Genomic DNA, 256,029 nt, shown 5'->3' with positions numbered 1-256,029 from the left:
AATCAAAAACTCACACAGAGCACGAAAAAATGAGGTTAGTAGAGACAGAGACACAGGAGCAGGACATTAAAAATAAAAATAAAAGTTTACTGACGTTTCAGGGAGAGGCTCTGAAGAAAGGGAGTCCTCTCCCTGAAACGTCAGTAAACTTTTATTTTTATTTTTAATGTCCTTCTCGTGTGTCTCTGTCCCTACTAACCATATATATATATATATATATATATATATATATATATATATATATATATATATATATATATATATATATATTATATATATATATATATATGTACAGGCTGTAGACGTTCGAGTCACGCCCCGGGGTTTGAAAAGAAGGTCCCCTTCTCCCCGTGTAGTCAGAGTGGCGCTGGCTACCACCCTCAAGCATCAGATACACTTCTAGTAAATATAAATAGCCCAGAAAGTGAAGGAGAACACAGTCGCCCAGATAGCCGAATTGGTAAGGCATTCGACATGTAATCGAAAGGCATGGGTTCGGTCCCCACTCTGGGCGCGTGTTTTTCTTTCTTTCTTTCTTCTGTATAATTAAAAAGGAATGTTTACCTAATTAACTGTAGTGAAAAAGAAAAGAGCCTAACTACACCCCTATGCCTCCTTTGGCGTTGTAGACTGCTGACCTATCTTTCTGTATATATATATATATATATATATATATATATATATATATATATATATATATATATATATATATATATATATATATATATATATATATATATATATATACAAGAGAAGAAAAACTTCGAACAAGGTAAAAGCACGATTGTGGCCCACGTTTCAGCAAAGAGAACTTGCTTTCCTCAGGGAAAGCAAGTTCTCTTTGCTGAAACGTAGGCCGGAAAGCAAGTTCTCTTTGCTGAAACGTAGGCCACAATCGTGCTTTTACCTTGTTCGAAGTTTTTCTTCTCTTGTGTTCTCTACCATCTTCAAAGTTCTACTACTCCCTATATATATATATATATATATATATATATATATATATATATATATATATATATATATATATATATATATATATATATATATATATATATATATATATATATCTAGCGATGAATAAGTTCCGGGATTAGGTTTCAAAAATACACGAGAGGGTAGACACACGTATGAAAACGATGATCGAACTAACGTTTCGACCGGGCTCTGACGAAGACTGGACCCCGGTCGAAACGTTAGTTCGATCATCGTTTTCATACGTGTGTCTACCCTCTCGGAAATAGGGGTTGGCAGTCGAGAAAACCTCGGGAAGCAAAGGGGAGGATTTGGTAGATCATTGAAACGGATTAGGAATCGTGTATATATATATATATATATATATATATATATATATATATATATATATATATATATATATATATATATATATATATATATATATATATATATATATATATATATATATATATATATATATATATATATATATATGTATAGACTGAAAAGATAAAAACTCACACAGAGCGCGAAAAAAATAAGGTTAGTAGAGACAGAGACAAACGAGAAAGACTTAGAAAATAAAAATAAGTTTACTGACGTTTCAGGGAGAGGACTCCCTTTCTTCAGAGTACTCTGAAGAAAGGGAGTCCTCTCCCTGAAACGTCAGTAAACTTATTTTTATTTTCTAAGTCTTTCTCGTTTGTCTCTGTCTCTACTAACCTTATATATATGTATATATATATATATATATGTATGTATATATATATATATATAGAGAGAGAGAGAGAGAGAGAGAAATTAAGACTGACACTCAAGAAAACCTCGGAAAGCAAAGGGGAGAATGTTGTAGGTCATTGAAACAGATAAGGAATTTGAACCGACAGAAGGAAAATAAGCAAATGGAGAAAAATGCCCACTGGGATGGATCCGAACCCACGACCTCCAGAATACGCGTCTGGTGCGATGACCACTACGTTACCGGCGGGGCTATTTTCCCCTCCACTTTCTGGGGTATTTATGTTAGGGTATTTTGTTTCCTGTGTTTGGGGGTGGTAGCCAGCGCCACTCGGACTACTCGGGGTGAAGGGGACCTTCTCTTTAACCCCCGGGTCGTGACTCAAGTGTCTACGACATCTCAAGAGTGGTCGACCAGCGTTGAACCCTCTTAAGCTTCCTATGGCAACAAGACTGCCAGAACAGAGGCCCTCGCTGTGCTTGTAGCGAATTAGAATAGGAAAATGAGGGGCTCGTTGAAAATAATACAGAAATAAGAGTTGGCACTCAAGAAAACCTCGGAAACCAAAGGGGAGGATGTGGTAGGTCATTGAAACAGATAAAGAATTTGGAAAGAAAGTGGAGAACTGACTGCCAACTCTTATTTCTGTATATATATATATATATATACGCTGCCGCTGGGGGGCCGGTGAGTTATTGCTGCAGCCATTGGGAGATGCGGCAGAAACTGGCTCCAGCAAAAGAGTGTTCGGGCTGGCCTTCTACAATCGGCGGCCGTCTGGTGGAACCCCCGTCATCTCTCTCCGGCATAGGGTGCCCAGTCTTCTGAGGAAACCATCACAATGCCAGTGGAGGTGTTTTGTGTATTTGTTCATGTTCCTCCCGTGCGGAACCCGCTGAACGCCTGTGGCCACTTGCATTACAAACCATAAATACGGCCTGTTCTGTCGAGCCAGTGATTGCTTCTTCGGGCGCCGCGGAGAACGCGTCTCTGCCCGTTCGAATTGTCATGTTTTATCCACGCCAGTGTGCAGTATTCTCTACTGGCCATGCATTAAACAAGTTAAAATTGATCATTGAACTCTCCGCCGTCGAAACGTAGGCAACTCTCCTACAAGCTGCTTGCCAACCACGGTACCTGCACAAGGCGGGGGTCGCAGTCGTAAGCCTTCGTCCATCTAACACCGCTCACAGGTACACCTGCCTGCTACTCAGGGTGGGGAAGGGGAATAAAATTGGGCCCATCTCCCCTGAGGGGGACTCGAGTAAATGCGTCGCATAGGGGGTGGGTGTATAGCGTTAACGTTTAGTGTTTGGGGAGTTGGTGGTAGTGAATGCGTTGTATCAGCAGCTTCTTGACGTAGTTTGAATGAGTCAAGGATATAAGGCGCGTTCGTAGCCTCCCATTCTGTGTCGGCTTTGTGGCGCAGTGGGTAGAGCACCATGTACATTGCGTTCCGCCCGCAGGGTCGAGGGATCGAAACCAGGCGCCGGATAGTATTTTTTTTATATAGTGTAGGGGGAGGGGTGCGGACTACGACTACGGACGTCAACGCGGGTGACATCGTGAGTTACTGAAATGCTCTGCATTTAATAGGAGGGAGAGAATAGGGAAGTGGAAGGTATGTAGGGCCGCCATAGCGTGGACCACCACTTGAGTCATCTGCAGGTGGGAGGGTGCTGCTCACGCACCTCGTGGCGCCATTCCAAGACCTTCATAAACACGAAAGGTTCTAATAGGTCGCTCGCGAGCAATAGAAGAGGGTACGAATGAATTCACTTTACCAAGCAGTCACCGGTCTATCGTGAGAGCAGTGAGGCGGAAGAGGAAGAGGGCGACAGTTGGGCCAGGGAGAGACGGGGGTGCGGGGTATTTGCGGTGCAGTGGCGGCAGAAGGTTGGCGGCAGTGCGGAAGCGGCAAACACAAACTCGTGTCGTGTTTGGATGTTGTTTATTTACACAATATCCTCGGGATGTCGATTGCGCGTGGTCCTCTGCTGGCTGCTCGGTTGCGTTTCGCACACTTTAAAATTGATTTTAAATATGTTCTAGGCTGTATTCGCCACTGATATTTTGCAGATGCTGTATATGTGTTCACACCAATCTATCTCCGAAGTTATCTCGCCTTCAAAATTTTGTGTCAGTGCCCCTTTAAAGGAGATATGAAGAGAAAACACAAGTTTGGTTCATTCAAAAGATTGTCTCGTTAGAATCATACTGACACCACTTTTAACGTAAACTTCGCTCAAATAAGCTACATATTTAGGAAAAACGGGAATGGTCATGCGACCCACCAGCTCATTTCCCGCAACAGAACCTATGTCGTCACATGAGCTAAGCTCTGCGATTGACGGAGGCTGGCAGAAGCAGACGCAAATTAGGTAGAACTTACAAACTAGACGAACGAGCGATTTGCGCTTAAATTTAGGGCACATTCTTTACAAAGCAATAAGAATCATGGGACAAACAGTGGAAGTTACGAAAGCACATGTAAACATAGAAGCACTGATGCGTTCTGCTGTTCGTACTGCGCACAGCATGCTTGGTTTAGCTGTACAGCACTACGGGGCTTGGGGTTGTCTCAGACGACACTGGCCGATTGACGCAAGCAACGGTGTCTTACGTGACCCCATTTGTCGAGCGAGCACTGTTTCAGGGAACGAATATTTTCCCCCAGAACAAAAACAAGCCAGGTTTAAATGCGGGCAAAAACAAACCAAACGCTTGCCATGGTATGGTGGCGCCATCTAGGTTACGGAACGTAAAGAAACGCGGGAACAAACCAACAACGCTGTACAGGGTGGAGACAACCTTTGAACGGTCCCGTGCCGCCGCAATTGGGCCAACGGGCCCAACGCGTTATTCTTTTCGTTTCCCACGAGACCTAGCAACGCGAAACAGACAATATGATTCAAACTTCTTCAGTAAACCGCGTTGCGGCGATAATTTTAGCGCGGTTTTGACACAATGGCTTGCTTCGGCGGCGAGCGAGCAACCGAAAATGGCGGCGCCAGCGTATACGCCTCGAGCGCGGCCTGTAGGGGCGCCACTGAAATCCCCCTAGCGGCCCGTTTCGAAAGCAGGCGCGGGAGTCCCCGGCCCGGTCCCTCCTGTCGCCGTTGCTTTTGGGGCTCGTTCAAGACAGCGATTTACCGTTTGTCCGCGTTCGAAATACCGAGTAACGTGGAGCAGGCACTCTGTTTGCAAGCCTGGTGTGTTCACGAGATCTATAAACGTTTATGACGCGATCTTAGAAAGATCTATATGAGCGCCGGGCGTGTGTCACAGGCCGGCGTCCCAAAGCCAGCATTTGCATGCAGCTGATTGCAATTCCGCTGCCCTGAAATTTAGTGGCAGTGTCTCCGTAAGCAGTGTTTCCTCCGGTGGTCATGTTGCAGCCATACACACTATGATGTTAATCGACTTTGTGCACTACAAAATCCAGCGGAGCACTCATACCTGACAGCACGCAAGTTACGCCTGCCAATATTACATATCAGATATTGGTCAGTACCCTGAACAAGCCAATGCGGCATAAATTTCGCAAATATTGTACCAGAGAAGTACGATGGATAATGCAAAATTACACTCCGGAGTCAGCACACGACGACAAATTTAATGCTGGGTCGTCTTGTCCCGAGGTGAGCGCTCGCTAAGATTCATCTGTTACATTTATCCTCCACGAGAAGGGCGAAGATGGGCTTATAGAGTAATCCGCGTCCGCGACCAAACTCTTCTTCCAAACATCGTCGTATGACACAGGGAGACTGCAGAATCTAGCATAAACCGAAATCAGAGACCCTAATCAGATACGACACTCTTCCAACGAGCCCGTGTGTACGAGATTTCGGCGCACGTTAAGGATCTCCAGGCGGTCAAAATTAATCCGGAGCCCTCCACTACGGCGTGCCTCATCGTCTCCATTGCGTCGGCGCGTTAAACCCTGCAATCAATCAATCAACTCTTTCAACGACACCTCGTATTTCTTGTGAACTGCTTACCCTGTATTCTTCAAAAAATGCGTCCGCCGAATGATCAGCCATTCGTTGAAGGCGAAAAACAAACGAAAAGTGAACACGCAGCTTGTGTGTGTGATTAATAAAACGTTCATTTGTTGATTTCGCTCCGCATTTGTAAACAACGACAGTTGAGCGTCCTCCTCCCCCCCCCCCCCATGTCTAGCGAAATATCAGTGCATTTCCGTTGGTCTGGTGAATACTACCTTGCTCAAACAAACGTCTTTATTATTTCAAAAGATGCACTCGGTTTTTTTTTATTATTATTCCCGTACGACTATTCTATTTATTCCTGACTTGCAGACCATTCATTTTCCCGTGGTTTCATTAACATATACCTTGGTTCTTACCATAAGGCATGAGTGGGCACATATCTGACAATGCACAGCCTTTGAGTGTACTTAACATTTTCGCGTGGCTTATATTCCCATAAAAGGCACAAGTTTTTGTACGCTATTGGGTTATCACATCCCCGAAACATATTTTTCTACGATGTACATATTCGAAGCAAAGCCGCATTTGTTGTCTGCGCTATAAAACGAACCAACCTCTTACAGTGCCAATATCAGGTCTAAACGAGGTGACAATAAATAGAATTCACTTGTGCTGACGTGTTCGAAGGTGACAGCGGTGGTATGCTGCTGCCGTCGCCGACGTCCGCAACAGCGGCCAAGAAGCGCGCAGAACCGCCTCCCCGGGTAGCTCTTGTTGGCGTTCAAGCGCTCTACCAAGACGCAGCTGTTTTTTTTTTTTTTTAAGCGCCCTAAACGTGCAGTTAGCTTACAGACGTCACCTTAACAAGTTGTTTAGTGCGCGGAAAGGCAAAGAGATGCGAAAGAGAACCATAACACTGCATGACCACCTATCAGCCACGCAGCGCTAATCCCGCAAACGCCGCGGAGAAGCGGCGGCAGGCGGCGCAGCGATCGCGAATCTCGAGGCGTATAAACGTGTCTCTACCCTGTACGGCGGATGCGTGAATGAAGGTACTCTAGGCTGCAGAGCGGTCGGTTCCAGTGATGTCACTTGGGACCACGAAAACGCACGATTGAGCGGGAAAATCAAAATTTTAACCTAAATTGTTTAATTTCTCAGTGAATAAAGCACCGTTTGTATCCGGACAAGCGCTGGGGGCACTATAAAACACAAAATCTTTCGAATAAAACCAACTTGCATTTTCTCTTCATGGCTCCTTTAAGATCCGCACTCCGTATCAACGGCCGCTGAAGCATTGCTATCGCTGCTGTCGATCTTCACACCGCCCGAGTCTACGCGAGCGCGGAACCGCGCGCTGCAAAAAGCACCGGTGGATACTTAGCTGCCCTCTAGAGATCGCGGTTCGCCGACACTTCGTTTGTACAGTTACTCATAACAAATCGTGATGACATTAAAACTTTCCAACTTCGCTCTTTCACAGCCTAAGCGACGCAGCTATTGGTACACTCAGCCACGGCCGGACTGGAGCAGCGGCGAGCGCGCACCCGCCGCTCCTCCAGCCCGGCCGTGACTCAGCATGCCGCGGCTGATAGCTATCGAAGTCATTACGGTGAGTGGATATTTTGAAGGCGTCCGAAAGAATTTCTTCGCGGGCATTGTGCCGGTAGCGGCAGATTCGACGCAAACAGCGTTTATTTCATTCATAAGCAAGCAAGGGGTTCTTGGACATGTTCGCTAATTTGCGCGCGTTTTAAAGGGCGAGTGTGCAACGACAACTTTTCGCGGCACTTCCGAGTTCGTTATAGGCGGCATTACATCTTACGCCATGCCGCAATGTCTATTGCGTTGCGCCGCTACGGCCGAAGTGAAGCTCTATGCAAGCGGGCTTTATTTTGAATGGCCCATTAACGACGTTAAATTACTCGTTAAAAACCTTAAATGTTTACGTATAAAACGTTAAATCGCGAGACATTTTTAGCAGATTCGTAATTCTGCCCTTTGGGACCGAGGTTTGACTATTTTGATTTTCAGGCGCGTGAGACGTTCACTAATTAATACCATCGTCGCGCTAGTTGGTTAACAGGCTCACGGATCACGGCTGGCATTTGGGACCAGGGATGTCAGGTTCTTGCAGAGTGACCCGCCAAATTTTTTATCCACATCGCCCAAATTAGGCCCAATGTCGACCCACAGAAGAAATAGCCCAAATAGCCAAATCAGGAAAGTTCCCCGAATTCCTTTCAAACATTTATTCAGGTGCCTGCTGCGAGTAGCTGGTAATATTTGCAGCATCATAGGAAGTTAGATAATAAAACAGCGCTCGTTTGGAGCACACACAACTCAACTTTTCATTGCTGTTGGGCTGAACCGCTCTAAAAAGATCTCAGGTGAAGTCTAAGGATGTTGATATAAAGTCCTTAAAACACCTGCTGTTTCGTGTAACTCCGAAATATACATGCAGGAGGTTCACAAATGGATCTAGCGACATCCTCTTCTAGAGAAAAATGGATCTAGAGTCAGTTTTCTTTACAGTTACTTGACTAAAAACTCGTTTAATCTTAGCATTTCAAACTGGCAACGTGAACAGTTAAATGGCTATAGTTGCGACATCAGTGGAAATATTCTGCCATCAGCGTCGTATTTAGCACCCACGACATTCTTCCAAAGATTGTGAGGTAGTCGTCACGGAGGTAATCAATCCTACGTTTCACAGGCAATATTCTGACTCAATTGCATAAATATTTGACGCCGGAATAAACTTAAGGAAAGCTTTGAAGGGAGCATCGAAAGAGAATTTACGGGTGATTTTGCAATGCTAGACGTGGAGGTCGCCTAGCTGTCAGATATGATGGATGGTGCTTCAAGGTGATTTTCACTCATGCGATCCCACATGAACGGCAGTGCTGAAGAATAATGGTCCTGTTCCCGCCAGGGGAAGACTTTTCCAACCGGTCACTGAAAACGCTTCCCGGTTGGCGGTCTCAAACATGCATTAAAAATGGCTTTCACTATCGGCTCTCCCAATAGCACAAAAATAGCCAAATAGCCAACCAAAATTTTTTTCCCGGCAACCATGAAACAAGTAGCCCAATTTAGCTATTTATAGTCCAACCTGGCATCCCTGCCCGCAGAGGAGGCAGCCCCCTTCCTCTCTATGCCTGCCCGGCCCGGCTACCCGCGGGCTGTTACGTAGATTGACTTGAAAAACATTTATTGAGATGGGGAAGGCCACATGGCCGTAGTTCGGGAACGGGAGGAAGGGAAGAGGAGGAAGAAGAGGAGTGACGACCAATCAGTCATGATGGGCCTCGTTGCGACGTAGATAATTCTCCCTGCGAGGCGTGTTCGAGTGGTCCCATAACGTCAGGTGTGCCGTGACAACGTTGGTTATGGGGAAAGAGTGGCTCTTTTGTACATGAGTGTGACAACCTCATCCGCCATTTAACCCCAGATTCTGCGTGTTCTTACGAGCGGATACGAGTTGGTCGTATCCCGAAGACTGCAACGTGATCGCCGTGAACAGTAGCAGACCGATTTTTCAGACTTGGAGGGGAACGAAAAATAGTCCGAACAAAAGAGCAGCCCGAAAAATCTGTGACCCAATACTCCTATGGGACAACTGGCGGTTCCTCGGGAAAGTGCGGAATATCCAGCAAGTCCGAATTTTTGCAGTCTGAAAAAAAAAAAAAAATACGGTCGGCTACTGTACTGCTGTCATGCGGCAGCGCTTATCCCGGCACCAAGAGAGTGGAAGGGTGCCCCAAGCTGTATCCCGCGGAACTCAAATACCTCTATGACAAGTGCTGTTTCGTGCAGCGCCCTAAAGCCTACCTGTCGCGAGATACGATTAAAGTCACCGCCCTCAGCTCAGCTGATCGCCAGCCGCCGCGTTCCAATATCGGCCACATGTAGATCAGTTGACGTACTGCCAGCCGCCGCATTCTGATATCGTCTACGGCATTGGTGTATGGTAAGAGGAGAGTTATTTTCTTTGGTGTGAACGTTTAGCGGACGACAGCAAACCGGTCTTGTGTCGCCCGTGCCTTCTTAGTTAATTGGGCGGCTCTGTCGATAAACGGCGCTTTAACACTCATAGGTTATTGCACAGCGCCAAGGAATGTGTATCTGCGTTCTCGTTTTAACAGCGGCGCTGTTGTAGCTGGCCGTAGTGTGTGGGGCGTAACGCGTTAAATATACCCCGGAAATGCAAAGCGCTCGAGAGCGCGTGCCTCGCGGCGTCCGCCCAGTGTCACCGGTTTGCGCAGTGGCTTTAGCAAAAAAACGTAGTCTGGCAGAAACCTCGAGGCGCGCCATGCGTTGCCTAGCGACGAACAACGCCAAAGCTGGCGACACCTTCTCCCTGGAACCTCGACGAGACTCCAGGGACGCCGCGCATGCGTCGTTCACGTACGCGCCGCCGCTGCGACCCAGCTGTCGTCAAGCGCTACCGCGCGCTTAATGCTTGGCATGCGGAACACGATGATATCGAGGCATATGACGATTACTACTACTAGCTCATTGCAAAGCGACGACAGAACATGTAAATAAACAATTTCAAACTTCCACAAATGCGTGGTGATGTGTCCCTCCGTGCTCACGTAGAAATAAATCCTGCAGCTTTGCAATGGTTCAAGCCTTGCCCGACTTAGTGCATGCCCGTCGTCATTTTTGTTTTAGTCATGTATTGGATCGCATGCAGCGAAAATCTTCTTCAGAGCAGATAAATGGGTATATCGCGAAGCTCTTTTCTTCTGGTTGTCCATTCGAGCATGCCTATGCGAAGACGCGATGGCAGCGCAGCCTCCTGCCCTAGCGGCCAGCGGCAAAAACCGCACATAAACAACTCGCTCAAGAGTCCTGGCAGGAGGATGTGCGGCACTGTAAATGCAAGAGAGCGGCACGAAGGCTTCGAAACGAGAAGCAAAAGTTTCCACCAAGCCCCACAGCCATCGGGACAGTCCTTTTTAGAGTGAAGGAGCCGAGGGCTACGTTCGCGAAGTTGGCCCGCGGCGCTATCGTTGGGCAGCTCACCGTGCCGAGTAGCGCGCTGGAAGTTTAAGTGAACGTGCAGCGGTCACGGCCACCGAAGAAGCCATGATAGCTCCCCTGGCCACCACCAAGATCTGTGGCATCGAGGTAAATCCCCGCGAGCCGTCGTCGAGCAGCAAGGGCGTCATCGTGGCAGACGACATGAGGCTCACGCGTCCAAGGCAGTCGTCTCTAGCCTCGAGGCTGCTCTCAAGGACAAGAACAACCTCGATCGCCGCGCAAGTAACCGATTATTCTTATCTGTTGCCGCCACAGCCGCAAATTGGGCGAAAATGCCGGTACCCCTCTTTTTTTCATCTAAGAGATGCGGGGGAATGAGCAGAACAATGGGCCCCGTCATGATGGTTTTCAGTGTTACCAAGAGAAGAAGTCGCTAGCTTAACTTTTGTGGGCATACAATCTCTATTTACCGACAACTGCAAACAGCGACATACTACAACCACACCGTTCCGTTCTGAATCGATTTATATGTATCTTCCCCTGCAACTGCCCACAGTGCGGCACCCGACCTTCAACTTACCACCTAGTATACTCCTGTCCTCACTACTCTCCCTCCATCCGCTCCTTATTCGCTGAGCAGTGGGAGTCTGCGTCGACCAGTTCGGCGCCGGAGCGTCAACTTACCCTGTTGCAGCGAGCCGCGGATGCAGTGCAGGCCAGTACAGGCCTCCTGTACACAGGAGGTTGACCACAAACCTTCCCTTACCCCTTAAGCTCAATAAATGTTTTCACTCCCCCCAACAGACCATGAAGCTTTTCCCCAGGGTTTGAAAAGGCTACAAGTAGATTTTTGTAGCTAAAAAACCGCGCAAGCGGGGTCTTCAATATTTAATAAGGAGATTCCAAATCTGCGTGGAAATAAATGTGATTAATGTGCCTTTTTGATTATAAGCGCAATATTATTAGTGCTTCAAAGTCGGTGAGGAAGTTTCTCCTTTAAACATTTATTTTGAAAACCTAGGTTATCTAAAAAAACGATATCATTAAAAACCTCATGTGCACTGTATATTTTTTAACCAAACAGGTTTTCCACAACAAAATTGTAAGCCATCTTTCCCTGGGTAGGTGGATGACCCACCAGGCTGTACAGCATCCGGGAGCCTCTTCTCAGAGCCCTCCTCCGATCCTTCTCCCGCAATGGTCTTTCCTTTCTTGGCCGTCGATCCCCCACTGACGCTCAAGGGTCGCGCAAAGTCATCCTTTTCCTGGACCACCCATTTTTGTGCCGACAACGCGAGTGCTTGAAGCGTATAAAGCGTAGAGATCTATAGGTTTCACTTAAAAACTCTTGGTTCAATATAGGTTTCAGGCAATAAATGTTAAACAGGGAACACTTCCCCAATTTAGATCTGCACAATACCATCGCAATGGACGGGATTGGAAAACGTTTTTTTATATAATTGCCTTCCTTTAGTTGTTTAGCTTGTGGACGGGTGGTTCAAGAGAACGCCTTGTACGCCGGATTTGCAATGGATTTGAAATTGAAATTTGAATGGATTTGAAATACAGATCAAGGTCTTCCAAATGGCCGAAGATGCCGCTCGCGCCCAAGGGCTGGAGGCCTCCATCTGAGTGGGAGGAATTCAGGAAGGCTACCCCTTCTCCTTCCTCCTTTCGCCCAGTTTTAGGCAAAATAAAGCTATTATCTTCATCACTGCATTTTAAAACTCACCTCATTGCGTGTAGCCGCGGGCCCCTTCAGAAATAGAGGCGGCATGAAGTGTTTCCTCGTATGTGCCAAGACCCTGGATGCCTTTGTTAGGGTTGTGGCGACTTCATTCTTTACCATTGTGTTTACCATTTACCATTGTGACCATCTTTAAACTTTGAGATAAAGGGCCATATTCCCACATATACTAACGCCTTTAGTCTCATCACATTCATTCTATCAATAGCTTGTATATACGCCATGCTGGACCAATTTAAGTGAACACAAATTATTATTTTCTACGTTCTTTGGCCTATGGCACTATTTTGTCACTAAGTTTCACTGGCTACTAATAGTAGTGACTGTTAAGGCGCTGTTTTGATCCCACGGATAATTCCGCCTGGTTTCGCTATGAGGAGCACGCCATCACCCCGTTAACGGAGTTATAATGCGGGAGTGATGATTAGCCCGCACGTTCGCGGAACCTTCTTGCGCCACGCACAGTAGTAGTAGTAGTAGTAGTAGTAGTAGTAGTAGTAGTAGTAGTAGTAGTAACTTTATTTGAGCTCGAGGCGTTTTCAGACGCCAGACGGAGCGGTTCCCAGGTCGCGGGAACCGTATTGGGCCAGCAGCTCCTGGCCCCTGGCCGTCAGCGCGAGCTGGGTCGGCATGGCGGGGCTGGACCGCAAGGTCTCCCATCGCTCGTGGAGTGGGGTAGGGGGGGTGGAGAGAGGGTGGGGGGGTATAGGGGCCTTGAGTTTAGTGCACTCCGCCAGTATGTGTGCGAGCGGGCCGCTGTTTGTTTTACAGAATGGGCAGCGGTCCCCCTCGTGTTCAGGGTAAAATGTATGCAACAGGACAGGGTGGGCTAGTGACCCCGCCTGGATGCGCCTGAGTATTGTCAGTTGCTCCCTGGTCAGGGTGCGGTGTGGCTCGGGGAGGGTACGCCCCTCGTCTTTGTATTCGTTCGTAATTTCTTTATATGTGAGTGCCGGAGTTGGGGTGTCCGTGTCCTGCCCTGCCCGGAGGGTCATTGCTCGGGCGTGGTAGTCAGCGATGACGTTGCCGGCTACCTTTGTATGGGCAGGCACCCATGTGAGCTCTATGGCGCGGCCCGGTGCCCTCTTTTTCGATAGTATTGTGGCTACCTCTGAGGAGATCACCCCCTTTCTGAAACCGCTGTAGGCTCTCTTTGAGTCAGTGACCACCACCCCGACGCCCGGTTGAACGAGCGCCAGGGCTATGGCCACTTCCTCCGCTGTCGTGGGCTCCTTAGTCTTTACCGCCGCGCTGTTGATGAGTCGTTCTGCATCCGTGACCACCACCACTGCGCGATTGCTTCCTTTCACAAGAGAGGCGTCTACGTAGAGCACTCCATTTTCTTGTAGCATATTACATTCGGAAATACCCCCCCCACCCCTGCAGAACCCCTGTAGCATTAGGGTAAACGTTATTCACATGGAAATTGTTCTGCAGCACAACTATTCCACAACCTTCAATGCCGTGTGGCCTTTGCTCCTCAGCATTAGCCCCAGGCTGTACCCAGCAGGAGGAAATTGTAGTAGATGAAGGGCATGGCATGCTTACGGGCGTGTGTACTGCTACGGTAGACGAGGAAGGGAAGATTTGGAGGCACCTACGATGCTGGCTACCGGCGGATGAAGAGGATGCTCCGCTGCGGTAACCGTGGTGGCTACCGGATGATGACCAGGAGGTGGGGGCTATCGCACACTATTTGTACCAACTAGCTATCCGGTTCCTGCTTCAGTCTCGCACATTATTTGTAAAGAAGTCCCTGAATAACGTAGCTTGTACATACAGTGATTGGCTGCTTTGTGACCGCATTGACAAACGTTTCGCGTGTGCCTGGCCCAGATCGCACTCTCCAACAAGAGTCTTTATATCCCACTAATTTTACGGCCGCCTCGTTGTTGAGGTGAGGATGGCCAAATCTAGAATAACCTGTCCTACACCGATACAATTCCCTAGATTAACGAAAATCGATGGCGTCACGTATGTGGGTAATGAAGTGGTGAACATCTGGTTTGCGACGTGTAATTGGTTGGTGTGCCTATATGCTTTGGATAATACATGTAGTAGTTCTCGGTTATATTTACCGTCGATTTTTTGTCACGGTGTTGGTACATTTGCCATCGTAAGTCACTTTCGTATTATTTTGGAAGCTACGCCTACGCAATGCATCTTCATTCTTCACCATATCAACAGCGGTCATGTCGCCTTTTGCTATTTGCCTCTTATCTGCTTCTTATCTGCTTCCTCATCCTTTCGCACCTTTCTTCGTCATCTTCATTGCCTGTTTGAGTTTCACCTACCCATTTACTAATTTGAGGATCATGCAGTTGCCTAATTTTGCTACTCTAAAACTCCGAAAAGAACCATTACGCAACTTTCGTCGCTTTATCGTACTTGATTACATTATCGTTCCAGTCGCTGAGGACATAGGGTAGCTACCAACAGCAAGTTATTTTGCGGTTGACACAAATCAACCATTGTCCAAATGATTGCGCAAATATTTTTTTTTCTGTTCTGGGTACTGTTGTCTCTATTCTCGCTCACGTCAATAGGTTTAAGCTACTTTGCCACCTGCCAATTTAAATACTTCCCTAGAACCGGAAAAGTGCACGTGCTTTGGTTGTTTAATGAAGTGCTGCCTTTATTGAACATTTTTTGTGTATTCTTTAGGTTATCTTCCTGACACAACTACTGATTATAGGTTAATTACCGCCGTGCCTGTAATAGAAAGTTGTACGGCATCCTTACTTGGTCGGTTAAATTATTTGAATATGTTTACACGCGTGAGAAAAATGTGCTGACCTTTATTCCCTACTGGCTCCTACTGCGGCTTCCCTGAAATTTTGTTTTTTGTCGTTTTACATGAGGCCCAATTTCGCTCTTCGCAAGCCTGTCATTGCTGTGCTTGGTTTCCCAGGACCTACACCCTGCTTCCCTGTGCAGCACTCATCATCATCATCATCATCATCACCAGCCTGTCTACGCCCACTGCAGGGCAAAGGCCTCTCCCATTATTCTCCAATTACCTGGGTCCTGTGCCAACTGTGACCAATTTATCCCCGCAAACTTCTTGATCTCATCTGCCCATCTAACTTTCTGCCGCCCCCTGCAGCGCTTGCCTTCTCTATGGATCCACTCTGTTACCCTTAATGACCAGCAGTTATCGTGCCTTCGCATTACATGCCCTGCCCACGTCCATTTCTTCTTCTTAATTTCTACTAATATGTCTTTAACACCAGTTTGCTCCCTGACCCACTCCGCTCTCTTCTTGTCCATTAATGTTACACCTATCATTTTCTGCTCCATTGCCCGCTGAGTCGTTCTCAATTTAAGTTGAACCCTCTTAGTGAGCCTCCAAGCTTCTGCCCCGTAGGTGAGTACCGGTAAGATGCAGCTGTCATACACTTTCTTCTTCAGCGACAATGGTAGGCTGCTATTCATTATCTGAGATTGTCTGCCATATGCACCCCACCCCATTCTGACCCTTCTAATTATCTCTGCCTCATGGTTGGGACCTGGGGTCACAACTTGGCCTAAGTAGATATATTCGCTTACCACTTCCACTGCCTCGCCACCTATCTCAAACTGCTGTGCTGTCCCGAGGTTATTGATCATTACTTTAGTTTTCTGCATATTAATTTTCAGGCCCACGGTTCTACTCTGTTCGCCCAGTGCGGAAAGCATGCTTTGCAATTCGTCCCCCGAGTTACTTAGCAAGGCAACGTCATCAGCAAATCTGAGGTTACTGAGGTATTCTCCATTAACCCTTACTCCCACCTGTTCCCAATCCAACGTTCTGAATACTTCTTGTAAGCATGCTGTAAATAACATTGGAGAGATTGTGTCTCCTTGTCTGACACCCTTCCTTATAGGTATTTTACTGCTCTCCCTATGGAGGATGATGGTAGCTGTAGACCCATTGTAGATATCCTCTAGTATTCTTACATAATGCTCATCTACCCCCTGGTTCCGTAATGCCTGAATGACTGCTAGGGTTTCGACCGAGTCAAATGCTTTCTCATAATCTATGAAGGCTATATATAGGGGTTCAGTATACTCAGCGCACTTCTCTATCACCTGATTGATCCTGTGAATATGGTCCATTGTTGAATAACCTTTACGGAACCCTGCTTGTTCTTTAGGTTGACTGAAATCTAGGGTTGCAGAGATTCGGTTAGCGATTACCTCGGTAAATGCCTTGCAGACGACTGACAGTAAGCTGATCGGCCTGTAATTTTTCAAGTCCTTCATGTCGCCTTTCTTATGGATTAGGATGATGTTCGCGTTCTTCCAAGATTCCAGTACCATTGCGGTCATTAGGCATTGCGTATACAGGTTTGCCAGTTTTTCAAGTACAATTTCTCCTAGTGGAGCACTAGTGCAGCACTAGTGGGTTATAAAAGTTTGAAAAATTATCCTTTCTGTATGCCCCACACTTACAAAATTCGTGGACGCTGCACCACCGAAATGAAGAGTGCAGTGCACACCGTTGTAGCGCAGTGGTAAAGTGTACGGCTTTATCACTGTGGCAAATTGACTTTTACTTGGCTTTTAATAAGGCTACTAATTATTCTTCATTTGTTGTAATGTTGTAGTGCGAGCACGTTATGTAACTACATCAAGTGCTTCTCGTGAAATGTGGTTTGCTCACGCTGAACAGCTTGATCATAAATAAATTGCGTTTTCTTTTCCTGTACAACAAAGCCAAGGAGCGATCATTCTTTGTCTCGTACTTAAAAGCTTGCTAACGCTTGGCATGTTTAAATATATGCTCATTTTGAGCATTTCATGTTTAATGTTTAAAGGCAAATGACGCATTCATGGGATTTAAGGATATAGAAATACCTCAAAATATAGCAGGCACAGATACGCTCACAGCATTTATTCATAATACTGAATGATTTTCGTTCAATGGCCACTTAGACAACAGGTCGAGTGCTTTGGGGCTTCTATATGAACATAAGGTGCATAAGGAATACACTTACAGTATGTGTTGCAGCGAATCAGGCCAACGCATAAGGTATAATACACAATGATATCAGTGTTTCTCTGCAGTATTGCAGATTCAATGTTAAAAAGCTTCATCAGGACAATGCGCGGCCTCTTGAAGTAATGAGCCGATATTTCGGTGTTAGAACCTACAAACGAGTCACGTGTTGCATCGTGTAAGAACGCTGCAAACTGCTTCGTTGCTCTAATCCGGACAGACGCAGAAAGGCATAGAAGTGCGAGCCAGGATCCGTGCTGAGCACCTCTGTTGGACCGAACTCGATGACGTTACCTCCAGCCATCACCAGAATTCTGCGCATAAAACAGCATAACAATAAAGTAAATGTTTCCAAAGCCCTTGGTTAACGAAAACTAACTTAACTATAACCGTTCAAGTTTTAATTTGCAGAAGAAACCTGAAATGTTGTTCTCTGACGTAATAATATGGCAACACCTGGATGAACACGGGCTTACGTTGTGGCTATCTTGTTGCCGTTTACCATACAATGTCCGTAATTGACAACAAAGCGAGCAACCTAACTGATGACGCATGGGAAAAATTCTATTGAACACCAGTAGCGTGGATGCCTCTATCTATCCGTGCAATCGTGTGACTGTTTACAATGTGTCCGCAGTAAACGCGTCCAGGGATACCTCGATATTGGGCAGCAGTAAATATAAAACAGGGCAGCAGAAAGAACAGACTATCCTAATACCTAGGATAGTCGGAAAATCCCGCGCACAAGGTGCTGTTTTCCACAATGGAAATGTCGTTCGGCAGTAGACATCCAGTCATGCACTACGAACGCAGGTTAAATGCAGTTCTTTTACGTTGCCTTGTCGGAGTGAGGCAAGACCCGAAAGGCTGTGTTAAAGGCTAAAGAACCTTAAGAAGATCCAATGACTTTCGTGCGCTAAGATGTACGCTTTTGATAACATATATAGCTATATAAAATCAAAATTTCTGTATCAAGCCACAAATGTTCAGAAGTATAAGTTTAAATGCAAAGACCGTGTTCGTGCATGTGATGCTTAATCTCTCCCTATTTGCGCATGATCTACCATTGGTGTACTTGTAATTTGAAGATTGAAATCTAAAGGCACTGCTAATAATGCTAATCTTGTTACCGTGCGTGTTTGACTTTAGAATTATGAGTGCTACGTACCTGTCGTGGTCTAGTACGGTGTCAAGCCGGTGCGCGATGGTGAAAACAGTGCAATTGGTGAAGCTCCGGCGAATGGTGGCTTGTATCAGCCTGTCCGTGTCGTCATCCATGCTGGACGTGGACTCATCCAACAGCAGAATCCGAGGATCCCGGAGCAGCGCCCTGGCCAGACAAACGAGCTGCCTTTGGCCTGCGCTGTACACAGATTGTATTCTTTATCAAGTTTTAGCAATAACACTGCGGAGGCCACTCAAGTCTTGGGTAGGCAACGTAACCATATTGCTCCGTTTAGGGAGATTTTTGTTTCTTTCTGCGTTTCTATATGTTATTAAGGGCAAGGCATGAACTCCTCATTTTGTATAGAAACTAAGAGATTAACCTGTCGCAGGAAGTGCCGAGAGCTTTCTTTATGCTTCGCGGACTCAGCTAATAAAGTTGGGGTGCACGAAACATATGGGATACAGAAAATACTGCGGCTTCGCAAAATCAAAAGCGATGTTATGTGCATGAATTGTCGCTAATCTACGAGTTAATTAGTGTGAGTCATGCACGCGCTCTCTGTAGTTTCAAAATGAGCGATGTTTCCAGTCTCATTTTCAATTAGAAACTTGTGGGATAAAGATGTGCCAAAGGAAAGGATGGAGACAAAACACAAGAGAGCAGAGCCAATATCACATCCCCTATAATGCAAGCGCAACGCTACATCCTTTAACCTGTTCGGCCTATCCACCTTCCGTGGTTCGCCGTGAGGATATGGATTTAGCGCGTTCCTTTCCGAGAAGAAATAAGTGACCTCCCACATTACGAAAAGTGTAGCTGGTGCTCAATATCTTCTAAGAAAGCAGTGAGTGACATTAAGATGTGTCAAGTGAAAACTCCACAATTTCTTCAATCCACTATGGCCTTAGAGTCATGCTCCAGTAAAAAGAAGAATAGGGCATTAAGCAGACAAAGACGAAGCTAGACACAGTAGACATACACAGGCGCCTGTATATCTCTTTTGTGTGTACCTTCGTCTTCGTCAGTTTAGTGGACGCTTCTTCTTTTTACTGCAGTAATGAACCAACTACCTCAACAGGATTTGTTAACTTAGATTCACCTAATGACAACCTCAGTATCTTATCAACAATACTTTTACGTTGAACTGGACAAGGCTACGCATTGCACAATACGTACGGACACTTCAAAGGTGGCTTAAAATCAACGCGCTCAAAAACGTCACGGAAATGAATGGTTTTGTAAATGTGCCACTATTTGTCCCTGTAAGAGGCCTGCAAGCAAATTTATTGCTATTGTGATTGGTTACTGCTTGCCTAAGAATATAAAAAAAAGCTTATAGTCACGTGTTGTCTGCGCAGACTGCGTAAACGCGACTGAACACTACACGGCTGGAAACTGAAGGCTCTACCTTGAGGTAAAGAGATTTCTTTTCTTGACAGGATTCACAAGGTAAATATACTATTCAACTGCCACACCGACAATTCGAAACGGAATCACCCGCTTGGAACAGGGCCATGATCACAGAAATTAGGCCTGATTTGTATTTGGCTGGACTTTACCGAGCCCTAAGTTTTCTGAAGCTCGGCTTCACTTTGGCTATAGGAATCTGTCTAAGAAATACCACCTTTTCCGTGTTGGGGTCCGCCCCTAATTCGTTATGCGCTTTAAAACTTCCACGATGCACAAACTAGCCTACCTTTCGGTACTGCTTTTGTTTATTTGGGATTCTTTTCCTCGTTTTAAGCGCTTGCTTGTGTACTTTCTGTCCGTCCCTCCTTCCTTGTGCGCTTTTAAACTTCCTCCGCACGAAGAATTGTAAAATTGGATTAAAAAATTAACGTCTAGGAGGTTGCTGCTTCTACAGCGACTTCCCCTTTAATTTACTTCGCAAGCCCCCAAATTAGGCGTATGAAGAGGAAGTTATTTTATTTAAATTCACGGATACCGAATTCTATTTCCTGAACATACCTACTCGGTCTTCATCAGAGTACATGCAAGCCCACTTAGTCCACAACTTGTTTTCAAATCAGGGTTATTGAGAACATATCTCTGGTGTGCAGAAGCCAATATGTTCGCAATACATATCTGTATTCTCCACATTTCGTTTGATGATTTTTTCGTCTTAATAATACCGCAAATCGCACGTTGTCATTTGTTTTTTTTTTTGCTTGTGTCCAGCTCATGGCCACGCAGGGCTATATAATCCTGTTTCATGCGAAGCGCACATTTCGTTTTTTGGCATGCCGAATCGGCTGGCTTCTTTGTAGGGAAAATGAGCAGCTTTAGGGTCACAATACTAGACTCTTCTCGTCTGCTCGACAGTGTTCTCTATTTAATTCGGTGTTCCTAAAAATGAGAGCACGAGAGACTAGGAAACAGAGAAAGGGATATACGAGAGAATTAAACAAACAAACGATTTAACGAATGAAATGATCGATTGAAGAAGATCGAATAATGGGATGTATTACGTGTCCCTCGTCAGGACTAAATCCTGTTGAAAACTATCCCCCCAGTCCGGCCCTTCTTTTTGCCGTTTCTGAAACGAAAATTGCACTAGTCGAAATTTCTTGCGAAGAGGCTTAACAGAAGTAACGCTAAAAAAGGATAAACATGCACACTGAACTTCGTAAATATCGATGTGCCCTCATAATTTATAACCAAGACGATCGAACAAGTCGAATAAAAAAGTAATTGTCAAAACCTGGCTTCAACTTGACGCCATTGTTTTATTTCAGTTTAAGAATATGCGTGTCGACCTACAGCGTAATTTTTACTACGATTGTCGATGCATACTTCGGTATTCTCATGTGTTTAACATCTCCGAGGAAATCTTCAACCTACAAGTGCTTCTGTATAATGTTAGGTCTTATTATGAGAATGCAATTTATTGTAAATAATTCATAGTCGACAATGCTGCTAGGCGAAGTAGCTTTCAGACTGTATAAATGTCCAATCCATAATCTGATATTTCATTCAGGAGAGCACTTAGGCAAGGGGGATGTGCAACCCGTTACCCTCATAGAAGAGGTGAATTTTTATTGCATTCTGATTCCACTGAGGGACAATTCACTGTCTTCACCGATCGCTTCTCACGAACGACAGGGAAGCGAAGTCGTACTTCACTATAGGGAATGGGTATCTCGACAGGTGGCGCCACCACTAAGTACTCCTCTGCTTACCTGCATGGAGGGCGCTCTGGAGGGCACTTCCTGTGGCTGGTTTTTGTCTATTTGCTTCGGTGCTGACAATTTTTAGGTGTGGATGTGCGCGGAATCTTGGGAAACTTAGAAGGCCGGAGAAAAACAAAATTGTGACGCGCCATCTAATGTAAGCTAGACAACCTTCCGGACTGGACGCCATAATGGGTATGTCACCGACCTGGCTACTCTCCACAAAAACTTCCCCCTGCCGATAGACGTAGATGCACGCCTACACAAGGACAAGCGACAAGCCAAGATCAAAATCATTCGAGGTAAAATTCTAAAAACGTGAAAATAAAAATGCATTTCTTGCGCCGAGAGTACACGGCGTAGTAATTCTGCCATCGCCTTGAGAGGCGTAGTACCGGCGAGGGGGAGCTGTCAGGCGAGGGGAGAGGCGCGCGCCGAGGGTGAGTGCAAACCTAACGGGGGGAGAGGCGCGCCAGCTGCAGAGCATGTGATGTCAGGCGCGAGGAGAGGGGGAGCAGACGCAAAGGCGCCAGCGCGCGGTCACGTGGGAGTGTGACGTCACGGCGCGAGGAGCGGTGCGGGAGCCGGCGCGGGCGCGCGCAGCCACGGCGCGGGAGGCGGAGCGCGCGCGGGTCACGTGGGGTGTGACGTCGCTGCGCCGTTGCTACAGACGCTCCTCTCCGCTCCTCGCGCCGTTGCTAGGGGAGAGGAGGAGGCGGATTCAGAGTCGCTTATAAAGTGCATCGCACTTAATACGCCTCGAGCTTCGCGATCACTGCGCCGCCTGCCGCCGCTTCTCCGCCGGGCTCACAGGATGACCGCTGCGCAGCTGATAGCGGCTCATGCAGTGTTTTGGTTCTTTTCGATTTTTTTGCCTTCCCGCGCGCTAAACAACTTCTTATGCTGATGTCTGTAAGCAAATAGTCCGTCTAGGGCACTTCAAAAAACAGCTGCGTCGTGATAGAGTGCTCGAACGCCAACAAGAGCTATCCGGGGACGTGGTACTGCGCGCTTCTTCTCCGCTATTACGGGCGTCAGTGAAGGCAGCAGCATATCACCACTGTTCCCTCCGAATATGTCAGATGCAAGTGAATTCTATTGACGCCTCGTTCAGACCTGATACCGGTACAGTAAAAGGTTGGTTTCGTTTTGCAGTGGGAACAATTAATTCGGCTTTGTTTCGAATATATACGTCGTAGAAAAATATGATTCGGGGATGTGATCACCTAATACCTGACAATAAATTGTGCCTTTTATAGGAATACAGGCCACGCGAACATGTTAAGTATAATTTCAAGTCGATATGTTAAGTATATTCCAAGTCTGTGGGTCGTTAAATATGTGTCTACTCCCGCCTGATAGCAAGGACAAGGAGATTTAATGAAACCACGGAAAAATAAAAGCAATATAATAGCTCGTGCGGGAATGAAAAAAAACCAGTGCAGCTTCGGTAATGCTGGAGACATTCGTCTTAACTTAAAAGGTAGGACTCAAGGTAGGACTCACTACCCCAACTAGATGCGAAATGCATTAATATTTTCCAAGACAGGGAAGGGGGGGGGGGGGGCGGCGGGGGCGCTTAACTATCATTGTGTACAAATGCGGAGAGAAATCGAGGAATGACCGTTTTAGTAGTCACACACACAAGCTGCGCGTTAACTTTTATTTTGTTCTTCGACTTTAACGAACAGCTGATCACTCGGCGCGCGGGCACATCTTTTGAGGTATACAGTAAGTAAGTTCGCAAGCGATAAAAGGTTTCGTTGGAAGAGTGTGGTATCTGTCAACACCCTCTGATTTCACTTGGGTGCTAGATTCTGCAGGCTCCCTGTATCATATGATGATGTTTCGAAGAAGCGTTTAGTCGCGGACGGAGATATAAGCGGAGGATATATGTGGCAGATGACGACTGTTTGGGAGGGCTCACCTCCCGATAAGACGACCCAGCCGTAAATTCTTTGTGCTGACTCCCGGATGTAATTTTGCATTATTCAACGTACTTATTGCGTAGAATGTCCGTGAAATTGATGCCACATCGGCTTGTTCAGGGTAGTGATCAATATCTGAGATATGAAGCGTAAATGGCGTGCTGTCAGGTATGAGTGCTCCGCTAGATTATGAAAGCACACGAAACCGATTTACATCGTAGTGTATAGCCGTACCATGATCATCTGAACGAACGCTGCTTACGGAGGTACTGTTAGTAAATTTCAGGGCAGTGGAATTACGATCAGCTCCACGCATATGCCGGTTTCGCGACGCCGGCCTGTGACACACACCCAGCGCTTATGCGGACAGAATGTACCACACTAAGATCTCGTCAGAAGCAGCTACACTCTCGTAAATACCCCACATTTGCGAACACAGTGACTGCGCCACATAAATATGTATTTCCAGCGCATACAAACGGAAAATATCACAACGTGGCACAAAAGCAACGGCGACAGTGGTGAGCGGGCCGGCGACTCCTGCGACTGCTTTCGAAACGGGCCGCTAGGGGGATTTCAGTGGCGCCCCTACAGGCAGCGCTTGAGGCGTATAGGAAGCATACGAAAGGATGTGCGAAAGTACGACTACCGATAGGTTGTCAGACTTTCGAGAGGGCATTAGACTGTTGGCTGCAGATAGAATACCTAAACGCTGCAGAAAAGTTCTACCATCCACACTGAGGAAAGTTCGAATCACATGAACACCCAGATGCTACAGTCTGTAAAGTAACTAGTCAGTAGAACGAAAAGTACTCAAAGCACTCAAAGAACACGAATTACTCATGTTCCTTCAACCACGACTACCACACTCACCTCCCCGAAAAATATGGAGAACGCCTCCTCGTTCTACATTTAGCAGCACTATCCTTTCCCGTGCCGCACGAAGACCTCAACGCCAAAGAATTGCAAACTTTGCGCAGCATATAAACCAAGACATATATCCCCAAATTTAAGGAAACGCCCGAGGATAACTCAAATCTGTGCTAAATCCGGGAAAGCATAACCCCCAGACACGCAAAGTGTGTCCAAGAATTTGCTCATGGGAGAACAAGTGAATCATTACGTATACCACGTCTATCGAAATGTTGGGAGGAAGCCCTGACAGCTCTTTACCTCAAAATCAGCGTTAGTTGAATAAAAGGGTGAGGGAAGGAGGGGCTGCATCTAGGGCACGGAGCAAGAATATAGGAGAGGAAACGCCCATTGCGGCCGGCGTGATCGAGCGACCAGATAATGTCACAATGATAACTACGGCGACCTACGTTGCTGCGTATATGCGGCGGCGAACAATTTGACAGCGGCACCTGTTGAATGTATTAAAAGCAATACTGCTGTTTGCAGCATTCGCCACAAAGCGTGAACCGCTATGCGCTCGAGCTGCTGCGCGAGGCGGGGACGGAACGCGACGTTGCGCGCTCGCGCGCGTGCGCGCGTCATAAATTGGCCGGAGCACTCAACTCGCTTCGAGCGCTACGCACGCGAGATAAGGCCGTGCGTTTACAGGTTTTACATATTTTTGCGTTTACAGGTTTGTATTTTGAACTTGGTGCTCGCGCAAGATTGCTTACGCATTAAGAGAAAATGCCCCTTTTATTCGTTCGTACCGGCCGGTTTAAATTTGACGAAAAATTAGTCGCGAAGGCGGGCAAGGCGGGCTCTTCAGCCAACGGAAGTGCAGAAGAGCGCGCACATTCTCGCTTCGGCCACGTCCCGGCGAAATGCCGACGCGATGCCGCGGCCGGGTTGGACTGGGCGAGCGCGAACAGAACGAGCGCCGGCCGTGGCGATGACTGCGCACTTCCTTCGCTTGCCGCCAGATGCCGGAAACTTGACGTTCGCCAAGTGCTTGTGACGTTATCAGGCTGCCCCAGGAAGCTCAGTTTCCCCTCCTATTTTATTCTTGCTCCGTGATCTAGGGCTATGGAATTAGAGTTCTACCTTTGCGCTGACAGCCATCTGTTTAAAGCCTTTCCCAAATTTTCGTATTTTTTCCTCAGTAAACGCCTTCTCCCTCTACCTCTTCCCTCTGTGTTACCAAAAAATCGAAACGTTAAGGCAGGGCACGACGCTAGAAAATGAAAACTTTCGAACACTTGTCCCATACTCGCTCAAAGTGGCCAACATCCCGCATCTGCAATTTTTCATTCCCAGATATTAATCGACTAGAATTCACAGAGAAAAATGCAAGGACAAAAGGACAATTACACGGGGCAGCGCCTGTCGGGTGCCCTATCTTCCCTGTCGTCCTTGTGTTTTGCTCTGCGCATTCTATTCGAATATGAATGACAACAAGCGCAAGCTTACACTCTACCACATTTGAAGCCCCACAGGCGTAAACGCCTGGCTTACCCGTGCCATGGCGATTAAGAAACATTGCGGCTAGCCTTGCTCTTTTCGCTGAACCAGAGTCCTTCAATAAAGCATTGAAGGACTCTGGCATTGAAGGACTCTGGCTGAACTTAAGTGGTTGGAAAGAATGAAGAGAAAAATGCCGCAACCGTGTTGCAAATCGCTTCGTCGATGTCGAAGGAACGCTTTGGTGCCGTACACCTTAAGACCCTTTGTAACTTTTTATGTATTTACTCTTGTACAGCGGTGGCCATTGTCTAGACCATGCAGCAACAGCAACAAAGGTTTTTTGCAGAATGGGGCAATAAAGCTTTCTTTAGCCTTAAAAAAGCGTTGTATGATATGTACGGGTCACGAGCACGTACCCTGAAAATAGGTGCGCACGTACAGGTGCCGTCAGAAGTAATTGGAACATGGGAGCTGCGGCCAAGCCGTATCGTAGCGCCGTGTAGCGTCAGGAGCGGTAACCGAAAGTATCGGAACACTCATGTGCGCCTGCGGAAGGTTATACCCTATCGATACCTCTCAAACCACTTCTTTTAGCCTTGCTTCGAGCATTGTTCGCAGCATACTGGTCGCGGCGATGGCGCTGATAGCAGACGCATATAAAAATACTTGAAAAAAAAAAAATGTCAGTGCAGCCGCCTGTGATAGCGGCTGCAGTGACAGTGGCAAGTTAGCACAAGCAGAAACCGACTCCCTCCTTCGCGTCTACTATCGTCCAGCATATCCATCTTTTACTCAGGGAAGGGGGTCTTAGCTGGAAAGCCTGGTTAATGCCACATGACATGAATATTTCGATATTTCCTTTCGGCTGCAGGCACACTGCATTACAAGGCATCGGACAACGTTTCCCAACCACCCTGTGTTAACCGGTAACTGCTGACAAAGACGCCCTACAGATGTGGAGCGCTTTTGTACACTTCCTAAGCAGCCTCACGTACAGGAAAACAACACTTCGTCGAGTCATGGTCTCGTTCTAGTGAAGCTACGTCAGAAACCACACTCGATAACAGACCTTTAGGATATCGACCTTCCTTGCTTCCTATAGCTTAGGCCGCAAGGCCCCATCCGAAATCTTGAGTAAATACATACGCTAAAAAATAAAGGATGCCCCTCGCTTATTAAAGGAGAAAAGAACCGATTTTTGTGGAGTGCACGTCCTCTAGCTAATATGAAAGCCTGCGTTGACTAGGTACCTGCGGTTAGTGGGGTAACCGCAAGGAAATTTTTAAACAAACAGGCGGAAATAATTCTAATCTTACACTACAATTTCTGAAGCCTGAAAGGTGGCGCCATGTGGCGTCTACAGGTGACGACACTACATTACGTGTCCACAAAACTTCGTCGATTTCAACATGTGAATAAAGAGCCGCATTAAAAAACAGGAAAGGTTACACATTATTGTTGTTCTAGCTGGGGAAAACTTAAATAGCTATTTTAACCTCACGTGCACTGAAACGTATACACGGTTCACTGTCATGGTTGACAGCATTCCTTTTGGAGGGACACGTATGGCTAGTAGATGTAAAAATTCCGATTTGAAAAGTTCAAGGGCGCTATCAGCAAACCATTTCGGCTCGAGGTCATTTGTAACTGATGCCCTTTCATTTGAGATAGAAAAATATACTCGACAAGAATCGGTTGCCTGTCCCATTAAACAAGCAAGAGTCAATAAATTAATTTAACTGGGTAATAAGGACGTGGAACGTGTGTGCCTGTGTTTGCCATGCACCATAACTAGTATTTCCGTCGCACTATTGGCACATTGATTTGAAGCGATCACCACGCATTGCGGCTCGATGAATAGTACGTTGTAGGAATGTTGTACCATGGCAGGTGCTTGCCCTTCGCGTTACCTGCCATGGTACATCATCTGGCGGAGGACGTGGCCGACAACGGATATATCCTAGTCACGGACCCGACGAATCCAACAACCGTAAACTACGTGTCCCGGGACACAACGCCTGACCTCACTTTCGTTAAGAACACTGCGGAGGAAGAGGTGACGTGGAGGAATACCGGGACGGACCTAGGCAGTGATCACGCCATAGTAGAGACCGGGATCAGATTAATGACACAAAAGCCACAAATACGAAAGCACCACTGGGTCGACTGGGTGGCATTCCGGATGCAGAGGGCCGAACGAGCAGAGGAAGAAATCACAGACATAAGCGCCTGGATGGAAAGAGTCACCTGTGACGTCAAGGCGGTCACGAGGCAGATTACAACGGACGACGACAGGATAGATGGCGTCAGCAGCCGGCTAGCGCACCTTCTGGAGGCCAAGCGCTCTGTTGGAACTTTCGATGACGACGAGGACGTCGCAAGCAGTGAGCGCAACAGACCCATAGCGATGAGGAAGAAGACGACCAGGTGCGGCTACAAGATGGACGCTTTTTAGACGGTTCCCTGTACATAATGTAAATATATGTGCTTTTTATTGACGACGGCCTCCTCCCTTGCCTCCCTGGACGTTCTTCTACATGGTGCCGAAACCCCGGACGTCAAGCGACACGACGAGGCGAGCCATGGAGCGGGATTCAATTCTTCGACCGCATTGCTCACCCCGAAAGAAGGAGGAGGCGTCGAAGCAGGTGAACCGGCTTCTACTTGCCCGTCTTCTTGAATTTAATGAGAACATTATCGCCGCAGTTACGCCCACATTAGAGGAAACCAAAGACGTCGGGGCCGCTGTTTCGATTGCCAGGCTCCAGCACAGTGCCGGCAGACTTGCTGCAATCAGCGAGAAGCTGGAAGCCCTTGCATGCGGAACACGAATCGACGGCCAACAGTACGATGCCTTAGAGTCCGTTAAAGAAGCGTATAGAATTATTTGCTACCTCGAAAAGAGACTTCATGGACGAAAAGGACATGACCCTCAGAACCCACAGCTCGTAAAAGAAGAAAGAGGGCAACCGCTACGAAAATATGAGTCGAGTAATACAAGCGGGAGTAAAGAGCCTGGGGAGGAGACCGGAACTTGCGTGAAGCATACGACTTCAATGAAATCGATGGAGGTTCCAGTAATAGGTCATCAAACCCAAGCATCTTCAAGCTTGGCTACATCCCCTGGTCCAACGACGACATACGCCTCTATGAATAACCACTCGGCTGAGACGGCACTTGGGATACACCAGACGAATGTGCCTCCCTCGATCGGAACGGAAGACACCATGATACTGGGAACACCGCCCCAGAAGCGGAAAGTAATCCAGCGAGAATCGCCGCAGTCCATGTCGACAGCATCCGCACTGGAACAGAATATCGTGAATGACGGTCCGGACTCCGACGAGGTTACCGCCAAAGCTTACGCACCAGGAGTGCTTCAGAGCTCCTCTGGGGTCGCAAGGTACGTTGTAGACAGTATGAAGAAGGACAATCACAAGAGAGAACTTGCCAACCTAGACGCAGGGGGACCTCCGACAGAGGTAGAAATAACTACAGAAGTCGAAACACAGTTGTTGCTAAAAGACAAACGGGCCAACACTTCGTACATGTGTGGCTGTGACGGGAGCGCCTACAGTGCCGGATCTACGGCCATGACAAGAAAAGTGCACCAGCTACATCCGCACGAGGGCACGGCCACAAAAGGCAAACTGCTTGAACGCAGCCCTTATAAACCACGGACCCCTCGAAGATCGTTCACCTTCCCGTCAGCTTGAGGGACGACGCGAAAGACCGCTCACCCCCTTCTTCTGGAAAGAGTCTAGATAAAAAGGCTGCCGTCGGCATGGGGACACCTATGATTAAGAAGGCTAACAGATGTGTTCGGAAATCGGAGAAACCGCGAGAATGTGGTACTGGGAAGGTGCTCACTGAAAAAGGCATAAACGTTCCCGGTTTCAACTGGGTCATCGGGTACAAAGGCCATACGCCAGTGAAACAACTACAGTTGAAGTCAATGCGCACCCTGAGCTACTCAAAACGTCGTGCCTGTGATTCATCAGCCGGCGTGGTTATCATGGAGAAACCCAGACCGAAAGTCAGGAGAAAGGCGAAGTCTCGAAGGAAGAGAAGGCCGAAAATCAGAAAAAAGTATAAATTCACAGACCGGCTAGATACAAGCGACATACTGACCAAATATCTTCGCCCCAGGACTCGGTTACTTAACATTAACGTTTGTTGACAGTAGCTGCAAGACTTTGCTTCATGTCGCTTACAGGAACTCTTGTGGGGCGGGAGAGTGTTGGAACTTTCGATGACGACGAGGACGTCGCAAGCAGTGAGCGCAACAGACCCATAGCGATGAGGACGAAGACGACCAGGTGCGGCTACAAGATGGACGCTTTTTAGACGGTTCCCTGTACATAATGTAAATATATGTGCTTTTTATTGACGACGGCCTCCTCCCTTGCCTCCCTGGACGTTCTTCCACACGCTCTATACGAGAACGATGGAAAAAGCAAATACTTAACAGGAGACTGCGTAAAAAGGTGGCTGAACTCAATCGCAAAATCGAGGAGCACAGCGGCGTGCTCAGTGACCAAAAATGGAACGAAATTTGCAATGCCGCAGACGGACAAATGCATAATAGAAAAACTTGGAATCTGTGCCGTCACCTCTTGGACGAAACCAAGACAAAATCTCATCAACGGGACAGGCGAGCGAAAATTATGCATCGGGAAATCAAAGAAAAGGGAGCGATGGCGGCGGCGCAGCAGCTACTGGAAAAGTACATCCCTGACTCGCCGGAGGTCGCGCACATGGACTATCGAGGCAGACCGAACGAGAAACAAGACAGAGAAATCAGTGTGGCGGAAGTAAGAGCAGCATTGCAAAAGCTTAATAGCAGGTCAGCGCCGGGACCAGACAGGGTGCCCAATAGGGCGCTCCGGAACCTGGACGAGGCGTCGATAGTAGCGCTGAGCAAATATTACAATGACTTTTGGAGTACGGGAATCGTGCCGAGAGAATGGAAGACCTCACGTATGATCCTGATCCCAAAGCCGGGCAAATCACCAAGTAAAGACAACCTCCGACCAATCTCACTGACGTCCTGCGTGGGCAAGGTGTTCGAGCACGTCCTGATGGCATGGTGGCAAGATTACCTCGAAGACAACGACCTATACCCGGTAACGATGAATGGGTTCCGACGGAACCTCTGCACACAAAACGCCATGCTGTAGTTTAGACACCCAACCATCGACAGGGACACCCGAGGCACCAGGGATGTATTGGAGCTCTACCTACAAGGAGCGTTTGATAATGTTAACTACTCGGCGATACTCGACCAAGTTTCGAGGTTGTACATGGGCAAAAGATCTCACGAGTATAACAAGAGCTCCCTGACGGGGCGAACGGCAGCGCTCATCGCCGGAGACGTCGAGATGAAAGCCAAGGAGATCGGGAGCCGAAGTACGCCTTAAGGGTCAGTGATCTCGCCGCTCCTGTTCAACCTAGTGATGATCAGCGTCGCCCACCAGCTCGCAGAGGTGGAGAACGTCGAGTATACGATATATGCCGACGATATCACCCTGTGGGTCAAGGGAGGTAGCGACGCCCAAGTAGAAGAGGTCCTGCAGAAAGCAGTGAGGACCGTCGAGGGGAGCCTCGAGGGCACTGGCCTGAGATGCTCACCGAGGAAGTCTGAGCTGCTTTTGTACAAGCCCAAAGACAGTCAGCGTGGACAACGAAGAGAGCGAGAGGATATTAGGATCTACACCCAGGACGGGTCGGCGATCCTCGGGTATCCGACATCAGAGTACTGGACATGCTTCTTAACGAAAAGGGCAACAATGGGGGCACAATGGCGAAGATCGCCGGAAAGGCAGTCAGCGCCATTCGGCTCATGAAACGGGTTTCCAATAGGAAGAGGGGGCTGCGCGAGGAGAACCTCATACGACTAGTGCAGTCATTCGTCATGAGCCACATAACATACGTGGCGGCGTTTCACATGTGGAAAACCAATGAGAAGAAAAAGTTGGAATTGCTCATCCGAAGCGCGTATAAAACTGCCATCGAACTACCCGAGTCCGCAAGTACCGAGCGACTGCTAAGCCTGGGCGTACACAACACCTTCGACGAAGTCATCGAGGCCCAACGGGTGGCCCAGCTAGAGAGGCTAACCATAACAAAACCAGGCAGAAGAATCCTGGTCAAGCTGGGCTACAACTACCACGAACAGTAGGGCACCAAGACGCATCTACGTGTCTGAGTGCATTTGTTGCACAGCACACGAGACCGAATGACTACCTACAAAGAAATTACTCAGGCCTATCGACTTGCCAGTCGCAAGCTCCCGACGCCCTGCAAAGGATTGAGGAGGGAGCACGCGATCATCTATAGGCAACTCCAGACAAAGACGGTCCCGAGCCCCTACGTAACGCACAAGATGTACCCGATGATGATGATGATGATTAGCGGCTTTCCCTTTGAATCGGGGCGTCGGTTGTCAGCAACCGACTTGCCTGTTTTATTACCCGGAGACATACCCTGATGCCACCTGTCGGGTGTGTCGCAAAGCTCCAGCAAGACTTGAGCACATCGTCTGGTATTGCTTCGCATACCCGGACGAATCAAACACAAGAACGATTCCGCCTGCCTTCGAGGAGGCGGTGCGGACTGAAGACCAAAATCTTCAACTCCAGGCTGTCCAGCGAGTCATCGTGGCGCTGGCCAGACAGGAGGACTCCGGCGACCAGGTTACGGGGAGTGGGGGACCCCTAGCCGGGTTGGCTACATCTGCGGTGACGACTCCGGCCAAGTCATGAAGACCTAGCAATAGGACTTCATTCGCAGGCCCCAATTAAGTTTTCCGAATACAATCCAGTGTACCATGGTACCACTGATTTTAGCTGTAAAATAATATGAAAATACGCCCCCTTACCTAAGGTTACCACCGGCGTCGCCTACGTCGAGGAGGATACTATCCGGATGGGCCATGACATACTCCTTCAGGTGAGCCCGCTCGAGCGCCTCCCACACACGCTCGTCCGTGTGGCTGCGAGTGGGGTCGAGGACGTCTCGGAGGCTTCCACTTGTCAGGCAAGGCTCCTGTGGAAGAGGAAGGACCTGGAATCAAGTCTCGGCGTGCAGAATGCTCTAACGCCCCCATTTTAGTGTTGTATCCCATTTTACGTAAATATCCGGTTCCGCTAGTGTTACCCAGGTCAGAAATATGTGTTTGTATATTGTTTCGTTACAAAACTGGTTCGAGGTGTTTTCGCTTTCAATGCATTTATCGCTTTTAAGATATTTATTTTTATGTATGCCTATAGAGGAACATATTTTATATTCTTGCTCTGTATGCTTTAAGGACTGTCCACGTTTAACATCGGTGTTTTGTTTTTCCTTTTTTAATCGCATGTTTTCGCTGTATTTGTACCAACTATTTCTTCCTCCTCTTAGAGCCGATTGCCCCGCTTATTTTTACCAGCGTTTTGCGGTCTGATGCACGACTTCCTGTGTTGAAGTTACAGCGAATTTTAGCATGTTATAAAACCAGCACCATTGACGCCCTTCTATTTTTCGCTGGGCGTTGGACAACGACGCCAAGTTCGACCCTCTGCCAGAAAATAAAAACTTCCGGTCGACCTGGGTCGACCGGCGGGAAGGTTTGCCAAGTTTATATTCTAACTTCGGATGATACTTCTAGGAAGCGTTGTTCTGTTCGTAAATTAGACCTGCTTTCGGAGGAATTTTGTTGCACGAAATAAACACAGAAAAGCAGCTGCTGTGCAGCAGTTGCGATTCCAGGTCCAAAAATACCACGCCAGTGTTAGGTTCTTAGTACCCACAACAGATGCTTCATTTTTATATATACGCTGATAACGTCCGCAGATATAGTAATACTATGCAAAAACAAAATTCACAAAGCTTTAGTATTGGCTAACGGCAAACCATTTAAACTCTCTAGACACGTATAAAAGTCATTTCAGTGGTTAGGCTGACACACAGTTTGAGCTGCGGAGCAACGTTATTTAGCAGGAGCGTACACATTTACATGTAGAGTAAGCTAACAGTTGTAAATAGAAATGATGATTTTTTCCTCTTGCCTGTGGGATTAGCGTGACGGCCGATCGAAGCTTCCGCAGAGGTACTGTGGTGATGTCAACACCATCGATGCGAATCGTCCCTGCAGATACCTTAAGCACCCGAAGCAGTGCCATGGCCAGGGAGGATTTTCCCGCTCCCGTGCGACCGACAACGCCAATCTGCGATGTGAATGTTGCTAAATCCTCTAGCTGACAGGAGTGTTGGCAAAAATTCTCACATTATTAAAAAAGACATGACACCGTTTGCAACTACTGGCCGAGAACACAGGCAACACAATCTCTTAAAATCTATTTAAAGTCAATAATGACAGTAGAATTAGGCCTAGTGGGCCTTGTGAGGCAACTACTATAACCGACTTAAATGCTTGCTATATCGTTGCTCGGCCAAATCAATAGAATTCGGGTACGAACACAGCAGAAAGAGTAAGAGAGCGAGCGAGAGAGTTAGATAGAGCTATAATGCAAGATACAGAAAAAATGTCGGGTTAAGCGAAGATAGCACAAGCAATCAATGTCTAGGTGCCTTCGTGGAGGTAGCTCAGCTGCAGCGCGCGCTGAATGTCATAAACATAAATGAAGTTTTCGAATGCGGTATAGTTCCTGGAGTCACCGACATGCCTGCAGCGGGGCGGTGTACAGTGAGGTGTAATATCTTACAGCACTCCCACAGCCCGTATGGCCGACGCTGTTATGAACCCCGCAATGAATGCATAAAAACAAATTATTGCATGCGTCTTTGCTGATTTTATGCGAGTGCCAGTCTGGACTAGCCAGACTAGCGATGCTCTACACGCCAATCTTGTTATCTGATTAAACTTTCGTGTAGAGGAACCTCCGTCTCACCATCCTAACTGGGGAGACAGGTGCATGATGGTATTCGGGGTGAGGGTGGCGGGGTATCCCTTTAGCAAGGGGTGTTCAGGGACAGATTCCTTACGAGAGGGCCCAGAGAGTCTGCTCTTCTATTGGCGAAAGACTGCCTTGGCACCTTAGTCTGTTTGTTGTGTCGTCTCTCGTTATGTTTGCGTTTTTTTCGCTATTTTCCATCCGTCAATATGTACCAACCGGCCGAGCAAGCTGCACTTCTTCACGTAAGTCTGCTTTCTCGCATTGAAGGCGAAAGTTTGGCGACGTTTATGAAGGACTTCTTTATTTCTATATGGTACTTGTGTCTTTGTCGTCACGTCTTCGTCGTTTCTTTGTCTTTTGTCCTAACTACTTCGACAGGCATCTGTACTTCAACATCGGGTTTGCGTCTTCGTTTTCCTTTCTCCGTCATCTGGCGCCATTTTTTGCTTCAACAGACAGGCTGGTGACTCTTTAGGCCACAACTCTCCCGGAATGAGAGTTCTGTGCGGATGGGGTACACTTATTCTACTCACGTACTGTAACTTTTACCTGTCACGTGGCGTGCAATAGGCCTGTTGTTTCGTCGCTGGAAACTTGCAGTGGAAGCACGGTAGCAACGCACTCAGCTCTTTTTTTTTGTAGACCCTGGTTGAATTTTCATATAACATGAATTGTGAGTTTTATTAACTGTTTGCAGCGGAGGCACGTTTCTGTACCGGGCAAGAACTACAACTGCATCCACAAATATGATGTTCCACACAATGGCGAACTGACGGTATTCGGCCAAAAATTGTTTTGTTCTTGGGGGTCCACATGGGATCAAGGGGTTGGGGTGGGGGGGCGTGATAATTAAATTTGTCCTATGTGTTTTTGTATAGATGCTTTAACAGAAATTTACGACGCGGCTTTGCAAACCACTTATTAATATCGGTGCTGAGGATATGAGGGGTTAGCGCTTTCTTTTGATACGGATACCAAAATGCATTACCAAAACCTTGCAGTTCCACATTCGTAACGTTGATGCTAGCGGAAGCCGCCTAAAACCATTATTAAAAGGTGAAGGTTCCGGTTGAGGGCAGTTTTTACGCCAGGGCTTCCGTTGATGCGTGCGTAGTAAGTATAAAGTTGATTTTAAGGAATTGTGGTGCAAGTTTCCTGAGGAACGTGACTGTTCGTGGGAGTCGTGCCCCGTTGCGGATACGATGCAAGTGCCGTACGAAAGGCGCGTGATGGAAGTGTCTCTCACACCTGCCATCAGATTTTTCACACTTGGCGTCAGGCCCTTAATTTTTGTTAGGTTAAATGCCTATTCAACGTGCGCGAAGTATCTAATACTGGTTAGGAGTACTATTTTTTGAGCTGAAGCTCGTTTACGGGGGGGGGGGGGGGGGGGAGGGTTAGTTTATTATTTGAAGTGTAATTAGGTCGTCCGGGTGTTGCGTGTGTTAGATCGGAGAAGTGCCTCCTGGCTGGTGGTTAGAGGAATGCCAGGGAAGCTCTTTTTGGTTTAGCTTACGATGAATCCTGATTTTGTGATCCATTGGTGCCAAATTTTTGGCTCTTTTGGACCATATTGTGACTGGTGATGCGTTAATGTACATGAACAACTTGGTCAGCGTGCTTCACTAACAGTGCTGCGATTGGCTGGGTTGGCGGTTATTCTGGAAATGTAGCCGTTTAAAAGAATTCCATTTCTGTGTCGCAAAATGAGGCTACTTACGGCGATATTGGTGACTTCTGTGTCCGGTTGTATTTTATGACCAAACGACTTCAGATTTTCAAGAGTAGCTAAATCTCCATATTACAGTTTCTGTTTTGCCTAGCCTACGTTGAGGGCCCTTGAGGGTAAAATATTTATGTGCTATGGATCGCTTGGTTGTGCGCATGGTTCTGTCAACATCGTGGTTGAGTACTTGATGTTTAGTATTTTACTGACGGCCCGAGGAATCCAGCACATTGCAATGTTAAAGAGAGCTATGGAGTGTACAGAACCTTGACTTGCGCTTCGAGCAAAGTGTTCGATGGTTCGTGTCAATTTCGACCGCTATGCGCATGCAGCGTTCAATTTTGAAGAAATGTAGTTATGTCGGTAAGCCTGCATTCGATTTTATTTGTTTTCATTCCAGATAGACACGAGACGAAATTCGAGGCCTGGAAACTGGTAGAGAATGCGGTAGTCGGCGGCATCATCTACCCTTTAAGGTGTTCCAGCGCAACGACTAGTGAGATTTGTGGCGAACTGAGATTGCTTAGAATATGTTCCTTTGTTTCGTCACGTGCACACCTTTGGTCGAGTTGCGCATTGTGAAGGTGGGAATTAGGTGATTATTCAGTGTTGCTGTTTGGCGCGTTCTAAGACTTTTATTAGGCTAAATGTGACTGAGGTGAGCCGAAGAAGGCCAATTTCAATATAGTTATCAGCCTTCGGAAGCAAGGTGATTCGTGATTGCAGCATCTTTCCATTCTGGAGGGAGAATGCCTGTTTCCAATGCTTTGTTTATATGCAGTAGAGGTCGTAGTCCGTCTCAGTACGGTTTCAAAGTATCATGTTTGAAAGTTTGGGCGCAGGCAGGTGTCGTATGCTGTTTTCGTCCATTGATAGTTTGAGCTTATATTGTATAATAGGGGTATTCAGATTGTTCGCATTCCTTCCATGGCTCTCGCAACACTTGTATATAAGGCTCCTTGCCTTGTAGGCGGCCGGTGTCGGTGTGCGGCCGGGCCTAAATTTATTTGGTTGTGAGTCTCAATGGCCACAGGAACCCGCGAATCAAAGGAGCGCCCTTTGTTTGCAGCAGGGAGAACGGAAGGCGTGGTTGTTGCTGTTGTTCCTTTAGTTTTGGCACATGGGGTTCCCTGGCGTGCGGCTCGTCCTACGCGACGGTGCCAGGCGTGGATGCGATGAAAGCAGTGGATCATGATGATGATGGTGGGCGGTTGCGTTTGACCATGGAGGAAAGAAAAGGTTAGGAGAGGCCCTGACGTCACATTTGTGACGCCGAGTCCCGCCATGACTTGAGACCACTTAGCCCAGCACTCTATCCCATCATCCTTTCCTGTCTCCGGTTTGATTTGACTAACATGGCGTCGCCCTGCCCTCCCGCTTTGAAGCGAAAACAGCTTCTTCGCTAATTCCTCGGTGCGATGTCATGTTCTAAGCTGTTGATTTTGCGTTCAATTTGCCCATTCTAACCCTCACCCAAAGTTTCAATCGAAAAACGGCCTTCGTTTTTCAGATAGAAGGACGATTTTTCAGCTCTTATGCCTGGCAAAGTAGCGTTTGTCGTCGTCATAGCAACAGGCTCGTGGGATGGCGAACGCAGACGACGGGAGCATTGTTTGGGGTCGTACAGCACTGCGGTCTTTGCGCGCTACATCTGAGCAGCGATAAATTTCACTTCACTTCACAACCAAGAAACACAAAGTGAGCAAAGAACGAACTATGGCTCTCGCCAACGCTGAGCGAAAGGGATTTTCCCGGCAGGTAGCCGGCGGGGGCAGCGGCTCGCTCCGCCGATCTCGACGCGACGTAAGCGCCGCTGCGGCCGGGGTACGAGTTAAGGCCGCCTCCGACGGCGGAGTTTTCTAAGTTGCCTAATCTAAAAAGGTTTGTCGTAGCGACTGCGCTGGTTTGCAATCGTAGCGAGCCAGCCACATACCTAGCGTCTTAAAAATTTGTCCGTTCTATTCGCCCAAATTTGGCCGCCGCAGTTGTAAACAAGTAAGCAACATTGTCTATGGGCTCAAGAAAAATGACGTCACTTCCTCCACACTTTTCGCAATGCATTGGGATGCTAGGGCCCTCTCCTGAGTATTCTTTCCTCCATGCGTTTGACGAAAAGTTACCGCTACTTGGCGCCAATTTTGACGAAGAAGTGACCGCTACAGTTCCCTACCGAGAGATGTGCATCGACTACTTCCTGTAGCAGATTGTCAATTTGCTGCAGGAATTGGGAGAGGTTCTTTGCAGTACGTTCCACATGGGTCTCCTTTGCGCATGCGTGACCACGCCTGGCAACAATGGGCAGCGCGCGCCTTGCGAGCGTAGCCGAGGTGATGTTGGCCGAGCACAGGCATGTCGGGCGTGCGATATAGCGCCGCTTGGCCGCTGTGACTACGCTCAGTGCTTGTTGAGAGCAGATCCCGTGCCAACATTTAGGTGTTTGACTACGCTCAGTGCTTGTTGAGAGCAGATTCCGTGCCAACATTTAGGTGGTGTTGGCCGAGCACGGGCATGTCTGGCGTGTGATAGTGCGGTAGCGCCGCTTGGCCGCTGTGACTACGCTCAGCGCTTGTTGAGAGCAGATTCCGTGCCACTTTCCTGCGGCGCGGGGCACTATGGAGCCTGCAGTGGCGACAGCACCTGAAGAAGATGTATTAAGGAGGCACCTGCGGGACTTGAAGAAGTGTGGAAACACGTGGACCGGCTATGCTGACTGCAGAGAGGCATACGAAGAGCTTTTAAGGGACCTCGCCGCTGTCAATGTGTGCTTCCAGACAGCACTCTGTGAAGCCAAAAGGTATGTTCATCGCACATATGTAGCGCGTACGTGCCGCCTCAGGATGGTGCGTGATGGATGGATAGATGGTAAAACTTTATTAAGAGTCCTGAGAGACGCGACTAGCGCGCACTGGGCTCCTCCCACGTTGAGACGGATGATGTAAAGATTTATTTTATCTGTGCAGGCAGGCTGATGTTCAGCACTCAACGCGGACATGTGGTCATAAATGAAGACATGCCTTTTAAGGTTGTACAGACCATGGACAGAGGCTGCCTCTTTGGGAGAGACCTCCACAAGGTGCAGGATTCAAGAAATCGACAGGTAACGATCGCACGGATACATCGACCGAGCCGATGCGGATAGTACACTCATATCTTTTTCGCATTGAAGCGTGCGTCGCACAAAATCCCGCTTATGCGCATTCACAGTGACATGCCTTCGCGAACACATCACTGTAGGGAAACAAAAGAGCAAGCCCACGCTGATCGACATCGCTAACGTTTATTACTTATTCGGGCAGATTTTATTTTTCTTTAGTTATTATATAGGGCGTAAAAGTTTCACCCGTTTATCAACTAATTGACGTCTTAATGGCGATCGAGGTATTACCAGATATTAGTGAAAAACGCTTGCCTAAAATGTGACATTCTCTGATATTAGAACCAAGTGAGCCGTATTCTAACAGCTGGACTTCCAGTGCTGTCTGTCATTGCTGAATGCACGTAAAAATGTAACAGCGAAACTCGTACAACTGCTGCAGTTGCAGAGCGACACGAAACCCATAAATGAGTAGCACATGGGTTAAAGTGAACATCTTTGAAAATAATCTGTCTTTGGCAAAGCTGAAATATCAATGCAGTTTTTTTTCTTTTTCGGTAATACGCCTATTCATCAATAAAGCTAGTTAAAACAGTAATTACTTAAAGGAGGGTATCATTCAGGTTAAAATGATTGAACGTACAGCCCTATTAGTATTTCTTGTGGTATGCACTTTTAAGTTTGTTATAAAACCCAGGGAATTTATTTTATGGGGAGGGGACGAGGGAGGGTTAAGCCGTAATGCTAATTTAAATGTGAACCAAATACTGTGGCACCTGTACCCAAGGAGAGACGTGGAGTGCTGCTCCTAAGTGAATTTATAATGCCAAAACACAAACTACTTGCTCTAATCCATGTATGTTGCATACTGATGTTCCATATCTCATTTCATGCAATAGGAGAAGCATGCCGACTGGTCAGCAGCTACCTTCCAGCGAAAAAAGGTGAAGCTACAGGGGACAAAGAAGAAGGGGTGCACTGCAACGATGCATGTGAAACAAGTGGAGTTGTATCCGGAATTCAGGGTAAACAGAAAAACAAACGCATATAGCCTGATATATTACTTGTTGGCTTTAATCAATATTGGAGTCATAAAATTGCAGACATCCGCAAAGGAGTAGTAGTTTGCGTTAAAATAGTGAAAGCAATTGGTGATTTGAAACATGCACCATGATATACATGTTTTTGATAATGCATGTGCATTGCACAGGTAATACTGAATGACACTTTTTGCTCCTTGTTCAGTGCAGAAATGTGTCTTTCGTTGATTGTGGCCAAAATGACTGAATAAAGTCTACGAGTATGAGCACCTTTAAATTTTTTGCACACCTGTTTCGATGATACATACGTATTTTTGAAAACGCTGTGTGGACAATTATTCAACCTACAAGTTTTACAGCTGGAACTGTTAACTCTTTTTGAAATCACTGCATGAAACGTTATATAGTTTGTGAATGTAAGTACTTATTTTATAAATCATTCTTTATGCCATGACAATAACTTTATAATCCCAAGAATGCTCGTTGAAGTGGGTTATATCTTTAACTACACTTGTTTTGGCACACTAGGTCTGTGCAAGAGTTAAATTTTGCAGTACAATTGCTTGCGCATGTTACTAGGCCCCAGAACCAACAAGAGTGTTGCACACTCATCTTGCAATACTTCTTGACAAATAGGTTTGTCGGTTTCGTGGGCAGTCATCATTTTGTAATTCACTCAATTGGTGCGTAAATGTGCAAAATTTTTCTTGTTACTGTTGTTTGGTGTGTTTTACTTGGATCTCTTTATGTATTGATACTGCAATCATTGCTGCAAGGTTTTAGCGCTTCATGCTACCTATGAAAGTATCAGTCGAGCACCATTGAAAAATTTACTGCTCTTTAGTGTTTACAGCACTGAAGTGCAGTATTCATGGGTAAAGGATGCATGGCAGTGCATATATTTCTGGCAAATGCAGCTAAAGCTGAAAAAAGGTTGTGTGTTTAAAATCATTTTAGTATTATTGTATTGAGGGTATTGTGTAATGTCACAGTTATAAAAACACAGCTTCCTACTGCCTACGTGCTTCAATTGTCATGTCTTCTCTGCTTTCATATGTCAAATGTACCTCTATTTTCTATCACTGAAAGAGGTTCCCATTTTTGCAGCCAATTTTGGAAACAACCTAATTTCTTTTACGCTGTTTACCATCTGCTCTTTTCTTTTATTTTTAGATCAACATCCCACAACCATGTACCAAATGGCAGCGCGAAGCAGCTTCAAAGGAAACGATCTCTCGACTAAGGTTGGCATTGCAAGAAGCAGCTAGTGGTAAACCTGTTCTGCACCAGCATCGCTTCTATGTCTGTATGTCCGACAGGGAAAGCCACTCTAATCATGACATTGATGCTCGCTGTGCAGGCTACGCACAGCCGATAAATTCAGAAGTGTCCAAAAAAATTTGTGAGCTGGTACAATAAGGTGTGACATCTGTAAAAACTGTTGAGAGCTGCCTAAGGTTTTTTGTCCGAGATGTACTGTTCTCAAACAAGCAGTGCCCCCCGTCTACTTGCAGAGATTTTTACCCTACAAAGACGGACATAAAAAATCATATCCAGAAGGCACTTCGTAAGGACAGATTTAGTTCACTTGATCAAGAGAATGTGGCAGTGTATGTAGAACAAATGAAAGAGAAAGCACCTGGAACAAGATGTTTTTTCCGAGCCTATCATGCCAAGTCTCTGGAAAATGATCCTGACGGGCAAAAGGAACCGCAGGCCGAATTACTTGATTGTGACGCTTTAGAAACTGTGGCACAGGAATGCGAGCAGACACTGCTGCTTTGCATTCAGACTGAGTTCATGAAGGAGTTGATACTTAAGTATAGTGATGTTGTCGTATGTCTTGATGCTACATACAAAACAACGGATTATGCCCTTCCGCTCTTCCTTATTGTGGTGAAAACTTCTAGTTGCTACGCTGTTGCAGGTGCTTTCATTGTACAATTTGAAACAGCTCTCTGCATCGAAGAGGCACTAAACATCTTTAAGGCCTGGAATCCAACCCTAAGTCCTAAGTTTTGGATGGTGGACTATAGCCAGGCAAAGATCAGTGCACTTTCTGCTGCCTTCCCAAACAGTCGGCCAGTCCTGTGTGACTTTCACCGAGAGCAGGCTTGGCACAGGTGGCTTTCAAAAAAAGAAAATGAAGTACAAGATGTTGACGATGTTAAGAAAATGCTGAGGCAAGTAGCAGCCAGTACGAACGAGGATGACTTGACCAAAGCAATTGAAACTTTGAAGGAGTCACAACAACGGAAGGGAAACGAGAAGCTGCAAGCCTATCTAAGCAGTAAGTGGCTTTCAGTAAAAGAAATGTGGGTGAACAAGTACAGGTTGGACCTCCCTTTCGGCACAAACAACGGAACAGAATCAAAAAACAAGGAGCTCAAGGCATACTTGGCTGGAAACAGTGGTCGCCGTAGCCTGCAAGGGCTTTTGAAAGTCTTAGTTGAAAGCTTTTTTCCGGAAAAAGAGGTGCAGTTCTTGCAAGCAAATCTGAGTTTTTCACCTTCATACCGCCTTTATCATCATGATGTGCCTGATTTCCTCCATGGGAGGCCCCCTGTTGTAGCTAAGCATATTATGGAGCGGCTCACAAGAGCATCTGATTACAGGTCGGAGGACGTGGAAGTCGGCAGTGAAGGAGGAACATTCCGCATTCGTTCTGTCACTCAGGGTGGTGGCTTTCATGAAGTTAACTTCAGTGATCCAAGCTGTACGTGCTTCGACTTCAAGAAGTCAAAATTGCCACACAAACACTTTGCTGCCGTTTTTTTGCTTGTTGATGGGTGGGGCTTTTCACGTCTACCCGTGGAATACAGGGAAGGGCCTAACATGACTGCCCATTCTGTCACAAGCTGCACACCTGCTGACACAGAAGACCCTGAAGTGCTAGCTGATCCGATCACTGAAGAGTTTCAGTGTAGTTTGCAGAAAACATCTGAACAAAGTAGGCGCCACTTAAAATAAAAAATAAGGGCCGAAACCGATCGTCTACTCTCTTCTCTACACTACATTCACAACGACACAGTGTTGCAACACTTGTTTGGCGCGCTACATGAGGCGAGAATCCTCGCTGAAGAAAATGTGACCGCAAGCAGCGGAATCGCTGTACGAGGCTCACCAACAAAAGGGTGCTCAGGAGTGACAGCAAAAAAAAGAGCACAGGCATCACCAGCAACTGGAGTTGCAGTGAAGAAACTGCAGTTACACAACGACCATCTGCCTCAGAAGGAGCACTGGGTCTCGAGGGGAAGGGTAGGCAGAAAGGCTGGAGTTATGAGGGAATGTTACAAGTCACCGTTCTGATTTGTAAGCCAGCAGGTAATGTTGGGTGCTTTGGAGCAAGGATACTAAAATAAAAACTATTTTTAGTATGCACGCCCCATAGCTTGTATGCCAATGCACCCTTTCTTTTAGATAGACTGATCCAACATTCTTTGCTCCTATCAGGTTGTGTAATATCTTTTGCTGGTTCATACTGCTAGAGTTTGTGAAAGACTGCGTGCTGGCAGACTATGGTCCTTGGTATCGACGAGACACTTTTTATTTTTTTCACATCTTTTCGTCGCACTATGTTAACAATATTATGTTATGGTGCTCTTCTTCACTGTGGTTTAGTGGAGTCTGCCACTCATACTACCAGTGTTTATTTTTAGTTCTTGTTATAAGTTCCTGAAATGATGTTTGTGCACTATTCTTTTATGACTAATATTCATATCTGTGCCACCAATGTGTATTTACTTTGTGTATATCACTAATTGCTTTCAAGTTTAATTTTTTAGTGTTTGTGCAGTATTGTTTTATGGCACATATTCATTTCTGTACCACCAATGTGTATTTACCTTGTGTATGTGACTCATTGAGTTTAAATATTATTCTTATGCTGATTGAACAATTCTTGACATTCATTTGTAATATTGAATAAGATTTAGACTGTGCCTCTGAATGCGTCTCTTGTGGCAGCATTAGTCTTGCTGCTTGGTACAGCAAGCCCTCAAATATCAGACCTTCTTCTGTGTACTGTGTTTATTAGTAAATAATTAAGCGCCAGCAAAAATAAACTATTATGATTCTTGATGCACCGTGGTCAGCATTTCACATTTTCTCATTCTTGCATGCCTATTACTACGACAAACAACGAGCGAAACAGCTGAAGTGTTTGTGGATTTCGTAAGAAAACAGGCGAGTTTGTCTTGGGTCTGCCAACGTTCATAAAGTGGTCAGCACGACTGCTAATGGTGCTTTTTTTCCAAGATATTTTGCTTTTACACGCGTGGCCGTCTTGCATGGTTAGCATTCGGTGCCCATCTACATGCCACGCAGTACATGCGCTATTTAGTGAACCCGCAGCCATAGGTCGGCGTACTCACTCGTGAGTCGACTCACTTAGGCTCAGATCGAGCCACGAGTCTGAGTCTGTGTGAGTCCAGGTGAGTGATATTTTGGTGAGTTTGAGTCCGAGTGAGCCCGGTCGAAGAAAATTTTCGTGAGTGTGAGTCAGAGTGAGTTCGGCTAAGGAAAATTTTGGCGAGTCTTAGTCTGAGTGAGCTCCACAATTTTTGCCGACCTATGCCCGCAGCCGCCCAAGCAGCGCACCGTAGCTGAAACCCAGTATCAGCCCAGCCGGACAGCCATGCGGTAAGTACCGTCATAGGCGTGCGCAGGGTTCCCCATCAGGGGGGGGGGGGCGAAGGTTCATCGCAGCGCCCCCCCTCCCTCCTACTAAGTCAATGTACGAGGCAGATTTTGCGCCCTCCCCCCCTCTTGGGTGACTAGGGGGGTCAATGTATGGGGCAGATTTTGCGCCCCCCCCCTCCTAGGTGACTAGGTTTACCGTACGGAGGTGCTAAGATGCCGCAATGAAATGGCCTGTACTGAAGTGCAATAAAAACTCGGGGTCCCTTATGGATCTGCCTGAGACGACTGGAAGGTGAAAGCCATCAAGACGATGTTCTAGATGAATTACTAACCGTTCAAACGCTCACCGTTAATAGGCCTAGTTGCTGCATAACTTCGCAGGTAAGAACTTTAGCACAAACGAGGACGAATTACAAAGAGATGAGACGAGCCCTGGCGCAGTGCGCGTGTTCCGCCCTGGTTAGCGCTGAAGTTTTCACCTTAAAAATGTACTGAAGTAACATTTGTATCGGATGGAGTGGAGTAGCACAAGCACAGACCCTTAATATTTTCATCAAGTAAGGTGCATGGGTCGCGGGCGGCTGCGGATGCCTGCGTGCAGCGCATATAATCGCCCATCGTAGCGGCTGCACGCCCAATACATCATTCAAATGTGCCCGCGTGAGAGCCTTCGTCTCTTTTTACTATTCTTCTAAGCTTGACTTCGGCTGTTGTAGAGCGATTTTTAGTTGGGTCCTCATAGCCGTCGGCGTGCAGCGTCTGCTAGCGCGCGCTGTCCATATTTTCCAAGGCCGTGCGTTTGCGTGAGGCGGGCGACGAGAGCTTCGCGAGGCGCGCGCTGCCCATGGTTGCCAGGCGTGGTCACGCATGCGCAAAGGAGACCCATGTGGAACGTACTGCAAAGAACCTCTCCCGCAGGAATTAGGTGCGTTTAAAGAGACACTAAAGGCAACTGGCAAGATGGGCTCAGACGAAACGTCAACTGTCCTGTAGCCCTTTCAGCGTTCATTCGGCGGCGAAAGATGCTTCAATTGCCGAGAAATTGCCAATTGAAAAGCGCATTTCATCCCTCGCGCCAATTCATCACGTTTTGCGTCACCTAAACGGCCACCGGAAGCGAATCAGACAGCAGTGTGGTCTAGCAGGAAAACTAAAATATCCCAAGCGAATCGTGGCGGGCGCAGGAGCTACTGGTCGCGCTCCCGGCGCATACAACACTTGCTTGCCCGGACTACACGTGCGGATTCCTGCCGTTCCGTGTGTGCCAACCTTTGTGCGGACGGGGCGTGCGGTGGTGGTTAAACAATGTGCATGTGCAGCGCGGACTTTCACTTCCCTTACAAAACATCTAATTGCCAGCCCAGCCGCAGCGAACCCAACGTTAGTGGCGCTCTTATGCTTTCCACTGTCTTTAGTCGCTTCGATGCACTCGGCTTGATACGTGGCGTCATCTGTTAGCTCCGCTTGTAACCGCGCCCAATTCGCAGTGTGAAAACGAGCCTCGGTACTCAGATGTACGAGCACTTGAATGGCATTTGCGTGCTATTACTATGTAGCTGCGCGTGTGCAATTTCATCCGAAAGCTCGAAAAAAACATGAAAATTTACGGCTGGACGGATGGGCTTACACACCGCAGCCTTGGTATACGTAAAGTTGGAGGTAACAGGCATGCGACTACACCGAGTCTGGAATAACCATCGGCGCCACGGCTTGGCAGCTTGCGCTTATCGGCATGGCTTGAGTTATGCATGTAAATTTATCACTGTTTATGGCTTATAAAGCTAGCGAGCAAAGAAATAGTTCCCGTGTTTCTTTGAGAGTTTATGTTCGCGCTGCGTTGGGCTCTGTTGTTCGTGACGGGACTCTTCAGTTCCACTCAGTCGCCGTTAACGTTATCTCTGCTGGGCGACTGGTAGGTCCATTTTTTGATTATTTACGGCATTATGGTAAAGGTACTGCTCCAGACACTGGTATATTTCTTTTCTGGAGACGCAAATCTATCCATTTTGACCAATTTCGGTTTCGTTTTCAGTGTCCCTTTAACTTCGGTGCGGCAGATCGGTGGGTAAAGATGCTGTGGTACGTGGCATTATGTCCGCTTCGAGTGAAGGGTATTATTTATACGATTTCACATTGCGTGCAATTTGTTTAGCGTGAGTTTGGACGGCTAAACCTACACTGGGTCGTTAATTGCGGATGCTGTTAGACAACTCGGTTAAATCGTCCACATCTGTCGAACGATCTGCGCTTAGTTTTTCACAAGTGTAGATGGTGTGTGCCTCCGACTTGGAAGGTGTACAACGTGTTTATAGTGGAGATTTGTGTCTTCGTGCTCACGTACCGCGTGTGTTTTGAATGAGAGGAACTGGGAGTCCTGTAATATTTGAGACTCATGTACCATGCTCATTTCCCACAACGTACTACCAACATGGAAGCTTACTGTTGAGAATGAACTGTCTTTACTCTATGAATTCTTTTCCGGAAAACCATGCCAGGAAAAAAAAGGTCACTACAGTACTTGCGCTTTTTATTTTCGCCGGAATATTTGATGCATAGTGACATTTGCCTTAAAAAACATTTTTGATTCGTGCCAATTAAGCAGTCACTGCTCGACGCCGACCACTCTTCTTAAGTCGGCTGCACCTCAGAACAAATACATATTTTAGGAATGATCTCAACTAAATTGCGCAACAAGTTTCAGAAGGCCAGTGACTGTGAAGCAGTGATAATTGGTGGCCTCAAACGAGCCTACATTGAGGGTTCATACAATACATACAGTACTTCTGAGGTGCAGAAAAGCCAATCTCGTTTCTCTTAAAGTGGTCATGAAGGAAACTTTGGCTTTATTCAAAGGATTCGGTGTTTTATAGTACTGTGAGTGTTGTGTCGTAGCAAACGTTGCTTTTTCCACTTAGATATTGAGCAATTAGAAAGAAAGCTTCCACTACATGACTTGCTTCGTGACGTCACCAATGATCTATTAGAGGAGGTATCAGAGCGAAGAATCAATGGGTTTACTACGCACCGTGTAAACGCCGCAATGCCACATGAACCGCACGAGGCATTGCAGAGACGCGTGGTTACCCTCGGCCTTCCAGGTGGCACAGCAAGGACCCTCCGCGTAAGGCCCCTAAGTGTTATTCCATGGTCCTGAGCTCCACATGTCCCCACTTCAGTTTATTTCTGATCGGACCTGTACGTACCGTATCCAGTTACGGTTCATAGGTATCGTTTCGTGAAGCATTGGTGTGTCTTAAAAAACAGGGTCCCGTAAGTGGCAGCGTTGCTCATGCCAATTGGCTGGTATCGGATCGGACATGAACATTGCACCAAAAAAGTATCTGCAGGATGGCTATGTTTGTAGCATTGGCCACGGGTAGATCCGTACGCGGTGCATTAGATCGGAACTGTTAATATTTACGCTACCACCGTTACGGCTACACAAAGATTATCGACTCAATGTAAAGCGCCTATACTTGGTTATTGAAGCTTAAAAGTTCTGTTTGCTTTGCGTTTTTTTGTCGGCCTGAACAAATTGCAGGAGAAGACAATAATGCGTCTTAACTTTTCTGCGGTCAAGGCGCTGTTGATTCGCATGCCTATTCTCTGTTTTCCTCATTATATAGCTTGCCTAAGAGAAGTTTACGCTAAAGTAGGTGTGAGTGTTATTAGAACAAGGCAATCTTTCGAATAAACGAAACCTCTATTTTGCCTTCATGGCTCCTTTAAACTACATGAGTAATTGAGGGCTCAGGACTGATTTAGAATAAATTCCACATGAGATATAATTTTATCCAAGGAAGAAAAATTGGTGTACATCGGAATTCGAACCCATAACGTTGTGCGACACGCAGAGGTTGTACCCAGCATACTATTTCTTCTCTGGTATTCGATAAGAGCGCCTCTAGAGAATTTACGGATTTCTGGATTCAGTTTTCACATATGGTTTTGCCACTATTGAAATATTCTAGTTTACAGTTTTCTTCGTTAGTGACAAATGCGACACATATGAGATATTTTCACGATAAGACAATAAGGAGAGAAGGGTAGCGTAGCTCTGTCGATCCAGCCTCCGACGACGAAGAAGCCTGCTGGGGTTATGTCTTGGCCACCGTGTCAACATACTGTAAATGCAGCGTTCGCTATATCATGGTCCATGTCCTCTGTCCTGGGGCAACACAACAAATCAAACAAGACAGCCGAGCGCACCAAATGAAAAAAAGGAATGAGGGCGGTCTTTGAAGCTGCATATGACAGGTAGGCACGGACACGCGTCAGGCAAAATACATAAACGAACCCGAAGAATAGTTCTGTCACTCAACCGTTTTCTGACATTGGGAAGGCACTGATCCTACGCCATCTGCGACTACAACTTGCTGTTACGAGATCGCCTGCTGCTGTGAGTAAGATCTGACCTTTCCAACTTTTACGTTCTTCAGTTGCGGTGCCGGTGTTTCACTAAAAGGAAACCAGTGTGTGCTTTCGCGTATAGTGGTTCCCCGAGGCCAGGCCGCCGATTAACAGACGCATATTAACAGACGTGGTGCTCTGATACGAAGGTTGAGTAGTCACTGGACAGATACGCCCAACCAACAATACGGCGTTGCGTTTTGGTGTTCTATAGTTCGAAACTTGATCTTGTCAACGGTACGTCAAGATGACGGGTCTTCGCGTGATTTGTACGTCTAATCAATGCAAATCAGAATGCAGTGTTGGGAGTGCATTGGGCTTCCCTTCTCTTCTTGAGTGTTCATTCTGGCGTAGGAAGGTTTCCATCATTTATACGGAAAATGCCTTTATATCCGTAGTTGTGGATAGCGGATTTTCGTACCTGGGCGCAGCACCCTTCAAGGGTGACGTAGGAATAGTGCTGGGGAGTATACCCGCATAAACTGGGCGACTTTTGCCAAGTAAACCGCGTTGGGCTCCGGCTATTTTGTGACAGACATTCATCAATGTTGGTGCGATGCAATTGAGGTGAGCCTTGGGCAGCGGTAAAAAAACAAAAAGAGCGGGTCCCTTGAAGAGGCAAAGAGGAAACGAAAAAGACAGTTGAGAGCGAAACGAAATATAGGGAGACGATGAAACGTTTCTTCGACAGGTGTCACAGCACTAGTATTATGGCTATTTCTCCAGGCAATTTGGTCTTGGTGCGAAAAGGATGTGCCAACTTAAAAACCAGACCTATCGGGCCCTTCGAAGTCATAGAGACAGCATCTACCAATGGCGTTTTGAAAATCGTGTGGTACATGACGGGTAACGGGACTGTAGAAGTCGCGGCCATCAGCAACGTGGTTCCCTACACACATAGGAAGGACGAAAACAGGGACCCAGAGAGTGTGGAGAGCCGAAGACGACGAAGGAAGGACTAGGGGGAAGGGGAAGAAAAGAAGGTTGAGGAACAGAATAAAAGGATGGTTCCCAAGCGAACATCCTCGGATCATTACAAACGTCATTAATCATACCAAGGCCTCGAAGTACTTCGTCTTGGGTTACCGCCATGTGAGATGTGTCAATAGAGTGCTGTCGTCTCTCTCGCCCGAGAACATTTGCGTGCAGGTTGGAATAGCCTAAACATGTGTTTCTAAAGCGGGAGGGGTCGTTTACGATTACTTCGGGACTATGATTTCACCAGCAGTGATTTTTTTAATTGTGCAACTTGTGTGAGAAGAATTACAAAAATTCACACTTCTGTTGACAAGCGGAAAACGTAACATAATGACAGCAGCTTACGCGTGCTTTACTTAACAACACAAAGCGAACATAGACAAATCATAATAGCAACAGCATATACTCAGCAACGGAAACAATCAAAGAGCATGCTTATTTTTTTTTTAATTTTCGTGGGGATTTTTTATGCAGTTTCACGACTCTAGAACATGCATTGCCTGTTGTAAGAGCGCCTTTAGTGACTGGTAGGATGCGGTGCGTTACGTCTGCTTACATTACGCTGTTGTTTGTTTTGCTAACGAAGATTTTGTTTGCTGTCTAAATATTGGCAGTTCCTGAATGCATTAAGGTTCAAGGTTTGTCTCTAATTTTTTATTATTGTTTCCTGGGTTGGTCTTGCTTGTTTTTTATTTCATACTCTCTATGGCCTTCGCATAACGCGTTTGTCCGAAAACAATTTCCATTGCAATTGCCATTTATGTTTCTGTCAATCCTGTACAGTACGATATACGTAGAAATATGCGGTCAAAAGCGTGCTTTCTCGCTATATGTGTGATTTTTTGACAGAAAAAGAAGAGAAAAACGCATGCAAGATGAACCGGAAAATGTCTGCGTGCATTTGTGACTGAGAAAGTGATGCAGTAAGGCGTTCTTACTGATTGGCTACACGATTTAGGCGCGTAGTTTTTCACTCTTTTGGTTCAAGCTACTCAGTTAGTTCAGCTGTTGAGCACATTTCTTATCAAACGTCCTGTGAAACGATTGGTGCATCACCTAGCACAGACGACCACGATGCACTTAATCTTATATCCTAAATTATTTGCGTTTCATTGGTAACTTAATAACTTCACCACCTGTAAAGAACGAGGCTGTGCTTGGCATATTGGTCAATTGAACCCACCTTTTCCCCTGGACATATAGCAAAGGACACGTTGATGAGCACATTTGGCAACACGCCAGGTCGATAGGATGCTGTGACGCCTTCAAACTCAATCTTTCCTGCCGACGGCCACGTTGCTCGAAGAGTTGCGTTTGGGCAAGAGGTGAGGTATTGCTTTTGAACCAAAGTGCATGGCTCACTTTTTGCAATCACGTCCACTGTGTCGTCGACGTCTTCCTGTTTAGAAATTAAAGGAGAAAAATGTTGGAAGACATGCGACTATTAATCAACTTTGATGGCGCAATTGAGGCGCAATAAAAAAAAAAAGGTAAGTCCCTTTTATGCGTTGAATGTGGTTGGTGGTCCCAGCTTCTAGTTTTTGTCTTCACAACTTTGCACACGCGCCCACTTGAACCGATGATTTAGAGAAAAATCCGCAGCCTTTCTCAACGAACGAGTCTTAATCATTTCTACCGAGGTTAGCGGCAAAAAGAATAGCCAGGGGGCCGTTGGGCTTCTCATAATACTTTGTTTGTACCTGCGGTGTTTATGTGATTTAAGTGAATGCGAGACCAGCACAACCGAAACATTCGGGCTCCCAATCGGGTCCCATAATTTAACTGCGACAAGATGTTACCTCCAATAAGGCCAGCAAATCACAAGAACTGCGCATCTGCGAGTTCCATAAAATTCACGCGAGACATGCCCAAATAATGCTATACGAGACCTGGCGCTACATGGAGTGTAACACGACTACAAAAAAGGCTGAGGGGGTCATTGGCTGATAATCTTGAAGACAACAGTTGCTGTCGCAGGTACCGCATGTCGTGTAGAGTAGCTGCTGGAGTACTATGAAGGTAGTGTCGCGAGCAGTGAGCTGCAGAGGCTCACCAGGGGTGTAATGAGGGAACTGAAAGCAGTTGCAGTTATCTTGACACAGGTAGTAATGTGAAAGAGGTGGAAGAGACGAGAAGTGGCATGTGAACCACGATGAGGTAAATGTTTCTGTTTTCAACAGTAGAGACATGTGGGCGAATACTTCTAAGTCGCCCAAACTTGCATTATTGCGAGGCTATAAACGCAGTGATTTTTTACATTTATTCATTAAGCAGTGTTTTACTACACCTGATATGTTAACCCAGAAATGTGGACTTGTGCATTTTCGGAAATCTATTGATATTTACGATTATAATATGTTTGTGGTTTTAGCTCCATTTTTACTATTTTCGTGCAGTATTAATCCAATGGCCACCTACATATCATAATACAGCTAAATGCTCAACGTGGGTTCATTGAAAAAGTTGAACTGGTCACTCCAGCGCACCACAAGCGCCAGGTGCAGTGTAGTGACAAAGCCGAGCAAGAGTCGATAGCTTGGGGAGGCTCCTCATACGGGGAAGACCGAGATGACTCAAATAAAAATGCGCCAGTATTTTCGTATGAAATTGTTAAGGGCCAATTTTTGAACTTTTCTTGGCCATATGCTGGCTTTTTGTGATTTTTTCCCTCGAATTTTCTTGATCATAACAAAAATCTTCTTGGCAAAATAAAAAAAATGAACACAGTCTTGGTAGTATTTGTAGCTATGAACGCTGTAAGGTTCATGTGATATGTCTAGGCAAAAACCTCCTCCATTGGTACGCGGGGAGAAGAGAACATTCAAATGTTATTTTATAGAAACAAATCAATGAAAAGGCTTAGGATTGGCATCTCGTGAGGTCACGCCATTGGGGGTTTTGTTTTATTTTTGAACATCTTGGTTTCTTAGCTGTGAAAACGCTATTGGTTGGGTTACAACAAAGCACACAAGGCCAGACAAGAGACAAAGACCTAGAAGAGCTGCCCACAAGTGCAATATTTGGCTGTGCTTCAATGTTTTTCAATTTTTTCAAGGTATTTCAGAGCCTTAGGTATGCTTATACACCACTTTAATTTTCCCATGTGACACCAGACGAGTCAAAAGCAAAATTGAAGCACACACCACCCTGCCTTTTATAATAGCTTAGCAACTATTACTTCACAGTTATTTAGCTTAGCAACAACTAACTCACAGTTATTATCAAAACCCAAATACACAGTATTTCATTTTAAGAGAAAGGAATTAAATTACAATCGTTTTGGTATACACATGGAGATAGAGCAGGCAGAACACACTACTTGTTAAAAATACTTGGGTGTGTAAATTGAGTGGGACTTGGACTGAAAAAGTCAAGTTCAATACGTATGTTACAACTTAGCGAACGGATTCCATATTTCACCTAAAGCTCGCGATTACTTTATTTCATTATTATCTATGTGGGTTAGACCGTTCCATCGCGCGAGGGGGAAACGTACTCTCGCCCTTAGCGGTCGCGCCTCGCGGGACGCCTTTCTCCCTTTCGAGAGTGTGCGCGCCGATCACGGCGGGCCTCGCACGGCTGCTTTATTGCCTCGACTACGCTTTGTAGGCATCCCACGGGTGATTTTACCACTAATTTACGCAATATTATAATGAAATATTGCTAATAAATGAGCCAGACTGGCAACTTGTGAGTTTGGCACTTTAAAGCACACCAGATATTTGGCAATTTTGTTCTGCTGAGCTCTTTCGGTATATTTTGGAGCAGTGGCGAAAATTCTTCTACCTTCCACCAAACTTAAATGGGTCACTGAAAGGTGTCTGTGACGCAGATTGTATTAGTTCCATCTCCACCGTTTCTGCGGTCACATTGCGGCATACCCAGCTCCAAGTATTACGTGGGCTGGCCTTGGCGATTTTCACAGTGACTACTACCTGCTTAGGTTGTCCCTCTCCCCAGCCAATCCAAGGGGAAGGGGGAGAGAGGCTACTGAAGGGGATTCCGCCTCCCTTCTTCCCTCATCCCCGACTCGGGCAAAATAAATTTGTTCGCTTACTCACTACAGCCAAGAGTTCAGTCTATTGCTCAAATGTGATGTCTCTTTGTAGGCAACATCAAACTAAGCAACGCAAAACCGAACGCTGGTCAGATTGCCGAACGGCGGACGCTTATAGACAGATTTAGTTTGGCGTTCCGGGCGTTAGCGTATACCTGGGCGTAAAGTGGAGCGTACGATCGTCGCGACGCTCCCATGGATAGTTATAGTACAGCGTTTTTTGTAGCATGCGCTAACGCTTGCGGCGCCGCCTGTTGAACCCAATGCGAAGTACCCAAATTTGACCTTTTTTACCTGGCTAACCAAGGCAAGCTGTAGATGGACGGCGTTTTTTTTAAATGTGGTAGCGCTGGTTTCGATTGTAAATATCTTGAAAGTATGATAGAAAAGATCCTCTCACCTTGATTCAGTATTAGGGAAAAATACAATACACCGTCGGGGTTGTTTTTCTCAACCGCGCAACGCCAAAGTTTTAAAGGAACACGCAGCGCTCGGCATAATCATTTTATTCAGCTCCGAATTATGCCAGGACCATCGACAAATACTACTGAACATGGCATGCGACGCTAATGCGACTAGCAAAATCAAACAGCGGGTAGGCTGACACGGCGGTTTAGTGAAACTCTTCGCCCGGGTGTAGCAACTAAACAAAATACACGAAGCAGTCCTATTACTCACTTCCTCTAATTTGTGGAGTCCAACTACAAATCCTTCACGTTTCACACGGGTAGCGCAACGTTCTCTGCTCACACCCGAAGGTGCGACAACGGCGCAGGCGAAAATTTTTGAATGCCCGAAATGGAGGTCGCCGATCTTCACCAACACTGCGCGCATTCCACCACTGCGACACGCACACAAACACCGCCACACGCTTCGGGAGCCATCCGGGTTGCCCTTGTTCATTCATTTCTGGCCGGTATGCCTGCTGGAACTGAAATGTTGTCGCCTAATGAAAAGCACACACGACGGTCCGCGTTTTTCGTCGGAGAACCGGTTCTCTCGCCTCCTGCCTTCGGAGCAGGAGCCATTTTGGAAGCTGTTTTGGAATCCATACTCTCCTAGCTGTTGCGTGCGCAGCAGCGCATCGTCGAGGCGTTTACGTGGCGTACTGCGCATGCGCAGTCACAACCCGCCCCTCCTGGGCGTACGCTCCTTCGGAGCGCGCGCCCAACTGAATAAGTCTTTTGTCCTGATATGACGCTCTCCAGGAGCCATGTTGTTTATTTTATTTATGTTGTACATTAGTTACACGGTTAAATTGGCAGCAGAGCAGCTTGCATTTCTAGAGAGACGAAGTTTTGTTTATAGTTGGCGGCAGTGGTGGCTGAGTGTGAGGTGTTGATGTATCGATAAGATTTAATACAAACTATATACATGATGTGCCAGATACTTACGAAGTTCACCCAAAACTACCTGTATTACACCCTGCAGGGATATGAAGCCAGAAGTCTGTTACACTGCACACGCTACTGGTTGTTGCCCATAGGCGCCGAGCGTATCATGGTTAGATCGTTCTAACAAATATCAGTTTTTGCAGTAAAGCGATCAAAATACCCGCCATACGCTATCCCGGGCACACACACGCAAACAAAAAAAAATTGTGACAAAGTATTGCAAACATATATTCGACACAGCATCGTTTACCCACCGTGGACCACGCTACGTCGAGGCGAATTTCAGCTCCACCACGGCCCAAAAAGCAGCTAATTTAAGTCAGATCGCTTAAACTGGTCCTATGCAACAACTTTCCCATTTAAAGTATATTACGAAAAAGAACGTACTACGCGCTACAACGAAAAATTCACCGAGACTCCGCTGGCGCCCATGCGCCGCGGAGCAAACGCCCAAGCCAGCAAATCGGCCAGCTACCAGATGGCGCTGCGCACTCAAGATGGCGGCGCCCTCGTTGGAACGGTCCATACCTAGCTATAATATTAGTAAATTTGTTACAGCGCAGCGACATGGGGTATTGAGTATAAGACATATTTTGAACCCAATAAGACTAGAGGCGAGTTCTCAGAAATAGAAAGTATTCTACGTTTTCTTGCCGCAGCGGACCTTTCTTTCAATTAACTGGTGGCGTGTCTTCTGGTTCTATTTACACGTATATATATGTCTATACAACTCACAAAATTGTACCACTCAATGATACACTGCCAGCGAGTACTTTTGTAGCTCTGAAAAAATGTATTACGGTGGCAGTAAATTCCCACTTCAATTTTGCACTATGCCGCAATATCTACGGGAAAATATTGAATTTAATGGCACTTTAATTTACAAGACTGGTCATTATGATGCTAAGATGAAATCTGATTTTTTGCTATGCTTAAGCAGTTTTTGTTTGAGAGACGGGGTGTTTTTTGTTTCTCCAGAGACGGGCATGTATCATGGGCTTAAGCTACAAGCAACCTATTGGGGGATGTACTTGTGGTTTGCCAGAGCTGTGCAGTATTGTGTTCACTACTTCAGTGCTTCTCCTTAACTGGCGATTGAACGTTATCAGTGGCCGTGTGTTGCTAAAAAGCTGATTTTCTTCATCAGGGAAGCACAGATCTGATTTTTCTATCCCACGTTCTTGTAACCGACATTAGTCATGTGGCTATGGGGCCAACACCATTGTGCGTAGCATGTTTAAGGAAATAAGCAAATAAAGTGAAAATGCCAAATAGTCGCATGAAAACTCGTAATTCATGTTAAACTTGTACTCATGTCTTTGTTAGCCCTCTTATTCAATGCCCTATGCAAGGACCTGTAAGTTACTTGTAAAAAAATAAGAAATTTGATAGCAAAAGCATAGTGAGTACAAACGTTTCACATTTCTATTGTCCAACTGAAAATGACGTTTCACTCTGCTCTTTATAATATTTCACCGAATAAAGAGGCGAAAGCTGCTAGAATAAGCTTAGTGTTGTGCTTTTATTTGCAGTTTTTGTTGTTCCTTGTTTACTCAGCGCCGCGGGAAGGCAGTTTTCACGCGATAGCGTTATTATGCGCATTTTTCGGCTCTGTCCTGGACGCTGGCAGTCCCCTATAAGCCGTGTTCATCGAGCATGGGGAAATATGTCATCACTGGCGGCCGGAAGCTACGACTGAGACAGCCAGAAGCGAGGGTTCGCCTGAATTTGGAATATGGTGCAGGGTGTGCAAGGAGGAAACAGTGTGCAAAGGATGACAATGATACCACGGTGGTGGCGAAATAAAAGATACGCGATTTCAGCAGGCGCATGTTGAAATCGCGTATCCTTTATTTGGTCTGTTAAGTGTAAGCGTCTTTAAGCGTCGGTTGAATTGAAGTCTGTTCTACACCCTGTCGTTGGTAGCATGCTCGGCAGACCCGGTCGCCAGCTGTGCCCGATACTGACGACATCACCCGAAAGTGTCTCGCCCACCGGGACTGATGCGGGCATGCACCAACACAATGTCTCCCAAAAAACGCGGCAAAAGATTAAGGCCAATCGCTCAAAAATAGGCCTATAATATGAGAAGAAACGAACTAAAATGTATCCTAATAATAAATGAAGCCCAGTGTATAGCGTCTAATTACACAAATTCGCTAATTAGTTGCCTAATTTTCCGCGACTACGTCACCGCGGGAAGCTCGGTTTTGCGCACGATGAATCGCACCCCGCGTCGAAGTTAAATATCGTGCCAAATAGGGAAGTCACGTAATAATTCTCAGCACGACAGTACTGAGAAGCGGCAGACCCGGTCTCACAATCGCCTAAATACACAAACGTTTCAACAAATTGGACCATACTGTAAAGCAGCAATGAAGCAGGAGGAGAGTTGTAATAAGAGAGGAAACGATGACTCAAGCAAGAACTGATCATGACCCGGACATGGTACGGCCTGCCGTGCCACAAACTTACCCACACCGAAACAAAACAAAATAAACAGTATTATTGAACATAAGACAGCTCTCAACTTCCCAATTTTCATGGTTATCAAGCAGGTCCTGAGACATGGGTCTTTGTAACACTTTTGAAGAAGTCAGAGAAGCAACTCTCCTAGCACCAAGGGAGTGGGTGAAAAAAATAAATTCAGGACGAACCCTCGTATGGGGAATAACCAGCAGTACCTCAGCGAAAGAACCGGCAGGATACGATAATAATGTACAGCCTCTCAAATTTTTAATAATATAGCGGGAGCGGCGACCAATCGGCATGTCAGCGCCTTATTACGGTGTCCACCGGCAAAATAGGCGAGGGTACGCGCACGCGCATAGAACTACCTGTTGTGGCAGCATCGTCTGCACCGCAGTTCTTCTCATGGCAAGACACCCCCTGTTTTTCTTATCTTGCAAGGCCGTTCCGCTACCGCCAAAGGTACTTAAGCAGCGTGGGGCACAAAGTCATTCAGATGCAGTGGCAGGGGGTGTACCACTCACAAGGAAACAGCGTAGCAGACGACACTCATAGAGCAAATAACCCTATGCGCGTGCGCGTACCCTCGCCCATACGCTGCTGAACACCGTGATAAGGCGCTGACATGCCGGTCGGTCGTCGCTCCTGCTATATAATTAAAAATTTGGGAGGCTGTACATGTCGCCGATCCAGCGACACCCCATAAAAAACTTCCCTCACCGAAAGACAGGGGACCAAACAAACACAAGGAGAGAGAAGAAACAAGGATAAAACTCCTTCGAGGAAAGGTCCAAAACCACGAAAACAGGGTATACACCAACGCATCAACTACCGTAGTGGACTACCCTGGCAATCTTAGCGATGACATGACCTTCACACACACAGTAACAGAAGAAGCGCAACTTCGACCCATCCTCTTGGCAACCCAACTGGTGGGAAACTGTGTCGAATGGAAGCACAAACATGATTAGATATAATTATTACGGAAAATCAGGACTGCAAAATAATACCCCCGGTCTATCGTATGATACGAAAAGACCGCGATACGCGAGGAGGGGGCGTTGCTATTATTTTAATGAAAAAGTAAAGCTTGTACCGATGAAAAATAGCCCTGGACTATTTAGGAGTGAATAAAAAAGTATATTGTATTCAACAGTACTGTGAGGAGTACCCTGTGTCACTGCAGCTGTTTCCAGGCGACCCAACGCTCCAGTGTCGCTCTTGAAATCAATCCAAGACTTTCTGTGTACTAGTATATCCGGTATACTCGACTTTTTATAGCCGGCGATTTCAACTTGCCCGGTATAGAATGGGATAAAATTTTAATCAGCTCTTCTGACGTTAAAAATAGGAAAATTTTGTTTGAAATAGCATTCACACATGACCTTACACAGTGTGTCCGTTGCGCGACTAGGGTTGGTACTACATCGGAATCAGTACTTCATCTTGTGTTTCTGGATGGTCGATTGCCTGCAACTGATGTTGAAATTAATGATGGTCTCTCAGATCACAAACGTGTATTGGTTTGCAAAGAAACGAGTTGTCAGCTAGGGTCAAAAACGACAAACGTTTACCTACAGAAACTTCTCAGTGGCTGATGATGTCAGTATCCATGATTACTTAGAGATGTCATTGTATTCACTCGATAGGGAGATTGATGTTGATGTGTTGTGGAGCCGCTTTACAGAAATAATAAACTATTGCTTGGAAAATTTTGTTCCTTTTCGAGTAAAAACAGTTTAGGAGCATAACTCCTGCATAAATCGAGTAATTATTCATTTAAAACGGAACATAAAGCGCAAGAGAAAGAAAAAGGACAGAAATAAATCGGAAGTTAGGGATCTTTCGCTTACTCTTAAGCATAAATTAAAAATTTCGAAGGAAAGATACTTTTCAGAAACACTTACACAATTCATGGGCTACTCCCCTCAGCGCTTTTGGCGACACATTTCCCCATCACAGGAGAATGTCCAGTCTGTTATAGTTAATAGGCAGTTTTAGCATATCGTTACCGTGTTTGCGTTACCGTTTACCTTGTTACCTGAAGCCGGAGTTTCCGTTTACCGCTGAAAACGGTAGGATACGTTTTAGCCCTCCGTTTGCGTTTTACGTATTCCGGCCGGCGTGGCGCAGGTAGAGACATCTGATGAATTAGTCGGAAAGCAAATCACGCATAATTTCGTTGCTCATACCTATTTGCATTCTTTTAAAATAACTTGAATATTTCACTTTTCGGGTGAAGTATTCACACTAACTGCAGTTGTTTTGAGAATACTCTAGCCATCACCTGTAGAGCTTTAAAAAAAGACGTATTTGTGGCGCCATCTACTCAGTAGAGTTAGAATCAAGGTAAAATAGAATTTGCCCCCGCGTTAAATATTTAGGCAAGAAATGAGTAAAATATGTCGTAGTTATTACTCAATAACCTTGCCCGTGACAATTTTGGAGGCCTAAAAACACTTTGCGAGCTCAGAAACGTATCCGAACTATTTGAGGCGGGCAAAGCTTAGCCCGAGTAGGGACGGCCATTTCGCTCGCCCATCGGAGCAAAATGGTCGTTTGTCGGTTTCCTGAGCATTATTTAACAAGAAACACGTAATAGGTAGCATCAAGTAAGAATACTTTTATCGGCTGTACCAAGCATAAAGCGCCGATCGCACTAAACTTGCTCATTGCTCTGCACGCGGTCCGGCCCAACATTCATGACACTGTAATCAATACGCGACGGTACACTTCGTCTGCTCATGAAGCCCGCTGGTGAGGGTAATGCCTGTGCCGGTAAGTCACCGTTCACGGCTACTCCCGCGCAAGCGCAGTCGACTCCCGCAGACACGGTAAACGGTAACGTAAACACGGTAACGCTATGCTAAAACTGTCTAATGGACGCATCATCACCGATGGGAATGAATTAGTCCAAAAATTTAACGAATACTTCCACTCAGTCTTTGATCGTCTTGCGGAATCATCCGTGAGAACTGGCTCAGAGCTGAATGGTTGTCTACAATCCAATATGTCGAGTGTTGTTCTGTCCGAGCAAGCAATATTGTCGCTATTATAGACATACACACCAAAAAGTCTCCTGGCCCGGATGGTATTCCGAATGAATCTTTAAAGCGTAATGCGCAATGGGTTTCAAAATATTTTCTAATTATATTCGGCGCATCACTGAAGCAACAGAAGTTGCATCCTGACTGGTTCATAGCTACAGTTCTACCGGTACACAAAAGCGGGAGTAGGTTCAATATAGAAAATTACAGGCCCATTTCAATTACTTGCACTAGTTGTAAGATATTCGAACATATCCTAGCCAAACAACTCTTCACTTACCTGGAAAGCTCAGATAAATTTTTTTCCCAATCAACATGACCTCCAACGTTAATTTCAAACTACAACCGAGCTTGTTCAGGCTATTCATGATTTAGCCAAGGTTTTAAACGAATCAGGCCAAGTGGATGCAGTTTGCCTAGACTTATCTAAGGCTTTTGATCTCATACCGCATGCTGAGCTTCTTGTTAAACTTAACCTTTTAAGAGTGAATGAAGGACTTATTAATTGAATGACATCCGATCTTACGAGTAGATCGCAATGAGTTGAGATAAAAGGGGCGAAATCCGCAATTCTACAGGCAACGTCCGGGGTTCCCCAGGGGTCAATGCTAGGTCCCGTGGTATTTCTGTTTCATTAATGATATTGTAGAAGGCATTGACACCTCACTCACCGTTCGCCTCTCCTCAGATGACTGTTTAATTTATCTTAAAATATCAAGCTAGAATGACCAGGTCACATTGAACAGAGCTTTGGAAGGAATTCCTGATTGGTGGGCGAAATGACAAATAAAATTAACCTCGATAAAACAGTTTTCGCAAGAATAACAAGTAAAACTAAGTATACCGTTTCGTTTGATCACGAGCTCAATGGAAAACTTTTAAAGCGAGTTACCGACTTCAAATATCTAGGCGTCACCATGGCCGAATATGTAAATTGGAAGTTCCCCATAAGTAATTATGCTCTTCCGCAGAAAGAAAATTATGGTTGTTAACAAGAAAACTTAAACTCGTTTCCACGAAAGCTAAGTTAACGGCATATACATCCCTTGTACGGCCTGGGTTAGAGTACGGCAGCATAGTATGGGACCCGTCTCAAAATACCAAGTTGATCAGCTAGAAAGGACCCAAAGAAGAGCAGCAAGGATTATTATGTCTAACTGCCGATCATCAGTGTCTGTTACAGAAATGCTGCAAAAGCTCAAACTCCCTCCTCTTTCCAAGCGACGTAGAGTGGCACGACTTAAGTTTCTTTATTTAATGCCCCATAAGTACTTTAGTTTTAGCTCATAGTTGTACTTGAAGCCGCGGTCCTCGCGAATAGTAAGAAGTAGTCATCAAGGTTAATTTATGCCGATAATGGCACGTATAATTGCTTTCAAATACTCTTTACTTCCTAAACAATAGAAGTATGTAACTTTTTGCCACAGGAAATCGTAAATGCAGGAACCCTAAATTGATTTGAAAAATCTTTGTTAAACCATTTTTCAATCGAAGCTTAAAAGTGTTAAAGTTCACCTTCCAGCCCTGTGCTCCCCAGAACGGACGGAGTTTTACTGTACTTTCCTTCTCATTGTAAGTGCGAGCCTCGAGTTGTTTTGAAACCTGTCTGTGAATCTTGAAAATTAGGTGAGGTCTCTGCTTACGGATGCTTCTAATCGTGTGACTATTGATAAGTACCTTGAAGTTTTTAAAGCACAGCTTTATTACTTTCGTCCAGCGGTTTCGCGGAGGATGCACGAGTTAACCTTTTGACCGGAAACACATCCCGGCGACACAACCCTCGAAGCGCATTGCGTAATTCGATGGGCCGGCTGTCGGCGCTGCGCACAAGGCCGTGTTTTCAGTCGTTCTGCGCAGCATGATTGGCGGGTGCCGGCGCCGCTGCGGCCGATCAGCTGATCGGCAGCCGACCCTCCCCCCCCCCCCCCCCCCCTCCCCCCAGGCTCCCACGCATGCACCGCTCGGTCGTCTCGGGCTACGTGACTCGTCTCGCGCCCGGCGAAGAGGAACGGCGCGTCCGCCCGGCCTCCTTCTATGAGCATTGCACGGGACCGAACGGCTTTGGAAAGTGGTCGGCAATACAGCTAATTGAAAGGTTAACCAAGCGAAACGAGACTAAGCCAAGCTTTTGCTTTGCATAGCCAAGGTTAGCTGAACTAAGCCGCAACCATTTTTTTTGTTGTCTCGCACGTTGGCAGTACTGTGTCTCCGGGTAACGGGCGGAACTATATTTGATATTATGAGTATTGGTGAACAATGTTTCGAGCGTGAAGTCCTATGTGTTTCCAAATGTCGATGTGTGGTTTTTTTTCTGCAATGTATGTGTTTTCGAAGAGTCTGTTTTTGAAGCGTTACTTATTTGTCAGTTGCATATGCCAGCGTTGTTTATTTTTTTCCACTCTGTATCGGCCCTCACGGGCTAACAGTATAATAAATAAATAAATAAATAAATAAATAAATAAATAAATAAATAAATAAATAAATAAATAATGGACTCCCAAAAGGCCCATGTACTGTTGGCCGCAGGCGGAATACGCAAAAACTGTCCTCCACAACGATGAAAATTCCCAACACCTGGACATCCAGACACGGAGGTATGGAAGGGAAGGAGGCAGCCGAAAAAGAAGCGCGTGAACTCACATACCGTGCTCATTGTGATCACGACTACCACACTGTCGTACCATAAAAAATATACAGGACATCTTCTGTTCCTGTGCCTAGAAACAATAACCTCCTCTGTGACAAGGGGGTCTCAATGCCTAAAAATGGAAAACTTTGCGCAGGATAAAGAAACGCATATAAAAACAAATCTACGTGGGCGATGATGTTTTGAATGGGGAACATTACACGTCAAATTAAAACCGTGCTAGATGCGAGTAAATATGCACCCTCTTCTACGTAACCTGGCCATGTCAGGGTATGCTTAGGTGAGAACAACTCAAACCTTAAATATTTTTCTTGTATCAAGATATAAGAGGCAGTTTCGACCACCTCGTTATCTCAAAGATAAGCGCGAGCTGATTCGCAGGATATAGACAGGAGCCGCTTTATCTAGGGCACTGGACTTCAGGTAGCTCCCTTGAGCTCTCTACCACCTGTTTACCCCTATTCACGAACTCGCCATATTTTTTATTCAACAAAATTGTTCGCTTTCTTTCACAGCAAAAATTGAAACATTCAGTCCAGCCATGACATTAGAAAATAAGTACTACTTTGAAACACTGTCAATGCCGCTTTCTTGCTCAAATCCACCAACATCCCGAAGGCACAGCGCCACCTTTCGCAGCTTTTTTAATCCGCACAGAGGCAGATGCCTTTCTTTTCTCTGCCACGGCGATCCAAAACGGTTGCGGCTAGTCTCTCTTTCTCCAGTGATCTCCAGTGTTTGTAACGCATAAATCGTGAGTGTAGGAAGTCCGTTTTGAACACTCAGTCGGCGTCGAGGTAGCGCTGTCGCGTCGTACATCTTAAGGCCCAAACGAAGATGCCATCTCGAACTTTTACTACGAAGAAGCATACCTCTACCAGCAAAGGGAATTTACGTGTCCGCATCAGCAGAGAACGCCAGGCTGAATGAAAGAAATTACTGGTACCCGCCACGAATTGAACATGGACCCGAATAAAGAAACGGAACGACAGCCCGTCGTCTTACCGACTACGCTACGACCACGCGAGTAGACGGGCAGACAGACGGTGTAGTCATCGAGCACAGCGGCGGATATACTACCTTCCCTCATTAAATGCCCTCGTATGAAGTGCAAACCGCATAATGTATGATATCGGCGTCCACGTGATTTGGATTAGCGGCGAACGGAACAGCGTCTCGGGAGGCGGGGGGGTGGGGGTGCGGTGCGGGAGGGCACTTAAACAAAAGTGAGGGGAGGCAGTGAGAGAGATGACACCATAGCCGCGTGCGCCGCCCTCCTCCTCACACTTCACCAGACGCTCCTCTTCGCTTTCTTTCCGCCGTCGGTGCTACGGTCGGTCACTCAGTTACGCGGACGGCACCCCCGCGAAACCCAGGTAACGGCTGCAAGAGTCTCTGGTTTAACTCTTTATAGTGTCACGAGTGTGAATTCAAGTGACGTCGCATGGGTAATCGTTGTAGGTGTCATTTCTAACTTCGCAGCCCAACCACCTTCATTGCGTGGATTGGACATGATTTTTTAGCACCAAAGCTCTTCAAGTGCACAGTTCGGCCGTATAGCATTACCCGAATCAAATACCAAGAAAAAACACCGAGCGCACGTGAGCGTGCGCCTCGGGAGGAGCGCCCAGCGTCGGCCAGCTCGACCTTCGATAACACTCTGCCCAGCGTTCGCGGTGTGATGTCTCGCGTGCTCTTCTAGTCGCTAGTTCACGTGCGTTCATTCCTGAAGCGGGGAGCATAGACGCCGAGTTCATGCTACACAGGCCGAGTTCGCGGAGCCGGTTGCCGCTGCTTCGAGCGCGTACTAATGCCGCCCACTTTGGGAGAGATTTGAAGGTGCGGACAAAACGATCCTAGCCTGCCAGTCATGTAGAACCTTCCGCGGCAAGGTGCGAAATCCACGTGAGGTGCAACAGGCGGGTCTCTGACGAAGGAAGAGGGGCCGCCAGCTGTGCTGTTTGTCCAGCCTTGCACCACTGGTGCAAGCTGCACCGGTTTCTTTTAGGACACACGTGAGAAAAACTAGTAATTGTTAGTGCCGACTGTAAACACTTTTAGTAGTTGGAAATTTTTGAAGGGTCCGACCTTTTTCCTTCAATCATGGCCTGAAAAAAGACTGCTGCTAAAATTGCGGTAGTAACAGAAAAACGCAAGTCGGCTTTCAGTGAAAGGCAAAACGCCGCCACCAGGGACTGACATTCCAATGCTCCTTCTTTTGGAATGTAGTCTGCAGGTGCGTGTTTGTGAGTACGGCACTGGTTTCCCCATGTTGCTAGAACCAAACCTCTCACGATTCGATACTACATTTCACTTCTAGACGACTGTACACAGACGGCTTATTACAGGTGTTGTGTGGGTAGGGGGAGCTTCTGTCAGCCAACTCACCTCTGAAGGCAAGCGTGTGTACTCGAGGCAGCGCTCGAAAGAGATGAATGAGTAGGCAAAGGGGAAGAGGCCAACAGCAGCAGTCATAATCAGCAGCGGAATCTGAAAGAGGGCAATGAAGTGTGCGTTAGTTTTTTGCTGAAGCAGATTACAACATCAAATAGTTGTTTCCAAGCGCGCAATAGAGTGTTACAATGGGAACTGCGCTTGCGAGAAGGCTATCAATCCGTCAGTAGTTTTGTATAGTTTTCGGTGGAAATGGTCTTTTATAGACATATTGAGAGAGAGAGAGAGAGAGAGAGAGAGAGAGAGAGAGAGAGAGAGAGAGAGAGAGAGAGAGAGAGAGAGAGAGAGAGAGGTGCCAAGCCGGGGACAGTGAGCACAGAGGGAAGAGTGTTGGGTGGGGAAGATGAGGTGGAGGCGGGTGGGATGTGGATAGGTATTCGTTTGTAGCCGCCGCCAAGTTGTAGCGTCCTCTCTGGAGAGGCGCCAGTGTGGTGGTGGGAGACGACGGCGAGTTTGCCGGTAATGCGCGAGAATCTCCGTGTAGCCACTGAGTGGGTGGGGTTGATCGTGAGGGGGTAAACATTGGCCACCGTCGGCAATGGCTCGGTGTATCATATCGCGAGCCGCGGCGTGAGCCGCGTCATTGCCGGGGATGGCGGCGTGTCCAGGAGCCCAGACGATGCGGATGTCAGGGGTCGTTGAGCAGTTTTTGAGGATGTGAAGTGCTGATGAAGAAATTCGGCCAATTTGGTAATTTCGGCAGGCTGTCTGCGAATCGGTGAGGATGGTTACTTGGTCAGGGTGGGAAATGGCGGCCAGGGCAATGGCTATTTCTTCGGCGACATCGATTGAGCTTGTGGTAGTAGTGGGGGCAGTGACGCATTGGCCAGTATGAGTAACTACGCAGGCTACGTGGCCGGCGCGCCCAGGGTAGGGGGTAGCATCTGTATATAGGGCGCTGGGGTCTTCGCCGTATCGCGCAGTCAGGGCTCGAGCACGGGCAGCCCGGCGGCCAAGGTGGTAGTTGGCGTGCATATTGCGAGGAATTGGGGCCACCCGGATGCCATCTCGCAGGGCCAGAGGAATGCGTTGTTTTTGTTCCCTCGGGGGTATCGGACGGAGTCCTAATGCTGTAAGGACCTGTCGACCAGTGGGAGTCAATTCCAGGCGCCGTAGCTAAATGACGGGCTTCTTGCAGCTCTTCCCACGTGTTGTGAACTCCCAAGGCGAGTAGTTTGTGGGTCGCAGTAGCAGTGGGTAGGCCAAGCGCAGTTTTGTACGCTTGGCGAATCATAGTGTTGAGCCGAGCCTTTTCTGTTGTTTTCAGAGCGAGGTACGGGGTTCCGTAGGTAATGCGGCTAATAAGTAAAGCTTGCACTATCTGTAGGGTATCGTGCTCTTTAAGGCCTCGACGGCGGTGGGAGATGCGTTGCAGAAGGTGCATCAGTTGCGACAGGGTTTTATACAGAGGGGAAATTGTGTGCAGTCCAGAGCCGTTTTTGGGTATTGTGAGACCCAACACCCGCAGCTGCGGGACGTTGGGAACTGGCTGCGCTGCAATGGCCAATTGAGGTTCAGGTATACCTCGAGCAGATTTGTGAGAAGGCTGGGAGTGGAGCGTTAGCAAAGCCGATTTTTCGGGTGCGCACTGGAGGCCTCGTGTCTGGAGGTAGTGAAAGGTAACAGTAATCGATTGCTGCAAGGCGTCTTGCTGCTCTCCAATGGAGCCAGTCGGCGTCCAGACGGTAAGGTCATCCGCATATAGTGCGTGTTTAATGTGGGGAATTGACTGCAATTTCGGTGGGAGGTCCTTCATGGCGATGTTAAATAACAGTGGAAAGATCGAAATATGCGACGAGAGACGTCCGAATTTGTCATATTAATTAAACGTGGCTGACATTGTCCGCAAAATATCAGGGAGTGCTTTGAAAGGAAGTTTGATTCGGTCAGCTTTTCAGGCACTGTCTCGGTGGTAAAGATGAAACAGTCATTCAGATGCTCTCATGTCCCGCGTGTGAATACATGCAGGCATATAGGAAACATTACTCCACAATATAGCAAGTAACAATAAAGTTGAGGGGACATCTACGTTTGGTCTTAAGATGTAAGGCGCGATAGCGTTACTTCGGCTCCCCGGGAGCCTTTTCTAACGCAGTTTCTGTATTTGCGATCTATGCTTCACGAGCACTGAAGAACAGAGAAGAGAGAACGACTAGCTTCGGGGGTTTTTATTCGCCGTGGCCGGGATAGACAAAGGCCCTCTGAGCTTGTGTGGCTTGAGATGTGACCGTGAAAGATTGCGGCTTTCAGTTTGAGCCAGAGGGTGTCCGTGTCTCAGAGGGTTTGTGAGGTGATGTGTATGCCGCACTCTACCTTCTAGCTTATCGCGAAAAGAGAGAGAGATGGGGAGGTAGAGGGGAGGAGAGGGAAAGAGGGAGGGAGGGAGAGGAGGAGAAAAAGGGGAGGGAGGGCGGGAGAGAGAGAGAAGATCTCTACTACAGAGGAAATAGTTGGAGTTTTGGAAAAGGGGCTAAAGCGATTATAGGGAGCACAAGGGTGGAGCCTGAAGTCTAAGGCGCCGTATGCAGCATCTCCTTCCCTTGCCTTCTCATCAGTTCGCGCTGATTGTGAGGTACCGAAGTGCCAAAAGCTAGATGCCTCTTACGTCTTGATAGAAGTGGACAGTAGTGGAATATAAAAGTTTGAGAGCACACCCTTCAACATGGCAAGGTTGCGTGGAAGAGGGTGGATGTTTCTCCGATTTTCATCATTATCATAATCATCATCATCATCACCAGCATATCTACGCCCACTGCAGGGCAAAGGCTCCTCCCATTATTCTCCAATTATCCCGGTCCTGTGCTAACTGCGGCCAATGTATCTCGATTTTAGCAAAGTTTTCAGTTAATGCGTGATGTTCCCGCCGAACACCTGCAAACCACATTGATTTGTAGATATTTCTGTTGGTTTATCCTCCGCAGAGTTTCCGATTCTTCGGCATTGAGACCCTCTTGAAGCAAGTGGAAAAATCGTGTTCCTAGACGTAGGATAAGGAGACGTTCTTGGCGTTTTTCGTGGAGGGAAGTGCGGTAGTCGTGGTCGCAAGGAGCACGGTATGTGGGTTCACGTGCCTCTTGGTCCGTGCGTAGTTCTCTTCCAGGACCTTGTGTCCCGGTGTCCAGGATGTTAACTTTCTGACTTGTGGAAGGGAGTATCCCACACGAGCGTTTGGGTATATTCTGCATGCAGAAAACTCTCCAATGCCTTTTGAGAGTCTGTAATGATGTTTAAGCTTCTATTCGATACATTCGCTTGTCGCATCGCTAAGAAGATGTCTCTGAATTCCGTTTCTTTGTTCCTGTACGTAGAACGGCCATGTACGTAGAAGGTCTAAGTAGTCAATTACGATAATTGCTGCCTTGTAGTACCTTCGTAGATGCGGAGTCGGTGTATATTCGGGTCTCATAATATTGGAACTTTCCTGAAATGAACTTAGTCCTGCCATATCGCCTGTTTTTGTGTAGGTTTAGACCCATGTTTTTGATAGAGGAGAGTTATGCAGATTCGCTGGATCGGTGACATGTCTGTCCTGGCGCGCAGTCGTTTCTTTTCAGAGGGGTAGCCTGTCTTCCATACGATGGCCCGACCAAATTTTGTTTTCCCAGCCCCTCTCTCGGTGCAACGAGGGTGGTTTCTGATTTCTTGAAGAACGTTATGAAGACAAAATTTTTAGGGCATATTCAGTGTCATCATCATCAACATCTTATTTAGGACTGCAAGACGAAGGCTTCTCCCATTGACCTTAACCGCTATTATCCTGCGCTGCCGGAGTCCATTCTTTGTCTTCAAATGTTGTTATTTCATTCCTGCATCAAGTTATTTGGCTTCCCGTTTTCCTAGATCCATCTCTGGTTATCCATTTTATTGCACTCGTGGTCCACGTTTCCAAGTTACTTTGTTTCTGCTCGTAATCAATGCCTTCCTTGATTTCTGACAGACTGGCGTTAATCCTTTGCCCCTGTTTTAGTTGGGTGAACTAATTTTAGTTCAAGCATCAGTACGGTGGGAAACACTCCGCGGTGGCTCAGTGGTTAAGGCATTGCGCTACTATCGGCGGCGTCAAAGCGCATCCCTATCGGCGGCTTCAAAGCGCATCGTAGGCGCTGCATGCCGCTAATCACACTTTCCTATTCTAGCCACTGTACCTTTACCCCGACTAGTCCGCGTGGCGCTGGCTACCCCCCCCCCCCCCCCCAAGCACAGGAAACAAAATACCTTAACATGAATACCCCAGAAAGTGTAGGGGAAAGTAGCCCCTCCGGTAGCGTAGTGGTCATCGCACCAGACCTGTATTCTGGAGGTCGTGGGTTCGGATCCCACCCGGCGGGCATTTTTAAATGCGGAGCATTTCTTAGGCTCACGATGTCATTCGTCGATGTTGTCGGCGCCGTCCACACGCTCACTGCGCATGCGCGTCGCGTCGAGGCGCAGGTGCGCGTCTCTCCCCCGTACCCTCCTCGCTCTCAACAACAGGTGCGGCGGTGCGGGAGGAGCGCGTGTACCCCGTGCGCTCCGTCGCTCTCAACAATAGCTGCGGCGGTGCGGGGGAGCGCGTCTGTGGGCGCATTCGTCGTAGCTACCCGTGCGCTGCGTCGCGCTCGACAGTAACGGCGGCAGGGCGTGTACGCGTGATAACGGCGTGGTGGGTGCGTGGAAAGTTCGCGCGCTTGTGTACGGAAGTGTGCGCATACGCGTCTCTCCCCCGTACTCCTCTCCCTCGAACGCGGGCGGTGTGTATATAAGCGGCGGAGCGCGCGTTCGGAATTCAGTCAAGGGCGTCTTTGCTTGGCTTTAGCTTGACTTGACACTTTGCTTGACGGCACCAAGCAACAAAGACAGACTTTAACTTTACACTCATTGCCTTCGCTTTTCCTTCATTCAATAAATAAGAATAATAAAGGCGAAATAACAATTAAGCATTCCCAAACCATACCCAATTACGCAACATTCACGCGGTATCCCCACCACTCTGCGACGCATTTACTCGAGTTCCCCGCGTGGGAAGATTCGGGCGGGTTTTTTTCTCCACTTTCTTTCTGTCTTTCCAAGTTCTTTATCCGTTTCAATGACCTACCACATCCTCCCCTTTGCTTTCCGAGGTTTTCTTGACTGCCAACCCTTATTTCTGTCTTATTTCAACGAGCCCCTCATTTCCTATTCTGATTCGCTATATATGTTGGCAGTCAAGAAAACCTCGGAAAGCAAGGGGGGGGGGGGGGAATGCGTTCGGATGAGTTAGGATCCCACACGGCGGGCATTTTTTACCACTTTCTTTCTCACTCAAAAAATTCGTCATCTGTTTCTATGACCTACCGCATTCCCCCCCCCCCCCCTTGCTTTCCGGGGTTTTCTTGACTGCCAACCCTTATTCTGTGTATATATATATATATATATATACCGTAGAGCGAATAGACGCATCAAACTTTATTGGCGTTTCGTCTTGGGACAAGCCTTCGTCATAAGAAAAACATTGTCTTTTCTTTAGTCTTCTCGTTCTCGGTGTAACATTTCTAAAACTGGGCTGGGGTTTGCCGTTGTGTTTACGCATGGACATGCTACCCATATTTTAAGTCAGGCTGACCTGGTCATGTAACTCATTCAACAGATCTCAAAATGAAAAGATACATTGAATACACGCATGGTTGTCGACATTTAATGTAAACTAGAGGAAAGACTAACGTCGCAAAACTCTTCATTAGTACATTTGCTAAAAGATTCCTCATCAAAACAACAATCCTTGCATTTATGGTGCCCTTATGCAGAAAAATGTGCTTGCCTTTTTCCGCCTTCAATTATGCACAAATTTGCACTTTCTTTTCATGTAAGAAGCACAGTCATCAGTAAGCTTTTCAAGTATGACATTTTCTTAAAGTCAGAACTGGCTACACTTTAAGACAATCCCGTGGTTCATCTTCAATGAAGCGGCCAATTCATGCGGCAGCCAACCAAATTCGGTTAATGACAGCTGAGGCGCTGTCATTAACAAACACACTAAAAATTGTGATCTTCGCTGTGACACTGCGCAATGCAGAACGTCGTGCTTGTGTTGCATGATGCCACAGCGCCCATTGAACTTTTCAGCCAAATGGTAGCTTAACGTCGTCATTCGCCGCAACTTTATTGTTGACTGCCCAGATTGGTCAGCAAAATTCGGGAGTGGGCTCGTTAGTGGTGGTACAACATCTTAAAGTGTAGAGGTGCGCTGCCTGACACGAAAACGTACGGCGAACACGGGGAAAAATACACAGGAATAGATTCACCTCGTCTGTCTGTCCGCGCCTCACCTGGTATCTTCCTGTGTATTTTCCCCCTGTTCGTCGCACGTTTTCGTGTCAGGCAGCGCACCTTTATACTTTAACATTAGTCGGATTGGTCAACTGCGTTCATCGTGGGGAATCTAAACCGCACGATTGTCTTCAAGTGTACGTACGAAGCTTTTCTGATGATGTCCTGCTGATCAGAGATACTGTCCTTGAAGTGACCTAATGTCGGCGGCATGTTAGTTTTAGCCTCGTTAGCTAAGAATAACATGTTAGGTAGCTTTAGTGTGGATTATACAATTTGGTGAATTGATGCTCCAATGCCAACGATATACCAGCATCAGTGATACCGCTTGCTCAAACCCTTGTTTTCAGTCACCTCGTTCGGGTGCGCTGTACACGAATGACAGCCGGTATTAGTGCAAGTCTAATATTCCTGCGCACGCTGCAGGAGTCCCTCATTTATGTCTAACAGAGGCTTCAAATAGATTGTGCCAGCTCACGTCCGTAGCGCCCTTGATTTATCCGCAACATTCATTCAGGTAAACTTGTCTGAGGGCTAACTACAGATGAGATTACAAAGGCTTTGTACTGAGGCCTATCACCTCGCAGCACGCCCACATCAAGACATTCATGTCTGCTGAATGCTGCCACAGGACTACCATAAAAAAACTACAGTCAGGGGGCCCCTTTTCGCGGATAGCTTGAATTTGCGCATTCATTTCTGTTTCCAGCCTAGTAAATACCATTAGCATGTTGAGTTTAACAGGATGGAAAGTTGGGCGAGTTGGTATTGATTCATCTTGAACACAGGCGCGGAAAGACGTTGACAAAGAAAAGAAAAGCGCGTCGTCTTGTGTATTTCTTTGCTTGGTCAACGTCTTTGCGCGCCTGTTTTCAGGATTAGCATGTTGGTTTTAACGCCATAATTTGATAATACGCAACGCACTTCTAACCGTGATTTTTACGGTTGGGAAACACTCATGAATGGCGTCGGCATATTAGCAGTTGACTGCTAATTACCCATGAATGGCGTCGACATATTAGAATTACTCATGAATGGCGTCGACATTTTAGAGTTGTTCCTTGTATTTGCGGAGTTCCCAATATAAGAGGAGAGACGTGGTCGTAGCGTTTACTTTTTCGCTAGCTGTCTATTCAAAGATGACTAAAAATCGCGAAAAACACACCTAACAGGTAGAAAACAATGCACGCTGCACCGTAGCGATTTAGACAGTGAATCAGCTCACGCCCATGGATGTGCTGAGGGCAAGTCCCACGCTGCTGGCGTTGCCCACGACGTCGGTGGCATGCTCTGAGCGATACAAGGCGAATGCCATGGTGGGGAGAGTAACTATCAAGCCACACAATCCACCGGCGAAGCGCATGGTCCGTACACAGTCCACGAACCCGAGAAGCGCGCGTGCCGCCGCATCCATTAGCCGGTAACAGTGCCTGCAGAACCGTTGCTCAGCTCGGAAAGTTCGGATCACGGTGAGGCTGCCCCGTGCTTCCGCTAAGTGCTGAAGGAAGCGAGAACTCTCGGAGCTTTCCAGGCGCCGTGCTGAGTTCGCGGCACTGGTTACCACTCCCTGCAGGCGGCAAAACGTGCAGCAGTAAGAGGTCTATATCGCCCCATTACTGCTGAGATTACAAGCAGGGAAAACAGCGTTCGTTATGAGAGAAGCCACGGTGTCCAGCAACATAACGTCTCTTACATTGCACGTGTGCCGCTGATATCAAATGCAGCAAGCACAGCATCAAAAAGTTTTGGACACTCGGGCGGTTTTACGGGTTTTTCACTTCCAAAAGAGTTCAAATTAACATTTGTTGCAGGGTAGCTTCGCCTTTCCTGCGCGCCAAGTTCACCGCTGCGATGAACCACCTGAACGGCTTCACCATAAGACCACGCCTCACACACAATCGAATGTTTCACACTACGCTCGAAAAGCATCCACTGCGGCCGGACATCGGACCAAAAACATTGCTCAATAATTTATATAATTTACTGCGAATGGGTCGTCTTTTCGTTTCTACTGCCGGCAGGGATTTTATGCAGAAGCCTAGCATTTTAGCATCTCTGTTTTTCCTGGCGTTCAAAAAATTTCTTTACCTAACGTCCTTGTTGTTTCTTCGCGTCACGGGCCAACGCGGCTCCTGGTACTGCAGTCCGCTCGCAGATATAGCTTCACATTTGTGGTACAAAGAAATATTGTTCAAAATCAGTTTGGGGTTTCGCGCGTTCCAGCTAAATCTCGACATTAGGGAGCAGAATAGTATATGGCTGCGTGTGTATTGAGATAACCTTATTTTCGTTACTGTACGTTGGATTTCATGTACATGAGGGTTTCTATTTTTGGTTCCAATTAGAAAAGCAGGCGTTGCAGCCGATTATGAAAGCAGTTATTGCATGCATCGCACAACGCCCGCGGTCTTAGCCACCGAACCTTTGCAGTAAATCGTCGCTTTTTGAGCCCAATTGTAAGACACTGTTATGCTCAAAGAACGCACACACATGTGAAGTGCGGGTAACTGCTTTTGCCCGAAGAACATCACTTATAGTTGTGACAAAAGGAGAAACGCCACAAACATTTCAGGGGAGTCAATGTACTCGATGAAGTCCGCTTTTTTTGTTAATTTGCATACGTATAAGACATAAATATAACGTAGTAATATGTGTCACTCCTTTACCAAAGTAAAAATGATACTATAGTATGCATTATTTGAATAACACCTCAAATACTACAGCTTAGTCTGGGCAAGTACCACAAAGAACAATTTAACGAAAATCCAAATATTACAGCAAAACTTTTCTGCGTCATTTCAATTACGGATTATTTATGACCAACAACAGGTATATTTACCTATTATAATATCATAGCTTTTCAGCATAAGTATCATTTCCGCATCCTCTTTTTATTTTTCATCCGTCACGTCAAATCACTTTTTATCATCTGCAACACTAGTAACACATTCAGCAAACGTAGTAAACACGCGCAACACTGACACCTGCCACATACCGCCCTTTCGTACAAAGTACAAGCTACAATCTCTGCAGCAGAACCTTCCTGATATTCCCAATCGATTTAAAGCAGTACAACGTTTTTCATTCATGGAAACCCATCGATATTTTGAAGACTCGATACTAACCGATGAAATATTTCTGGCGTTTCTGTAGGTTTCGGTTCTTTTTGGCAGTGTCTTCGTTTATAATATTAGTTGTTTTTTGTTATGTTTCAGTTAAAACCAGCTGTCTTTTTTGTATCGTCCGCACTTACACCTTTATTTATTCAACCAATTATCCGTCACTGCTGCATTGTACTATGTTACATACATCTGCTCTTTTCTTCTTTTCTGCTGTTCACAATCAGGGTTGTTTGCTATCATGTTTAATTCAGTATCATTCTTGTTATATCTTATGCGTTGTGATATCTACTGCAATTTCATTTTTTTCTTGTTTAGATGCTACACATCTTCGGAAACATTGTATTGGTTCCAACTGTTTCTGTACTGTATGCCACGCCATGTAAGCCACGCCATGAGTCGGTTCCTGCGCCCCGTCAAGTGGTTTTTAACAACGTTTAGCCCAGGAATACATCCACACCTTTTGCTAGTGAATAAACTGAATTGAATTGCATTGAATCATAACAGGTTTTCTCACGGGAACAAAAACGGTACCAAAACACCGTGGAAAACATCTGCACCGTCCTTTGGCACATCTAAAACCTTTGCGACGAGAGACTTGTTTGTCTTCTTCATCGACTTTATCGCTCGTCTATAATGGCTGTTGAAATCAACCCACTCAGTTTTTTTCTGCTAGCATTGTTCCTCGACCAAGTGCGTTTATACATGAAAACATTCCAAAATTTAAATTCACTTCTCAGTTGCTTGTTGGTTATTATTCATACGGAATAAAGCAGTGGTTCTAAATCTCTGTGCTGCCTTAAACACGCTTATGAAAAATTTGAGACAGTTACATAAAAAAGCAGCGACGAATAAACATGAAGCAGAACCCCGTCTTTAGCAAGTTTTTTGCAATATTTTTGGAGAAAACATGGGCTTTTGCGCTAAAAAACGAACACCGCGCAAGTGCTTCTCCTCTCGTGAGCTGTGATCGGCAATTTTGGGCAAAACCCGTATTTTCACCAAATATTACATGGCCTGCATGAAAGACCATAATTGGTTACCGTAAATTATTTCATACATTTATCTTGATATAACACTAAAACGGGAAGGGCAGTTACGTACAACAAAAATAAGTAGAATGGCTATCGCCACGCCACTCAAGAAGCCTGCTGTTGCATCTTGGAAACCAATCACAACGACTTTGGCGAGGCCCGCAGTGAGGGCCTGCACAACTTGTTTGGTGGCAAGGAAGAACCGGCTGTCGATTCCATCTAGCTCCGCTGAGAACCGAGTGAGCACGTGGCCTCGGGGTGTGTCGTCGAAAAAGGACACCGGGCTTCCGAGCACGTGCAGAAGCATCTCCTCGTGCAGTCGGCTCGAGAGCTTCCTTAGGGCGAACGCCAGCAAGATGGATCCCAGCCAGCCGAACAACACTGGTAGGCGACACGAGAAAAAGAAAGAGCGCTAAAGAACCATGCTAGCTCCCGTCGAGTAACTTTTGGCATCGATCTCACTCAGAGTTAGGATTAACGAAGCTGTGAAGTAACGCGGGTTTCACAATGAATATATGGATAATAAAGACCGCTCGACTGCAGTACAGGAAGTTTTTATTTCAAATATCGGTGTGCCGATACCAGCAGACTTGATGGCAAATATGATATAAACGGACGGAGTCAGGCAGTATCCAAACAAATGTCACAGGCCCACCACTGATGCTTCGCTCTCTAGAATTGCAGCCCAACATCGCCACTTTTGGGGCAGTAATGGTGGAAGTGGCCATCCTTCATTTCAATAGAAATAAATAAAGAAGAACAAGGTGATTCACTTCGGAAATCAGCGCACTAGGTATTTAAAGAACGACCGTACGCAGGTTTATAAAACAGGGATATTTCTGTGTGCCTAACAAAACAGCAATAGGTGATTAACCAGTGGAATACGTGTTGTTTTGAGGTCCTGTAACCCTCGTTTAACATTGTATACCCCGTACTGAGCGAAGTAGACAATGTGGCACTATTCGTTTAGGGTACATTTTCAATTGGAAACAATGACTTTCTGATGAATGTTAATCGCTTAATGTGGTGAAACCGGGCTCCTTAGTACGAAACTTATGATTAAAGCGATATTTATTTTTACCCATATCAATACCTAAAGAACGCATGAGACAAGGTTATCTATGTTTTTATACCGCCTTTGTATTCTTTTTTGGTTTTTAATTGATTTTATTTTCTTTAATGGGGACAATATGAACGCCGCCCATGCCCGTGCTCCGCTGAGTGTTTTAAGCATGGCTAGCATGTTTCAAGCCGTTTTAGTCATCTGAAAATGTAACATGAATATAGGGTGACATGATATTCGTTCCTTCCACCCTGGGAGTCGTCGCCCTATACCTCGGCCGCAGGCGACATCACGCGAGCTATACGTTCGCACCATCCAGAACGACAAAATGGAAAACGAAGTCGAAATATTCACGGACGCCGCCGTGTGTAGCACTGAAACTGCGGTCGCATGGAGATCATCGGACGCCCCCTTGCTAAGCGGTTCCCGTCAGATCCCCAATACATATGGCTAAACTGAAGAAGCCGAACTCATGGGTGTCGTGGGCTCTGTCAATTCCATCCGTGACCATTGTGACTATATCTCAGCCTGGAACTATGGCATCATTATGAACACTGACGTCACCCTGTAAGAATTGAAGCGAACACTTTCGCCTAATTATACGGCCCCCAATATACTTCATGCCACTAGAGACCTTCCACTGGAAGGCATCGCCATCCCCATCGTCTGGTCCCAGGGACACATGCCTGGGGCTCATGGCAACCACACGGCTCACACCGCCGTCCAGGAGAGACTTGACACACCTCCAGTGGTTTCGAGTGCCCCGTTGGAACACCTACCACGACCAGACCGGCAACTTTACTTGAGGAAATTCAAGGCAGAGAGTCACAAGAGACCGCAAGATACCACCCTGGTGGGTGTACTAGGCCCGCTAAAGACGCTCACGCGCTGGGGGAGGTAATAGCTGATAAGATCTATGCTAACACGGCATTTAACCCTGATGTAGTACAGAAATGTACCCATGGAGCCAGCTTGCACATCCAACACTTCCCGTAATGTGACGCGACATGCATTCGTAACCTATATCATTTGATAATGCACTGTGCACACTTCACAGCCGGTCGCGAGCTACTATTGGAACTCGGTTCCCCACCTGCAGATGAGAAAGCGTATTTGCAACGCGTTCGAGCACACCCCTCAGTGGTAGAGAAAATAGCTTAACATTTATTAGCCAGTGGTCTCTACAAGCTGGTGTTGATTGATTGATTGATTGATTGATTGATTGATTGATTAATTGACTGATTGATTGATTGATTGATTGAACGATTGATTGATTGATTAATTGACTGATTGATTGATTGATTGATTGTAGGGCTTAACGCGCCGACGCAACGCAGGCGATGAGGCGCGCCGTAGTGGAGGGCTCCGGATTAATTTTAACCACCTGGGGATCTTTAACGTGCGCCGAAATCTCGTACACACGGGCGTTTTTGCTTTTCTCCTCCATCAGAAAAGCGGCCGCCGTGGCCGGGAATCGAACCCGCGACTTCCTGCTGAGCAGCACAACGCCTTAGCCACTCAGCCACCGCGGCGGGTACAAGCTGGTGTAATAATAACCTGCCCCGACTCCTGTCATAAACGTTCTTGAGACACCTGTTTCTTCACTAAATCAATGAACTAGGTATATCTCACGGAACCATAAATTGCTCTCCACCAATTGAATGGATGGACCCTTGAACCGGGATATTTTTTCAATTATTCCCTGTCTCCGTGTCCCTTTCCGCCCTACCAGGGCATTCATGCCGCTTCCGACAACAATGCCATTCCTTCTCCTCCAATTAAATTGCAGATGAAAACAACCCGATCTATAATCTTGTGTTCTGAACAATTGGATCAGTGTTCCTGCTGCTTAAAAATATACTATACCAACCGTTTTCATTTTCTGCCCTGTGTTTTACGGGTCTGTAAGCTACGGTGATATGTGGTAAGCCTATTCTGTGAGTCTAAGGAACGGAAGTACACAGTCATCGCCACTAATATTTTTCCCCTGGCGCTGTGTGCGAAACGTTTTTAAGGTATATATGTACTGTACCAAAGTTTTTCTTCATGTTCCCAAAGCAAACCCGAAAGCCACAAAAACCTCGCTGTCAGTGAAAGAGCACTCGGATGAGCGGAAGGCATAGAAAGACTGGGCCAGCAGTTCACTATCATACCATGTACACAAGGATAGCGCCATGGAGCAACACCACCACGCGCGCCCTACCCAGCAAATGTTTTTATTGAATTAAGCTTAGCATCACAGAGGCTGTTAATGCATCTATTTAAAAAGGCAAATTCCACTGAGTCGACTGTGCTCAATCTTTTTTCGTCTAGCGTTTACTACGCTGACCAGCTGCTCCTGCCACATTCTTTATTATAAGCGGTTTGTCCGTCCGCACGCATAGTGCTACATCAGACAAAATGACGGTGCAAATAACTTCGTAACGTGCATGAAGCCGAACGAAAAAAACTCCCAAGCATTTCCCCGAGGGTGAACATGGTTAAGTGCGAATGCACGGGGTGATGCTATGAGGGGGAGTAAAGTTAAAACCCGTTGGCATTCGCCCGTGAGCGCGCGCGAGCCGACCCACGGAGGTCTGGCAGTTTATCGCTGCATATATAGGGGGGTACGCCGCGCCGAGCGCGCCGAGCCAGGTGGCTGAGAGAGGAGGCGAGCGCAAGGGGAGAGGGACAGCGGCGCATGGCAGCTGCAGCCGAGCGAGGGGAGAGGAGAGAGTGTGACGTCACGGTGGAGAGAGAGGCGCGCGGCAGCTGCTGGGGAGAGGAGGCGCGCTGTGACGTCATACCATGACGTCACGGCGCGATGAGCGGTGCGGGGAGCGGCGCGCACCCGCGCAGCCACGGCGAGGAGGCGGAGCGAGCGCGGTCACGTGGTGAAGTGACGTCACCGCGCCGTTGCTACCGACGCTCCTCTCCGCTCCACGCCGTTGCTAGGGAGAGGAGGACTGCAGACGCCACCGCCGCCGCCACCGCCGCCGCCGGCGGCGGTGGAAGGTTTGGGGTCGCTTATAAAGTGCATTCGCACTTAAAACGATTTCACACGGCCATGTACAGGGTGGATAAGACAATGCGGTTGTACAAACATGTATTCATTCAAGTAAAATATTTTTGGCATTTCATCTCATGAAACAACCACAGCGATACGTCAACGACTCTTCTGTTGGCGTATGACATAAGGACCGTGCTGTTAATGAATAATGCAAAAGCATTAGCTAAATTCTTCGTTCAAACATCTGGCGTCCGTGGTACCCAGACGGCAAACAAAGTGTCCCACGGATGACACACAAAATGTCTGACGACTGGAAGATTACCAGCGAAGTTACTGAGCTGAAAAAAAATGTCCGGTAAAATTGGGGCCGGGTGGAATTCAAACCAAGGACCTCCGGAGTGCGGGGCTGGCGGGCATCCCTAAGACCGACACAGTTCGGCGTAGCTAACTGGCTACAGGTGGGCCGTTGACTTTGCGTGAGTCTTTGTGCTGTGGCCTACGGATCTAATTTGAGCGTGCTAATTACAAAAGTAGAATTTAGGCGAGTAACAAAGTACGTTTCAGCTAAATGTCCCCTTTGATTGGCTGTCATGTCGGGTTATCAAACCCGGGAGTTTGCCTAGTCATAGTTCTCAAAAGGAGAACGACCATACGCAAAATGTGAGGCATGATAGCAATCACGAGAGGACACCTTAGCCCAATGAACACTCCTGCTTTCGCAATGACTACATCATGAGTAGAAGTTTGGTGTTCTCAAAATAATATACGCGAATTTGATTTTGCTCTTTTTAGCTGACATCTTACGCGTTAATGCATCTTTTTTGTTAATTGCAGCACTAGTCTTGTTTGCTCTTTTTGGTGCTTTATGCTCTACCGCTTCCGGCTATTGCTGAAACGAAGTTGAGCCATGAATTGTAGCTATTCATTCTACCTTATGAATATCTGCTTTGACCTTGTAAATATAGAGGTACATGCCGACAAGTTCGAATATCAAAATCGAAATGTTGTTGCACGCTCTAAAAATATCTGCGCGTTAGGCTTGCCACAGCGCAATTGTATAGGAAATCACGGACCTTAAAAAGCACTGAAGTTCACGTGCAACCATGCCTTATCTCCTACTTAACCAAAACTGTATGACGTTTGATATATTTTGGCGTAATAATTACAGATTGATCATTGAAATGCGTCGTGTTGAGCATTCCCGTGGCTGTTTGTTGAGCTTCCGATATTGCGTAGGCCAAAAATATTTAGCCATATACTCTCCTGGCTACACGATCTGATAACCCGCTTACTTAATGTCGTCCCCATGTCTCATTGGTCGCTGTGGCCATGACTTGTCTTCACACCAGGAGCTCTCTAAATGTGTGATTAAGACAGAAGAGTAAAAATTGCGACAGAAAACTTCGTTTTAACCACTGGCAAGATTCCAGTCCATTTCGGATGTATCCCAAGCTATTTTATCCCCACCTGTGATATACTACTGCGAAAGATTGGGAAGCGTGGTGCAATAAATAGCAAGTACACGAAAACATGCGATGCAAACATGTTCACGCACCATCCGCTAGGCATAGCGCTGCGAGACCAGTGGCGCACGCCTTTTCTGACGTCCCTCTGTTGCTTTCGTCGGAGCATTGCTTGATCCGTACCAAGTACTCTCCAATAGCAGCGGCCCGAAGAAGGAAGCACAAGCAGGCAAGGACAATCGGAGAGCCGCTCATCCGTACTAAAGAAAAAAATAAATCCAAGCTCCCCTGGAAAAGAATGTGCATTTTGATTCCAAAGATTGATTGATTCATTGAATGATTGATTAAATTTGTGGTTTGACGCACCAAAGCTACGCTTGGGCTATGAGGTGCGCCGTAGTGGAGGGCGCCGGAATAATTTGGACCTTTTGGGTATCTTTAACGTGTGCCGAAAATACTACACACGGGCATTCTAGCTTTTAACCTGCATCTGAAAAGCGGCCACCGGAGTTGTGATGGAATCCGCGTCCTTGAGCTCAGCAGCACAGCGCCTCAGCCACAGAGCCACCAAAAAACTTGAATTCCGACTCCGCTGTTCTGAAAGCGAACGTGTTAATATATATGCCACACTTGTTGGTGAAAGGGCAAGGGACGAGTATAAACATTGGTTTATACTCGTCCCTTGTTTATACATTGGTTTATACTCGTAATGTTTATACATTGGTATAAACATTAAATTGACATTGTTAGGCCCTACGTTTGCATGACGATTTTGGATTAGCTGTCAGTAAGACAAGGCTTCTCGACTCGTTTAACTGGGTCGGTGTACACTTTATCCGAGTCTCTAAACCAGTATGTTTTAATAGAAAGCATGCGCAGCCACAATCGTTACTGAAGCTTTGATGATACGAAACCTACTATCCTTAGTCGTAAGAGGGTGCTCCTCCCATGGGTTGAAGCGCGACAGAATACACGGATGGCAAACACAACGTAGACAGAACAGGCAAGATAACAGACGTCCTGTCCAATTTCTGCTCGACATCCTGTGTCTTTGCTACGCTTCAAATCATTAGAACTGTACTAGCCTAGCAGGAAGATATACTCTGGCGTTCCTTTTTGGATGCCCAAAGTCTGCCAAAAAACAATTTCTGCAAATTTACGATTCCAAGTTTGCGACCATCTCGCCGTAACGTGGGCACCTGAACTTCCAGGCCCGGTTGTTTTTCTCTACGCCATGCTCCGCTGGTGTAGTGGAGTGTTTGCCGCTCGTGTTACTTGTCGCAACCTTTTTACTACGTTGTTCGAATATACCACCACCACTATAGGAACTTGATGCGTCCAATTTAAGCGGTCGTTCAGGTGTAAATAACGAAGTACGAGCATGCGTTCTCCCATCAGTTGCATACAATGGTGTCGGATAAGGAACTCGACAATGGGAAATCAGCTGTGCGAGGCACAGTAGTTTGTTGGAAACACTTCGCTCTGAAGGACCACTTAATTTGCTTAATAATAAATATTCAAAGGAAATTCTTTCTTGCAACAATACGCAGCACGCATTCGTACAGCCAACCAGCCGCGGATGCTCAGTGTCGCAGGGGTGATGCTGCTGATCCCGTGGACGCAGGTTCAATCCCGGCCGTGCTGGATGCTTTTCAAATGGAGGCGAAAAGCAAAAACGACCGGCTGTAGAGATTTATGCGTGCATTAAATATCCCCACGTGTTCAAAATAATCTGCAACCCTCCAATACGGCGCGCCTCATAGGCAAGGTGTAGTTTCGGTGCGTTTACCCCCCTATATTTAATTAAATTTTTATTTGTAACGTTACCGGTTCGTTTCGCATATGCGTGCCTGACTTGTCTGTCTTTTTTTGCAGTAGGGCTTTATGACAATCTTTCTTAAAGGGACCCTGAAAGGCGTTTTGAGCACACTCAACTAGCGCAATCGTTAGGTTCGGTGATAAACGTCATCTGTGATAAGTATAACATTGTTAGGTACAGCGGAAAGCTCACACTTTCATTTCAAAGTTTGTTGCGGCGTTCTCGCCGTTTTTTGCGTGTTTTTAGGACCCGCCATCTTCCCGCGTGTACATCTTCGATTCTCCCATGCGCGTCACAAAGCGGAAATTGTGCTATTGGACGGCTTTTTATCTCACTTCCGGCGAAGAGAAGCGTTGTCTGGTGAGCGTACGCGGGTAGCGGCGGCGCCTTTGGTAAATTAGCATTCCCTGCAGCACGCTTAACGCTATCGTGTTCATCCGTATTTATATTTTTTACTCTATTAGCACGGTTCTAGTTAAGGGGCGTTGGCTAGGCCGACACAATGACACGACGGCGGCGCCAACTTCCGTGTTGGCAGGCGGCCTTGTCACGCGTCGCCGACGGTGACACGAACACGTCGGCCAATCGAAAGTCCGCGTGGTGTGGCTGGCTCGCTGACCGAAGACGCCGACAATGCCGATCGGCCGAACGGCCCTCGGGAATCGAGCGAGACGCGAAAACTGCGCCCCGACAACATTCGTGCCGTAATGAATGCGTCTCTGTTCTGTTACTTCTTAGACTGTAATAAACATAGTAAGGTACACGGCATTTGTACAGCGTAACTCATGTGATCCATATTTCAGCTTACGACGCTTCGGTCGTTCGCTTGGCGACAATTCATTTCCTGGAGTTGCAAAATGCATATTCGTGTGCGACCAGCAACGCTTGTAGAAAATATAGGCTCAGTTAAGAGAAGAAGAGGAGTTACGGAACGTTTATTAGTAACAATAAATCAATATCGACCACAGTTTTTAGCGCAAATCGTAAAACAAAAGTACGGTAGGCACTATTCTCGCAGGGTGAAACCGCAGTCGCTGCCGGGCACACATTTTCGATCGCCTTTTTTCCCGAAACAGTGCTCTTGCTGGAGAACAGCTATGGTTGGGGTTTCATGGAACCTTACTGCGCAACTGTTCTGCAAAAAATGTCCGACCAGGGATTCTTGAAATCATATAGAAGACATAGATGTGACACAAAGGGCGGGTCTCAATAGTATACTGGTTATTTCCGTGCGATCGCCGCTCATTATGTGGTACACGCCGCGGTGGCTCAATGGCTAAGGCGTTGCGCTGCTGAGCACGAGGTCGCGGGTTCGATCCTCGGCCACGGCGGTCGCTTTTCTGATGGTGACGAAAAGCAAAAACGGCCGTGTGTACGAGATTTCGGCGCACGTTGAAGATTCCCAGGTGGTCAAAATTAATCCGGAGCCCTCCACTACGGCCCGCCTCATCGCCTGCGTTGCGTCGGCGCGTTAAACCCTACAATCAATCAATCAATCAATCAATCAATCAATCAATCAATCAATCAATCAATCAATCAATCAATCAATCAATCAATCAATCAATCAATCAATCAATCAATCAATCAATCAATCAATCAATCAATCAATCAATCTGTGGTGCAGTGGGATTCTGCTTCGCTGCACTTCCGTGCGCACGCAGAAAGTCAGCTCCATCCAAGGTGCGGCTTTGGCGGGCCTTTCGGGCCGCGGTTACAGGAATTCTGCACAGCAAAGATTATCAAGTTGTGTTGCTGCAGTTTCCCTGAGGTCAGTTGGTGTTGAATATGGTTTTCTTTCATGCGGACGTGCGAGGTCGCCCTTACCGCGTCGAAGATTTTCGAGACACTTTGTCTCGTCTGGCACTGCTCCCCGATGTTTTGGCATTGGGGGCGTATCAGATGAGCCACGTCTGGGTCGTGACTTTCAAATCGGTGGATGGCGTAAAGAAGATTCTGGCTACGAGCGACGTGAAAGCGAACGACCGTCATTGTATCGTTATCGACCCAACCAAGAAGTGCGGGTCAAGGTACATGGGCTTCTCTACAATGTGCCGGCTGACGCCATTCGGTCTGCGCTGGCACGATACGGGCGTGTCGGCGAGGTGCGTAAGGAGAGGTGGCGTGTCGACGTGTATTCAGGACAAGGGCTCGATGCTGCTGTCGGCGATCCTCAAGCTGAAGGCGGGTGTGACCATCGACGACCTGCCGCACGAACCTCGTGTGGCGGGTGAAAAGGCCCTCATCGTCATCGCCGCAAGGGCTCCATAGTGTTTACGCTGCAACACCAGGGACACGTCCGGCGTGATCCTACGCCAGCGTCACCGGGCCTTCGAAGGACGACGACCTCCACGAACACCTCATGGACGTGGCGGACGCAGAGGAGACTCCGGTAGGAGCAACTGGTGAAGCGGCGAAGGAGAAGTCGCCAGCGGGACATGTAGAGGCTGAGGCTGGCCAGCGCGTTCCTAAAAGGAGCAACCGATCCAGCCGAAGACGCCTCCGGCCCACGCCTCGTCAACCGAGGCTAGCGTCGTCGGGGCGGGAAGCCAGCGGCCAATGTCCCCGTCGGATCCAGCAGCGGGCGTCACGCACATGGAGTTAGGTGGTGACGGTGCCAGTGGTGCGGTCAAAATGCGGCAGCCTAAAAGCAGCGCCGACGGGGAAGGCGCCGGAGGAATCGGCAACGACGAGCCTCCTGCAAGAATTTTGTTAAAGCGATGGGCGTTAGCTGAGAAATCGTAAATAAAAAACCGCGCATTATCGTCGCGCCGTATTTCCTTCTTTCAACTTTTTCTTCGCTGTTGTCGGCGCGAGAGCCTTCGGTCCCATGATGCTGCGCTCCTCAGCGGTGACGTACTTCCACAATTGCGCTCCTCAGACTTCCGTCTGCTACGGGCAAGCTCTTTCGGCCTTTTCATCTTTGTTGACAGCATGTACATGGATGCCGCACTCCGCTCAAGGGTGGAAAAGCGAACAAAAGACCTGGCCACATGTGTGCGGCCTGGCCTTGCCCTTTCGCAGTGTACGTTGCTACAGTTGCTATCGGCGGCACGTGACTTTTTATCGCCGGCGAACTCGCAGCCGCCGAAGAGAATCGTGCGCTCGTTGCCTTGGATGCTTCGCGCACTGTTTATCCAAAAAGCCGTCTCAGATGTGGCCCCGCTGGTGCAGGGTCTTGTTTTGCGGCGTTTCTTTGCACTTGTTGGGATAGTCGTAAAATGTTCAAGCACTCCGGCACTCCACTAGCAGATCAGCCGGTGAGTCATTTCGCAAAACATTCGACAGATGGCGCTGTATGCATTAGCGTGTCGCTACGCAAAACTCATGAGACGCTCTACTAAAACTTCCCTCGCTGTGTTTACGTAGCGGGAAGCAAAAAATGTAGCGTTTAGCATATGCAAAGGCAACAAACGCTTTACTAAAACTCTCATTAGCAGCAAAATAGCGTGGGTACGTGAGGCCGCAACACGGCGGCAAGTAGCGCGAGATGGAGGAAAGATTTTTTGCTTCCGATGAACCAAGTTGTTTTCCCCTGTGTTTGTAAATACGTCAAGTGGTTAGCACGTCGCCCTCACGCAGCTCTGTATCGTCGTAACATCGCTGACTGTCCGAACGACGCTTGCAGCTAAGCCAAGGCAGCGACCGAAGCTGTGTGTGTGTGTGTGTGTGTGCGTGTGCGTGTGCGCGTGCGCGTGCGCGTGCGTGCGTGTGTGTGTGTGTGTGTGTGTGTGTGTGTGTGTGTGCGTGTGCGTGTGCGTGTGCGTGTGCGTGTGCGCGTGCGTGCGTGCGTGCGTGCGTGCGTGTGTGTGTGTGTGTGTGTGTGCGTGTGCGTGCGTGCGTGCGTGCGTGCGTGCGTGCGTGCGTGCGCGTGCGTGCGTGCATCGCCTCCTGTGTTGTGGACGCGTTCGTTTCGCAATGAAATGCGATGTAGTACTTCTGCGGGTGGCTAGTGCATCCCATGGTCTGGATTATCTTTCTCGACGGACGTACGACTCAACCTCGCATGTGGTATGTGCAGTGTGCCTGGCTGATAGCCTTCTCGGCTTGCGCGCCAGAGTTAAGTGACTTGCTGTTCGTCCCCGCAAACCTGGCGCGAGGTGAGTGCCGAATTTACGGCGGGCAGGAGGAAGCAACCGATCGTCTGTCAATCACGGTTCAGACTTGCAACGCATGTTGTGACGTTGTGTTTATTTTGAAACGCATCTCTGGATTGTTTTGAAGTTGAATAAAATGTATGCGTCAAACCCGGGCATTCGGCTAAGGGCGTTCTCTGCGATTGCACGAAAGAAGTGCCACGGGGCTTCGACGCTTTCTTTATGGTACGTATTCGCGTAAGATAATATCGATGTGGTGTTATGGCCTTCATTCAATCCAAACGGTTAACCGTTTTTTAGACTTGTTTCGTTTGTCGTAAATGTCGAAGCACTCCGGCACTCCGCTGGCAGATCAGTCGAGCCGACGCTGAGCAGACGACACATGTCTTTGCCGGAAGTACGTGAAAAACCGTCCAATAGCTGGATGTCTACCTCATGACGAACATCTGGGAATCGGTGACGTAGACATGTGAAGATGACGGCGTCCAAAAACACGCAGGGAAGGGTGACAAAAGGGCGACAAAATTTGCATCAAAAGTGTGCGCTTTCCGCTGCACGTGAAAGAGTAATATTTGGCACAGCAGACGTTGACGACCCAATCTGACGATTGCGCTAGTTGATTTAGTGTGCTCAAAACGCCTTTCAGGGCCCCTTTAAGCTTTCGACTGTTCCCAGGGCCCCTTTAAGCTATAGAGCTGACAGGTTTCTGCTTGGCGAAGCGCCGACTAATAGAGCGCTAAGTTCAAAAAAAAAAAAAGAAAGGTACGCCCGCAGAAATGCGATAAGCGAGATAGAACTTGATGGCGTAGTGTATAACTAGCAGAATATATAACACGCGGCTTCTATGAGCACTACAAGAAGCTATATATTAGCCCGTCACCCTGTGGACGTGGTTAAGTTCAAAGAGGAGTTTATGCGTTTGTTGCCAAGCTTGGACAAAGATTCATCAGATTATCTCTCAAGGGATATAACTCTAGACCAGGTGAGGAGAGCTATCGATGAGTTGAGCCCCTGAAATACACCGGGCCCCGATGGTTTATCCGCACCCTTCTACAAAAAGTTAAAAAACGGCCTTAGTCCTGTGCTGTGTAGAGTGTACTTAGTCCTACGAAAACGGTGTGCTTCCGCCTTCTTTTCTATAGTAGCACACCGTTTTCATTCCAAAATCAGCACTTGGACGAAGCCAAACTGGGTATCGTCCAATAAGTGTGATGAATGTCGACTACAAGTTTCAATCAAAGAGTTGGCTTCGCGCTTGCAGGCTGTTATCAAAGACATTGTCGGACAACAAAACGTGTGGAATAAAGGGGGAGTCGATCGTCACCAATGTTCACACCGCCCGAAGCGTTTCAGAGTGCTGCGATAACTTACAGGGTGCTCTGGCCATTCTTCAGGTAGCCCTGGCCAAAGCCTTTGACCAGGTAGCGCACGAACTTCGGTTAAACGTGTTAGAGCACATTAGTGTACGGTCATTTATTCTCGAAGGCGTAGGCATGACGTTCACTGGTTGTTCAACCAACCTTGTCGTCAATAAAACAATCGGCAAATCCATTCATTTCAGCGGTCTGCGCGTCAGGGTTGCCCGCTGTCCCGCTTTTTTGGCTGTATATCAAAGCCTTTTGTTTGAGTATCATTCGGAGTAAGGGCACCAATGGCTTCTTATTAGACTCGTGTGAGGTGCGCGTTTTAGCGTACTCAGATGACATCGCCATTTATTTCATGATAGGAAAAGCATAAGCGTTGCTGCAAACACTTCAAAAGTGTTTTGTAAATACAGTGCCAGTGGAGTGAACAGGCAGAAATGTTTGGGTTTTTGGTACGGCCACTGGGACTGTGCGCCGAGTGTGTTTGAGTGCATCAGCTGGCAGACAACGCCGGTAAAGTACTTGGGAGTGCCTTTGGAAAAGTCTTGATAGCGATCCTTACTGGCACAGGCAGGCTACCGTAATGCGCGAAAAAGCTGAAAATGAAAAAGGAGCGGGCTGTCAATGTTGGTGAGGGTATCTGTATGTAACTTGTTTTTTATCAGAAAATTGTAGTATGTTCTACAAGTACTGCACTCACTGGTCGCGAACGAATGTACAGGCCTTGCACCGCTTTTTCGCAGTGCTGATCAGGGAGTCAGCGTGGGAGTGAACAAGCCGCCCGAACCTGTTTTGGCACATGCGTCTGGCGGGCCTTTCCCCATCGCATTTGTTTTGAGAGAAGTTGCTAATCTTTTGACCTGGACACTGCAGGCCAATTGAAGCTGTCTAGGGTGCTACCCGACATCGTTGTTACGCCTGTGTACTTTTCTGTTGGAAGAACTAGCAGTTATTTCAGTGAAGTGGTACGGACCACTAAGTTTGTATGTGCCTGCTTCAGCCTGGAGTATCTATTTAGTGTGAAATGGAAAAGATTCTATAATGATCTGATTGATACAGCACTACCCATTCCATTACATAGAGTAATGTAGAGAGCAGGGCCAGAACAGGATGTCCTAAATCGTGTGAAAAGAAGGGGGTACCACCATGGGTGAAGACCTTTCTCTTCAAACTTTACACTGGAGTCTTACCTGTAAAAACATGGCAAAAAGAGGAGGGGTTGTACGCTGCATGGGGCGTCGACTGCTACCCGTGTAAAAAGCCCGAGACGGTCGAACATATATGTTGTCCTAGTTTTGGGATCACGTCTTTTTTTTTTTTTTTTTGGTACATGCTTCAGCGGACCCTAAAAATGGATTTCCAACTGGAAGCTCACGGAATCAGGTTTATACTGATCGAGTGCGACAACAGTGGACCCTACGACTTCGTGATGGTCCTGGCTCTGCACGGAATATGGAAATCATGTATGGACATACGCCATCGTGACTTCTGACGCAAAGAGTGCTAAAGAATACATGGCCGAGTCTACGAGGGTGATAATAGAAGCTTGGAGAGCTCAGGACGACCCTCCTGATTGGCTGCCCGTGATGGAAACACTCACAAACCTGAAGAAATTTGAACCGTCTTTCCGCTAGCAAGCTGTCGGCTAGCAGTTTTATCATTGTAGCGTATGTTCTCGGTTTTCTTTGTTGGTGCATGGTTTTTGTCAAAGCAAGACAAAAAAGAAAACAAATGTTGTAGCGCAGTGAGCTAAATCCTCGCCGCGCCGGTTAATCCAAATCGTGGGTTCAAATCCCAGCGGGGTGTTGCTTTCTCTTTTTTGTTACTTTCTGCCTTCGAACTGGCATGTTTTACGAATCATATTCGCGAATCCAAAACAACACTTTTTGGTTGAACTGTGGAACTATCATATCAAACGCAAAGTCATAGGCACGATTTCTTCTTTTTAAACTCGTGCTTTCTATATATAAAAAGGCAATAGTACTTTCAGAGGGCGAAATACTGATGTGTGTATTTTGCACAATTGGTGTGTCTTTATATAGAGTAAACATAGTTTCCTATCAACCACTTTCACAAGACATAAGGTATAAGCTTGGGGGAGGTGGGAGGAGGGGAGAGTAAAGGGCCATGGCAGGCAACCAAACCCTCCACATATTGCAACTGCCAGCACTGAGCAGGTAAAAAACTAACGAACAGCATTTATAGAGAGAAAAGGGGCTCCAGGCCATCTCGAGAAAACGCAAGGATGGATTATTTGTTTTGTGCAATCATATGCGAAGTCAAACAAAGAGACATGCGCGCACTGCCCCACAACTCACACTATTCTTCCGAGGCCCCTTCTAATATCTGTTGCGGTGAACTTGTCTAGTAGTTCATAAACACATGGTCGCGCAAGAGTGTCCCGAGAGTAAGGGGGGATGGAGCATGTTATAAATGTTTAGAACCGATCGGCATAATGTAATAAAATACTACAACTGCATGTGTACGCGTGTGCATGCCGTCAGCACAACACGACGAAGCTCGACATTGGCGGAACGAGCAGCGGACCAAGCAATATATAAGCCGACGTCGGTTCGGAACACATGTACGTGCTCACTGTAACAAATTTTGAGGTGATTGTTTACACATTCGCTTAGATATTTTGTACTCCCGTATGTCCCGCCCCATTCCTTCCATCAGCTTTTCCAGCCGTGACCGGAGTGCAGGATTCATAAGCAAAACGATAAGAAACGGGCCAAACGAAACGCAGAGTGTCCTACGGACCCGTCTTAGAGCGAGGACGTGGCGCAGAATATCGCAGTAGCAGACGGCGCCGTAATATTCTTGCAGATGTCCCCGAGAAGCAAGGCATCACGGGCAGTCGCTCTCGCGCGGTGCGAGGATGTGGACTAAACGATGGTGAATCGTGGCGCGGGCGAAATTGGGATGTTTTAATTTGCAATGACTTCACTAATACACAACGCTTTAACGAAATTCTTTAAGGCGGTGATCACTAGGAAATTAGTTTACATAAAAATACGGACACCCATGTATTGGGAAAGCTCTTTCAAGGCCCCTTTAAGCGCTACCGTGTTGAAAATGTCTGCCAGCAAGGATGCATGAGATTTGATTTCTTTGAATAGAGAGCAGGAACGCGTCCGAGCAGTCTCCGCGGGAACATGGCACCAGCGTTGTGAACCTTGTGAGCATTAGGCACGGCTGCATCCTATGTTTCATACAACCCTTGTTTACGAATCGTTCTCACTTCTATTCAGCGCAGAGCGTACGTGCGCGGCTGATATAGTCGGTCTCGGTTAATATGTTGTGGGCATTAAGCGCCAGCAATGTTTTCCAGTCAAGTAGCAAGTACAACTTTTTCTCAAAACGTAAATCAAAACTTCGAATTTTATCAAAATTTATCAAGACTTAAAATTTACCTGGTCTAAAAACTAAACGCGGTTTTCAAAAGTTATTATAGTCGAAAACACACACAACACCCACCGTATTAGAAGCATAACCTTCATCTTCCTTTGTTTTATCAGTTGCCTGGTATTTTGTTTGTTCCATTGAGTGCGGCCTGAAAGAAATAATTATAGAACGTAAGAGATATACATGTTGGCCCGAAGTCATTTTTAAAGAAATTCCAGGCCATTTCGCCTTGGGAAGGTAGCTGGGAAGCGAAGCTGACAGGTGAAGTCGCAGCCGACGACACAATTTTGGCATAGTTACCTGAGCCGCATGTATCGCCTTGCTCGCAGGGCGAGCTGAGACTGCTGGAAATACATTCAGAGGTCACACCACTCAATACCGAACGTATAGATCAGTACCTGTAATACCTGCCAACGCGTAGAATTTACTAATTACTTCAGAGCCGCGTCTCAGCAATGCAAACTTAAGCGCACACACGTAATTCACGCTAATCGAATATGTGCCTCCTCGAGTAGCGTACTTTATTTTGATGCCCATTCATTCATTCTAGTCTTCCGAACCTTTACTGGGTGTGTCTTTACGTTGATGAACTTTTTTCTTCTTGAAGCTGGGCTGTACATGTGCAAAATGTACGGGAACGGGTTTGAATTTATGAAAAGCAGCTGCAACAGGGCTATTTTGTGAGTTCCAGCACCGTCATCCTGGCGCGAAAACAAACTGTTTTTCTTGCGAAGGTGGCACTTGTCGATGCAAAGTTCATCGGCTGGGGCTCTTTCACAATAATTTGCGCAACGCTTGCAGCAGCTCTGCAGAATGCAAAGGTGTATATGACAGCCCTCCCCGGTCGATGCTTGCGCTGAGGACCGTAGGAATACCGTAATATTTTTTTGGCCACTGCCTGCTCACGGAAGCGATACGCACTTGATGACATGAAATCGGATTTAGCAGTCGACTGCTAGCCTTGCTCAGCTGTACGCATCAATATACGATCGTGTACGGCAATGTGTTCAGTTAAAATGCAGTTTTAAAAAAGTTACTTGCACAGGATTCCTCAGCCTATTCTCAAAGATCCTTACAAGACGAATGACGACCAACATGATATGTTTAGAGGGAATGCGTTCGAAAGCCGGCGCGGTGTCGTCGGATTAAGCGCGGGTTTATTGATTTGCCAGAGTCATGCATAAAATTCGAGCTTCGATGGCCAACCGAACAAGCGACTCACACACAATTTCACTATTGAGCATCTCGTATTTCGAATGCATTGAATGTGCGCCGTAAATGTCGCTTGCTCAGTCATTTGAAATAGTTCCGCTCTGCCTTGGAAATGGCACCATTGTGCGCTGCCGTTTTCGCCGTAACGTTGGTCGATGTTATTACGAATTTTATTCACGCAAAACCGTTTGGAACAAATTTTAAGAGATACGAGCTCTCTTAGTTTCGTCCCGCGTTCCAGGAGGCAGACGTACCTGTGGTTGCTTGGAGCGTCCGTTTCGTTTGGTAGATTATTGCCATGAATCGCGTTGGGGCACCTGGAGTCCTTGAGAAAGTCGGCGAAGCTGTCGAAAACGGTTACCTGCTTGTCCATCACAAGGAGTATCTTATCCATTTGCTGGAGGTACCGGCTCTGGTTGCACACTACGACGCGCGTCTGAAAAATGAAATCAGCAGAAAATTTTCGTGGGTACACGGGCTCCTATGACGATGCCAAAGGAAAATAGTGGATGTATGGTGCCTTCGAGCAATGAATTTCAGGAACCATGACAAAGGTCTAAACCGGTTATTGCTTGCTTTCTGATGCTAACTAATAGAGATGCCTGGTTCTGCATATTTGTATACTTATGTTTTTTTTTAATTTTTCACGAATTTTTAACCCGATCTTTTTTATTTAAATGGTAACAACGTCAAGTTGTGCGGCTGCCCTTCAACATCTGCCGGACGCTGTTGTTTAGTGAGACAGGTGGATGTAACCGACCTTCGATCTTCGGCAGCTTATTAACTGCGAATATGACTGTCATTTTTAGGGGACGCTTCAAAGTTTCAAGGAAGGCTATGAGATTGCGGAGTTTTCTCATCGCAGGCAAAAACAAGCCTACAGTCATGATAGCCTTTATGTGGCGCGCTAAGAATTGAACACGCAACGAGTGTCCGTTCGATGCTGCGGCCACTGGTATGGTCATAAAAAAAGTAATGTCCCTCCGAACTGCAAGTGTGGAGGACCAGCGGAGCTGTCAAGTCATTGTTACTTAATAACAACAGTCACTATGGTTTTGTCGTCGCTATGACAAATACACTGATCGGCATACTAGCAACTGCAGAATCATTTTTAGATAGAGCCACATCAATGTTCGTACCCTGCTGGGTGGTCGGTTGGGCTGGATCGGTGTGACATTGCCAGCCAAATGTCTTCAACACGAAACGCGTTAAAAACTTTCTTTTTTTGGTCCCGGAACATCGCGTTTGAAATCACTGACTACGTACACAGAGGGAGGGGTGACATCCCAACAAATTTACGGTCCTAGTACAGTGTGAGGACCCCTCAGCCCTTTTCAAGGGTTCTGAATGCGAAAGGATGAGTGTTCAATTTAACGCACGAGGCGATTTGCTTCCACCCTGCTTATTAAAACGGCTTCGTGCTTCTATCGCTTGAAAAAATTTGCTCGCTATGCACTTCCGCCTTAGACTTTTGAACGGCTTTTACCGGTCTCCTATGTGCTGCGCCGCTACTGACTTACTTGCTTTCGCTTGGCAAGACTTGGAAATTTTCGACTAGAACACCACACTTCCAGCACAGAATGCCGTCGGAAACTGCGACCACCTCCACTCCCGCACACTACGCCTCCGTCCATAGGCGTCCGGAAAGGGGAGCAAGGGGGGGTAAATGCCCCCCCTCTTGGAAAACTGGATATTTTTACCCACTACAAAAAAGCTGCACAGCTTGATTGGCCCATAATTAAAATAACTTCGCCCCGAAGGACAGAAGAGAGGAGAGAACGACACCGACGTTCTCTTCTTCTGAAGAAGAAGAAGAAGAAATTTATTTGCCGTTAACATATTTACATAACAAAATATACAGAAGGAGGTCCCAGAGCACGAGGCTGAAGGTGGACCTCCTATTACAGATAGAAAATAAAAAGTTCAATTCTGCAGCAAAGTCAGCAGTGAAAAGAAGATATAATGCGTTAGTGCGAAATACAACTCAAAGAGCTTTTTATGGATGTTATATGTGCACTGTGCGAAATTTAACAAAGATCGTTGTAAACAATGTCGCAAAAATAGTAAAGTAATAAACAGGTCAGGAGTGCAATGAAAATATAGCGTAACAACATAGGGTCCAACCAGTTAAGCAAATTATTCATTGAGGTTGAGTAAATATTCACGGAGATTTTTCTTAAAGCTTGTTAAAGATAGCGATTGTTTTGTTTCTGTCGGGAGAGAATTCCAGTTATTTACACCCACAAAAGTAGTATTCAGCTTGCCATAATTGGTACGTATTTTAGGTAGGAGTAGGTTGCCAGTCGAAGCGAACCTAGTGGAATTCAAATTTTTTAGTGAATCGCAGTTGAATATGCTAAATGAACACAGGTCATGCGCAGATTTGAACAGGTAAACAAGGAGGCTGAATTTCACGAGATTTGAGACCGTGAGTATACGATAGTCTGTAAGTAACAATGAAGCGTTGGTTCGGTATGGACTGAAGGTGATGATCCGAATAGCTTGGTTGTGCATGTCCCTTCTGCATGTCCCTTGGTTCTGGTTTGTCCCGTCCTTTAGCGCAATTCTTTTAATTATGTACGTGAACCAACTAGCCCAACAATCCACGCTGCTTAAATGATTAGCATACTCAGGTCCTGCGTATCCGTATGGAACGCCCTTCAGCACTGCGGTCAACATTGCACTTAGACACTGACTGCTGTCACATCACGGCAATCTATTTCACTGTCGTCATGTGACGGCAGTGAAAGAGACTGCCTGTGCTGGCTATTGAAGATAGAGAACAATTCTGAAAGGTTTGATTTTGTTTAACGCGAGATTTATCCAGTCTTGCCGCAAGAACTTCAGTTTTCGGACAAATTTGCAGCTATATCTAGCAAAAAATCTTCACCGCTACACCTAGTAGGGAGAGTGTAACATCCTCCCGTGCCGTCCCATCACCTTGTACACCCTTTCCTTCGGACTGGCGAAATGTCGGCACCACTCAAGCTCCGAAACAAAACCTATAAATCAGCCCCTCAAAACGTTTGTACGCCTGTACTGCATTGAAAGCCAGGGATGCCACTAGTATCTGTATTGCGTGAGCCATTTCAACAGACTTCCTCACACATGTAATCTCGAAATTCGCCCAGAAAAGCCCGAGGCTTCTGCAGCTGCTATTCAAGGAAAATTGACGGAGTGCAGTTGTATGTATGCGAACGTATTGTGCTGTGTGCTGGTGATCAGTAGGCGTGAGTCGAGAACCGTCACACAGCGAGACTGGCCACTCTTCTTTACAAATAGACAGTAACTTTTCGCATTTTCTTTATTAACTTTATTTCTTTGTCCGGTAATAAAATCCAATGTATATTCTCCAAGTGTAGGTCTAATTCGGTGTTTGTAATGTTTGTAACCCGAAATAACGCCTTTTTGGTGGTGCTACCCCCCCCCCCCCCCCCGCTAATGGATGCCCCCTCTTGCGAAATGTTCTGCGGACGCCCTTGCCTCCACCAACAAACCCAAGAACTTCGACACCCCGCCCTCTCCACCACCAGAAGACCCCCCCCCCCCCCCACTAAAGTCAGAATCTCAGTGGAAATCACAGGTGAGCTGGTCATCCGTCGCCGCCCCCCTCCTCCCACTACGGGCAACTTTTAACCATTTGATCCCCCTCAGGACACAGCGCAAGCTCCACAGGTGGACAACTAAATCCGTGAAAATTCCGAGTTGAAAGCGCCTTATATCCACTGTACTCGGGCGCCCACAATGCCGCACATGATGCACCCTTCAAGATGCAAGAGCTTCAAATGCCAGCCGAACTGTGTAACCGCATCCGCAACAGTACGACCAGACACGACCACATGCGCATCGAAAGCCAAGCTGTTACAACTGGGCTTACACAACACATGGGAAGAGCTCTGTGAGGCACAGCGCATCTCACAACTCCAACTGCTCCAACTAATGCTGCACGAGGGACAGTGGTGCGCCTTGGATATTCATCACCCACGGTCTCCCGATGCAGAATGCGTATTCCACTGTCTATTCGAAAACACATCCGCGTTACTCCAAGTACTCGCAATATGCAGCCTGCCTATGCTGCCTGCCTATTGGACGGCAAAGGGCCCGCGTCAACTATCTTCGGTCACAATATTAACATAAAAATGATGTACTATACATAGATGCCTCTTCCTGCGCAATCAAAAACGCCTATGCACTATCAGTGATGAATAATAAACTTCAAACCGTAGCCGCAGCCACTGTCCTCACCACGGACACCGCCATAGCTGAGGAAGCAGCAATAGCCATGGCAGCCGCTACAACACAGAGCTACTACCTGACCATACTGACGGATTCTCAAGAAGCTTGTCGCAGGTTTCTGCGAGGCACTATTTCCCCAGAAGCCTTCGACATTCTCAAAAATACGACTCACCTATCTGACCTCTGCATTATCTGGGCACCAAGTCATTGAGGCATAGTCGGCAATAAAGCGGCACATACCGCGGCTCGAGAAACAATATATCGGGCCAATGCGGACAGCCACGACCCTATGCCAGCCACCCCCACCCACTACACGCCCCAACCCCTACTAACATAGTATAGCATACTCTCTCACTACCGACTAGCCAGCTAACACTTTCCTCCCTCCCGCTCCCCCAAAAGCAACTCACCAAAGAGGAAGGAGTAATATTTCGCCATCTACAAACTAACACCTTCCCCTACGTCAGGAACACTATACCACATATTGTGGTATCGTGTTCTTGATGTGGGGCAGAGCAATAGCCTGAATACCCCAGATCTCCCTCCCAACCCCATCCCTACCTCTTCACAGTGAGCACCGAGGCTAACCAGCTCCGACCCCTGTTACCGCTTCTGCTGGTGAATAGGGCACGGGAAGCGGGCTACAACAAGGGAGTCCTGTACTGAGGACACGCCTCACGGGTCCGGAGTGACCGCAATTACAACTGATGGAATAGATGAAGTGTGACCTCCTCTTCGTCCTCTTCGGCGCCCGAGAGTCCGGAATCTACACGGCCTGAATACCACGAGGCGAAATAAGGGAAATCAAAATGTCGAGCGGCGTCTTTATAGTTCTCTTGGCGTACTCAGCCGACAAAGGCAACGTTTCTGCGCCAGTACAAGCCGCCGCCTATAAGCAAGCAAGGTCGGAAACACACAAACACGCACGCACACGAACGCCTTCTCTGTGCCTCGCACTCCAAAGAGATGTGGATGAAGTTGGGTTTGTCGTAAGGTATTTGGATGTCAGGGTGTCGACAAATTTATGCATGCACAGCTAATCAACTCCAGTATAAAACTGCCTTCACATTTGAGTTCGTGTAGCGGGTTACACGCAAGCCTTCAGCACACGCCTAGCCTGCGCCTCTCGTTGACCTCGTGTCCAGCACTTCCGTGACGGCGCCGCCGTCCAGTGATGCAGCCGTGATCAGCAGCTGGCTGCGCACGTGTCCACGGCGTCGCCTTGATTCTGCAGTATTTGGTAATTTACATGAGCGTTTGCAGGGATCGCTGCAGGAAGGCCCGTCGCGGTGCTTTACTTTCTGTTTTACTCCTGAGGGGAGTTCCCTTTGTCCTTGAGCGGTGCATGTTCTCCTTCCCCGCAACTCCGCGCCCTCCTCTTACCCTGCACTCCTCCTTTCCTCCGTCAGGGTTGTATTTAATAGATGTGGTGTTCTATTGTACCCTCAGCGCTTGTCCGGCAGCAAAGCATGCTTTATTCACTGGGAAATCAAACAATGTCAGCGAAATTTTTTATTCCTCCGCTGTATTCATACCCAGCTTTCTCGCTCAAACTTCCAACCTCTCAGGAACCTAGCAAAACCACTTTAGGAAAATGATACCTGGCATAAAGCTAGAAGTCAACGTAAAGATGAAAACGCTAAAAGAAGGTTCCAGGATTCTGAACACTTTTTGTGTAATTCGCTGTCAAATCTTACTCCCCAAGCATTTCTATGGGATAGTTTCCATGGCTCAGGAACCTAGTCGCGCAACTGTGCACAAAGCAAGTATTCACCCCAAGTATTAGCTGTGCAAAATAACTTTTCATTTCGCTAAAAAATTTCAGAGTAGTCACTGTTGAAAGGACTGCCATGAGCGGGAAATCTGCACATGGTACGTTTAATTGACGTAATATGAGCAGGTACCTGCAACTAAAGTGAGTATGTTGACTGAGGTTGTGCCGCTGTCTGAAAAATACCCTTTGGTCTATTTTAAGGCACGATTTAAAGTGGAAATTAAGGCTATGATATTGCGGAATTTCCTTATCACAGGAAAAAACAAGCCTACAGTAATGAGGGCATATAGGTGGCGCGCTAAGGCTGCGTCTGGATGGCGCAGCGGTACCGCTGAAGGACAGCTGGTCGCAATCTGCTTCTGACAGGACGTGTATACCTGACGTACCTTTATTACGGTTGACAATAATCGTTCAGTGAAACAGTATGCATTTACAAACAGGGTAACGTAAGTGACAGCGTCGCCTATTTCAGTTTTTCAGTCGTGTCAGACATGAGTGAGTGAGTGAACAACTTTTACTGAGCTTCAAATAAAGAATGGGGCGCACAGGCACCAGATGGGGTGGTTCCCTATTCGCAGGACCCATATGTGTCCAGTAATTCGTCTCCTCGAGCCACCAGCTGTTGCTAAATGGCGAGGTCAGAGCTGGACAGTAAGTTCTCCCATCGCTCGAGCGGGTTAGAATTGGGGAAGGGGGAAGGTTGTAGGGGGGTGTCTTGCGTTTTTTGCACTCCCCAATAATGTGCGCGAGAGTGCCGTCTCCCCGGCCGAACGGGCATATGTTGTCCTGTTCTGCAGGGTACATTTTCTGCAAAAGCGCCGGGTGTGCGAGCGACCCCGCCTGTAAGCGGCGCAATATAGTCTGCTGCCGTCTGCTTAGTTGCTTGTGCGGCTTCAGAAGCCTCGTTCTACTTTCTTTGTATAGGCGGACGATCTCCTTATAACTCGTGACGAGGTGCGGTTGCTCTTCCTCTGCCCGGATGGCTAGTTCTCGGGCATAGTGGTCGGCGGTGACGTTGCCTTCCACGAGCGAGTGAGCCGGGACACACACGAGCTCGGTTACTCGTCCTGGTGTTGTGGGATGTTTCTCGAGTATAAGTGCTGCCGCGGAGGAGATGATCCCCTTCCGATAGCTTGCGTACGCTTTCTTGGAGTCGGTAACCACCGTGCTGACCTCCGGCATGGCTAGGGCCAGCGCTATGGCTACCTCTTCTGCCACGGTCAGGTCCGTAGTGTTCACCGACGCGCAGGTGTTCAGCTCATCGATGTCTGTTACGGCCACCACGGCCTTTTTTCCGTGTTTTGGGAGTGAGGCGTCCACGTACCGGACCTGGGGGTCCTCCTCCAGTTTTCCGGCCAGGGCTTTGGCCCGCGCCGTCCACCTGCCTTCGTGCCGTTCCACTGTCATGTTGCGCGGCAACGGTTTGGTTGTGATGGAGCCACGCCATCCCTGAGGGAGTGGTGCCTCTTCGGTATGTTGTTGAACCTGCCATCCTATCTTGTGTAGGACGGCTCTTCAGTGTTCTGTCCTGCTCAGACGAACTCTCTGGTTGGACAAATGTGCTTCGATGAGTTCGTCCGTGGTGTTGAGGGTGCCGATGTCCATCAATCTTTTCGTTGACGAGTACATTGGCAGACCCATGGCTATCTTGGTGGCTTTATGCATTGCCGTGTCCAGCGCTTCCCTGTCCGCCTTCGTTAGCCGGAGGTAAGGGGCGGAGTAGGTTACGCGGGACACGACGAACGCCTGCATTAGCCGCAGGGCGTCTTCTTCTTTCAGTCCGCGGTTGCGGTTCGCCACTCTACGTATCATGCTTGCGATCTGTTCAGTCGAGTGCTTGATCTTGGTGACGGCGGTCGAGGCTTTTCCGTCTCCCCTGAGTAACAGGCCCAGGATCCGAATCTGTTCAGTCGGTATGATTTGCGTGCCGTCGATGGTTACGGTTACGCTCGGGGTGCTTGCTTCTTTTGCCTGCCCGGTTGAACGATGAGCAGTTCTGACTTCGGCGGGGCGCAGCTCAGGCCACAGGACTTGGCGTATCCGTGGACAGTCTCCGCCGCTCTCTGCAGCACTCCTTCCATCCAGGCGTCAAAGCTCGCGTGGTTGGTCCACACCGTAATGTCATCGGCGTATAATGCGTGGCTCACACCGTCTATTCGCTCTAGTAACGAGGGTAGGGGATGGAGTTCCAGGTTGAACAGCAGAGGCGACAGGACAGACCCCTGAGGGGTGCCCCTGTCCCCGAGCTCCACGGGTTCTGACTTCTCCTTGCCAATCCTGATCATTGCCGTTCTTTTGGTCAGGAAGTCTTTGATGTAGCCGAACGTACGCCGGCAGCATCCCGTTCTTCCTAGATTTTCCAGCACGGCCGCGTGCGACACGTTATCGAACGCCCCTTTCAGATCTAGGGCCAGTATCGCTCGCGGTGCTGTCTTCGTTGCTTCCTTCACCACCAGTTCACTGAGCTGGATCATGCATAATACGCTTCACGGCCGTATTACCAAGATCGTGCGGCACGCATGCGCACTAACTGCTTTTGTGTTGACGTCTTCGTTTGTTACTTCCATTGTTTACCACAAAATTCTTACTGCTATGAAAGGCATATGCACTAAATGTATGCACATATATCTCATTCGGAAATCTGGTAGTCCCGGTTTAATTTGCGCTAGAATTTGTCAGCTTCAAACGTAGCGTGCGCTGCATACTTGGACGAGAAACAGGCACAGTGGAGAAAGACAAACAATATGTTGGTGCGTACGAACTATGATTTGTCTTTTTCCACTGTCCCTGTTCTCGTTCAAGTATGTAGCGAACGCTAAATTTGAATTCAAGACTATACCAACTAACCCCTAAACAAGCCTTCGGTAGCTTAATTAGTCGCCCTCGGCCAATCGCAACAAGCGGCCAGATCGGGCCTACCGGCCGTGCGCCAGATCGGGCCTACCGGCCGTAGTCACACGTGACGTCAGTTCCAGAAACTGTGACGTGTGCACAAGGCGGAAAAGCACACCCCAACAGCACCGCGGCCGCATCGATACGAGACGGTAGCCCTTACGTCAGCCGTTGGTTCGAAGCGCAGATGACGTCATGACCTTGCTCGATGGCGCGGATGAGCCTTCTCGTGCGCGCAAGGATTAAAATTGATTTAAAATAAGTTCAACTTAACGGTTACGGCCTAAACTTCCGAGAGGGTATCTCCATATACAAAGGAAGCTTTTTACATAGTTATGTGAGCTTTGAAATTTCGTGTCAGTACTCCTTTAAGAATCACTGCTTTAAATAAGGTCCTCCGCCGCTCCTCTAGCTCCCATGTATCCGTGTTCATTTTCGTTTTGCAGTCTCGTTTTCTCAGTGGCTCTTCCACAGCAAGAATATAAGACGCGCGGAAACAAATTCTGAATGATTCCTCACGCACACTTTTTGAAAAACTGGATGGTCCACAACGCTAGTGCACTTCCGCAATTGGGGGCGGGGGCGCAAGTGATGTAGAGAATAGACGTTTTACACCGCACCAGTTGAAAAGCCCTTCGCACTCTGATAAACTTGAATTTTTGAAGTCCTGTTGCTCTAGCGAAGGCACCCCATTTAAAACATTTAGGCGTAGATTGACGGGTAATTTGTTGCCTAAATCATTTCTTAAAGCAGGACCATAAAGGCCGCCTTTTTACTAAAATTCTCGGTGTTATAATATTTCCGTATCATTACGATCAAAATATTGTAGGCCTTGATGAGTATTTTTTCCTAGTTTTGGCCCGAACGGTCTAATGATTGGCTACTCTGCCTGCATCCATCCATCCGCAGATGCAAAAATCTGTCGTGTAATTTTTACCTTCCGGTTCGTCTACCTGTCTGCATTCCCTGCCCGTACGTTCAATGGGTATAAAAAAGAATAGTGAAACAGCAGCAAAAAACAAATCTTATTTCGGCGACATTCACGCTTAGAACATGATGAAAAACGGCACAGCTGTATCTAATTGTTTTTTGTTCGGAATACTGAGTGCACATAGATCCAGAAAGCGCAAGAATTTATGCAAAACGTTGAAACAGCTAATTCACGTAGCTATTTGAGGGAACCTATAAGAGATATTTTGCAAGGTTGCGGTGAAATTAGGCTCGAGTGACATTTATACGAAAAGCTTATTCGAGTTTAAAATAAAGGTCATTTTAACTTTTTTTCGCAATTTCTTCGTGCGCGCTCATCTCTTTCTTCCATTCGATCTAACCGAAAAAGTTCCAAAGTTTCCAAAAACTCTGACAAGCAGTTTTAGTGTTTTTGTAAATAATTGATGAACAATCGTAAGGTTCATGCCCTCCAACCATACTGCGGCTTCGTTTGCTCGCCAATGTGATAGCAATGATCGAAAATAAGGATTGTTGGGTTCACTTACCTTTTTTTGGAGCATACCGTGCTTTCCAATCACTCCTTCGAATACCTTTGAGGCTACACGCACGTCGAGTGCACTGAGCGGGTCGTCAAGAAGGTATACGCAGCTGTTGCTATAAGCCGCTCGAGCGAGGGCAACCCTTTGCCTTTGTCCGCCGCTCAAGGTTGCACCCTGTGGATAAAATATGTTGGTATGGAAACGACGTGTTGAGTTCCGGCGTTACTTGGCGGAAAACGTGTACATTTTCTACCCCTGAAAACATTGTTACATGCCGTGATGGGATCTCTTGATATAACAGAAAGTGTGGATACAACGACTCACAGCGATATTTTACTGCTGTTGTTATTGCTATACTCAGGCGCCCCGAAGTTCGTCTAACAGAACTTGTGAAAAGGAGTACTGGAACGATTACTGCAACGAACGCAGAGGTTTGGGTGGGCGACAATGAGACGTCAGGACCGTCAGATGCTCGACCGCGTTGGACTAATGCATACTGGCACAGTATGATGAGGATGCAGCGTATTCGAGATCGACACCAGACAAGTATGAGGTACTGAGCTACAATCTCTTTGAAATTGTAGCTACAGCGTACCTCCGATATAATTAGAGTACTGGAACTTGATAGGATTATAGTGTTGTCTCAGCCGAAAAAAGTGTTCAAATGCGTTCGCGTATAGGTTTCCCTCAGTGCAGTTTTTCAAACATTTTCCTAAACCCAATGCGACCGTCATTGCGGGAGCAGTTGCTGCGGCTCCAGATGTGTGATGTGAAACTTCAGTTTCTAAAAAATATCTACGGTAGTGAACCAAATGTCAGTCGGCAAATAGTAGAAATTGCCGTATTGGTAAAAAAAGTATCGAATGTGAGTTTTCGGATACGTTCACAAGGGAGCGAAATGAAACCTGTTTCTAGTGCAGCAATGTGTGACTACAAGATTATGAATTTCAGAAGGGTGTGTGAACGGGAGTTAAAAATGTTCGTACGCGCCACTAAAAGGAGTTATTATTTCCCCGATAGGTAAAAGCTTGCGTGGTTAGAGGTTATTCCTACAGTCAAATAGTCGTGCAATTGGGTCCAGAATATGAGAATATAACGACCAATACAAACCGCTGATTTCTTTTTTCGAACCAGGCGGCTGTATTGGAACCCATGTAGTAGCAATATCAGAAGTTCTTTTGCTTTAAAAGCGCAGCTAATGTATTGCCCAACAACCGAAAAAATGCAAGCTTGCAGTTACACCACAGGGAACACTCGTACATGGGTTTAGTTTACGAATAGCAGCTTTCCGCATGCTGGAGGAAAGCTCTCAGTTAGGCTAGGCGCGAACAAAGCAGTTTCTTCGAACAAAATCTTCCTGCAGAAGAGTTCGTAACGGCTAATGCTGGTACCTCAAGTACAGAGTTCCAACCCTCCAATCTGACAGCACTTATTTCATTGCTTTCATCTGTGCCCACAATATGCAAAATATGAGGTTTCTGGACGGCCGCAAAGGAGCCGAAGCAACATTCCATCATTTATTAAAATAAACATAGTACATGCTTCTTCAAGAATGCCCTCGCAGCCGGTTAGAGTACTGTCGTTAGGGCTCCAGGAGAAAGCCTTATAGTGTCCCATGGGGCAAGAAATTCCGCTGTTGTATTCAGCAGGTGACCCCAGAATTATACGTGCTTCCAACAAAAACAAAAAAAAAACGAAACCATGGCTGGAACGGGAACCTTCACCCAAAGACGCGCGGTGACAGATATGTCCGGTAAGAACTTTCCATGCTTACGCTAGACGAAAAACAACGCTTTCTGGGTAGACTTAGCTCTGCCTGGGTGTCTTGGAAGCCCCAATGCTTCGAAGGATTGTGGCTTCCTCTGACGATAGTTTTCTGCTATATCACATGTTGGTCATGCTAGTTCCATGACGCTAACACAGTGCAAATTCGTAGCTCCACAGTACTGAGTTTGGAATAATCTTGGGACTGGTCCCATATCACCTCAAAGGGACTGGCCGACGATGATGATAACTGACTTCAGAATTTCACAGCCGATTCACAACAAGCCACTAACAATGTCCACGCTACCCTTAACGATTTGCCACTGAAGATGCCAGCTGCCACCAAAGGCTCACGGCCGAATGGTGGATTCTGATAGACATAATGCTTTGGCATTCAAATCCCCTCCAGAATCGCACCAGACCGGTATTTTGGAGTCGTGGGTTTGGAAACGCCCAAGTCCTCCTTCTTTGCCGCCTAATTTAATCAAATTGTATGTTGATGGTTTTTCTACCCTGGCACGCATCGATACTGAAGCTGCGGTTTCTGTTATTGACGATAAATTTTGCCGATCGTTACGAAAGGTGATGACACGTATATATGGTGTTACTCTGCACACCGCCAATGCGCAGCCTGTGGAACCGCTGGCCGCATGCACTGCTCGGGTTACAATTCAAGGGGTCGTCTACACCATCGAGCTCATCGTCCTGTCGTCGTGCTCTCACAATCTCATTATCGGATGGGACTTCTTGTCAGGCCATCACGCCATCATTGAGTGCGTGCGCGCTGAAGTAGAGCTGTTTCCGGTACTTGAAAACGATTGTGAGAAAGCCGCCGCAAAGTTGCTTGTTGCTGATGACACGGACATTGAACCGGATTCATTCGTGCTTCTGGCGTTGTCGTGCAGCAGTGTTTCGGACGCCACAGTCATATTCGCTCCTACTGCTCTCTTTTCGCTTCCCGAATCCTTTCCACTGCCATTCGCTGTCGTCGACATCAAATCTGGTTCCTGTTCTGTGCCTGACTCAAACCCAAATCCGTGCCCCATCAAACTCTTTCGCAATGAATGGCGTGGCCTTATAGAAGAAGTTGACCCTTTCATTCTTATGGACGTAGCTGAAGACGTTTCTCCCGTTCATATCAACTGTTTGCTTAGCTCCGACCCCGAAGTACAGGTTAAGGTCGTCCAACTGGCCGAAGATGCCGTTCGCGCCCAAGGGCTGCAGGCTCCCACTTCTCCTTCCTCCTTTCACCCAGTTTTGGGCAAAATAAAGTTATTATCATCATCACCGCGCTTATCTCCAGTTGCTTACGCGATATCTCGCCTGATGCGACTATGTTGCTCAACGCTATTGACGACTCCCTTACTTCGATCCAACGTACATCATTCGACTGTCATCACACTCATTTGGGCCGCACGTCAACTGTTTCGCATCAGATCGACACTTGCACCCATGCACCATTGAGACAGTGACCGTATCGTGTGTCCTCCACCGAGCGTCGTGTTATTGAGGGACACGTGGAAGACATGCTAAAACGCGACGTCATTCGACCATAGATAAGTCCTTGGGCTTCTCCTGTGGTACTTGCCAAGAAAAAAGATGGATCCCTTCGGTTCTACGTGCATTATAGACATCTCAACAAAATAACTCGCAAGGACGTTTACCTGCTGCCCCGAATTGATGACGCTTTTGACAGCTTGCAAGGGGCCGAGTACTTCTCATCATTGGATTTGAGGTCCGGCTACTGGCAAGTGCCCATGGCCAACGCCGATCGTTCTGAAACGGCATTTGTAACACCATATGGCATCTACGAGTTCAATGCCATGCCATTCGGACTCTGTAATGCGTCCGCGACTTTCGAACGAATGATGGACGACGTATTCCGCGGTAAGAAATGGAAAATATGCCTTTGCTACTGAGACGACATCGTTGTGTTTGCACAAGTTTTTACGACGACCTAACACGCCTGGAACAAGTATTGAAACGCCTTACTTCTGCCGGTTTGCAGTTGAACTTTAAAAAGTGCCGCTTCCCTTCTCGGAAACTCACCATTTTGGGCCATGTTGTTTCCAAAGACGGCGTCCTCCCGGATCCAGCGAAACGCCGTGCCGTGGCGGAGTTCCCAAAGCCGACTAGGATGAAAGATCTGCGAAGCTTTATCGGCTTCTGCTCGTGTTTCCGGCGCTTTGTACGGAACTTTGCCTGCATCATTGCTCCCCTCACGCAACTTCTAGGTGGAAGTGGACAAATTTCTGACTGGTCCTCTGACTGCGAAAACGCTTTTCTGAGGCTACGCCGTGTCCTTACTTCGCCACCCATACTCAGACATTTCGATTCTCGCGCACCAACCGAACTCCACACCGATGCCAGCGGTGTGGGATTAGGTGCAGTCCTCGTCCAACGACAGGACGACTATGAGGAATACGTCGTCAGTTATGCGAGTCGTACGAAGGCAATAGCGAACTACTCTGTAACAGGTAAGGAATGTTTGGCTATCGTTTGGGCCATCAGCAAGTTTCGCCCCTACCTGTACGGATGCCCGTTCGACGTCGTGACGGATCATCATGCTCTTTGTTGGTTGTCTTCACTAAAGGATCCCTCCGGTTACCTCGCCCGCTGGGCCCTCCGCATTCAAGAGTATGATATCTGTGTTGTGTACAGGTCAGGACGCAAGCATACCAACGCTGACGCCCTTTCTCGCTCTCCGCTTCTATCGGACGTCGCGAGCTTGTCGACGGCAGATAACACCCTGGCGCCTTTCGCCATAGCGGACCTGGCTGTTGAGCATTTTAAGGACCCGTGGATCACCTCGATTCGCGAAAATCTCTCATGCCCGCCGGCAAACGCTGCTCCACGATCACTGTGCCGACAAGCTGCCCACTCTACCGTTCGGGGCGAACTCTTATACCGCCGCAACTACAACAACGACGGTCAATAATGGCTCCTAGTGATTCCTCGCCACGTACGCAGGGAAATTTGCTCTTCCTTTCACGATGACGCGCAGTGTGCTCAAGCTGGAGTCCTGAAAGCGGACGAGTGCCTTAGACTGCGCTACTACTGGCGCGGGATGTATACCTTTGTGAAAAAGTTTGTTAAATTCTGCCCAGACTGTCAACGGCGCAAGACTCCTGCGCAGCACACCCACGCTCCACTTCAGCCGCTGCCCTGTCCAGCGGGTGCCTTCGACCGAGTGGGAATTGATTTCTATGGCCCACTTCCCAGCACAGCTGCCGCTAACCGCTAGTTCGTGGTCGCCCTTGATCACCTAACGCCTTACACCGAAACATTTGCGCTATCGGCGGCCACGGCTCCAGAAATAGCGCCCTTCCTCCTTCAGCGGTTCATTCTTCGTCACGGTGCTCCTCGCGACTTACTCAGTGATCGAGGTCGTGTGTTTTTATCCGACGTCGTGGAGGCCCTTCTAGCTGAATGCAACGTCGTCCACCGCAAACGCACATCATGTCACCCCCAGATTAATGTTCTCACGGAGCGGTTAAACCGCACACTGGGGGATATGATCGCAATGTACATTTCCTCGGACCATTCCAATTGGGACCTCGTTCTTCCTTTTGTGACGTATGCTTACAACATCGATAAGCAGATAACCACAGGATTTTCGCGTTCTTTTTGCCCTACCGTCGTGAGCCTTCATGCATGCTGGATACTATCCTTCCATAACGACCTGACGCCTCCGAATTGATGCCTGTTTCAGACGTCGCTCAACGCGCCAAGGAATGTCAGCAGCTTGCTCGTCGATTTACATCGGAAGACCAGCAGCGCCAGAAGGCACGTCACGATGTTTCTGTCACAGCTCCAACTTTCCCGAACGGATCACTCGTCTTGCTCTACGTACCGTGCCCGACTCCCGGACTGTCGCCGAAATTTGTGTCACAATACCACGGCGCCTACCGGGTTGTGGAGCGAGCATCGCCGGTGAATTATGTTGTTGAGCCTATAAAGCCCACGTCGGACCGGCGCCGTCGGGGGCGTGTGACAGTTCATGTCGCGCGGCTCAAGCACTACTATGACCCGCTTGTCTCGTGTACCCTTTACGTCGCCAGGATGGCTTCCCCTTTTCGGCGGGGGTATTGTAGCAAGTATGTATGTAGGGCACATCGAAGTAATTGTGACGAGCATCAGGGATAACGGGCAAATCCCAATATGTGGGTATGCGCCGGATGCCGACGAGGAAGAGGACGCACTCGTTCAGGCTCAGCCTCGCAAAAAGCAGGTCGTGTCGGCTCGCCCCTCTTTCTACAGGAACGTCGAGTATCTGCTTTACAATATATATATATATATAAGAAAAGACAACTTTGAACCACGTAAAAGCACGATTGTTGCCAACGTCTCAGAAAAGAGACTAGCTTGCGTCAGGGCTTTCGTATGCTTTCGTATATATATATATATATATATATAGAGAGAGAGAGAGATACGGGACGAGGGACTCGGTAAAGATACATATCAATGTTGCAGTTTTCGAAATATTTAATAGGGCCGAATGACGTGTGCTTGTCACGTTTCTTTGATTCATTGATAAATAAGCGAAAATATAAGTCGAGAAAAAATCCGCCGTTTTCCGGGAGCGGGACTCGAACCCACATCTCCGCATAACCGGCACGCACCGGTTATGCGGAGATGTGGGTTCGAGTCCCGCTCCCGGAAAACGGCGGATTTTTTCTCGACTTATATTTTCGCTTATTTATCAATGAATCAAAGAAACGTGACAAGCACACGTCATTCGGCCCTATTAAATATTTCGAAAAAAGCCGAATAGCACTGGCAATGACGACTGCAACATTGATATATATATATATATATATATATATATATATATATATATATATATATATATATATATATATATATATATATATATAATAAGCTTTGTGTTGGCTTTTCGGAGAAAACAAAGGCAAATATAACTAAATCTCTAGCCCTACGCTTACCTTTTCTCCGCATTCAGTGAGATCGCCGTCGGAAAAGGAGGCTATGTCGTCAATTAGGTCACAAGCCTTCAGCACAGACTTGTAATGATCAACGTTCATTGGCTTTCCGAACAAAATGTTTTCCCTAATGGACATGTTGAAGACACATGGAGACTGCAGGACGCACGCCACTGAGCCCTGTGGATAAATGAAAACAAACTGGGCGTTTTGTGTCACGTAGTCGTAATATGAACTTTCCAAATCATGTCAATTGCCGATTTCTACAAAAAATAAAATTTTCAAAATGTCAACTTGCGGAAATGCTGTGCATTGTAACTTATCAAAAGCTGGCACTTCAAGGGCTCGTATTTACTACTGCCGTTGTTTTCCCTTTTCTGGAGACTTTCACCTGTAGGCTTACCACGTAAGACAGGACTTTGCCCTAGTTTAAGAACAACCATTCGTTTCCTATTAAGCACCAACATTCTGTGGCCATGTCCATACGTCAGTGGTACTCAGGAGGCTGGCGACATTAAATTGCTGCTAGCCCTCAAATAACGTTTATTTGAGTATGAAAAATAAATACATAAACGGTACCCTTAGGCGCCAGTTCTCAGGCGATAGATACAATGCTCTGCATTCCATTAGCAGCCTTAAGAGTGGTCTTTTTCTGATAGTGCATTCTGTCATTTGTCTATCAAAATATGCTTGTGGCAATTGTCACCGTGATCTATACTGTACCTATTTTTGTACCTCTGCGCAGCGCCAAAAGTTTCTTTATCCACGATAGGCCACCGCATTGCTTCAGAATCAATGTACTTGCTGATTAGAGAAGCTATGTGATGGGGTTAAAAGTTAGTAATGGCCATCGTAATACCAGTACGCCGTCATGATTTGTTACAATTAAGCAGTCTGTGTGTATTGCTGGGGCTCTTGTTCGACTGGAGAAGGAAATATCTCATGCAGCGTGACCTGCTCAGGCCTCACCACACCTCTCGGTAGGCATGCTCCTCCTGTTCAGAATGCTGAATAATGTAGAAGGTTCCGGCAACTACCAAGCGTTACAGGTGGAAGCGGGCTATAATAGGATGGGCTTGGCGGTGCGCAGATTGCTTCTCAGTATTAAGCACTTATTAAACACGCAGATTATAACTGACCATTACTTGTATATAAGTACCAGGAAGGTAGCCAGCGGGGTTGTAGGAGCTTGAACTATTAGGCGATTGCTAAAGACTGTCTTGCTGAAATGAAATGGGGTGGTTTTCGATGCCATGCCATAATTTTCGTGAGTAGCCTGAACGGTCTGCGTACGTTACACACGGAGTAAATTCTATCCGCAGTATCTTATTCAGGACATTCAGCCCTTTTGGCTTGTCCGGTAGAGCTGTGACTGATTTTGAGGGCTGTTTGTCTTGCGTTCCGAGTAGAACCGTTTCCACCTATTCGGCCATCAAGAAGCGCAGAAGGCAAGATTGAGGACAGAAATCGGGAGGCTGCTTATGGAAGATTTGCCGGTGACATTTCATTGTCAGGTTTTACAGTTGCCCTATACTTACGACGGTGTTATAGTGTCCTTTGTAGATGTGCATCTCCCCTTGAAGGGCAGCGAGAAGCGCCGACTTCCCGCTGCCGACCGGTCCCACCAAGCCCACCAAAGAGCCAGCGTTTATGCGGAAGCTCATGTCCTGAAGTACGACATCATTGCTGTCGACTCTGTCGGCAACTCCTGAAGGCCAAGCAATGGAACACTGCTCCATGCTAACACCGGTTTCTGAAATAGGCAAGAAATTGAAAAGCATGAAGGCATATCAAAACATTCACGTTTCTGCCGTTTTTTTATGGAATATGTTTTTATCATAGAGCAATGCGCCACAACACTGCAGTCCTTTCAGCGGGGATGTATGAATGCGTTCTTCCTAGCTGAGAACAAAACCAAAGGACCATCCGAATAGCTGCTTGCCCTCAGAATGCTTGAAAGTTTCATGAGGTAATCTTTTGCGCGTGGCGCCTATCCAATGTAAAATTTTTGTCTGGGCTGTAACTAAACGGCGCGTGAGCAGGGCGAAGAATGCTTTCAGCGTCTTGTTGGGCATTTGTTATTCAGTAAACGCAATTTTGAAGGTAAGTTGCACTTGTTGTGAACATAGACACGGACACGGAAAAAGAACAACGTACACCTTCACAAGAAGACTGCGCTTCTCGTGACAGTGTACGGTGTTTTTTTCCCTGTCCGTCTCAGTGTTTACAACAAGCACAACTGACCTTCAAAAGCATGTCACACCAACTAGCCCGACATCAAGCTTTACAGAAAACGCAAGAATGCTGCCAAAACGTGTTTCTAAAAAAACTGTCCTGCCGAAAGCAGGAGAACACGCACTGTTTTTTTTCGAATTTGAACCAACAAATCTTTTATTGAGAGGGAATACAATCCGCCAGGATTCTAGTGGTAACATTGGTGGTTTAACAATGTGGGAATTCATACGTTTCTACGTCATCAAACACTTATCCCGAAGGAGCACTGTATGTTTTTCTGGGTGCAGATAAATCCTCGCCATGAAGCGATCCGTCTTCTGGCAACCCAAAACGGGAACATGAAATCGACATACTTAAAAGAATTCAGAAACGCTAAGAGGCGGAAAGTGATTAATTAGACGAAAGTAATGTAGCCAAACTTGCCATGGCCCAACCCCTTTCTGAGCTTCTCTATCGCTGGCTTATGTAGACTTGTCTGCGCAGAACTTACTGGTACTTCAGAGGGCATGCTTTTTTATAAAATTATAGATACCGCATTTCCCTTAAGGGACTTAGCAGGTGGGTACAAATGCAGAAATTGTACGACACCTTTCTAAAGAAAGTTGAGGGAAGTGCGAAAGCTTTCTAACATCAAAAATGCATCAAATGTGCGTCAAAATCTTCCCTAAAAGTGGGTTCAATATCCGCTGAACGTGCGTCCAATCGACCGTCAAAGCTGCAAAGGCCCAAATCGCAAGCGAAAAATGATCCCATGCGACGATTTTTCCCGCACTAAGTAACCGCATCTACCAGTGATCCAAATGTACGCCGACACGTGGTTTATGAGATAAAGCGATACTATTGTGTTCGTTTTTCATGAACTATGCGTGTATTGTCTTATCTAGAACCGTTTCGTTTTCGCGATTGTCACGTAACCGTGTTGACACAATAGAAGCCCGGTTTCACACAGAAGCCATGTCCAGAGATCTTATCAGGGCGTTTCTTGCGAGCAACCAGTCTATGGGAAAATACATTAGGTTTTTGACAGGACACCATCGGTCCACACAAAAAAACCTTTCTCTGAAAATGAGCATATAACACCGGGAAAATAGGAAACAATCACATGCATTTTACTATAGTAAGCCGGCATATAACTCAAGGCAAACAATGAAACATCAGTTGCGTGTTACATAAGCAATAAACATACAATCCAATGGATAAAACATCACTCGCGCTGTGCGAAAGAAGGAAAACGCAAATGCACAACCAAGGTTATTTCTCTTTTGATGCACGCCAGGGGCAATAGACGCAAAAAATCGTTTTGTGACTTGATCGTTAATAAACTATTCCAATCCTGCACAGTTGTAGAAAAAAATGGTTTAGCAATTATTGCAGGTCTGGAAGAGAGTTATTGTACGATGATCGCGTTGTCTAGTGGCGTAACCTGAAGAAAATGAAATAACTTTTCCAGTATCCGTTTTGTAATGTCCATTAATTAAATTATACAAATATTTTAAACATGATATACGGTTGCTATCTGAGAGTGAACGAAGGTTTCTTTTGACTAACATTTCAGCTACCGAGGTTCGTTCGAAGATAATGGGTGTGAAGCTGACAGCTCTTCTTTGTTTTCTTTGTAGTTTACAAATGTCAGTTTCAGTAAACCGATCCTAGATCACAGCGGCGTAATAAAGTATATACATGTACTTATACAGCTATATACATATATATATTTGTATGCGAGAGTGCGAACGGATGGAGGTGAAAGACTCAAAGCCCTGCCTAGGAAGAATAGTTTCGGTTTAGCTTTGGAAGTTACGATATCGATGTGCTTTGTGACTTAAGGTCATTTTGTTATTCACAACCCAAGGTATTAATAACAATTACCTTGAGAAAGAATCACGTTATTTGTACAGTACGGAATTTTTTTTTTCATATGAGAAGTGGGCATGTGCGCAGTGTTTTCAAATTTGATTCGCATTTGCCAAGCCTCGCACCTAATTTAACAAAACTTCGTTCGTATGGGGATTTAATGCCACAGTAAATAAACAATCGTCGGCATAAAGTCTAATATTTACAGTGATGCCGCTCACTATGTCGTTAATGAACACAATAAATACAAGGAATCCCAGCACCGATAGTTTGGGGACGCGGGAGCCAACGGAAACATAATGAGATGAATGGTCGTTAAAAAAAACAAATTGTTCCCTTTTGCTCAAGCAGGATGATATTCATTTATTTAGGTGATTATTCCCAAGAAGTTTCTCGAATATGTATAGTAATTTTCTTTGCGAAGCTTTTTATAACACTCATAAAAAGCTTCGCAAAGAAAATTACTATACATATTCGAGAAACTTCTTGGGAATAATCACCTAAATAAATGAATATCATCCTGCTTGAGCAAAAGGGAACAATTTTTTTTTTATAACACTCATAAACCCGCCGCGGTGGCTCAGTGGCTAAGGCGTTGCGCTGCTGAGCACGAGGTCGCGGGTTCGATTCCCGGCCGCGGCGGCCGCTTTTCTGATGGAGGCGAAAAGCAAAAACGCCCGTGTGTACGAGATTTCGGCGCACGTTAAAGATCCCCAGGTAGTCAAAATTAATCCGGAGCCCTCCACTACGGCGCGCCTCATCGCCTGCGTTGCGTCGGCGCGTTAAACCCTACAATCAATCAATCAATCAATCAATATAACACTCATAAAAAGCCACAGAAATTGCATCTGTTTGCTGTCCATTATTGATTGGTGTGTTGAATTCACCTGTTTCTGATAGCGATTGTGCAGTTGTTGGAAATCCTTTCTTGAAGCCATGTTGCCGCTGGTTTAAAATTCTGTGTTCGTCAAGAAATTTTCGACTGCTCATGAAACGTTTAGGATTCCTGAAGGGGCTGTTAGCCTCCGAGTATATATATATAACGAGCTTCCAAGCAGGACTTCAAGTTTTGCGGGCCTACTCTGTTACTAAAGGCTAGATTTTAAATGTGGCAAAACGGCAAGGAGTTCCCTTTACTGCTCTAGTCGTAGTAGTGTCAGTTGGTAAAAAGTATGCGGTGTATTTCCTACGGAGCCTTGGTTTAAGTGTAGCAGGGGTGATGAGCCTGGAGGAAGTACACAAAATGCATTTTGTTAACAAATGCCTGCCACAGACTGCATCTCACTGACTGTGGAGACCACGCTGCATTAATGAGAATATCTGCCCGTCCTGCTGCCCTTTGGCGATTGCGCACTGCAGTGGGCATATCGATAGAGCCAGTTGCAGTTTCCGCAATACAGTTGCTTGGAAAGACGAGGATTTTTCTTGAGAATAGCTTTGCACGCTTTAAATGGCGGTGATGACATGGAATACTCGAGTAATGTGTCAAGAAGACGGCAGGAAGCTCGGACTGCTGATGCTTGCTGTGGCAACGACCCACAGTGGTACCCAATGTATCTAGTACTTTGTTAAAGAAATATCCCGTCCGTCGTCAAATGCGATAAAGAAGCTACTTAATGTGGATATTGCTGAATCAGTGCTATTTCAAGCGAGTCATGCACATGCTCGACTGTCGGTCACTACAAGTGCTTGTACTGCTCCCCGATGAGCACAGGAAAGGCAAGTGTGGGTAGCTTTGGTGACCACGAGAGCTCAGTAAAGGTTTGGCCTAAAGCAAACGTGATTTGGTCAACGTGCTGCGGCCAGGCGTTTTGCGGTTTTGTTACAAGAATGCGGAATGATATAGCTTGGGGATCTTCTTACCATTGAATTAACAGTGTTTTCAGTCTTGCATCATATGAATACCTCTTAATCCAGCTGGTAAACTCTATCACGCTTGATGATTAGAAAAGCGTTTCGCTTAATCGGTTAACTTCCCCTGAAGCCAACCATCGCAGTAGAAACGAGTAAGCTAAGCAACATTAGCACTGGCACAAAACGTGGTCATTTTTAAATAATAGGCTTGTAATGAATGAAAATTCGAACATTTATTGCCATTTTTAGAGATACACTGATTGGCAACGAAGCTGTAGTGATTCAACTGAAACCGAAGTTTTTTAGCTTGGCCCTCATGGCTCGCACGACGCGGCGGTTGCGTCTTACGTGTGGCTTATCGATGGGTAGGATGCAGCCACATCCCGCCTGGGTGTGGGCAGCGTGGTGGTGACCCCATCCTCACGAAACTTCCAATTCCTACATAAAGTGCCCGCTATGCTACAGTTTCCATGTGTTTTCCCGATATGTGGCTCCATGGGGTTTAAACACTTTGCCCAAACTTTTTTTTATCTTTGCGAATATGATACGCAAAAAACAAATATAGCCAATTTTTGTATATGTAGCCAACAGTCAACTAACTGCCCACAACGTACCGTCAAGTGCCGCAGAGGCCAAAGTGTAGTATGTCGGGCTCAGAATGGAAAAGACGATGCTGGGATCCTCGCCCCGTTCTCATCTTATTTACGCAGAACATTACAAAAGGTACGCATATATCGGCACGAAAAATCTTGTGGGAAGGTAGTATAAGTTGCTTCCTTGTTAAAGATTGCATTGGTTATTCCCCATATATCACATAAAAGTCCTGGGACCACGTCATTCCTGCTGGGAGTGCAGCATTGGGAGTATTGCTATGAAATAAGTGACTGAACGTTGTGGGAAAATTCAATGGAGTCGTCGATGGCACTCTGATACACAGGAAGCGTTCTGAACTGAGAACACGCCCGGACTTGTGTGATCGCACACTAATTTAAATGAGGGATCAAGCTCTAGACATTAGCTAGCTGACGTAGCTAGGAAGTAGGGAGACTATGTACAAGCACGCCTGTTCTTTCAGAATAGCATATAGCCACTAAGAAAGTTTGCTTGCTTACTATCGATATGGTTTTCTTGAACACACATGGCACTTGCTTGATTAGAATGAGGTATTTTATATACATTATCTAAATTTTTAGGAGTGTCTCAAAAATTCTATTGGATCATGTTTTCTCTTCCAATTATTTACTGTTAATAGTGATTGGAGTGTGTGTGTTTATTGGGTATCGTTTGGGGCAGGTGTTCTTGAATATGTTTTTCTTTCTTTGTATACTTTGACGTCGCACACCCCGTCCCTGCACTGCGATGCAGGCAGGTACAGTGCGGCGTCCATGTCGTCGTAGGATGTCCTAGGAGTTTCCGACCAGTCGGGCTCCCTGACCGTGCACCCGTCAAGGTGCTTTCTATGCCAGCCCTCAAAGGCGAAGGGAGGGAGGAGCGCCACGCGAGCCACAGGCGGCGAGGGTGGGAGCCGCTGCGGGTCCTCCCGTGTCTATGGCCTCCGTGCCCTAAGCTGTTCTCGGGGCTAGCGGAGAGGGAACGGAAGGAGCGGCACCGCTACCGTCTGTGTTCATAGCCACCGCAACCGCTGCAGGAAGTGCATGCCGTGCAGAGACGGGTTGGGCTGCTCGAGACATATCAGCGGGGACAGGGGCAGGACAGCTCACGTGTTCGGTAGAAGATGTGCGCGTTGGGGGAATGCCTCCGTACATTTTCTGGCGAAAATGCGCGATTGTGCTGAATGGTGTTGTGTATTTACGGGGTTGTTCCCTCACGCTAAAAATGAAAAAGATTGTATTTTGTCTTGAAATGCTATTACAAAAGGTGCGTTTGGTACAAATTTATCTTCTTGGGTAATCTCCTGCGAGGGCATGCATCAACGAAGTACTCTGGTTGTGAACTTTTGTTCCTGTTAAAAACCAAATAAAAGTTTTCTTTAAGCGTTGCACGTTTACAAGGTGAGCAGAGCGAAAAGGCTGTAGATTTTCATGGAGAGAAAAGCAGAGAAAACATGGTACCAAAATGTTCTCTTCCGCAATAAAATTCTTTTCTTGTCCTGTGAGTGTAACTCCAAGTAAAGTCATTTAAGTAGGTAAGTTACAATTTTATGCTGCGTGCATCTGCGTGTAATGAAATATATGACTCCTGGCATCGACACGACACGACGAATATGAATACTTTACACTAGCCCGTTGATGAGCGCAGTGCACAAATTACTCCCACGGCGACCACGGTGTTTATTGCTTTGTGCTTCCCACTACAAGCACTGGACGGAAATATCACGCCTGAACGATCGTATACAAGTTTCACCATCAAAGTGCAACAGAAATGTTAGAATTCCGCTTAATTTTCCCACACTTGTCTTGTACACGCTGAAGATTTTATAGAGAATTTGAACGTCCTTTTAATTCTCTAAATTTCTACGTAATCGAGCTTTCAGCCATAATGACCCGTGACACGCAACACCACCACAGGCAAGGTCGTAAACATTCAAAAATTGAAGATGCGTATAAGCAAATTATAGCACAAAATACTAAAATGAACAAGCTACAGAACCATATTACCCCATCGGAAATTTTGAATTATTTGTATTAATCCTACTGATTTGAGGGAAGTGCAACATGAAAGCCTCTAATCTAGTTTTAGTACTTACTTATCCTTTGGGTGTCGGGAAATGACGTACGACCAACCACATTTCTTTCTTCTTCCACGCATGTTTCCACGATACGCCTGAAGCCAAATGCAGCCTGAGAGCGGCAAATATGTAGAGAACAATATACATGTTATACGTGTCATGTGTTATGTTATCTAAAGGGAGTGCGACAGCAGCAAAAGTGTGATGTTCTTTATTAATCATTTGTTTTAGACAGATCGCACTGAGGTTTCACCTGCAGAATATTTCCTCACCTCACCAAAAGGTGCGCAGTGATCGCTGTCTACGGACTTACACAAGCTTGTCGTTTTTGGGGCGTATTGAAATACCGTGCTCACACGTGTTTCTGCATTTCGCCTTTATTAAGTATACAGCTACTGAGGCTGTGCATAGAATACTTATACTCGCACGTACCAAATTCGTGTACGGGGAAAAAAACTAAATTCAGTTCCACCCAGTGGGAAACCAGCTGAAACGGCGGAGCTGTTGTTCCCTCGTCTCGGCTCGCACGCCAGCTGGCGGTCGCCCGAGAATGGCAGTGCCGTAACCGCGCAAATTCTATGGTTGGAGCCAAGGAATCCGCAACTGAACTTTAGCGGCGGTACATTCCCTCTAATCTCCATTCTCCAGCCACTGCGCCCCATACCGGTGGCTCTGAGAACCGGTTTTTGCGATGCCGCCGGCGGGTCTGGAAACCTGCTCCTACCCCACCTCACGGAGTAAGAACAAAACAGGAGGGGAAACGTCGGTTCCTACGGTGGCCAGGCAACGTGAAAGCGCATGTCCTAGGTTATGCTTGCGGTATCTGTTGCGGGAAAAGAAAGTGCGCGGCCGCCGATATCGTCATTTCACTGCGCAGCCCCGGAATGAATTGTGGCCGCCATCATTTTGTCGTCGAAAGGCGTGGCGGGGGTGGTGATGATGATGTTTATTAACGAATGGACCCAGCCTTGCGTGGTATGCCGGAAATTGGACCCGCGATAATATTTACTGTTGTGCCCTCTGACTCGATCGAAAGTAGTATTGATGGATTTCGACAATACCCTGCAAGTTTCTAAACACGGTCTCCTATTTGATTGTCTTTATTTTAACGCCCATCGTTTCCACCTCCTCAAGAAAGAGATACAAGAAAGACTGAAGCGATCTCTGTTAATGATAACGTTTTGAAGAGAAAACTTAAAAAAGTGAGGTACCTGTAAAGCAGGGAGGTGGACAAGGCTGTCTTTGAACGGCTTTAATAGTGCGGCACTCGTTTAGAAAAGACACATAAGTGCTAAAGTTCACATTACAAACACAAGAAGTGCTGCTGCCATTTCTGTATGGCAAGAAAGCAAAAAGGAAGGTAAAGAACAAGAAAGAGCAGACAGCACAAATGCTAGAAGTATTTTACGTCCTTTGTTTTCGGTTTTGCTCTGTTACCATGTCGAGGTTCAGCAAACATCAACTAGCCCATCTTTCTTTCTTAACTGCTGCCATGAATTCACCACGTCAGCACTGCTGAGTTTTCATGGTTATTTAGGCTCTCAGCCAAAAAATTTAATGCCTGTTTTCAGAATTTTCACACATGTGTTGGGACCTGTACACACTCAATGCAGCGTGAGCGTGCCTCAAACAAAGAACGTTTCCACTGCCTCTAAGGGTGATTTTCTTTGCACGGCACAAGAAGAATTCGGGCCAGAGAGCTGCTCTTTTTGTTCTCACCAGAACGCTGGTCCTGAGCACAGAGACGATGTTGCAGTTGCAGAGGTCAAGCAGTGAGAGACCGTACAAACAAGGAAACGACAGCGATGCCGTCATTCGTATCTCAGGATAAAATATTACCAGTGTTCCAAAGAGTATAATGGTCATCTGAAAGATATCAGAGAATTGCAAACACGCAACCAACGACGAAATGTTTGTGCAGCCACAACATATCCTAAAGAAATGTGCTACACTGTCACGGCTCTAGCCGTCTTCGTGGTCACCATTTAGCCTAGGCTTTTAAACCATGTTCGCCGAGGAGGCCGTAGATGTGCTTATTTCTTCTGAGGTCATGCCGATGAGTTCTTGTCTGACCCAATCAATGACAAATAAAATATGTGACATTCTTCGCGTGATGTGATGGTTTAAACCCTTAAAAGAACACCTTGCTTACAGGGCAAAGGAATCAGTGGCTTGTATTATATACACGCTGGCATGGTAACAGCTGGTCCGAAAGTTTTGTTTGGAGGAACAGTTTCTTTTTATTTTTAAGGAAGGCGAGTAATTTCATACAATCGCTTGTCGGGCCTGTCACTTTTGTATAAAGAAAGCACTTGCTTTCACTGTGTGACTCAATGTAGGATGTTGAGGAAACTACGGTGTATGACTGTGTTTTACGCGTCAGCGTGAAGCCCCGCGAAAACCGCCGTCTACCACGGAGGAGTAACGCCAGCCTTATACTTGCTGCTTACCACTGAGCTCGACGAGGCCAGCAGAGTGTCGATGAATCCGTCGACCAGGTTAGCCTGAAACTGCTCTTTCACCTCTTTGTGCCTCCGCTGGCTAACAAAGTTTGCATATGCTTCTTCCCAGGCATAACATTTTACCAGCCGCACGGATGACAGCATATCGGTCATCTTTTTGAGGCGTGCATCGCGGCACCTCAGGACACGTGCCTGAAGAAAAAAGAATCAAAGTGTTAGTTTTCGAACTCTCAACTCCCAATTTTTTTGGCAGCAACAGTGTAAAGAATTAAGAGAAAAAGGTTGTTAAAAAGGTTTTTCTTCCACATTCACCTGGTACCTGGCACATATTTCCTACAAATTGCGAAAGCAATGGCGAGCCAAGAAAAGTGTGGCAATGACAAATTCTTTCTTCATTCTGTATTAACGGTGATGACAGAGAAGGGTGTTAGAAAAACGTGCGTCCTGTTTATTTACCTGCCTTTTATGTTAAGAAAGAAGGGAGTATTACCGGATTACAATGTGCAAAAAGGATTTGTGTGGAATGACACTTATACAAAGTGGGATCCATACCGAAGGCGAGCTATGCAGGACGGGAGGCATGCAGGATTTAAGTTGGGCGGGTGCTATACAAGAGCGATGCAGAACGGCTGCTCAGTGGAGAAGCTAATTCCTTTAGAACCCGTAGAGGAGTTGTGGTTTACAGCTAGGCTGTCTTCTTGGCAGGAAATGTGTGTTGTGTGGCAGCTGTGTGGTTGCGGACATGCTTTTGAGAAACACAAACCCTGCATTGATGTCTAGCCCCACGACACAGTATAGAACATCGAAACACACAATTGCGCTCTTGAACATTGCAGCTGTCCATTCATGGAAGTGATTGAGAGCGCTTACAGGCGTGTCTTCCCCTTTGCAATTAAACATGCTTGTGAAAGGAGCTCCTAGTAGAGACCTTGATAGTTCGTTGTGCACGCTTTTTACCTCTTAAGTGTGACAGTAAGTTGCGATCAAAACCTCGCCCGCTTCTGGTGATCTTTTTCGCGCGCCGTGCGCGGCAGCAGGTCGCACCAAAGCTAATGTTACTGGCTATTCCTTGCGAGGCCGAAAGATGAAGTCCCTTCTTGGAAACAAGAAAAGACAAGTCTGCTTCTTTTTTTTCTCTTTTGAAACTAGAGTCTGAATCCTTAACACCGCATCGTTCCGCTTTGAGGAACTGCGGTTTAATTACTGGGTAGACGTGCAGTTTTCCTGGCGACTTCTGATGTCGCAGAACAATTTCTGGCGCAGTGCTTTAGTTTTCTCTTGTGCTGGCGCCTTGATGTTTTCAGACAAAATTAATGCTTCCCCGTGGTCGGAGTTTCAAAGAAAATTCACACCTGTTTTGTGTTGCAAAGCTCCAGGGTATGACTGTGCGCTCCCCATGAAACTTTGTGCCTTTACTTGTGTCAGTAAAGCATTTACCTTATTTTTTCTTTGCTACCATCGTGACATAGGCACTCCTTGTTTTGTTTTTCTCTCTCGCAAAGCGAAGTGGTGCATCTTCAAAGCGGCATTATTGCTTGCAAGTCAATAACTGCGCCATTTGGTATAAGCTCATAATGGTTTGACAGCGCAAACTGTCGGAACAAAGAGAATAAGGCAACGGCATCAGCGGTGGATAGCAACTGAAATATTTATTAAGCAGCCCAAAATATGAAAACAATGTGTGTGCCCTTAAGAGGTATGTGACGTATGCTACAGAATGTTCGAGGTCAAGTGTCGTTAAGTTAGGCAACTTACACTCAAGTGAAGACACGCACGGGCAACGATCGCTGTTATTGGAATTTGTTTTTTTTTATGAAAAAACGATTTTGTTAGTATTTATAACGATTTCTAACGATAATTATCCGGTTAACCATAACGATAACCGGTAAATTTTTTTGTGTAAGAGCAAACGAGGTCTGCGAAAAAACAGCGGATCACAACCCCTGCCCGAGCAATCGCCTGACAAAGGGGACGGGTTTTAAAGTGTTGTGATGCTCATGCAAGTGGTCATGGATGCACTGCCTCGTTTGCCCAGTGTATCTTATCATACCATGAAATGATGGAGTGCACCATGTTGCCCCAACCTTCAAAGTGTGTCGTTAGAGGCGCCCTGGCGCCCCTATTCTGGCATGTTCTAGTGCTTGCAAATATCCGTCAAGCCGGTTATCTGGTTAAACCGGCTCGCAACGACTCCGGCCTTGAAAGCCTGTTATCCAGATATCCGAATTTTCAACAACGAATAATTGACATATCCGGCTTCAATATCCAGTTAACTGGATATTCCAATATTCTAACGCAATATTCGGAGGTGCTAACGCGCTATTCGCTTCTTCGGTTCGATCGTGTGTATGATGATATCATGTGAGGAACGCCAGATTTCGTACTCCGTAAAATACGCTTTCACGTTTCGCCTGTGAAACAATTTCACCGTCATGCACTCCCTGGAATTGTTGAAATGCTTGTTTTAATGCTTTGTGATACATACACTTACAACCAAAACTCAATTTTTCTTAAAGGAGCCATGAAGACAAAATACAAGTTTGTTTTATTCGAAAGATTTCATGTTTTATAGTGCCCCCAGCGCTTGTCCGGATGAAAACGATGCTTTGTTCACTGAGAAATTAGTCAATTTAAATTAAAATTTTGATTTTCCCGCTAAATCGTGTGTTTTCGTGGTCTGCAATGACATCACAGGAACCGACCGCTCTGCAGCCTAGTGTGCCTTGATTAGCGACAAGGTGGAGACACGTATATGCTGGCGCCGCCATTTTGGGTCACTCACTCACCGCCGAAGCAAGTCATTGTATCAAAACCGCGCTAAAAGTATCGCCGCAACGCGGTTTACTGGCGAAGTTTAAATGATTTTATCTGTTTCGCATTGCTGCGGGTCTCGTGGGAAACGAAAAGAACAACGCGTTGAGCACGTTGACCCAATTGCGGCGGCACGAGACCGTTCAAACGGTGTCTCCGTCCTATACGGCTGCGCTGACATCAAGGTACCCTACGGCGGCGTTCGCACATGTGTTTACGTTACCGAACCTAGATGGCGCCACCATACCGTGGCAAGCCGTTTTCTGCCTTTTGTTTGTTTTTGACCGTATTTAGACCTGGCTTGTTTTTGTTCTGGGAGAAAATAATCCTGGTGCGCACTCGACAAATATGGTCGAGTAAGACACCGTTGCTTACGTCAATCCGCCAGTGTCGTCTTAGACAACCCCAAAGCCCCGCAATGTTGTGCAGCTAAACCAAGCATAGTGCGCACAGCACCAATAGCAGTACGCATCAGTACTTCTATGTTTACATGTGCTTTCGTAACTTCCACTGTTTGTCCCACCATTCTTATTGCTTTAAAAAGAATGTGCCCTAAATTTAACCACAAATAGCTCGTTCTGCAAGCTTATAAGGTCAGCCTAATTTGCATTTGCTTTTTCCGGCCTCCTCCCATCGCAGAGCAGGCTGGTATGACATCATAGGTTCTGTTGCGGGAAATGAGCGAGTGGGTCGCATGGTCATTCTCTTTTTTCCTAATTATATAGCTTATTTGAACGAAGTTTACGTTAAAACTGGTGTCAGTATTATTCTAACGAGGCTGTCTTTTGAATGAAGCAAACTTGTGTTTTGTCTTCATGGCTACTTTAAGGAATCATATGCTCACTAACTGTAAATTGCTGTCTTTGGCGTACGAACAAATGGTTATCGAGGTGAAGGCTTTATGGCTTATTCAAAGGTGACATTGAATGACCTCCGCGTCGACACGAATGATACAGAAACTAACATGACTAAAATAAGACCAGAAGCGAACGAAAGCATGCTAGCCGCGTATGATAAAGGAGTAAGGATTACAAAAGTTAATGATTATTGATTTAAGGTAACCAATAGTAGTGTGAGATGAAGGTTGAGTAAGATCAAATAAGGACGATTATGCATTGGGTGTATTAGGGCAAATTTGCGGGAATTAGCGATTGATTAGTATTTTCAGTAATGAATAGTAAGGTTGGATCAAGGTGTATTGAGCTGGATTTGGACGGAACGAATATTTTGCCCAATATGGGCGGTGGTCATGACTGGGGGATTGTCGATGATTCTTGAGATGGGGACACTAATACACTTCGAAGCATACATGTACGCAAAAAATAGTAATTTGATAATGACCCTGCGTAGTGTCATGTACCAACTGTGGTTTTATTCGGACAATCTGGAGCATGCGATGCGGTCACGATATAAGAAAAAGGTTCTCACACAAAAAAAAAACGCTTTCGGAGTTGAGCCCCTATCTAGAGCTTGATAAAAAATTCTGTGCCCTTCCCCTTCCCTTCCTCTTCCCCTGCAGGGTGACTAGGAAGGCTGTGGTGCGTAATGTTAGTCGTCATAGCGGCTAGTTGTCGTACAATTTGTTTCCGGATATTTCTGGTAAAACAACATCTACAACCGTTTTCTGTAACAATACTTTATCCATTAATGGCCATGCATTGACAGCAGTCATTAATTCTGTAACGTTTACAACGTCACTGTATACTATGGGTGACAAGTAAACGAAACTGGTCATAATTCTAGAGTCGTGTTGGTGGATAATTGTCAAGTACATAATTTGTTTCGGGCTACTTTCGATATAACAAGAGTTAGAGCCATTTCTGGAACCATACTCTTTCAATAGATGGCCCTGCTTCGCTGTGCAACACACAATGTGGACAAGGCAGCTTACAAAAATGAAGCTTACACCAAAATCCCTTCAAGTCGGCTTAATTTCTGAACACAAGGGTATTGCTGGGAAGACATTCTTCTATGGTTAATACAAGCCGTCTTATATCAAAATATGAAGCCCTCGGACGTCTTTTTTCTGATGAATTCTTTCTGTTACACTTGGAACCGGTTGGTCACGGTGGTGAAATTTGCTATAGAAAAAGGGTGACACCGTACCAGCAGAGAGTGTCGTCAGGGCCATACATGGAACAGCTCTGCTGTTAAAAACAGTACTACTTTATTTTTTTTAAAACCTATTTTAGGCCCGGTGTGAAACGCTACAGTTGAGCTCGTACTGGTCACCTTGTTCGCGAACTGATAGGGTAAGCAGGGAAATACGATTGCTAGTGCATATCAGACATTCTCCGTCCAACGTGCGACTATCCCCCACCCATTCAATTAAACAGGGGAGCACAATAAAGTCCATAACGGTGCAGGTTTCTCTCTGTTACTAAGGCGGCAGCACGGATTAGCCTTGAAAGCGGTTCTCACTGCTTATCTGTCAACCAGGCAGAAAATGAGTCACTCGCGTACAACAGCAAAGGCTACGCTCGCGGGCTGGTTGCACAAGTACAGTCTTGAGATGCACCAGCTGTCGAGCAACAGCCGACGTTTGAAGTGTAAAGAGTAGTTTTCCTGATTTCAGAGAAGTATTCGTGATGTAACTTTGCCTGCTGTGGAGGCACGTATTAGCCACTTAGAAAGTGACAGCTTTACTGGAAAACAACCAATACAAACGCTTCGTACTCCTCGAAGAAGTCCTGGAGGCACTCGCATCGAGAAGGTATTCTGATTTGATATTTTGTGAGCCGCAGTGAGCAAAATAAGAGTTCAAGTACGGTGTATCTGCTATGGTGTCTTAGGAATAACTTAGGCAGCAAGACTAATATATTCCATGTTACGAGCAACTTTTTCAATGTAGGATTTAATTTCAATGTAAATGAGATTTAAGTAAATCACCATTTACTTCATACCTGGCGTACCGGCACTAGCAGCAAAGTTATTACCTAAAACAGTGGTTCTCAAATGGGGGTCCGTGGACCCTGGGGGTCCGCGAAGCCATTTCTAGGATCCGCAAAATCCTCACCCGCTTTTTTTTTTTTACTTTTTTTGGAGTTTAGTCCGGCCGTGACTCATTTGGAGATATGCAACTCTGTTTAAGCGCGACTGTGCCACGTATTGATGAACTGTTCAAAATGAAGTGATGTGGCACGTTTGTTTGATGTTTTTGGTAGCAATAAAAGGCACCTGTTTCACGCTCCAGTTGTGTTAATTTACGTACGTACCCCCCCCCCCCCCCTCTCTCCCCTCCGCTGCAAGGGGTCCCCAATCACTTCCACCAGTCCACAAGGGGTCCCCGACACATCCATGGCTGAGAACCACTGACCTAAAACAATACATTGCAACAGGAAGTGGAATGTTTTCCTTACAAGTGGGTTTTTGATGGCTTCGTCTTAATACCGCGTTGTCACGCGAAGGAATCGCATCACAAAAAGGACCACAGAACAAGAGAAGTGAAAAAATACGAAGAAACAGAAGAACACGCAAATAACGTGGCGCCAAGGTCGTTCCCCGGGCTACGCGCTGAGCAGTCGAAACCATAGCACGAGCTCGCGCCGGTCAGCGGCCAATCGAAAGCTGCCAGCCGCAGCGGCCGGCAGCAGGGGTAATCCCGTGGAAAAAAGAAGAGCGAGACAGAAGGGTGAAGTGTGACCAGGATGCACCTCGGCCGGGCCTCCGGAACCGTGCTATGCACCAAGAGGTCCTCCACAATTGCAACCTCCAGACCTTCACCTCCGCAAGGAATTCGGGTCGCCGGACATCGGTGCGTTAGCTACTGTGCTACGGGAGCTCAGAGCGCGCTCAACCTCTGCGCCCACGACACGTTACCTGGACATTTAAACGCCGCAACATCACGACTGTACCTCTGAGACGTGAGGTAGGACAACCCGTTGCAGCAGCAAATATGTACTCTGTCCTATATTAGCCCTACTTTGCCTCTTTACCGTTTCCTCTGCCACATTACCGTAGTTCATTACCCATTGTTACTTTATTGTATCTTTGTGTTTATGCGTTGAAGTTATTTTCGGGAGTACAAATGTGGCGTCTCGTGTTCGGAGTTTCTTCTGCGTATTATTGCACAGAACCTGACAGTGCTTACTCACAAGGCATAACGCTATAGAAGACGTAGGCACAGTGATAATGAACTCCTCATTACATATGCCAAATGTCGCCGTAATACCGCCTGAAGACATTTTTTGCATTGCGCCATACACAGTCCCGCCGTTGACCCATCGGTGCACAGTGTACAATGAGAATGACCTGCCAGGATTCCTTGATTTATTAAATGCAGATCATTTAATAATCCAAGACGTCCGATGGTCACTCAGACGTCGGCAGGTTTCTTGAAACTCTATTCGTCATTTGGGTATGAGGTGGCCTCTACGGGAGTTCGGAAAATGATTGAAGAAACCTCTGCAGTTCAAAGCTGCATGACAACTGAACTACCCCTAACCCCCAACGAAGCAAAATTCCCAACGGGAACGGCTTTGTCATGCTGGTACAATGAGCACCGGGTCACGGGCGCCCGTCTGTGGTTAACAGCTGCCAAGGGCGCATTGACTGGGGGTTTTCAAAAAAATTCAAAACTATTCAAAAAAATGAATAGTTTTTTTCAAGTATTTCTCATGATAAAACCTTCAGTCATGGGAAGTCCATCCATTGTACACGTAATAAATTGCTAGCCATGATGTAATTATTGTCATGCAGCTAGGCATTTGGTGAGTCACTTGAAGAATGTGAACAGAAGACCTAATTATTACGCGAGTCGAGGAAATGGTTACGTGACACTTCACGACTTCCCATGGCCAAATAAAATACCTCGAATTACGGCAGCACGGGTACCATATAAGCACATTAAATATTTTTTCCGTGTAAATTCAGGAGTTAATATAGGGAATATGATTTTTCTACTATCGCCATACCTCCTGTGGCTTACACGTCGCCAGCAAAGGCTATATAATTGGCGAGAAACTGGGAGTTTGGTGTTGCGTTTGTGTCGGCAAAATTACCCACCCAATTCATTTATTAACAGCAGAACTGTTCTAGGGCTGGCCCTGACGACAGGCCCTGCTGATATCGTGCCACACTCTCCCTGGAGCAGGTTTCTGCGTAGCGCGAACAATGTTTCCCATTGCAGAAAAAATCATAACAAAGGTCCTAAGGTCTTCATATTTTGATATAAGTAGGCTTATATTGCCCCTGGAAAAATGTATTTCCAGAAGCTGGCTTTTCCACATTGTGGCTTACACAATGAAGCATGACATCTACGGATAGGGTATAATTATAGCAAGCGGCTGCAACTCTTGTGTTAACGAAAGTAATCGATTACCCGCCAAGACGCCTCTACCATTACGCCGAGTTTCCTTTACCTGTAGTATTTACTTAATTCACACGGAAGTTGTAACCCTTAGAGAATTATTGTCTGCTGTCAATACATCACCATCTACGGAGGGATTATAGTTACGAAAACGGCTGCTTGTCTTCCCGGAACTATAAGGCAAAAAATTATATGATATTAAGCCCCCTGGCCGACTCTGCCGTTGCGCACAAGACAAAGCATTAGGCGAAGGGAGTCTTCGAAAAGAGAACAAACAGCTCTTCCGGCAAGTATTCCAGCAACCCTTCCGCACCCAAGACCGCTTCCAATGCAGTTCGTAAAACAAGAGGGAGCATAGAGGAAATAATATTACACGAGAAAGAGCTAGTAAAGCGGGAAACGCCAGCGTCTGAAGGGCTAAAGTCTGTTCGCAAGTATTCTTACGCAGTATACAAAAGGTATTTCGGGCGCGCCGTAGTCTACGTGCTGAAGCAGAATTTAGTTCATGCTGAAACTTTGGTTCTCTAAACAGAGTCCTTGTCCGGAAGAATACGTAAAGTAGACATAGGTGACGCTGGATAACGCCTAAAACCGAACAGAAATTCAGGTAAATATTTGGCAGCTGTAGAAAGAGAACGCAGGAGAATTTGCAGGAAATTGTTTCAAAACCTGCGGGAAAAAATTCTAAAAATAGGTAATTTCTTAAACTACAATAGGGAATGTTTCTACCCAGTACTGAACATCAGTGTCATCGAGCGTAAGAGGAATGCGGCGGGAATTCATTTATCTAATGCAGGGGTCGGCAACCTTTTGAGGCGGGGGCCGAGTTGCATGAAGACGACGTAGCAGAGCGCCGGACGGCAAATCGGGGAGGAGAGGGGGGAGGGGTTTTGCAAGCAAAGAGAATAAGTTCTCTCAATTGACAATAATATTTTACAACAATTGACAATAATCTGTGTAAGTGTGAACATGGGGTACAAAGCCAAATGGGAGCGATCAATTCTCTGTTCTTGTATCCCTTCAGGTTGGAGGGGACAGGGGGAGGGGTGTGGGTTCCGATGACGTGCTGGGGGCCGCATATTACAGCCGCGCGGGTGCATACGGCCTGCCGGCTGCAGGTTTCCGACCTCTGATTTATTGTGTTTTATAGGAAGGGCTCTAAAGGACTACGGTGCGTTACTGCAGATATTCTTGGTTCGGTTCGGCTATTTTTAAAACTACGAACAACGCCTGCATTTGTGAGCATGGATATGGGCATAGAGATCACAATGTTGCGACAGCTTTCAGAAATCCGCCGCCCCCATGCTACGAATAAACATCTCCAGATGGCATTGATCGAACAGCGCATACTTCGGAAACGGGTATCAAGTACGCCAATATTGCGTAAATATTATTAGAGCGCCCATATATTATGTTGACATACGTTTATAGCAATCGGGTCCGGTAATCCGCCTTGATCCTGAGGCAGCACAATTTCTCGTGGTTGTGAGAAAATTATTTTGAAATTTCTCAGCTGTCTTAGTTTGCTTTGAACCTGGTCAATCGGTGTTAGACATCGAAAAAGATGAAAATTACTGACCTCAAATATTGTTCAGTTCATCCAAAAATATTTCGAACTACGGTAATGTCTGCGTCGTCTAAAAATTTGCTTTCCATAATTTTTTTTTCTGATAAGTGCAACTCGGTGCACCAAAAAATTTCTTTGTTTTTGTTCCCCTAGAGAAAAATTGAGCGCTCTAATGAAAAGTTTTGTCCAAAAGATGTCACACAGAGATTAGCACAGACGACACAATGCGTTGCCAACGTGGCTTTCAAGCGAGAGTTGTGTTGCTCGAGTGCTGGATAACACTGTTGAAAACGCTAGACAAGGAACAAAGAGTGCACGCTATTCTTACCCAAAACGTCCGTTGCATCTTGACGGCGGGAAGGAGCAGCAAGAAGGCGAAGAGTTGCCACACAACGCAGCATGCGACGGGAAGGCTGCCGACTTGAAGATACAGGGCGTAGAACACGAATGGCGAGCAAAGTATGCCGACTCCTGTTCTGGGACTGTACGCCGACGCGACGGAGAGGAGTGTACAATCGACGGCAATTATCGAGACCAAATACCCGGCTGGATATCTGGCCAGTGCAGAAGGGCTCATCCGCAGCATCTGCGACATTGAAGCACGAAGTACGCATACACTCCAAAATTTACTTTTGTGGCAAACGAATTAGAACACAGTGTTTGTGCACACAGTCTAGTCTACAACTACCGCACTCCAGAAACAGCATCCGATATCTTCAAAAGAACTTACGGAAATTCTGCTATGAAATATACGAATAACTATGAAGCGATAAAATACGATCAGTTGAGTTGTTTCATTGAAAAATACGGAAACTAGCTCAGTGAGCCAATGTGTAGAAATCCCGGATGTATTACGATAAGTGCAAACTACCATCCAACCTGAGGACAAGCGCATGAAATACTCAGTGTATCACTGTGCATAATCACGGTCTATTTTTATCTATTTATCTTGAAGAGGCGAACTCAAGAATTAAGGCCGTATTTCCCTAAAGTTCTCAACAAAATTCAGTGTATCACTGTGCATAACCACGGTCTATTTTTATCTATTTATCTTGAAGAAGCGAACTCAAGAATTAAGCCCGTATTTCCCTAAATTTCCCAACAAAATATCAATGGGAATCTCTGTGCTTTGCACGTTTTTATTCCAAAAATTGCAATAGGTATGCTTTGTTTTGAGGTCATGCTTGCTCCGCCTACTGTCGTTGTGGCCCTTTCTTCTTGCTTTCACTCAGCGGACTTTTGTCTCATCCTGTTGTAATTCGTGGCCGGCAATTCTCCACTTTTTACACTTCTGAGCTCGCTTAACTTAGCCTGTTTTATTTGGCTTCAGGCGCTTTCTTTGCCCAGCAGCTACCGGAGCGTATGTTCGTTCAGTTCGAAAGCACTATTGACTGCCTCGGCCGATGTCGCGTCAATGGCTCGAAACGTCGCTCGTGAAGCCGCATCTATTTTGACTTTTGTGCAAATCTTTTGTGCAAATCGATGCGAAAGATAGCAAGGGTGTTACACGAGTAACTGATGACCCGACGTTAGGCCTAAAGTTGCACTTTGAGGTGAAACGTCGCTAAAAGATACCGCAGCTCGACGAAGAATGAATATGCATTGCTTGACGTGACGTGAGGCTCACCTTGAAGGTTAGCGAACTTTAAGCCTAAGCTTCGGAACTTAGGTCTAACGTCGATCTTTCCAGTCAAACGTCGTCAGCAGCTACTCATTGCGAAAAGTACTAATTGGTCTCATTATACGCCACGCCGAAGTTTCTTGTAAATATTGTAAGCCCTCATTCACACAGCCGTCACCTTCTCCGTCACGGCACCGTCACGTCAGGAAACCGCGACGGAGACGGAAACGGAGTAGCGTTCGTACTGAGCTCTCCGCCAGAGTACAGTGTCGTCTGCCTAGTGATCAGTTTAGCCTAGAATTGAGCGTGCTTAATCTGAAAAGTAAAGAAAACGGCTTAGATTTTTAAGTGTGTTCACTTTTCGCCCAATTTAGCCATAAAAATTTGTTTTTTGATTAGCTGGTTTACCACGGGCTATGGCCCCGTCGCGTTGACGGAACAGAAACGTATAGCTCGGCTTCCAGTCACCGTCGCACCGTTTTCGGCGAGAAATCGCCCGAGAAACCGTCACCCATTACGCAAGACGGTGACGTGACGGTGACGTGACAGGGTGAAAAACGGCTGCGTGAATGAGGGCTAAGACTGCAAGGCAAGGCGTCAGGACGCAGCTTGAGGTCTCCGTGCGCATTCACGACAGTTGTTGCTATTACATCAAAGTAATACTCACTCACGGAGTAGCTAGCACCCGCGGTGGTGTACTGAACAACGCTTTATAAGCAGGGATGTATGCCGCTATGCTAAGACCATAACAACGCCGCAAGCCGCGTTGCTATTCACGCCGCCCCCCACTGTGGATAATGGGGTATGAAACAAGAAATAAATGAATGAATTCAAGAAATACTTATACCGCAAGCGCTGGGAGGGTGGACTCCAAGAAATCTGTGCGCGTACTGTGAATCTTATGTGCGCACTGCCTTCTCAAGCACACCAAAGTGTCACACACGCACAGAAAATTGTATAACAGAAGTTGGATATTGGACAAAGATTTTAAGCAGCGATGCATTTACGCGGCTTAGCAAACGGCGCTTACCTTTCGGCAGGCAGCCCCTTGGCAGAGAGTTTTTATCCGTACGGACAGCAGGTTTGAGGAAATGCCTTCGGCGCAGCCGAGCAGGAATTCTCCAGTGCAGCTCGCCGCTATTAAGGCGGTCATAAATGTAGCTTCCGACGCCGTTTTAGCTTGTAGTAGCTTCCTGGAGAACCGGACCGCGTGGAAATAAAAAGCAATTAAAAGTCATTCGCCGTGATAATTGTCTTGTTGCAGAAAAATGTAATTTATAATAAGTACAGGAACAGTTAATCTAACGCGTGCCTTGAAATCGGAACCATTGTTTTAGCTGGCGGAATCACTCGCTATTATCGCATCGAAATCCTAAACGATTTTTTATTTTATGTGCGCAAAGTGTAAGCGCACGATGTTTCTGCCCTATTTGCCGAGCTTCCTTGTATTTTTTTGTTTTTTTTTCTCGGGGAGGGGGGGGGGTAGCAGGAAATCGGTGGAGCTGTTTTTTCAGCTTTTTCTTCCGATCTCCCCCATCACTTCGGTGTGGGAAGTAAAGGCCCTGTTATTATTAAATAAGGATCGCTGGATCTCCAAAAGAATTCGTGGATGAAACCAGGGCGGACTTCAACGAAGACAAAGGAAGTGGAACACAAGGACAGCTGCGTTACACTTCCTTTGTCTTCGTTGAAGTTCGCCGTGGTTCCATCCATGAATATGTCTTTCCAACTATACCAGCTTCCAACCCTTATTCAAAGGAAGATCATTTCCTGTAGTGGGAGTAGCGCACTGCGAATGCGAGTACTCCGCGTTAACTAGTGAGTGTTCTGTGAATGCGAGCAGTTCACGTGCACAGACCAGTGTGTGTAAGCCCGTACGTACGTATGTGGGCAGGTGGGTGTGTCTTGAACTATCTGTAGTCATGATGGGGTATTACAGTTGTCTGGTAACAGGAGAGCGGAAGGCCACATATGTAGCACATTGAAACCGGGGTTGTAGCCAAAAGTGCTTCGCATTGGAAGTCAGCCTACTTGAAATGCACAAAAAAGTCAAAACTGATCCAACTGCACCACAAGAGAAATGACTCTGCTGCTGTAATCTTGTTGGTAGCTCGCCAGTCGGAGTCAGACGTAACGTGTTTCGCCACCGTAGCTCGCACATACTATAACTCTTCTAGCCCCCTCTTTTGTAGACGTAACAAAGAATATCATATATGTGCCATGTCATGCACTCATATTGACAACTACGTGTTATCCGGTAAGCAGCTGGGGCTCTTTCCTGAATTATTTTACGGTTCAAAATTCAACTACGTTTACATCCGTCGCATAAAGCTGCTGATAGGTAACGTCATGCTTTCCCAGTCTTGGAATTATTTATTTATTCCCTCACACATTACTTCGAAATTCATTTTTGCGAAAGTATTACATGCACCTTTGAGCGAGAAAGCTGTCTTGATTGTTGTAGCAGAAAAACGACCTTCCGAAATTCTTAATTATGAACCGTTGCATCGCACGAGGCGTTCCGCCGCGCGAGCTTGTACGCGGCAGAGCGACAGGTGGCCATTGACGACAGCACCCGGTTGACGAAGGGAGCGGAACAGCGCAGCCGAATGAGCATGCAGACCAGCAACAAAACTGACCATCGTCGTCAACTCTCCTTGTACACGGCTTTAGGAACGAGCAGTGCCGGATTGCATAGGAGGCAGCTCGAAAAAATCGAAAGCGGTGTGGCGGATCGCAAAGGAAACCATCTCGAGTGGCAAGATTGCGAAGCTTGTTTGTTTTCCATAGACCCACTGCAAAAAGAAAATCCACTTAAGATGAGCAGCCTTGCACGTACTCTTCGGTTATGACGAACAACTTTCGGGTAACCACCACTGCTTGCGATTCAGCCAAGATGGCAGTCTTGGCGGGGTGTGGCGGGGTATTCACTAGACCAGAGGGAAAGAAAAGTAAAAGGAAACCACAGCGCAAAGCGAATTCGTGCACGAAGGTAGGGAGGGCGCTACAAAAAATTGGCCGCGTATCTGCTCCTTTCGTTGCAAATGCCGTCAAAAGGCAATAGCCATTGCAGACCTTTGCAAAGGAAATGCCCCCTTTGCTTTCCCGCTCACCTCTCATGCTGTTCCTGTATCGTCGCGCTCATCCCAAGGTAAACACACTGAAGGTTTGCGCAAGGCGATTTGAATTTACCGCGTTCCACTGCTACAGGCCGGGTTCCTCGATGCCAGCGCATCAGTACGGCGGAGACGCGCATGAATGCAGGCGGCCGACTACAAGGTTTATAGAACCCCGTGGCCCTGCTCCACGTGCGTTCCAAGCAGAACGTGGAACCTAGCTAGTAGAACTTTTCGTTGCTGTTGCCGCGTGATTTTTCATATGCCGCCAGGGGGCCCCGGTTTTCTGTAGTAGATGTAGAATATCATTTGTTACCGAAAAACTAAGCATCCATTTATTTTTAATAAAGGAACACTGTAAATATCACTTGTGTACTAATTTCCTGTCTTATATTTGCGTAATGTCTTGTTCTTGTTAAACAAAGTTGACAAGTATGACCATATAAACCGGGCTTAGGCGTTTACATTTGGCTGTGAGTATATAAGACTATTGCGCAATATTAATTTTACTTTGGCCGGGTGGCTGAATCGGGTTACAGACAGACAGACAGACGGACAGACAGACAGACAGACAGACCAAAATTTCTGGGTTTAAGTAGCCCAAGAAAGACCGTCATCTTTAAAAAAAGGCCCATCTCCCCGCGAGGGGGACTCGAGTAAATGCGTCGCATAGGGGGTGGGTGTATTGCGTTAACGTTTAGTGTTTGGGGAGTTGGTGGTAGTGAATGCGTTGTATCAGCAGCTTATTGACGTAGTTTGAATGAATCAAGGATATAAGGCGCGTTCGTAGCCTTTGATTCTGTGTCGGTTTTGTGGCGCAGTGGGAAGAGCACCATGTACCTCGCGTTACGCCCACAGGTAGTGAATGCGTTGTATCAGCAGCTTCTTGACGTAGTTTGAATGAGTCAAGGATATAAGGCGCGTTCGTAGCCTTTCATTCTGTGTCGGCTTTGTGGCGCAGTGGGTAGAGCACCATATACCTTGCGTTCCGCCTGCAGGGTCGTGGGATCAAAACCAGGCGCCGGTAAGTATTATTTTCTTATATAGTGTAGGGGGAGGGGTGCGGACCTGTTGTTGAGAGCGAGGAGGGTAGCGTGATGCGGGAGAGGAGGAGTCGGGGAGAGGGTGCACCTGCGCGCTGAGCTGTTGCGGACGGACGGCGGACGCTACATGTGAGTTAAAGAAATGCTCTGCATTTAAAACACGCGCGCAAAAACTACCACTTGTCCACCCTTAAACCCGCGGAGCCAGCGGCAAAGAAGAAAAAAAGCGAGGGTGAGTTTTGTGGCTTCCCGGCTCCGGAGGAGAGAGGCGCAAAACTAGAAGGATAACAGAAGTTAAAAAAAAAAAAGACGACGGAGACTTCGTGTTCGCGAATGTAGCAGCCCTCCTGACCAACGCCGTTTCTCAGAGGGACCATATGTGAGTTCGCGTCGGTTCGCGTCGCAAGTCCCACTGTGTCACTGCCAAAAAAGTGCGAGTTCTCTTTCGGTCTCTGCTAGGTTGTTGCTAGAGGTAGCAGGTGTACGGTCACCGTCGCTGCTTGGACTGGATAAAAACAGGAAAGAGCACTTGAAGACAGTCTTATCAAGTTGCACACTCAAATAAATGATTTTTAGATGCGACTGCATCTGATTCACTCGCCTTGTCCCTTGATACGGTGTTGTCCGTCCACACCCCTCCCCCTACACTATACAAAAAATAATAGTTAGCGGCGCCCGGTTTCGATCCCACGACCCTGTGGGCGGAACGCGAGGTACATGGTGCTCTTCCCACTGCGCCACAAAACCGAGACAGGATCAAATGCTACGAACGCGCCTTATATCCTTGACTCATTCAAACTACGTCAAGAAGCTACTGATACAACGCATGATGGGGCAATGATTAACACTTGCAATAAAAGAAAAGAAGCTCCCACTTACAGCAACAATGATGCAGTAAAGGTCGTTGCGACAGCGAAGCCCCAAGCATACCACTTAGAGAGATTGACCAAGATTGGCCAATAAAGCATAATAATAATCATAAAACATAATAATCATACTCGTTCCCCACACGTTTCACGCGATTTCAGAATCAATCCAACGGAAACACCAAGTGAACCCCACGACGCGTCGCATCTACACAGGGTTCCTCTCGCGGGGAGGTGGGCGCAATTTTTTGTCTTTTTCCTCTAATGTATGTCTACTTTATTCACCCTCTTCAAGCATGATATTTGCATGGATTTGGGCGTGTTGCCGATTCTTTTTTGGGAGGCCATCTGATAAGAGGAGTTTCTGATTAGACGAACAAATAAATCATCAGGGTCTCTAGGAGTTCTTCGTAACGGGAGTTCACTTTGTTTTTGCAACCTGATAGGCTGGCTGTAAAATTGGCCACTGACGACTAGTGATCTACACCCTTTCACAAACCGTTATGTTTTGTCGGGCTTTTGCCATTACACCGTTACCTAAATGCGTTATTTTTGGGGAGTCGGCGGCTTGACACGGGATAACAGTGGCTTTTCGTAACTAGACCAGGACGGTGACGCAATTCCGTTCATGTAATTCTGTGAACACAGACCTCGACGAGCGCGCGATCTTAACTGCACTTCATAGCTATAACTTTTGCGCACAAAAAACGAGGACTAAACGGAGACACGAAGACTAGCGCAGCTTAGAAGACACGAAGACTGCGCTGGTCTTCGTGTCTCCGTTTAGTCCTCGATTTTTGTGCGCAAAAGTTATAGCTATGAACTGTCACCAACTAGCCCGCCTTTCAGTGTTATTGCTTAACTGCAAAACTTGCGCCCCAAACAAAGCTCTTCTGCTTTGGTGGAAAACATTAGTACAATTTGTCTGTACGCCGCTGCACCCGAAAACAATGACTGATCAGGGCGTGCACTGACTGGAGAGAATGTACATGACTACGCAGGGGCAGTGCTTCAAGAAATTACGTATTATTTCCTTTTTCTTCACCGTGGTATTGATGTCAGAGAGAATACCGTCAGGTTTGCTCCTTTACACTCATTAGTTTTCGCTCGACCCAATTCCAGCTTCAGGCGGGCCCGCGTATCTGCCTTCCGCCATCGACATTCCCGTTTGGCGAGGGTGGCATCTTCCCGGAGACACTTGATTAGCACGGTTTAGGACCGAGGCCACTTCGAACTGCTAGTGCTCACAACAAATTGTGCAGTGAACCTAGCAACGTTGCTGAGTTAAACGAATATAGCAAGATTCCTCTGTTCGAAGAAGTTCCAGCTGTCGCGCCAGCACTTAACGCAGAATGAACTGGTCCAGCAGTAGATCACCTCCACATACTTTGCGCTATCAAAGTATGCCGGACAAGGTAGCAGCTGTGAAATGGTATTTATGAGCTGACTGGTGGTTCAACATCCAGTTTGTGCTTGCAACTACTGCATGATAAATATCCCAATCCCCTTGAAACGCGATGCGGATGGTTGTTCAGGACGTCCTGCAGAAATTGACACAGATACCTCAGCCAACCTCCAGAAAGCCTTTTCCGGCCGTAGATCACATATAATGCCAAGGTAGCCCCCGGAGGTACGTCTAAAACATGTTTCTTACACTTACTGCAATACTAGTCTCAAACATGAAGTTTTATCGCACTAGTGTAACCGCCTCAACTTACATGGCCGTATCACCGCTACCTTCTGCGTGTGTGATGCAAGTTTGTTGCACTGTGGTGCAGGTCTCTTTGTTGCGGTGAAGCCAACTCATTTAGCTCTGCCAACGAGTCTCCACAAGCTAGAGACTGGCTGGCCGGCACCACGGCCACCGATGAGTTACGGACAGCGGCGCGGCAGCTGCAGGAACCGGCGGAATCAAGCTCTCATCTCGGCGTGTTCGGGCCTGCCGCTGCGAACGGCCCGTGGAGCTCCGCCTTCCCCCTTCTCTCCAGCACAGCTTTCGCCGGCTCCAATCACTGGACCTTTGGAGAATGTTTTGTGTGTCTGTGCTTTTTTGTGCCGCTCGCAAAGCGCTCAAACGTAGTGAAACTTTGGTGTATAAATTCTCGCCCTTCGATGAGGTGAACGTTCGCATTGGGCTGCTGTCGAGAGCGTCGCTCTGCCCGTAGTCATACTGAAAGCACGCCCGCGGGCTGCTTCCTATATCGTTGCTACTCTTTTCTAGGCACTTTTGCTTTGGCTATTCGTCGTTCGCAACCGAGGCAGCTCTCCTGCTCATTGCTCGTTCAGCAGGCTACCACGGCGTTGACGAAAGTCGTTTTTAGGACGCCTACGTCAATGCAACAGCGAAATATGGTCACGCGGGGATGCGTGTACTAAGGTGAATTAGAGGCGACACACAAGGGCTTAGTAGTCTCCGTAGTTTTCGTAGTCAACCCATCTTTTCTCGCGCCCACCGCATATATAATCTCCCCAGCAGAATAAGAAAAAGCTACCCTCTACGAAATGTTTCAGCGAAGGTTCTTTTTCTCCGACATCTTACTTTCGCATCTACGCAGTGATACCACACCATATAGCACGTCATTTTTGCATTGCGTAATGTCCCCACGGAGGCTCTATTTTCGAGCCAGATCATATGTCTGTCACGCGTCATTCCCCAACATTTTCTGCTTGGTCGCCGTGATTTGTCAGTTAGGTGCATTGTGGCCAAGAGGACTTGCGGGTGTTTTGAAAGGGACCCTTCCAGGATACGAATAAACGCCTTCACTCCTTAGCGTGTGCCTGCAATTTTTTAAGGTGCTATAGTTACCACCGGAACCGAGGGGCACTCTGTTATTTGCTCGCCACAGGATGTCCTTCTTCCTCCCCTAGCGGGAGAGAGAGGAACCCGCTTTGCGATACCACTGCACCCTCTATTGGTGGGTCTGGGACAGGGCGCGGACAGGTCTGGAAACGCACGAGCTTCAGCAGACTTACGAAGAGGCTCAACCCACAACACACCCGCTTTTTAAATGTCTAAGTGTTTATATTATGTAAATGAAGTGAACAAGCGCAAACTTGTAAGCATACTGGAGAAAGTATTGTATGATATTGCCATGGGCAAAACTATACTTACTGAAGAAGCGGTATCCGAACAATAAGGCATCCATAGTAGGCGAAATTTGCTGATATGGTCCAAAAGATGTCTTTCCAAAGAACCCGCATGGTGCTTAGAAGGAAATGATTACGTCTTGTCATATTACGGCTCCTAAAAACAAAGATATCCAAATCAAATTTTTCCCTCCGTTTCAACCACCAGGTCAGAAGTGATCACATGGAGGTGAAATGTACCTGTTGAACTCTTCAAACAGAAGCAAAAACTCACTTCGATCAATGCACGACTTTGCATTCTAGTACATCATTACATGTGCTAACCAACTTCATTACAATTTCGAGAATTTATTTTGCATTAATAGTAACGGTAGCCACATGCACTGTCTGAAGCAGCGACTAAGCAGTCCCATATGTTACATCATGCGGATTACGCTGTGTTAGGAAATATGACATACGTAAGTACGTTCGTTTAGAAAAAAAAAATGTTTCGGAGGATCCAGGCAGGCTTCACATCCTGTCGTAAATGATTAGGTCTTCACCTCAATACTGCGTACACCATTGACATGAGGGTTTGATTAATAAGACAAATCAACACTTGTCAACACGTTGCTACGCTTCTGGGTTTCTCGGTAGTCAATATACTGGAAGAACGTCGACATTAAAGTTTTTTGTGACTCGCGCAAAGGCAGAAATTCAGGCCGCATTCTGCGATAAACCCATGTTCCTCTAGGGCTACATATTCACTCTTCTTTACAATTATAAGGAGAATTGCGCCCAGCAGTAGGAGGGGGCTTTAGTCCTGGGCCCCATCGGTGGAATCTACCCTGCGTGACCAACTGTCGCTGGTACTCCTTGTCCGAGCTCCACAGCGTGGCCTCGAACTGCCTGAGGTGTATCGGGTGGATAAAGAGGCGCGCAGATTTGTTCTGGGAAGCCAAAGTTGTGTGGCACAGTCTAGGACATCAGTCAGAGTGTGGGCATTTTGGGCAGACGTATGGTGGCAAGTATGACGTGTTCTAAGCTACTGCAGCTGCCGCCACGCTAGAGCCTTTTTATGTTCGTTTTTGCGCGATGGCGGCTGGGTGCATCTTGAAACGATGTTGCTGGAGAAATGCTGCGTACGTGGATGAATGGGCTCTGGGTTGCGGGGGATGGTGCGGTACTCGTACTCTCTGCACCGTGTGATCGCTGGTTAAATGCGCTTCTTGGGCCTCTTCATAATTTGGAATGCCGGTGTGGAGACGAGACACAGCCATTGGCATAATTGCTGCCCGCCCATTGAGAGTCTGATTACGTCGAGGGTTGTTTAATAGTTGCAGATGTTCTCGCCAGCATTATAAGAACTTTTTAGTCTCCGAGTTACTCATAGTTTGGAAGCCAGCGGTGTTAACGGCATTGCCTGCTCCATCGACGGCACACACCTGCTGCCGCCGGGTATAAGAAGCCAGTGGGAAGCGTGCTTAACTGAAGGTAGGGATGCTCGTTCTCTTGGAGTTGCAGGAACTGTGCTGTGCCCGAGATGGTTTTCGTGATCGTCGGGATGCATGAAGAATAGGAGAATAGCGGGTCCGATGTGGGAAAGCAGTTTATTGCGCCATGGCTGGCTTTTGTCGGCGGCCTGCTAGCTCAGTTGCCTCAGCATTGAGCAGCCTGTAGGAGCTTTGTTGAGCCGTTTAAGTGGGCTGACGAGGCTTGCGTCGACGATCATCTGTGCCCTGCTGTGCTTCTTTAACCCGTGAACTAAGCTGGCGTTCGTGTGAGGAGGGACACTTAGCGCTTAATTGTACGCTATGTGTAAAGGTATGCTAATTAGTTTAATTCTCTTGATTTCAGCTGAAGGTAAGGCGTGTGGGCCTGCTCTCTACGGCATGCCAAGGAATGAGGCACACTGCGGTTGCGTGAAATAACTCTTTACTTACATCCTCGTCCGGGCATACACACGCACACACCAAAAACACTCTGCGTCCCGAGTCCGAGTCCCCGCGCGCGGTTCTCCTTCACCACCGCCCGCTCCTTCACCTCTCTGCCCGCTGCCCCGTGTCCGCCAGCGCCATCCTTCGGGCCCCGACGTCCCCAAGTCTCGCGGCCCGGTGGCCGCACGGAAGGCGAGGAGGGCGAGGGAAGGGAGCCCATGGCGAGGGGCTTCGGGCGACACCCCCTAGGCCAGAAGGTGTCGTGCCAAGGCGCTCCCCACAGGCGTGACACACATGACGTGCCTCACTCTACGGCCATCACCACCATGATAATGCCATTTCCCTTCACTCTCTGATGCCGGTTAGTGACTCCTGTCATTGTACCTATAAATGTAGGCGGTGCGGTGAAGACATCGGATCGTAAGCATTGCTTTCCGGTTTTGCTGGTGCTGCAGTCCAGTATACGTATATCAGGTGCTGTTTGTTTTTGACGTCGAGTCTATAGTTTATTGTGGCTTTCCTGAGTGTCTGCTGCACTGCTTGCTCTTGAAAGCATTCATTAGTTCTTTTGGAAACACAGAGGAGTGCGCTTACCGCCATATTGTAGGACTGCGTCCGTAGCCTGTTTGAGTGCGTCCTGCATGTCCACTTCCTATCCCCAGCGGCACAAAGCGGTGCCGTCTGCGTTGAGGGTGTGATTAATCTACAACATAGAGTGGACCTGCGCCGGGAGCTTCGTCATGGCTATATTAAATAGGAACGGTGGGAGCATCGGTGCTTCTAAGTGTCGTTTTGATGGTCGTGGTTTCAAGAGCTGTTAGCGGTGTGCCCGTTCCTACATTCTCTATGCAACCCGTGAGGAATGCTGGGTGTAATCGTACATTCATTGACTATAGTCGATGTCCCTTGCGACAATGGTGTTGCGACAATGGTGTTGCGGTTCAGTTTGGGAAACATTCCTTTCAGATCAAAATAGAGGGTAGCCATAGGATAGTGAGGCGAAATGTGTTTTAAGAAGTGTTTTGTATTTGTTTCTGGAAGTGTTTGGAGGGGGCTGTCATGCGCAGACAGATGGGCGGATGACTGCCGTTAATCGTGTGGGAGTATAATGTCTTGGGCTTCTAGACACTTTTGTGGGCCTGAAGATTATCACAAAGTCGAAGAGCTTCCCTGCGCCTGACTTCACTGAAGCTCAATATCCTCAGCTTGGTGGATTTGTCTGTATTCCATACGTGTACCAGTTTGACGCATCCCTGCTGCACTGATATTGTGCCCCGTTTCCAATATTATTTGAAGCACTCCATATTTCTTAGATTATGTGTCCTTTAGGTTCCCTAGAAAATTTTTGTGGCTCGATACTTGTCCACAGTTGTGTTAAAGTTCCGGGCTTGAAGTGCGTGCTACACCTCTCGGGTGAATATTGGCTTGTCGCGCTCTGGGTCTGGGTGGCCCTCGCATATGCGCAGAAGGGCAGGAAGTAGGAGTATGCCAACTTAGCACTCTTTGAGTTGGTGTAGTGTGATATCATTGGTGCCAGAATAGGAGAGCGGCCAGTGCTTAATTGCGTTTTGACTTTCCGTATAAATGAGTGTTGTGGATAGCAGGCACAGTAGTTGCGTGCATGCCTTCACCATCCCCAAATGCCCTGTGGATTCCTGTACACGTGACGCCAGTCCGGTTGTGTTTTCTGCATGCATACTCTACTGCATGCTACCCTATTGTGTTAATGAGGTTCCTCCTATATTATGACTGTCCCATTATTCTGGGAAGCTTTTGCGAGTTTCCCAAGGGTTGTGCAAGTGAGGGTGCAATACATGCACTTTTTTGGTCAGGGTGATCGCTTCATAACTTTTATTCATTTACTTCTGTGGGGCTGCAACCCATTTGTCCAGTGAGGTTATGACAGACATGACATGGGGAAACCCCATGCAGTCGCTAATTTGTTACATATTAGCGTTCTAAGCAGAGGGGCGATTGGCACCATAGTCCCGGAAAAGTTGTAATCGAAGCACAGTGACTCTGATAGATTTTGTTATAGCGCTTCTGCAACAATTTTGGTCAGTATTACTTTGGGACCAGTATCCCTTGTGGGGATGTTTTCGATGCGAGTTGGATACGCAGAGTAAGTGAGTATGGTTGTACGTGCTGCTGAATGGTAGTATGGAGCCCGTTGCCCTTGGCCATGACGTCCTTGGGTACCTTACGACGGATTTGCTGCGTCAAATCTCCTACCACGCCGTCTTTGCCGACCTGCTGTCTGGCTTTGCTACTATGTGTTGGAGGGTGTCGCGGCCGTTGGTTTGGCGTACTGTAGACGTCGCTCTTCGTAATAGTGTAAATCGAGTGCGGGCAAAAATAGTCCTCGAAGAGCTATAATTGGAGGTTGGTGTTACTTTGCTATTGTTACGACCATTAAAATTGAGCTATAACGAAGTCTCAGCTGAGGTACGTAGCTACTGAGGTAAACGCGCTAAAAAAGGGCAAATGTGTATTCTTTGCAGACATTTATAACTCAATGTTCCCAATTGATTGGAAAGCTATCGTTAGGCAGTTTAAGCAGTAATTGCTTCGAGTCTATTTTATACGACTGAGGTGGTTGGAAAGGAAAGCTTTAAACGACAGCCACAACAATTTCCATTGCGACGTCACTTGAATTCACACACATGGCTCTACAAAGAGTGAAACTAGAGATTCTGCCAGCCGTTACCTGGAATTCGCGGGGAAGTGTCCCGAAACAAAAGCAGCGTCGGCCACGGCCGGGCTAGAGTGGCGGACGACGCCGCTGTAGCCCGGCCGTGAGTCGGCAAAAAGAAAATGGAGAGGAGCTTCTTTCGAAGAGTGAGGCAGCGGAACCTAGCCATCCTGATGTGCTAGATTAGGGCTACAGCACCGCGCGACACAAGCAAAGCCACCGAAACAATTCGGCATGTGAGCTTAGTGATTCCCATTTAAACCGATTTAAACTAGTTAGTTTAGTAAGTTTGGGAATTGCGAAAAAGCTGAGGGAACTCTTATAATCGCGATTCATCAGAACCAGTTGCTACTTTCGCCTTTTTAATACCTCTTAAAACACAACCGAATTTGTAATCAGCAATAAAGAAAGCCGAGTTCCATTCGTGGAAAGCAGTGAGGAAAAGGTAGCGTTTCTCTAGCGGCCAGATGTCTGTATGTGGTCTCTACATTTTGTTTTCCTGCCCTGCAGACCAATCGTTATCGTATCTTTGCCGTACGACTACTTTATTCCGTCGGGTGCGGGTTACCCTGGAGGTGTTGTCGAACAAGTTAATCAAGCCGTGGGAATGCACCGCGCAATGGACGCGAAGCTGCACAAAAACAGGCCCAAAACAACTGTTGCTAAAGCAGACGACAAAGCCGTACCGCTGACGCCGCCATCGGCGAGCAGGCACTTCCACGCGGGGAACGCCGGGTAAATTCGCAACGCCATCTCTAGTGTGCTGCCTGAGTGAAACCCGCCGCCCCACATCTCCCTCCCCCCGCCGCCGCCTCCGACGCGTTGGGAGTTCGTTGTCCCGCACGCCACGAAAGAACCGTTGACTGGTAGAGCTAGAAAGCTTTGCTTTAAAAGTCAGCTACCCTGCACATTTGGTTAAAGCAACCGACTATTGTTATAGAGAGGTAAACATATTAGCTGTTGGATTGATTGCGAGGTTTAAGGCGCGTACGCTAGACAACGGGCTATGAGGCGCGCCGTAGTGGAGCCCTCCGGATTAGTTTTGACCACCTGGGAATCTTAAACATGCACCGAAATATCAACGTTTCCTTTTTCGCCTCCATCCGAAAAGCCGGGATCGAATTCACGTCCTTGCGCTGAGCAGCACGACGCCTTAGCCCCTGGGCTACCGCGGCGGGTTATTAGCTGTTCGAAAATGGCGGAAACGGTGTAAGGTGCTTTTGTGCCCATACACCGAATTACTTGCTCCGGTCAGCAACTTGCATCGGGATAGCTCTTATTCGCCCTGTTTTCTTGCTTCCCCAAAGCCATGCCGTCGCACATCCACGCCGCGGTTCCCATGCATCCACAGCGCAAAGAAAATTGCCAAGTCAACAAGTCAGTCATTATTTCGGTCTGCAATGACCGGGAGGTATGCAGCGCAATTTTAGGGCCGTAGCCACCTGTAGTGCACCAAGATGTCTGTTTCGATCGGAGGGAAAAGGGGGAGGAGTAAACTTTATTTAGGTGAGCCTTGGCCTGCGCTCACCACCCGGGCCCTCTCCACCACGCTTCGCTGGGAGGAGAGGTTGGAGCTAGTCAGCCCTGCCACCCAGTGCTCGTTTGTAGGTTGGGGATTAGGAGTAAGGGACGGGTTTGTTGGCACCTCCATACCTGGAGGTATAACACCTTTACATTGTAAAGAAATGGTCGCCCAGACGTACTTTGACTGGGTGCTACCGTTAACACGAAACATCACCACGCTCACTTTGTTATGGACCTCTCTTGCCGCGTTTGGCTATGCCGACGAGGGTCCAAGAGGCGTATTGAGTACCTACCACAGACACTCCTACCATCCCACCCGCCCTCCCTGACGACTCAACCACCCTCACAGGCCAGCACTGATGCAGACAGCAAGAGTGCTCTCGCACAGGCCTCAAATAAAGCACGTCTTTCTCTCTCTTTCTCTCTCTTGGATACGGGGCCATTGTTTCGAACGGGTAAACTGCTCAGTCAGGTCACCAGAGATAGCCGGATAGGAAAATGCTTCAAATCTAAGTGATTTGGTAGCGCAACTTCACGGTGCTTGGTGAGGTAGAGAAAGATGTTCGACCGGAGTGAGGCACTGTGTGTTATTAACTCTTGCGCTTCAGCGGATGCGTCATCAGGTATATTTCAAAATTTTCAGCATTGTATCGCGAGAGGCAAAGAGAAAGAATTTTCCATGGTCTTATATTGCCTTACAGTGTCAAGAAGTCCAGCATATCATACGTTTTAACGGCTTCCGGGTATCGCACCTGGTCCTGGATGAGAACAAAATCCGTAAATGTATCTCGATGATGCATACAGAAATACACAATTTAATCTTCTTGCGATATCGCAGCCTCAGTGTGATGTTCCTTGCATAAGTTGGGTATATAGGCAGCCGCTAGCCTTGTAAAACGCTCTTGCTGCGCCCTAGTTGAACGGTTTTTAGGAAGCTCACATTGTTATTAATGCGTAGCATTCTTTGCCGAGTACCTCCACAGCCGGGAACGTGTAACGCTGTGGATTTCCGCAAAAATGCAGATTTGGCGGAAGTTCCACCTTCAAACGTTATAATAGCGTTAATGGAGATGATTGGTTGGAGAGAATTTTGAAATATAAAAAAATGAGAATAAAAAGAAATAAGCTTTTACCAAAAATGATCTGACAAAATCAAAAATACGCATCGTATACATTCCCGGCAAGAACTAAATAATAAACGAAAAAGTCCGCAACAGAACGCTGAAAATACGAAATTCAAAAAATGGCGAAATAGTGTACCCTGTACCACCGTACATTCTCACAAAAATGCAGATTTCGCGTAAGTTCCAGCTTTAATCGTTGCAATAGCGTAAAGGGAGATAATTGGTCTTACATGACGTTGAAAAACAAAACAAAAAGGAATAAAGAAATGCAATTTTAACAAAAATGATCTGACAAAAAAAAAATATATGCATCTTAGACATCTCCCCCCAAAACAAAAGAATAAAAAGAAGTGTGCGAAAGAACGCTCAAAATTCGAAATAAAAAGAACGGCGAAATTCAGAACCATGTAACGCCCTGCTTTTCCACAAAAATGTACATTGGGCGGAAGTTACCTGTTTACCGTCATAATAGCGTCAATGGAGATAAATGGTCGCCCAGAATTTTGAAAACCCGACAAAAAAGCAAAATAAAAAAAATTAAATTCTACCAAATAATGTCATGACACAATCAAAAACATGCATGTTATACATCTCCCCCCAAAACCAAAGAATAAATGACAAAATGTCTGCAGAAAGAACGCGCAAAATACGAAATAAAAAATAACGAAAGAGACGAAAAACCGTGCACGCCCTTTCCACAAAAATGCATATTTAGCGAAAGTTCCACCTGTATTCGTCATAATATCGTAAATGGAGATACTTGGTTGGACTGAACTTTGAAAAACAAAAAAAAATCAGAAAAATTGAAGAAATAAATTTTCAACAACAAGCATATGACAAAATCAAAAATAAGCCTGTTGTAAATCTCCCCCCCCAAACCGAGAATAAACAAAAAGGTCCGCAAAATAACGTTGGAAATACGAACAAAAAATAGTGTAAATGGACCAACCCAGCAGTTAGCCTTGCTTCTTCGAAAAATAAAACAATTTTCGGGGTAAAGGCTATCATTTCGTCGCTATAATGTTATAAATTCGCATCATTCGCGAACAGAAACAAAAAAATGCTGAAAAGGAATAAAATAATACCTCTTTCGCTACTCGTAGCCATATATCGCTGTAAAGAACTCACTTCGAACAGGCGGCATTAGGATGCTTTGCCTTAGGATACGCGGGCTTCTGGGCTTCTGCAGATATTTATTGGGAATAACTAATTGCGGAGCCGAGGCAGCCATTAACCGCCCTTTTTGAAAGAGGAGCCCTGGACATGTAGAAAAGACGACGCTTTTGTTTTAGAATCGCACGTGGTAATTGTTCTTGCTCATGGGTGTCTGGATTTTCACTTGTTTTGTTGTTTTTTTTATACTACGACCGGTGGTTGCAGCTCGGGTATCTTGTCGCACCTTCTGCTCGTCAATCGGTATTTTCGAAACGAAAACGGCGAGTAATCGTCCTCATTAAATGTCAGTATGCGTCGTCATTTCTGAGCGTCTATCACGCGTATTTTTTGGAGCGTATAAAAAATTGGGACGTTCAAACTCGCCCAGTTCGCCAGAAACCTAAACCAAACGAAGTTATAACAGCGTTTACTGCATCTTTGGAAACGATTTACGGCATATTATCTGCGCGACATAAGAAACTGCATTTTTTTAATATTTGCACATTCGGGTACTCTTGACAAGAAATGAAAAATCATACGTGTCACAAAAAAAATGTTTCAAGACAGTTTCTTTTTCCTTTTTTCGGTAGTGCTAGTTTTCCAATGGGCAGATAGATCTTTGCTGAATTTTCTGTTGTAGTCTATCAACAGTAATATCAATAAAATAACACCCGACGCAATATTGAACAACCGATAGCGAGAAAACAATTTTTATTCCTTTCGATAGGCTGCAGGTATTATACAGTGTAGGTTTTTTGTGCAGGAATTGCAACTCTCGCCACGTTGCAATAGACAGCTGCCAAATAATTCGTACAATTTGCATAAAAGTCGAAACAGTACTACCGCCGAGCAATTACTTTGTATAATTTATGTATTGGTGCTGCACGATTTCGCCCCATATTTCAAAAGAGTAGCATTCTATACCTACTTGTAGGATATGACATAAAAGAGAGGAATTAAGTGACCAGTACATTCAAGATCGCGGGAAAATGGTAAAGCGGATGACGTATTTTGCGCCACTGCTGTATACAGGCTGCATCAATCAGATAACACATCATAGAGGCAGGCTACACCAACGTTTTAACGTTGGGAGTGTAGTTATGGAAGATCTGCGCACAATTTTTATTACTGCCGTAAATATATCAAGGGCGATGAGGATAGTTTGTTTTTAAATATTGCTAGTATAGCACTTATTTTGCAAAGGAGCTTACACCACTAAATGCTAACCCTATGTATTTCGTCAGCTCGAGTTCACTTCATCTGCGAGCTTTTCTCCTGTCAAACATGCTGTCAAACATGCGGCGTAAATTATTCCTAATGAAAGCAACCATTTTGAAAACTGCTCTCCCGCTGTTAAACATCGGGGATTATATAAACAACGAACTGTGTATAATGTATACGTGCATTGTAGAAACCGCCTTCACGTATTACCAGTTCTGACATGAGCGAAGGTGTGAGTGGCCGAATTTTTCCTCCTTGCTAAGTCCTCGTTGGGCACTGGTTTACCGAAGGAACGTGTAACGGTCGGTAAGGTGCTTATCGATACGAAGTACGAAAGAAACAAATATGTGAAACAATAGCGTCATGCAGTGGGCGCCAGCTCCATGATGGTGGCATTTTCTAGCCACAACTGGAAGCAATTTTGGGAACCATACTAAATGTGCCGACTAGATCACCATATGCATATATCGCCCTCAACGTCCTTTCGGGCGTGAGATACGAGCAGCAAGGTGAATTTCACGAACATCGGGAATTCTTTGCTTCATGCCGTGCAATGCATTCGCTTCCTTCAATCTCGAAGAGGGGTCTCCAAAAGGGAACCTTCCGAATTCCGGAAAAGACTCTTAGACGTTATAGTTTCAAGTTGCTAGTCCTCAGCGACCGTAAAAGGTGTTACATATGATGATTTGGCTTTGAGTTTGAAACACAAATGCTGAGCAAATTCAATTGCTGCGAGCGTTGAGAAAGTCAGCGACAGCTGCGGACTAGCATCACGGAGGAAAAATGCCTCCGAAGATAAGTTCCTTGCAACCACGTATGAGTGATTGCCGGTATTGCCCAATAACGGTGAAATTACCGTATTTATTTGCAGAATTGCTTATCCTGGTAAAGTTGTATCGATATTATACAACCCTACATGAGTAATAAGAAATCACGGAAGCAATGATACCTGGTATCAGGAACACATGGATTTGAGTGGCATGCAGTACAGAATAATTTTGACCTTTTTTCAATATCATGTTTTTCTCGCGCAGTAAACATATATATAAATCACTGAGACATACTAAGTGGTAAACAGTAAGGTACACTGTTGCAAAACATTCAAGCTTTGTTTGGTCCCTGTTAGTGACGAGTTATGAATTTTATCGTATCAGTGAGCGCGAAAGGACCAAGGACAAACGAAGTGGGCGGGACACGGCGCTACGGTCAACTCGTTTATTTTCACTGTGTGATGCGCGATTTTGTACGGGAAGATACACAGCGAACGAAAAAAAGAAAGAAAGGGGGAGGGGCACAAGCAAATACAAATAAATGAAAATAAACGAGTTGATAGTAGCGCCACGTCCCGTCCACTTCGTGTGTCTTTGTTCCTTTCGCGCTCACTTATACGAGGAGTGACCGACTTGCCTAAGAAACCAATCTTATGAATTTTACTTTTGTCTCGGTTGCCCTTTCGGATTGTGCGCTTTCACCACGGACCTCTACGATGCCTGCGGTATGTACGTAGGTGTCACACCACAAGTAAGACCAGTACATCAAACTAGGAATCCGGATTCACGAAACAACCCCCTGCCACGTGAAACTACTCCACTGCCTACGTGGTTATCGATTGATACTAGAAAATTGTGCATATGAAACTCGCGATGCAGAGCCCAAGGTTTTTCGCCGCTAATGGATAACCACGAAGGGCCCTTCGGTTTGGTCATTTACGCGAAGAAGAGTTGTGGCTAAAGTAAAAGAAACTGTTGACAACTCAGAATCTAGGTTAGAACTTTCTAAATCGTATTGATGTCGCCTTTATAGATGTAGACACATATATAAAAACCAAATTTCGGTTAAAAAAGCAAATGATGACACTGCTTCTAGGAAACTTGCTCAGTCTTGAAAAAAAGTACAGAGCTGAACTGCACGGATGTATATTCTGAGTATTTTTACGTACCTTTCTAGAAACATGTACAGCGCGCCTACTTGCAGGCTGGATCGAGCAGCTTTCCCGAGTGCAGGAAGTTCTGTTCTCAAAGTCTTCCGAAGAAACGCAGCATTCCAAATGTGCCTGAAAAGAACACAAAATAGGCGAAATAAATTTGTGTGCGTTAAATTGTGACTATCGTAAGTGCAGATTGCATGAATGAAAAAATGGCGTCTGCCATAAAATCAACAATCATTGTGCACTAAGAAATTACCTTGGTCTAACTTTAATCATATTAGAAGGTGTAAACTTATCGAGGTAAGTGTCGATGTGTTCACAATGATACTGGTTAACTGGTGAGTGAAAATTTAAGACATAAACAGCTGCAGTAATGTCATGATGCTGAGAACGGTACCAATGCCGAGGAATATTTTCAACATAATAAGAAAGATACATATACTAGCAGCCTGCTAGAGGAACTGCCACACACGAACACTCTTTCCGAAATTCTTTGCACCAGCATTCCTTAAGGGTATGTGCTAGCCATTTCAACTCGTCCAACCGGTTTTGTGAGATGATTTTTACTGCCTCCATAAAGTGCTGGGCAACTTTTTCTAGCTGTTGGTGGTTTGATTTGTTAAAAATAGGAAAGAAGTGTGCGCACGTCTCCTGTATGAAGATATCAAAATTACCGATGCTCTTAGACGCAGGCAGGTGTCCGCGCTTCATTTTCTGCCTTTCAGGTTTTTTTGTTTATATTTGCCATCTTTAAAATACATCCAGTGTTAATTCCTATGTGTGTTATTCATTTGGCTACGTTAGCCCGGTTCAGACTATTGCCGCAACTGTCGTAATAACTTTAAAGAATTACGTCTTTTCACGTCTCAGTCAACCGAACTGCGTGGCACGCCGTTTTTTACGTTCATAGATCACGATACGGCTTTTACGTCGGTAGTCCGAACATAGCCTTACTCTCAAACCAGTAAGCGTGCGGTCGCTGTGCTGATTTGTGTCACCTTACGTGCCTGTAGTTCAACCCTTAAAGGGCCGACCTCATTTCGCTTCATTTGAGTCTCGTTGTGCTGGCGATCTTTCAACTCAACTCAAGTCAACTTTATTTTATGTATGAATACCGCAACATTGTAGGTACCGAAGTTAGGCTTCTATTTGCTCCTTTGGGCTTCTTTCACGGAAACCTACGCCAGAGCGTCGTGCAGGTAAGTTGCGCCCTACATCACAATCTTACACCAAACAATTGATTCTCCGCAACATTGACGCAATTACGGTTTTGCGGCAAATCGGCAGGGTCTCATGACTCCCGCCGCATTGCCCGTGGCATTACCACCCGTTGCCGTGGGGACAGCTGTTCCAAGCTAAACAAGTGCATGCAGCCGTGCATTTCCCGACCTGGATAGAATTGCCACAGATGCGGCTTTCCCGGACAGGTGTGTTCAAGGTATTTTCTCCCGCATTGAGGAAAACAAGGTAAATACAAATATAACTTAACTCGAGTGACCGCTGACAGATGTGGCAAAATGAGACCAACCACGTGGAAACAAAATCAGAAAGCAAAATAACCACAATATGCAGTACGTTTGGACATTCCGGCTATATCAGTTCCAACATTTTATGTTCCTAAATGTCATTTGTCTGGCACCAAATGCGGTGGAGTCGGTGTTTTGGACTAAAGTGGCTATTTGAGCTTGTTGGTTGAACATGATTAGGAGACGACAGCGCAGCTGGCACATGGACAGAAAGGGAGAGAGCTAGACACACACCAGCGCTCATGTGTGTCTGGTTCTCTTCCTTTCTGTCCGTGTTCCAGCTGAGCTGTCGTCCCCTAATCTGTGTTTTGGTGTTCTTACCACTGGGTGGGGGAAACTTCGCATCGTGCCATCTACTGTCCGTGCACGTGCCGCTACTCTAAGTACGCGCCGCCACCAATGCTCCAAGGTGCCGCAGCTGAAAGGCCGTGCTTGTACACTTGCACGTATTGCATTTGATAGTCATAGTGCTTATTATGGCGTACGATAGCGCCAGCTGACGCCAACGCTGTGTTCAGGGAAAATGGCGTAGGGAGTTTGAGTTTATCATTTCAGTGAACTTGGTTAGTACACGATGGTTAGCTAGGATTAGTATCCTACTGTACCGCGCAAGAAATTATCAATGATTAGGAAACAATGACTGTTTTTGGCAGCTAGTCAGGACACAACCAGACTATTAAGGTGGCCTTTGAGAATAGAAAACAGTAATCGACAGAATCAATTCCGACGCTATTTCTTTTTTGATAATTTGTTTTGATGTTGGGACTGCGCTCCAGTACATCTTATTCTGAACCGAAAGACCAGTACGCTCGGCATTGAAAGGTGCACAGTATATTATACAATCTTGCTTAGTGTCGTAAAAAATTCTGCTACTAGGTTGTTTTCTGCATATATAATTGATATATTGGCAGTGCATGATGTACTATTATGAGCAATATGAAAGGGAACACAGGAACGCGTATAAAACACCCTCAGACCCAGCTATGAGTGATACGCAGCGGCCGCCATCGGAAACAAAGTGGAAAGGGGGACGCTGTTCTAACAACTGTTCCCATTCCCGCCGGGCGTCTTATCGGCTGTAGGACGATACCATATTATCGGCAAAATGACGTAAGCTGCTGCTTTGTAGAAATCCCAGCGTGGTGGGAGTGCCAGCAGTTAGTGGAAGAGCGCCCTCCTTTCCCCTTTGTTTTTCACAGCGCCATCCGCGTATCGCTCCGAGTCTGTTTCGAGGCTGTGCGCCACGCGTTCCTGTGTTCTCTTTCATATTGCTCATAATAGTACAAAATTCATGCTTATAACTACCTTTAGGATTTTTCAGTTCTTCTAATGTGCTGGCTGGGGTTACTATTCAAGAATTTAATAAAAAACTGGTCTGAAAATATACCAATGATTTTCTTAATTTTCAGCAACACCAAATTTCACTATAGTTAAGAGGAGCTCCGAAACACCAGCAACCAGTACGTGCTGCAGAACGAGGAGGCATGGGTAGAAAACAGTACAGCTTCACCGAGTATTCACAGTAGAAGCCTAACAAAGGCTCCTAGGTTGTTGGGTTGTTGTAGGAGAGCGAAACGGACTAGGCCATTATGGTTAAGCGTTGCTACGCCTTTAATGTTTGTGATATTGTCGTGCCACAACAGTATATTTAGACAGCTGAACTAATTCCCAGCCGCGGCGGTCGCTTTTCTGATGGAGGCGAAAAGCAAAAACGCCCGTGTGTACGAGATTTCGGGGCACGTTAAAGATCCCCAGGTGGTCAAAATTAACCCGGAGCCCACCACAACGGCGCGCCTCATCGCCTGCGTTGCGTCGGCGCGTTAAACCCTACAATCAATGAATCAATCAACCAATCAATCAGACAGCTGACCTAGGTGAGTCTTCAATTCTTCAAATGTTTTCTTCAAATCTTCAAATCTTATCTTCAAACCAAATCTTCACATTTGTACGTTACAGTACTTGAAATCTGTGTAAAGTCAGGGAGTTCGCATGATTCTGACGTGCATCACAAAAAGAATGCAGTTGTTTCTAAACGCGTAGACCAGGTATGGCGGTGTTAATTGCCTCACTATTGAGGTCGGCAAGGTCAACGGAATGGACTTCATTACTTTTCTTGAAGAAGTGTAAAAATTCACTATTCCTTGCTGAGTTCACCAAGATTGTTGCGCTGCTGTCGCACAGGCATGCGCTGAGGCACCAAGCTGAAACTAAAGCTTCATTATTGAATAATAAGTCATATTATGGATAGTCTAGGGAACCGAATCAAGTAACAGATACTTTACGTGGTATTGACAGAAACGCTATCTTCTGTTCGTGTCATTTGCTGCGAGATAGGTATATTAGGCGTCCAATTTTCCTCCAGCGCACTATTGAATGCGATGGCACGCACCTCTTAGCTTCAACAGCGCTGGATGAAGCTACTGAAACAAAGCAGGAATGAAAATCGAAAACATTTTCGCGAGTCTCACCTTCTCCGAAAGCGCGGTCAAAGTTCTTGAGCTGCGTACCCTTACTTTTCGGTCTGAGCGGCAATCTATGTTTGAACACACCCGGTCGGGAGAGGATTTTATTTTTACTGGCTTCTCGTAACCATTCAATTTGCTTCGTCCTACCAATAGTTTATGTTTGAGCTAATCGAAGGGGCTTTTGCGGTCCTTAGTACATAATAAATTTGTTTGCTGCTTAACAAAAAGTTTAAACATGGGATGATGCTCGCACGCCCTTCAATAGTAAAAGGCTTCTTACAGGTATGTTTCCCTGGTGGATTTTAACGCTTGACGTTAATAACACTGCCATCTACTGCACCTGGTCACTTCGTGGCCAACAGGGTCTGCGTATCCGCACCACCTCCAAAAAAGTTACTTAAACTGCAGTTTCGGCATTCAAAACATCGCGAGGCAGTTTTGTAGACTACAGAAAAATCAAAACCGGACGCTTTCGTACCTCCAAACAGCGTGGCAAGCGAGCTTGCGAAATACACAGTGTCCATCTTCATCGGTGTTGTGTGCAACCTGTAGCAAGTGAGAAAAAAGTCATCGGGGTATCCAGGCCACTAGTGGTCTTAACATGTTCAATTGATGTTCCTAGGTAAAAAGAGGTCAATGATTAAAAACAGAGACTCTTAGCTCGTAGAACACTGAAAACATGTTCGTCTGAAAACACTGGGTCGTGGCAGTTCCCCCGCTTTCCGGATTAACTTACAAAATTTTCATAACAATATACCGTTGGTGGATTGGAGGTTAATGACTACCTGTTTACATTGTTTCGGCCTTTATTTGTAATTCGTGAAATTAGGCGGCCACTCCAGAAAATATTAAGCAGGATAATAGGGAGGAACAAACCTCTACAAGTTTATATGTTTTCAGTCGCCTCGCGTTCGTTATGGGTGACTCCTGGTGCACTTGTGGTGTGCAGTTTCGGCCACGCGGTGGCCGGTTCAGAGATGGTAAAGAGAAAGAAAATCGCCCACGTGTCGAAGTTTCCGAGCACGTTAAAAACCTCGGTGATCGAAAATAGTCCGGAGAACCCCACTTCTGCCCAATTCACTTCCCGTGTTTAGCGTCAGCACATAAAACCCCCAAAAGTGGATTTGTCTGCTTGTGATGAGGCGCTTGTATTATATATAGCTCTAAATGCGGCACAATACTCTGTGGCTCAGCCTGCCTTCGATAGCAGTGATTTGCCACTTCGCGTTCAATCGGTACGGTATTGTGTGAGACAAAAGCCAGGCCTGACATTCCTTACGCTCATAAATGATCAAAAGGCAAAAAACTTAAAATCGAAAACCCGTCTTGGGAAACTTGAGCTCAAAAGTATCCTTCCATTTTTTGCGAGTCTGGCTATGCTTGCACGTGCATGGATACAATTTGGCTTCGTAATTATGTGTACACGCCTGGGCTCACGCAGTTATCTAAGCACACCTTTTTTGGCGGATAGCGCGTTGAAGGAGACAGGCTGATTTTGTGAGGATAAAAATTGTAGGATCCCACGCACAGCTTGGAATCGACGTGTCGCGAAGCTTTCATCGTGGCTTACCGCGGTCGAAATGAACTAGCAAATGGCATTTTTTGGAGTGTTATTGTACAGGGCATAGTTGCTGCTTGAAAGACAGAGCGAAAAAAATGGGCAGGTAGAGGACAGCCACAAGCGCTGTCCCCCGTATCCCATTTTTCCGCTCTGTCTCTCAAGCCCTATGTACCCAACTAGGCCAACGTCAAGCTTCAGTGCATAGTTGCTGATGTTTGAGAACGGTGAAGCGTGGTGAGTACATAAAAAAAATCCCCCCCCCCTCCCCGAAGGGGATCGTGCGGAAATGCGAATGCATTGGGTGCACCGATGAGTGCGCTGCGAGTAAGTATTATTAATGGCGTACTTAATGAAGAGAGACGAGAGTGTGAACGTAACCATTTATTCATTCATCAGCACCTGTTTGTGTTATCGTTGTACCTGACGGCCACAATCACCGCCTTGTGGTCGCTGAAGTGCACGGTCAAAGGGTCTTTGAGAAGCATACGCGCGGCACAGTTTCGCGTAAACACCAGATCAATGCAACTCCCGTGAATGGTAGATATATTTTTCCGAGCGCAGCGAGCGGAGAGAGGGTACGCGGAGAGGAGAGAGAGACCCGCGCAACACGCCCGCCCCGCGAGCGAGCTCTCTCCGCCGAGCTCCGCGATGTGAGCGCCCTCACACGCCCGAGCGCGCTCCTCCTCTCCACTCACTCTCCGCTACTCCGCCCGAGCTCCGCGATGCGAGCGCCCTCACACGCCGACCGCGCTCCTCCTCTCCCCTTGCCCTCCGCTACTCCCGCCCGATCTACCACGTGCTCCGGTTGCTAGGCGCGCCACAGCTGTTGCTAGGCGCACGCCGGCCAACGCACGACAACCCCCGACTAAGAAATGCATTCGCATTTAAAAATACGGCACGTACGGAGAAACGTTCAACGTCTCAATCTCGCCGGCAAAGACACCACCAGCCCCAAGCGCAAACAACGTATACACGCATGAATAGGAGCTTCCCCCCCCACCTCCCCCGAGTCTCTCCCGGAAAAGACGCGTCCCCGGCCGACCTCAACCCGGCCTGCTCTGAGGAAGCCAACACTACATCGTGTGACTTCGCCACGATACCCCACCCCCATCCGCGAGTCGTTTTCCGGACCCCGCGGAGGCAAGCTAGCGTTCTATGGCGTGATATCAAACCAAGCGGCGCACCAGGCCAGAAAGCAGCAGCAGTAGCAGCAACAGCCCCCGAAAAACATGGTGGGACAGCCAGAAAAAAGTTTAATTAAAAAGCCAATGCAAGTTGTGGATGTATTTGGCCCAGGCGAAATGTGCACCCTGTTGCTCTGGTGTCGTGGACTTCTTCTTAGGCGGTTCGGGTGAAAAGGAAAAGGAAGTGCACTGGGGATATTATTGAGCCCAACTGGGTGCTCACCTGCATACAACCCAGTGCGGTGGGGAAGGGGAGGAGGGGAGATGAAAGATTAGAGAGGAGAAAGGGGGTGATAGAGAGATAGGTAGGCCTGTTTCTGAGTGGCTGATGCATACGTGCCGACGATGGCCGGCGTTCGTTTGTGTACGGCCAAGTAGCCTTGATGGAGAAGAGGCCTGTGAGCAATATCGGTGCGATTACAAGGATGATATTATATATACGCTGGTGGTGGGGCCATGAGATGGCGCACGGTAAGCTGTCCGGACTCATCTCCAGAGACTGGCCGCGCGATTCGGCTTTGGCGCGCGGTATGCTTTCCGGGCCCATCTTGAGAGACCAGTGTTGCCATCACTGGGCGTCAGACATCCGCTAAAAAGCAATAAGAAATCCGCCAGATTCCGCTAGATTCTAAAACATATCCGCTAAATTTCCCGCTGGGCCTATTTTATTTAAAATAACAGTGCAATTTCGTATGATAAATACCTTTATCATTCTTAAAAGCTCGCCAAAACTACTGGAGCTGAAATAATATATAAAAGAGTCTTCCAAGGAGTCTAATAGTACACTTCAAGTTTCAGTGCTGCGGTGGTCGTCATTGGTCAACCTCATCACAGAAGAGGCGAAAAGTTATAAATGTTCACATTGATGAAAAAAAAAAAGGCTCTCACGGGTCAACGAAAAACACATCGAGGTTTTTTTTCGTCGCCGCTGTCATCGTCTGACACCATCTCCACGGGACTGCTGGTACTTGTTGAGGGACCAGAAAGGTGACTTGGTTGCACATACGTTGCAGATGTCCCGATTGCACTAACAACTGCTGCGGGAAGTTCGTAATCAAAACAACTTTTCTGGTGTCACTTCAGTCCCGCTCTTACGACGAGGATGGCGTTCGTTGTTTCAGGCTTCAGCTTGTTCCTCATCTTGGATTTTACTATTTTAACCTGACTAAACCTCATCTCTACTTCGGCATTTGAATACGGCAGCACGAGCATCGACATGGCAAATCCGGCCAGCTCGGCGAACGCGTTTTTGCCGCAGGCGTCCTTATAGGAGTGAACTTCACACCAGAACGACTGCGTGAACGATATTTGCTCCCAGTCCAGGAGGGTGATTTTGCTCCACTGGTTTTGAATTTTTTCGATTGTCTCAGAGCCGTTTTGAAACATCACGGATTTGTTTGTCTGAGATAGGCGGAGCAAGTCAACAGGAGCCCTCATAACCTCTGAAGTTAAGCAATTTCTGCCCTTTTCGAGGACACGGAAATGGTTTCTTGCAGGGCGATTTTGAATCTGTGCAGTGCGTGAGGTATCCGTCAGAAATCCGCCATGTATGACAATGGCCCGTCAAAAAATCCACTAGCCGCTAGACTAATTTTTTCCCCGTCAGAATAAAATGAAATCCGCCAGTTTTAGCGGAAAATCCGCTAAATTGGCATCACTGTGAGAGACTGGTGGCGCGATTCGGCTCGGCTCGCCATTGTTATACAGGGGGCTGCGCTGGAGAAAATGACCGCTAAGTAGTTGTTGACTTGCAATCAGCCTGTCGCCCGTCAGTCGACCGAACGCCATCTGTTTTTACATAGTTTGCATCGAAGCAAGCAAAGGCGTTGGCACTAATGGTGAGAAATGTGGCAGTGACTGGCGGCGCCATAGATTTTAAGTAACTGACGTAAATGTATTTCCAAGAAGTGCAGTGCTGGTCGGTGTTTTAAAATTATACGCAACCCACTCGCAGACGTATAATTAATTAAACATTAAATTAATGACGATGTCCGTCGCGCTGACTTTTTCCAGCATTCTTTGTCTGCCTTTCCTTCATGCCCCTGCAAAGCTCGCAAGAACGCTGCCAACCCCTTAAGCGAATACATCCTTTCCTTTTGGGCTAGCAGGTCACCAGGCACGTCACTCCAGTAGTTGATATAACTTCAGATTATCATTGTTACGTGAAGCCCTCTGACGCCGTCACTTTCAGTGACATCAAGAGTGTTGCTAAATATTTAACAATTTCAAGCGAGTAGAGCTGTCATTTCCGCTGAATTGCTTTTCCAAAGGTGATATTTCCCATGAACGTTTCGGCCTCCCACTGCAGATGTTTTCACATTTCCGTAAAGCACGTATCTAAAAAAGATTAATGTTTTTAGTTGATTTTAATGATGAGGCCACAGGAAGCCTGGTTTATGGTGTGACAGATACAAATCGCCTCTGAATTTCCTGTGTTTCCGGCTAGATAGGGATAATATATTATTGTAGGGCAATAAAGTTTTGCCTTTTATATATAATTTCTTGTCGAATGAAGAGAAAAACTGCCAGAGCTCACCAGGCGAATGCAGAAATTAAATGCAAGACAGAGAACACTAAAAAGTGTTATCATGATAGAAGCTGCTACAAAATTCAAAGGAGCCTGTGTTTTTCTATTAAATACATATGGTGCAGCTCCTGTTTGGCAAGTAAATAAATTCACCGGTTTTCATATAACTATTTCAGAATGATGAAATGGTGAAGTACGATGGGGAGCCGTATCACGCCGAACTCCTATGGGATATCGCTGCTCCACTAAGCTCAAGATACCAACTAACATGCAAGGAGTTTTTGGGGTGAGTGGTATGAAGATGTTCATGTAACCCGTAAAGAATCATGTAAATTGAACGGCGAATAAAGTTATAACGTAGAATCACGATCACATTTACAGCACGGAGAGTCTCTTGTTCAGGGCACTTTGGAAGGTACGGCGCATCGCTGCGGCAGAACACATCAAGCCTGCGGTACCACGCATGTGAGGTGCGTCGCTGCCATTTCAGCGTACAGCTTCAAAGCGAGGGGTAGAGATCGACCGTCACTGAACCCGTGTTTGTCTTCCTGACGACACCAAGTTATTTTAAGGTCGCATTGTCATTCCCGAGATGTGCGCACAGCGAGTAAGCACGATTGAGGTTTTTCTCTCTATTGCAATCCAGGGCGTGGCCAACGCTGTTGCTGCTTCTGGGAGCCCATGCACTACTCTTCTGAAGCAACAATTTAAGGGAAATTCTTTTTATTGGCTGCTTCTCGTCCCCAAGAATGGCTGTCGCCACTAAAACCAAAATTGTACTTTTGTGCTCTCATATAACACTAAACCGCGTAGTAAGCAGAATACGTGTAGTGGAGTTGCGTTCGTTTGTAACGTCTTTATACACATACAGTTAGACTAACTGTTACACGATAATTTTTTTTAGCAAGGCACTTCCATCTAATAAATTCTCATGGCAATAAATGAGTACAAATTTTTCTTCCGTGCAAAATACCGACCTACGAAGCTACGTATTTGCGAAATCAAATACGTCCTAATTTACGCAATTTAAAACAATCCGCTACGCCCTGCTCTTTTACTGGACTTCATTGTGTTCACGCTACAGAAAGGATGATCTTCAGTGAAGTAGATGTGGCATCATTAGCGGTGCCATATCACTCATAGCTACAAAAATTATGAGAGTACCCACGCTTCCCCTGATGATGTAGGAATGGATGGGCGTCACTTCTCACTTAGTGGTGAAAGGATGTGGTGGTGTGGGCTTACGTCGTTGCCGTACGGAATTCGTTCAATTGCTATGAACCTATCTATGGCGGCTACCGTCACTTTGACTGGATAATTCCCAGATTAAGAATGCGAGACTTGGCGGTTCGCAATTCTACGTCACAGCCTAATTCCGAGTTGTCAAATCGCTGTGATCTCCTCCTGAGAGCTGACGTTGTGGTTTGCCACTATTCTGTGTGCGTACGCAAAAATTGTGGGTGAATATGTTGACGCCACACCAAAATGAAAATTAGATAAGTGAGATTCCGTTCCCCTGAGGGTACTGGCCCGCCACTTCCAGGGCGTCATTTACTGGTTCACTTCAAAAACGGTTTATATTGTTTGAGAAAATGCAAAAAGGACCCCGCTGTTCGACGTTAATAGCCCAGGGCTAGAACTGTGTTTGTTGGTGAGAACGGTTTGGGTTTGATCTCCTGCAGTGCCACATGTTTTGCAACTTTCGTGATTTCTTATTGCAAAATGTTCTCTTTGATCAATACTGCTCATTTTTTTCTAAATAAGGGGGGTTTGGTATTTTTCACGTTGCTTTGGAAGGGGGGCGGCACAAGTACGCGTTTAATTAACGTTCTGCATCACTCCGCAAGCGCTTCACTTGTGTCTACCTCAGAACGGAATATCGCATTAGCGAACCGGATGTACGTGGGCTGCTGACGGCTGCTGTTCTCTTAACTGACAAATCCGCCGAAGTGGCCACGCTGTACATGGTTACAAGTGATGAATGTGAGGCCAGGAATATTGCATAGCAATGTTTCAAGCCATGCTCACAGTGCCTGCAGCAAGCGGCGCGGAAGAGGGGCTGATCGATGACGACAGAGACGAAGACATCGTGTCGAACTAATCACTTCCGGCTTCTCCTACAATCGTAACTTCTCCGTCGTGGACACATGAGAGTTGTTGAATCGACCAGGGGCCTCTAACGGCTTCGGTCATCTTCATTGGCCAATCGAAATGAATGCATATGTTTTGAGGGTGTTGAAGTGAATGGCAACGTCGGGGAGAAAGCCCGGATAAGGAGATCTGGACGGCACATTTTCGCCAAGTGAGCCGAGAAATGCGTCAGTGATGTTCAAGTATTATTAAGGGTTTTTACGTAACATGCACAGTTATAGATTTGCGTCATCCGTCTTAGCGATGGCGGAAAAAGTTCCGGAAATATGTATGAATGGCTTTAATAAAAAGCTTGGCTTGGTTATGCTTTTAACAACACCGTTACGGTACCACTAACTAGTGCCGGAAGTACCACGTTTATGCTTGGTTAAACATTTTCTCGAGAAATTCTTCGTGTATTCTTGCGTTCGTGGTATCTACATCAACGGTCGTCTTTGTGTTTTTTTCTTTAGCGTATAAGATATTTAAACCTTTTTTTCCGAAATTTGTGAATTTCTATTGATCCTTCAGTTGCGCAAAACGACCTGGGTTTACACTGTTAATTTGTTCAGATACCAACATTCGTGTTGAAAAAACCAGGTGAAGCAGTCCTTAGGCCACTAAGAGTATTTGAAATATTCAAATGAATTAAATAAATTGGTTGCTTTTGTGTGACCGTTGGCTATTACCAGAGTCCTTCAATGCTCAAAAGAATTGAAGGTCTCTCCTATTAATAGATGGTTGGGACTGGGGTAATGGCCGCTTTGGAGAGAGACGATACTGTCCCGCTGTCACGAAAACTTTTTCCGGAGGCTGCTATTACAGTAGTACAGCTTGGCTATGAAAAACGGCAGCTCTAATCGCCTCCCAAAGCAGGCAACATTACTTAGTAATTGGTAAGACGGTACTGTAGAACGGGATGAGAAGTTGAAACACGATCCTTGTCATCTGGACAAACGCTAGGTTTTCCGTGCCACTCCTCTCTGCAGTTGATACCAAAATAGGGATTGGCCAAAAATCACGCTGCTCGCTCAAAAAACAGTGCCATTGTCTCCGATCCTTACTAAGGCTGTTCGAAGAAGGCAGTGAGTGCAGTAGTATAATGGTCCTCTTCGCGGTACCAAGTGGCGTTCAGCAGCGCTCCTTATAAATGCCGCTAGAAACGGTGAAGTATATTTTGACTACTGACAGCAAATTTGTGGTGCTTCATCGCCCTCATATTTCACGCGAAAGATCGAACAAAGTATGGTTTCAGAGCCGCACTTAGCATCCGAGACGGTGGCACGCACTCGGATGCAGAGAGACGCGCCTTTTATTTAGTACTTCGAGCTTTCAAATGCTTGTGCTAGTCAACAGGACCCGCTTGGCCGCGCCAGTCGAGACTCCAAGAAAAGAGCGCCCCTCCTAGGGTCGCTGGATGCAGAGCTGAGAGAATTTTAAGTGTATAGAGAATTTTAGCCTGAATGAAGTTCCCGTCTCCTCCTCCCTCTACTTTTACATGTTTCTGTAAATTCAGTGTCTTTTTCGTGTCGCGTAATGGTCAGTTGAGGCTTCTCCCAAAGTTCTACGAATATTTTCAATGTTGAAATCAACAAAACAAAACACATCCCGAACAGCGGCCTGTACGAACTCGGCAGGAGGTTTACGTCATTGAGAAAAGACTGCACAATTAGAAGCCGATATTATTTCTTCAGCTACTCGTTTCTGAGAAAAGTGTTTACACACTTATCCCGCATCACATTGAAGAAAATGCCTGCCTTTTTCTTCAGCTAGCGAGCGCTACGTACCTGTTTTGTGAATCTTCTGCAGGGGGCTGAGTCTTGAAGCCCAGAAAAAAGACAGCTACCGGCCTCTGTGATACAAAGCGCTATGTTTGATATCACAACCCAGCAGTCGCTAAACCTGGAATAGGGGTTGTCCTGAAAGATATCAAAGATGAGTATATATAGCAATGAGCGGCTGCAAAAAAAATGACTATACTTGCTGTGTAGCAGTTGTTGGGTTCGAATAAAGATACGCATGCAATTCAACCGGGTGTATCAGCAGCACTATATTTGGGTGAAAAAGGAACACTTGCAAATACAAATGAAGTTTATCATCGAAGTTGGAAGTTCATGAAATAGAAAGTTAGAGGTAGTTGTACTGTCCTGTTGATTAAGGCGCGTTTTTTACGCAACATGAGACGAGAACGTTTTATTATGAAATAAAAACCCGCTATGTCAAACTCGCGCCTCTAGCAACCGGAATAACATCGTTTGGTTGGTTAAAAACTTACATATAAGTTCAACTCCGCAAGGCGGACCTTTAATTATGCGAAACAACAAGACTGCCCTGCGCTGCCGCTTCCTGCGTCAGTCGTGCAGCTGACGCCACTTCCCCTTTGGACTATATTCTACTTTCCTACGCGCATTAAACCGCTTTTTACGGGCACCCCCACATAGTATGAAGTTCATGGAACATACCCTTTCTAATTATATCGTACGACCTCATTTTTCAAACCAGACAAGCAGTTGCTTCTGGCGAGTGTCCATACGGCAGTTCGCATTCCCTACACCATTATCGCGAGGATATCTAGTACTTTTTTTGGGGGCGAAGCTCCTTAAGGCGTGGGTCTGTCCATCCTCGCGTATGTATGTAGCCACCTCTAGTTTAGTTCTTGGATTGTTTACTAGATGACGTGGCTACCTCTAGTTTAGTTCTTGGATTGTTTACTAGATGGCGGTACTTGTATATGATGAAAAGATGCGCTTGGATTGTTTACTAGATGGCGTGGCTACCTCTAGTTTAGTTCTTGGATTGTTTACTAGATGGCGGGGAGCGTTGTAATAAAATCCGTTCGCTGTTGGCGCGCGCTCGGAGTCGCCCGATGGATAAGGCTGCAGATGTGCGAGCCCGCGAGGCAGAAGCGCTCCGTGAAGCTGCGCGACGCCGCCGCCAAGATCCTGCCGTACGAGAGCGGGAGGCCGAAGCGTGTCGTCTGGCTGCGCGACGACGCCGCCAAGATCCCAGCGTTCGAGAACGAGAGGCCCAAGCGTCACGGCAACGGCGCGAGGACCCTGCCGTACGCGAAGCGGCACGGCTGCGGCGCGAAGAGGATCTCCAAAACGTCAGAGAACGGGAAGCGGCGAGAAAGCGCGCGTATCGGCAGGCAGACCCCGATGCAGTGAGAGCTCGTGAGGCGTCTGCAAAACGCATCAGGCGAGCTCAGGCCCAAGGTGCCGACTCGCGGTTTAAGCGAGACTTTCTAGACGTTACGTTCGGACACAGATGTAGTGGGCGAACTTTCACTGAAGAGTCACGGTTTTACCGATGATTTCCCCTCAGGAGCTTCGCCCACTCATCATCATTCACCCCGTGGATATGCTGTGAATTTTTTTTTTTCCTCCCTACGCGGGAGGCGTATATTTCTTGTTTAGAGAAAGCTATAGCTTTCGCAAAACAAAGGAACTCTTTTGGTCTTCGGTTGCTTGTGTATAGTTTGATCGCTAGTACAGCACCAGTTTGCAGCCTCCCGGACCGAGACAGTCATTAAAACCCGATCTCGGACTTTTGTGCTGTATGTGTTTATTGTACTCTTGTATTCTTGTACTTTCTTCAACTCTTGTACTCTTGATTCTTGTACTCTATTCCTTCTATGTGTTTTTGTACATATTCTTTACGTAGCCTCGTACGATTCCTGAGTCGTTAAACACTTTGACCACCAGACTCGGCGTACATCTTAAGGAATAAATACGTGTAATTTTACTGTCTGTTTCTGTAAGGTCCATACTAACCCCCTGTAGAAGAAGATTTGAAGATGATTTGTGGCTAGTAGAGTCTGAATAGGGGATATGCTGACGCAGAGATTAGTTTCTATGGGCGATACCAGTTTGGGAAGAACGTACAAATTCCTTTGTTCCATAAAGTACAGCCTCATGGCCACCTGTACTTGAACTACACTCGAGTGAACCGGCCCTTAAATCGGTTGACAGAAGCAGCAAAGCGAACGTGTTGTACAGGGGTATAAGCGCACTGGAGTGACCAACACCATGCATGGGGTGTTTTCACGAGAGGTGAGACAGGCCACTCCGGTCGACACCTTTTTTTTTGTCGAAAATTTAATATATAGCTCCTTGTGCACAGGATAACACATGAGTGAAGTTATTTTGTGCGAAAAAAGTTTCCCTTTCCACAAAAAATTCCCAACGCCTGCTTGAGTCACTGGAGCGTTGAGCGGCTCGTTCGAAAATTTGAAACATCTACTGCTGTAAAACAACAACTACGGCAGCTATCGCCCTAGTTGCTTTAAAGTGAAGACTTTGCAGACTCTCAAATTATTTAACATATTCGTGTTCGGCTTGCAGAACAAGTTTCTTTTAATAAAAATTCCCAAATTGGAAAACTTTCTGAAAATTGCCCAAATGTGGGGCCTTTTTTCTCGGAATCTAAGCAAGCTAGGCTGTTGACAGTTTTTAGTGTTATTTTTATATCCTTTCTCAATCCTCGTGCCAATTTTAGTCTAGATGGTCAAGACAGTTCCCTTTGAAAAACGCACTGTACTGGACTATGTAAAGCATTTCGGCATTTTTTGAAAGCCAATTAAAAAAAGGCCATCTTCGATTTTAAAAGCCTTCACAAATGAAATCCAAGGTTTCTCTCTATCACGTACATTGATGACATTTTGCACTATTTTTGTTGTTTTGCAGCTACATATCTCCAAATATGGGCTTGTTATCAGTAGTGCGGTAACATAGTTTGTAAGGTGCTTATGACCGCAATGTAGGGTGAGATATGGCCTTAACAACATAAAAAGATTACTAAATAAACATTACGGTGAGCATGATTTGTTGAAATTAGGCGGGAACAAAGTACGGAACATTTTAACAAGTTGTAGAAAAGCACCCTAAGTCGACCGTTCAAGCTAGCGCACTCGCTCTTCGGGAAGCGTCTCTTCATGCGCGGCTCAGTGTTGTTGTGTGCGCGCTGTGAAGGCCCACTGGCATATACAGAGTTGGTAAGATGAGATCCGGACCTCTTGGGAGCGACCGGGGAGCACATGCTATGCCCGAGCTGAGTCTAACTTGCAGCATGAGGGGAAGCCTTCCGGCGGAAATAAATAAGTACTGAACAATGGCGGCTGGAATTCAGTACTTATTTATTTCCATAGGAGCGCTTCCCCTCACGATACAAATTACACTCAGCTCGGTGGAAATAAATAAGTACTGAAGTATGGCGTCTGAAGTTCAGTTCAGTTAAACGTTCTGTGGTCAGGTCCACAGAACAGGCAGTGCGATGTCTGTTGCGGTCACACCATACGCACAGTCATCTTTATTGTAGAGTGTGATAACGCTACCGAGTTCCCCGCTTAAAGGCGAACTTTCAGCGTCACGCAATTTCATTTTATCTCGGCCACACTAGCAGGTAAATATCTGAAGTGGAAGTTATTATAGGGTCTGTATTATATGTCACAAGCTTACCGAAAATTTGCAGTAGAAACCACATCGAAGTTTCACCACATGGGAATGAAACTACTCACACTTTTATCGGTAGTGTCTTATCACGTGACTTCATTTTAAAGACGGCTGGAAAACTTTTCTGCACCAAAAAGATCTCTTCCGCCTCAGGCCTTCTCAGGATTCCTTTAGGTAATAAGAATAACTGACAGAGAACCAGTTTCAAGGCGCTGTAGGCTTGATAGCGAAAATTAAATATGGTCGTAGTGACTGATAGATGAATAACAGAGGTAATCGTATCGCTTTAGAAGTGCTCAGAGCTTCAATGCGTTCAGCTGGCGGACACACGCTAGGAGTTGGCTAGAAGGTGGGGCACGACAGCCCCTGCCGCACAATGTTAATGACACTGCTCTTCCAGAAACTCCTATGCCGCCTGCCGACCACCGACTGCCCTTGCCACTTCAGCGATCTGCTGCCCGGAGCCCAACCTCCACCCCAACCCAGCCTGCTGGAGCGTGGACGCCCCCAAAACCTGCCACCCGCCACCTGCCACCTGGATTCGACGCCTTCAACTGACTTCGTCTGGCAACCGATGCACCCGCCGACGTCATAAGTCACGGAGGACGCACGCGCTCTATTTAATCAGGAGCTCGCCACCAAAAGCACGGCGCACAACAGCGCCTCCCGCACAATGCTAACGACACTGCTCTTCCAGGTCAGTTATCTTAACAATTCTAAACAATACATCTCTAACAACCCCTATCTTATAGCGATGTCATGCCCCTATGACTTGAAGTGGCGAGATTTTGTTAGGTTGTGCTTTAAGGCCATCGAATTTCATTTATCATCCCAAGTACAACTGCTACTACTTTGTGGAGATATTGAGCTGAACCCCGGCCCACCTCAACCCGATCTTCCATCCATCATGATTGCCATTGAGAAATTAGAGAAAGCCCTTTTGACTGTTTCCACTGACATAACCAAGATAAAGGCCACCCAGTTTAACAATGAACAGCTTCTTACCACTTTGACAAACCATATTTCTGTGCCCGAATCACCTCAGACAGAGCAACGCCCACTCACCGAAACTAACGAGACACTCGGCATAAAACACGATCAAAATCCTTAAAGCCACTCACACTGAGGCTAACAACCGAATGCGCCGTAACAACCTTCTTTTTTTCGGACTTGACGATTCGGCAGACGGACCATGGAAAGGTTCGGAAGAATCGATTATCACGTTTTGCGGCCGCCGTCTTCACGTCAAACTTGAACCAAACAGCATCAAGCGTGCACATCGCCTGGGAACATTTGCAGACCTCAAAAAACGTCCAATTGTAATAAAACTAAGCCATCTTAAAACTAAAGCGAAAATACTAAGTAACGGACCAAAATTGAAAGGCACTACGTTCGCATTCAGAGAAGACTTCGCCCCATCCACGCGCCTTGCAAGCTCGAAGCTGTTGAAATTCATCCGGCCCCAAAACTGCGCCTTCAAACTTAGTGTTGACAAGTTACACGTTGGTAATAAAAGTTATTTCTCTGTGCCGTACAGCAAGCCCGAGAGGCAGCGGCTCGACAGGATCGGGACGCTCCCTCGAAAGCGATATAGGCCCGGTCGACGGGCGTGACGCGGGCCACGGCTCACGTCGCGTCGGTTTTGCAGGCTAAATAAACGTTTATTTCACTCCACTCCACTGTAAGACGCACCATGAGACATCATTAAGGAACGCAACAACCGGCCGAATGACACGTTAGAAATCCATGACCAAGCACCGCCAGCAAACACAACCCCTAGCTCCCCGTGACAGTCCACGAATTGCCCTTTCCTGAGTACCACGCGCCACCGTCCTGCATCAGATTTAAATCTTAACGTTGTATTTACAAACATTACAAGTGTAATCCCTAAACACAACCAGCTTCAGAGCCTCTTTGAAGATATCAGGGCTGATATCATAATACTGACAGAAACGTGGCTAAAGCGATAATGAATGCTTTCCTCTAACCTAAATTTTTCTCTTTATCGCCGCGATCGTAACGACCGTAGAGGCGGTGGCGTTCTCACAGCTATCAAAAATAACTTATCATCTTCGATCATATGCGCCGTTGAAAATATCGAACTAACATGGGTTTGCGTATCCGATCCTCCCCGGAAATTAATATTCGGTGTTTGCTACAGGCCACCGGTCAGCTTCCCCAATTTGTGTAACGTGTTCCGTGATTCTTTAACATTACTTCAAAATAAATATCCCGATACACCCATCTTCATATTTGGTGACTTCAACAACCCACAAATCAGCTGGCCGTTACTTTCAATCCCTGACAGGTCTTCTAAAGAATCAGAGCAATTCCAAGACGCAACATTAGATTTCAGCCTTAATCAGTCCATAACATGCCCTACCAGAGGCAACAACACACTCGACTTGCTGCTAACATCCTGCCCTGATGACATTAAATCAGTAAACGCACTTCCCCGGCTTAGCGATCATAGTTTAATTCATATTTGCATCGCTTCGCTACTAAAAAGGAGATCACCCACAACGCAACGTATTACAAATTGTACGAGGGGAAACTTCGATGCCATCAACAATGAACTTTCTCTTTTCTTCGATAGCTTCCGAGACACTAACTTTACCAGATCCGTAAATGCCAACTGGGAACTCTACAGGACTACGCTACTTAATCTTAAAAAAGGACACATTCCAACAATAGTTATCAAATCCGGATCTAACAATGAATGGTTTACAAAACGCCTAAAAAGCCCCCGTAACCGCATAAAGCGCCTTTACAGAACATCACATTCAAAAAACAGCTCTTTAGCATAGGAACGTTACCACACATGCGCTAAACAATGTATTCAAGAACTAACTACAGCAAAAGAAAAATTCTTCTCGGAAGATCTGTTATCAATTCTTCAGTCTAACCCAAACAAATTCTGGCGCATCCTATCCCCCAAGTTTCAATACAGGCGCATAGAACTTACAAACTCGGATGGAGTAATTATCGACACAAACCAATGCGCCACTGCCCTGAACAATCACTTTTCCTCGGCATTTTCCTCTGCCAGTAACACTGTTGCCGTCACACCACTGGATCCTCCCCCAAACGAAATGCCTGATATTGTAATCTGCCCTGCGGGAATATCTAATCTTTTAAGGGCTCTTAAACTTTCATCTACAGCCGGCTGCGATCAGATTAACAGTAAACTACTAAAAATACCCTACTGCTCTCTAGTCAAATTTTACACCTAATATTTACCCAGTCACTTGACACCGGACACGTCCCGTATGATTGGAAAAAAGCCCCGATCGTACCAATTTTTAAATCCGGTAACCCTGCAATGCCAGCTAACTATCGTCCTGTCTCAATGATTAGCATCCCATCTAAACTACTTGAGCACATTCTTTTCTCCAGCATAATGACCCATCTAGAGTCGATCAACTTTTTTTACCCACACCAGCATGGCTTTCGAAAATTCTACTCGTGCGAATCACAATTAGCAGATTTCACAAATGACTTACTACAATATATGGACGAAAACCTTCAGATTAATGCCGTCTTCTTAGACTTCTCTAAGGCATGTGACCGGGTTCCTCCCAACCGACTGCTCGCTAAACTTTCTAACCTTGCAATTCTTTGTATCATAATTTCCTGGCTTAAAAATTTTCTCACCAATAGTAAACAATTCACAACTGTAAATGACCATAATTCGTCCCTCACTGATGTGACGTACGGGGTCCCACAGGCTGCGTGCCTCTCACCACTACTTTTCCTAATTTACATTAACGACCTACCGAATAGTATTGCTAACCAGTTAAGACTGTTCGCCGAAGATTGCGTCATTTCCACTACCATCCGCAACCCTGAAGTCAGCATTGCTCTTCAACATGAACTCAACCATATCACAGCATGGTGTGATCAGTCATTAATGCCGCTAAACACAGAAAAATGTAAACTGGTATCGTTCACTCGTAAAAATACAGTAACACAGTTCTAAAAAATTAACTCGTTCCCGATTGCCACTGCAGCATTCCACAAATACCTCGGAGTTCATCTCTCACCATCGCTATCATGGACATTACACATACAAACCCTTTTCTCGGACGCCGTACCCACGCTCGGCTACCTACGCCGGAATCTAAAATTTGCATCTTGGGACATAAAAAAACTAGCCTACCTAATGTTCGTACGACCAAAACTGGAATATGCATCGTCAATTTGGCATCCCTCACAGGCATACCTCACCCTCAAGTTAGAAGCCATACAGAATCGTGCCGCCCGCTTTATCTGCTCACAGTACTCCACTAACACCAGCGTCACTGCAGTAAAGAAATCTTCGAACCTGCATTCACTTGAGTCACGCCGGATCATATCTCGCCTCTGCCTTCTTCATGCCTTTTATTATCACTCGAAATCCAGACATTCTCTCTTAAAACCGCCACACCAAACCTCGTCCCGTATCAGCCACAGCAACGCCATAGCACGACTAACCTGCATCACTTCAACAATGCTCTACTCATTCTTCCCTCAAGCAATAACCCTCTGGAACCATTTGCCCGACACAATAGCCTCATGCGCAGACCGCAAATTATTCCGCGAAATAATTTCTCAACCATGTTCCATAATACGTGAGTATGAGATGTGCCTCATGTTTTTTTTTCTTTTTTTAATGCTGTATCTTTTTTGAACTGTATTTTTTGCACTGTATTTTTGTATTTGATGCTATTATTGCTGTACCTTCGTAATTCGTTTTTTTTTCTTTCTTCTTTGTTGCCTTCTAATCTTTTTTTCATAACGCTGTGTCATACGTTTCTGCGCGCCCCCCCCCCCCCCCTTATGTAATGCCCTCACGGCCCTTAAGGTGGAAATGAATGAAATGAAATGAAATGCAGCAAAGCCTTCCCGGCTGTCAGCATGTAAGCCTTCATACATAAAATATATGATTATTTGTCCCGAATTGTCGAAACATCGCGAGGTTACGACGTAGGTACACCAAAATACTTACTGCTGATCGTCCTATTACAAGAAAAATGTCCGTGATTAGAGCCACAATGTGTAGGCAGTGCGCACCCCAGATTAATAATGGTGCTCCAGCTTCTCGCCTCCTCGTGTAAATGGTTGCTGCCACCATAACGATCTGAAATGGAATGAACCTTTTTCAAAACGAGAAAAATTTAGTCGAGGCGCGTATTCTTATCACGGAAATATTTTGTCACTGACATGCCCATGCTCGCCAAGCCCTTGTTATCATGTTTGCGTGTTTTTGTTCACACGTTTACATGTATGCGAGGCTGTAACACCCATGACACTGCATATATCCTCACATGTAAGGTCGATTGTGTCATTTCAATTCCCTTTCCCCAAATTTTTAAGCTCGCTTTGTCAGAGGTCGTTGTTAGATTGTTTTGTTTGTTGTGAACGCGATAGAGTTACTCGGCTCATTCGGTTATTTTCCATAGGCGTCAGGCATTCACAGCTGCTGTGTTACTCAACAGTGATTTTCAAGCGTCATCGGAAACGACGTCATTGCCGCCAACCTAAAATTACGACGGTGTTAGCGAGGAGCGTGCGTGTCTCTGCCGCTAGACTCGGGCGCAGAGACCACTGGAGTTAGGAAATGAGGAAACGTTCTGGTAGCACCCGATAATGATAGATAGTCCGGCGGAGAAAAGAGTTCCTGTTATTTCAGCACCGCCGCACTAGCATAGTGGTGATTGCACTTGAGGTCGTCGCACATGCAGATGATTCTTGCTTTTCGTGTACAGCGGGATATGAAATCGTTGCGGCTAGTCTCGCTCTCTAGGCGGATTTTAAGCACTTGGAGAGCAAGGATGGTGAATGCCGCCGCTCCGTTCAAAGCACTCACTCAAAGACGAGGTAAGAAAGGGCGTATGACGTCTTTAGACCTAGACGTAGGTATCCTGTCCATTTTTTGAACGTGGTCTCTATCGACCGCCGTTAAGGGGCGTGCCCCCATCTTATCCAAAATATTCTGCATTTGAATGAATGGTTTTGCTTGCTGTCATAATTTTATTGAGCAGATTTACACGATGATACCTGGTGGTTTATTTGGCGCTCCACTCAACAGAATTAGAAGATGCATGGCAATGAGAAAATTGTTTTTGCGAATTTTTTGTCAGTTTGGTACGTGAGCACTGGCGGAGGACATGTCCTGTGCGCTACCTCGAGAGCTGTTACAAGCCTGGCTCTCAGTACATTGGGGAGCTGCAGCTGTTGATGTTAGCGTCCCTGGTTCTCCTTCCGTTGAAAAGACAAACACTATTCCGTTGAAAAAACAAACACTATTGTTGTGCAAAAAAATTTGGGCCTGCCACATATACACATGTTGTGTTCGAGCTGTTTGCGAACAAGTTCACGAGGCTATATTTTTCGAAACTTTTTTCGGCACTGTGACACAGCTTCACGAAAATTGAAAACTCAACTTGATACTGAATTTCAGTATTTTTTTATTTCCTAATGAATGGAAAGCAATATATATATACATATATATATATATATATATATATATATATATATATATATATATATATATATATATATATATATATATATATATATATATAGAGAGAGAGAGAGAGAGAGAGAGAGAATCAGAAAAATGGGGAAAGAGGGGCTCGGTGAAATAAGACAGAAAATAAGGGTTGGCAGTCTCAAGAAAACCTCGGAAAGCAAAGGGCAGGTTGTGGTGGGTCATAGAAACAGAGGTAGAATTTTTTGAGTCAGAAAGAAAGTGGAGAAAAAATGCCCGCCGGGTGGTACCCGAACCCACGACCTCCAGGATACCGGTCTGGTATTCTGGAGGTCTGTTTCTAGGACCCACCAGAACCTCCTCTTTGCTTGCCGAGGTTTTCAGGACTGCCAACCCTTATTTCTCTCTCTCTCTCTCTCTCTCTCTCTCTCTCTCTCTCTATATATATATATATATATATATATATATATATATAGATATATATATATACATATATGGTATATATATATATATATATATATATATATATATATATATATATACCATATATGTATATATATATATCTATATATATATATATAGGGAGCAGTGTAGAACTTTGCAGATGGTAGAGAACAAAAGAGACGAAAAACTTCGAACAAGGTAAAAGCACGATTGTGGCCTACGTTTCAGCAAAGAGAACTTGCTTTCCTGAGATATACATATATAGATATATAAATACGCACACACACACACACACACACACACACACACACACACACACACATATATATATATATATATATATATATATATATATACAGAAAGATAGGTCGGCAGTCTACAATGCCAAAGGAGGCATAGGGGTGTGGTTAGGCTCTTTTCTTTTTTTTTTCTCACTACGGTTAATTAAGTACACTTTTTTTTAATATACAGGAGAAAGAAAGAAAGAAAAACACGCGCCCAGAGTGGGGACCGAACCCATGCCTTTCGATTACATGTCGAATTCCTTACCAATTCGGTTATCTGGGCGACTGTGTTCTCCTTCACTTTCTAGGCTACTTATATTTACCAGAAGTGTATCTGACGCTTGAGGGTGGTAGCCAGCGCCACTCTGACTACACGGGGAGAAGGGGACCTTCTTTTCAACCCCCGGGGCGTGACTCGAGCGTCTACAGCCTGTCATGAGCGGGTAACTGGCGGGAAGCCCTCTTATGCTACCTAGGCATCAAGGCTGCCAGAACCGAGACCCTCGCTAGGCTTTCGCAGAATAATATAGTAAGGAAATGAGGGGCTCGTTGAGGAAATACAGAAAGATAGGTCGGCAGTCTACAATGCCAAAGGAGGCATAGGGGTGTGGTTAGGCTCTTCTCTTTTTTTTTCTTTTTTCACTACGGTTAATTAAGTGCACTTTTTTTAATATACAGAAGAAAGAAAGAAAGAAAGAAAAACACGCGCCCAGAGTGGGGACCGAACCCACGCCTTTCGATTACATGTCGAATGCCTTACCAATTCGGCTATCTGGGCGACTGTGTTCTCCTTCACTTTCTGGGCTATTTATATTTACTAGAAGTGTATCTGACGCTTGAGGGTGGTAGCCAGCGGCACTCTGACTACACGGGGAGAAGGGGACCGTTTTTTCAACCCCCGGGGCGTGACTCGAGCGTCTACAGCCTGTCATGAGCGGGTAACTGGCGGGAAGCCCTCTTATGCTACCTAGGCATCAAGGCTACCAGAACCGAGACCCTCGCTAGGCTTTCGCAGAATAATATAGTAAGGAAATGAGGGGCTCGTTGAGGAAATACAGAAAGATAGGCCGGCAGTCTACAATGTAATCGAAAGGCGTGGGTTCGGTCCCCACTCTGGGCGCGTGTTTTTCTTTCTTTCTTTCTTCTGTATATTAAAAAAAAGTGTACTTAATTAACCATAGTGAAAAAAGAAAAAAAAAGAAAAGAGCCTAACCACATCCCTATGCCTCCTTTGGCATTGTAGACTGCCGACCTATCTTTCTGTATTTCCTCAACGAGCCCCTCATTTCCTTACTATATTATTCTGCGAAAGCCTAGCGAGGGTCTCGGTTCTGGCAGCCTTGATGCCTAGGTAGCATAAGAGGGCTTCCCGCCAGTTACCCGCTCATGACAGGCTGGAGACGCTCGAGTCACGCCCCGGGGGTTGAAAAAAAGGTCCCCTTCTCCCCGTGTAGTCAGAGTGGCGCTGGCTACCACCCTCAAGCGTCAGATACACTTCTAGTAAATATAAATAGCCCAGAAAGTGAAGGAGAACACAGTCGCCCAGATAGCCGAATCGGTAAGGCATTCGACATGTAATCGAAAGGCGTGGGTTCGGTCCCCACTCTGGGCGCGTGTTTTTCTTTCTTTCTTTCTTTCTTCTGTATATTAAGAAAAAGTGCCCTTAATTAACCGTAGTGAAAAAAAAAAGAAAAGAGCCTAACCACACCCCTATGCCTCCTTTGGCATTGTAGACTGCCGACCTATCTTTCTGTATTTCCTCATCGAGCCCCTCATTTCCTTACTATATATATATAGTAAGAGAAAAGGTTCCTGGCTATGAGGTTAGCTGCACGCTGGAGAAGTAAAAATGAAAAACATAACATTTAATGTTATGTTTTTCAGTTGGACTTCTCTATCGTATATATATATATACATATATATATATATATATATATATATATATATATATATATATATATATATATATATATTTATATACTGGTAGTGCAGCGATATAGTACCGTGTTTTATTTATTTATTTATTTAATGCTGCCACCTGTCCCTTGGCAGAGTACACACCACCGGAAGAACGCAGAGTTTACAAGCGACCACTAACACGGTCTCACTACACAGGGCAGTGATAATGCACTAAGCTTACAGATTATGACCATATACGAGCACGTGCGATCACCACGTTTCGCAAGGCAGCAGTAATGCTCATAACAAATTCAGCGGTATACATGAATGTAGTACAATGAAAACGGCAATTTTAATATAAAGCAAAACACAAGCAAATATAGGAAACACTGCGAAGGAAAGGAAAAGCAGAGTGCATTAAGGGCATCGTTGCTATACCGTAGACGGGAAATATGAAAGACCGAAAAGAACGGTCAGCACTGACAAAAAAAAACAACAAAAAACAAGCACTGCAATCAAACACGATTTTCTGTAGCCGATAAAAAGCATTTTGAGAAGTTATGTTCGTGACGTTGTGCGGTAAAGTATTGAATTCTGCTATTGTTCTCATGAAAGAATGAAGGAAGCTCACACTAAGGCGTAACCTTTGAAGGCCGCGAACCTGTACACAACCTTCACCATAGGTCGGCGTACTCACTCGTGAGTACACTCAATTGTACTCATTTGTACTCAAACTCACGAGTGAGTACGATGATGAGTGAGTACACACCCAGAAAAAAAAGTGAGTACGATGAAGAGTGAGTACAGGGGTAAGTCCACCACTCGTGAGTACAGTACTCATGAGTAGACTACTCATGAGTATGAGTACTCATGAGTACAGTATTCATGAGTATGAGTACTCATGAGTTTGAGTACTAATGAGTATGAGTACTCATGAGTACACAGTACTCGTGAGTACACAGTACTCATGAGTAGTACACTACTCATGAGTACAATCTCATGGATACTGGTTTTGTGAGTGCCTGCATTCTTGAATATATGCACTCCTGAGTACAGTAGTGCAAACAAGTTTTAGCATGAGCTCGAGACCGGACGAGTGTGTACGAGTCGCAAACATTTAGCGGTGCCGCTGTGCAGCTTAACTGTCAGGGATGGTAAAATTAGACAACGAAAACTGCACCTCCCTCCTTTCCCGGTCTCTGTTTGGCGCTGTAAGCGTTTCTCGGCGGTCGCTCGCAAAGGGGTCATGGTGAAGAGGGAAAAACGAGGGGGTGAGGGCCCGGCGGGAAACGCGGCCGCAGTTGCTCTGCTCTTATGGCACTTACTGACTGCCACAGTTATTTTTGTTGACGCGGCCTGTGAACGCGTGGCGGCTTCATTGCGCTTGCTCCCTTCCAGTTGTTTTAGGGGAGATGTGGTGGAGGCTGCTAACAATGCACACACCGGGCGTACTGAAGTCCCTCTTTTTCGGTCTTCAGAAGTTTCCGAAGACGCATGTCATGCTGTGTAGTCGTTTCGGGAGCCGAACCGCTCATTTCAACAGTCGCAGTTAATTTACGTAACTTGCCTCACCGAAATTGTCCGCACCATTCCGCTGTGCGTATTCAAACGAAAATTTGGCTGATGTACTTGCGCCCATATGGTTTTATTAGGTTCCCGTTTTGAAACATTTTGCTCAGGTTCACTAGTAATATCGTCTCGTGTAGTGCCATTTACAAGTGAGCATACAGCCCCACCATGCAAGCGTGGCGGTGGAATTTGCCCCAGCAATGGAAATAAAATATCCGGGTACACCTAAGCACGTTTGTGAGTTGTGAATCGGACATCATAATATCCAGTTGAACGCGTGCGACGCTTTGTTTATCCTCGCATATTTTGTGGAAGAGCTCTGGCATCTTGCCACTGGAGGAGCGTTTTGCTTTCGAATGGCTTTACTTTCGAGTGGCAACCCCATTCGCCGCTTCTCGTTTATGCCACCGTGTAAAATGAGGGCTCTGACGATGACGGTGAATTTCGGTGGTTATTTCCCTACTTTCACTACTTTTTTCAGGCGGGGTGACCGCCCCTCGCTAGCAAGTACTGCCGAGTTTAAGCTCGCACTGTGGGAGGCCTCGTGAAGGAATCGTTTTTAAATGATGAACGCCAACGCCAGACGCGGGGATTGTCGCTTAAGCTCGCGTCTTGGAACGTCTCGTAAAACATGTGGATTGCACATAACGACGCCACCGCACTTTTTGATCGATCGCTGTCAGCTTCATCCGCGGTGCTCGCGATAAGAGCTGCAATTTTCCACTGTGCAACCAACCCACCAACACGGCAATACAGTGACGTCAGTGCAGGCTATCACACATCCGAAAAACACGTCTGCAAACATTGTTCTCGAGTACACGAAGCACGGCAGAGCAGTTCGACACTGCTGTAACGGCTGCCAAGCACCGGCAGCAACTGGGTGCCCTGCGGCCCTCAACGTTGAGCGATACCCCTCTCCACGCCCCCCCCTCCCCCCGAACACACAAACACACTGTTGGGACTGGGCCATTCCAGCTCAGTCACCACTGTTGCGACGTTGACTTGGTCAGTCCGCCATCGACGCGGCGCAGAGCAGAGCGATGAAGTTGTCGAGCCGACGGTGATTTTAAGCTGCATTTATATGCAATATATACAAAGGTAGCAAGAGCGTTACATGGCTCGCACAGAGGCGATAGGCCTTCTCAACTCAGTGCCTTCGATGAAATCCCGCCGCACAGCCGGTGCTTCAGGGCTGGTTTTATACCCCCGGGGTTCCGCCGCAGCCGCGTGCAGTTCGAATCTTTCCTATCAGGACTATCACTGGCCGCAGTTTGAAGGCGAAGTGATTGCGTCAGCCGAGCCACGACAGGAAAGGGAAGGCGACTCAGTGGCGCCGTCTCCAGGGTCTACTCGCTGGGTGTCTTTTTCGGGCCGGTCGTCCCAGGCATGGTTTGGTGCGGCCGTATCGATGGGACAAGGAGAGTAGACTCGGCGGCGCCGTGTACCGCCAAGTTGCGGCACGTCTGCCGGGGACTGTTTGACCGAGGCGCGAATCGGGCCCACCGTCGGCGTGTCGCCAGGTGCAGCAAATTTGTGTCGGGCGCTCTGGTTAACCGCACACGCACGCATACAAAAATTAGTGATTAAGGTCAGACCCGTGTGGTTTTTGACCGTGCTGGTAACGGAAATAGACACAACGACGCCTAGTGCCCTTGTCCTGTCCCTTTCTCGCGGCGGGACCTCCCTCTTCGGCTTTTGGCGCGGTAGCCGGTTTTCGTCTTTCTGTTTATCTCTTACTTTGCGGGCTGGCGGTGGTTGCGAGGGGTACGGTTGCGCAATGTTCGCAGAATGCGGAACAGTGGCGGCAGCGTCTCTTTCCAGCTGGTTTTAAAGACGATAGCCTTTCTTTGGCCACTTGAGCGCGACAATGTTGGCCTGTCAGTCTGTCTGTCTGTGTCCGTCATAAAGATAATTTATTATTGCAACTTAATACCACGCCCCGCTGTATACATGGGAGCTACTGGGGTCGCCGTTCAGTAGCTTTATGTACATAATGTGCTCTCTCTACAACTGGCGAACTGGCCCGCGATCCAGCCGCTCGGCCAAAAGTTAAAATAATCCTTGATCGAGAGCTTCATATTGGCAAAATATTCCCTCGCTACTAAAGCTGGTACCATGCTTCCTATTTATGAGCGTTGTTCAACAAAAATAAAACATTAGGGATATTTGAACCCAAACATAAATACGAAAGTGATATGAAAGTGAAAGTCTCAGGCTACAGCACCCCGCACGCTTCGAAGACACATGGAGTCTCGGGAGTTCTTATTTACAGACATGAATTATACACGGAACCGTAGCCATACAAGCTTGGCTAACAGCCGTGAGCTTTCTGACGCTACCGGCGTCGACAGTGCATTAGTTATATGTACAGTGGAGCACACAACGATTAAAACGTTCCCGCGCTTTCGAGCTATCACGGAAACCGTACGTCAAGAAAGTAAGATTAAAAAAAAACACCAGAGCGCGGCGTCAGAAATGCATCAGAAGGGCGATTTTTTTTCCCTCTTCGCTGAGCCGCCTCACTGGCGCGCCGGCACCGGGAGCGCGAGCGTGAAAGTAAAAAGAAAGGGTGTGCAACCGACGGCACAAGGCGGCGAAAAATCCCAATTTTTGTTTGTTTGTTTTTTTTGACCTCGGTTAACCCACGCCATCGACCAATGAGAGGCATCCCATTGCTCTTGCCCTCAGCTCCTTTCCTAGCACCGTGATAGCATCCCTGGAGAGAAAGAAAGAAGCGGCGCGCCACCCTGACGCCTTTTCTCTGCACCCCGTTAGGAACACGCAAGCCTTAGCCAAGAGGTAAACACATCAGAGGGAGAACTTGTGGCGGTTCCGCCGTGAAACTTGAAACTTCGCGCTGCGTATCGCGAGGTATTGCAGTCGCCCATTCCTCTTTCGTAATAAACTAAAGCGTGACAGCAACACCGGACCGATAATAAAGCCAATCAAGTAATGAACGTAAAACCATAGCGGAGCTGATACACACATTGCATTTCAGCCAGGGTGTCTAACCGGAATTTTTTCGGGTTCGGTTCGGGTTCGGGTTCAAGAATTTCGGGTTCGGTTCGGGTTCAGTTCCAGAGCACCATTCCGTTCCGGTTCGAACCGGTTCGAACTCGTTCGAACCGGTTCACACGGGTTCAAACGGGTTCGAAGAAAAAAAAAGCAGGCGTGTTTTTTTCTGTTAATTTTTTGTGCTCGTTTTTCGTTTCCTTATCAAATTGGCATAACAACAAATTCATAATGAAGGTTTCTTTGTCCAAATATTTTGTCTTCGCCAAACTAAAGCGACCCTGCAGCACGTTTTGCAACTTTTGTCTAAATTTTGAGTGCTTGCAAAAAGTAGTCAACCAACGCATTATACTATGGGGTCGCAATGTGCCTCAGCCAAAAATTACTGTTCTCTCCTTGTCAGATAACATAGAAACTTGCTCAAAATATTTTTCTTTCCTTCCCGGTCTTCGCGTTCTTCGACCGCTGGATGACGTCATTACAGTTTAATTCAATCGAGGCAATGTTTAAGAGAGGCGTCCTCATTCGAGGGGGACGAATCGACAGCCGTTTCCATCAAGAACAACTGATCTCCCAGGCCGCAGCTGGCCGTGGCTGTCTCCCAATTCTCTATGGAAACGTGAAGGTTGGATGGATCTACGGCACACTAATCGCAGCCGCCTACTATGTGTGTGAGGTTCCCAGGCTCTCCACGGAAGCAACGCAATGGAGAGAGTTGTGTCCCGTCAAAGAGGCGAAGTCTGGCGTTGTGTGGGAAAATGTATGCCCACAGGGTGTAGAGTAATGTTTCCTGGTTAATCGGTAGCGATTTGTGCGGGGAGGAGTACGTTCTATGGAAGAGGCCAGAGTGCTGAGTAACTTCTTGGTCTGTGACTGCAGGATGCATGCACTCGGGCCGGGCTTCATCAGCGCCGGCTAAGCGAGTCAAATCTCGAACCACGAGGTTGGTGATCTTGTTTGCCGTGGATGCCAGTATGAGCTGGCGCCCATACAATCGTGACTGGTCTCGTTGGTGGTCTCTGATTGATCATCGGAAGTGTTGTAACATGCAATCGACCGTTGGCAAAGTTGGGCCACGCCTTCTAAAGGTCTGTTATGAGAGTTTTGACGCCGCTTTGGCTAAGCGCACGCGCTATCGCCGCTTCCTCAGTTTAGAGGGGGCTGTGTTCGGCGGTTGAGATGCTACACCTGTGGGAGGCTGCAGAACGGTAACACAAAGAGAAGGTACTGAAGAATGCTATCGGGTGGCTCTTGCATCAAACCATTTGATCGTCCCTCCCTTTTTTTCTTGCAGTTTAGTTTCTTTCCAACTGTCTCCCCTCATATATACACACGTTTTGAAAACTCTTTGATGAATATACAATATGCATTAGGCAATTAGTTATTAACTTTAGTCCGAGATGTAAATTTTAATATAGCAACAACATAATAGCGCAATACGGGCATAAAGAAATACCTTTTATAGCATACAGGCGGTCTTCACATAACTTTGCGGCTACTTTGTGCGTGACAAAATTTCCTGATTGGTCGAGAAGGAGAACGCTGCGAAATTTCCAAATGCCAAGGACCCCAAAGATATCATGTTTGGTCCGACCGTCGAATCCGCCTTAACTGACCCGCTAATTCTTTTAATCAAAATTAATCAACACACCAGTCCCAATAATTCACATTAGCTCATTATCTCACCTAACTAATTTCAACTTCAACTTTATTGAGCATTTCGTACATAGAAATGCGAGGACAAACACAAAAAGCTGCAAAACTGCAGCTTGACGAGGTGTTTGCACCTTACGGTTGGCGTGGCAGAGCAGAAACAGGAGTTTAAAGCATACGCCCAGGAAATAACACTAAGAAAATAAATCTCGCCTTAATATGGCGATATTACATACAAACATAAAAGAAAGCATTAAAACGCACTATAGCTCACAGTTTGTAAAATATACTTATTAAATGATATACATACACGCATATAGGCGCTCATAGGTACATACATACATATAAAGGTTAAAAAACAAAACAGTGTACACAGGTACATAAAAAGAGAAATATTGGATATGTACGGAACCTGTGTAGACACAAAAATAGCAAAAGACAAAACTTGAAGAAAAAGTCATGTTATATACAGGTATGCATACACTCATCAAAATCTGCACTACAGAAGTATCCACATAAATAAATACACACAATATTGTCAAAAATCAGTGTACGGTACTTTTGAGATGCTAAAGTTTGCAGGGAATGAAGACAATGCCAATAAAACACTTGAAAAATATTACAAGTAATTTTGGCTAAACCAAGGTTGCCACGAGAGACAACGCTTAATCGATTGTCAGTTAAAAATGTTCTATGTTCATCAGTAAACGTTTCCTTAAGTCTCACTTAGAAATTGTATTTATAGCTATGCCACTCTCGGCTAGGTTATTTAAAAGGCGGGCAGTTCGGGATTGCAACCTATCATTGCCATAATTCGTTCTTGAAAACGGCACGAACCATGTACTCCTTCCCCTAATTTCGTACGGTACGTCCAACGGTTTTCTTAAACTACATAGACTTAGATATGCTGCACCGTTGTGTTGCAAGCTATTTTTATACTTTGTTAGAAGATTAAAGTTGTAGATACATTGGACAGGAAGCAAATTATACTGCAGAAATAGTTCGTTGGTGTGAGAGTCATATGGTACAGTTGCGATATGTCGAATGGCCTTTTTCTGAAATAAATGCAGCTTATTACTATTTTTTGCGGAACTGGTTAGCCATACGAGGCTGCAGTAATTGATGTGAGCTGTGAATATAGCATGATAAAGAATAAGTTTAATATTTGATGTAACCACAGGCCGTAACCTACAAAGCACCCCACATGCTCGAGATAAATTAGTTCAGACGTGATCGACATGGGCATCCCATTTTAAATGTTCATTAAAAACAATGCCTAATGCTTTTATTTCACTAACTATACAAATCTTTTCAGATCCGATGTACAAAGTGAGGTTTCTGTCAACAGATCTTTGAGCTGGTGAAAATAACACCGCTTTAGTTTTCTTAGTATTTATTTTTAACGAGTTTGCTTTAGTCCATTTGTGAAGCTTTTGGAGGGTTATATTTGCTAAATGCAAAAGCTGAGTAGTATCGCACGATTGAAAGAAAATGCTGGTATCATCTGCGTAAATAATAAAATGTGCAATGTCAGTAATTTCTACGATATCATTCATATAAATATTGATCAGGATTGGCCCTAGAAGACTGCCTTGCGGAACTCCAGCCCTTACTTCTTGTGAAGAAGAGTTGTGTTCCTTTATTGTTACGACCTGTTGCCGGTTACTTATATAAATAAGATTGCAAAAGAGTAAAGCCCCCGGAATCCATAATGTTGTAATTTTTAAACCAATGTTAAATGACTAATTCTATCAAATCCTTTGAAAAAGTCTATAAGTATAACTAAAGTTACCTTCTTTTCTTCAAATCCCTAGATTATTAATTCTTTTTGCGTTAGTAAAGCTAATTCGTTGACATATGTTTACGAAAACCGAACTGTTTTGATGATATAATAGTGTGTTTGTCACAGAAGGACACAAGGTGTTTCGCGATTACTTTTTCTAGCCTTTTAAAATAACTGGAAGTCTATAATTGGAAAAATTGATTTTGTCCCCGGATTTAAACAGTACCGTGACCTTAGCTTGCTGCATCTTTTTTGGACAAACACCAGTAGTAAGGCATAAGTTATATATATGGCTAAGCGGCGATACAAGAAGGTCCAGTACAAACTTAATAGGCCGAATCTGAAGCCTATCGATGTCTATGGCCTTGCTATTTTTTAGTGACAAGAAAATCGACCACATTTCCTGAGGCGTTACCGGAGAAAAAAAGGCTCTGTGGGGGTTAGAATCCTTTAGGAAGCTCATAGCGCTTTCATTGTGGGAGCATTGCATAAGATTCGTTAAATAGTGATTAAACTTGGTTGCCAGTTCTTGACCCTTGAGTGGTTTATTATCTACTGTCAATTCAAAGTTGTCGTTATGGGGGGTAAGTGGGTGCAGCAGTTTATTCAATTCCCGCCACATGACATCACGCCGGGAGGAAGCCTCAGAAAACACATGTTCGAAGTACATTTTTTTAGTATAGCGTAAGAACTTTGTCACAAAGTTTCGGTAATTTTTAAAGGCTACAAAATCGTCCCTGTTCTTTTTTTTACAAACTTATGGTACAATAAGTCTTTTTTACGGATCATCTTCAGACATTCGTCTGTAATCCATGGTTTCCTTATATTCTTATTTTCCTTAAGAGGAAAATACTTTTTATATGCATCTTTATATGATTCTAGACAAGTATCGTAGGCATCATCTGCAGTGGTGCACAGAAGTAAAGGGTTCCACCAAATAGAGGGAATTTTCTGACGAAAAGTAGTCAAAGTATTCTGATTAATATCGTGAAATGCGAAATATTCGGGGCATTGCTTACATCTTAGTATTTCTGTGTGCATTGAGAACATATATATAGGTAAATGGTCACCTATATGTACACCAATCACACCGGACATGGTACTGCTACTTGTATCACTGGTTATAAATACATCAATAAGACTTTGGGAAAGACGGCCCATACGAGTCAGTTCTTTGATCGCGTTCATGCAGCCGAAATAACAGAAAAGGAGCTCTAGATCACGCGAATGTGCGCTTGCCTGTAATATGCTAATGTTAAAAAGTCCCCACCAATAGTTATCTGTAAACCATAGGACGAAACAAAATTGAGAAGATCTTCTAAAAATGCGAAAGAATTTTCGAGTTTTCCCATCAGGGGGGCGGTACACAACAACAAAAATAGCATTTTTGCATTGCACCGTTAAAGCTTCATAATCTGTCGTAACTGTCGAAAATTCGTTCATTGTACTACATGAAAGCTGTGTAGACACGAGCTGTAACACACCCCCACCTCGCGGTGGGACCTATTTAGAAAGAACGTGTTGAAGCCCGTAAGGCGCAGCACTTCTGTGTCACTCGTATACCAGGTTTCCGTTATCATGACAACGTCGAACTTGAAACTTTCAAAGCTGCGTTTTCTTTTCTTGTAGTTTCACATTCTTCTTTCATTTCCTCGTAGCTTTTGTTGAAGAATTCGCAGCTTTTTTGCATTTCCACATTTTCTTTCCTAGTGCTTTCATATTCTTTTTTAATTTCCTCGTAGCTTTTCTGCATTTCCCTTACTTCTTTTCGAAATTCACGCTTAAGATCAGCGATCTCGCGTCTTAGGTCAGCAATGTCAGTTTTCATGACCAAAGCAATGCGGGATTATACACAAGGGCACACAATAGCAATGACACTGGGTGGTTGGCACCAGAGGCAACTGAAAAAGACACTGAGTAAGCGAACAAAGATTACTGCAGAATATTCAAACCTGTGAAATAGGAAGGCGACTATCAGGCGCCCGTTCTGTTCGCTGCCTCCGCTGCCAAGTGATGCTGAGGTGGACGGAGCGTTCTTTTAAAGGATCCACTTCGTGACGAAAGCCACACGTGGTCCAGGAAACAGGGGGTGTGGCGAGGCGATGTGGCACGGGGGTGTGCCGAGTCTACCCGCTAACCCGCACTAATCGACTTCAATCCATTCACCTCTTAAGTTTAAGGTTAAGCAGATTCGAGATAACATAAAAATGCTATCAAATATACTTTAAAAGTGGAAATTAGGATTCCCCATTTTTTAAATCTCATGTTCTCTTAGAGCAGTAACCAAAAGACACAACGGCACTGTATACAAGAAAAAGTTACGTTAATTTTGAGAACTGCGAGTGTTTGTGTCTCAGTGCTGTTTGTATATAACTGCCCATTCAAACTATAAGTGGAAGATATGGATGTATTGTTGATGGTGTCCCTGAAGGCCTTCACAAGCGGACTGGGATGCATGCGAATTAACAAGACATTAAAAACTTTACGCAATTTTAAACACCATGTAGAGAAACCATGAAGAATATTCCATGATATGTTGCCTCGTAATATGCGTTATAACTTAAGTTATTCTAAACGTAAAAGATAATTGGGAGAGATGGGCAGTGCCTAATGCAAACTGATAGTAAATACGGACAACTTTACATTAAATTGAGGTAAATAATTAGAAGAGAACATGATGGGCCTTCGGAACTGCAGACTACGCAAAATATTTCATGCTGGGGAGTGGCAAAATATCTTCAGACGCAAGGTAGGGTACCGAACTGGAAAACTAGAAATCACATTTTTGAAGCCCCGGAACCGGTTCGGAACGGTTCCTTCGATTCGTTCCGGTTCGGGTTCAGTTCCAAAATGGCGGAAAAAATGCGGTTCCGGTTCAGTTCCGGTTCCGGGCAAAAATTCGGGTTCGGTTCCGGTTTTCGGTTCGGTTCCGGTTCCGGTTCGACACCCTGATTTCAGCACCTTGCAATCCGCGCGTGACGGGTTGCAAGCTTAGTTGTTACTGGTACTAAATTGCGGGGTCACATATCATTAAATAATTGGGGTTTTACACCTATGGGGTGGCGCTTGAAAGACGACTGGGAAACACCAGCGGCCGCAGCTGGCATTCTGCTGGAACCGCACCTTCCGACGCAGTGGAATGTACGAGCGAAATAGGGGTAACGTCTACGTGATCGGTTGTCTTTGTCAAGATAGATACTGCCGCCCTTTGTCGACCCATTTCGCAATACCTCTATCTTGCTTCGTTGTGCCTCAAGTTTTGCGTTTATCATGAAGGAAGAGAAGCTGTCTCTCGATTTGACAAACTGAAGCGGCTAATTATTTCTCTGTTTGCGATTTCTGTGCCATCGCCCTGCCCGGACGCTGTGCTGGAGGTCAACATCCTGGGCTTGCAGCTGCGCTGATACCTCAAAATATGCTTGCAAGAGGTTGTTGGGCTGCTGTTGTATTGTCTTACAGAAGATAAGTTTTGTGCGGTAAGCATTGCTGATGTGTGTTTCATGCTTGTGACGGGCTGTTGTGGCGTTCGACAGAAAATAAGTGGTACGAGTGCTACCTTAAAAGGGCACTGACACAAAAACTTTGCATCTCGGTTTTTTTGTTGCGATGATCAGCTATATAATGACCTACTAATCTCGTGTGGAAACCTAATTTGCTCACAGCGTGCGGGGGTTGTTTATTACAGGCGTTTTTAATGCGGCCAGTCGCAGTTTCGGGTTCAGCGGCCACCGCGAAACGCGAGATTTTGTGTGAACAAAGCTGACAAAGTGACGGTCGGACAGATATCACAGAGCAGAACGTTCCCGCGCTTTCTGTCGAATCCGCGTCGCAAGCAGTTTCTGCGAATGCCCCCACGCACTGACGTCGTGACCCGCTTAATTAAAAAGCGACCATGAACGTGACGCAGGCGCGGCGAGTGCAAATTGCTGCCGCGGCTAGGAACCACGCGCGACGCTCGAGACAGTGGATGGGAAGATAGCGCTGGGAGCAGCCGGCCGGTCTGCTTACAGGTCCGCCTACAGATGCTTTCGTCTTAGCACTACGGCGGATATTCGATTGCCGCTAGACGACAGTTGTTAATGCAACCCGCCATCGAATCATTATTACCCCTGTCACACGGCAAATCTAATGTCATTCAAACTGAATGACATTAGCTTTAAATGACATTCGGCTCGGCCGTGCGGGCCTACACGGCGAAACAAATGTCATTTGGTTGTGATAGCGGTGACGATTAGCGAGCTCGCAAAACCGCAAAATTACATTTCAAGCGCATCTAGAATGTTTTCACACGTAATATTTAAAAAAAACGTAACAAAGGAATATTTTCTTCAATAAAAACAAGAAAACCACCGATTTAGGTGACATCAGTAGACATCACAAGCTGAGACAAGTCTGTAAAAAATCCGGATTAGGGTAGCGCGCGCACTGGGGACGAGATTTTCTTTTTTGTTAGTACTTGCTGGTCTTTCTTTATTAGAACAACAATACAAAAAAGAAAATACAAGTTTACTGACAGTTTTTAGAAACAGTATTCTTTGGTTTGTTACTGAATTTTATGTCTAGGGACGCGCTACTGCTGTCAAGGCTACTCATTCGGCCGCCAACTGAGGTGTAACTGAGATCCGGGACTTCAGTTAGCCGGTAAATGTCATTCTTCTTGAATGTCATTCGGTATTCTCGTGTAGCGCCGAATTAATGACCTTTAGAGCGAATGACATTTGCTGTATATGTCATTAGATCTGCCATGTGACAGGGGTATAACTCCTTTCTCATATGTGGTGCCATGTTTGGGACTTGGGTCCCATTTAGTGCAGCAGTAACAAGCTATCACTCGAGCTACCTGCACCAGCCTGCACCACTTCGCAGCCGTGGCCGCCGCCTCCAAGCTACCTCTCTATAATATATTAGTTAATTAATGTTCACATCCATTCATCCGCCCGCGCAGCGACAGTGCGGCTCGTTCAGTGCGCTTTAGGTGTCCCCGGCGTGTTTTCGCGTCCAGTCTAATAAAAAGCAATAAAAATGCAGTGAATGGAGTCGCTGTAGTGCTTAGATTGCGGCCAGCTGCCCGATTTGCCGACAAAATCACCGTTCCTCTGCCGCCAACGATTGGGTAATTCGTTGCTCGAGAGCAGAAGCTCCGACCTGCGATTAGAGCGGCGAGCCGGCGAGAAACGCCGGCAGTGCGGAAGCGGCCAACACAAACTCGTGACGAGTCATCATCATCATCATCATCATCAGCCTATCTGCGCCCACTGCAGGGCAAAGGCCTCTCCCATTTTTCTCCAATTACCTCGGTCCCGTGCCAACTGTGACCAATTTATCCCCGCAAACTTCTTGATCACATCTGCCCATCTAACTTTCTGCCGCCCCCTGCAACGCTTTCCTCCTTCTCTAGGGATCCACTCTGTTACCCTTAATGACCAGCGGTTATCTTGCCTTCGCATTACATGCCCTGCCCACGTCCATTTCTTCTTACCCGCCGCGGTGGCTCAGTGGCTAAGGCGTTGCGCTGCTGAGCACGAGGTCGCGGGTTCGATTCCCGGCCGCGGCGGCCGCTTTTCTGATGGAGGCGAAAAGCAAAAACGCCCGTGTGTACGAGATTTCGGCGCACGTTAAAGATCCCCAGGTGGTCGAAATTAATCCGGAGCCCTCCACTACGGCGCGCCTCATCGCCTGCGTTGCGTCGGCGCGTTAAACCCTACAATCAATCAATCAATCAATCCATTTCTTCTTCTTAATTTCTGCTAATATGTCTTTAACACCAGTTTGCTCCCTGACCCACTCCGCTCTCTTCTTGTCCCTTAATGTTACACCTATCATTTTCCGCTCCATTGCCCGCTGAGTCGTTCTCAATTTAAGTTGAACCCTCTTAGTGAGCCTCCAAGTTTCTGCCCCGTAGGTGAGTACCGGTAAGATGCAGCTGTTATACACTTTCTTCTTCAGTGACAATGGTAGGCTGGTATTCATTATCTGAGAATGTCTGCCATATGCACCCCACCCCATTCTGATCCTTCTAATTATCTCTGCCTCATGGTTGGGATCTGGGGTCACAACTTGGCCTAAGTAGATATATTCGCTTACCACTTCCACTGCCTCGCCACCTATCTCAAACTGCTGTGCTGTCCCGAGGTTATTGATCATTACTTTAGTTTTCTGCATATTAATTTTCAGGCCCACGGTTCTACTCCGTTCGCCAAGTGCGGAAAGCATGCTTTGCAATTCGTCCCCCGAGTTACTTAGCAAGGCAACGTCATCAGCAAATCTGAGGTTACTGAGGTATTCTCCATTAACCCTTACTCCCACCTGTTCCCAATCCAACGTTCTGAATACTTCTTGTAAGCATGCTGTGAATAACATTGGAGAGATTGTGTCTCCTTGTCTGACACCCTTCCTTATAGGTATTTTACTGCTCTCCCTATGGAGGATGATGGTAGCTGTAGAACCATTGTAGATATCCTCTAGTATTCTTACATAATGCTCATCTACCCCCTGGTTCCGCAATGCCTGAATGACTGCTAGGGTTTCGATTTGACTCGGTCGAAACCCTAGCAGTCGTGACGAGTATTGATGGTTATTTACAAAATATCGAGGGAATGTCGATTGCGGGAGGTCCTCCGCTGGCTGCTCGGTTGCGTGTCGCACACTTTAAATTTGATTTTAAATTTGTTCTAGGCTGTATTTGCCGCAGATATTTTGCAGATCATGCATGTGTGTTTACCCCAACCTCCATGTCAACGGTGGTCGACACACTGCTGTCTTCAACGGAACGCTACGTCCTATGCTCTGCGAAGAAACAGAAGTTGGTGAGCGCACTACGATTACGAGGGCTACCATGCTCTGGCCGTAAGGACGACATCGTCTTGCGCCTTCTAGAGGACAACGGAGAATGTCGCCACCTCTCCAAACGAACGAATGTGCCAACGCCACTTCAGGCTGCCTCCGACAACAAACGACAGAGTACCCTGCAAGCGGCGCTGTTTGAGAGCAGGATTGCTGCGTGATGAACGAGAAAGTGTTCAGAGAGAACTGGCGAGAGTCGGCCGAACGTTTCCCAGGGTGCCTGGACTGCACGAGATCCCGACACAGGCAGAATGCACGACGGCACGCACACGAACGAGACGACGCGTGCAAAATTGTGATTGCGTGCTCACCGGACCTCTCCCAGGTAATCGCCACGATTACGGAAACGCATCGAAGGTCAGTGCATTTCTGGCGAGATCACGAACACACGTTGCTCTGCTACATCGCCCACGGGCTACATCGCCCACGGGCTACATCGCCGACGCGCAGGTCATTCCAGCAACAAGCAACGAGACGCGCAACGTACGCAGCGCGCACGAGCCAGAAGACACCACGTTCCTGGCACCCGCTCTTCTGGTACAGACGCACACAAACGGAACGCTGAGAGCACGGAACGCAACGGAGCCAGTACGTACATTTTTCGCACGTCCTGTCCCGGCGCCGGTCCACGCAACCAAAATCACATCCGGATTGGTGGATATGGCCACGACAAGCGAGCAAGACGCACTGTGGCCGAAATGCACCATACGTGGCGAATGACCACACAACAATTATAGGGGAGTTTCCGAGACGCACAGCGCACGAAACGCACCAGAGGCGACGAACGACATTCAACTTGAACCAGTGGAGCTGACCGCGGCGAACGAAATGCACAGCGCACGGAACGCCACCAAGACAGCACACACAGAGGAAACTGCTATTCGCGACATCCTCCGCTCCCACTGCTGCTATCCGGACTTGGCCAGCGTATGTTACAACTGCAGAAATCACCTGGCCACAAGCAACAAAAGACCCAGCGCACGCTGTTCAACCCTACCGGAACGTACGAGCTCTCCACACCCGCTGCTCCAGCCCGATGTCCAGCGGACGAACAACATAACACTCGTGGAAGTGGGTTCGTCAACAAGCAACGACACGGCCAGCGCATGCGGCATGTCCGAGCCAGAACGAACCAACGTTGAGAGCGAACAAGATCCTCGGCACCCGCGCTCCGACCGAGACTCACACGACAAACACCATTTCGTACAAAAGGATGCAATCGCGAGCAAGCGGACTCTGGACGAACGGAGCCTGCTTGTTTGGGAGAGATAGCGATTATAGCATTCTCGAAACAATGGGCAAAAGACGAGGACTTGAGCGACGACACGGACACGGCAAGAAAGGCAACGAATGAACCCGATCCAGACGAAGGCATCGAATGCCCTAACGAGGAAGTCACGCTTGCGGCGCCAAGGAATGTGGAACCGTAGAGACAGCACGAACCACGCCCGCTTCCCCACCACAATGGTTTCACTTCCGAAACAACCACGGCGACTGCAAGCACGGAGCCGCAACGACTTTGACCGATCAGCCATGCCACCCTACGAAAACGCCACGCTACCGCACACTAAACGAAAAGCCAAACGGCTCTCGCACCATACGCAACGCACACGTCAATTAAAGCAACGTCCTCAACGCGCTGAAGGCCGAACTATGCCATCCCTACACAGCGCAGCTCACCACCGGACAAACCGGACGTCTACGCCCCCACATGCATCCAGCACGCGACGAGCTACACGAACACAATCGCCGACGGAAGCGGCGCGGCTAACGCAACGCCGTAAACACTGTCAAGTTCAGGTCTGACGAAGTGAATGCCACGGCACACATACACTAAAATCAAGCAGATTTGAAATTCACCGAAACTCAACGAGACGAACACCCTCTTAACGAAGTTTCTAGTATCCGGAACAACAAAAAACAAACGCCAGCATCGAGCATCTGTGAATAAGCTGATAGTGATCTGGATACGAACGGACGTCAATCTACACAAACGCTTCATTGTGCCTGCCCGACGCACAATTGTGATTCGGAGCACGATCACAAGAATATCAACGCGCTCAGAAACGAAAACGGACGACAAAAGCTGCCACCCGAAGACACGCACAAAACCGCAGTTTGCGGCCACGGCCGCACAGACAAGCCCCGAGCTCCCCTGAGCCCGACCCGGCCTATACTTTGTTGTTATATTCCTGAGAACAAGAGGAGATGCCAGACGCAACGCGAGTGCTTACGTTCCGTTTCGCTCTCTCACATGTACGTGCCTTCGCGCAGTAAGTCGCCCTACGACAGTGCACCGCGTCAGACATTTCCTTCCTCTGTCCTGATGTAACCTGTGTCCTGATGTAACCTGTGTTTTTCTAATCAATTAAACATTTTATTTTTTTCTATTTATTCTTCCATTCGAGATACGACCTAGCTAACAGTGCAGATACGTTGATTATTTGTGAGTAATACAAATTGAGTACTCATGAGTACAGATTGAGTACTCATGAGTGCAGAATGAGTAGTACTCATGAGTACAGAAGGTTGAGTACTCATGAGTACGGAGTGAGTACTCATGAGTACAGATTCAGTACTCATGAGTACAGATTGAGTACGAATACTCGTGAGGACAAATGAGTTTGAGAACAAGTGAGTATGATTACAAATGAGTATTTGATGAGTGAGTACGAGTGATTTTGTGAACAGACGAACTTTTTGAGTCTGAGTTTGATTGAGTACAGCGTGAATGAAAAAAATTGTGATTGAGTTTGAGTGAGTTCTTTCTGTTTTGCCGACCTATGACCTTCACAACCATCACGAAGGTTTAAGTTGAAGTTGAAGTTTATTTTCGGAATACACTACGATTGCAGCCGATTTGCGTCTTCTTCGCTGCTGCATTGACCTTTAGTCCATCATTGTGGCTATAAGTGTGAGCTTTTTTGATTTTCTCGAAGTGACAATCATTGGACATCACCTTGTATGGGCGTAAGCTATGACGTGTCTTAATCGTTCCGAGCAAGTATTCCCATGATTACGTGCGAACGCTGGAGTCTTCTCGTTCCGAGCAAGTCTTCCCACGATCGCGGCGAGCACGGGAGTTTTTTTTTCTGGGCCAACCCTGGCAAATCTAGCGAAGTTGGTATGCAGCAACACGACCGCTGTGGTTGTCAGTTTCTTCTTCTGTTTCGTCTGTGTGGCGTCGTTCCCCACTTTGTAATTGACATACGTACGTGCGCGAGTGGACGCTGCGCGGTCGCCGCACGCACGCACGACCGCTTGTCTTTTTCTTGGTTTGTGGTGCGGAGCACCTTAGGACCGAACAATGTCCGTCTGCTTCCATGCGCATAGCATTTACAATCACAGAAAATCACACAGGCACCGGCAGGATTCGAGCCTGTGTCTGGTAGACCAGACAGAGTTAGTGTCAGTCGTCTTACCCATTGGGCTACGGCCGGGAGTTAGTACCAGAGAGTCAAACGGCTTACCCCCTCGCCTGTAACGGTGCGGAGTACCTTAGGACCTCTCAATGTCCGTCCGCGTCCGTCCGTGCGGACACCACCATCAAGCGAAAATCATGCGAAATTTGATTTCAGCCGTGAGTTGCAGTTTCATTTAAGGAACAATCAAGGTTCAACTCACGCCTCAAATCGAATGACGGTCGGGGCGCAAATCAGATATCACTCGGGGCTCAACTTGGGTGTCATTTCGAGTCCCCGTACTCCGCACTCCTCGCCATCATCCACGGAGGGCAGATGCTGCCATTTTTAAACTGCTCGGCGTTCGCCGCAATCGTGACAAATCTCGCTAAGTGGGTGTGCTTGGCTGGACAAACGTCCGCAGGGGACGCTGGGCGGTCGCCGTGGGGCCCGCGCTCACGTGCGAGCGCTTGGCAATGACTTGGTATTTTTAACTGTGGACACGGAAAATTACGCTTTGCTAAACAGCTTCACTTCTAAAACGAAAGGCGGTGGGTTTTTGTTCTCGTGTAAGGCCTTTGAATGTTTTGCTGGGCCTGTACCGGGGGGGGGGGGGGAGGGGGGACGTGACATGTTGAGTGCCAGATAGCCTTTGAAGTCAAGCTTTGAATAACCATTGACTTTTCTGTGTAATAATTTAGGTCGATGCAGTTTTCGGCGAGACTCGAGTGTTGTTGGGCCAGAATGCCTGCTCAGTTCTGTCACGGATACTTGCCTCCTGTATGCGGTCTGAATTAATCGCAACGATTTCCTTTGTACACGTTCCATCATCACCGAGTCTGCCTTTGCGTGTGAATCCCACACAACGTCTGCATATTCGAGCGAGGGACGTACCAGCGTAGTATGCATAAGCGACTCTCTTCGTTCTGCTTGTACAGTGCTGAAGTCGGTGCCTTAGTAACCAAAGTCTGCGCAGTGCTGATGACGTAATATTTCGTGTGATTTGTTCCAGGTGAAGATTGACGTCATGGTTGCACCCAACTATTTAAAGTTGTCAACAACATCAAGTTCAACATTGTCAATTTTATATGCACATTAAAGCGGATACTTATTACGTGTTATTGTCATCCGGTGGCAATTTGTTGTAATTAGGCTTATTTTCCAATCGCTACACCATTTACTAACAGCTGTTAGGCATTCTCTAACAACTTCCTGGTCAGTGGAGGATTCAATGGGGAGATATACAACGCAATCTTCGCGAAGAAACGAAAGCGCACCGGACAGTATAACTGCAAATCGTTTAAATATGTAATCAAAAGCAGGGGCCCTCTAAGACATACCCCTGTGAGACTCCGGACAGAACTGATGCTAAGGGAGAGTTAGAATTGCCTATTTGAACGTATTGATGCTGACTTGATAAGTAAGAATCCAACCACTGAATTATTTCTCATTTTTCACCAAGTTTAGAATTTTCAACAATGAAGTTCTGTGGTACTCGTTCAAAGCCTTTTTCGAACTGCAGGAATATTGCGTCAATTTGCCCCCATTTATCTAATACTTTTGCGATGCCATTAGTCCTATGTATTAGTTGCGTCACTGTAGAAAATCCAGCTTGAAAACCGTACTGATTGTTCGTAAAAACATGCTGTTTTCAGGATAGGTTACTAGGTGTGTAAATATGAAGGGCTCCAAAGCTTTACCGGCTTTATTCTGCTGAGAGTTTATCAGCGGATTTATGGACAGGAGTAACTTTTGCTGTTTTTCAACCGTCTGAAACCACACCTCTCAAGCAGACTTTTGTTCAATATGATGCCAAAATATTTCGAGCATCACTTAGCATACGGGTAAACAAATGCATCCGTCATTTCGTCGGGACCTCCTGATATTTAGGGTCAAGGTTAAGTAAAGCCGGAAGGAATCCCTGCTCGGTAATAGGTATATCCCCAATATCAAGGCCGGAAATGTTGACCTGAGTGCTACACTTGGTTGAACGTACGAATACTACTGGAAAAAGGCATTAAAGGCCCTTGCTGTCGACCAGGCATCAGAGACTTCCTTCTCATTTATTTTAATTTTGCCTACTGGGTCTTTGTTTTGGGTGATGCGAGTCCAGAATTTACTAGGGTTAGTGCAAGAAAGCCGTGCATTTTAGCGTTGAAAAAGTGATACTTTGATTCAAATTTTTTCGTAGGTCAGCCCGTAGGAAGGACAACATGTTAGACATTTTGGGCACTCGTGAAAAACGGTTAACGCGAAGTTTTAAGTGAATAATATCACGTGTAATCCAGGGTACTTCGCGGTTATTCTTTCTTTGTTTCTGGGGTACATATTTATTAATGCAAGTATGCACGGCTGTCTTGAAGTGCCATCACAATTCATTTAAGCCTAAGGACCCATCGTTACATTTACTCCTAAAGGTGTCGAAATTTAATTGAAGGAAGGCTAAGATGCGCTTATTTTTAGCACTGCTGAAATCTCGAGATGGATTAGATAATAACGCGCGAAGGCGAATGCAACGTATGATTTAAACTCTACTATTCCGTTACCTGAAATTTCGGGCAGAACGTCGACATCAAAACCATACCGCTAAACAGATTCAGAAAAAAACACAAGATCAAGTATTTCCCTTGAGTTAGTTGAAACACGAGTAAATTTATGCACGATTTGGCAAGTTTACAAAAAAAAAAGCAACATCAAACATGATTAAAGAAGGATCGCAGGAAGGAACGTCACACAGTGAATCTCAGTCAATCCCGGCCAGATTAAAATCGCCTCAGAGTACCATGTGGGCGTAGCGTTTCGCATACTCGCCCACACAGCCTGCATATGCTTCCAGTAGTGGTGAAATTTGGGGTCTGTAGAATGCACCGATGATGATGATGAGTTGTGAATAGAGAAGAACGATGTAAGCCAATTCAACGTTTTCTACTAGGGGAAAAGGGAGTATAGTTCCTTTTCTTATTATTTGTGCCACACCACACCTTTCGAACCCCTGTCGCAGCGAGATTCCGTAGGAGCTGGGTATCGCTACAGAGTATGAAATATCGTCGCTTAGCCACGTTTCTGTTATTGCTCTTACGTCAGCGTCGCATGCGGTAAGACCGTTTTCCCGATCATCATATTTGTTTAAAACACTTCCGGCGTATATATCCAGAATAAAAAAAAAGGTTTGAAGTTCGTATCTGGAGGCACATCTGGATTGCTCCTTGCTCTGTATCAGCTGAGCAAACGGGGCTCTCGATCCAAGTTTGTTGTCCCATACAAAAACTTTCCAGCGGCTTGTATTTTGTCGAACGTCTGCGTTACTTTTATCCACTTCATTCGTACAGCTGTGCTATGCCAAAGTTTTTTCGCACAGCTCGGACGCGAGACGAAAAGTCTTCCGATATGCTATACCCTGTGTCTTTCAATTTTTTACAGTTTTTTAGTATCCTTGCTTGTCTCTCCTCGCCTTGTCTGTCCTTTAGTATCCTCGCCAGCTTGAAAATTACTGGGCCACATTTATTCTTCGTTTTCCTACTTATTCTGCGAATAGGTTGAATTCCGAGGTCTGGCACTTTTATTATTGCACCAAGAATGTCGTTTGATACTACCTCCTCTTGCAACTCCGCTTGTTCGTCCTTTATTTATTTTATTTTATGCCGTACAGTACTAAATTATCCCTCCTACGGCGGTTTTCCGAGTAATCGATTTTATATATGAGGCTATCCACTTGCCGATTGCAGCTGGCCTACTTTAGAGGTGTACCTCGTTACGAAGCCAGAAAGTTCATCGAGATGTCTGTCAATGGCTGAGAGCTTGTTACAAGTTTCACTGAAGCGTTGTGTTGCTGCTTCCGAGCTTTCTTTGCGTTGACTAATTTCATCTGGTATCTTCTGACACATAGCTTCGGTGGGACGGCCGGGGTTCATGTAGCACGGCTGCAAAACAATAATACGCTGCAGAAAGAACGCGCAGCAGCGACAGTCGGCACGGCAGAAGCACAAGACGTGCGTTATTACCACGATATAAAAGCACCGGACGGTAGTCTGTCATCTGTATAACAACCGAGAACGGATTCCCGAGAATCATATTCTCGGCGCCTCTGTCGTACCCACTGGTCGGTGCCCGCTGAGCGCTTCTTCTTATATCCAAAAGGGTCGATGACGACGCTGATGGTGGTACTCGATTCGCCACCAGGGACGGAGTAGTGGTGCGCAGGCTTGAAGATTTACTGTCAATTCCGTAAACCGGTGGAAAAGTGCTCCAGACAGCGTGATGCCTTGCTGGTTGCGTCTCGAAACAGGGAACGCCGACGCGCAGCTGGCACGAACATGAAGCAGCACCTGTATAACAAGCAGCAATGGTGCCTGAGAATCATGTTATCGGCGCCTCTGTCGTGCCCACTGGTCGGTACCCGCTGAGCGGGTATTTTTATGTCCATGGGTGTCGTTGACGTCGCTGATGGTGGTGCTCGATCCGCTTCCAGGGACGGAGTCGTAGTACGCAGGCTTGAAGATGTGGTGTCAATTCCGTGCACGGGTGAAAACGTGCACCAGGCAGCATGATGTCTTACTGGTTACGTCTCGAAACAAGGAAACACCGATGCGCAGCTGGCACAAATATGAAGCCGCATCGTATAAGAAGCAACATTGGGTTCCTGATAATTATGTTCTCGGCGCCTCTGTCGTGGTCACTCTGTCGTGCCCGTAGTGATATTCTCTCGGTGGACATCAGTACGGACGCTCTTACTGATATATGCAGGCAATTCGGGTATGCTTATTGCAGTATATCCGTATATTCTTCTGTAACCAGGCACAGTGGATCAGGGGTTATAGAAATGTGCTGCTTATCGCAAGGAAACGAGTTCGACCATGGCGGCCACGGCGGCTCAGTCGTTAAGGCGCTGGCCGCTGAGGCTGAACCCGGATGTCCAATTCCTGCCGCGGCAGGCGATTCCTTAGGGAGGCGAAAAACGAGAACTCTCATTCGCTGAAATGACCGTGAAGCTAAATATTCGCCTTTTGTCGCAATTATTCTGTAGCCCGCCACTACATAGGGCCTGAATCCACCTGAAACTTCGGTGCGTAAAACCATCTAAAATTCGATTAATCTGCGTATATTTGATGTATTCGTGGAGCACGTATCCTTCGCGTTTTGGTTTCTCACTAAGGGAATCTTTGCCGATATGTACATTTGAGGTAATGATAGACACTTTTAATGCCAGAAGTCGCTGCACAGAGGCACAGAGGCACGCGAAGCTTGAGAAGTTGGCGTATAATTTAGCGCCCCTGACGCAGCACGCCATCCCAACTCAGTTATTTTTCCAAAGTTTGTTGCCGGCAAAAGGACACGGCTACGTGCACTTTCGGGCGTGAACCTGGCGGACATTCCACAATAATGTCCTGAAAATGGCACACCATCATTTATGATATTCAGCTTGGGTCATCCATGACCTCACCCTTCACCGCCACAAGATACCGTGTCTAGTTGATCCTGAGTGCTCACGTTGCTCTGTCAACAGTGAAACCACACATGTGGTAGGAGGTGTTTTTTTTTTGCATGTAGAGCACTCTCCTTATGTTTCACAAAAATGGATGTGGTTTAGCTCAGTTTACCCTGGATATGGAAAGCGAAAGCTTGGCTTAGCCTCGTTAAGTTTTGGTTTCACTTGGTTAATTTTTTATTTAACGGTCATTATTATACTATTCGTCCAAAGCATGCCTTTTGCTATCATTATGGTCCGGCTTCCGGCGTGTTCCGAGCCGAAGGGCTCGCTCTTACTCGGTCTCGCGCTAGGTGCACCAGGTGCGCGCGGTAGGTGCGGACGTAGCAAAGCACGGGCTAGGTGCGCGCATTGCTAACGCCCGCGGGTATCGTCACGCGAGCTGCTTCACTAGAGGGGGTCCGCAATGCAGAGCACGCGTAGGTGAGTGCGGTTTGCATTGCGGACCCCCCTAGTGAAGCAACTCACCCGGCGATATCCGCGGGGTGGTCAGACGCCGGTCGCCTACGACCGCTCAAAGCTTCCCTCTCCCGAGCAATGCTCAGTGAAGACGGCCCAGCCTCGTTCTCATTCTTGGCCAAGCTCGCATGCGCGCTTGGTGAGTCACGCGGTCAGGCGGAGCCTCAGCTCTGTTGAGCGCCTGCGCCAAGCCGGCAGCGGCGGCGGCGGCGGTAGCAAACGCAGCCGTCGGCGGAGCTCGGCACGGCAAGTGCCGTGATGCGTTGCCAAGGATACCGGACAGCTGAAGTCAAATGAAGGTCTTATTGCCCGCGACCGCGGAACCGCTCGGCGAGATTAGCAAAGATTTGTTATAAAAACTCCAGCCTTTCATTTTATGAGAAAGCAATGTTCGCAATGGGCTACGCCCATTGTGGACATTACTATTTCAGGGCCGGTGGCCTATCCGCTGGTGCTCATCAGAACGTGGCCTAATGCTGTGTCGGTAGTGTCTGTGTTTTGTTGCCTTGAAGGCGCTAGTTCTAATCCGAAGACTGTAGGTGTTGTTTAACAAACTTTTCTTTTATTGTTATTGAGATGTTAAATAATCGTATTTGTTAGGGAAATAAGTGGGAATGAAGTAGCGTAATACGCGCGTGACGCAAAAAAAAAAAGCTCAGCAGGGCAGCACATAATTCCATGAGGCGCAGCAGTTAAAATATTGAAAATAAGCGATAATTTCGGGGTCATTGTATGTGCAATAAATGAAAAAAAAAGGTTTGCGATATTATTAGTCGCCAATAAAACAAGTTCACAATAACGCTAATAAGAAGAATTTTGCTTGAATAGTGATACACATTGCATTTCAATGAGCCGTGTCCATGGAAACTCAATACGATTTTTTAATGAAGCTTTATTGATATCCTGGTGTGTTATTTCGGTAAAGACACCGTCTTTCAATATAGCGTCATTAGATTTTAAATTGATCTAGGCATATTTTTATGCGGTTATGCTAGGACAATAAAAGCTTTTTTAATGACATCATCTTCAGAAAGGTATATGTGGAAGAATAAAAGCACGAAATTAAAATTGCATTTTGAAGGGTGTACAATTCAAATAGGGCGCATGAATTTTAAAAGCTCCAATTTATAAGTGTGTAATAGCCTGTGAGTTTTGTCACAGACACAAAGTTAAAAATACGATGATTTGCTGCACATTGGTCATAGATGCTTAACCACGGATTAACGCTCGTCCCTCCATCATCATTTTGCACAACGCACGCCTATGCACGGAGACGCGCGTGCTAGCGCTCTGTCCATGACGACATACTCCCCCATGACAAAAGCTCGGCACCCCGCTATGAATGCCATGTGCATAACGAGAAACAGATCCGGCGTCTTTATGCCTCCTCTATAGGCAAAAAAACAAATGTTCATTCGTTGCAGACCCGTTACAGGTGCGTCACCGGGATCCGTTTTGTGATTCTGGCGAGGCACGTTGACTTCTGATGATGATTTTTTGTGTTCTCCGGAGCAATACGCAGTTGCTTTGGATGTTTATTTTGAAGCACTTTCGGTTGTTTTGAATGGGTCTTCGTTCAACGCAGCGCCATTCGGACTAACGCTTGCTACACAACGTGGCGGTACCCTATTCCGGAAGGTGCACTTCCGCTCAGAAGCTCGATCACTGGATTCCTGCCGCTTCGATGGCGTGGCTCCGAAGGCTTTGCCCGATACGGAGGCCTCCCCGGTGCGCGTGACGAGCAACATGTTCAGCAGGTTCAAGGCTGGTTTGCCTACACGTACAAATACAATTCACATTGGGTGTTGCTGTCCTAGTTAAGAAGGAGAAGAACAAGAACCGAAAAAATTTCAGTGGGACAAGATAAAGCGAATTATATATTATCACTTCTCTGCAAGCTCTTCGTAAGAGGTCGTTGATATGTCTGGTGTCACGTAAACGTAGTGTGTAGTGTGACTACCAGTAGTTTGTTTTGGCGATGCTGCTGTGCGGCTCTCCTCTGTGCGAGCACGCCTTTAAAGCGGCAATGCAGAAGAAATACAAGTTTGTTTTCTTCGAAAGATTTCGTGCTTTATAGTGCCCCCAGCGCTTGTCCGGCAGCAAATGATGCCATATTCAATGAGACATTAATCAATTTAGGTTAAAATTTTGATTCTCCCGCGAATTCGTGTGTTTTCGGACGTCAGCAATGAAGTCATAAGTGCGCGTATTCCAACGATCTTACACTGCGTCATTCGGCTCTGCAGCCTTGCTTGCCGTCAGTCCTCCCAGAGGGCGATAACATACTCATCCACGGACCGTTGTCCGCCGTTGCTTTGTTTTGGAGCGTATTTGCTCCTAGCTTGTTTTTGTAACCATAGAAAGTAATCGTTTCGTGAAACATGGGGTATCCTTAACAAAGAGGGTCACGTCAAACAGCGTCGATTACGCCAATCTGCCAGTGTCGTGTAAGACAACTCCAAAGCAGCGAACTACTGTGCACCTAAAACAAGCATAGTGCTACCACTACCAACATCGGTGCGCATCGGTACTTCTATGCTTATGTGTATTTTCGTAACTTGCATTGTTTACCGCACCATTGTTATTGCTGTAAAATGAATATGCATTACATTTAAGCGCAAATAGCTCGTTAGGCAAGCGTATAGGCCATGCGTAATTTGCGTTTGGTTTTGCCGGCCTCAGCCAATCGCACAGCTAGGCACATATGATATCATTGGTTCTGGTGCGGGATATGAGCAAGTGGGTCGCAGGGCCATTCCTTTTTTTCCTAATTATATAGCTTATTTGTGCGAAGTGTGCGTTAAAAGGGATGTCAGTATGAATCTAACAAGGCAATCTTTCGAATGAACCAAACTTGTATTTTGTCTGCATGGCCCCTTTATGACATCAGGGGTTCACCGCGAAAGGAAATGTCCCTTTTAGACCGGACAGAAACAAAAGGCATTGCTGGTTTAATGGGGACGGGCGGGCCTAGCAAAATAAGCTGTGCCGGAACTGTTTTGCGTCGGAAGCCCCTTTTTAAAATTATTTGCGTCCAATGAAGAATAGGTTCGATCCTTCAAAAACAGGAGCACTAGGGGCGAGACGTCTATCTTTGTAATCCCTTGTTACTGAGGGAATAGGACGTCCTCGAAACAAGCGTGCTGAGCGGCTGTCATTTGAAGTTGTTTAAACATTACCTGACCGCTCCGTCGCATGCTTAATAGTAGCTATAAAAATGGCTCACGTCACCTGGTGCACCGCCCGTTCGACACAGTGCTGATGGAGTAAAGTTCAGGTCATAAAGCCACGCCGCTGTTCAACCTCAGTTCATTTGGAGACAGAATATCAATGACACATCTGCCCTTTCGTGCATTAGGTAACGCAATATTGGCATCGTGGATTCAAAAGGGGCTTAAAATATTTGGTAATGGTTGTCTTTAAAATGCACAGTACCTCTGAAACCACTTTCCCAAAACTAGTGTATGAAATCGCCTTTCGGGTGAACTTGCCAATGAAAAAGCGAATACTAGAGCCGTTTCCAATCAACTGCTGGACGAGTAGTAAGAAGCGTTGAGTAACCATGAATTCCGAGCCGGATTAAAAGTTGCATGCCTTGCTAGGGATCCGTCAGAATTTCCGCACGGCGAACTGCAAGCGATTCATTCGTTTTTAAGGCCGCCTCAATCGCGACACACTCCTCTGTTGCCATGACGCCGTACAGTCGAGATGAGCAGCCGAAGAAAGGTTCACGGCGGGGATGATCAAAACCGCTCCACTGGTCCTCTCTGTCGACACAGTCGTCGGTAAATACATTACCACGCGATTCATTTGTCCGGAACAGGTGTTCAAGAACTAGCGTTCTCGCCTCGGCTACGGGGCAAATAACTCAGAGCGAGTGCCAGGGATGGCTAGTGCGCCCCCCAAACGGTCGAAGGACTCTGGCTGTTCCGAGTGTTACTGTCCATTGCGCGACTGCGGGCAGAGAATCCGTAGAGCGTTGAGTTCCTCGTGTATGCGTTATTCCACCCCTAAGGGTGGTTTAAAGGGACACTGAAGTGATTTGTAAACATTGCGCGATTACTAGCTCAAATTGTAGTCTGGAGTCCATAGGCCATGTTTCGACGACTCTGAGTGCGTTTACGCGAATTTATTTAGTAGAAAAATCAACTCGACAATGTTGTCCTCCTCTCTGCAGGCTCGCCCATTTTTTGTGAAGTTTTCGTGTGACGTCAGGAGGAGATGAGCTGGCAACTGGCTGCGCTACTGCACTGCTCGCCGACCTTCCGACAGAGTCAGTCGGCCCAACGTTTATTCCGCCGGCCGCCGACGGGTCGTCGCAGTTCGCTGGCTCAGTTGCAACTAAGCCACAACACGTTTGTGAATGGAAGAATGTGCCGTTCTTTACTTTGTTAGTTTGTACACTGCATCAAGCTCCGAGTCCCGGTCGCTCCACACAAGCGCTGCACAAGTGCACATGCGACGCTTCGCAGACTGGTACGCTAGTAGGAAAACCTAAGGCCACTTGAAGGCGGGACAATAGTCAGCGAAGTCAATATAGGTACTAAGGAAATAAAATCAATTGAAGCTTTTACAGTACAGCGCAAAACTGGTGAGCAGGAACACTTTTTGCGCTGGGTGAACAAGCACAGCGGTCAGCAGCACGACCACACAGCTGCGAACGCTTTTCCGTCTAAGAAATGCAATTGCTAGACGTGAGATATTGTGGAAGTTTGGGGGACGCTTGCTATCACGAGCGCTATACAACAAATAGTCACCTAAGGTACTTGAAATGCTAAAACTAAATAAAAGTGTAAACTGGTTATACATTATATACCTTTATTTCCAGTTCTGACAGCACTGATCTTGTACCCCTCTCGCAGTTTCGCAATACTGACTCGCATTGGTCGGAGCAGGCGGTCAAGCTACAGCGCCAAGTGAATGACTGGCGGGGACGGCAGCTGTCCATCTTTTCTCGTGCTCGGGCGTGTAACACGTTTCTTGTGACCCGACGTCTTTATGTCCTACAGGTGTTACATTGCTCACGACTCAGGATACAGGCTTTTCACTGGATTTTTGCAACCTTCATATGGTGTTCGCGTAGTGAGCCAATGAGTGGCGATAACCTTTTTCTTCCGGTTGTTCGAGGGGGACTTGGGCTTGTTCATCTGTTTTTTTGGCAGCTTCTTTCTCGTTTATTCTACTTTCGAGATGTTCAACATCCTTCTTTGAAAGCTGTACTGCAAATACGTCTTTCACATTTTCTCCCTGATGTTGTGGTGTCTTCGTTGTCTGTGGACGGAGCCCGAAGCCCACGAGGTTTCCCCGAAGAAGTGGTTGACACGTTTCGCTTCTGACAGGCTCGGTTTAGCCCTGAGTACATATTTACTGCTTCGCGCGAGTCTATTTCTGATGCCCTGGTTTCTGGACTTTTTCCCACGCCTTTATATCGTGTTCTGTACCTACAGTGTCCGTACCAAGATGTCCTCAATAGAGTGTGTAAAATGTGTGTTCCGCCAGGTGTTAAAACATTTTTCTTTAAATTACACACTGGCACGCTCCCTGTTAAAACTTGGATGAAAGCCCGGGGTCTGTTTATAGCTTGGTCGACAGACTGTCGGCTCTGTACTCGACCAGAGACAATAGATCACTGCTTTGTAGACTGCAGAGATGCTGTCTTTTTCTGGGACATTTTACAGCGAACGCTCAGAAGAGACATGGATATTACGCATTTCTCTATTCGATTTTTGCCATTCGACTATCGATTTTTGCCATTCGACTATCCTGGTGAGCCGCCTTATGACACGTTTGTGTTGATTGGTTTGTACAGTTTGTAGCGATACCGCTTATGTGATAGGCATGGTGAGCCACCAAGATCAACTACGTCCTATTTCCGAGAAACTGTGGCATTTGCACATAGTGTGTATAGTTTGCTTGACCAACCACCTGACTGGTTCCCTCTTTTGAACGCTTGTGTGTGTTTGGCTGAATTTTGATGTATATGTGCTTCTCATAACTTCAGTGTATTCTTTTGTTGGCTTGTATTGCTCGTACTGCAACGTCTCAGTGTATTCTCCCATGTAATAATAAAAAAAGTCTTGTTTCCGAGTGGTCTGGAGCGCCAGGCATGTTAGATTTGCAAGTCACAAGTTCGAATCCCCGAGGGTACACTGTTTTTTGTTTTGTAAGATGACTGTATCGTTTTCGGTCGATGTTTTCTATACTGAGTTCACCATTTTTGGGCCATAATTTTCACTGCTCCACGGGCGAGTTCGCAGAGTGCGCGCAGACTGACACTGACGCCCTAGCGAGTTCTCGTTGGCGTGCTGTTGACATAAGCACCGACTGCTTGCGGGAAGTGGGCATAGGCCAGAATTAGCAGACCCTTGGCCTGGTACGAACCCGCTTTTTACGATACAGGCATGAGTGAGGCGAGCTCCAAATATGGGGGAAAAGCGCATGGCATTTGAGCGTCTGCGGTGACACGGAGGGCGTTCATCCACTGCGTAGGCCTCGGCTAGTGATTGCCATGATTCCAAGCCGTTCTGGGAGGCTTATCTTACCCATTTTACAGCCGACAACATGGCAGAAGCGGGGTACGACGATTACTGAGATATCGACAATGCCCATCCAACGATGCCGTCGGATGTCAAGCATGTTGTTTTACAGAACCGAAAACGAAACTTCTTTGAATGCTAACCTTGGACATCGTCCAATCAAGGTGCATCTCCTCCTGTCGTCACAGCCTTTAGTTGGTGCGGCGGCCACAGACCGCGCATGGTAGATTTTCTTTTTGTAATTACCGACTTATCAACCGGATAAACGATGAAAAGTATGGCAATTTGAGCCAGTCTACGCAGTGCGAGCAAAACAGGGAGCTTGACAAATTCACCTAAGTGTCCCTTAAGGCATTGCTAAAACAACAAGCTGAACCAAGTTTCTCAACCGGCCGTGGCGGCTTCGTGTCTATGACGGGTCACCACTTTCTACGAGATCGGCAAATCAATGCTGTACTGCGGCGGCCTTTTTTTATGAATGAAATAGACAAAATAGGTTGGTGCAGAGGTATCGTAGCGCTTTAAAGAACGCCAGGTGGCCCAACTTGCTCCGCAGCCGTCACAACAGGGTAGCGCATTGAACAGGTGCAGCGACGGGATGTAATTTACTAACTTATTTTTCTGAAAATTTAGCGTTGATACGGAACGTTTGTGCACGAAAGCATGATGTGTCATTTTTTAGTGTAGGAATCTAGAACAAGAGCTACAACTCGTTGTGAGACCCTATGCTCTACTACGATTTTTCAGCTGTCTGGTTGCTTCGAAAGCAGTGAGCAAAACTGGGATAAACAACAGACATAAACAAGCGCCCGTGTATGGTAATGTTTTCAAAGCAAACATGTTTATCCAACTGGCGCGACGCGAATTGAGTACACCTGTCTGGCGCTGTTGTAACCAGACATTTTGTGGACGACCAGCGTATAGCGTGGCTGGCCTACTTGCTCCATGATTCTTCGCTCCGACCGGCCGACAAGTAGTCCGATGCTATGCTGACAATGAAAGGCATTAGGTTACTGGAAATTGGTCTGAAAGCATGAGTGATCCTCTGACAGCATAACAGCACTCCAACAAATCACAGCTCCCACTGCCTGCAATGTGCGCGGTACCTCCTTTTGATAGTTGAACATCAACCGTCATTAAAGGGACATTAAAGTGATTGGTAAACAGTGTGTGGTTAAAACTAAAGATGAAGTCCGGGGTCCCTAGACTGCGTTTTGATCACTCTGACTGCGTGTACGCGAATATATTAGTAGAAAAGTCATAGCGAAAGTACCGGTTCCGTTTATTTGATTTGATTTGATTTGATCTCTTGGGGAAAACCGACGGGAGCCTGAGAATCAAGTTGGATGTGGCCTGACAGAGGCCTCAGCCGCCCAATTCATAGTGTAGGCAATAAAAGTGGTGTTCTCAAATTGAAGCACATTTTAATGTGATAGCACAAACGCACAATTAATACATTTCCTATCTATTATACAAATGATAGGTCTAAAATGCACAAAAGGGTCAAAGTGTGCACACAAACGTAGTTATTCGCACGTATTAAGTTTGAATGATCACACATCTACGTCAGAGTTACGTAACGATGTATTTTATTTTGTAAATGTTCTTAACTTCTCCTTTGGAATGTTCTTAACTTCTCCTTTGGAGGAACATACCAACATATATTTAAAAACGTAATTATATATCAGTATTGCAGGCGTTCTCCTTCAGTAACATTTCTTTGACCTGTTTTTTAAACGTTGGTTCACTTGCGTAGAGGTTTAATTCTTTTTCAAATTTATTTATTATTTCAGTTGACTGATACAGGAAATACTGGTCACCATAGTTCGCTCTTACTTTTGGAGTAAGCGGTATTGTATGTCTGAGATGGTAGCTGGAAGATTGAATGTTAAGTTTATGTGGGTATTTTCCTTATAAATGGTGTGCAGAACGATTTGGTCAGTTCGAAGCATTGATTATTCAGTAAATGAAGGACTTGTCCTCAAATTTGCTTAACAGGCATGGTAACCTAAATATAGGCGGAAAATTCTGTTTTGTGAACAATTAGCCTGTTATAATTTGTTTTAGTTGTGGTCCCCCGACATTGTGGTTATCCTGCTAGCCGATTTGGCGACATTTCCTGCCACGCTCAAAGTTTTTTAAAGATCACAGTATTTCTTGGGCTACTTCCACGCGGAAGTTTTGGCCCGTCTGTCTGTCTGTTCCGCGATTCAGCCACCATGCCAAAGTTAAAGTAGACGTCAGAAAAAACGCTTATATACCCATTTCGATTTCTGAACATCCAAGTCCGGTGGCACTTATCATACTTGTCAACATTATTGAGCGAAACAAAACATTGCGGATATCTGAGACAAAATATAAATACCTAAAAGATATTTCAGTGTTTGTTTATTTAAAAAAATATATGGATGCTTCATTTTTGGGATAGCAAACCAAAAATACTACAGCTAGTGTAGAAAACGCTAGGGTGCCTCGATTCACGCGTCCGCCGTACAGGGTGGAGGCACGTATACGCTGGCACCGCCATTTTGGGTTACTCGCTCGCCGCCTCAGCAAATCATTCTATCAAAACCGCGCTAAAAGTATCGCCGCAACGCGGTTTACTGACGAAGTTTGTATCATGTTATCTGTTGCGCATTTCTGGGTCTTGTGGGAAACGAAAAGAACAACGCATTGAGCACTTTGACCCAATAGCGGCGGCACGGGACTATTCAAACGGTGTCTCCATCCTGTACGGAAGCGCTGGCATCGAGGAACCCTAGAAAACACAGAGTCGCGGCGCCATCTCTTATGCGCGGAACCGCGTGGTTGGCGAGACTGCGCCAACGGCATTTGCTACACTGTGTAGTCCAACAGGGCCGGCGCAGAGTAGCTATGCGTAATCGGATGGTAGCCAGGCTGGCGAATGCGCAGAAGGTTTTGCGACTAGTGCACCGACTGTCGTAAAATTCACTAAACGGCCGTGAAGCGAGCCAGCGGGTGGGGCGCGCACCCAGTCTGGGCGGTCTGGCGAAGTGCCCGCGGGATACGGGGCCTACGGGATACGGGTCCGTCATGCCGGGCGCGGAATCACGAAATGGCCTATCTCGGCGCCGAGGCCGCCGAAGTGCGCCAGGCTCTGCTGAACGGCCGCCGTTATACGACGTTGGAGTATAGGAGCCCCCGCATTCACCAACGTAGCCTAACCGTGCCGCCCGCGCGCGCTCGCCTAGGCTACGCCGGAATATAAACCTGCCTTTAGTGTCTCTGGGTGCGCACTTCCGTGAGTTTCACACTGTCACTGCCAGCTGCCGACAGCTTTGTCGTCGCCAGACGTATCTTGGAATCGAGGAGGTCGTTGCAGAGTAAAAGCGCCTGGACGCGCACGCCAGTCATTTCGTGCGTGTCCAGGACGACCAGCATGCCTAGCGGCTAGCGCGCAGACTGTGAGGCGAGGCGCACGCGGAGGCAACACTACGCATCTATGCTCGCGACGCGCGAATCGTCGGTTTTGCCCACTTCTACGAATATGGCAGTGGTCATGGAGTGCAAATTCTAGGCGGGAACACATGCTCAGAAAAACTAGATAAATTTTGGTTTGTCAATTGATGTGTCGTCTGTCCGCCAGTCCTTAGGATTGACATCTTTCGACGACATTTGCAGAGAAGCAAGCATATACGCGGCCATTTTTTTTCGTACTGGCTTAAGGCATCATTCACACAGCCGCCACGGCACCGTCACGTAAACAACCGCGATGAAGGCGGAACGGAGTAGTGTTCATACAGTAAACGACGGGAAAACGTAGGAAGCCTTCTTGCAACGTCGTTTGCTTAGATCAGTTTTGTCTATAATTGTGCGTGCTTAATCTGAAAAGTATTCACCCACCGTTCAGGTGCCACAGAAAACTGCACACACCTTCAGAAGCACCTAATGTAGAGCGAACGCTCGATCACTTTGAAGAGCTGGAAGGAGCGCTCCAGCGGCCTTCGCGGCAAAGGCACGAAGCTGAGGTTCGCGCTGTCTCGGCGTGTATTAGGGTCGGTCGTGGGGGCCATGGAGTTGTGGCGTGGATTTCTACACTGCCAACTGTGAGGCCGCCTTTCGGCGAAAGTAGGGAAAAATTCTTTTTTTCATTGGCTGGTATTTCACAAGGCGTGGTAAGCGGGGTTCCGTCGTTCTGTAGCGGTGAAAAAAGGAAACGTAGAGCTCGGGCTCCCGTCCCCGGCGCACCATTTTTGAGGAGGAATGGTGCGGAAACCCGTAGCCCACGAGGTCAGACGGTGACGGGGCGGGAAGAAGAACGGCTGTGCAACTGATACTTAGGTTGATGTTTCCTTAGGTAATGTAAAACGGCGTTTTCCTGCTCGTCCATGTGCAAAGTCTACTCAGTTCCGTCTACGTCGCGGTTTTCTGACGTGGCGGTGACATGACGGCTAAGATGACGGCGGAGTGAATGATGCCTTAGTGTGCCAACTACGCGGCTCGCTGGACTGCCTAAAATCAGTGAGCTGACCTGATCGCCGACCGGTGGTCGGAAATCGATTGCAAAGTGAAAAGTGTGCCCCGATAAATATTTTTCCTGAAAAAAGTCTGCTTTATTTTATTAATTTGTTGAGTGCATTAGGCTGAGTAAAGTCGATGATGTGGAAATAACTTTACATTAGCGCATATGCGATACGTTTATTGCCTGTGACGCATGTCGGACGAGGAGATAGAGGAGGAAAAAGTTTCATTGATCGTTCTAAACGGCCCAGAGGTCCCAAGGGAGTCGTTCCTAGCAATGGATAATAGTATTTATTTTGCCCATATTTTGCCTCTGACGGGCTCATGCATGCTTTTCTTTGGGGTAAAAAATGTGCGCAATTATGAATTTACTCACGTCTGTGTGTGGATGGGATAATTTACTATGGTTCTGCTTTGTTTGTGCTGTAAGTGTAGTGGCCCCTTTTTATGCATTCTTAACCACATTTGTGGCACGACCTCATTTGTGCTACAAAAACACCGGCTCAGAACAAAATAAATGCCATCACAGTGCATTGGTTTCACAAGATTGCCTCGCGCAGATAATACTTGCAAAAATTTTGAGGGAGCGCCAGAATTATTTGCTGTACCACAGCTAACGTTTCCAAGATGGCGGCAGATTACTGAGTTTTGAGGGGACAAAAAAACAAAGAGGAGGAGGTAATCCTGGCATTCGCATGCGGTTTCATGTTCTCCGCAACGAAATTCTGAGACAAAACATTTGAATACACTGTATTACTTCAAGGGAAGGTCGCACATTGTATCATATTTGAAGTGTGAAGAGACGGTGTAAAAGGCGTAAAACCACTGCACACTAGGCATATCGTGAGTGGATAATAAGCCAGATAATTTAACCGTCTCCAGCAATAAAATAAGGTATTGCTTGAGTGGCACTACATCACCACAAACAATACTCTGTTTTAAAAAAAATCAAGGACCGACGAGTTGTGGAAAAACATTAATACCCCTGGCCTTGGTTGCTCCTGGAAAGAGTGCCAAATTTCCAAGACAGTAATGCGTAATATAGAAGACATGAGAATTTACTATGTTTTGCAAATATTAACTACGACAATAAATTTTATCCAGTGTGTTTGTACTGTAGTTGTATAGCTTTGAATACCAACCCTTTTTCAGCAAGTCCAGCCAGTATTATCTGAGAGGGTCCGAAGCATGCTGAAAGTGCAAGCCCTCCCATCCCGCGGCTTACTCAGTCAGAGAGCCTATGACTTGTGGCGTCAGATTTATTGTAGTTTTCACCGTTTTTTCTGTCTTTGCATTTATTCTGACTTGAACACAAGCAACAACTGGTAGCTTGAGAGTGTCTCAATTCGCTTTTTGGCCTCTCTTAGGCGGCCGTACTAAACTTTCGACGTGTCGTTCGGTGTCATGCTACCGCCGATCTGAATGATTTTCTCACTAAGTACTGAAGCAACAATTCTTGTCGGACACACCAGAAAAAGACAGTGCAGTTGTGCAGTCTGCATAGAATAACCCCGACATTTTGCCTTTGGCTGTTGGGAAGATTCTGACGTCAAATACTCACGTGTAGTTACATGTGGAAGTGGGCTCATGCCGACTGAAAGTCGTATGTGGGGACTGAGAATGATTGATCCCTTTCACAAAATATGCACAAAATCTTACCATAAGTAGCGGCAAGATATATTCCACCGACGAATTAAGCAGATCTATGACGGGCATGGACGTTAGCTGCCCCGCCCAGTGAGCTCGCCAGAGTGTTTGACAAACAAGTACTGCAGCCATGGTGAGATTGAGAAGCTGCAAAAATAAACCTTCATGAAAAAAACACAATAAGTGCGATCGAAACAGACACAGAAAGTAGAGAGGCGTGCATCGCGAAGAGGTTAAGGTGAAGCCCCAACTCAGTGCGAGTATAGCAGCATCGTTTCTCTAGAGAATATAACTGCGAAAATGTTGCTACATATATTAAGTAAGAAGGAGTTCCTAGGTTATGCTGATTAGGTGAAGGAGCCGCTACACGAACAGGAAGGTTCAGTAACTTTTGTTCATTGGTGGGGTATTTCTTGTTTTTTTCTTTCGACGCAGATAGCGCTGGGCGCATGGTTCTTTTATCTATGCTACTTCTTTTTATGGGCTTCCCTTTCCCACGCTGGTAATCTTATGTTTGCTGGCGAGGGACCACAGGCGCGGCCGTTAAGCATACATTAGGGTCGTTGAACGGGGTCGTGCTCAACGTTTTTTTCGTACACCCTTGTACCAACCCCACAGAATCACCGCCCAATTTCGTTGTGAAGGTACCGATGAAGTAATTCGTTACTTTCCATTTCTGTAAACACGTTTCTTTGAAGCTTCAGTAACGTCTACTATGCCTAGTTACTTATCAGAGCACTAACAAATAACAGTATGGAGATAATTCTTTCACTAATCTTAACATGCTTGCGCGTGCCCATGCTGCGAGCGGCCACTGCAACAACGGCGCAATAGAAACGGAACGCCTGCGTTAGGTAGCCCACAAAAAAGGAGGTGCCAGTTGCAGGAGGTTTACAACACCTGGAACCCGACGCGGTCTTGATTATGCTACGCAAGTATTATCGTCATTTCGTCGACCCGAAGACCCGCTACTAGTGGTCTAGTGAAGTAGCTTTTCTGGGCGAACATCCACAAATTCATACTCCGTGGATCCTCTCAAACGTCAATCGTGCCATTCACCAGAAACGTCGCATATTCGCAAATAACAGTTAACATGCAGAAATCACCAGTCCTTACTCGCTGCAAAATACTCTGCACTAAGTCCAAATCAACATAGATGAAAATGATAACATTCAAGGACACGTACGCAGATAACCACGCTCTTTACGTTCTCCTATAAATATTCTAGGACACGTATTCCCTTTTTGTAATGAAGTGAATGCAAAAAAGCATCTGTGTTGAATTCTAAATGGCTCTGTCAAGCTTGTGTGCCCTGCGACGATTCAAAGCTGCTGCTCATGTAGGCTGTTCAGAGTTCATGGCCGTGCATACCGCACGGGTGGCCTTTGTAGAACAACTTTCGCATGGAGAGAGCACTCTCAGCTAAAAAGAACGAAAAGAGGAGTAACTACAGCTGTCAGTTCTTGCTAGCGACTGTTGCTCATCAAAAGGAGTAACTGTATGAGCGTATGTGCTGTGTGCATACGTCATGGAATGAATGTTCGTCCCTTCCGATCTAGACAGCAACGGCAGGAAGAAAAGCCACATTTGCTGAACAGTTCCTCCCCTCTGCAATGGCGTCGCCGCTCTTTTCCATAGTTACAAATCTTAGTTTTTTTAAAAAAACTTCTTGTCTAAATGGAAAGGCAGATCGTGGCACGGAGCGTTGATGTGTAAGGATTTTATGTTAAGATAAGGCTAAACCTGGTTGATTGAATAACGTCTATCTGTATTGGCGACGTAATTAAAAAATGATAATTCAGCGTCATCTACAAAGCACTTCGTTGAAGGGATACCAGGTGTACTCTTAAACAAAATTCCACGCAGCAGTCTACAGAAGACCCCACCAGACAACATGCTAAAAACTGAAATCGCAAAATGCAACAAATAGCGAAAAACGCTCCAATACCGCGTAAGCCATGTCAAGAAGCGTGAAGGAGGACGCGCGTTGCTTTGGGGGAATGCCGTCATCCAGTATTCCGACAAAACTAATCAGCGTGCAGCCCACCATGCCAAACTTCAGGGTCACTGAAGTGGCGGCAGGCAGGAACCCAAGCTGCAAAGGGATATAAAAAAGAAGTCATTTTTAGATCATCCCGAGTTAAAAACGTAAGGAATATGTGTAAGGTAGTAGGAATATTTTGAATATTTTGTGTTTAAATTTCCCCCAAGTTTCTTGACGCAGTCAGTGTAGCAAGAAGGCACCGCTAGCTGTTTCTACCGGAGAGATGGTGAAAACAGAATTCGTAGCTGAATTTTCCCATAATTTTGTTCGTGGTCGTGAAGGCTATAAATAGTAATTCAGTTTTTTTCGTCTATAGGGTTTTCGGATCACCAGAGGACAAAAATATCACCTGAAAATAAATTACATTTAGTCATCCCCGCCACAAATACACTATTCAAACATTTTTGCATTAAAAGGACATGCAATTTTGTTACTTTTTATGATAAACAAACACAATGCCAGTATTGAAAAGTATTTTCCGTCATTTCCACATGCAGCCTAGAACTATTAGTATCAGACTTAAAATAATTCTTTCAACAGACTCCGTCCAGCTCATTGCAGCGCTCTTCTTTTTCGCCAGTGAACTTTGAACGCAATTGGTTTGATAAACTACCGATTATACCGCCAAGTCTGAGAAGGGTACAATTTTTAGATGAACCTTAAAGGAATAAAGAGGTACTTCGACAACAATATGAAATAATGAGTTAACTCGGTAGGTCAAAAATATGGTGTCGTTCTTGTCATAGTATGATAATCAATATGCCATGGCTAATGTAGGGTAAACAAAATGGCCGGCGTATACGGTACACAAAACGTTCAGCGGCACAAAGAATAAAATACAGGTCAATGAATGCTCAGAATGACGCCGAGATTTCTCGCGGAATCAAGTGTAAAAACAGAGCAAGTAATTGAGGTCAGAGGAAAATAGACAAATTGTGGTGTGGTTGGAAATCGAAACAGTGGCCTACGGATTTGAAGACGAGCACAGATCTTCAAAACATAGCCGGATTGATGGCGGTGTCTGCTTACAAGTGGATTTAGGTTTGCTCTAGGAAACGCTTGTGATGAGACATCTATGAGCACTTAGGTTTGCTAGTTATAGAAGGCAAAGTCGAGCAGCTAAGTTGGTTTCCTCAAAATTTCCAATTTGTTTGGTGTCCATCATGGCAGGATCCACTCAAATGTGCAGTTCTACTACAGTGGTGCCCGAACGGATGGCACGCGAGCCGTGCGAACACAGCTATGTGCCCGCCTGACGCTAGACCTAACGTCACGGTTTGAGGTGTGCTGTCGTCAATCTGTACCCGCGGGCTGACGTACCCAAAGTTGGAAGTTGCTTGGCACGTAGGAAGGGTCAGTGTTACGGCTACGTAACGTTGAACCTAGATATAGTCTTAGGGCCTATTCGCCAGGGCTCTTGGTCGTAGTCGCGCAGTGAAGAAGAAAAAACGCCAAAGGGGAAAATGGCATGATGATGACGATGACGATGATGCTGACACGTTCGATATCGGAACACCAGTGCCGTCGCATTTACTACGTAGTAGGGATGGTTAGCTGCCCTGTGTGCATGGTTGAACCTAACCCTCTGTAGCAAACGCTGTTATGCACGGGCTGTGTGTAAAGACGGTAGTCATTCTTGCAACACTTGAACGCGCAAATTTTGGTCTGTCTGTCTGTCTGTCTGTCTGTCTGTCTGTCTGTCTGTCCCTCAGACAGGCAGACAGCCGCTCATTTCGCTGCCCGGCCAAAGTTATGACAGTTGTTGAATGAAACGTTTTTATGGCCACCGCAATTCCTAAGCATCTAAATTTGGTGGAAATGTCCCTGCTTGTCGACATTTCGCATTCCGCTTCACCAGGACCAGGATTCCGAACAGCCATAAAAAACCCTTACTTTGCAGAACTAGCTTCCCACCGGTACGACACACTCGGCAACTGCGTTTACATTACAGTCCACGACGATTCCTACACGTAACGTCTCTTATCAGCCACTCAGTTACATTTCCTCCAGAGCGGATCCTGAGTCACCATTCCAATTGAAATAAAGCTGTCCCCCTATAGGCAAAATACATACAGAGGTGTTACTGAAGTTGAGCCCAATAAAATGAATGAACAAATTTTGAAATCGATCCGCTGAGAACAAGCCAAATTCATAGCATGCCACCGCCTTGGCCACTCCAGAAGAGGAGTCTTAACGTTCGACTATCCAACTCTCGCAAAAAGGGTAAAATACTATATGCCCGTAATCAAAGTGTCGCCATACCAACCGTGTCGTTTGGTCTATTACAACTGCCATAACATCGAACATAAGTCTCGACATTGCCCTTCCCAAGCTGTTTGTCTCAAGGGTGGGAAAATGCATGCCGACACTACAGACTGTGGACCCACCATTTACTGCGTCGTTTGTGATAAGTTGGGCCACATCGCACTGAACCCTACCTGCCTAAGAAGTGTTCCCACGCCGGCCAGCAAGACCCCGCAAAGGAACGCACCAATGGCGTCTCTTGGGCGGATCTTGTGCAAGAAAACGATATTTGATTCCCTCGCCTTCCTACTACGCAAACCATTACAAATGAGCCCAAAAATAATTTTTCATAGAAAAATTCTGACAGCCATATGGCACGTATTCTTGCTCAACTGAATGCCCTTCGTGCGGAAAATCACCAACTCAAGTCTTAAATCATGCAACTTAAACGAGCCTTACAACCTAGACCCCCACCCTCCTCTCAACCGACCCCCTCCCAACCGCTCTCCTCCGAGCCGCCCACAAGGCGCACTTAAAGCCCTAGTACTAAACGCACTCCTACCTCCAAATTCAAACTGGACCCCCAACTTACTCAAGTACCACAAACTATACGTACTGACGTACATCAAGAACGAATCGCTCGAAAGGATATTACGCCGAGTGGTCAATCGTTCCCATCATAACAACCGTCCTCCCGACCTGATCCTAGCGCGGTTGACCTACGCAAGGCTTTTGATCGCGTCAACCGATCCGCCATACTATAGAGGAACGTTTGACGCATGCCTACCCAAGCACCCGGGCGCAAATCTAGATCCGCAATTTTCTGAACGCTCGGCCAATACGATTTTAAGGGTCTCACCCAGACTGGACTCCTCGCACTTACTACCCTGACTGCGACTTTCCCCGATCCCATTTAACCTCGCCATGGTGAGGGTAGCTCAATATCTCGAACGTGACTATACTGCACGATTCACAATATATGCAGACTATGTAACCATATGGACTGAATTATCCGACTTTTCATGCCACGAAGACATGCAAACCGAACTCCAAGCCACCGCAAATAGCCTTGAATGCTCCTTGGCCTCTCGTGGTTTCGAAGGGACCACCGAAAAAACGAAATTCTTACCCGTATTCGGCCAAAAACCTCCCCTCCGCACTGTAATCATCCAACTCTTCTTCTCACCGGTACACCCATAGCCGCTAGTTTTCAACCCATACGATTACTCGGAACACCAAACGAATACAAAAACAGCCCGTCAATATTGCTACAACTGAAAGATAAATGGAAAACAATTCAACATGCTATACATTGCCTCTTTAACATATTTGGTGGAGCAAGCCAGAAGGAAACCTTAACTTTAGCACCCGCTGTTGCCATTGGTACCATAACTTACGCAGCCCAATCCTATGACCTCAACATAACGGCCATGAGAACACGTCAACATCTGCACAGAGCCACAATTCGCACCATCAGCGGGCTACCAAAACATATCCGCTGGAAAATTTGCAAGCTGCAGTTGGTCTTCCCCCCTTGTAAACAATAATTCAAGAGCAAGAAAATCAATCCCTTCATAAACGACATTAACTCATCAAGGTGCCTCACCAAGGTGGCCTCATCATTAACTCATCAAGGCTGCCTGGCAAAAGCCAAGCAGCCCACTCGGCTCCAGGGGGGTGTATAACCCCAAGTCCTCCGCTGCTACCTGAATTGGCTCCTCCACCTTCTGAGACATTACCACCAGCGATACAGCTTCTACATTGCAAAATGAAAAAAAAAATACCGCCTCAAGGCCCTCACTCCAACCGGCTTTTTATGCGCTTTACCCTCGCTCCCAAGATCAGCCGAAATTTTCATAAATTTTTTGGCAATGCTAGTTGTTAAATCTCCCGCTGGATATGCGCCAGTCATCATCATCATCACGTAGATTTCCCCTGTCATTAAATCTGTCATCCCCGCTAAGGGCAGCCATGGCCCAGGTCTGCCTTGCGTCGCTGTTCCGCTACATTTTGGTGACTCGAGACCCGGGAGACGACCGCACGCGACGAAGGACACCACGTCCCCTCCGGCTTGAGGCTCACAGAACCCCTCTCCTTTGACTGCTGTTTACGCTGCTCAGCCCCGCCCTCGGCCGAAGGTCAGCATGGCTGGCCCTGACCGCCTAGTGACGACCGACCGAATGCGTGCGATTGATAAGCTGCGCCGGCAGCAGCGTATCCTTCGCGGCGCCGGTAACCCGACTGCTCAAGGCAATGATGGATCTTCTGGAAGGCGCCTCCCGCATCCGCATGAACTTCAAGAGGCCATTGACCAGCTTGAGAGCAAGTACACCTAACTTAGGAGGTAGATCAGAAAATCATCGATCTTCTCGAGAGTGATGAAGTTGAATGTGGCTACTTCGGCTCCTTGACGTACCAAGGAAATATATGTCATGCCATGAACCGCCTGCGCTCTGCCGTGAAGTCTCCGAAGGCTGTCGGGCTGAGACAGAACTGACGTCACTTTTGCCAATATAGATGATCCTCCTCAACGCAGGTCACGCACAGTGACCTCGGAAGTTGTCTTGCCGAAGCTACAAATTTCTGCTTTTGACAGTGAGCCACGTGGGTCCACGTGGAATAGGTTCCCTGTAGAGACGACGGCCGACAGTCACCCGAACCGTCTCGATGTCGTCAACGTGAGCACTGCGGACCATTCGGAGCTCTACTTGCCGGCGCAGCAGACAGATGTCTTTGAAGCTCACGTCCCTGACGGGGAGCCAATGAAACAAAGACAGATGCGACCACTTTGCGCCCACCATGACATCCGCAACTACGACTCAGGATAGCGTGAGGCCAGAAGGTCCTCTCGAGAACTACTGGTCCACTCGAGAACCCGTTCCGTCCAATGCTACGCGCGACGCAGAGAAGGGCTGCCTACCTCGGACTGAACAAGATAAGACGATCAAGAACAATTTGTCTGGTAACGTCCCGCAAGGCTTTGTGCAGGACCAAACCGTCGTTTCAGCGCAGTATTGTTCATACCAAAAGGCTGAAGATTGGGCCAAACCCAAGAACATGCCGTTCGGACCCAGAACCGAGATAGCGTCCAGCGTCCCAATGAGAGTCATTTGTGAAGAACGAGAGGCTACGCCAGCCACAGACAAGGGCGTCTCGGCTGCTTCCGTACAAATGAAAGACAAAACACATGAGGCTAACTACAGGAAAGAAAAAAAATAGAGCCTGCTCCGTTTCTGCTTGAGTATATCTTCGTTCTCGACTTCATGAAGGGCAGATCCTTACCGGGACTTCTAAGAACTGGACTATCAAAAAACGTTGAAGCAGCGGGCAAGGTCGCACCCATCCAGGTCACTGAGGAGTTTCATCCGCCTCAAGGTCTAGAAGCGGAATCACCCTCGCTCATCGCTTGGGCTCCGTGGGAAGAAATCGAAAAGCCGTATTGCGACCTGACACAAAGCACAAAAATAAATTCGGCGGAATCACAAACCATCGAAAAGCGAATCCGAGGCAGGCGCAAGAGCTATTAGGGAACACCGCTATACTCGCCGCTCAGAGGCTACCGCAACAGCAAAATTTGACAATTTCCCGACACCCATCCCACTACACTTTCTACAGACCACCTACTGGATTCGAAACGTCTCAGCGAGCTGGACGCATAGTTTTGGCGCCATCCGCATCGGCTTGGCGACCCCAGGCTCTGCTGAAAGTTGTACGACGGCGGATGCACCATTGGAAACGCAAGACGGGACAGCCCTTCATGACAGCTTTACCCGAATTGAAGTCGCGAAACGAAACCCAACCATTTAGGATTGTGGACTTCTTGCAGATCCTCGCAGCAATTGTCTCGCAGGTGGAGGGAGCGATGTGATTAGGCGTTTTGACCAGATGAAGAATTTGGCGACCTTTGGGCACCGTCATGATCGTATCAGACTGCGCACCCAAAACAAGTACGCGTCCCCTGCAGATTCGAGACACCGGGAATGGAACAGTTCCCTTTCCGTCGTACTCCGCCTGTCGCGACTTCCTTTGGATTCTGTTGGAAGTTGAGAAGCGAAAAGAGACATATTAAAGGAGACTCAACGCACACTGACAAGTTTAGATAGGTGACTCAGGGTGGAGAGGTCGGAAAAGTTTCAGGAGTGAAGCAACAGCTCGTGTCTCTGCAAGCAGCCCGAAGATCCACTCAAGCTTTTAAATGGACGGCTGGACTCAGTTCGCGCATCGTTCGAAAAGAAACTTCAGAAAGAACCACGGCAGAATTTGGTTGAGACGCAGTAACGGTGCCACCTGTAGAAGCCAGGGACTAGCCAGCAAGTTCCATGTGTGGTACAGCGTTTGTACAGCGGCGGACACGAACGTTGCGCGCTGGGGAGGATGTTAAGTCTCCCGCTGGCTATGCGCCAGTCATCATCATCATCATGTAGATTTCCCGTGTCATTAAATCTGTCATCCCGGTTAGGGCAGCCATGTCCCAGGTCTGCCTTGCGTCGTTGTTCCGCTACACTAGTTTTACCCCGGAGACCTTCCGTAAAAGTACACCCCACCTCTGCCGCCTCGATGTCTCTTCTGCGACTTCCTCACGCCCTCCAATCTCCAGCACCTAATTTGGCACTGTCCGAAATTCGCACGCTACAGAACCATCATCATCATCATCATCATCAGCCTATCTACGCCCACTGCAGGGCAAAGGCCTCTCCCATTATTCTCCAATTACCTCGGTCCTGTGCCGACTGTGACCAGTTTATCCCCGCAGACTTCTTAATCTCATCTGCCCATCTAACTTTCTGCCGCCCCCTGCAACGCTTGCCTTCTGTAGGGATCCACTCTGTTACCCTTAATGACCAGTGGTTATCTTGCCTTCGCATTACTTGCCCTGCCCACGTCCATTTCTTCTTCTTAATCTCTACTAATAATACCTTAACACGTGTTTGTTCCCTGACCCACTCCGCTCTCTTCTTGTTCCTTAAAGGGACCCAGAAAAGCCTTCTGTAAAAGTTACAAAAGGCCTGCATTGTCACGTAGCACCAATATAGCGATGCAATGCCGTTGGAATTATTGATCTACATCCAGTATTAGCTGCGCCAGAAGCAATTAAATGCACCTCTCCCCACTTGCCGATCGACTCCTCCTCCCTCTCTGCCTCCTTCAAAGCAGCTAGCTACATTCCTGCGCCTAGGCTCGCGTCAATCACTGCGGACCCGCCTTTGCCGCCTTTGGCTCGGGATCGCGCAGGAAGGAGGAAGAGCAGCCGGAAGCCAATGGCAGTGACGCCGCCGGCGGCCGACCTTGCCGGCGATTGGGCGAATCAGGGGGCGCCTTCGCCGTTGCGTCAGCAGCGATCGCCGTTGCGTCACCCGCGGTCGCCGTTGCGTCAGCCGCGGTCGGCTCGCTGCCGCGTCGCGCTCATCGGCTGAGAAAGGCGATCTTCAAAAATTGTTTACAAATTATCTGTACAACGTATGGGGCTCACACTTGGCTCAAAAATCCCCCGTTATGTGTTCTACCACCTGAATGCATTTGATTGCCACCTTCAGAAAGCTTTTCGGGGTCCCTTTAATGTTACACCTATCATTTTACGCTCCATTGCCCGCTGAGTCGTTCTCAATTTAAGTTGAACCCTCTTAGTGAGCCTCCAAGTTTCTGCCCCGTAGGTGAGTACCGGAAAGATGCAGCTGTCATACACTTTCTTCTTCATCGACAATGGTAGGCTGCTATTCATTATCTGAGAATGCCTGCCATATGCCCCCCACCCCATTCTGATCCTGCTAATTATCTCTGCCTCATGGTTGGGATCTGGGGTCACAACTTGGCCATCAACCCTCCTCCAAATACATCATCGTTATAGACTGACAGTCATACACTGGAACCCTGCATGCTGTCTTTAATTGCACACTTTTCCATAAATATCGGTGTACCGCGAGCAGTTTAAAATCGTGAGCCCGCTCTCCTCACCCCACGCGCCCTCTCCAGCCTCCTCAAGGAGCTCAACTATTTTAGGTCGAACTGTCCGCCTTTAAGATGCCCAAGCTAAAAGCACCCCACCTTCGACTCCTACTTACCCCACTTGACGTATAAGCTTCCTGCCACGTGCATTATAGACTGCCTCCTTCTCTCCCTCATATCGTCTGTCTGTTTCTCCTTCTCTTCCTCATGATTTCCTCCTAGAGCTGTGTTTTCCATATCATGATTCGTAAACGTTTTGTTCTCTGCCCTGGATGTAGCCTCTGCTACGCTGTCAGGGAACAGTATAACTTGGGCTCACAATTCTGTGATACTTAAAACTACGCGATTCCGGTTTTATCCAGCCCGGCTTTCCGTTAGAAATATAAAATGTCTGAGATTGGGAGTTTGCTTGATCAATTTGTTGCCCCCTACTTCGCATGTTTAATCGGTGTGAAGTATTTCTTATCTCAGAATGACTTTTAAAACGTAGGACGCTCATCCTTTAAGCTGTTCTGTCCCGGCTTCTGTTCATTTCACATCACGCCACCTCCGTCAGTGTGCGGCAGTGCGCAATTGCGGATCCCCGACCACCTATGGGCACCGAAATATGTGGTCGAGTATATAAATGTGGTTTCTATTTCTTTGATCACAAGATGTGCCGTGCATTCATTAACAAATAGCTCATTTTTAAACCTGGTTAGAAGGTAAGCAATGCTGACTGAGCGCTAATACAGGACACTACGGCTAAACGCTTATGGTTATTGGCGTTGAAGTCCTTCCCTGCGCAGGCGATTTCTTGACATCGTAATTGTCGTCGACGCGTAAATACAGGGGAGTATTACCGAGAATCGCGCAAGCCAAGACGAGTGATCTTTTTTGGTCTTTTTTTACTAAAAATGACATTAGGAGGGTAAACATAAACTGCTTTTGTAATAATCCCTAACAGAAAACGCTGGACTGGTTTCAATGCAGTTTCAGTGCATTATGGCGTCAGATGTCCATCCAAATCGTCATTCTAAATCAGCACGCCACCCGAGAGTTAATTTCACGGTGCCTCAATACAGGACCGCAGGGCGACATATTCCAGAAGGTAAATGCAATCGCGCCTTTAACTAGTGGCTGTGCGTGCGAGTATATAGATAGCGCTAGCCGCAACCACTACAGCGAGCGGCTCCTGCGACGGATAGCTAACAACGAGTACAAGCACGCTGAACGTGGTAAGCCCCGCACATCGCGCAAATAGCGCGAGTGCAGTCGCCACTCATGAGTGCTGAGCGGGGCTCAGCCCTCGTGAGTGGCGAGTACACCCACACTCGCGCTGGTGAGCGGGGCTCACCACGAGTGGCGCTCGCACTTACTCGCACTCACACTCGTGGACCCGAAACGATGGTGAGGCTCACTCGCCAGTCACTCATGAGTGGTGAGTGAAGAGTGTGCGAATGCTCTCGTGTCAGAGCCTGTAGACCTATGCAAAGGCGTAGTTGTGTTATTCAACGCCTGCGAAAGCACAAAAACTTATTTGAGCAGCTTCAAGCCTCGGCACACGTGGCTCCCCATTGCAAGAAATATTACTGAAAACCACAGCTTGAATGTACAATTCGGCACACTCGACCGACAGAACAAGAGAAGCTAATCTGACCATACGTCGTCAGAGTGCGATGACGCATTCGTGAGTCAACCGTCCGTGTACCTCGACAAAAAAGACGACTGATGTGTTTCGTGAACGGGGAGTGCACGTAACGAGCACTGAGTGTGAAAAGGAGATTATTAAGGTGGTGGTGTAAATTCTAAGGAGCAGATCAAAAGCCTGTTTCCTTCTACAATTTCTGTTGCTTTTTCACCATTTTGCAAAGCTTGGAAGCTGAAGTCAGTTGTTAGTTGTGATTTTGTTGGACGATCTTTAATTAAAATGTACTTATACGATGGCTTTCCATATCTGAACACAATTAGGATGGGTCTATGTCACGGGTCCAATTGTATTCTGCAGCGTTTAGCCATCATTTTCGGTCTTGGCTTTGTGGATAAGGCGTGGTGCTGTTAAGCTCAAGGACGCGGGTTTGATACCAACCGCGGTGACTGCTTTTTTGATGGGCGCGAAAAGCGAAAACGCTCTTGCGAAGTGATTTCCGTGCAGGTTAAACATCCCCAGGTGGGAAAAATTAATCGGGAACCCTCCGTTCCGTTGCGCATCATGACCCAGGCGTAGCTTCGGCCGTTGAACTTACAATAAATCAAAGATGCACGATAGATCTTTTGGGTGCCGTTGCCTTAGATGGGTAAAGGTTATTTCTTTGAAATGTGATGTGTCAGGCACCTAGGTAGTATAAAAACCAATTATTTACAGTTTTGGGGGTTATATGTTCGTTTGCTACAATTTCACGGTAAGTGGTGTTTTGTAGCACCAAATTTGTTCCACTACTTTATGGCGTTGGCTGCGAACACGCCCACTCGCCAATATTTGCACAAACGCAAATCGTATTTAAGGAAGACTGTGCTCCGGCACTGAACCAGTGAAATGATAGTGGTTAGTATTGAAACTTTTAAGACCAAGCTTGAACCAAGTTACAACAAAATCAGCACGGTGTTATGGAAATTTACGAGGTAGCCGCTGCGGGACCCCGCATTCTTCTGGAAATTGAAAACACACTGAATCAAAAATAACAACTGCACTCATTCCGCTCAGTGTTTCTTTAAAGCACAAGGTTTCCAACGTACAACATTGCTTCAAAGAGTTCAAAACAGGTTTGGTGGGATGTCCTTCACATGCCCGTAAGAATTAGTAAAGGTGGCCGGCTTACCACTTCGTCCTTTAAAAGGTGTCGCGAAGTACCAAGTGTTACCTTACTAAATACGTATTATTATTGTCCGCGTTTTTTGTTGCTTTAGGCTTGAGTCGTGGTAAACGGCTGAAGTTATGGTTTTCCATATTTGTGAGTGCGGAATAGTTGTCGCGCCTTCGCGTGCGTATGTAAAAGCACACACCAAACTCCATTATCCAGTTGACTAGATACCTTCACGAGTTATTTTTACAGCAAAGAAGTATGCCTCTACCCGCCAACAGTTTCATCTCTGTGGCCGAAAGCGCCAAGGCCTAAGACGCCTGTGCATGTGTCAGGCTAATCAGGCATCACCATAGAGCTCAGAATTTGTTGAAGGAACCCACAAAACAAGTGTCGAAACCGAATTATGCATGATGAGGCGCCTGTGAAGAATGAGACACCCCCACCATGTGTTCCTTGTAAAGATTATGTTTGCAGATTATCTTTGAAGGCCTGGCAGGAGTGTCACTAATATAGAGCAGTTCTTGCCCAAGACGCTGTGTGCATGCGTAAGGCTTGGCAGGACCCAGCATTTGCCGGCAGAGAAGCCGAGCGTACTGTCAGTAGATAAGGTATTACAGTACCGCCACTGAGGCACGCAAGGCTACAACGGTGGCCATTTTGTCGTTCATCAGTGTTGCGAGATTTCCCCACGTAAGACCTCGCCGTTAACCTCGACCGGTCGTTTATTAAAGATGCAGCAAAACGGCATCTTTGGACACACTTCTGCTGCTGAAATGCGGCTACACGCGTTATCTTTTATTCGCTTTCGGAACGCCGTCAGTCGCGGGCAGCCGCTGAGCAGGGAGGACAAGCTTAGCCTACCAGAGTTGACGGACTGAAACGCATAAACAACAAAATGGTGGTGCCCATGAACCGTCTAAGTGCAAACCGATGTCATGTAATGCGAATTGACCGATAATCACGGTAGCGGCACGGAACAATTCGCCTCGAGGACATACCGTGGCGCCACCTACGAGTGACGTCACTTGTAGGACGCCGAATCGTGTTGTCGTCTGCTACAACACATTTCCCGTGCGTATGCGGAAGCGTGTTTTCTTGTTGTGGCCACCGTCTCGCCCCCTCCTTGTGGATTTAATGCAAAAAAGTTGTCTGTAAACCAAACCAAATAATCCAGGCCAGCAATCAGCGACTCGCTTGTTCCCGGCGATACCGCCGCGTTTAGGTAGTTGCTACCATCGCGACCCACAGCTCTTACATACGCAGCCAGCTAACGCCAAGGACGATGCAGCTCATGCCGAGAAAAGTACGCTGTAAATTCATTATGAAATACATGTGTGTGCAAGGAAACACTTTGTAACAGCGACGGAAACGCGTCGCTGACTTATGATCTCACCGCGCGAACTGCTCGTATTGCCTGGTAAATGAATGACTACGTGAGAACGGTGATCAGATTGCTTCGCCGCACATGCTTAAAAGTATTGTTATGGTCTGCAGTTTGGCTTAATCAGTGCCTATTTCCCCTACGATGTTTTTATAGTCATGCCCGGATTTGATTAACGATCACTGCCGTAGCCTGTACTCTGCACGGATGATGCTTAATTTTGGCGACAACTTGTCCGCAATGTATGAACGGTATGAACGCGAGTTTTTAACGCCTTCGAGCGGGTTTTTACAAGGCTATATATATTTAGTTTCCATTAGGTTCTCGGCGTGGTCATTTATAATTGCAGCGTGTTTTGTATGTTTACAGTGAGCCGGCCTTTCTCAAGCATCAATTTCGAAACTCACGACTGCTCACAGAAGGCGAGGCTGCGTACGAGGCGAAACACGTCGTTAATGATTTCGGGTAATGGGAGATTTAGAATAGGAGAACCGAGCGTTGGGGGCCCCCAAGGAGCTAGAGGAACCGAAATGCAACACGCGCGTGCGCGACGGGAGGGCCTTCCTTAAAGGGGCACTGACACAAAAATTTCGCATCTTGTTTTTTTTGTTGCGATAAGTAGCTAGTGACCTACTTATAAACTGTAGAAACCTCATTTGCTTCTGCGTGCGACGGTTGTTTAATTAGAGGCATTTTCAATGCGGCCAGTCGCAGTTTCGGTTTCAGCGAGTGCCGCGAAACGATGGATTTTGTGGATTTTGTGTGAACAAAGCTGACCACGTGACCGTCGGAGGGATATCACAGAGCAGAGCCGCCGTAGCACTGTCGAATCCGCATCGACGGCAGTTTCTGCGAATGCCCCCACTTACTGACCTCGTGAGGCGCTTAATTAAAAAGTGACTGTGGATGTGACGCAGGCGCTGCGAGTGCAAATGCTACCGCGGCTAAAGAACGACGCGCGACGCTCGAGACGGTGGGTGGCAAGACGCGCGCTGGCAGCAGCCGGGCGGTCTGCCTACAGGTCCGCCTACAGATGTGTTCGGCTCAGCACTGCGGCGGATATTCGAGTGCCGCTCTCGTAAGCGGTGCAGATGACAATTTTTAATGCAACCCGCCATCGCATCATTAACTCCTTTCTCACGTAAGCCACTATGGTCGGGACTTGGGGACAATTTCGTGCAGCGGTAACAAGCTATCACTCGAGCTACCTGCGCCGGCCTGGGCCACTTCGCGGCCGTGGCCGCCGCCTGCACAGCGGCCGTGCGGCTAGCTCAGTGAGCTTTTCGTGCCTCCGGCGCGTTTTCGCATCCAATGGTCATACTAAACAGTAATAGAAACAGAGTGCCTGGAATCGCTGTAGAACCTTGGTCGCGGCCAGCTGCCCGATTAGCTGACGAAATCACGGCGCCTCCGCCGCCAATGATCGGGTTGTTCGTTCTCGAGAGCAGAAGCTCCGCCCTCCGGCCCTCCGATTGGAGCGGCGAGCCGCGCGAGACGGCGCAAAACGCCGGTAGTGCGGAAGCGGCAAACACAAACTCGTGACGTGTTTGGATGTTGTTTATTTACAATTGCGCGTGGTCCTCTGCTGGCTGCTCGGTTGCGTTTCGCACACTTCAAAACTGATTTTAAATATGTTCTAGGCTGTATTCGCCGCTGATATTTTGCAGATGATGTATGTGTGTTCCCACCAATCTATCTCCGAAGTTATCTCGCCTTCAAAATTTTGTGTCAGTGCCCCTTTAACAGCTCGCAGCCGGCTTTGGATGCACGTAATCGGATGTTGGGAACTTTAGGCTTGGCGTCGCAGCAGATATTTCATCGCCGTTAGAGTTGCGAGTGACAGTCCCTAACAGAACGTTTCACCGCGCTGGGAACTCTGTAAGCGCGGTGATTTCCGTTGAAGCGATCGACGATCAAGATACCATGCACGGCCTCGGCCGATTCTTGCGCGCAAACATAGCCATCCTTCGACCGCTCGCCGCACCGTGCGTGAACGGGCCGGCGCTGCCGGGACCGACCTACGCGGCCGGTCGGCGTAAATCGCGGCAGATATTTGAGCATCGCTTTGAAAACCACAGCTGATGACACTACCTATCAGAATTTTTCATCACACTAACATCCACTTTCACCAATCTGGAACTTATTTTCCACGACTTGTGTGATTTTAAAAAGCGGCGACAAGTTGTTGCTGCCGCGACCTGCGTCGGTTCGAGCCGCACCGTCGGCCGTGCGGGCAGGCACGGCGGGTGCGTGTGCTTCTGCGAGCAGTTAACGCTTCACGATTTCCTGCTTTATACATTACTTGCAAACAAGGGAAATCTAGAAACTTCACTCAGCGATCGTCGTAGTTCACATTGTTGATCGGGGAAACAAGCCGCTGCTTACGCTTCGGTCGCATGCGTAATACACCACCACGCTCATGGTGTTTGCGGATAATCTACCACAGTTGATACGGTTATACAGTCACCATTAGGTCGAACTGCACTTGACGCACTGAGAATTAACTTCAAACGAAGGAAATTAACACGCAAATACTTTTAGAACGCGCTTCCTAAGCGAGGTGTCACGCGCTGCAAGCCAACTACGCAGCAAGATAGGAACGGTGATCCTACAAGTGACGTCAAAACGATCGCAGCGCCGGCCGCTCCAGTGGTGGGCCTCGCGGCCAATAGGAGAAAAGATTGCCAATACTCTGTACCCTTATCTAGTTACACTAGCCCAGCGCAAGCGACAAGCCCGCCGAGGCGACGAGAAACATTTCACACCCTCCCCATCACCATTTGTAGTCGTTTACAACAGCTTTGCTGGACAGCCACTTCCGCCGGGCTGGATGCCAACATTTTGTTTTCCAATTTAGCCGGCAGAATTACTACAAAAGCAACCAAACAAAGTATAAAATTGGCTGCTTACTTCTTTCAAGCGATTCATGTCCGAGAAGTCGATGAGTGTGACGTTTCAACGATTCAGTGGCTACACATGAGCAATGTCCTTATGCTGAAATGGTTTGGAATGATTTCAGCGCCAGGTCGACTTGAAGCGTTTTACCGCGAAAACCACATACTTTATATAGCTGAAATTGTTCACAAATGCGCCGCAAGCAAATGTGGTGACGTTGCTGTACCTCTACACGCTCGTGCACCAAACGGAAGAGCCAGCTGGCATCGCGTACGTTGGCCCTGCATATTTAGCCAAATGAATGGTATAAAGTAGAGCAGGTGCTGCATTTATTCTGCGTATAAGCAGCACACCATCGAATGAATCGCAAGAACATAATGGGGGCACTGGGTTATGTCTTATTTTCAGAAAGGGGAATCAACGCCACAGCTGAATTACAAACAGCGCAGGAAATAGGACGATACGAAGATCTCACAAACACGACGCTTAGTTGGTCTTGCTATCGTCCTGTGATCTTCCTATCGTCCTGTTTCCTGTGGTGTTTTTAGCCCAGTTATGTACCAACTGGCCCGGCTACAGATTCGTGAACGCCACGCCTCAGTTACCCGTTCACCATGGCAACCGTTTGTAAACAGCTTGAATATTCTCTCCTCATTCAAAGATGCTGTCAACAACCCTGGCGGGTTGAAATCCGAGGGGTGGAATGTCAGGCAACAGAGGTATGGGAATTGTGGCAACCCACGATCCCGACTCGGGACGCAGTTAGCAGACGAGGCGCCTCAGGCGATTCGAGACAGCCGCGTGGCTGTTGGCCGCGCGGGCCTTCGACAGGAGCGGCGACGACGGCGGGGTTCGCTTGCGTCCCGTTAGGTTGCGCAACCGCTTTGGCAAAAAATATTTAATCAGCTACATAAATATTCAGCGAGGCAGAAAGCCTCATACCTGGGTGGAAATTAAAAACTAGATTGAACGGGAAGAAATAAACGTGTACGCTTAGCCGAGACTCACCTCCCAGACTTAGAAGCACCACTTGACATGGAGAATTATGTCTGGGAAGGACGCAACAGGACCGCAGGAATGAGGAGAGGAGGGGTGGGCATTCTTAATAAACAAGGGACTGACTGGAAGGGAGTGCATGAAACATGGGTTAAAAGGCACTATAGCGGGGAAAAATACATGTTTAGGAGTTGTGTATTTCTGGACCGGCAGCGGAGCTAGGGAGGAAAATGAGGAAATGGCAAACTGTCTGAGAAGAGATACAAACATGTTAAAAGATTCGGGTGAAATAATCTTAGTTGGAGATATGAAGGAAAACCGTCAGGAAAATCGGCTAGTAATAGTAAATACAGAAACGAAGCGTGGCGGACCAATAACGTGGGAAAGCAGTAACAGACAGTCCAGCATAGAGTATAGTGTAGTCTCGAAGACAGTATACGAAAGTTTGCGGGAAATGGGGATAAATGAAAACGGAACCTACAGCTTCGGAAGTGGCCGGAAGCGGCTTACCTTGCACTTTGGAGGCGCAACCCGGTCAAATTTCGAAATTAAACATCATTACTGGTATGGTGGAAGACTGAATCAGTAAGTGCCCAGACAAAAATTGCAATTACGACGAAATGATCGGCTTCATAAAGCATAAGGTGGATGAAGCCAAGCAACGAAACCGATGGAAAGGGAAGAGAACATGTGAAGTTCGTGGAATCAAGAAATAAGAAAGCCTGTTGAACAGCGAAGAAGGTGTAGAGAGAAAAAAGAGAGGCAAAAACAACTGCTATGGAACCGGAGCAAGTGACGGAAAATGGGATATGTGCAGGGAGCACAAACTAGAAGTGCAGAAAGTGATGCAAGCAAAGATCAAGAAAGAAAAAGCGAACAATGAGTCGCAGAAATACGGAAGAGGGAGAAAAGCGCATCCAAGAAGCTTTGGAACCATGTAATATCACTAAGCTCAAAAAACGATATCCATCCAAAATTCTTGATTTGGGAGAAGGGGAAATATTTCGAAGGAGAGCAGGCTTTGGCTCATATTCATCGAGGGATTAGCGAGAAATTTAGGGAAATAGAGGAAATGAAGCTTACACCGATACCAACAGTGCCACAGAAGACTGGGAAATAAATTTGAGCAACCTTGATTTGAAAAAAGCAGAACAAAAGGTTTCCCCCAAAAGAGCAGTGGGCCCGGACGGAATAACAATGCAGCTGATAAACCTGCTTGTACCAAAAAGTATAAGGCATCTTTTGTGAGGGCAGTAGAAAAGGTGATACAAACCAAGCAAATACCGGAGGACTGGCTATAACGTAGGATGAATTTAATATATAAATGCAGAGGCACCAAAGCCAGCACTGATTCATACAGACCACTAACAGCAACGTCATGCAGTGGGTGTCTAGATTCGTATTGGAGGCGATAAAATCAGAAATTCAAGCATGTATTATAGAAAATGGAATCCTTTGGGAACTGCGGAATGGATTTAGACAAGAAAGGCACTTGGATGATAAGTTACTTGTGATAACACCGTGCATTGAAATTTCGAAAGCTCAGAACAGACCATTGTGGATTACCTTCTTGGACATTAAAGGGCCATATGACAACGTAAACAGAGAACTGCTGTGGAGGGTGCTGAAACAAGAAGGCTTAGATGACGTGTTAAGACAGTTCCTTATAGCAATCTATAAAGCAAATGAGCGCACCTGACATGGGAAAGGCATAAATGCGCTCAGCAGGTCAACGTCCATCGAGGACTGAAACAGGGATGCCCTGTGAGCCCAATACTGTTTATGTTTTACATGGTAGGGTTAGAAAAGAAACTGCAAGAAAGTCAATTAGTGTTCAACCTAATGCATAAGTGGCAAGGCGAAGTAATACAACAGCGCATTCAGGGAATGCTATACGCAAACGGCATTCTTCTTTTAGCCGATAACTAGATCGATATGCAATGGCTCATAAATAATAGTGGCCAGGAAGCCACCGACCTCGGGTTAGGTTTTCGCTTTGAAAAATTGGGAATAATGGTTTTGAGTTACACTAGCACTGGCGCAGTGTGAATCCAGCAGGGTGAATTACCCATAGTCAGGAAAATAAATTTATCTATTTATTTATTTACCCTCAGGGCAGGAAGGCATTACAGAGGGGAGTTGTTACAATCTACAATACAAACACAATAAAAAAAGCAGTCAGTTACAATACACACGCAAATAAAGCAATCACTTTGTTATATAAAGATGCATTCAGTTCAAGTAAATAAACAATTCAGGTAAATAACCCAAGCAGTCAGATATAATACAAATGCAAATAAAGCAATCAGTTTGTTATGTAAAGATTAATTCACCTTATTATACAATGTTAGGAAGGGCATCGTGAAAAAATGGTTATCAGTAATCGATACAACTTCTGCAGGAATGTGGTTCCAGTCTCGTGATGTACGGGGTATAAATGATTGCGCTAACGTTCTCGTAAAACATGAATTGAGACCTACTTTGTGAGCCTGGTCAATGCGATGGGAAAGGTATGACGGAGAGGTAATTAATTTATGGCGTAGCTCATTACGATGGTATAGTTTGTGAAATAAGCTGAGACGAGAAATTTTACGACGAGTCTGTAGTAACGGCAGGTCAAGACTTGACTTCATTGTAGTTATGCTGGCTGTACGGTTATAATTAGAAAGAATGAAGCGTGCAGAGTTATTATGGACCATTTCAAGACGGTCGGTTAGTTTATCGTGACTGGGGTCCCACACTGATGAAGCATATTCTAATTTAGAGCGCACTAATGTTTTATACGGTAGTAGTTTTAATGAAGATGGTGCGTTATGGAAGTTCCTACGCAAGTAGCCCAGCATTCTGTTAGCATTATTAGCAACATATTCCACATGAGCATCCCATGCTAGGTTAAAAGAAATATGGACACCTAAGTATTTGTAAGAGTCAACGGATTGCAAGGGTACGTTATTGAGGTATGGGAGTGGGAATAAATAAAGGGGACTACTACTTAACAACTCACAAGGAGCAACTTAAGAATAAAAGAAAGCGAAAAGCAGCTATAATGAAGCACAGAGCTCTGTGGGGCACATCTAATATGGAGTAGTGAAAGGAATGTGGAAAGGAGTAATGGTTCGGGGGCGTACATTTCCCATTGCCGTACTCTGCGTAAAATTAGACGCTCTATAATTTCTTTAAGTGAACCAAAAAATAGAAGGCCGTTTGGCGTTGGGAGTGCTTGGTAAAACAACTAGCAAAGCAGTGGAGGGAGATATGGGTTGGGTGTCGTTTGAAGTTCGAGAAAATTGGTTTTGAGGTGCCGATACATGAAAAATGTGGCCACGCAGTGGCTAAGGAAGACTAAGGGGCCTCGCACGGGGGACCTTGAGTATTCATGGTGACTGTGAGCAGCGACAGCACGGACCCCGAGCTCCCATACATAAGCTGTGTCCAACCGTGGCGAGGTGTTTAAAGGTGAAGGGTAGAAGCCGTAAACGGTGGCCGTCGGAGCCTTGGTCAAGCTCCGGCCGATGGGCCCCCTGCCTGTCTACCAGACAGGCAGCTCCGGGACCACTTTGACTACCAGGGTAAGGTCAAAGGGGAAAGTACCCCCGTCTCCCTGCTTTTGTACTATGCCATATGGATAATTCCAACCCCCCCCCCCCCCCCCAAAAAAAAAAAACGTGATCGGCCCCCGAAAAGGGGCCGTACCGAAGTCTCCTTCCCACCCCTTCCAACAATCAACATTGCGAAACCTGAAAACTATCCACGATACTTTGTTGTCGAGGCAGTTAACAAAACAAACCCTGTTTCTTCGAAATCTGCATTCTTGATCACTAAGCTCCTGGAAGGCATCCTAGGAAAATCGTTCGATGCTAAGAAACTCCGTACCGGTGAAGTCTTAGTGAATGTCAAGACGCAGCAACAAGCCACTAACCTCCTGCCCAAACCTGCATGGCAGATCTGGCCATCAGAGTCACCCCAGGCGGCACAGAAAGTGTGCCCCAAGACAGGCCCGTCTATGGCCGCTTTCTGGCATGTCCGGCCAGCATCCAGGTTCTGGCAGCCACTGATCATGCGTTGAACGGCCAACATTCGGCAACCAGTGCTTCGGATTTTCCGTCCGCCCATGTCCGGACGCACAACGGCAGCTAACCGGCTGCCAGATATTCAGTTCTCTTACGGCTGCCGATGTTGAGAAAGAGAACGGCCGAAGTACGGCCTTAGGGCATCCGGTTTTTCTTCGGGAGGCGGTAATCGGCCGAAGCACGGCAAGCGACCGGCCACAGAATATGCGTATTCTTGCGGCAGTTGGTGTTCGAAAGGAGACCGGCCGGAGCGCGGCTGCCGTGCATTCGTTGTTTCAACGGTGAACCGCGCGTCAGGCGGTAGAATATTCGTTTTCTTCGGGCAACCAGTGTTATGAAGGATACCGGCCGACGTTCGGCCCCAGGATATACGTTTTTCATTCGGTTAGCTGTCCTCGGCCGAGTTACGGCAAGCGAATGGCTACGGAATATTTGGCAACCGGTGTTCAAGAGGAGACCGGCCTACGTAAGGTATCTGGTTATACGTCATTTTTTAGGCAAACGGCATACAGCCGAACAACGGCTCGCGCCTGGGCGCCGAGAATTCATGCACAGACGTGTTTGGAAGGAGACCGACCGGTTTTTTCCTGGGGGGAGAAAAAGCCGTTAGGGAGCCGAACGACGGGGACGCGTTTTTCATCCGCTCCATGTTTCTACGTTTTAAATGAACATACATCGTTTCTCAAACAGTAATGAGTGTTCTCGGTGAACGGGCAAGGTGCAAGGACTCACGGGACATTAGCAGGGAACCTTTAAGGCCATCGAAATGTCATTTATTGCCGCAAGAAGACTGTGCCACACCGACGGGTGAGCTAAGCCGCGCCAGTCATCGCCGCTACCACGCCTCTGCCGCCGGCTTCGTCGACGCATCAGCTCGAGGCTATTCGCCCCCTCAAGAACTCGAGAGCATTGGAGACATCGACCCGGCAGAGATGTCCGATCCGAGATGGAGATGGTTCACCAAAATAACTGGCCTTCAAGGGCGTCGAGCAAGCGGCCACCACGCAGGAGCTAAACCGCCACCATTTCAAGGACTCCTCACCAAAGAAAGGCAAGTGCGAGCAAAAGCGCAAGTTATTCTGCTTACAATTAAACTGCGACAAGCAATGTTGCACTATGTTGTTGGTGATAAACGTAGAAGAGACTCCCTCGTGCATTGGTAGGATCAACTTCATGCCCTGCACTATGTTACTTCATGGGATTTTACGACTGCCTATTTAGAAATAAAAATTATTTTAAGTTTGCGATAACAACAGAGCCTTGTCACTGACGAAGCCTAGCTGTTAATTTAGTTCCGATGTTTGAAGGTGAGCTTAGCTACTCTTGGGATATGACTCATTTGGTTAAACATAATCGCCAGCATCCTAGCAAACACGAATTTTGTCAGGATTTTCTTGCTCAACGCAGATTGTTGAGTTCACGAACGATTTGGCTCTTGCAATAGATAAGCTTAAAGTGATTGACTGTATATTTCTGGACTGCAAAAAAGCAAATAGTGGTGTTCCATATCACCTTCTGCGTGGTACATTTCATCCTATGTACTGAATGAATCGGTTTTTGCATTGTTAATACTATTGGCCCTATAGCTTTGTTCAAAAGTACTGTGTAGTTTACCGGACTATAGCCAATGAACGTGATTCCGTATACCTGCAGCTTTATTCGAATTTAATAACATCCTGGTGTGCTGATTCAGAAAAGTTTATGGATGTTAAACAGTGTGTTAACGGCACCTTTACAAGAAAACCTTCATTCCAATTGAATACGTATATCGTAAATTATGCTGCTGTGACAACGGCCGAGGAATATAAATACCTAGGAGTTTATTTAGGGAGTAGTTAGAGGTTAAATAAGCAGGTTCACACCATAAAAGTTACGGCTGCATATGTTTTTGGCTTTCTGAGACGAAATTTCAGTGAACCTCCATCTAACTGAAAAGAACAACCGTATTTCACTCATGTGCGCTCAATCTTGGAGTACGCATGTGTTTTCGTGGATCCCTACACCAAAGAGCTGGTTGATACGCTCGAAAACATACAGAATATGTCACTGCGATTCGTATTAATGGTAATTGGCACGCTCAACTTAGCATGACAGAAAGTAAAAGTAAACTGAAATGGCAGGATGTGAAAGATCACAGACAAAACCACAGGTTGAACTTTGTTCGTAATATCTTATCCTTCGCAAACTGGAGTAGAAGGGGAGAAGTATGTCCAAGAGCCATTCTACATATCGCAAAGTGGGACCGCTAGCTTAAAGCAAATTATTAACTTTCCTTTAAAGGTGACGCCTTGCGTGATTCATTTTATTTTACATCAATAATGCAGTGTAATTATCTTCCACGTATGATTGCATTACCTGTTTATATTGACGATTTTCAGCGCGCTTTGTAGAAATATTTTGTTATTTTGTCTCATATTTAATGCTTAGTGTTATGTATCTCCCTTCTATAATGCATGCAAAGGCAAGCAGGCATCAAATAAATAAATAAATAAATAAATAAATAAATAAATAAATAAATAAATAAATAAATAAATAAATAAAACAAGGAATAAATAAATAAATAAATAAATAAATAAATAAATAAATAAATAAATAAATAAATAAATAAAATTCCAGAGGCGCAAGTTTGCCTCCGAAGGGTTGAGAACCCTACTCATTCAACCTTGACCAATAAAATATTTATTGCCCTATTCGTTGCAGTACGCAAGGTTTCCTGTATGCATGCTACCATTGCTATGTTATTGGTTTGAAACAAATTATGTAACTCTAATTTTACGCCTTTCCTTGCGTGAACACAAAGGGATACAACTGCAGCCACCTGAAGCAGGGCGTCATTCGCAAAGCGTCTAGAATTTTTTTAACGTAGTATGACATTAGAAGAAAATTAAGTTCTTTTGGACTATTAAGTGGTGTGGACGTACACTCATGAAAACAACATTAAAACAGATTGAAAATGAAAGTACCTGTTCGCTCCTTCTTCGGATCAGCCCTGCGCAAGATCATCAGAAAAGTTGATCGAGCAGAAAATGTCTTTCAAAGAAAAATGGGCAAAAACTGGACATACTTTTTGTGAAGGAGTTATATTAAATGCTCCTGAGCGTTTTGTTGAGAACCAAAACGCTTCGTAAAGGCATTCACGCCGGTTTTATATACACCAAAATTGGTCAAGCAACTGTTATAAAAATAGTTTATGTAGTCATAGCATGAAAGTGTTCCGGAATATTGCCCGAAAAGAAATTGGCTAAAAGCGGCGCAATTTATCTCTATGAAATTCAACCCACTAAAGTATGCGCCCTCCGCCGCCCCCCCCCCCTCCTCTTTCCCCGTTTATTACAGGTAAGCAGCACCACAGAGGATATCAGGACCTGGACAATACATCTATTCAAGCTCTACAAAGAACTGAATATTTTCTGTGTTCGGCAGTAAAAGAGACACAGTAATTAAAGGAAGGACAATTTGTGAGCACTGTTTAATAAATGAATTTTGCTGTCAATGGAGGCTGGTAATTAAGCAAGGCTGCGCTGAAAGTTTGACGGCTGGTGGTTGCGCGCGAGCTCACTTTGATGTGGCTGCATTGGACCCAAAATGCTGGGTTTGTGCTGTTTCTGCACTGCGCGAATGAGTCATCTGCTTGCGCGACATGCAGTGACCGGCCTCAGTTCAGTTAACGTACTGTGGCTTAACTCCAATGCCCGTAGCACGGCCATACTTCCGGTAGCTGTAGTCCGGCTGGAGTCTGACGACCGCATCTCGGCTGTCCTTCGGCGGCCGTAGTTCGGCCGTAGACGGGTGGCTTTGGAATGGCCGGAGCCCTACGGCTGGAATCTGGCCGTATGACTGTAAGTCGGTCGACTGGCTGACGGACACTGGCCGTTGGACAGCCATAAGAGTACGGCCGTATGTGGGCCAAAGGCCCACATACGGCCGTACTCAAGGTTCACATACGGCCTTGGGACACAAAAGGCCCACATACAAAGGCCCACATACGGCCGTACGGCCAAATGTGGGCCAAAAGGCCCACATTTGGACATGGGCCGAACATGGCTGCCGGAAAACGGCCGTACAGAAAATCACCGGCCAAAGTACACCGGCCTGTTTTAGGCCGAACACTCTTGTGCTGCGTGGGACTCCCCATCGTAGCCTCAACAGCTCTCAGGGTGTGATTTCGGAGACCGATTTGTTGAATGAAACCGAAGCTGATCTGTTGGAAGGCCTGAAAGATCAGGGTGTAACTGCAGTGAGGCGTATCACCATCAAACGAGATAAGCAGGAAATCCCCACAAAGCCTATAATCTTTACTTTCAACCGCTCCACACTTCCTGAATCCATTAAAGCAGGCTTCATCTCATGCTCCGTCCGAGCGTACATCCCGAATCCGTGTCGCTGCTACAAGTGCCAGCGGTTTGGGCACGGTACTAACTCGTGTCGGGGCCAGCCAACCTGCGCCAAATGTGCACAGCACCATCTCACTGATGCTGTACATCCAATCAATTGCTCTGGGCCAATTGCCAAGGACCTCACGCTGCATATTCGCGAACCTGCAAGCGGTTCAAACTTGAGAAAAAAGTAATAAACATCAAGGTCACGGAAAACATCACCTTCCCAGAGGCGCGAAAGAGGTTCGCGTCTTTCTCCCTGGGGAGGTACGCCGACGCAGCTCGCCTGGGGGCGGAGCGGCGTTTGGTTTCGGCTGGAACCCAGTACCACGAGTCGGACCTGGGCCCGCTCCCGCCCCCCCCCCCCTGGGTTGCCTCTGGCAGCCCAACCCGCCTCCGCACCGCTCGCTGAGCCAGCAGCGGTTGTGGTGGCAACCACGTCTGGTGGGAGTGATGCTGCGTCCTCAACGTCCGCTCCAACGTCCCAAACCACAGGCGAGGGCGCAGAGGAGATGGAGGCAGAGGAACCAGCGCAGCTCCTATCCCCACCACACCGCCTGCGCCATTCGAGGCATTCCTGAAACCCTCAGTGGTTGTGGGTCAGTCAAAGCGCGCCCAAAAGGGTGCGCGGTCTAAGGAGACTGACAAATCAGGCACTCCGAGGACATCAGAGGACGAAACGGATGTCGGACCGTTCTTGTCTGCGGTGCACCGCAAGGAACGTGTCCCGACGCCAAAGCCTCCCGACAAGCCCAAAAAGACGAGAGTCACAGCCCCGAAAGACGACAAATAAACATACACACTCCAGTAGCTCTAACACATCATAATGGGAAGACAAAATATCGTTCAATGGCACTGCAGAGACCTTCTGAATAATCTTGACGACGTGTATGAGATTCTGCATGCCAATCAGCCAAGTGTCCAGGAAACACATCTGAATTCCAAACACACAAATTTCTTGAATAGTTACCTGGTATACAGAAAGGACAGAGATGGCTGCACACACTCTTCTGGCGGTGTGGCCATAATCGCCCGAAAATCCTTAGCATGCCACACTGTCACCTTGAACACCGTCCTTGAGGCTGTAGCCATCCGCACAATAATTTTTAATAGGTTGATAACGGTATGCTCCATTTACATTCGTCCTGATTATGCACTTTCGAGCTCTGACTTCGAGGCGCTGGTCGACCAGCTGCCCGAACCGAACATTCTAACGGGCGACCTTAATGCACACAACTCTGTTTGGGGCTCCTCCAGAACGGATGCCCGAGGTCGCCTGATAGAGAAATTCCTTACATCTTCAGGAGCATGTCTTTTCAACAATAAACAGCCTACATACCGTAACATAGGTCACAACACATACTCACATCTTGACCTGGCTATTGGTTCTGCAATTCTCTTTCCATGTCTTGACTGGGGTGTGGGCACGGACCCATTAGGTAGTGACCATTTCACCACTTCATTAACGTATATAGGCACAGGCCCGATCAGCCATCTTCCCATAAATGGTTTAATAGAGCAAGAGCTAACTGGAATACATTTACAGAGACATCCAAACTGCACCACACATCCATAGGACACCTACACGTTGAAGAAGCTACACAACTGCTCACGGCGCACATCCTCAATGCCGTCGAAAAGTCCATTCCCCACGCCTCTGGTGCCCCGCGCAACCAGCGGAGGCCGTGTTGGAATGAGGACTGTAGGCGGACGCGAGAGGCCCAGAACAAGGCGTGGGGTATCCTTCGTCGGTACCCCACGTCGGGAAACCTCCTCTTGTTCAAACGGGCCAAGGCGTTCGGAAAACGTGTGCGCCGTTAGGCAAAACGCGATAGTTGGCGTACATTCATAACATCAATTAACTCCTACACAGACACACGGAAAGTATGGACACGAATACGCAAACTCAAGGGACAACAAACACACAGCCTGCCTCTGGTCAGCACAACAGGGGACACACTCGAAGACCAGGCTGGCACGCTCGCACAACATTTCCAACACGTTTCCAGTTCAGCACACTACACAAACACTTTCATGAAACACAAACTCGTGGCCGAAAAGAAGCCTTTACATGACAATGACAGGTCAGCCACTTCTTATAACTCCGAGTTCATGCTTCATGAGCTGAGGGGTGCTCTGAGCACGTGTAAACCCTCAGCTCCAGGCCCAGACAACATTACATATACAATGATACAGAACTTACACACAGACACTCCTGTAACCCTTCTTCACCTTTTCAACAAGATATGCCTTTGGGGGCACATTCCAAAGCCTTGGAGGGATGCCATAGTTGTAGCATTCTTTAAAGAAGGGAAGGACCCTTCTCCTCCCGCTAGCTATCGACCCATTATCCTGACAAGCTGCCTGTACAAGCTTCTAGAGAAGATGATAAACTGGAGGCTCGTGTACTTTTTGGAGTACAACGGCCTTCTCGAGAGCTGCCAGGCAGGCTTCAGGGCGGGGAGATCCACAAACGATCAACATGTGGCACTAGATTCATACACCAAGGATGCCTTCATTCACAAACAGTTCTGTTTAACTGTGTTTTTCGACCTCGAAAAGGCCTATGACACCGCTTGGCGTTATGGGATCCTTACTGACCTCAAGTCATTCGGTGTGTCTGGTAATATGTTTAACACCCTTGCTAGTTATTTGTCGGAGAGAACCTTTCGCGTCAGAGTTGGTTCTGCACTGTCAAAGGTACATGTGCAAGAAAATGGCGTGCCGCAAGGTGGAGTGTTGAGCTGCACGATCTTCATAGTTAAGATGAACTCACTTGGAAAGGCATTGCCACCCACAATCTCTTATTCCATGTATGTAGACGACGTCCAGATATCCTTTATATCATGTAACATGTCCATCTGCGAACGTCAAGTTCAGCTCCGCGTCAAGAAGCTTGCCGGCTGGGCAGAGAAGAATGGTTTCAAAATTAATCCCGGAAAGAGCTCTTGTGTTGTATTCTCCAGGAGCGAGGGGTCCACCCTGACCCAGACATAACTTTTGCGATGTGCTGATTCCGGTGAACAAGGAGCACAAGTTTTTAGGCATTTTATTCGATGAAAAACTTACATTCATTCCTCATATAAAACAGCTCAAATGAAATGCCTAAAAGCAATGAATTTTCTTAAGGTACTCTCACATCAATCTTATGGGACCGACAAACAACTCCTGCTGCGCCTATACACAGCGTTGGTGGGGTCTCGGCTCGACTACGGCAGTGTCGTGTATCGGTCGGCGACAAAGACCGCACTGAGAATGCTCGACCCAGTGCTGCATGTTGGCCTTCGCCTCTCATGCGGCGCTTTCCGCACTAGCCCTGTCTAAATTCTTTATGTCGAGTGCGACAAATGGTATCTAGGGCATCAGCGGGAGTATGTTGACCTGCTATATGCATCTAAGATTGCGTCTCTTACCAACCATCATTTTAATCCCATCCGGAACAATACATCAATCTTGCAACTCTTTTTAAACAGGCCATCTATTTCCTTACCTTTCTCTCTCAGAGTTAGGGAGGAGGCTTCTGCACTCACGGTCCCTCTTTCAGACACGCACAAGACATCCATCCATAATTTAATTCCACCATGGCATCTACATGCTATATCATGCGACCTATCATTCACATTAGTAGAAAAAAATAGGGTACCCAAGAGTGCAATTCTGCAGCACTTCCTGTTCCTGCAGGACAAGTACAGGTGCGCAGAATTGTATAGCGACGCGTCGAAAACTGGTTTTACTGTCTCTTGTGCAGCGCACGGACCAAATTTTACCGTTACAAAAACGATGAAGTTTCATAGCAGTATTTACACGACAGAAGCGTACTCGTTTCAAATCACATCCTCGAACATAAAATTTCAAAGTCCATCGTCTATACAGATTCTCTAAGCGTTGTACTGGCACTGTCGTCAGGAAAGTCATCTAAAAACTATGTGATCAATGCTCTTTTCAAGGTAATAATGACTCCATATGCCTCAAATCTTCAAATAACTATATGCTGGGTACCAGGTCACTCTGGGATCCCTGGCAATGAGACTGCTGATGAAATGGCTGGTGCTGCTGCTCTCATAACCACAGTTGACATAACACAGTACCATACACCGACCTAAAGAAACACATCCGACGACAGCTTCGTAACACATGGCAATTACGCTGGAGTCAACAAACAGACAACACACTACACGTAATAGAACCACAACTAGGACGCTACATAACTGACTCACACAACAGATACACTGAAGTCGCCCTGGCTAGGCTGCGGATCGGCCACACACATGTGACGCACTCCCACCTGCTCACTGGAACTTCGGGACCCACGTGTAGCAGGTGTGGAAAGGGCCTATCCGTAGTCCACATACTAATCACATGCAAGGCACTTGACACAACACGACACAAACATTTCCCTGAATTATACAGACGACACATTCCTTTGCACCCATCATACTTTTTAGCCGACGAACCAATGTTTTCTAGTCAACGTGTTTTTAAGTTTTTAGCCGAGGTAAACTTTCTGCAAATCTTGTCATATCACGTGTAATCATCCTGGCCCTATACACTAGACATCTCCATTGTCTTTTGTTTTGCATCACCTTTACTTTTAGTCACATGTTTTAGTATTTACGGTCTGATCAAAATTCAGTAACTTCTTCTTTGGCGCTCTTTGCCCATAGTCGGCCTTGCGCCAATACAACCCAACCATCATCATCAAGACTACAAGGCGAACGGTGAAATACGGAAAGAACAGTGGAGAATCAAAGACAGCCAAAGTAACCAAAAAAGAAGCAAGGCAGACAAAAAAATGTTGAGAAAAAATGGAAGCTAACACGTCGTTTAGATGTACAGGGTAGAGGAATCGGGCACCAGAAAGAAAATTTTCTACGATAATTCCAAGGCTTGCTTTGCTCTTTGAGACTTGAACTGGCTGCTTAAATGCTAAGAGCTTTGTGGTAAGAACTATGAACTAAGTGATAAGAACTAAGAGCTTTCTGGGGAAGAATACACAAAATGATGGGTTATGCGTGGTCTGTGGAAAAGAGACAGAAGCTATGCGGCACATAGTGTTGGAATGTGAGTGTATCCATCCAAATCTACATGAGCGAAATATTCGGCTTGGATGTCCTAGGCATGCCCTTGAATGCCCTAGGATTCAAGAGTAGTACAGAGGAAACTAACTTCAAGGCTGTCGAGACTACTAAAAGAAGATGAGAATGCTGAGGAACTAAAGGGAGAGAGGGAAATATCGCCTTGGTCAGCTACCACCTCTGATAAAAAGAAGTATTTGGAGCCTGTGCCAAGAGCAGCGCTAGAATTAAACGAAGAGTACAAACATAGATATATTATTTTCTTTGCAAAGATGACACGGGATTAGCTTGTTAAATAGGGAATACCATTAGCAATCAAAGGAATGAAACACGCAAAGGCAGGGCCAGTCCCGATTCAAAGGGAGGGCCATTATTCCTCATCATGATCATCAACACCATCGTCATCATCATCATCATCCTCTTCATCGAGGGATGCACAAGAGAATTGAGCAGCGATGCTCGGCGCAGGCGAGTGCTTGCGTCGAGCGAGGACATCACGGCGAGTGGCGGCTTAGCCTGGACCGACCATCGTCCACCGGTAGCGCCGGAGTCGAACGACTCCGGCCGGTCAAGCAACGCTAGACCCGTGGACAACGTAGAAGACGGGAGCGCTAGGGTGGTTTTGGAAATAAACCCGCTTGGAAGTTGGCGTCGGTGGCCTTTCTGCCTTGCCTGCCTCCCACGCCGGCGCCGTCTACACCGCAAACGCGTGCGGAGGATCGTCCAAGTGGGATTTACGCCACAAAGTTCTCAACTTTCGCTCCATCGCTGACCTTACCATGGCCGTAGTCACGTGCTCTGTAGCTGATAGGGATTGAGCGCCGTACGTTAGGTCGTCGGCTCGTAGAAAGCTTTTCGGCAAATACTACACGAGGCTGGCCAGACACTGTACAGGCGGGGGAGTCATATTCTTATCCCAGGGATTCTTTTTAGTATGGTTGCACTTACGTGGTGTAGCCACGCTGGTATCGGGAATGGTGTTCTCTACCGGGCCAAGCAGTCCTCTAAATCTGGGATGTACGGTCCACCCTTTGTGTTTCTGAGGGTTGGGTGTTCGTTTGTACCCTGTAAAAAAACCTATTATTTCAGTGAGGGCCCGAACGCCGCGGCCCAGATTGTTCCGGGAGCCCTTAGCAGCAATACGACCCGAAATATATAGAACCTTCTATACCGTCGACACTTCACCGTCGCGACATATATAGAACCAAAATACCTCGTAAACGATCTTGGATGCGCGAAAAGAAGCTATGGCGCTACATACCTATATATGTTATTCCATATTTTTCATTCAGCGTAAGAACCTTGCGGCGGTCCACATGTCAGTAGCACTTCTTACTTTGGAGGGTTAGTGTACGTTCAGCTATTGCCCTAGTACGTTCTGTATACAGCGCATATGATGGCTGCGCAACGGACGATTTTTCACTCTGGCGCTGCAAGCAAAGACGTTCTTTTCTTGCAATGCAGAAATAGTCTGGAAATTGAAAAGGGCTGCCCGTGCGACTGTAATTGAGGAGTTAGAGTTTTACGCAGTGCCAATAAATTCTGAGTCTTGAGGCCTTCAACTTGAAGTTACCAGCGCCATCCAGTCATGTTCGGCCCGCAGTTATGATGGCCTGGGATGCTCGTACGTTTATCGCTGCTAAGCTGGTTCCGCGTGGTTGCTCGTTGGGTGCAGTGGTTAAGTGTTTACACTCGGTCGAAGGCAGTTGCGAAAGGTAGCCGGAAGTCCGCTTGCCTGCGGTATTTTTATGCTTGATCATCGTTTATGTGCCGCGGAAGTTGCTTTATACTTCAGTTTGCAGGCCTAAGTGTGTTTCTCCCACTTTTCGGTTTATTGTACGGTATGGACGAGGATAGCTGCTTTCTCATGACCATATTGTAGGGGATATGTGCAGCTATCGCCTAGTAGTGACGTTCTCAGAGGAGGCTAATCTTGTTTTATCCTGAAATGGTGCAACCAGCAGTAAAAGAGACGGCTGGCCAGTGCGAGAAAAGCCAAAATGGAGGTGACCAGGCGCATTTTCCTGAGGGACAGCTTGTTCTTGGTAGGTCTGAAGGGTTTAACCAAGTGGCAGCAGGCGGTGCTGCGCGAAGCGGGTGCGGACGCTTTTATAAGTCCCGTAGCATGCACCCCTAGTTGGCCAGGGCCATATACGATGAATAGAAAATTTGAAGATGCGGGCGGACCTCCAACCTGCGGGTTGGCCGTGTCATCTCAAAAGACGATTTGTAGCACAGTGAATATGAGGTCTATATTACAAATAAGAACCACAGAGCAGTGGGTACCGGCGCTCCAACCTAGCCGTCCAAATCCGACTCGTTCGAGTGGTCCGAGAAAAATAGGCCGCCGCCTAAAATCAGAGGAAGACTTCAGAAGATTTCCCGAATATCCCTCTTTCCTTAACCTCAACCAGGCAACATAAGCTTGTTCCACTATTAATAATTATTTACGCGATTGGGGTGTTAGGCTTATTTTTTCGATTTTCAAATGGCTGCTAGCGGTCCGCTATCAGCCGTGCTCATCACATTCGCGGAAATACATCATCGCTGCCACCCATAAGCTAGGCAGAGGCAGCCAAATGCGAAGACATGCCTGAATCTGGAATATGTCGCAGCGGCAACAAAAGCGTAAAAATGACGGCAGTGATACTGTGGCGGACATGGAGCAAAGAAACTATGACGACGGAGAGAAAAGAATTAATACGTATTTGCAGCAGGTTCCCCACCTGCGCAGCGAAGTTTGTTTTAAGCCCCTTTGGTGGTAGCATGCGCGGCAGACACAGTCGTCAGCCGCACCCGCAGCTGACGCTGTCCATACAAAAGCGCCTCTCGACTGGAAAATAAAAAAAAATATGTTTTCGATAATTTACGCGCCGAAGCTATGGCTAGGGACGCACCATATGGCAGGGCTCCGGATTATGTTGCCCACTCGGGGAGCTTTAACGTGCAACGATATCTCGAAACACTTGTGGTTTTCTGGTCTGGTTCGATCCGGAAAATGGCCGCTGCGGCCGGTGAGCGAAGGAACGTCTTTGGGCTTTGCAGAGGAACGCCTTACCAACTGAGCCATCGCGGCGTGTTTTCCGCCAGCACTGCTGCCGGCACCAACATTGGTCACCTCGCGCGCCGTTCTGTGGTCGTCTATTCCGGGCGTTTTTCTATGATTGCGCACCTAAATGACAGGGCAAAATATTAACGCCAGCCGGAAAAATCAAGGAATTCATAGATTATGAGCAGAAACGAACCAAAATAAAACCCAGTATATAGGAGGCTAATCACACGAATTTTAAACTGCTTTTGGATATTCCTGCCGTTCTGTCTCCATCGCAAGCCTGTTCGGCAAACGAAGAATGGCGCCAAGCGGCAACGATTAAAATCACTTAAAAATCGGTACGAAAGTCGTCTCAGAGAACACTAAGACGGCGTTTGCAAGCGGCAGAGACGATCTCACAACCATCTAAATAAAGAAAGTTCGTAACCGATTTCCCACATTATAAAACGCCCAACCAACAGAACAGCAGGAATGAGAAGAAGAAACAACAAGTCTCGTGCAGCCACTAATCATGAGCCGGACATTGCCGAGCTTACCGTACAGAAAGCTTACCCTCACCGAAAAAAACAACAACAAATAAACGCCATCATCAGGGCAACTTATAAGGCAGATCTAATCCCCGCAATTTCACCGTGAGACAAACTGGCAACCGACGGAGCGCAAGGGTAACAGAATGAGTACCCAAGGTGTGTCTAGAAGAACAGAAGGCAATAATTCGATGGACGGACGAAATATGAAAATTCGGAAGTCTCGGGCAGCGCAGGACAAGAGCTAGTGCAGGTCTATAGAAGAGGCCTTTAGAAGAGGCCTATAGAAGAGGCCTGAAGCGGACATAAGTAGTATCAAATGGTGTGAACTGCGCTAAGGAAGACGTCACACAGAGACGGGTACACAAGGACAGGCGCAGACTTCCAACTAACTTTTATTCCACGCATAAACGCACATAAATACAGACGGGCACATTATTCCGCACGCGCGAAAAACACATAAAGAAATGTACATCAATTTGTGGTGAGGATTTTCCCAAACGCTGAGCGATAAGCACCATCTCACCGTTGTGCATACAGACGTGCTCCCTCCTCCTGCCTGCTAGCTCGCGCACGATGTCGGTGGCAACACTGTCTTCCTGAGCACTCCCACAACTTCCAAGATCGGCGCTCCATGCTCCCAGTGGTTCCCTGCTGGCCCCCGCTCAACTGATCCTGGCTTCTCCGCCGATGACGCTCTCACAAGCTACAGCCTCCACCCCTACAACTCAGTCCCCTGACGACCCGGATGGTCAAGTTATGGATCAAGACGGCAGCAACCGGGAGAATGACGGCCCCTGGAAGATCTGGACTCGGGTCAAGCCCAATAGGAAGACTGAAATCCCTCGCCTATATCGGGTAAGTAGGCCCCGAGCATTCTTCTTGATGAGACCACTCACAAAAAACAGTGTGCGCGCTATATCCAAAAACGGCCTTGCACATCTGTTAGGCACTCTTGGGCCTACTCCCGAAATGGCCCAACTCGCAACGCACCGCTACGACGTCGCGGGAAACTGCTTACAGGTTACCTTATACGACCAGGAGCACGCTAACTGCCTCCTTGCAACTACAAGTCTCTGCTTTCAGCACGACAACCGTATGCTCACTCTTCCTATCGAGGTCAAACACTCCCCCAACAGCGCGAACACTTCACGTGGAGTCATCACAGTGGAACCTGGAGATTCAAATGAAGCAATTTTGAATTGGATTTGCTGTGAGCACGCTGAGGTCTTGGCGGAGCAACGGATAGGCAAAACGAATCGAGCTGTTCTAACCTTCGCCTCTCCAACGATTCCACACGTCTATGGCTATAGTTGAAGTATGTCGTTGTGGGCCCAAGCGAATGGTTGCCAGAACATCGGGCACATGGCATGCCAGAACATCGGGCACATGGCGAAGTACGGCCCGCATCAATCTGTGTGTCGTAAATGTGGGCGCGTACATGCCGAAGCTGAACCATGCGAGCGCACACTTTATTGTTTGGCATGTAAAAAGGATGGTCATCTGGCAGTGGACCCCACGTGCCTGGCCCGCAGTGCCTCCTCCCCTCGCACCAATCGAAAGTACAAGAAGGCATGTCCTGGGCTGATCGTGTTCGTAATCATGGCAACCCAAGTACCAATGGCGTCGGCGCAGAGTCGTCACCTGCTCCAGCTACACTTGACCCTCCACCTCTACGTCCTCAATCAAGCGACCCCATTCCGCAGACAGTATTGTCCGAACTTGCCAGCCTCTGACCTGAACTCCACCAGCTTCGTGAGGAGAACGCGCACCTCAAGGCTGAACTTGCAGTATCCAAGCTGTGGTCTCATACCACGCCCACCCATGCAGCTTCCTCGACCTCAATCACGCCCGAAAAAATGGCTGATCGATCCTCTACATCCATTATTGCACCTGCAAAGTCGGCCCTCTGTAATCCCCTCCCTCCATGCCCAAGCAACGAAAAAGCCGCAGTACTAGCGTCAAGCGTACCCCCGCCTCGAAAAAAGCGACCAACAAGAACGATATTATGGAGATTCTCAAATTTATTCGCACTGACATCCAGCAAGAACGGCGCGCTTAAGTGGCTGACATGGACAAGCTTCGCACCTTCACAGAAAAATATGCTGAACAAACTACGGCCATGATGAATTACCTCCAAACCCTACCCGGTCGGCCAAATGAAGGCGATGAACCGCCTAGAAAAATAACCCTCTCTGCTACCCTTGCACAATGAAGCGGTCCCTTCGCGTTTCAAAGTGGAACAGCCGTAGTTTCAATCAATAGGCTTCTATTCTGTCCAGTCGAGTATCACAAATTCTTCCTGTTCTTATTCTCCTTCAAGAAACCCGACCCAGACCCAAACTTAGAGGATATACCTGTTATTCGGAACCATCAATAACTCACCGTGGTGAGACCACACCACTCGCCAAGCATCTAGTGGTCGAACAAGCAGCTGTTTTGGTACGATCGGAACTAGGATGCCGCAAGCTGTCCGTCCCAGGCCAATGCTTTAAGAACCACGAAGTGATTATCGTACAGGTTCGCCACCATGACGGGAACCAATAAGTGCAGCATCCGTGTAGTACCATGCAGTCACCGTCTCTCTAAAATCCATCAATTATAATTGGCTGCGCCACCTCATTTCGCAGTACCACCGCACTCCGATTATCATAGGCGGCGACTTTAACGCGAAAAGTACCAGATGGGGATATGCCACTACCGATAGCCGAGGCTCCTGCCTTGAGGCAGCCATTGACGACTGTGGCCTCTCCCTTCTCAATGACCCTACGTTGCCCACAAGGGTTGATCTTTATCCCAAGCAAAATAACAGTTCACCTGACCTCATCATTTCTACTACTGGGGAGATTCGCGCGTGGAGCACCTATACCACCACTTGGGGAAGCCATCATTACCTGATCCTCCTTACTCTTCGAGGAAAGCGCTTTCGCGCTCGCCAACGCCTTTCGCACATCAACTGGACAGCTCTTCGAACCAACGTTGATATGCCTGAAAATGCTTCCCTGTCGCAATTCACTGCGGTTATACTGATTGCGAAATTACAGGCTACAGAGAAAATCATATGCGACTCTTCAACACCTGCCCTGGACGCACATCTCACTAACCTCTGGAAGCGTGTGCAATCTCTCACCACTCGTTACCTCACCAATGGCAAACGTCAACAATACCTCCTCCGGATTTATCGCCAATACCAAATCATACCAGATTACCAACGATCCCTTTCCGACGAGCATTGGCATAACCTTTGTGAGAAGCTCGGTAAAGAATGAGGGCTTTCCAAACTATGGAGCACATTTCGGAGCTTGTCGGGCAAGCGCAAGCAAAAACCCACGTTGTTTGCTTCCCTTACTCTCCGAGACACGCCAGAGGACGTTGAGCGTCGCCTTATTACAAAGTTTTTCCCTCACGCTTTTTTCAGTCCCCACCCTCCGCTGCCGACCATAATGGTTCCAGACGTGGATAGAGATCTCGATGCCTCAACCACCTTGGGGGAGTTTAAAGTGGCTCTTCACGATGGCAAACCACAACCCGCACCTGGTCATCATGGTGTGACATGGCAGCACCTGCGTAATTTGGACGAGTCTGCACACTTAATACTGCTTGATATAATTAATACTTAGCGGGGCTCGGGCGAATTTCCCAATAACCTCAAACTGACGCTAGTTCATCCAATACCCAAGCCAAACAAAAACCCCTCTATGCTGACCAACCTTCGGCCAATTTCACTCATGTCCACCCGTTGCAAAATTTTTGAGCGGCTAATCAATAACCGCCTTCAGTATAATTTGGCATACGTGCGTCTGTGGTTTCACCCGTCTCAAACTGGATTTCGTCCTTACCTAAGTACGCACGACTGCCTTTGGCTGCTCCGACTGGTTCTTAATTGCACATCACGGGCTGGCAATCCGGATTACGTCCTCACTTTTGATATGCGAAAAACATTCGACAACATTAGCCAATCGGCGATCTTCT

At 46.7% G+C, this 256,029-nt stretch overlaps 1 protein-coding gene and 1 pseudogene across 2 annotated transcripts; one reads left to right on the top strand and one right to left on the bottom strand.

Annotated features, from left to right (window-relative positions):
• Positions 1-17,288: 17,288 nt before the first annotated feature.
• On the bottom strand, positions 17,289-234,115 carry LOC144166604 (ATP-binding cassette sub-family C member 4-like). The gene is made up of 27 exons (XM_077696121.1): positions 233,977-234,115; positions 218,620-218,766; positions 216,684-216,818; positions 175,690-175,821; positions 167,040-167,171; positions 158,329-158,396; positions 153,872-153,985; positions 142,326-142,457; positions 135,219-135,381; positions 132,896-133,153; positions 122,870-123,073; positions 122,139-122,285; positions 120,438-120,531; positions 113,329-113,543; positions 111,794-111,970; positions 105,090-105,257; positions 94,946-95,127; positions 93,552-93,627; positions 82,887-83,082; positions 77,350-77,660; positions 74,352-74,693; positions 66,776-66,877; positions 51,957-52,172; positions 34,036-34,194; positions 32,868-33,034; positions 18,532-18,726; positions 17,289-17,677 (listed from the first exon to the last, which is right to left on the bottom strand). Exons 1-27 carry the CDS (start codon positions 233,992-233,994, stop codon positions 17,515-17,517), a joined length of 4,413 nt encoding a protein of 1,470 aa, XP_077552247.1. The 5' UTR covers positions 233,995-234,115; the 3' UTR covers positions 17,289-17,514.
• Positions 39,107-44,284, top strand: LOC144166598 (uncharacterized; annotated as a pseudogene). Its single transcript, XR_013321713.1, has 4 exons — positions 39,107-39,404; positions 39,571-39,707; positions 40,604-40,729; positions 41,918-44,284. The product of XR_013321713.1 is annotated as an uncharacterized LOC144166598 (transcript).
• Positions 234,116-256,029: the final 21,914 nt, after the last annotated feature.

Source organism: Haemaphysalis longicornis, unplaced genomic scaffold, assembly GCF_048455015.1.
Source record: "Haemaphysalis longicornis isolate Haplotype H1 unplaced genomic scaffold, Haemaphysalis longicornis Haplotype H1 scaffold_1, whole genome shotgun sequence".
Taxonomy (NCBI): Eukaryota; Metazoa; Arthropoda; class Arachnida; order Ixodida; family Ixodidae; genus Haemaphysalis; species Haemaphysalis longicornis.
The sequence above is the reverse complement of the archived record's forward strand: the minus strand, read 5'-3'. Positions and strand labels throughout refer to the sequence as shown.

What these genes read in the sequence shown, in the direction of transcription:
- LOC144166604 (XM_077696121.1), bottom strand. An exon ending in TGCTCAGGACCAGCGTTCTG is followed by an intron (nt 120,532 to 122,138) that starts GTGAGAACAAAA and finishes TGCCGCTCTCAG; the next exon opens with GCTGCATTTGGCTTCAGGCG. An exon ending in ACACACGCTTGCCTTCAGAG is followed by an intron (nt 52,173 to 66,775) that starts GTGAGTTGGCTG and finishes ATTTCTAAACAG; the next exon opens with GAAGACGTCGACGACACAGT.